This window comes from Electrophorus electricus, chromosome 12, assembly GCF_041902795.1.
Source record: "Electrophorus electricus isolate QZ-2024a chromosome 12, ASM4190279v1, whole genome shotgun sequence".
Taxonomy (NCBI): Eukaryota; Metazoa; Chordata; class Actinopteri; order Gymnotiformes; family Gymnotidae; genus Electrophorus; species Electrophorus electricus.
The window spans coordinates 8,972,234-9,245,000 of record NC_137508.1 but is presented as its reverse complement, the minus strand read 5'-3'; the positions used below and the strand labels follow the sequence as shown (position 1 = coordinate 9,245,000).

Genomic DNA, 272,767 nt, shown 5'->3' with positions numbered 1-272,767 from the left:
ATGGTGTTCTCAGAGTATCAGACCCTCTGCTGCTAACTGACTGGTTTGAGAAATCCAAGCAGAAAGTCCTTATACTTGTTCAGGAACACATCTCAACTACACTACAGAACATCCTGCAATATGAGGCTCAGAGTGTTTGTGAGTACACAGATGAAGAGGCTCTCATTAAAGTACAGCTTGATGTTATACAGGTATTAGAGAAGGACAGAGTGAAAGTGTAATTGACAATTGCACATGTTCCAGGACCTTGACTGGAAGTTATTTGTATCTAATAGTTTATTTCAGATATTTTTCTAACTCTCTCTCTCTCTCTCTCTCTCTCTCTCTCTCTCTCTCTCTCTCTCTCTCTCTCCAGTGTTTGAATGCCACAATTCAAGGACGCAAAAGAATCAGCCAAGCACTAACGAATGCAGTTCAAAGAGTTTGTTGTGATGAACTACAGAGTTTTGTAAAGAGGACAGTTTGTTAAACTAAATAGCATATCCTAGCAATTAGCTATGCAGACCCAATCCTTGGTACATCAGCATAGCAAAATAATCTCACAGTATGGTGTGAAACGTATTATCTCTTTTCCTATATCTGTATCAGGTATGTGAATGCTGAGAATGAATGGCTCAAGTTACAGAAACTGAGAAAAATTGACTACATTTCTTTAGGACAATTTACACCTGCCAGCAACTCCGGTGAGTTTGTAATTTGTTTTTTAAAATAAAATAATGAGGTGACTGAAAATGGCAAAATGAGGTTGAGCAAATATTTGTTGAAAATGGGGGAAAAACTATATCATTATATGTATGATTTGCACTGAGGGGATCTCCTACAATATAAAAGGTTGTTAAATCACAAGGATATCTGTAACATATTACAGCATATTGCCTTACAGAATTGACCAAAGCAATGTTTGAGGGCATTTTATTGACGAAGGATACACCTGATTATTCTAGTCTTGATAAAGATGATAATTTCATCTTTTTAAGATTAGCAGTCAGTGACAGAATTGATTTGGTCATTTAAACATAATTATTCAGCCTATATTTTGAACTAGAATGCAAATTTACATGGCTTTTATGTAACTTGATATCTTATAGTTCTAATAGACCTTTTAGCCATTTTTCGTCGTTTTCTCGTTACAGATCCTATGCTTTGACCATTGTGGATTTTAACAATAACACTGATTCATTCACTATCCTGATGTTAGAAAACATGGAATCACAGGTTTTATCCAGTATATCACAATCATTAAAAACCTTAGCAGAGGTTTGTTTTAACTTCTTAATGTGTTTGCTGATCAAAGCTTGTAGACTGTAATTTATTCTCCTAACAAGTTCTTCCTTATAATATAATCTTTAATTGTACTGACTTTAATGGCAGAAGGCAAGCCTATCCAAAAAGCCTGCAAAAATGTTTTTGTTTGAAGCAAACAGAAACACACTTGATTCCACTTGTTTAATCAGTTGCCTTCAAACAATGGATTATTTTAATCAGGTGTGGTCCTGCTTGGCAGGAATACAAAACTTCAGATCCTTGCAAATCTGATCGCCTATTATTGGTTAAAGCAAAAAAAGCACAATATTCTTAGAAAATCTAGTTTGGTTTGTGACTAGCACTCAGATACAATGACAGTAATCATTATGTGTAGACTAGACCTTTAAAATGACATTACTTTGAATGGCAATGTTTATGACTACCTTAAGAAGTATTTCAAGAAAGAAAATAAATACAAGTACACATTGATAGACAAGATCCAAAATATAATTACACCTCTGTCAGAAAATGAACATGGAAAGGAGATAAAGCAAGTATGTGCTATCAATTAAAGTTAAAGCCTACTTTTAAATAGTTTCATTGATGAAGTAATTGAATTTCACCTTAACATGTCTTGTCCTAAATCCCATTTACAGTGATTCTCTATCCCACCACTTCTCTGATTTCTAGCTCATTGTGAATGCAGCATATCAAAGTGTTACCAGAGCATACCTGCAGTGTCTAATGCAGAGGAAGTACAGGCAGCTGGACAGGAAATGGGATGATATAGAAAAGAGGGTGAAACAAGATCTGGTCTTTTCCACTATACTTTCACCCAGCTGGCAAGAAATGCAAATATTAATTTACATTCTCCTCAGGTGAATGCTATCTTTTACAAAGGTTCATGATAGGTTTCTGATCTCAGAATTTTATCATGGAAATTTTAAAAGTTACAACACTAACCTCAGATCAGTGAATAGTAGGCAGTGGTTAAGGTACTTGACTTGTAATCAGAAGGTTGCTGGTTCAAGCCCAGCCACTGCCAAGTTGCCGCTGTTGGGCCCCTGAGCAAGACCCTTAACCCTCAGTTGCTCAAGTTGTACTCAGTCCTAATTGTAAGTCGCTTTGGATAAAGTGTCAGCTAAATGCCATAAATGAATAAAAGCTATACCCACCAACACTTTAATGGTCAGGTTAATTTCCATACCATTCTTTTGTGTGTGTGTGTGTGTGTGTGTGTGTGTGTTTATATGTGTGTGTTTTTTTTAAAATTCATAGTTGTCATTTTGATGCATACTTTTTACAAGCCATGCTTGTAAAGAAATATATTTCAGCCATAAATAGATTTTTAAAATGTGTTATCCTTCATATTGGACTACAATCGAGAGTCATAAATTAAAAACATAATTACAGTACACTAACCTATCATGTAAGAAGCAATGTAGTCTGTTGTCACGGAACGCTCCACTTTCCACTGGTCACGTGGTACGTCCCGCTGTGTGCGGCGAGAATTCAATGTTTCGTTTGTAACTACACCTATGTTTAGCACACACCTGCACGTAGTTTAGTCTCGTCATGTCTGTAAGTATTTAAACCCCTGTTGGTGTGTGTGTCGCTTATTGTTCATGTTGCCTTTGTTCATGTTCAGTGTTCATGCTAGTCGTATTTGTATTCATGTTCACCGTTTACGTTATATGTGAGTGCCGTTGTCTCTTCCGTATATTAATATATGTCTATCTTCATTGACAGAGTCTATACGTCCTGCTCCTTGCCCTGCACCCGTTACATCTGTAAAATGTAAAATAGAGTGTTGTGATTTTTGCTTTACTGTTTTAACAGAATGGCAGTGATGATGAGCCAAAAATGCTTCTGCTGGAGATGACTGAAATTCTAGGTTGCAGTGATTTGAATGCTCTCAAGCTTATCTGCTTAAATCTGTACAAAAACGTCCCTACAGAGAGGTACTTGATTTCACAACTAAAATCAAACTCTTATGTCATCCCCAAATGACAAATTCATATATGCTTTAGTAAATATGAGGGGCTTAAATGTTTACATGCTCCTAATTTCAAAGATAAGGTATTTGCAGTGTGTTTTATATGATGTCTGCAATATTTTGTAGTGAGGAACACCTGCCGGCGACAGATTAAAGAAATACTGATTGTGAGCAAGGAGGTTTGTCAAAATGGAGGGCACACCAGACCTCTCCCCCTTTTGTGCTGGAGCTGCTTTCTCTGATGTATACATACATACATAAAAAGCCTTGAGAGTGTCAGCCAGTCAACCAGTGTAAACCAGTCTGATGTTCAATCCTCTGATCCATTTTGGACCAACTACTTCTATGTGTGCATGTTTACCTTTCCTACTGTTCTATTTCCCAAAGAAGCTGGGATATATGGAAGAAATAATTTAATTGTACTGTATATGTATATATGATAAAAGAAGGTATTGTATCTGGCCAAGGTATTCCGATTTATTCTTCTCTCTGAAAAAAAAAATTGTATGAGTGTTTGGTTATAAACCATATTTGGTATTTTATTTTACAGATGTTTTTACATTATGGTTGTATTGTTGGTACTGTAGCATCTGCAATTTTAAAAGGCTGCACAATAAAAAATCAGTGTGTAGGCTATGTGAGTCCTATTGTTTGTCAGTATGTTAGAGCTAGAAGCATTTATTTCCTTATGTTAGATGACATAAAATTATTTTCTGATGGCATTTTCATCAAATCCTGTTTTTATAAAAGTGTAAGGACATTAACCAGCTAGATCCAGGCCCTGATTTTTTTAGTTATGCAAAACTTTGTGATAGATAAAACATTTCTAATAAATGCATTACTACAGTATTGTAATGTGGTAGGATTGGCAGGATGCAAAGACAAACCTTGTTGAACACAGAGACATTTATTTGTGACACATAACACAATGAAGCACACAGGCTTACGTGGGGTCAAACACCGACAAACACCAATGACTAAACAAGACTTTATATAAATGCACAGTAATGACATATACCAAGAAACAGGTGTGATACATGAGGAGGACGTGGCCATGCAAAAGAACAAACACTCATACACACACAGGGAGACATCTTGGACGAGGGGGCTGTATTTGAAGTATTTTAACCTGAAGGGCTTATTATTTTCCTATTATGAGATTCTTATGAATGGTATTTATGGCAGTGTTATTATAATTCCAACTAAATCTGAAATGATCTCTTCAAAGGATCTATTTTTTCTGACTCAGGTTAAGAATGCTCTTGGCAGAAATTACACTGGAGATCTTTCATTTGAAATTTCTTTTTAGTCAAAGAACAGGCCAAATGTCCAGAAATCTAGTAGTCTGGGAACCAAGAGAAGAAGAACAAGAGAAGTATAAACATTAGGTTATAATGAATGACTGGTATAGATATTGAAAACACAAACAAATTAAAAAAAACTTAGATTAGATCATTTACTTGGCCAGTGACTGTGTATGCTAACAGGCTTAGAGTTGCATGAACAAGCCACACAGGCCTGAGGTTGCTTCAAGATAAATGCAGGTCATGATAATGAGCTTTTGCTCAGTCCTGTGTTTTTTTCCTTGTTGCAGGAGGGATTCCATAATTTGTTTAAAACTGATTGCACAAATATCCCCCTTTTCCTGTACAGAATATGAAAGGTGTTTAGGGAAAATTATTTTCCGGTTTTACAGTATACAATCATGTTTCCTGGGATTGTTAATTCTCGGCACTGCACTTCTGAATCAGTGGTCTGCTAGTGGATTCTGTTCGTTATTTTCCTAATGTCTAGAGTTGAGGATGTAGTATTGGAAATTGAGGAAATTGAGAATGTAGCATGTTTTGGTCTTCGGGGACATTTTCAAGAATTCTTTCCTTCACTTGGCCATATGCCAAAACAAAACAGAAGTGATAAACCTCTATCACTGAACACAATATAACCTACTACAATAAAACGGGATGAGGATATTATTCTAACTGGAACTAATTATTGTTTTCTTTCCTGATTTTGGGAAAGTCTGTCATACTTAGTTCCTGACTTTATATTCGAGTAAAGATACGTGTTTACAATATTAGAATGGTTCTCAAAAAACACATAAATGCAAAAATAACACAAAACTGTAACGCAAAATCTTAATATACCAATTTATTTACTAAACAATTTGAAAAAAATCAATAGAACAAAACATGACATAATTCACTAACATTACACAAATATTACGAACCCCAGGAACAACCATCAGCCCCGCACAGCCACGCCCACTCGTACACACCCCCGATCTGACTCACCGGAATTCTAGCACACACCTGATTCCTATTCTCCTCATTACCTACCCCTGTATAAGCTTTCCTTCCCCACATACTAGTTGCGAAGTATTGCTCCTATGTGGCATACCGAGCATTTCCTCATCCTGTGTGTTTTCCCATTATTGACTCCTGCCTGCTTTCTAGACCTCATCTCCTGCCTGACCCTCGGACACCTCCTGAACGCTACCCCGTGCATCGACCCCGGACCGACCCAACCACGGTTACCTGTCTTACTGCAAATATTAATTTGGTTGCTAAAGTAAAACCTCTGCAACTGGATCTTCTTCTACGTGTGTGCATTCATTACACACATAAAACCATCATGTATATATTAATATACTAATTTATTTACAAATAAATGTAAAAATGTAAACATAGTAGAAAAAGAAAACCACATAAAATAAATCAGAATGAAAGTAAGAGATTTACAGTACAACAGTATTAGAGAAGATTACTTGACAACCACTTTAGAGAAGAAATTACTGCAGGTGTAGAACGGGTCTTTATTATTGCTCTCAGGAGTTCCTTCTAAACTCTCTAGCTCTCGAAACTCAGAGAAGGTCTTTTTGATATTTTTGAGGTCTGAAGCAGAGAGGTTCGCCTTAAGATGCAGCCAGGCAGAAACATGGGCTTCACTGTAAGAGTTAAACATTTGGTCAGCTTCTGAATGAGGTACAATGGTGGCATTTTACCTCAATTCTGAGGACTAAAATATTTTGAAGGAACTCTACCTGAAATCAGGGTAAATTGTGTATAGACTGACAAGCTGTAGTTCAATACAGTGTGGATCCTTTAGTATTAGCAGTTCGGCTAATTTAGCCAGGACGTTTTTCAGCTCATCCATGTCAGACCCCTATACATGAAAATAAATAAAAAGATGATTAAAAATATTTTTGGTGCTTTCACTATGTATATGTGTGTGTGTGAGTGCGTGAGAGAGAGAGAGAGAGAGAGACATAAAAAAGTGAGTTTGACAGAGAGAAACAGATAATACTTACGGCCTCAGTAAACAGGGTATGTATTTTCTGGCCGTTATTACATAATGCTTCAGCTGCCTGGTGTAGTTTCTTCTCATCTCCAAGTTTGATCTTCTTCTTCATCATTTTCCTCACATACTCTACCAGCACTTCCTTGTGAAACTGACTAAGTAGCTCCTAACAATCAATCAATCAATCAATCAATCAATCAATCAATCAATCAATCGATCAATCAGTCAGTCATTAGAATACATGGGTCTATTCCCAGCAGAATGGTGCAATGCAGAAGCCATAAATCCAACTAATTATGAATACATTTAAACACGCTATACCTTAAGGCATGTAAGGCATGTATTATCCAAGTTTTTGAGTTTCTGAATGTGTCCGTCCACGGCTTCAAGCAGTTCACTACACATGTGTTCATTGTTTTTAAGCCACCCTTGAGTACCCAGTTTAGAGTACTTGCCCTGTGGAAGCATACACACAAACACACACACACACACACACACACACACACACACACACACACACACACACACACACACACACACACACACACACAGATTGAAATTTAAAGCACTATATGTCCTTGATCTAATATGAGAATCTAAACTGAGGGCACTAACACACAATTTGATTTAATCTGAAGGATGAGTACATATAGAATTAAAGAGAGAAGGCAACAAAAGGTATATATGAAGGCAAATTGTTGTTAGGGCAAGAGGCTGGATGGTAGGGGATAATGAATGAGGGTAGGCCAATAGGGTAAGGGTAATTATTAAAATTAATAATATAATTAATAAAGTGAACTAATTAAAAAAATGTATTCATTTTTGGATCTTGGTTACCTTGAGGTCTTTATGTATAGATATGGTGAAGTAACCAAGGCAGGTGTCTCTCATTCTGGTTAGTAAATTTTCACAATCAGCCTTGATATGTCTAGGGAAGCAATCTGCATTCTTTATAATGTAATCCCTAAGAGAAGAAAAACTGTTACACAGAGATTCTTTCGTATGTATAGTTTCATATTTCAAAACTCCAGTGTACATATCCACATGCTTACCTGAACTGCCTGATACAGTGAAGGCTGGCTTTCAGTACAGCATCAGCTTTCTGATTATCCTCAGTGACTTTCACAAGGAAACGATGGTAACTGAAAAGAGGAACATTCAGGGTAAAATGATCATAATTACAAGGTATATCCAATATAAATTTAATTGTAAATGTATGAATTTTAATGGAAGAAATATTTTGAAATCAGGTTGGACCAAAGCTACTCACATAATAAGAAATTCTTTTATTTGGTGTGTCATCCTCTTAGTTTTGGAATGATCGCCTAACACTTCTTGTGCTGAAGTTAGAACACCATGGATACACTTTCGGAGAAAAAGATAAAATGTTTTGCATTCAGAATATCACTCATTCAAATGTTGTTTCTTCTTATTACATTTGATATATTACATTTGGTCTTTGCATTTGATTGTATATTCAATGCATTTGATTGTATATTCAGTAGTAGTACCTGAATCACATCAATGGCCAATGTACTGGAGTAGCACCCATCTTTCATTTCAGGAGTAGCTTTCTCCTCTGTGCTCAGAAACTTCTGGCACCATGTCTGTAGCTCATTCTAAAAGCATAACCAAGGAAAAGAGAGCATGAAGACCAAAAGATCATAATTGCCTGTATGGGTTTTGGATTAAGTTAATCTCTTAGACCAGGAGATGCACTGGGACAGTTGGATTTGCAGTGAAAGAGATGATCATGACATCACATACCTCTTTAGAACTCAGAAACTGCTCTTCTAGTGGCTCTAGCATTTTATTGGGTAGCAGTGCCTCAAGCTGTTCGTATTGAATCATCCCAGTTAGTGCTTCATGTTTTATAATTCTATAATAAAGCACCATATGTCTCAAAGATTAAACAAGTTTAAAAACAGGTTTTTAAAAATAGGCAATAAAAGCTTTTGTTTAATAGCTACAAAATGCAGTATGACTTTCCTGACTTACCTGGGATAATGTGTGTTCACCCACTGTAGTATATGCAAGCAGTCACTATCACTCAGCCCATAGTCAGCAATTTCCTTTATCTTAGCACTAAAGGCCTGATGGTATAGATTGGCATAGTACTGACATATGTTCAGTTCTGGATAGCAGCTCTTTACATTTGTTGCCACTTGTAGCAGGTCACTTTTAAGTTGTTTAGCCTTGCTTATGATATCCATTTGAATTGAAGATTTAATGGAACAGTTTAAGTCTGGTTTTGCAGCTTCCATTCGCTGCTTAACTACTTTCTCAAGAAGGGAGTCATGAGTCCGTTTACAGTATCTGGGCCTCCATGGCGGGCATTTTTTCTCATCAAATCCTTCCCATCTCTGGTCCTGTATTTCCTCTTGTTGTAGGGCTAGTACTGCTTCTTTTAGTGAATCAATCTCTTCCTTATTTTTGACTTCAAGAGAGTTCTCAATTGTTGACCATATCTTCTCTAAAAGTTCTTCAAAATCTTTTTTCAGATGTTCCTCACAATCCTCCTCTTCCTCCACTATACCTTTACTGGATTGAACCCCTTCTTGTTTCAGTGCGAATAAGCGCTCCTCGCAGTCTATCAACTGCTGTCCTGCCCTTGCAAAGTGATTCTGTTGTAGGTTCTGCTTAAAGGTCAACAAAACTTCTGCAGGGTGTAGAAACAGTCCGATTTAATTAGGACACCACACTTTGCACAGAACAATTACAAAATTAAATAACAGTGAACTAATACACTCACTACTCACTTTATTAGAAATACCTATCTTGTGTTTACATGCACTGGTCTCTTTACTGTGTACCTATTTTATAGATGTATTTTCTTGGTGTATAATTACAGACTGTAGCCCATCTGCCACCATGTACAATTTTCTAGACATCCTCCACCTATATAACACCCGTCAGATTTTCCACCCTGTGGTTATGCTAGTGATTGTATATTTATTTTGGTTGCAGAATATTTTCAACAATGACACTGACATGATAGTGGGTGTTGATCTGGCATAGACCTCTCAGGCACAGCAGTGTTGTTTTAATAGCGAGTGTCACTAGTATCCAGTCAATCCACATTGATTAACATAGGAACGTACCGCTTTGCAGATACAGCAAGAAGAAATTCTAATAGCCTAGCACAGGTATTGTTAGCTAGCTAGCTACTTCTGTGATGGCAGAGGGAGAGGTTTCTATACAAGCTGCACTTCACAGCAGACGAGTTAAGACAGTGGGCACTTGGACAACAGCCATGTCTTATTTCGAGTTGGGGGATTTCTTTTAGATATTGAAAACTGAGCTGAGAAACATACATCCACCCATCATCGATCCTCTTCGATTTGCAATGTTTGTGTTCACATATCGATCTATAGTGTTCCAAAAATTACAAATAAGATAGGTGTACCCAGGGGCAGTTATAGCCCCTTTAGTAGTAATACGCTTGTTTTTCTTCTCAGTCCTGTAAAAATAGTTTTCACAAATCCATACATTCCCAAATACATTCATTTTCCTCACATTTTGTGGTCCGCTTCACTTCGATTTTACTAAAGCGCTGTCGCAAAGAACTAGTAAACTCTGCGAGTTCTCCCCTAGAATTAGTCATTTATTGATTTGAACCAAAGTGAAGATGTTGGTGCGAGCTTTTCTTCCTGCTTACTCAGATTAGAGGTGAGGCGTGGCGGAGGATTAGCTATACATATATCAAAGTCAAGATGGATAGTAAACATAGATATTCTCTTAGGTTACAAAATAAGTGTTGACTGATCATCATGTTTTTGGCAACGTTACATTACAGATTACACTGCAAACGTACTAACGGAAAAAAAAAACCTGTTTCATAAACGTTACTAAAGCTGCATTAGTGATAAGCCTAACTAGAAATGTAGCTAAGTGTGTCATTTTGTCTAAATGGATGCATAATGCAAAGGTTACACTGCTGAACCACACTACCACTACAGGGCCTTCATCACTGCTGTCAAATGCCCTGGACATTTTCTTAAAGTGTTACATGCTGCAGTCTGCCTTGGTCTTCTCTTTAAAGTCATATTATAGGTACGCCCTCGCTAGCCTTGCCTCTGTCAGACGCATAACTCATTCATTCCTTGTTGGTCTGTGTTATGTATAAATAATATATTATAACTAAATAATATATATTATAATCATGTATACATAATACAATCTATAACGTAATGCATAATATACTCAATATCAATGTATTTCCTACTTTGATGTTTAATATTAATAGTTTACTATTTTGATTTATTTTCAAATATTAGTGCACTACACCTCCATATGAGCACACAAATGTGCAGTTTGCCCTGTATTGCATTCATCTGTTTAAGAATACAAGTATTGTTTAGTCTTCCACATTCTTTTTGGGCTGAGCCTCCGTAAGGATAAAATTCTAGGATCAACTGTGTTTACCTATAGATGGGTGGTGAGTGTAAAGTTCACTGTTACTTTAACAGGGCTACACAGCTGACTGTACACCTAATAAATGTTTCTAATGAATAAATGTTTCTACAGAAACATGATTATAATATTATTATAACAAAGTGGCTGATGTGTCTACAATCCACAACAATAAAAACCAAACAGATTTGCTATAATACAGACTTGACTAAACTATTGTGTTAAATTGAAGTGGGTGTTAAATTGAAGTGGGACTAGATAAGTGTTCTTACCTTTAGTTTGAATGTCATGCTCCATTTGTGGATTCTTCTTAGAAAATGGTTTAAATGCTTTCAGTTTCGGAAATGAGCTTTGAATTTTGGAAATTTTGGATGAGATAAGTCTGTCCTTGGTGGCCAGTGAATCAACAGTCATCTTTCCTTTAGGACAGACTGGACAAAATGAGAATGATAAAGTCAGATAAATCCTCAAAAGATGGGTTTGTATTAAAATAAATATATGAGGAAAAACAAAATATTTCAGCTTTGTTTTTCCCCATTTCAAGCATTCACGAAAACATAACATTTTAAGTTAAAATGTGAAAACAGTAGACATTCCATACTATGCAAAAGGCATATAATTATCTACTCATAGTTTTCCCATATAAACATGAGTTTAATATTGAGAAAAAAAGCTTAAGTTAATCCAGTAATATACGTCATTTATGGATGGACAGTGTCGTATACTGCAGAACACAAAGATTAGAAAGACCGAGAGTTCCAAATACCTATATAATAGAGGTTTTCAATCAGTTACTCGCATTAGGCTGGATATGGAAACGTTTATTGTGGTCAGTCTGCACTTACCGCCGTTGCTTAACCTCAGGGTTCTGTTTTTCATTTAACCTGGGCGAGTTCATTTATTTAGAGTGTATCCTCCCACTCAATGACGCGTGGTGGGAAGGATTCTCTTTACTTTCCGATCACATCACAATACATTCCTGGCAAGGTGATATACTATTGTACGTCTGTGTTTTTCATTAGATGCTAGTCTGAGCGCGTTTTTTCCCGGAAGTCGGGTAAATTCCGTTATTGCGTTCATTTTTTAAAGACCCTAGAGATGTTTATTCATTATTATCTTAATCAGGCTATGTGCAAATATGCCTACATGAAATTTACTAAAATAAACTACTTATGTGGAAATATATGTAGCTTATAACTGTAATGATAAAATAAACATGGTTACATTTGTTTTCAACCAGCACTAACCTACATTGTAATATTTGCAGCATTTATATCAGATTCATTCGAGTTCTTACCATTCTCGTCATCATTACGCTGGAAACGAAAACGGTCCAAAAACTTTACGTTTGGTGAACAAGATGCCATAACTACACAAACGCTCTCCCTCTCTTCTTAACGTCGCTTGGCGTTCGCTAACAGTTCACAGGTGCTTTGCAACTTATAGAAAGTCACGTGTTTGAGGGAGAATAGAAACTTTTTTTTCACCTGTGATGTCTGTGTTACATGCTTGTAAACGATAAAGACAAATAAACATAGTGATTTTTAATAATTATGTGGTGAATGGGGAAAATGCACTCACGGATTTCCTTTGCTCGCATACAAAATATACATGTGCTCACTCATATTTACACTGCTCTCGCTCAGATTTACTTTGCTCTGCTACAAAACTGCAAGCGCACGTTTAGATGTAGCCTGCCAAATATTGGCTAAAGGTCAGGGAGGCTTTTGTCCAAGTCAAACACATTACAAAATATTATTTTAGCATCCAAACAAAAGCTGAAAATGTGGTGACATTTGGTATTGTAGTGGACAAATAGTCTTTGGGGATGTTTTAGCTTCCTGAAGACTTTATGAAGAACTTAGCCCATTACACACTTTTGATATTGCTTTACCGAAGCAATTAAAATGTTCCTTTATGGGTTTTTGTTTCGTTTTCATTACCTTATAAAATTTCTCTTTAACCACTTTCTTCTGCTTTATAATGAATTAAGAAACATAGAAAGTGACACTTCCCTTCTACACACTTTGTGCATACTGTTAAGTATTTCTTATTGATACCAAAACCCAAGGCTTCTGGCTTCATGTCAGTAGTACCAATGGCATCAGTAATGTAAGTTCTAAAGGTAAATAATATACACAATGGCACCAAAGTAAGTTCTGCAGGTAAAGAATATTCATTTTCATCCTGGAGACCAATATTCTAATAGATGGGCTACTACAGGACTACTACCTCTTTACTCCTTACAGTGGCCCAAAGGGTTATGAGCAGCATTAAATGCAGGAGTTACATTTTTTTTTTTGTTTAATCAATGGTTAATTACTTCATTTTTAGAATTAGTTAATGCTTAATGTTGTTTTTGTGCCTTAATGTTAATATGATGTCAATGTTTCAGTGCTGCAGTTTTTAGGGTTTAAGATAGTTAAATCCTGTCCGCTGAAACATGTATTTCAGTATGAAATTCAGGTATATAGTCATGCATCATTAAGGTTTTCCTTTGCAGTAACTTGCATGAATTAAAATTGTTTAGAGATTTATCACACACAGAGACACACACACACACACACACACACACACACACACACATACACACACACACACACACACACACACACACACACACACACACACACACAAACAATGGATTAAGAAATAAAGAGCAAGACTTCAGAGATACGTCTAAAAAAATTTTTTTTTGTATTTTCTGTCAGGAGATTATGACATAATGGAGTAATTCCTATGCATTTATATGTACCATTTGTGGTACATATACCATGGTAGGGCAGCCATTTTGTGTTCTAAAATCACAGTATACATATTTCAAAACCTCATATATTATTTCTGTATTAACATGCAAAATTGAGGCGCTCATCAGGCAACCCCAAGTGAAATTAATTTAGGTGTCAGACATAACATATTGATTAAAACAGTGCATGATCTCATGATTCATGATATACTCTATGCCTAGCTGTCTGGCAAAAGGCCATAGAGACAGGAGAAAGGCATATTGGCTAGGCAGTCTGTGTTCACTGCTGCCGGGATGTCAGCGAAGAGGGCATGCTGTGTACTTTCAGCATTCCTGGATTGTTGTTTTTGATTAGAGAACTGCTGGAGAATTATTTGTCTTTCTCTCCCTCGGATCATTCCACGGAAATACAGTATAGCTGAGAGGTGCCTTTTACTGTGAATAGGTAACAGTGCAAGGATATCAGTTACAAGACAGGCCACTTCTGCTGATTGTTTTCATAAATGGACAGTAGCTACAGTAACATTATTTTTAACATCCTAAGGGGCAATTGCTGGGAAAATGACTGGAAAATCCAGACTGCTGGCCAGCGCCACCCTCCTCTAAATCCTCTTCCACAACATTTCCTGGATTTGATGAAAAATTTGACAGGAGACAGATCTCTTTCCTCTTATGCTACTAATGAGTGACTCATTTCAGATAGATACAATGTTTTTACTTTTACCACAGAATAGTTAGCTACTTTCCCGGTGATTTATGTTGTTATTTTGGAAATCAGCAAGCAACAAGCCAATACTGACCAAATAGCTACTGTGTGAAACAAATGTGGACTAAGAATTTATTGATGGCACAGAAATAAAAATAAAGTCCGATTTCAACAAAGCATTACAAGTTATGCACAATATTATTTATTTGCTCAGTAAACAACACAGCACTGTTCTGAATATAAATAAGAGTAAGCAATTAATGTTTCACTATGCTTTCTTACATCTAATAATACTAGTTTTTACATCATGGCCTACATTATCCAATACCGATTGCCATAAATAATTGGATATGAACTGAACTGGAGGTCTCACCTGATGTCTGGATAGTCATCAATCAATGGCTGTAGGATGTTCTTTATTTCACTCTTATTTCTATATCCAATGATCTTGCTCAGGTGGTCCCCCACTGGGTAGAGCCAATGGTGGACAGAATTCTATTGAGAAACACATTGTAGTAAAACAACAGATTGACAGGACAAGAATGGTTATAAAAATCCATTTTACTTTTACCAAAACATGCCTCTTGCCAAGATGAAAGAAGCAAAACAACCATCTGCAATGCTCTGGATGATTGCTAACTGCACTATCCACTGACCTGCTTACCGTTCTATTAAGTGTGATAATAGTGAAAATAGCTGAAAAAAGAATGTATACAAAAGTAATATATATAGAAGTCATGTTGTTATGACCAAATCTAGGCTCCAGACCTTAACAGGGAAAGGAAAGATGGGAAGAAGAAGTAAGAAAGAAAAAGAAGACTATATTGTAGAGGTGGTGTAATATGAAAGTAATGTGTTTGAAAGTGAAAGAGTTAACAGTTAAACAATTTCATCATAATTTATTTGGTACCCTAAATAAAAACTAAAAAAGGTCAAATGGGGATATTTGGAATGTGTGGTTCCTTCAAGAACAGCCAAGTTATGCAACCTTAAACACTTTTCTAATCTGGCAGTGTTTACATGCTCATCAATAGTCCAGTAAACAGCACAGTCTGATTGTCATGGTTTGACTAAGGTCCATGGTTTGACTAACTTAGCTGGATCAAAGGCCTTTGGGGGATGGACTATTCACAATAGATTTGGGCATATTCTTTGCCAATTATGCAATTTGTAATCACCATAGTCTATTTTGTGAAAAGTTAGAAAAATAACAACTTAGAGTCAAGACACAGTCCAATATCAAAAACAAACGTGAACAGGAACAACAAAGGCAGGCAAAAAAGCAAAAGTCAAATAGAACAGCACGGTCAAAAAGGGAATAGGCATGAAAAGAGTATACAGCAGAAGAATGTACTGGAGGAAGAGTGCATAGCTGAAGGGTGTACTGGAGGAAGTGTACATCATAAAGATTGTACAGCAGAAAGCGTTTACAGGAGGAAGAGCATAGTTTTAGATTCAGAGGGCAAAAAAAGATGGAGGGTAAATGTCAAGTGCGTCATTAAGGGACATAGCGTTTAAGCCAGTAAGGTGTATAATGCAAAAATAAACAGACCTCTACTCACATAAACACATCGAGTGGAACCAATGGAACTTTAAAATAACTCATAACTAACAGCTGGGCTATTGGGTGCATATAAATGTAGGTAATCTGGATTTACATAAACTATAAAGACAATGATTGCTCATATGAATAATAACAATTACATACGTTTCCACAATGACTATGTAATATAATCAAAAATAAGTATGTATTATACTATAAAAATGAGACTAGCTCTTTGTTATTGATTCTGTACTGTGTATATCCAGAATGGTAAAATGCTTCTTCACAAAGTAGTCACTGTGCTACCACAGTTCAAATGCTAAAACCTACAGTTATTAAAAGTAAAGTCTATAATATGTAATTCACTTCATAAATTGAACATCAGGAGAAGACAGTGGTTTAAGTTTCAGCCTGTAAACTGCAGCACTGTGAATACTGGAACTACAGCATTGGAATTGATGTTCAAGTTCCAAGAAAAGAATAGAATTTAATGATCCTGATAGCAGGTATGAATAGAGCTCCTTGACAGTATCAAATTATTATTCAGTTTAGGATTAATTTGAACAAAAATATTGATAAGCTTGTAAACTACATTTTTTTTTTGTAATCGGCTACTAAACGACTTTTTTTTTTTTTACAGTGAATACCTTTACAATTATTTAACTGTGCATACAACAAAACAATAAAAAAGTATTTTTGGAAATGCTGTATCTATGACCTTGCTTGCTGAATTAACCTTTCATCTTATAGACCGTGAGAAACTGAAAGAAGACAAGTGGCGGTGCTTGTACCATTTCCTGAAAGACTTCTTTGAGTTCACCCCATTGCTCTCTTATTTTGGTGGCTGCTCTTTCATTCTTCCTGTTTTTGCAGGTATAGTTGTTTTTCATCAACTGAGAGACATACCCTCTTACCACAGAGTAATGCATGTCACTCACAAATGCCTGTTGTTCAAAACATAAAGGACAGAAACAGGTCAGTGCAAAAAGAAAGTGATGGAACTGTGACCTAAAAGAGTGTGGAGATTAAAAGATGAAGGAAACTTTCCTTCCTGCTGATTAAAAATGAATCATAACATTTTAACAAATTTGCACAATTTTTCATATTTAATCACATCATTATGTTTACATTATATCATTAATCTTCCATTCCCATTCATCTTCCATTGACAGCATACCTACAAATATCTTAGGGATGCCAAAAGATGCATGTGACTTTTGTCATTTTTTGTGGTCATGTGAGTGAGTGCCATTATGACTATTTGGAAAAATGTCATAAGACCTTTTATGTTACATATAGAGAACTGATAACTAATACCAAAAATTTTTGTGTGGCATTTCAAGTTTGCATAATCATTTGTGTAATTTGATTTAGGTCCAAAGTGAATCCATCTCTCTCTCTCTGTGTGCGTGTGTATGTGTATGCCTGCTTGTGTGTGACAGAGAAAAAGATAAAGTGGGGGGGGGGGGGGAGAGAGAGAGAGAGAGAGAGAGAGAGAGAGAGAGAGAGAGAGAGAGAGAGAGAGAAAAACAGAGAGAGAAGGATATGTAGGCCTTCAGACCTGAACACGTTCAGGACTACAGTGTCTGCACTGTTGAGACAGAGTTCTGATTCTTTTAACTAGCTGTTGGAAGTCTTCATCAGACGTCAGCCACGTTTTTGTCATCATCATTCTCAGAAAGGGCTGTGAAAGAGGTTAAAAGAGGTTAAAATGTCATTTATTTGTTTGTTTCCAGCCATCAAGCATAACTGAGCCTGAGGTGATCAAGACTTTTTTCTCAATCCTCTACTTGATGCCTATTTGATCTTAGATCAGCTGATGTCTCAGAAATCAAAGTCTGTCATCATCAATGATGTATCAATTCTTTAAATGCTCTAAGGAAACAACGAGTGAGGATACATGAGTGTTTACTACATGGAATTTTTGTTTTATTTAAGCCTATCATATAAATTGTTCATTTCCTCCCTGGAGAAAGCTAATTATGATAAAACAAACAACAACAAACAAAATACAAATACAAAATTAATGATGGCAAAACCCCCACAGTGGGTACAATTGAAAGCCTTGCATAAAAGTTCATTAAAATGTCCTGGAATTTCCATGAAACATGGCCATATAAGAAGCCAGTTGATAATAGGGTAGTAGACAACCAATAATACTTAAATTAATGTGAATTCTGTTTGCAGGCTATTTTTTGTGACATAATGAATGATTTTATTAATGAATCACCACAGTGAGCAGAGACATTTGTTTGACAAATTACATTTGGTGTCATTGTCCTTGTAGCTCATCCATGCTTTGCTTATTTGCATCCTCAGAGAGAGAAGATAAGATGTGAGCAAGAGGAGCAAGGAAAGGAAACAAAGAAGTGCTGTTAAAGAAATGGAGTGTCTCTCAAGCACTGGGCTAGAAATCTATTACAGCTTAAGAAGGAATTAAAAACTATGGTGCGGTTAGAATTGGTGTAGTTAAGGAATGACAAACATTAGTACTGTTAAAATGTTACTTGTATTAGTAATGGGTATATGCCATTAGACCTTACTAAGCAACGTGACACAGCAAGAAGGACAGACCTTCCTCTCTTCCCCTGTGTGTGTTTATGTGTATTTAACTTTGCAAAGAGCAAATAATAAAATCAAAAACCCAATAAACTCTTAAAACAATTGGCCTGCTTAGTTTAAAGCCACAGCCTTTTAGCCAGTTCCACAGTCCAAAATCAGGATGCTACCATTGCAGAACAGTTTGGTATGATGGTAATGTCTGTATAGTTATATTGTTTGTATGTTATTACTATTGCAGCTATATTGCGTTCAAGAAAGATTTCCCCCGAGGGGACAATAAAATATGCGACTGAGCAACAGTATTCAGTGTGAAACCAAACTGCACATAGAGGAAGTAGCACTGAGGCAAGCATACACAATGTTTTTACTGTGTATTTTGGTGTAGTATGGGATTTATAAAGATTGCCACATGGTATTGGGTAATCCCTCCAAATTAGATTACTACAGATTTATATTAGAAATTGTGCACAATCAAGTGTAATTTTTAAAAATGAGTCACTAACATTAAATCTTAGAAGGAAATATACACAATTAAATATTCTGGACACCTATGGTTAACCTTATAATTTGTTACCTATACCTTTGGGAGCTAAGATATTGTTGAGGCTACTAATTCATTTTAATTAACTGTACTTTATAATTTGCTAACCTATACCTTTGGGTGCTAAGATATTGTTGATTCTACTAATGAATTTTTTAGTTAACTCTAACACAGTGGTCAAATTGTAAAAAACAAACAAACAAAACAATCAGCAAGGATGGTCAATTTTAACGGAGGGAGGGGGACATTCAGCCACCCCTCCAGTGTAGTTTCCATGTTCCCCCTGTGTTTGCATGGGTTTCCTCCAGGGGCTTTGGTTTCCTCCCACAGGAGGTTAGCTTGATTGGGTACTTTAAATTGTCAAACTGTCCTGCATGAATGTAACCTATGTGTAAGTATATATAGATATGATCTTTTCTCTCTCTCTCTCTCTCTCTCTCTCTCTCTCTCTCATTATATATATATATATATATATATATATATATATATATATATATATATATATATATATATATGTATGTATGTATGTCTGTATGAGAGAATATGTGCATGTATGTCCAGTGATGGTTGGTGCTCTGTCCTTAGAAATCTCTAAAATTACTTTTATCACCCCTTTTCTGTCTCCTCAGTGATCCATATAAAAAGAGCAAATGTAGTTTCCTTTTCATTTTATTTCTGCAGGTCTTGATGCAGAAGGGAAGACATTTTTAAATAGGAATCATTGGAATACATTCGCATAAAACAGGAATGGATTGGGTTGATAAATATATGCGAACATCACATAATGGAATAACTGAGCCAGTATTTTGTGCCAATAACAAGACATCTTACCTGATATTATATACAAATGCCATTTTCTTATCAAAAGTAGTTTGTGTCTCTTTTTTTTTACTGGACGGATAGCACCACCCATCTAATTGAGCCCTGCTCTTACATTGTCACTGACACCCCTTCATTACATAGTGCATTTTAAAAATCCTAATCTTTACCTTTTATGATGTCAGTGGTGTTGTCCCAAATTCTGCTCTGTTGCTCAGCAGAATTTTGTGCCAAGACACCTAACTCAGGTGGATCACCTTGGATGAGGTGTAGAGCTAAACTCTGGATAGCAGCAAATGTCCAGGACTGAATTTGGGCATGCCTTACATTATGTTTAGGAATATAATAATAATAATAATAATAATAATAATAACAATAACAACAACAACAACAACAACAATAATAATAATAATAATAATGCCACAATTCAACAATATACTAATCAGCTTTAACAGTAAAACCACCTGCCTAATATTGTGTAGGAATATTGTCAAAAGGGGGACCTATACACCAAAACAGCTCTGACCTGTCTATGCACAGACTCCACAAGACTTCTGAAGGTGTCCTGTGGTATCTGGCACCAAGATGTTAGCAGCAATTCCTTTAAGTCATTTAAATTGTAAAGGTGGGGCCTGCATGGACTGGACTTGTTTTTCCAGCACATTGGAGGCCTGGTCACACCTTGTCATGGTTCATCATTATCCTGCTGAAAGAGGCCACTGCCATTTGGAAATAAAATTTACATGAAGGGATGTACTTTGTCTGCAACTCTATTTAGGTAGTAGGGCATGTCAAAGTCACACCCACATGCCATCACCCAAGGTTCGCCTGCAGAACATTGCCCATCAAACTGCCTCCACCAGGTTGCCTTCTTCCCATAGTGGATCCTGGTACCATGACTTCCACAGGTCTGTTGCTATGCAGCTTTATACATAGCAAGCTGTAATGCATTGTGTTTTCTGACAGCTTTCTATCATTGCCAACATAAACTTTATCAGCAGTTAATAATCCTGTAGTTCTGAAGGAATCAGACTACACCTTACAATAAATGTATGCCATGGAGGGCCCTGTAGGGGAGGATCTGCTCCAAGTTTTTCCATTCTTGGTTTGCCTCAAGTTCCTCCAGCTTCACCCTGGAGCTTGTTGATAATCATTCATGATTGTACTATGCATTACTGAGCCCTTTGCCTGTTTCCTAGCCATAATTACTGTTTCTGTTACATTTCTTATTTATTCCTGTTCATTTTGGTCATTAAGTAGGGAACTGCCAAATGTATTTGTCTACCTGAATAAATTCAGGCACATGCAGACTACCAGCTATGGTTACAATTCCTCACTTTTTCCTCACAACATCACTTTCACTACAAAGTGTAATTCTAGTTTTTAATAATCACACACATATAAAATATTACATAAAGTATTTAACAGGAAGGATAAGCATTGAGAGAATAGTTTTAAGTTGATCTTTAAAAGAGGAGATGGAAGAACACTCTCTGAGGAATTAAAATGAAGGGTTTCTGAGTTTAGGTGCTAAAACACTAAACACTGTTCCCCATTCTCAATTACAGTGGATATAAGTGGACTTATACTGTCACTCACCTTGATGTCTGTTTTGAAATATTCCAGCAAAGCCTGCCACAGTCGTTGAACCAACCCATCCACCTCCTTCCCTAACTGTTCCACCTGGTAAGGACAGCTCTCCTTATAGTTCTCCATATGATTTCTGGAGGAACACACACACACACACACACACACACACACACACACACACACACACACACACACACACACACACGCACGCACACACACACACACACACACACACATTTACTGCAATAAAAAAAAGCACAAAATAAAGACAGGAATTCATATGAATCTAACTTGTAACCTGGCCTGCATATTGGCAATTCTTTCCAGCATACCACTTCAATACTGTACTGTAAGGTATGTTGTATTTGTGACATGTTAATGAAGCAGGAACGAGATACGAAACAAAGCAAAAATGTTTATTCAGAAAAAGATCCACAAAACAAATAAAAAGAAGGCTTCAAATAGCAAATACTTGGCTTGCTCTGTGTATAGGTAGACTAGGATGGTCAGTGCAAAGCACTGAACTATGACTTCTGTGGTTTTTAAATAAGAGGACGGTAAATAAGGCACATGTATCTGTGATGATTTAATAAGCTGATTATTGGGATCGGGGGAGTTGCTGAAGGCTGTGTTTGACATTTGGGGTCTGTGCAGTGTGATGACTGGATACTGGCTGGGGCGTGACAGAATTGTGGTAAAATTTGAATGGTATGGTTTTGCAAAGCACTCTAAACTGGATTGTGAACATTATTGTGTAACTGATGTTTGATAAGTTTCATAGTCATTCCAAAGCTCCAGGGACTTTCCGTCCTAACAGTAAGTCAGGCAATTCTTGCTTAATGTTTCTTTAGTTTATTCAAATGATAACTGTGTGAAATCATTGCCCTGGAACACTTGGGACAAGACTCTGCTTGTAAAAACAGTTGTTATTGCTATTAATGACATTATTTTTGAATACTTGTACAAGTCATTCTGTCTAAGAACATGTCTGGAAAAGAATATGCATTTCCATATTTTTGCTATGCTCTTTAAAGTGAGGTTGTGTACAAATCATAAATGCTATATGTACATGTCTAACAAACAAACAGAGTATCCTGCATTATTCAATCATTATTTCATTATCTTTTTTTTTTCCACAGAGTATTTAAAGACAAGACATGACTGACAGTGACCATGCGATGTGGATGTTAAGATTGCGTTCAATTCCTGGTCAAACCTCAAATACAAGTGTAAGCAATTTATCCCTATAAAAGGCATTTCAGTTTGCAGTCTGTATGTAATTATTTCTGTGCTAAAACAGATTTTTATTTGGATGAGAACTTTCCTTGAGTTTCCTTGAACTCAAGTTCCCTTACAGCCTATAATACACACCACATGAAAATAAACCTAAGCCTTTTACATATCCCAGTGATATCATTTAAAATATGCATATAATACTGTATTTAAAAAAGATTTTTAAAAATGATTGCTTTTTAAGTACCAATAAGTACAATCCAACAATCCATATCTGGGGCAAGATTGTTTTATAGGTCTACTAGGAGAACAAAGGATGCCATGGGAAGAATGGCAACCCGATGTACTGGGGAAAACCAAACTAAAACTTCCCAAACAAAACCAGAAAACGGGGAGGAACTTTAATGGTTAAGCGAAGCCTCAGGAGAGAGACAGACTCGGGAGGGGAGGGGACATGTAAAAACACAAACACCCTCGTAGCGCAGAAGTAAGGTGTAGCACAAGGGCGCACAGACCTCAACACCCAAAGCTACCAGCTAGGAGATTGGCTCAGGACTTTGGCAAAGACCTAGCACTGAGTGACTGGCTCACTGGGCTTATATAGGCCTAGCCCAGCTGTCGGGCATTTAGCCTGATTAGTGGTGTGCCTACTGGTGGCTGGAGGGGCCTCAGCCTAGCACCGACCCTTAAATATGTGTCATAAATTAACAGTTTATATTTTAGATTAGATGTTTCCTTGAAACAGAATCAACAAAGAAAATATGTCTGTGCATTATAAACTAACGTGAGTTCAGACTGGACTGCTGTTCATTCCTCTGGCTCAGCAAGAATTATATTACAGTTTGTTCTGACTTCCCACTGTTACTGACTAAGAAACATTATGTGAAGGTCTGCATTCAATCTTTTAGCTTACTGCAGCACGCCATCTATCTGTTAGATCACCCCCTTGCCACCCCTTGTATAAAATCCTGGTCACACCACTGTTTGTGGTGCGCTATTTCAAAAAGTCTGTGAGTGGAAGGGTGTTAAGTATCGTAGTTTCCTAAACTTCGAAGCGCACTTCTTCAAAGTCTGAGATGTTCCCCCTTTCTTGGCTTTTAAATCACTATGGAAGCCGCCCACCTCTTCACTCAGTGCTCCTCCAGTTCTCTAAGTCTGTTATGCTGGTGGGTTTGGTGACACACCTATTATACAGTGTCTCTGTTGCTCTTGTCTACATTTCCTATGTTGTCCATTTCTTGACATTGTGCGTGTCCATATTTTTGCCCGTCCTGCTATGGAAAGCATCCTTGATTTTGAGAAATTTATTTTTATAAAAATTATTATTATTATTATTATTGTTATTATTATTATTATTATTATTTGTAGTAGTAATTGTGATACTAATAGTAGTAGTAGTAGTTGTAGTAGTATGTGTTGTTTTTCTGTGCTAAAACTATACTGAACAGCTTACTTGTTTATCCACTTAAATGAGAAATCCACATTCAAATAATTGCACTTTAAAACAAATCAAAAAAATTAAAAAGAAATTAATCAATGACCTTTGATATGAAAATCAACTGTGCAGCTAATGTTCCAGTTACTTCTCTTCTTCTAGATTGGGAAGACTGTATTAAAAGGGCCTCGACCCCTACACCTACATCACATGTGACGTTGTTGGAATACTCTGTGGTATTACAGTATTTACAATTTTTAATTTGGTTTACTGTTGGAAAGTTACATTGTTGATAAGGTACCTACTTCAAAGCACTGAAGCTGTTGATGTATGTAATGTGATATGCAGCCCATAGGGAGGGATCCTGTACAGTGTCACTGTACTTTACAAAGTCTGCCTCAAATCTATGGGGTGAGGAAAGAGGGAGAGAGAGAGAAAGAGAGAGACAGAGAGGGAGAGAGTGCAAAGGGAGTAAGAGAAAGTAAGAAAATAAGAATTAGGACAAAACAACATATTTCAATAAATTACATGTTGGAATTCCCAAACTTTCATAATGGGGACTATTTCAACATTTCAACATTGCCTTGACCGGTAGTTGACCAGAAGGGTGTAGCTCAGGCAAAGTAAGGAAACTCTGGCATAATGCATCATATGCACCACAAATGTCCTTGAAGAATTATTATTTGTTTTTGTAAAAGCCATTTCTGGACATGTGTCAAGTCATGAGCTTCTGAACTGTTATTTTAATTAGACCTTGAAGTCATCTGAAAGGATCTACAAAATGAGATGTAAGAGTGAAATATTATCCATGTTTTCAGGAGAATTATAGAGATTCACTTTGAGATAGTTATTTAATTGCTATACTGGAGGTGAATTACAACCGTCTAGGAAATTGCTTCAGCTCCTCAAGACAGCAGTACACAGCCTTCTGTTCCAGGTTCACATCCTTGGATGCCTGGATTTTCCCTTTAACATTCTGGTAGAAAAGACAGGTTTACCTGAATGCAAACAGCAGGCCTTTTTAAAAAAAAGTTACATTAGTACGTTGTCGCCCCCCTAGAGTAAAAACTATGATTTGCATGTGATCAACCCCTTTCCTCAGTAGTGATCAGATCAGCTGTGCTCACCATCCAGATGTCCATGTCAATGTGGGAACTGTAGATTCCTTCTTCTATCTCAGGGGTTTTCTTGTCTTTCCACATCTCCTCATATTCCAGCTCAGTTACTTTATCCAGGGATAGCCTAATCTCTACCTGTTAGGAAAATAGGTGATACATTTCTTTGTATACAATTTTGTCAGTATGGCTTTGTGCAATTGTATAAAGCAAATTCTGTTTATGCCTGTAGCTCACCTGTAAGCAGTTGTAGTATCCAGTTTTGATCTGTTCTAGAAAAACCCCATCCAGTTTCAGAGCTCTCTGCTCGTCTGTCAGCTCAGGCTGCAAGGAAATTCTCCCCATAACATTCTCACTGTACAAAGAGTGGCACTGTTAGTCATCATTATCTTGGTGAAAGCTGTTTGGCTGAAACAGAGATACACTATAAACTTAACTTCAGAAATGTTCCAATATATTTATTATTAAAATTGAAGGTTTTTATACAATTCTTATATCAAGAAAGTGCAAAAAAGAGCAAGCAAGTTAAAAGCATGTAGGTAACACTGATTAGACAAGCTTCTACAACATGAATGAAACATCAGTGGTACTTCATAATAGTTGATCTTTTGTGGTGATAAGTAGTTGACTGCTAAGAATGTGACTGATTCTTCACTTAAATTTCATTATACTCTTTTACTGAAATGTTCAGGTATCTCAAAGTACATTTTTTTCATAGCTGCACAGACACAGATGTTTGCCATTGATAGGCAGAACACACAGGTATCTTAATGGTTAACTGCCTTCATGTTTTGACTTTTTAAAATAGCTAGTCTTTTTGAAAATGAAAAGATTTTGAGAAATTCATATTACCATTTCTAAAGAGAATTTTGTAAACCACATTTTAAAATACTAAAAATGTTACAATGCTTTGCTATATGAAATTATTCAGAAACATTCCCGTAACCATATGGGCATGCTTACCCGACTTACAGGTTCTATAACTGGTAACAATAAATAAATAAATAAACAAACAAACAACAAAAAGGAATTAGGTAAATAGCTGCTCTGGGTGTGTACTGAGAAATCTGTGGCTCTTTGAAATTTATATAATTTGATAATCCATGAGGAATAGTAGCTCCCATAAAAATGGCACTAAGATATCACTAATGATGTTTCTCATCTGATGAAATCACAGTAATTAGTCAAAAAAGGACAAAACCTGCTTGCCTGGGGTAGCGGTGAATAATAAAATCCAGAAGGGCATAGTAATCCCTCAGTTCCCTCAACTTTTCAAAAAGCCTCTTCAGGTGTTCTCCTACCACCTCATGACAAGATGAAACGTAGGTTTCAAACACATTAAAGCTTGGTGGGTATGAGCTCAGCAGTTCGGACTTTACTTTCTCTAAGTCCGCCACAATTGCTTTACCCAGAAGCCCCAAGTGCACTGCCAGCCAGGAAGGATTTTGCTCATAGCTGTCCAGGTGGACCTGCCTGATAGTGTCCCTCACTCCTTCCTGTACTGCAGCCCTCCAGACATCTCTCCAACCCAACATCCCTCCCACATCTCTCTCTCTCTTCTCTTCCTCTTGGACTATGCAAGCTACATGCACCAATAGTTCTTTGTTGCGGGAGGGCAGAGCACATGACTTCTGCACAATATCAGTCAGTTTTGTCCTTAGGGAACTGTAGAGCAGGCTGAGATCTTTATCTTTATGGGCCAGTTCCAATGGCAAGGCCTCCTCACCCAGAGCTTCCTTCTCACGCTGAAATTCCAGCCGCAAAGACAACAGGTTCAGATAGGCCTCTTCCAATACTTCCATGTCAATGAGCTTTTTAATCTGCATTACTGCACATGTGCATGGAAAGAGAGACAGACAAAACATTTAATTGGAAATGAACAGGAAATGTAAAGATAGCAAAGCAGGCTTCAGTATCTTCAGTAACAATAGCTCTTTTAACAACACTGATACAGGAACAGTATTGAACTCAATGGCTAAAAACCTGAAAATCAGCTCATTCATAGGTGTGGTTAGAGAATAAATGTATTCTGTAGCAGAAATAGCAGAGGTATTCAACTTTGGACCTTGAATTCAACTTCCAGCACTAGATTTTGTAATCACTAGTAGCTAATTGAACATTTTATGACATTTATTAACTTCATTTGTCTCCAGTCTCTTGGGAATAGAGGGTAGAAAATCTGTAGTCCCTGGACCTTGAGGGATAAGGTCCAGAGCCAAATAACTGTGTTCTACCACAAGGCACATAAACACTAATTTCTTTGTTTTTATTCTAAGGGAGTCAAAGGGAAGGTCACGGAAGTTCAAAACACAATTACCTGACAAAGGTGATAGGGGAATCTCAGGTAGTGTGTATGACATTCCAACTTCTTCTGCTCCTCTTGTAACCTCTGTGACAACCTCCAGCTGCTCCGGTTGGCATGTTTTCTCTTTCCTATTTCCCAGGCGGAAGCTCCATCTACTTGTTTGTCGCTTCTTAGGTGGTTCATCTCCTAAAACAACTACTGCGTCTGGGCAGGTTAGGGAATAAGAGAAATTATAGTAGCAGTGCATACTTCAAATACACATAAATAGACCTACAACATAATCATCCAGAAATATTATTACATTTATTTAGTCAACTTAAGACTCTGCACAGGGGATGTTGGCCTTTTTTGTAGGGTAAATCTTGGAATGTTCTAGAGTGTGTAGATTGGGCTACCTGCCTCAAACCATTGTTTGTGATTTACCTGACTGAATTCTGGAATGTGAGGGTTGAAATGTTTGGTTTTGTATACTGTGTGGGCATAGATCACCTAATTTCTGCTGGGGGGAGGGTAGTGATCCTATACTCAGACCTAAAGAGGTGTGGAAGGAGACATGGAAAGACATGTAAAATACTGAACAATTGTACAATTGTACTGGTGTACAATTTTAAATAAAAAACAATATGTATAGGCTTAATATAGATCTGAGGTAAATGCTATTCTAAATGAAAAAAAAACCTTCATGACTAAATAGGAAAGACAATCATCTTTCCTAAAAAATCCCCTTGTGACATATTAATGAGGAATAGAATCAGTTCCCCATTTATAAACAGATTATTCCCTGAATGAAAAAATGGAGACACTCATTAGACAGTGATGAAAACCCTTTTCTGTTTGGGCCAAGGTCACGGCTAAACTTAGATTGAGCTCAGATAAGTAAGGCTTTTCACAATGGAATCTTTATTTTAAAGATAGGCAGTCTCAGCTGTTTAAAAATCCCAAAACAATCAACTGTCCCATCTGCACCATGCAATTCTGCCATGTTGTTTGTATAACTTGTTCTATTCTTGACCTTGGAAAAAGATAAAGCCTGAAGATCACATCACTTTTGAAACTGATCACTTACTTGGTGAAGATGGAGGTTGTATCTGGGGGTCCGACATATTACCAGGTTCATTTCCAATATCTGCCATCTCTGTCTTGCACTTTATACCTTTTTTGTTCATAGGAAGAGGGCTCTTTTCTCCAGCTCGCTTGATGCTTTCTCTTAGAGATTTCATGACTCCAAGCTTCTTCCCTTTGCCATTGCTCTGTGCCTTGCTATTTCCTGTTATTTCAGTTTGTTGTGAGCCATTATCCCACATTAGAATATCACTGACTTCAGAGGCCCAGTCTGACTCTGCTTTGCCGTTGCCTGCCATTCTGCCAACAACAGTCCTGTGACTAAAGTTGATTAATCATACAAGTTGATCAGTCTGATGTGGTCAGGTATGATGTGTATAGAACAGTTGGCTTTTCTTTGCGAACTCTGCAAATTTTTTGAACCACAGGTACAAGTCTTAACAGGGCTTAATCTTGGCAAGGTTGTCTTTTGTGTTTTTTTGTTTACTGAAAACATGTCATGAGGGAGAGAAGGGCATACATATGACTATATACACATCACAGTTTTGTTGTGCATTACAGACAGGTAGCTGCTAAAATAGTCACAAAACCTCAGAGTAGGTACAATGAATAGACAGTATTCCCATAAGACCATCTTTGTTCTGTAAAGTGAGGGACAGGAAGCAAGCTTTGCATCCATTTTCTTTCTGGGTCTCTGTTATGCAAGATCAGCATAGAAGACCTAATTTGTCGGATTTTTGAGCCTGTTGTGATGCAGACATTGCCTTGTGCTCACTACCATCATTCACCAAGATCTTTGGAAAATTCAAACACACTTCATTAAAGTAGTCCCCAATCTCAGTAATGGAGACCCATTCTCTGCACTTTAGGTCAGTGTTTGATATTTGCCACTTGATATTCAAAAACAGAATTTAAAAAAAGTGAAACTGTCATTTATTCATTCATTCATTCATCTTCTAAACTGCTTAATTCAATGCAGGTTTAGAGGGGGCAGGACCTTATCCCAGCTGCACAGGGTGCAAGGTGGGAGACAGCCCTGAACAGGGTGGCAATCCATTGTAGGGCAATTGTATGTAGTGAAAAAAAGAATAAAACCTAATAATTAATATTGATAACACCACAAGATGCATAATGCAAGCTAATAAGGGCTTCAGAACTGGGATGATTTTCAAAATAAATGTCATATTCAACTACAACAAGTATCCTTTTCCCCAAACTTAATAGATTGTTTCCCTCATGTAACGCTACATTTTTTTGTATTGTAAAAAATACAAAATACGTTGGTTTTTTTCATACCTGAAATATATATTGTAGTTCATGTGGTTTGGTTGCTTTTATTTTGAAAAGAATCGCGGTCGATTATCGGCTTGCGTAAGCAGATAGGTCTATTGACTCTTCAGACATATTGTTATGATACCAGTATTAAAAACTATTGTCTGGGACTAGCTTTACATTAATTATAGACTAGATTAAAAGTTTTTACTGTGTACATTTTGTTTTGTTTTTCAATAACAAGGCTACCCGTTCATGAAAGCTTGGTGAAATGGAATGCTGAGCCCACATTACACACTTACACACACACACACACACACACACACACACACAAACACACACACACACACACACACACACACACACACACACACACACACATTTCTTATTTCTTATCAAATTCCACTGTTAATGAAACTCCAATCTGTCAATGAGGAAATGCCTAATCATGGTTACGTTGCAGAGTTTAATTTAAATAACAGGCTATAGCCTACGATATGGGACAAAAACTGGACATTAAGCTACAAAGAGGACAGCAGCAAATTACTGAGATGTTTTCATTTTACATTAAAAAAAGTCTGCGAATATAATTTTCAAACACTTACATAAGGCTTTTAGTTGCGACTTGTCCTCCAGGTAAGTTATGCAAGCGATAACTGAAACGTCTACCTGCACACTCTTTCTTTCGCTTTCTACTTTCCGCACGCCAAATTGTATGACCTCTGGAAATCACCTTGTTAAACTGCAGTTACTGATAGTTAACAATTAAAGCCACACCACAATAGCTGCAGAATAAAAAGCGATACCAACGAGTTCTTGAAAGAGCAAAAAAGGAAACGGAAGCATATTTATCGTCAAATTCGTGGATACAGCACTGAATGCAACAACGGTTTTATATGATTGGAAATCGTGGCACCTAAATTTGAATTTTTGGGTACGTATTTTTTAGTACAGATATGACACACTAATTATTTACTATACGACTAAACCTAACATTGAGTTTAAGGGCACTGTGAAGAATGTTTAATGACATTAACGAATGTTTAATGTTTTTTAACGATAAAGATTATTTATTTATTTATTTATTTGTTTGTTAATTATTATATGCTGTTTGGGATAGGTTATGGTTATGGCCACAGTTCTTTGTGTTATATTTAACAAACAAACAAACAAACAAACAAACAAACAAACAAACAGCTACACGTAACTACTGCAGTAAAATAACCTATTTAACCATTTAGGCCCATAGGAGTGAACTCAAGCAGCTCTAATTGCTTTTCGAACTTGTAGTCTGCCATTGGTGTTGAGAACACAAAGTTTGTCTCTAGAATTATTAGGTATTTTAACAGGCCAGTATGATAAGTCATTGCTTTTGGTCATTGCTAATGGTAGCTAATTTTGTAGCTATGAAATGTAAAACAGGTAGTCCAAAAAACTCTCAGGTGAGATTTGACTCTCATACATATGTGCTTATCTTTTAAATTTACCCAGCGATTAGAATTGTCGTGTCTTGCTACAAAACTGCACCATCTTGTATCTACATACTGGACGTGTACAAACTTGCTGCTTTCATTGTTTGAGAAATATGCTATTGCTCTTGGCTTTTCATCATGCACAATACTACCAGAAGTCAGTCAGATGAGTCAGTCAGGTGTTAAGGGCTTTTCACCAGTGAAATTTTTACTGACATGCCCCAACTCCCCAAAGAACATTAAACACTCCTACAATGTAATTAAAATAATCCGTAATTAAAATAATTTTCTCTTCCTTTTTTGTTACTTTTTAACACATTAACATGTACATACCTTTATCTATATAAATAACAGTCACTTCCCCAGCAGTCCAGCATTGCTAGCCCTTTCCTGCTGAGCAAATTGCTAGGCTCCACCAGTGAAAACATGTAATATTCTTTCCTTACTTCAGTATCGTACTTACTGCCACCACCTTTATTAAGACAGTAGGTTCTGGCAATTTACCCTACTAGATTACTAAATACCCACAGCAATAAAGCCAGTCCCAAACAGAGTTTGGGACTGAATGGTGTTAAAATCACTCCATTCAGATTTTAAATAATATAATCAACACAGATGGCCTGGGTTCTACTCATAAATATGGCTAGGAGGGCAACCATTAAAGGCTATACTCTACATTCTTAATAAAAAAAACTAAGAGAGTGATCATATGCTCTTTACTTAAAAACCTACACTGCACAGTTTCACACAGCAAAAGGATATAGTGGCACACAAACAATACACTCATTACACTACACACTACAGCCTCACATGCATTGATGCCCTCCCTTTTTAGCTCACAGACAACCCAAAGAAACAAAATACAAATCTAGAATTAAAGATTTAAAGATTAATCTTCAAATTACAGGAAATATAAAGACACTTTAAATTTTATTAACCGCAGTGCTCCTAACTGCATTCAAAATATTTCCCAGTTTAAGAAATTAAATCTATCTTATTAGGCTTACAGCTAAACACACCCACAGGAGAGGTCGACCCCACATAATTAAAATTCAGTGTTGCATGTGGCCCTACAATCACCCCAGGCCACTCATTCAATGCAACAGTGCGTCACTCCCGTAGTTTTACTTCATCACAGTCTTCACTTCAGCAAAGCTGTTAGCAATTCATACCATTTACATGGGCTTAGATCAATTCGCGCAAACTAGTCTGCTCACTTGTGCGTAGTCTGCTCACTTGTGCGTAGCTCCCCAATAAGATGAATATCCAGCCACTTTATACTGTCCATACTGCTCACCCACAACAAACAAGATTTATGCTCCACCTCCCTACACAATCCCATTTAACCTTAATGCAATCATTACAAATATCCTAGATTTTGTCATTGGTGAGAATAAATGATTCCACAGTGCCCTTTTGTTTGGAAATGCTCATATATTTTGAAATTGTGTAGAGTATAATACTTACAATAGAAATTATGCAGTACTCAAATGAGAAGGGTGTTTCTTGAAAAGTGGATCGTAATCTGGACCTCTCTAAACTCACAGCACATTATCACTGAAGTGTAAGCAGGAGTTGTCATCTGATATCAATTACTTTAGCCTACATAACATGAGAAAAATTACTATTTGAACTCCAGTAATCTGCAATTCATCTTCAAATAAACAAAAGAAAATTCATTTCAAAATAACTTAGCATGTATAAAGCAGAGATGTTGACAAGTAATTTTGTACGAGTCTGAGTAAAGTCTCAAATCTCTAGGGTGCATGTCTGAGTCAAATCTCGAATCTCTGCATAAGAGTCTGAGTGGAGTCACAAGTGCCCCTTAGAAAATTTTTGTTTAGTCTTATTATTTACAGTACACTTTATAGTCTCATTTATTTATGAGGTCTGTAATGTGCATTCTCAATCACAAAAATATGGAACAGTGCCTGAAACCTAATGTTTAATTTACGCTGGTCTGCAAATTAACGTTAGCTAACAAGAAAATGTCAGTAGGCTAATGGAGCATGTAGCTAAAAAAGCTAGAAACTGCTTAAAATAATTTACTTATTCTTCTAAATAACTTGTTTCTGAAATGACTTAGGAGGGAAATCTTCTTGCACTTTTAGTGCCGAGACTGAAAATCTAAAAGAAATGTGGTCTACAGCTTAATTAAATATCTTACTGAAGTCTAATGCACCAAAAGTAAACAAAAATATATATGTTTAAACACATGGAAGAGAAAAGTCTTAAATCTAGTTGAAATTCAAACCTTCCCTGTTAAAATTAATTTCTTAATTTATGAAGATTTTGATATTTATGAAGATCACTTTCTTAGCTACCCATGATAAGATTTCCTTATGCTTTTACTGTGAGAATGTGGAGAAAGTATGTAGCAAAATTGTGCAAATTCACTCCACTATATTCCTCTATTTCACTATATTCATAGAGAACACTTTCCAATGTATTTAAAATATGAAATTGAAGTGTTTTTACTGTACGAATCTCGCAAATTTGTGTAAAATGTCTATTTGCTTCACTATATATCACTTTTGAAGCTCTATAAAATAAACAAATCAAGTTGTCATCAAACTACTCCACTAAATTCTTAAAATACACTTTCTCATATACCTAAGAAATGACTTTCATATATTTTTAATGTAGAAATTTGGAGTAATGGGATAGCAAAATTCTGATAGATGTCTAATTGGTTCTCTATATAATCACCTCTTAAAGCTCTATAGAATAAACAAATCAAACTGTTATCAAATCACTCCACTATTTTCCTGAAATACATTTTCTTATGTACCTGATGTTACAATCATTTGTTTTTACTGTAAGAATTTGGAGTAATGGGATGGCAAACTTGTGTAAAATATCTTTTCAGTATAGGTATATATCACTTTTTGAAGCGCTATAAAATCAACAAATCAAATTAATCAAATCAGATCACACCACTATACTCATAAAGAACATTTTCCCATATTAGTCTATATCATTCAATCATCTTTTAGTCATTTTTATTATAAGAATCTGGAGTAATGTAATGGCAAAATTACAATTTGGAAATGTTGTATGATCAGGTCTAAGCTAACTACTGTGAGCCTTCGCTGTAGGCTCTCCTGACTTAGTGGTGAGCAGAGGTGGGTTGATTAGCCAGAAACTGTACAAGTTCAAGTTTGGTTTATTTGTCACATACATAGTCATACACAGTATAACTCACAGTGAAATGGTTGAAATGGTTACCTGTACTCAGATAACAGTACTGTTACTTTAAAATAATAATTACACAAGTAGAAGTAAATGTAGTCATCTAAATTATTACTTAAGTAAAAGTTAATTTAATAAATACTACTCAAGTAGCAGGTTACTTCATCAAAACTCAGGCAACAAAACACCAGGCAACAAAATACATAGATATATTTTTATCTCACAAACTTAAATATGTGCTCCTCATGGTTCTTTTTCAAATTCAAATCTGTTTTAAAGATGTTCCTCTCAGGCATGATTTTTAAGTGAATTTTACAATAAGTATACTTATTCATAAACAAGGCTGTTATTATATTTAAAATATGTACAATATTGAACACCCTCCTTCAATGTCCAGTAATAGTCCAACATAGAGGAGCTCTACTTTTGTTACTGGTTTTCCATAGGCCTGCTATAAGCCTACATAATGACATGGGAGTATAACTGGTTGTAAACTATTTGTCCTATCTAAGTAGATGCAAAAGCACTTTGGTGGATCACATCTGCTAAATGCCATACATGTAGATGTAAACATAATGGCACAAAAAATCCCAGTCTGAAAACATATTTTGATTCAGTGTACAAAAACACTTAACAGCTGTTCTTTGCTTTGTAATACTTAGTTTATGTGTTATGTTTAAGCTAGACAAGGTATTTCATATCAGCTAAATATTGTAGTTAAGTAAAAGTACTCTGGGTAAAAACACACTTCGATTTTGTAGCAGAACAGGAGAAAGCTGTATGAGAGCAAGGTAAATCTGAGTAAGCACATTTGACTGTGAGAGCATGAGAGCAAATGAGCTGTGCCCTTGACTTTCGGCAGTAAAATAACTCCGTTGCATACTCTGCAGCCAGAGTATCCAGGTTTGTGGTTTTCCAAGGAAATTGGACTACTTTGAAAATATGGTCACTGTTGTGTCCTCGACTTAAGAACCAGATGAACAAATATGTCAGATGAACTAGTACAACTTTAACATCGCTTGGCATGCAATAACCAGCTAGCTAACTTCCAGCTTGCTCTGGCTCGTTCTTTCCTCATCATGTGGAACCTCTCTACTGCTACACACAGGTTTAGCTCCCGCTAGAGGTTTTCTATAGACACCACCGTCAGAGAAATTGTAAAGATTTTGTGTTTTTTGAAAATGAAAATTAATTTTCTTATTAATTAGTTACCAAGAAAATATTTTTTATTATTTTTGTTGCATTTCTGATCGACTCTAAAGTTAGTTACATATTCGCAGCTTCCAGTTCGGCGTCTGAACTTGATCCATATTTGTAAAAGTGTCACGTCCACAGACCGGAGCGTTTCCCGTTTCCCGGGCAACCTAGACACTTCCGGGCTTTTCGTCAGCCACCGTGGCTCCGTGTCTCCTCCCCTTTGGCTCCAGCTGTTTCTAATTTATCCTTGATTGTGGTCTTATAAAAACCCCTTCCCTACGTATTGTGTTTGTCGGTCATTGTCTTGGTCATAGAGTGTCTTTCATGGTTTCTGGTCAGTTATCGGGCATTGTGTTTATTTACTCTTGCTGCATGTTGCTTTCCTTGTTTAGTTCTGTTACCTGTTTCTTCGTCGTAAATATTGCTTGTTGATCTTACGTAGCCCGGTTCTGTTATTCCCGCTTGTGTACGTCTTTATGCTACTCGTTATATTTTCCATTGTTCTCCGTTAGTCTTCCTTAAATGTACGCCCCTTTTCCCCGGTTCCCTTATTCGCTTTTGTTTGCACGTTTCTTATTAAATCTGTTATTAATTATTTTCTTAGTCACGTTCATTATGGCATCAGTCATTAGTTCCGTTTCCCATACCATCCAGCGCGTCCGCACTTCGAAAATACTCGCACATCACCCCTCCTCCCTCGTTACAAAAAGAGGTTGTTCACATCACATATTTGCTGCGCACTTTGATTTAAAGACAGCTGAACTAAATGAAGGTGTGATCTTAAATTCGTTAAGAATTGATTGCTTCTTATCCTAATATTGTGAATGTAAAATTGGCTTAATATCTAATATTTTACAAAAATATTTTAATTTGAATTATTCATGTATAATTTCACTTTAAAACAATTTGTATATTAGGCTACATTTACATTTATGGCATTTAGCAGACCATCTTATCCTGAGCGACTTACAAAAGTGCTTTGTCATTTACTCATAGAATATATCCAAGTACAGTATAGTAGGTTAGAATTAAACATACCAATGAACTAGAATACAGGGATGAATGCTGATACCTAGAAGTGCAAAAACATAAGGTCTATCTTAAACAATGATAAGTGCTATAAATAAATGCTAGAGCTTGTTAAAAAAGCATAAATAATGCCCTACAATAAGTACTAAATTAGTCAGTGAATAAGGGAGCAGTGTCAGTTGTCCTTTAGATATTCTGCAAATAGATGGGTCTTCAGTCTGAGTTTGAAGACTACAAGGGACTCTACTGTCCGGACAGCAAGTGAGAGTTCATTCCACCATCTTGGAGCCAGGACAGAAAATAGTCTCAATGCTTGTCGTCCATGAGACCTGAAGCAAGGTATTTCAACCCAAGCCGTACTTGAGGTTCGAAGTACTCAAGGTACAGATTGGGCTTTGACCATTGACCTCATGTATGAAGGGGCTGGTCCATTTTTGGCTTTGTAGGCAAGCATCAAGGTTTCAAATCTGATGCGTGCAGCTAGAGGGAGCCAATGAAGGGAGCGCAGCAGTGGAGTAACGTGTGAACTTCGGAAGATTGAAGACCAGTTGTGCTGTTGCATTCTCGACAAGTTGTAGAGGTTTGATGGCTCTTAGAGGAAGACCAGCAAGTAGCGAGTTGCAGTAGTCTAGCTTTGAGATCACAAGAGACTGCACAAGCACCTGAGTAGCTTCCTGCGAATTTAAGGGTCGAATCTTCGTATGTTACAAAGGAAGAATCTGCAAAACCAGGTTAGATTAGAAACATGAGTTGAGAATGACAACTGGTTGTACAAAGTTACGCCCAGGCTATGGGCAGCTTCGGATGATGATACCAGGGAGTTCTCAAAGGAGGTCATGGTAAGGGTTGGGAGTACCTGGGATGAACAGAAGCTCAGTTTTACTGGGGTTGAGCTTCAAGTGGTGGGCTGTCATCCATGACACGATGTCAGTCAAGCATGCCGAGATACATCTGGAGACCTGCGTGTCAGAGGGTGAAAAAGAAAGAAATAATTGAGTGTCATCAGCATAGCAGTGGTAGGAGAAACCATGAGAAACCATATTACATCACCAAGAGAACGAGTATACAAAGAGAAGAGAAGGGGGCCCAATACTGAGCCTTGTGGAACACCAGTGGAGAGTCTACATGATTTGGATGTGGATCTGCTCCATGTCACCTGATAGGACCGTCCATCTAGATAGGACTGAAACCATCTCCAAGCAGAGCCAGTCACACCAAGCCTGGAAAGAACAGAGAGAAGAATGTTGTGGTTCACTGTGTCAAAGGCTGCTGAAAGGTCTAGAAGAATCAAAACAGATAACTGTTTGGCAGCTTTAGCGGCGTGAAGTTTCTCAGTCACCGCTATGAAGGCCGTTTCTGTAGAATGTGCCGGTTTGTAGCCAGACTGATTGGGATCATGCAGCTGGTTCTGGGTGAGAAAAAGAGACAATTGATTAAAACTGCTCATTCAAGGGCTTTTAATAGGAAAGACAGAAGTAATACCGGTCTGTAGTTGGTAATGCTGGAGCTGTCAAGTGTGGCCTTCTTGAGGATTGGTACCACCCTGGCAGTTTTGAATGCAGTAGGCACATATCCAGAAGATAAGGAGATGTTGATGATGGCAGAGATGAAAGGAAGCAGATCTCTTATGATTGTCTGGAACATATCATAAGGAATTGGATCCAGCGGACATGTAGTTGGATTGCTGGAAGTAAGGAGTTGAAGAATTTGGAGAGAGGAGAAAAAGAAGTCAGAGAGTTGGATGCTGGGGAATGGACATAGTTGGAGGAGTGGGAACAGAGGAAAAGGACTGGTGGATTGCTGCAACCTTCTCCTCAAAGAAGGTGATAAAATCTTCCGGAGTAAGAGATGAGGAGGGGGGGGGGGGGGAAGGATTAAGGAGAGAAGAAAAAATAGTGAAGAGCTTGCATGGATCAGATGATGATTCAAATTTCTCTCTGTAGTAGGATGACTTTGCAGATGTTACTTCCAGTGAGAACTTGGAAAGGAGAGACTTGTATGAGCTAAGATCTGAATCTATGCGAGATTTCCTCCACTTCCTCTCTGCAGTCCTTAGTTCACTCCTGTGGCAGCGAAGTGTTTCTGTTAGCCAGGGGGCAGGTGGGGAGGACTTAGCGGGTCTAGAGGAGAGATGGCACAGAAGATTCATTGATGAGGAGAGTGTAGAAATGGAAGTATTTGTAACTGTATCCAAAGAGAGACAGGATAGAGAGTCAGGGTGAGGAAGAATGGACAAAATAGTAGAAGTAAGGGGTGAGGGAGTTATGGAGTGCATATTGCGATGGAGGAAGGAGGAACATGTTGGAGAGGACTGGATGGAAAGAGAAGGAAGGGAGAGAAAGAAGGATAGAAAGTGATGGTCCGAAAGGTGGAGGGGGGTGACTGCGATGTCCGATGTTGTGATGGTACGGGTGAAGATCAGGTCCAGAACATTGCCCGCTTTGCAAGTCGGAGGAGAGTGGTTGAGGGTGAGGTCAAATGCTGTCAACAGTGGAAGGATGCAAGAGGAATGCAGCTTGTCTGATGGAAGGTTGAAGTCACCAAGGAGAATGAGTGGATTTCCTTCAATTGGGAAATGACTCAGAAGGATGTCGAGCTCATCAATGAACCTGGAGTGCGGTAGATGACAATGATAAGAAGTTTGGTGGGGAAAGACACTGTAATGGCATGAACTTCAAAAGAGGAGATGGAAAGTGTAGAGAAGGAAAGTGGAGTTAAACGCCACTCTCGGTCCATTAGTAAACTTGTGCCACCACCCCTGCCAATGTATCATGTTTTCAGTTAATTTTGATGTAAAAAATCACCAAGAGCCAGACTTAAAATAGAAGAATATATCCTAAAACAATTTGCATATTGAAATTATACACTTGTCATGAATTAAATAATTTTACAAATTAAATATTTTAATTAGATTTTAATCTAATATTTACATTCACAATACCAGGATGACAAACAATTGATTCTTAACAAAATTATGATCACATCATCTTCACAACATGAACACTTCATTTATGAATAACAAATCAACTTGAATATGAAGATTTTATAAATAACTAAATGAATCAGAAGCTGCAAATAAGTAATTAAAGCATGGTTTTTACTGATGCCATCTAAGTGGTAAAGATATGTAGTTTTCACTGGCTATCAAATGTTATTATTGTTATTATTATTAGTTGCATTTATATAGAGCCTTTCTCAAACTCAAGGTCGCTTTACAAATATCGCTTTTGTTTTTACCCACTCATACACCTGATGAGAAGCGGCAGCCAATTTGCGCAAAGCCTACTCTCTGTCAGAAAGCACAGCCCCCTGGGGGACTGCACTGGGTGCAGGGAAAGGAGAGGAGGTTAAGACCAGGACAGAGCACCAACCATCACTGGACATACATGCACACATTTTATATATATATATATATATATATATATATATATATATATATATATATATATATGTGTGTGTGTGTGTGTGTGTGTGTGTGTGTGTGTGTGTGTGTGTGTGGGTGTGTGTGTGTATATATATATATATATATATATATATATATATATATATACACACATACCCACACACACACAGGACAATTTAGCATATATAATCAACCTAAATGTTATCTGTTACATTTCCATCACATATTAGCAAACTTTATCAAGCTACCCAAAAAAGATCTGAAATCACACATATGGTTAACTATGCTGCTTATAGCACACATCATGTATTTTGGATCAACTTCTCTAAACAAAAATTGCTAGCTTTTTAGTTGCTCAATATAAAATAATGTGTTAAATAAAATGCTTACACTTAAGCTATTCAATTTTAACTGCTCAAATATCTTATGTTGGTTGTTTTCCATATCTTTGGTAGTGGGCAATTTGTGAAATTAGTCTTGGGGCAAAAATCCAAAAATGTAAATAAAATGAGTGTCAATGTACCTCAAGTTTACAATGCTATGTCCCTCTTCCTTGTTGGGAATGTTGTGTCAATGCTGGGCCACATCATTGACAAAATAGGTCCACAAGTAGACCTATATAGATATATATCTATATTATTCTGGCCCACATGCCTAAAATCTACCTGGAAGTTAATATACACTGGTGGATGAAAGCCAGACTCGACCCAGAACTGTATGCTGTCTGATAGACAAACTGGGAATTTACCTAAGGCAATATTAAATTAAACAGAAATCAAAAGACAGCTGTTAATTGATATACTATTACTGTAATACAAAAACAAGCAGTAAGAATAAGTCATACAGTTCCATATATAGGTATGGCATATATGCCACTCAGCAAACATGTTCAGATATTAGTCCAAGTCAGACAATGCAGATAAGAGAGCCATGGGTTTCTACTCTGATGATTGTGTTCAGTGTAAACTTTGACATTTATAGCTACATAATTACAAGTATTGTTTCTCAAGGTTTTGCAAAACAAATAGATGTATATATAAAACGCAGTTTTGGAAGAGTGAGCCATTGTTTCCATGGAAGAACAACAAGTTGATTGTTAAGGGTATGAATGCATTTACACCCATTACAAATTACAAAATACATATCTGATTATTAAGTGTAAATGTACTGTGTTTAAATTTTATCAAGATACAATTTTATTGTGTGTGTGTGTGTGTATGGGTGAACAATACCTTTCTTTTGAAAGACCTAAAAATTAATTCAAGTATGGTCAGAAATTCAAGTATAGGTGAGTATGTTACAGGCCAGGCAAAAATCATACACTCATGGATAAAAAAAAACAGGGATTTACTGTAGTAACAGGTAGTGGAAACGATCACAAAAAAATGAGTGTAACTCGAAAGTAGGGAAAAATAGTCCATGTCAAAAAACCATAAAGACCATCCAATAATCCAGCCATCAGAATCCAAAACGGGCAGGCAAAAATCAGAAATGGGAAACACAAAGTCAAGGTACACAGAAAAACAATAATAAAAAAAAAAGCTCAGTATGCATAGGACTCTAAAGGCAATACTTCACAGTGTCCTAATGTTCAAGACAGGCTTAAAAAATCAAGTACACAGGTGAGTTCAATATTCCGGTGATGACGATCTGGCATGATTGGTGGAGTCCTGGGTTGGGTGTTGAGGAATTGGGCAATATGACAGATAAATATCCATGAAAACATAATTTAATGTTGTTGCAATATATCTAATAGTTATGGATGCAACATAACCTTTTCTTTCCCCCCTCAAATCTAAATAGCAGATGTTGCATAGCTGGAGTCTAGAAGATTGTTTTGTACTTTGAAATATGATGTGAAGTGAAAGCAAAATCCCTCCAAAAATGTAAATGCTCTAACACTAAAACATATTTCAGTACTTAGTGGTTAAGGTGCTTGACTTGTAATCAGATGGTTGCTAGTTTAAGCCCCACCACTGCCAAGTTGCCACTGTTGGGGCCCCTGAGTAAGGCCCTTAATCTTCAATTGCTCCAGTTGTACTCGGTCATAATTGTAAGTCGCTTTGGATAAATGTGCTGACATTTTTTTGAAGATGTGCAAGTACCTTTAAAATAGAGCATAAACATATTCTTATATTTGTGCTACTTCAGCCACCATTCAGGTGGCCTGCGGTAACATGGAGCGATCACAAGGCAGACGCATACAGTGAGAAGAGCAAGATTAAGGGCAAATCCACAATCAGAGTCATTAGAACAGTTCAGTCAGTGTGCCAATATGCAGAGTCCGAGAATACATGTTCAACTACACGAAATGCAGAGAAAACACGAGGCTTGGAACGCGAACAGTGGCTAGGATTCACAATACAAAGGCTAGTGTTAAGCTCGGTACAAAAAAACTTTTTCAAATTTTCAAATTTTTCAAATGGATTTATAACCTTCTATACAGATATTTTCTGCAATTAAAAAAATGACATGGTTACCATGGTTAACAGACACACTATAATTCAGTTTTGTAAGCGCAAACGCAGGACTAAGAGCAAACACAGGTGTAAGAGTAAACACAGGAGTAAGATCAAATACAGGTGTAAGAGTCAACTGGTTCTTACACAAAAAGGTACAGTGGTCAGTAAATTAAGGAATCTCTAACTTAGTATACCTGACAAGCCTACACGCAATATAACCAAGCATCAAATCAATTTCATAAAGAACAGTATTAGTATACACAAAGGGAAATGATGCAGTGTCCAAAAACTGCAAACTCAAGTACAGGTCAGTAATATTGGGCTAAATGACTCATGGGCTGCAAATACAAGTGCCAGACATTATTGGAAACACTATAAAAGAACACATTAAGTTGTTTTTTATTCAGTTTGAGTTATGTTGTTTAGATGTGGGCCAGTCCACTTTGGGAAAGGTTGTTCACCAACTAACAGCATCCAACAAAACTGATGGTTAAGGACAAGCCCCTTACACAAGCTAATAAACCATATAATTCATATCAAACCATATCATACACTTAGCTGTGTTAAATTTAAAAAGATTACTTAAGCATTAAACAATTATATTTTTGCATGTAATAGTCGTATCTGTAAAAAAAAGATCTGTCTATCTGTTTGTATTTTGCCAGAGTGCCTTTTACAGGAAGGTGCTCCCTGTCCCTTTTTCCTTAGGCCCTGTTCTGTCACTTGCTCCCTCATGCCACAGCTGAAGGGTACTTATGAAATTCATTAACATTATTGGCTTGAACTTGAAATATTGGGAAACTAACTCACAAATAAATAGTTTGGTACATGATTGAATGGATAGATCTGAATCTGTCATTAAATTTCACTTGGAATGTCTCCTTTATAATATAAAATTCCAATCTGTGACAGAATGGCAGAAGGTGAAAAAGGAGTGAATGATCACAAACTTAAAGAGAGCAAGTGCCAGGAGTTCACACCCACATCAGAGCCTTTAAAGAAGGATGAGATCAACTCAAGTGGCCATTTGAAGACATTGATTTGGAAATTTCCAAGGAGAAAGTCCACAGCAAAAGAAGAACCAGGGACCAAATGTTCCATTGCTGCATCCAACACAAAGCTTGTCTCTCCTTCTGAGACAAGTAAAATGAATTCACCTTATCATCTTTATTTATTTAAACTGTTGAATTATGTCAAGTGAATTATGCCAAGTGAATATTTAGCATAAGATTGAGGAATAATGTAATATTTCCTTCATGCGTTTAAAAATGTATTTTAAATGCATGAACAAGATTCATGTATTTAAAATACAAAAATTACGTAACTGTAAAGTAATTTTCAAATTAGTTGAAAATAATGCAAAAATAAATAAAATACATTTCCAGGATTATTTATCCCTTTAGATTATATGTGTGATTATGAGTTGCATCAGGCAGCAGTCTGTAATGAATTGTAAAGTAGTCCTCTTATTGTCAGAAGTGAACTTATAACTTATAGAGTAGTGCAGGTACTGATTTACTGTTAAGAGTTAAGTCTCTCTCATTTCATTTTTTTTTTAGCTTTACCTATGAACTTTGGAATTATCTCATCTTTGAGAAAGAGTTTTAGTCATGGACAAAAGAGCAATGGGAATGTAATAAAGAGAGACAAAATTAAGAATTTAGGAGTTTGCGATTCCCTCATCCATAATATCCCTCCAAAACCCCTGTCAGGTAAATCCTTTACTTTGTTCCTTCTCACTACCCCTCGCTCTCTCTGCTTGAAGTTTATTACTTTTTAGTGTATGTTGTAAGAGGAAGTGACACATGTTGTAAATAATGTAATACTTTAAACCCTCCATTATAGTTCTGCAGATTGATGAACTTTTAAAAAGTGATTCTTTGGAAGAGGCCTATCCGAACTTGCTGTCTCTGCGACTCGAGTTTCAGCATGAGCAGGAAACTCAGGGTGATGAGTCCTGCCAGGTGAATCTCAGCCATAAAGAGAAAGACCTGAGTCTGCTCTATGAGACTTTGAGGAACAAAGTGTCCAACATTGTCCGGCACTCTGTTTCCCTGCCCCTAAACAACAAGAAACTGCTGAGCTACACAGCCTCTATCATCCAGGAGGAAGAGAAGCGAGAGAGAGATGTGGGGAGGATGGGGGAATGGAGAGATATCTGGAGGGCTGCAGTACAGGAAGGGGTAATGGACACTCTCAGTGGAGTCCCCCTGGACAGCCATGAGCAAAACCCTTCCTGGTTGGTTGTACACTTGGGACTTCTGGGTAAAAGAATTGTGGAGCTTTTGGAGAATGTAAAGTCAGAGCTTGTGAACTTGTATCCAACAAACTTTAATGTGTTTGAAACCTACAGTTCATCCTGTCATGAATTTGTAGGAGAGCACCTAAAAGGACTTCTAGGAAAGGTCACTGAACTTAATGATTTTTCTGTCATGTTGGATTTCAGCATCAACTGCTATTGTAGGTGAGAAGTACCACTCACTATATTAAGAAATGGTTTTGTTGATTGCCCTGACAATAAAACCAGGCACCCACCATGTTAATTTGTTTATCTTACCTTACAGTGAGACCATTCTTGGTAGTCCCTCTTTGCAGCCTGAGATGGATGAGAAGAATGGTACCCCACTGTCTGATGTCCTTCTAGACCAGATTAAAAAAGAATACTGTGACTGTCTACAGGTGAGAAACACCTGAGCCACAGGAACCTGCTACCTGAAAAGTAATCTCATGTTTTTGTTGATTATGATTTTATTTTGTTTATTTATATATTTTTTATCAGAAAGACATACAAACCTCTTTGGATAATATCATTAAACTCGAACAGGAAGAAATATGGAATGTGAAAGGAATACCCAAGGGAATGGAAGATGGAATATTCCCCACCTCTGAAATTCACATGAACATTTGTAGGGTATGTAAAACATGCCTTTACAGTATTAATTTTACATTTTATGTCAGTGCTTAATTACATTATGTTGTATTCTCTTGTTCATTCACTAATATTTAATCATTATATTTAAGTTTTATACAATGATAAGTATTTTATCAAAAGCAAGATAAAAATAGATGGCAATGCCATGTCTGGCCACCTGAGGTCATCCTCCACGGAGTTCTAGCTTGTCTCCCCGTTCTGTCACCTGATTGTCCTCACCTGTTCCTAGTTTGTCATCAGTCCTTGTGTGAATTTAATCCTTGATGTGTGATCTCAGTGCGCAGTCTTGCCTCTGTTTGGTAGTGGTCAGTTTTGAGTGACTGCTTTGTAGTCTGTGCTGTCATGAGCCTATGCTTTGGATTACATTTTAATGTTTGCTTTTGCCCTATGGTTTGATTGCCTCTTTGTTGACTGACCTCTACCTGTACCTATGTTATGCTTCTGGCTGTATGATTGTGACTGGTTTCTTTCCTGATTACCTCTGCAGTTGGTTCCTCACATCTCTGTTTAGTATACCTCTCATTTCAAACTGCGAGATGCTTTATGACTGTAATAAACAGAAGGCAGGATGTATTTGTAAACATCTCTATTGGCACAGCAACAGACAAAAACAGGCAAACAATCCACAGAAAGCAACTCCAAAGAAATGATTCAATTAAACTTCTTTGTCATCATACATCATAGATGCAAAGTATGTATAATCTAATGTAATGTAATTTGGGTATAACTAATAGTGCAGTAAAAATCCGTCTAGTGCAGATAATGTGACATTTATACAGAATACATTAGGAAAGATAATGGAAATTAGGAAATTATTGCACATACGGAAGTACTTAGTCCAGTCACACCAGGTGTACAGTACACTGCTGACAGAAAGGAGAAGGCCATAAGCAGATCTAACAAAGATAATATGGTCTGTTCTGGCATTCATATTGCTAAAGTATGTGAGGTAGATTACAGTATAGGTCGTACTGTAATGAATGTTGTATTATTACTTAATTCCTATAACAATATAATTGAATCTTCCATATATGTTAATAAAAATTAACTTTACCAAATGTAAAACAAGTTAAGAGTAGGCTACTAATAGTACCTACTAATAGTACCTTTGCACATAAATAATAAGGGTTTTAGTCTAGGTAATGTGAAGATGTAGCATTTTCCTGTTCTACAGAGTTCAGAATGAAGGGTAGGTATTTACAGTTCTGTGCTAAGAGTGGGATTTAAGTATTGTATATGGGTAAAAAGCCAGTGCAGTATAATACTGTTTACACAGACAGTTCATAATGAAGGATAGATATTTACAGTCTCATGTTGAAAGTAGGTAGGAGACTGTGCCAAGAGGTCAGAATAGAAAGTAATTTTTATTATATGTTTGTGTGATGTGAATAGCTTTACAACCTGCATGAAAAAGCTATTCCTTATTCTGTTAGTACTGGATTAAATATTATGGAATCGTTTTCCTGAGTTCTGAGACAATATTGAGCATTTTTTTCAGACATCTCTTATTGATGTCTTGCACAGTAGGAAAGTGGTTCTGGTGATGTGTCAGGCAGTCTTCACTATTCCATGTAGGGCTGTGATGCCACATCATGGTTCTGTTGGTTAGAATGCCCACCCTAGTGCACCTGTACATGTCTGTTGTGAGCAGAAGAGACATCTTGACTTTCCCCATTCTTTTTGTTGGCTTTTCTTATATGATGGAAGATGAGGTGTAAACAAGTGAGTTTTTGTGTGATATGTACTCTTAGGAATGTGAAGCTACTCACCTTTCCACTGGAATGTTCTGTATGCATAGGGATTATTATCGGTCTATAGAGATTATTAATAGAGATTATTATCAGTGTATCATGTAGTGCTGAGGTCTATCTCCTCTCTGTAGGCGGTCTCATTGTTTTTAATGGTGTGTCAGTGAACTTAATGATGGAGCTATACTTAGCGACACAGCCATGAGTGTACAAGGTGAAGGGTGTGATAGGACGTCAGTGCTTTCTGGAGCACAATGGTTTAGAGTGAGTGGAGTCTTTGCCAGTAAGGTGTAATGATGCCTAGAGTCTTCATCTTTTATTGGGATGAAGGTACTGAATGAGTTGAAGGCCAGAAGCTGCATTCATACATAAGGGTCTGTCCATATGGGGTGAGTGCTGTATTGAATCTAAGAGAAACTGTGTCTTCTGTCAATCTATTTGTACGGCAGGAGAACTGATGGGGGTCTAGTGTGAGCAGGAGGGTGGGCTGAATGTGAGCCTTGACCAGTCTTTGAACCTCATTATGATGGGAGGGTGAGTGCAATTAGCCAGTAGTTGTTCAAGCATGTGATAAAGGTTAGCTTTAGCACTATAGCTATGACTGTAGAGTAATGCAGGAAGGGGGAACCATAGCCTGGTCCAAGAACATCAAAGAAAGATCAAAATACCAGAGATTGGGCTACTGTAAAACAAGCTAAGCACAGGAAGCAAAAGCAAACAGCCTATGAGTCTGAATAATAAAGGATAACAGAGAATCACTAGCATGGCTCAAAACACAGCAGAATACTGAGAGACTATGCAGGGAACATGGTGGAGGCTAAAGAGTTCGTAACAAGGTGTATGCAGAACTGATGAATGTGGGATGAGGAACCCTGCAAAGATGGTGGTCAGCAAAGCAGGGCACTGGAGCAGGCAAAGAAGCATGGCAGAGAATGTGACAATGGCAGTGATTGGACTCGTTTATTTTTAGATGTTAGCCCGATATGCCGAGAATGCTTGGAAAGTTGATGTGAAGCTAAAAGAGAGGGTTGTATGCATCTGTCTGGAGACACTGAAGCCCTTTCCTGAAAGGTAAACAAAACTTAAACATGCTGACCTGAATACTGATTCTTTCTGTGCTATGATATATGCTAAAGTCTGAACATAATATTGGCCAACTTCATTTTGCATCCACTGAGAAAAAAAAAAACATTTCTGTCTTTCTGTCATTTGCTACATAGATTCAAAGAAGAGTTTTTTAAGCAGAGCAGCTCTCTACTGTGTTCAGACTTACTGGATTGTTGTCTGTGGGCTGAATATCACATTGCCTATATCAACAGCTTCAGTACCCTCAGGTACACCATCAGTAAAAGCAGCATTTTTAAAAATGCATTACATCCTTTCTGGGTGGGCATACCAAACATAATATCACTATATTTTTGACCTGACACAAAGTCCTTGGGTTTTCATCATAAACACACTTATAAAATGTTGTGATGTGCATGGTTTCCAAACATTAAGATTTTCAAAGTAATAGTGCCAGCCTAGCACATATATGGTTATGTTGATACATTAATCCTCTGTCTGATATGTGCTTGTTTCAGAGATAACATGAATGGCTATCAGGGGACCTGTCCAGATCAGGTGGAGCATCTGGAGTGTGAGATGGATGGACTAGTTCTCCGACTGAGGCAGGCTCTGCTAGAGCAGTTTAGAGTTGAAATTAAGGTGGGCTGCACTGGCTGTAGAAGTAACAGATTAAAATTATTTGGTTTGTGTTGTATATTGCTATATTGTTTCTGAAAAATCCAGCCAATTAAATTGTAAGCAGTGTAGGCACTCGTATCTTAATATTTACTGTCATTCTAACGCTAATTTTAGTTAAACATTAAAGTTTTACAATGACTTCTTCCAGCCCTACATGAACAGTATGATGACCAAAAAATGGCTCAACACAGATAATGATTTCAAAGAACTAATTAACAGAATACAGATTTACTCTGGATACAAAAAATCTATGAGACCACTACCTGCACAAGTGAGTCTGATCATTTGGCTTTATAGGCAAATTGATTTGCAGGATTTATTTGCAATTGTCTATTAAAAAATACTTTCTTGATCTGCAGTCATTTGCCAATGAGGTTCATTACCATTTTGTGAAAGAATACATATCGCAACTACTGAAAAATAAGTACTCTTGCAAAGGCAGAAAGAATGAAGATGCAGCTGCTAAAATTAGACAACAGTGGGAAGAACTCAAGAGTCTGTTCTGTGAAATGGTAAGATGTTGTCTCTTAGGAGTTAAGGTGGAAAGGTTTTCTGCATAGACTATTTCTATTTATCCTATTTTTAGTCTCTATATAGTCTATATCTATTTGAGTCTATTTCTGCATATTTCTGCATATACAGGCTAACAGTTTTAATACATTTATACATCTTTCTTTTTGGGCTCAGGAGTCAACCTTAGATTGGCTTCACCCACTAGGAGATCAGTTAAGTAAGATAATTGAACAAAAAAATGGGAGAGACATAAAAAATCTCCTAAAACCATTAGTTGAAAATTACCCAGATATCAGGTAAGAACATTGTCTCATTCTATATGTCACTATGTTCCGGTGATATCCATATTAGCCCATAATAATGTACATTTCATGTGAGATAATCTTCATAAATCTTTACAATTTCCAGTAAGAAGCAGCTCTTAGCCATTCTGGACTTCAGAGACCATGGATTAAGTATCGAGAAATGCATTCTCATTCAATATTTTACTGAGCTTAAACAGAATTTGGGGATGACACAGAATACTGGAAATGCTGAACACAGCCTCTTCAGTGTCATTAAGGTGCTTGTGAAATCTGATATTACTTATAGTTTGTACACTTCATTGGCCAAGATGCAATTTTAGTACCTGCTAGATCTTTGATATTCTAAAAGCACTGTAGCCTGTATTATAGTCATCAAATAAGCAAGTAGATTTACTAAAAGCTTATGTGAACAATTTTGTACCTTAAACATTGGGATGCATTTAAATCCTATCTGAGAAAGCACCATGTAGGTTTTTTAACAATTGTGATTGTTTGTGTATTCTTTAATATATATTATCTCACAGGAATACTGTAAGCCATTTCTTTCATTTCCAGTGAAACAGACATCATCTTGCTGTACTTTCTGAAGTTAATAAGCATTGATGACGTCAAACCTGAGCTCACATGAGATGAAATATATTGTGAGATTAAATAAGACAATCACTAAAAAAAAAGTTAAACTAGTAAGAGTATCAGATCATCTATGCTAAATGTAATGGAGGACTCTGATAGGCTCTGATGTTGTTTACACTGTATTTACAAATATTATATATATATGTGTGTGTGTGTGTGTATGTGTGTGTGTGTGTGTGTGTGTGTGTGTGTGTGTACAAAGATGAAAAGAAGATTCCAGTTAAGTAATTGCAGTGTACTATAGTAAGAGGACACTTTGGACAGAGGTCACTTTGCTTACAAAGATGACTAAACTTCCTGTTTCTTCGGAACTTACTACAATCTCTTACTACTGTACACTACAGTTACTCAACTGGAATCTTCATTGGATATATATATATATATATATATATATATATATATATATATATATATATATATATATATATATATATATGAAAATTTGAATTCTTGACATGCACGACACAGAATATTCAATAGTTTCTTGATTATATGGTCTGTGTAGATACACATTATTTCCACTAGAGGGAGGGCTACTATCAGCTGATGAATACTTGCATGCATTGAAGTCTTTTCAAATGTAGCACAAGGCATATTCACTTTAATGGTAAAAAGGTTGTCAGATTTATGACATTATTTTACACACTCTAGTTTGGATATATAGTACTTTAGGTATTGCCTGTCTTCTGATTCTTGCATGCTACTTACTTCTCATTAAAATACATATGAAAATATATAAAAATATGTAGATGGGTTTTAAACTGATCAGGTAATGTTTAATGTTTATGCATCTATACTTAGTCTGTTTAGCCAATCATTGTGTTTTCAGTATAATTTAGTTCACTCTTCTTCAAAGCAGGACTCAATCTAATTTAGCCACTGGGAGAGCCTCACAGATACAGGAAGAGTTGTGAATTACACACTGATGCATGACTTGATAATTTTTAATGAAAGCTTCCTATTTTTATTCCTGAAAATGACAAGTGTGAATTATACCAACCAGTGTGCAGGCTTTATAGAATGTCAGACTGGCATAGAAAGAAAATCTTTGCACAAAAGAGTTTAACTTCTGCTTTATGAGCATTTGATTTGGGATTCTTTGTAAGCACAGTTTTATGCATTAAATTATTTTCTCTAGACTCTCTCTTTCTGTTCCTTCCAGGTTCCACAATTTTTTTCCCTTCTAGAATCTACCTTGTTCTCCTGGGATTTGCACATCTCACATAAATAGCAGCTTGCTAGGCCCAGAAAAATAAAGCTTACTCTGTCTGTGTGTATGAGTGTGTGTCCAAACATTTCTGCAGTGGATCAAGTGAACATGCAAGTTTGAGGCAAAGCTACAGTGACTGCATGCAGCTGCTTGCTGTGCTTTGAGTCAGTGGTGCCATCCCTGCTGCTCAGGCACTAGGGTATATATTTAACATGGCACTGCTCTTCTCCACCCAGGATTTCCTGTACTCATGTTTACTTTTAGTGGTGCTGAGCAGTTGTCAACTGCATATATTGCAGCATTCTGGAGCATAGGCACATCAGTGACAATCAACAAATCAACCATGACAAAGGCTGCCCATTTCAGTATGAGACTGTATGTCAATGTGAAAGGTAAACCCACAAACAGTAGTTAAGCCATAAAAATATATTACATTTTTTTGAGAATGCGTCAAAGCTAGACACTGGGGGAATAAATAAGGCCAAACAATTTTTGGAGATCTGCTGAACTCATGAGACTGCCTTATTGAACCATGCATTTTGATGCATCATAGTTGAATCATAACATAATCAGATGCATCATAGTCTTTTTTCTAAATTCAGTATGTTATGGGATTCAGATGAGAAAAACTTGGTGATGTACAATCACATACAGGAATATAAGTCTCAACCCACAGAGTCCTGCATCCTGTTCAAACTAATGTAGCTTGCCTGTCTGTTTCTGTATCTGGCTTGGACTTTTTTTGTTTGTTTTAAGGAGAATAGAAATGTTTGTCAATGATATCTTACACCCTGAGAGAGAGTTAGCACAGAGTAAGTGAGAGGTCAAATCCAAATATCCAATCCAGTTTCACTCCTAGTTGTGATATTGTAGTGTATATGAGAGAGTGCATCTCGTGGCATAGTCACATATCTTTGTTATATGACAGTACCACAATTTGTTGATCATGTGCTATTAATGATACTAACATAAAAATCCCTGTATCAATCCTTTCACATTGTTATGTGACAGTAACATGAAAATATTTCCTCATTTTATGTGTGACTACTACAGTTAATTAGATTTATCTACTTACATGCACTCTGGAAAATTAACATAATTTAAGTTTTTTTTTTTTCATTCACCACACTAAGAAAGCTAATATGTATAAAGGCTATGTATAAAAAAATGCTGATTTTGTTATCTACCTATGGACTTATTGGGAATTAATGTCCATTAGGCAAGTCAGAATGCTGGTAAGTGACAAAGAAACAATTTGTTCTTGTTAGGATTAGCTAAAATAGGACACCTATAATGGGAATTTCATAGTGGAAGTAATAAAATACATACATTTTATTTTGGAATACTTTCTCTGTGTTATCGTAATAGTATAGTAATAGTGCAAGTTAGTGTTTTCTCCCTCTCATCAGAGGATATTTGTACAAGCAGATAGCGCAACCTTTGTGACAGCTATAAAAAATAATAAGTGAGAGAGGATTAGGAGCGGGGCTGTGGCCTCATCACACGCAACCAGTTCATGACATGAAGTTCCTTTTCAGTGTAGTGAATACACTTCAATACACAACATTTCTTCAATACAAAACGTGAGTGACCCAGCAGCAGTAATAGTATCCGTTACTCATAAGCCCGGTCGCAGGGACTGCCACACACAACCAGACAAGTATGAACCACCCTGAAATATTTTAAGACCAAATGGCTATTTGGGGGGTAACCAAAACGCACATTCAGCAGTAATGCTGAATGTGTAAAATAAGGTAGTAGTAATCGAGTGCAGGTGAGTGTCACGGTACGGCCCATCTTCCCAAATGTCTCCCCGTGTGTGTGTGTGTATATGTTTCTCCGTGTGGCCTCGCCCTCCCTTGTGTTCCACACCTGCACCTCGTTGTGTCATTAGTATGTGTGTATAAAAATCTATCGTTTATGTGTTACGGTTGTCAGTGTTTAACCATCACAGTCTGCGTGCTATGTTTCCTTGTTACATGTGTTAATAAACTTATGTCTTTGTTTTACGCAACTCGTCCCCGCATTCTGCTCAGTCTCCTCGTTACAGAAACACCGATCGACAAAGGATGCCTGGGAAGGGGAGCAAAAGAAGGAAAGGAAAAAAGGAAGCAAATGCCCTTCCACAACCCGCGCAGAGACACCCTCAACCATCCTGGCCTCACTTCATACTCCCACAATGGGGGAGAAGGCCACTGGTAGATTTTTTTTGGGGGGGGGGGGTATGATCCAGCATTGGATTCTGTAGAGTCCTACAAGTATTTTGAAGTGGACTCTGCAGAAATAGATAGAGCGAATACCACACTGGGACAATCTTTGTAAGTAGTTGCCAACATTGTAAAATAAATAAATAAATAAATCTGGGGTGCCTTGAAATGCCAATGAACCTTGGCACCCTGACATGCCACTCCAGCATTAGCCCAATTTCAAATATCCCTTTTAAGGTCATACCATCATGCAGAGCTGAAGGTCAGTACTGTCTCTAGAGTGGTAGGTTTCCTCCAAGAACCCCTGGAGAGCAATAAATTCAGTGCTTTTAGAACCCTTCTCTTACAAACCTTTGAGCTGTTTGATTCTGAGTATGCCTCCTCTCCTTGCCTGGTTTGGGGTTGTTCCAAATTGTCAGAGCTAATGGACCATTTGTTATCCCTCCTAGGTTACCAAAAGCAACCATTATTTCCTTTTTAGAGAGCTTTTACTGCAGCAGCTACCTGGAGACGTTCACTCAGCTTTGGTGAGCTCAGCCCTTAAGTACTACTTGTTAGAGAGGCTGACAACATATTCTTAGTCAGGCAGCAGTGTCACACAACCATGTGCCCCCTCACCACTACCACTATTACACTACTACACGTATTTGCTTATATCATGTATAGAAATGCTGCTCTCCCTGCAGCTTCAAAAGACTGGGAAAATGCTAACTCAGTGATATGGGCATCAGATTTAAAACCTTGATGCTTGCCTACAAATCCAAAAATGGACCAGCCCCTTCATACATGAGGTCACTGGTCAAAGTCCGATCTGTACCTCGAGTACTTCGAACCTTGAGTACGGCTCGGCTTGAAATACCTTGCTTCAGGTCTCATGGATGACAAGCATTGAGAATATTTTCTATCCTGGCTCCAAGATGCTGAAATGAACTCCCGTTTGCTGTCCAGACAGCAGAGTCCCTTGCAGTTCAAATGCAGACTGAAGACTGAAGATCTATTTGCAGAATATTTAAAGAACAATGGCAGTGGTTTTAACAACTAACAATAAAGTCAGGGGTTTGTCTGAGCCTGTATTGTCACTGAACGCTCCCCCCCCCCCCCATGAGTCACGTGGTACAACCTGTGGCGTGCAGGGGGGTTCACCATTGGTTCACCACACCCTCCGTGAAGGCACACACCTGTGCAGGGGTTGAAGTTAAGTGTTTGTCTGCCTATTTAAACCCCTGCCTGTGTGTGCCTTGTAGCTGGTCATTGTTAACATTAGTATCATTGTTAATGTTATTATTGTTGTTTATTTAGCCACTGTTAGCGTGATCCAGCGTTTAAGTGTCATTGTTATTGTCTACACTGTCCATTGTTATGTGTGAGTGCCTTGAGTGTCATATATGTTATATCTTATTAAATGTATCACCAAATCAAGGGAGTCTGTGTGTCCTGTTCTGCGCCCTGTGGCTCTCGGGCCATTGTTATAGAATGACCAACCACCACAGGACGTCAGCTCCCGCAGCGAAAGACGGACTTCCTAGCAGAAGGTGCATAGGCACCCCCATCGCTGCTACTTGGATCCCAGGATATTGGGGAAAGGACAGTGACTGGTGTCTGTGTCCACTCCGGAGGTGGAGGGGAACAGCCCCAGGAATTTCTTTTGGGGGGGGGCTGAGGCTACCTATCCAGGACTGAGGAGAGCCGAAGAGCTCCCCAAGGACCGTGGTGAAGGCGGTTTGGTGGAGCCAGCTAGGTCTCTGGCTAGCAAAGGCAAAGCCCGAGCTCCTCCCCTTCCGTGGACTCGCCAGGGAGACTGGAGGGATCTGCCCAAAGCCTCAGAGGCAGGCTGCCTCCGGGGCTCTCCTAGAGTGGCTGGCATGGAGGTACTGTGTCTGTGTGTGAGTATTGCAGCCTGGAGTTCGATATCCCAGAAATGGAAATGTTGGGAACCATGCCCCTAGGGAGGGGTCGTCTTCGGGGAATGCCTCCCCCCGCATATCACATGGAGCATACCAGACTGCCCCAAGAGAGGCAGAGAAGCTGCCTTTCTCCCTCCTGCCAAGAGGTCTCCCTTGTTAGCGGCACCTGGCCTGCCTTGTGCTGGGTATGCACCGGGCATGGCTGTACTGTGTCTGTGTGTGTATGCCAGCCTGGGATTCGCTGTCCTGTATTCGGACGCTTCGGGAGCCGCGCCCCTTGGGTGGGGGTTCTGTCACGGCACGCTCCCCCTTATGAATCACGTGGTACGGCCTGCCGTGTGCAGTGTGGTTCACCATAGTTTGTAGCCACACCCTCCGTGATGGCACACAGCTGTGCAGGGGTTGATGTTAAATGTTTGCCTGTCTATTTAAACCCCCGCCTGTGTGTCTCGTGGTTGGTCACTGTAACTGTTTCTATTACTGGTATCATTAGTGTTAGTGTTAGTGTGTGTATAGCCATTGTTAGCATTCGATGTCGTTGTTCCTGCCAACACTGTTTGTCGTTGTGTGTGAGAGCCACAAGTGTCATCAATGTTTTGTGCCATCAAACGTCTCACTGAATCGACGAAGTCTGTACGTCCTGTTCCACACCCTGCGGCTCTCCAGCCATCGTTACATGTATGTTGGTTAGAGAAGAGACAGAGAAAGATTGCATGCAAAGAAGAGACAAAAAAGACACAAAAGGATTATCTAATCAAAGATGGTTTGAACACAAAGCACAAGTACCTTAAATTAGCATTTAACTCTTAATGTCTGTTAATGAAACTGAGAGATTTAGAAAAACTATGCCCTCTGAATAATTATGCTCTTGAAATGAATTATGTGTAGATGTTATAAAGCCTCACATGTTGATAATTTTGGGAGTTATCCAAGCTTGTTCTCCTCACTGAATTTTTATGACATTAGAAGGGAATTTCCACTGCTGGTTCCTCGGTGATAAAGCATGACATTGGGTTTTGACTGAAGTTTAACAAACGGAATTGATCACCTTTGTTCCAGGTCGAGTGATCGCCTTTGTAAGCATGCTTGAAATAACTTTAACGAGTCTACTGCCATGGTAATGCTTATCACACCTTATCTCAAATTCTGCCATTGCTTAAATTAACTTAAAGGTATGTAATTTGGTTGTTGCTAATTTTCAAAGCTTCACATGGTGCTGAATGAAAGGACCAGAGAAATAAAGAGACAAAGTCTTTCTTTGAGGTCTAACCTTTGGTGAAGTGAAAGCCAGAGAGAAGTGGGTGAATGAAGGTTTGTGGGTCAAGGGTATTTAAAAACCTGAGTGCTGAGTATTAGTGTCTCTTGATTTCAGACCACACCCCAGCAAATCATGGCACTGGATACCACTGTCTGATAGAACATCTGCAGAACATTCCATCAGACAGTTTTATCAGACAGACAACAATAATCTTGTTGCAGACATTGAAGGAATGTTGTCTCTGCATGAAATAGAAGTGACTCTGGGCTTCCTTGTTCTTGGTCCACTTCGGCCTGCTGTCTAGGTGCAGTACAAGCTACATGTAGGAGTGGACCAACTCAACAACTTCTCTATTTATCGAGAAAGGGGTCAGAGTAGGCTTACTCGACCACCTCCTTCATCTTGCTGTTTACCTCCCAGTCCATAGCTTTGAAACAGCCTCTCAGAGCCTCAGCTGCTCATGTGACCATCTCCTGAACATCTTGGTTATAGCAGGTTTCCTTTGAAGTTGAGGCTTGTACTAGGGTGAAAGGTAGACCAGGTTATGATCCGATTTGTCAAGTTGGGGAGGGCTGTGAAGCTTTATGCATCTTTAATAATGGCATACATTAAAGCCAGGATTTTGTTCTCTCTGTTTGGACAGCCAGCAAACTGTATGAAGTTTATCATCATGGAGTAAAGTTTCACATGGTTGAAGGCTCCTAATTTTGCAACGAAAGCACTGGGGTGCTGTGACTGGAGCTCAGCTGTAACTGAATGGATGACATCACATGCTGTGGTTGCATCAGCCAATAGTGGAACGTAAACTGCAATCATTATAGCATGTGAGAATTCCCTTGGCAAATATCATAGGGACATAGGCCCACCACTTGAAGTTCAATGTCTGGGCTGCCGACTCTTGCCTTGTCAGTAATATGCCCCAGATTACACTATCTGATGTTATTGAGAATGGCAATCCCCCTACTTTGCTCTTCCTATGGTCTCTGTCTGCAAAGCTGGTGACAGTGGAGTTGAAGTCCAGGATATCATTATGTACATAATGCTACACTCCATAAACTACCTCTGACTCCTTGCCATTAATAAGTCTTATTCTTAATGATAGAAGGGAGATATGGCTTGTATCTCCTCTTCCATCAAAGTTTAATCCCTTCTTATCAGATGGGGTGTTTCCTTCTTATTTCACCGGGAGTATGTTATTGGTATTCTATTGGCACAGGAGTCTTGCTATTGTAGAGAAGTGTAGTTTGGAGATATTTCCTCTAGCGTGACCTCTGAGTGATAGCCTAGTACCTGGGTAAATTTAGAACCCCAATCATAATCTGAAACAATTAGATTAATTCGAAATGCAAGATATCTCAGGGATGTGAATGAGTTCCTCAACTGTATGGAAACCAACAGCTTGTTTCCTAACCAAACACATTGCAGTTGTATACCATAACACACATTTACATTACCACTCACAAAACCCACACACTCTCCTGCTGACCCCTTTCAAACCAACAGAAAAGGGCAGTTCACATACTATTACTGTCATCATTACTAAGGAGCTCTGATTTGCTGATGTCTTTGATGTGAATCTGATTGAGATGACATTTTAGGAGGACCACAGAAGGGTTAGAAAAGTGTATTTAATATCTCTTTAGCATAATTCATGGAGAGAGACACAGTGAATAAGTAAATCTTTATATAACATTTTAAAACTGTATTTACAAAATCTTTTACAAAACATGCCTAAGAATTAAACACCTCCAATTAACAAAATCACTAAAAAATAAATAAAAATATAGAAACAAGAGTTAGTAAAATTACCAAAGTAAAATTGGGTTTTTAAATATTTAGTAAATTTGCATGACAAATTGGATGTCTGAGGGAAAACTGTATCAAAGCTGGAACAGTAAGCAAATGCAGAGTTCACTTTTTCCGATTACGTAGTTATGGGAACAACCAGGAGCCCCACAGACATTGAAAGAATGAGAGAGGGAAGGAGAGAGAATACTTCTCATGAAAAGCTATTCAGAGCACCTATCAAAAACATCTCGTCTTATCTGAAATTACTATGTGAACAGAGCAATACTGGGATTAGGGGAAGACTGGAGAACAGCCTTCAGTGCCACACATCTTAGAGCACAAGACTTTGTACAAAAGTGATTTGATTGTCAGGTGTAACTAAACCTCAATTTTAATTAATGTCATAAGCATGTCTTTTTAAACCTCTCAGTAATGATCAATCAAGACATTGCTTGTAATTTTAGAAGCCTATGAGAGATCATTGACTAAATGGTGGTGGTGGTTTGTGTGTGTGTGTGTGTGTGTGTGTGTGTGTGTGTGTGTGTGTGTGTGTGTGTGTGTGTGTGTGTTTGTGTTTATCCTTATGCCTGTACCATGCATGTCGGTAAACATACGTTGATAACTGGGTTTCCACTTCATCACATTGACCACCTTTGAAATAATTTGTTTGAAGTTGTTGGGGGCGTGGATAGATTAAAGCTGAATTACTAAATAAAAAGCACATTTTAACTACCAAGAGAAAGACTTTTCAGCAAATACATTTCATTCCTCTTCACAATGCACCCCACTAAGAGGGATGAACACCTGTACATGGCTCTCTTTGTGCTCAACATTAGAGCAGATTAAAAAAAATGATTTAAAAGGACATGGACAGATAAAGACACAGAGCTGACTCCACAATTCTGATGATAATATTAATGATAATTAGGCAGTCTGCCAAACTGGGTCAAATGCCCGATTCTGTGTCCAACCTGAGCAAACCCTCTGACAAAATTATCACTCAGGTGACCCTATGGTAGTTACTACTCTGTAAGAAGATAAGAAATATGCTTGTTGCTTCTGTATTTCCTGTCTCTTTTTAAGATTATTAGTTTATCTTATGAAATATGTTTTCTTTTTCTTAAAAGAAATCATGGACTGACAAATAGGTCATTACATTATGGTCCAGTGAGACCTGGACCTACCAGATCAAATTGAGCTTTCCTGAGATCAACCAGTAAAAAATGATGTATAGTTTTATTACCAAGGCTGATGCTGCTCATACCTTTGAAAAAAGGACAACTAGAAATTGGAAGAAGGAAATACAGCGATAACTGATGGCATTGAGGATTATTACTGACAGGGAGGTTATGGGATCACTACAGGTGTCAGTTCATTATGTGAATTCATTCCACAAATTTCTTGTTAATCACATAGGAATAAATAAGCTTTTGTGGAATACTTTTTGCACTTAGTCAGTGTTCCTTTGTTTTCTCCTGTGGCATCAGAGTGTTTCTGTTAGGTGAGGAGAGTGTAGAAAAGAAAGTATTAGTAAGGAGGAAGTACATGTTAGGGAGGTATGGATTGAAAGAGAAGGGAGGAAGAGAGAGAAGGATAGAAATTGATGGTGGGGGGGGGGGGGGGTTGATTGCGATGTCCGATGTTGTCGTGGTCCAGGTGCAAATCAGGTCCAAAACATTGCCTGCTCTGTGAGTCAGAGGAGACTGGTTAAGGGTGAGGTCAAATGACATCAACAGTAGAAGGATGCATGAGGAATGGATCTTGTCTGATGGAAGGTTGAAGCCCTCAAGGAGAATGAGTGGATTTCCTTCAATGAGAAGCTCGTCAATGAGGTTATCTAGGGAACCTGGGGGGCAGTAGATGACAGTAATGTGAAGTTGGTAGGGAAACATACTGTAATAGCATGAAATTCAAAAGAAAAGATGGAAAGAGCAGAGAAGGAAAGTGGAGTGAAATGACACTTTCGAGAGGATAGTAAACCTGTACCACCACCCCTGCCGAGATACCTCGGCGTATTTGTGAATGAAAAGGCAGAGGACAGGGAAGCCAGAGTTGCCAAGATTTGTGGAATATTTAAACGGATAGGGATTTGACCATGGACATCATGTATGGAGGGGCTGGTCCGTTTTTGGCTTTGTATGCAAGCATCAAGGTTGTAAATCTGATACGGGCAGCTACTAGAAGCCAACGAAGGGATCGTAGTAGTGGAGTGATGTGTGAACTTCGGTAGATTCTGTAGACCAGCTGTGCTGCTGCTGCATTCTGGAATATTTAAATGGCTACTGATCATGCTCCTATGTTGACTAACTGAAACTCTAGTTCTTATTGTAAGGTATTGTTTATTGCACTGATTGTTGTCTGAGATAGAGCTTATTTGTGTTTTGCACTTCTAGGCATTAACATTGATCCCTGTATTTCAATAGTATTCTAGTTCATTGGTATCTTGGACTCTAACCTACTGTACTGGCTAGGATGTATTCTATTAGAAAATGACAAAAAGCACTTTTGTAAGTCGATCTAGATAAGAGCATCTGCCAAATGCCATAAATGTAAATGTAAACTAGGCATGGCCCCAGATGCAGGATGTGGCTGGCTTGGTACACAGAAAAATCTGTACCTAGTATGAGCTGGAAATCAAAGTGGGATACGCTCCCGAAGGTGGTAGAGAATGACCATAGGTGGAAGGGAATGACCACAGGATCCTGTGGGACCAGATGCATACAGACAAAATGGTAATGGCTAACCAACCAGACATAGTAGGGGTTGGATAATCAGAAGAAGAGGGCCAAAGTTATAGATATAGCAATCCCAACTGATAACAACAGCTCGAGAAATGTCAAGGGCTGAGAAAAGAGCTGGAAAAGATGTGGAAGATGAAGACAACAGTGTTTGCAGTAGTAATCAGAGAACTACAGACTCTGACCCACCAAACTGGGAGATCTACTTTATCTCCTATTTATCTATATCTATTTTATCCCTAAATAAAAATGTCTATATATACACTGTACACTGTATGCACAATTATTAGGAAAGTTGTATTTTTGAGGATTAATTTTATTACTGAACAACTGCAGTGCTCTTGGTCAATCCAAAAATGTTAATAAACCTCAAACCTGAATATTTAAGAAAGTAAAAGTGAGGTTTTGGATTTATTAGGAGAATATATATGTGTGCATAATTATTGGGCAACTATTAGTGTAAAGAATTATTATGCAACTAAATGAAAAACAGAAATTTCCCATCTCACTTGTTATTTTCAACTGAGAATAATAAACAAACAAGTTTACAGATAAACATTTCTGACATTTAAAAAAAGGCACTGACCAATATAGCCACCCTTCATTTCAATAACAATCATAAGCCTTCCATTAATGGAGTCTGTCAGTTTCTTAATCTGTTGATGATCAACATTTTTTGCAGCAGCAACCATAACCTCCCAGACACTGTTCAGAGAGCTGTACTATTCATCTTCACCCACAAGTTCTCAGTAGGGTTTAGGTCAGGAGAGGAAGGGGGCTATGTCTTTATTATTTCATATTTAAGGCCTTTACTGGCTAGCCACGCAATGGAGTACTTCGATGCATGTGATAGAGCATTATCCTGCATAAAAATCATGGTCTTCTTGAAAGATGCAGACTTTTTCCTGTACCACTGCTTGAAGAAAATGCCTTTTAAAAACTGCTAGTAGGTTTGGGGGTTGATTTTGAGTCCATCTTCAACCCCAAAAGGTCCAATTAGCTCACCTTTATTAATACCAGCCCATAGCAGTACATAGCATCTTTTTCCCCCCCCAACACGTTTCTTGCGACCCTGTGGACTATTTGCTACAAAACGTTTGATGAGCCTGTGATCACGCCCAGTTATCTTAGCAATTGTAAGAGTGCTGCATCTCTCTGAGAGACTTTTTACAATTTTTGACTTTTCAGAGTGAGTTAAATATAATTTTTGTCCCATTTTGCCTGAGGAAAAGAAGTTGTCTAATAATTATGCACATCTTGATATAGGGTGATGATCTCCTTAGGCCACACCCTCCCTTATAAGCATTCAAGTTTATACATCTTGGAGTAGGAAATATGCATAAAAATGATGATATATGATGCTATAATCCTGACCAAATCTCCAACTCCATTTGCAGAAATGCAGCCCCAATTTGCAAGTAACTTCTGCCATGCTTCACTGTTGTCTGCAGACACTCATTATTGTACACTATGACACTATGTTTCATTCTTGAAAGTGGGGACCACATAGAACACATTCTCTGCATCTTACTAGTGCAATGGTGTGATGCAGATTTTAAAACCATTTACATCATGAAAACATTCAGTTTCTGAGCATGTCTTCCCATAATTCTGTATCACTAACAATGGTTTCTCTGCAGCAGATCTTCTGGTACGTTTTATGCAAACCCTTCTGAGCAGCTCGTTTATAAACATCTGTACTTTCACTGGTATCTAGATGTTCTATTTTGTCAGTTTCACTGACAAATTAACTTGTTCTCTTATTCTGAAGTTACCCATTGCCTACCTCTCTTCAGTCTTTATGAGAGCAGGTTTCTCAATTTAATAATCATAGTCACAGCAGTTACAGACATGGCAGACACAGTTACAATTGTTTAAAGGGTTGACTTTAATGTTTAATTCACAGTTTTTATTCTTTATAAATGGTTGCATTCTTGCAATTAAAATATGACAAAACTGTGCCTAGGCTACCCATATTTCTAATATGCATAGATCATCACGTGTTAACATAATTCAAAGACACTTAGGCCTGGGCTATAACATGAGATGATTTTAAAGTTTAGAAAATATAGTTTTCAATGCAGATTATTTGCTTATATAACTATTTTACACATTTTGTAAAATTGTTTAAAAAGTGAATAAGATATATGAAACAATAAGTATAACACAAATTATTATTCTCTTAATTTAATATAACGAAGATCAATTGACTCCAAATTTTGAAGCAGCCCCTACACTTATTTTTTTAAGTTAAAAAAAAGGATTTTTACACTGTATGTACTATGTATTTTAAATGTATTACCATGTCAAAACAAATAAAATATGATTCATCATGTAAAATAGTTTTTGTGAATATATGAATGTAGGAGTGTATGCCATTACAATGCACCTGAACTGCAGATGTCATACTATAACACAAAGTTTGATATTCTGATAAAGAAATAGAATCGGAATTGACCAACAATTGACAGGTGGACTTAACTGAAGTTCTATGGCAGCCAGTACACACATACACTTGCCAGATGGTGCAGAGAGAGGATGGTGTCTCCTCATTCACTTGTGCTTGTGTGATGAATAATGTTCACACAGACATAGTGCTCACAGAGGCCGCTGTGGTGCAGAGCCCAAGTGCTCTTTTAATTACAGGCTGCATATTCACTTGATCTTTCTCGAGTTCTTCAAAGTGCAATTATCAGCTTATAGCCTGTTTTTTTTTGTCTGGGTTTTAACATTAAATATTAAACTTTCTTTAAATGAATGTGGATATGAGACTTTACATATACATATAATTTTCTGAATGGTCAATAACATTTTTGATATTTTAGTTTATGTATATATAGTAATGTTCTTCTAATAAAATATGCCATTAATTTCAATAGCATGGCAATAAAGTTAAAAAGTAAGGTAAAATATCTGACACATAAGAACACTACTGCTTTCACTGATGTATATTCATGTGTGTGTTTGTGTGAGAGACAGACAGATGTGAAAACAGCCTGTGATAATGACAGATGAGAGACTCCATTTTCAAATGTGTTCATTTTGCCATACATCTCTCCATGTTGCATCAGTCATCCTGTTCCTGGATCTTGTCTACAAGAAAACAAATATGTTATCCTTCACACAGAGACACAAACAGAGATCATTCAGTCTATAATTCATTCAAGTAAAACGAAGATAGAGATTTGAGAGAACTGAGCTACAAAGAACTGGAAAAACAAGCTTTTAGATTTTTCTTGTAAAGCCTTAAAATAAACACTCATAATGAAAACTGATTTATATATATATATATATATATATATATATATATATATATATATATATATATATATATATCTAAAATTAAAACTCTCAAATACACACACACACGTAACGTTGAAGGGTTAAATAGGATGTGGGGACGAGGCACGTCAAACAAACATACCTTTATATAAATAATATAAAAACATTCCCGACTCCACACAAACATTACTTTGGTCACACACCAACAACGATACAACACGAGACTTATATACATGCATGACAATTACACACAACAAGGATCTGGTGAACGACACGAGAGGGCATGGCAATACAGACACACACACGTGACAGGGCCGTACCGTGACAGAGCCCCCCCTCAAGGGCACGACTCCCGGCACGCCAGCCTATCGGGCTGCAGGCCCGAAACCAACGCCAAAAGGGCAGTGGGGGGGAAGGACAGGGACCAAGATGATGACAGACACAGGGACGCACACACTAACGGTCACGGGCACAGACACAAAGGGGAACAGTGACCGATACATATAATGTAATAGAGACAGGCACAGTGACGGGGACAGTCAATTGTACACCACACACATTAAATAGTCTGGGGAAGGGGGAAAGAACCCCAGCCAGTCCCCCAGTCGTTGGCTGGGTCGGAGACAGACTTGTGACTTCGTTCGGAGGGGGAGGTCTCCCTCTAGATCGCCTTGCCCCGGGAAGAGCCTTAGGTGGAGCCCTGGTTGCTGGGGGCTCGTCACCCTCGGAGCCCGTGACATCAGTCAGAGAGGAGGGATTCCCCTCAGGTACCTCCTCCACCTCCATCGACAGGTCCTCCTCACCGGTCCGACTCCAGAGTGATGTCACTGCGCTCCCCTCGCTCTCCATACTCTGCATAGCTCTCCGTGAGGTCCATGCAGGATCCTATGGATTCCACCTCCGAGTACCCAGCGGGTTGCGATCCCATGGATCGAAGCCAGGATGAGTGATGGTCTCATCGTGGTAAGGGAGAAGTCCGCGGTGTCCAACTCTGAGGACTGGAAATCATTATACCAGTCGTTTTGGTCAGACATAGTCCCGTGTGACTCCTTCACCTCCGCACCTGGACCACGTTCTCCTATTGCGGGAGTCAGGAGGTTATCCAAGAACATGGAGGGATTGCAGGCACGATTTGGGGAAGTGCGTCTTTTCCCCTTCTTCTTGCCCTTTTCAGGCATCCTTCTTCGGTCGGTGTTTCTGTAATGTTGAAGGGTTAAACAGGATGCGGGGACAAGGCACGTCAAAGAAAAATATACATTTTAATGTGTATATATAACATTCACAACTCCACACAAACACATTATTTTGGTCAAACACCAACAATTTCACCGACATGACACGAGACTTGTATACATGCATGATAATTCCACACAACAAGGATCAGGTGAACGACACGAGAGAGCGTGGCAATACAGACACACACACACAAACACACACACGTTTGAGGGGGAGGGGCCGTACCGTGACAATACACACACACACACACACACACACACACACACACACACACACACACACACACACATATATATATATATATATGTATATATATATATATATATATATATATATATATATATATATGTGTGTGTGTGTGTGTGTGTGTGTGTGTGTGTATTTGAGAGTTTTCATTATATGTTATATATTTATATAATGCTGATTTATACTGACTCAAAATTAACCTTCTGAAACCTCTACTGTCATACTATATGTATAAATAAAACTTGAAAGGTCTTTCATTAGTTTAACACACCTTTATTCTTGCATTCACATGTCACATGGGTAGGTTTAGCATCCTTTGTGATGTCTCCTGAACATATGTTTGCATGTGTGCAGCTGGTGGTATCTGTTGTTCTCAGGTCATCTGGGGGCCAACGCAGTTCTCCACTCTCCACATCTCCCTCTGATGGCTCCACCACAATGGAGGGTAGGTGCTTGGACAACTTTGGGTAGTGTTCATGTATGTCTGGGAAGATCTGAACACAGTGTCTAAATCCGGTAATTGACCTGGCTAGTAAATGGGGCCATACTGCATTCATCATTGGTTGACAAATCTTACAGAATTGGCAGATTATGATAGTAGTATTTACCTGACAGGAAATGCCTTCATCTTCAGAAGCTCCTCCCATGGTTAGGTCATCTCTTGTGTGTTCTGGTGTGGTTATTATATCTGTCATTCTATGGAGGAAACACATGTATACAAACATTTTTTTATTAAGGCCTTTGTTGTTAATAATTGCAGAAATGCAAGGTAGTAACTCTGCCCAAGAATTTTCTGTAAAGCTACATCAAGGAGTTGGAGGTATGTTACTATTCTCAGCTTTGTTGACAAAACTAGGTGCAAGAACCAGCAGTCAGCAACCTGAAACTATGTAGTTGTAAGTTCTACAACAGAATAGCAACCATTAATATTTGGGCCTATTATGGGGAGCTTATAGGATAACTAATAATAATGTAGTGATGGCATGGAAGAAGAACCAGGGATCTTTTATTGCAAGGCTAAATATTTAAAAAGATTCACATTAGCAAACAAGCAGAAAAGGAAAACTGACTTAACAGGGATAGTGAGGGGAAGATAAAGACATACTCTCCATTAAAATGGTAAAACATACTACAATAGTCACAAAAGGAGACCATCAAACCAAAGCAAAAAGAGACACAATTCAACTATTTAAGCAAACACATTTAAAATTAAATTTAAGATAATTCTGCAGAAAGGCATATAACATTCTGGAAGTCATCAATGTGCTCCTCTCTGACCTCCAACTCTGGTCTTAGGTAGACACCACTATACATATATATATATATATATATATATATATATATATATATATATATATATATATATATATATATATATATATATACTGTGAATGTAAGCAAATAAAAATCAAATATTTCATATAAGTCTGGGCTTAATTCAAATATCATCTTTCACAACACATAAATCCCAGATTCATTCCAATAATATTGTGGCATCTGCTATTGAACTTTAAGGAATGGGCCAGTGTGCGTGATCAGATCTGCATGTTGAGGACTACCAGAATACCGTGCGCCTCTCTAGATGCACAAAACATGTATGCAAATAGATAAATAGATACCCACAGATATGCCGCTTGAAATAATGACCTTTTCAACAATATTCACTTGCTCTCACTTACTCTGATGGACACATGCAAATCATGTTAAGAAGACCAATCAAATTCCATGTATTTATATAAATAACTTTTCGAACTGTCATTATATTTTCTAGCATGCAGAGAATGGGAAGGGAGAAGGAGTGGGAGGAGATAAGGAGAGTTTTTTAAAAAAAAAAGTATTTATTTATTTATTTATTTTTAAAGGGGGGCGTTTAGCCAGCATTAACTCGGTTTCTCTGAGCGTTTGATTGAGCAGTGCACTTCGTAATCAGATGAACCTGGTTGATATAGACGTGTTCATAGTGACTCGAAAGCTAGATCAGTACTGACATAAAAACATCTCATTGCGATGCTTGCAGGAAGACCTTTCACAAGGAGAACATTAAATTCCAGTATTCTTTCAGGAACATAGTCTTTTTTAAGTTTTCCTTTATCTAGATCAGTATTACAGATTTGTCCGTTCCTCATAACAAACCCGCTCTACATAGTATTATGCATTAATGTAGATAATAGTGAATACTGAATTTTAACTGAGATTTCATCAGTAGTCAGCACATCCCACGTAAATACATTTAGCCAACTAGTTCTCCAAGATCGAGTAAGCTCTGTTAGTTGCCTGAAGAACGTTATTCAGCAAAATAACTTGTGCTTCCCTTTTAAGCAAAAATTAAGATTAGCAATTTTCTACCACATTACATTTTAAATATTGCAGGAAAACAGCAGAGGGATAAAGTTTACGTTATTATAACCGCATACACAGAGGCACAGTATACATGAATGAATTCCAAAAATCTTAAATACAAGGGAATCTAATGTTTTTTTTAAAACTATCCTTCATCCTAATCCCTAGCACAACTAAATAGCAACAGCATAAACATAGCATAGTGACTTAATTTATCAGGATTGAATAAATCAAGTTGATTTACACGGAAAGGAATATCTGTTTCGTAAACTACCTCAAAATGTTATTTTCAAATGTTGGATGGCAACTGCGATTACTTACTTCTTTTTGTCTATCCGTTCTCCTTTTTAGCAATGTGCACAATGTTCACACAAAATCTTTTCTAATTTTGTACGGCGAAGCTGTCAGTATATTATCCACACCTAGAACGTACAAACGTCTTCAGACCAACCCACCTGATAAATATGCTGAAGTACCCCATCTGACCTGTTATGTCAATGCAGATTTGACTGCCATTAGCTCAAAGTGTCTTGTTTTAGTTTAGGTGCTACTCTTCAGCAGAATTTCTTCGTTCTTTCTCTTGATATCTCTCTTCTCCCTCCTCTCTTAACCTCTCAACTACACACACTAAGGCTGTGGCAGGTGACTGGGCAGATTAGAGTAGACTGCATTTAGGCACACAAGACGAAGAAAAAAATAGATTAATATGAAAAAAAAAAAACGTATTAAAACAAGGAAAATTGGATTTATTTACCATTCATTCATAGTGGCTATACACTAAGTGTTTGGCATTTCTAACCAGAAATGTGCAAATTTTATCTCTATCAAAGACTTCTGTTTATCAACCCTAACAAGAAGAATCTCGGTATAAGTGAAGCCTTGCTGCCTCCTAGTGCCAGATTTGTTACTGACATGATGGAATCGTTGATGGTTCATTCTCCAAAATGTTTAGTTTTCCAATTCATGAAATGGAACAGAACCATTTATAGCGATGAATAGTTGTCTGTATATTGTTATATAAATATATTAACTTGTAGTATGCTTTTATTTATGGAAAAAGTGTAATAGAAACTACATGTTTCCATGGAAAGTTAAACTACTTAACTACAGATAAGGGCTGTGATTTTGTTCATCATTGAATCATCAGTACTATGTAATCATTTTATAGTATAAAATATACTATATAATAAAATTTTCTTTGCTATTAGTAGTTTTCATGGATAGCCTACAGTCTACTTCTCATGTATGTCCTTATACAAGTAATATGCAGCTTTCATTCTTTATGTGAATTTTCTCAAACACAGCTAGGATAAGTAATAAGGAGACATTTTTTATTGTGTAAAGCAATTGCAAAGGTTTAGTAATGTACAAGACTTAAACCCTGTTGTAAAATATTTGTGTAGTTTTATATACATGCTTCCTTGAGTCACATTTTAACGTTAACACTTGGAATGTTTGTGAATTGTTCATTTCTTATGTAGAATAGTGTGTATGAAACTTGCATCTTACCCACACAGAAGTGTAGTTAAAATACTGAAGATCAAATACCTTCAAAAACTCTGCAATATCTTGAGGCAATAAAATGATATTGTAAGCAGAAAAGTACGGATGGTCCTAAATAAACTGGTTTCATGCAGATAAGGCCTCTGTAGGTTTCAGCGTAAATCCTCAGGAGCCCTCTTTGACAGGTCTCTAGGGGCCTCAGTCGAGGGGGAGCCTTGGTTCAAGGCTGGGACATTTCGGCCCAGCACCAGATGAAATAAATATGGGCATTCGGCTTTAAAAAAAAAATAGAAGTAGTTTAGGTTGAACATAATGGTACTAAGAACCAGTTGGTGTAAGTATCAAATATCAGTTTACATACATTGAATTATATATGGTTTGAACATGATGGTTGAAACCTGGAAAAGTATTATGAAAAAAAAAAAAAGGTTATGTAAATGTCCTTGAAGAAAATGTATAAAAGTTATGCCTACCTGAGACTGTTAGACATTTTCTGGACAAAGTCTCATTGAGCTCAGATTAAAGGCAGGACCTGCTATTCTCTTCAGTTATTCCAGAGTCTGCAGCTTTATTTATATTTAGTGTGTATTGAGTAAACAGTCTTGAATTTAGGAATATCTAGGAACCACAATCTTCAGCCTGAGTTTTATCTTAAGGGGAGGTTTTACTAGCCTTAAAGTGTCCTAAGGGAACTCTAAATTAAGTTACTTTATGCAACACTAAGCAGTTTTTAAGGGATTGCTTAAATCAAAACTTAAACTGTAAAATTGTTTGACCAGGCCTTATATATTTAGATCCTGCCTCGCATCATCACAGAATAACACACAGAATAATTTTGTTTCTCTGGAAACTTTGTGTCCTTCAATGCAATTTTGATTACCTCTACATATTTTACTACAGTACACTTCAGTTACTCCCTGTAATGTTCTTTATATATAAATGCGAATTCTGGACATATTGATAGAAAGCAAGCACAGAAAAGGACAATGGAAAATCATGTACTAGTGTAAACAGAGAGACAAATCTGACACAGCTCAGCAACTCAATAAACAACAACAAACACTTTACAGACTTGATAACAAGAGGTTTAAATACACAGGCTAATGAGGAATAAACAAGGCCCAGGTGAGGACAATGTATAGAACAGTATATGTATAGGGAGTATAGACCTCAAGAGTGGCTGGAGACAGAAAATCAACAAAATCCATACAGGACATGTGCCAATGCGACCCTTGAGTAACAGAATGGTTTTGGACAGAAATCTTTCATCAGCTTTGCAAAGAAATAAAGTTGGACCACTGGTGTTTCTCACAGTCCAAGATAACTCCAGTAGTGCTTCAGTGCAGTATGAGACATCAACGCATAATGAAATTGCATCTTACATTTTTATAAGTAGGGAGTTTTCTAGGTATTTTCACAGAGCCATTGAAAATGATTAAAAAAAAGCAAAAATACTAGTGTCTAACTAAAACTTATAATGGTGAACTCAAGTACAGTGAGGTTTCATTACCACAAAGGATTTGTTGTGTAATTGAGGATTGGGAACAAGAAAAGTTGGAGCAGAGTGATTCCAGAATGCTTTGAGCAAGGAGAAGAATTTTCTGCTGATCAGCTCCACTCAAATAGTCTGGTCAAAAAGTGCCTTAGATCTGATGTACATTTGCAATGATAATTCGTGATCAATGTTGGGTGAATTTGCCAAAAAGGATTAGAACATTGTAAAGAATTTGCTGTAAACAAATATTGTAATATGTGAATATTGTAATGTGCAAATATTATAAATAATTGTTTGAGAATTATGGAACCATTTTAAAAGATTTATTTGGCATATATTTATGTGTGAATACAGCGTTTAATTAGAAGAGCAAATATATTTTCCTATATTGTGCAATAAGACAATGTAACATCACAGAACATTAATTTAACTGAACAAAATATACATATTTTGTCATTTTTGTTCTTTTTACATGAATGCAAATTTATATAAGCAATTTCTATATACTTTTTGACATCTCTGTTCAAAACAAGCAACATTTTCAAATAAAAATATGTGGTTAATAATCTTCAGTAGTCACAACAGTTTTATATGATTTTTCTATGAACATTTCTAAATCTGATGCAGTCTATCTTATATTTACCTGTGTATTACAGAGAAAGCCAAGTAAACAATTTCCACAAAGAAAAAAATCCCTTCTCAAAGTTAAACAGTAGTAGTATTTATTTGGATTATCTATTTTTCTTGATTTCATTGTTAAATCACATTTACAATTCAGCTTTATTATCTAACCCTATTTTGTTTTGATATATTACCTGGCCCTTTCTTGTATAATGGGCACCCAGTTATACACAATATATAAATACATCCAGAAGCATAATATCTATTCATCTAATTTGATAACAGCCATGAATCAAGTTCTGCTAAAGATTCATTTAACTAATGTTACATAATCTTGTTTCCCCTCATTTTCATCTGTAGAGGAATCTGCATGCCTTAAAGATGTTTCAGAACTCATTATGATTGTTTCATTTGAATCTGCAGCCTCAAAAAAATCACATTTTCTCAGTATGTACAATATCTTTCAGTTTTTGAACAGAGGAAGCTGTGTCATCAGTGAAAGGCTCTGCAGCAACTCCCTCAAAAACCTGCATTCTTGATGTCATGCGTACTTTCTCATTGTCATTGCCAAACATTTCTTCAACATGCTCCTCTACAAATGTGTGTTCCTCCTTTAAAACTCTGGCTGTCTCAACTGATAACACTGAGTCAGATTTTATTGTAATTTCTTCTGGAGGTAAGGATTGAATAACCTGTGAATCTATATAAGTGAGAATTGTAGCATGTTGTGTGTCTGGTACTGTTTGTACATTTGACATAATAATGTGAACTTCTCCTGAAATCTGCTTCAGTGATTTTGATGAAGAAGAGGAACTGTCAGCAGAGAATGGAATGTTTACTTTCTCTGGCTGGTGGGGCTCCAATGAAATTAGCTCAGTCCTGGTTGTTGAAGTAATAACATCACCATGCATGTCACTCACCTCAATTGTAGGCTCAAAATATTTTACTTTGATTTTTGTAGGGGAAGCCAGTGAAAGGCCAACCTGTTCAGTTGTTTGTGCACTTATATCAGCAAAAGCTTCAGATGACCTAAGTGACAATGTTGGACTGATAGTGTCCTCTTCAACCTCTCCTGTGGAACTCTTCTCAGCCTCTTTTGTATTCATGTTACTCACTGGACTCATGTCACTCACTGGCTTACTTTTTCTGCATGACTGAGAGTCTTCCTTCTCATTGATGTTTGCTGTATTGGTTGGAGAGGACAATTTGGGTAATCTAAACCACCCACTCTTTTCAGGTTTTGTTTGTTTTTCCTCATCGTCTACTTTGTGGTCTGGCTGGGACTCAGATTGCTTTTCACTGTTTTCAAGAATAGCTTCTGAATTCACCATCTTATGACCTTCATCTGAAGGCTGACTGAATCGCAGTTTGGGAAATCTAAACTTAAGCTTAGATTTTTCCTGAGCACCTCCCTTATTTGTTGTTATACCTTCTGTTGATTCCTCACCTTTAACTCCAGTTACATATTCCTGTTTTGTGGGTGTTGTTTCTTTCTTTACTTGTTCAATTTCATCTAAATTGAGCACACTGAATTCAACATCAAAGCCCCTCAGAACATCTGAAAATTTGGTCATAGTAAATTTGGAGGTCTTTTCTTGTGTGTTTTCTTTATGTTTGGGTTCTGGAGCATTACCACTTGTGGCTGCATTAGCCTGTTCACCCTGAAATTGTGTTTTTGAAATACTAATCATTGGCATTTTGATAGTGGGATCTTTGAATCTACTTGGTGAGCCTTTGTCTCCTTGTTCATGTTTAATAGTTGCTTCTGGAGGTTGTTGAACTTTGTCTATAATTTCAGCTTCTGTTTTGGAATCCTGCTGTTTAATATGATCACTTCTGGCATTTATTCCAGTATTTATATCTGTTATATCAATTTCACTGCAAGATTTTCCATCTTTATCTACACCAGGCCCTTTTAGGTCAACTGATAGCAATTTGGCTGAAACCTTTAACTCTTCTGGTAGAGATATTTCAGGTCTCTCAACTTCTACATCCACAGCAGAGCTGTCTAATGCGGCTTTTGAAGCTTTAGTTCTAAATTTTGGGAGAGAAATTGGAGGAAGTTTAAACTTTGGAGAGTCAAACTTTGTTTCACCTTTTTGTGCCGTGTCACTCATTGAAAGGGTAATGTCTGTTTCTTCCATTTGAATATTTTGTCCTGATAAAGGATCAACATGTAGAAGCCTTGGACCTGGTTCAGGGGCCTTAGTTTCTGTTTTAGATAAACCAAACCTAGTAACTGAAAAACCTGATCTCTTAATTTTTACTTCAAGATCTTTAGAATCTACTTCGGGTAAGTTTACCTTCACATCAGTTTTTACAAATGGCATTTCAACATCAGATGCATGTCCTTCTCCCTCTCCCTCTGGCAGAGAAATGTCAGTCTTAGTCTTGCCTGCACATAAGATTATTTTTGGTCCTTTCACTTCTGGAAGACTTATCCCAAATTGTGGCAATTTGAATTTGCTCTCTTGTCCTTCAGTTTGGGTGTCTTGAATATCAACATTGAGAGGTTTCCCTTGTTTGTCTGTGTTAGGCCCTTTTATTCCAACTGCTATTGGATCAACTGGCACTCCTACCTCTGCTTGTGGTAGATGAATTTCAGGACCTTTCATTTGCACATCCACAGCAGAAATGTCTACTGCATCCTTTGTAGCTTTAGATCCAAATGTTGGGAGGGAAATTGAGGGAAGTTTAAATTTTGCTGGAGAGCCAATCTTTGTTTCATCTCCTTCTCTAGTATCATCAATTGAAATTTTAATATCAGCATTTGGTCCTCTGATTTTTGTATTTTCTGCTGGTAAAGACACATCACTATCAGCTTCTGGGACCTTAGTTTCTGTTTTAGAGAAGAACTTTGGAAAAGAAAAACCAGGTTTCTTCATTTTTATTTCAAGGCCCTTTGAGTCTACTTCTACTTTCACGTTGCTTTTTATATCTGATACTTCAACATCATGAGCATGCATTTCTCCCTTTCCATCTGGCAGAGAAATATCAGTCTCTGTTTTGCCTGCATGTAAAGTTATTTTTGGTCCTTTTAATTCTGGAAGGCTTATGTCAAATTTTGGCAATTTGAACTTGCTCTCTTGCCCTTCAATTTTGATGTCCTGAGCTTTCATTTCAATGTTGACACATCTCCCCTCTATATCTATCTCAGGTTCAGTTGCCCCTTTTATGCCTCCTTCTGTAAGACTGATTTCAGGTCCTTTACTTTGACCATCCACAGCAGAACAATCTTGTGTTGGCTTTGAAGACTTACCTCCAAATTTTGGGAGGGAAATTGAAGGAAGGTAAAACTTTGGAGAGCCAAACCTATTTTCATCTTCTTGTCCAGTATCACCTGTTGAAAGTGTAATCTCTGTGTTTGGTCCTTCCATTTGTACATTTTCTCCTAGTAAAGCTATATCAGCCTGTGTGAGATTCTCTTCGGTGGCTGTAGTTTCTGATTTTGAAAAGCCAAATTTGGGTAACGAAAAACCTGGTTTCTTCATTTCTACTCCAAAACCTTTTGAATCTACTTTTGGTAAATCTAATTTCACTTCAGTTTTTACATCTGGCAGTTCAACATCAAGTGCATGCTCTTCTCTCTTTACCTCTGGTGCAGAAATGGCAGTCTCTGTCTTGCTTGCATGTAAATCTATTTTCTGACCTTTTACTTGTGGAAGGCTTATTCCAAAATTTGGCAATTTGAACTTGCTTTCTTGCCCCTCAGTTTTTATATCCTGAGCTTTTATATCAACATTGAGATGTTTTCCCTCTCTGGGTACCTCAGGTATATATCTTATAGTATCTGTTAGGGTCTGAGCTGAAACTTTTACCTCTGCTTGTGGTAGATGTATTTCAGAACTTTTTATTTGGACATCCATAGCAGAGATGTCTACTGCCTCCTTTGGAGTTTTAACTCCAAATTTTGGGAGAGAAATTGAGGGCAGTTTAAACTTTGTTGGAGAGCCAAACTTTGTTTCATCTATTTGCTCAGTACCATCCATTGAATGTGTAATGTCTGTATTTTTTCCTTCCATTTTGACATTTTCTCCTGGTAAAGACACATCACCATGTGGGATAATCGCATCCCCTTCATGGACCTTTGATTCTAATTTAGTTTCTGATTTAGAAAAAACAAACTTTGGAAAAGAAAAACCTGGTTTCTTTATTTTTACTTCAAGACCCTTCGAATCTACTTCAGGCAAATCTAATTTCACTTTGGGTTTTACATCTGGTACTTCAGCATTAGGTCCATGTATTTCTCCTTTTCCTTCTTGTAGAGAAATATCAGTCTCTGTTTTGCTTCCATGTAAGTCTATTTTTGGCACTCTTTCTTCTGGAATGCTTATCCCAAATTTAAATTTAATTCTGCTCTCTTGTCCTTCAATTTGGAGGTCTTGAGCTTTCATATCAGCATTGAGGGATTTCCCCTGTTTGTCTATTTCAGGCCCCTTTATGTCAACTGCTACTGGTTCAGCTGCCACTCTTACCTCAGCTTGTGGTAGACTTATTACAGGATCGTTAATTTGCACATCCATAGCAGAAATTTCTACTGCCTCCTTTGTAGCTTTAGATCCAAATTTTGGTAGGGAAATTGTGGATTGTTTAAACTTTGTTGGAGAACCAAACTTATTTTCATATTCTTGATTAGTATCACCTGTTGAAAGTGTAACCTCTGCGTTCGGTCCTTCCATTTTTAGATTATCTCCTCGTAAAGATATATCAACTTGTGGGAGATTAACATCAGCTTCAGGGGCCTTAGATTCTGATTTAGAAAAGCCAAACTTGGGAAATGAAAAACCAGGTTTCTTCATTTTTATTTCAATATCCTTAGAATCTGCTTCTGGTAAATCCACTTTCATTTTAGTTTTTACACTTGCTATTTCAACACCAGGTGTTTTCACTTCTCCCTTTCCTTCTGGTAGAGAAATGTCAGTCACTGTCTTGCTTGCATGTAAATTAGTTTTTGGTCTTTTTACATCTGGAATACTTATTCCAAATTTTGGCAATTTGAACTTCTTCTCTTGCTCTTCAATTTGTATGTCCTGAGCTTTCATCTCAACATCGAGAGATTTACCATCTTTGTTTATCTCAGGCCCTTGTATATCAGTGGACAGGGGCTTGGTTGACACTTGTATCTCTATTTCAGGAAAACCTATTTCAGTTTGTTTCATTTGTTCATCCACGGCAGAAATGTCTACTGCCTCCTTTGTAGCTTTACCTCCAAATTTTGGGAGAGAAATTGATGGGAGTTTAATCTTTGTTGGAGAGCCAAACTTAATTTTATCTTCTTTTCCAGAATCGACCATTGGAATTGTAATGTCTGTATGTGTTTCTTCAATTTTTATATTTTCTCCTTGTAAAGGTGCATCAACATTTGGAAGATTCACGTCAGCTTTGGGGGCATTAGTTTCTGATTTAGAAAAGCCAAACTTGGGAAATGAAAAAACAGGTTTCTTCATTTTTATTTCAATATCCTTAGAATCTGCTTCTGGTAAATCCACTTTCATTTTAGTTTTTACACCTGCTATTTCAACACCAGGTGTTTTCACTTCTCCCTTTCCTTCTGGTAGAGAAATGTCAGTCACTGTCTTGCTTGCATGTAAATCAGTTTTTGGTCTTTTTACATCTGGAATACTTATTCCAAATTTTGGCAATTTGAACTTCTTCTCTTGCTCTTCAATTTGTATGTCCTGAGCTTTCATCTCAACATCAAGAGATTTACCATCTTTGTTTATCTCAGGCCCTTTTATATCAGTGGACAGGGGCTTGGCTGACACTTGTATCTCTATTTCAGGAAAACCTATTTCAGTTTGTTTCATTTGTTCATCCACGGCAGAAATGTCTACTGCCTCCTTTGTAGCTTTACCTCCAAATTTTGGGAGAGAAATTGAGGGGAGTTTAATCTTTGTTGGAGAGCCAAACTTAATTTTATCTTCTTTTCCAGAATCGACCATTGGAATTGTAATGTCTGTATGTGTTTCTTCAATTTTTATATTTTCTCCTTGTAAAGGCGCATCAACATTTGGAAGATTCACGTCAGCTTTGGGGGCATTAGTTTCTGATTTAGAAAAGCCAAACTTGGGAAATGAAAAAACAGGTTTCTTCATTTTTATTTCAATATCCTTAGAATCTGCTTCTGGTAAATCCACTTTCATTTTAGTTTTTACACCTGCTATTTCAACACCAGGTGTTTTCACTTCTCCCTTTCCTTCTGGTAGAGAAATGTCAGTCACTGTCTTGCTTGCATGTAAATCAGTTTTTGGTCTTTTTACATCTGGAATACTTATTCCAAATTTTGGCAATTTGAACTTCCTCTCTTGCTCTTCAATTTGTATGTCCTGAGCTTTCATCTCAACATCGAGAGATTTACCATCTTTGTTTATCTCAGGCCCTTTTATATCAGTGGACAAGGGCTTGGTTGACACTTGTATCTCTATTTCTTTTCCAGAATCGACCATTGGAATTGTAATGTCTGTATGTGTTTCTTCAATTTTTATATTTTCTCCTTGTAAAGGCGCATCAACATTTGGAAGATTCATGTCAGCTTTGGGGGCATTAGTTTCTGATTTAGAAAAGCCAAACTTAGGAAATGAAAAAACAGGTTTCTTTATTTTTACTTCAAGACCTTTAGAATCCACTTCCGGTAAGTTTCCTTTCACTTCCTTCCTTTTTACATCTGGCATTTCAACATCAGATGTATGCACTTCTCCTTTGCCCTCTGGGAGAGAACTGTCAGTCTCATTCTTGCCTGACTGTGAATGTATTTTTGGTTCTTTTACTTCAGAAGGGTAAAAGCCAAACTTGGCAAATGAAAAACCTGGTTCCTTCATTTTTACTTCAAGACCTTTTGAATCTCCTTTTGGTAAATCTAGTGTGACTTCAGTTTTTACATCTGGCACTTCAACATCAAGTGCATACACTCCTCCCTTTCCTTCTAGTACAGAAATGTCAGTCTCTGTTTTCCTTTCATGGAAGTCTATTTTTGGTCCTCTTTCTTCTGGAAGGCTTATCCCAAATTTTGGCAATTTGAATTTGCTCTCTTGTCCTTCAATTTGGATGTCTTGAACTTTCATGTCAACACTGAGAGATTTACCCTGATTGTCTTTGTCAGGCTCTTTTATTTCAACTGCTATTGGATCAGCTGGCATTCTTACCTCTGCTTGTTGTAGACTTATTTCAGGACCTTTAATTTTCACATCTACAGCAGAAATGTCAACTGAATCCTTTGTAGCTTTAGATTCAAATTTTGGGAAGGAAATTGAGGGAAGTTTAAACTTTGTTGAAGACCCTAACTTAATTTTATCATCTTCTCTGGTATTGCCCACTGCAAGCTTAATGTCTGAATTTTTTTCTTCTATTTTTACATTTTCTCCTGGTAAAGATACAGCAACCTGTGGGAGACTCACATTGCCTTCAGATTCCTTTGTTTCTGATTTAGAAAATCCAAACTTGGGCAATGAAAAACCTGGTTTCTTCATTTCTAATTTAAGACCTTTTGAATCTACATTTGGTAAATCTAGTTTCACTTCAGTTTTTACATCTGGCACTTCAACATCAAGTGCATGCACTTCACCCTTTCCCTCTAGTAGAACAATGTCAATCTCTGTCTTCACAGCCCGTAAGTCTGTTTTTGGGCCTTTTACTTCTGGAAGGCTTATCCCAAATTTTGGCAGTTTGAATTTGCTCTCTTGCCACTCAGTTTTTATGTCCTCATCTTTTATATCAACATTGAGAGATTTCTCCTCTTTGTCTACCTCAGGTGCTTTTATATCCAATGATAAGGGCTGACTTGACACTAATGCCTCTGTTTGTGGCAGACTTATTTCAGGACCTTTCATTTGTACATCCACAGCAGATATGTCTGTTCCTTTCTTTGTAGTCTTTGCTCCAAATTTTGGGAGGGAAATTGATGGAAGTTTAAACTTTGGAGAACCAAACTTTGTTTCAATTTCTTGTCCAGTATCACCCATTGAAAGTTTAATTTCTGTATGTGGTTCTTCCATTCTGACATTTTCTACTGGTAAAGACACATCAACCTGTGGAAGACTCACATCACCTTCAGGAGCCTTAGTTTCTGATTTAGAAAAGCCAAACCTGGGAAATGAAAAACCCAGTTTATCCATTTTTACTTCAAGACCCTTTGAATCTACTTTTGGCAAATCTACTTGCACTTCAGTTTTAACATCCGGTACTTGAACATTAGCTGCATGTACTTCTCTCTTTCCCTCTGGAAGAGAAACATCAGTGTCTATTTTTTCTGCATGTAAGTGCATTTTTGGTCCTTTTAATTCTGGAAGGCTTATTCCAAACTTTGGCAATTTGAACATGCTCTCATGCCCTTCAATTGGGATGTCCTGGCCTTTCATCTCAGTATTGACAGATTTTTCATCTTTCTTTGTCTCAGGCACTTTTACATCAGGAGATACGCACTCAGCTGACACTTTAACCTCTGTTATTGGAAGGCTTATTTCAGGTCCTCTAATTTGACCATCCACAACAGAACTGTCTACTGCCTCTTTTGTATCTTTAGATCCAAATTTCTGGAGGGAAATTGATGTAAGCTTAAATTTTGGCTCTCCAACAACCTTCATTTTATCTTGTTCTCTAGTATCACCCATTGCGACATTAATGTCTGCATTTGGTCCTTCTATGTTTACATTTTCTCCTGGTAAAGATACATGTACCTCTATGAGACTCGCATCAGTTTCAGATTCCTTTGTTTCTGATTTAGAAAATCCAATCCTGGGCAATGAAAAACCTGGTTTCTTCATTTCTACTTTAAGACCTTTTGAATCTACTTTTGGTAAATCTACTTTTACTTCAGTTTTTACATCAGGCACTTCAACATCAGGAGTATTCCTTTTTTCCTTTCCATATGGTAAAGAAATGCCACTCTCTGTTTTGCTTGCATGTGAGAATATTTCAAGGCTCTTCAAATCTACTTCTATCAAATCTGTTTTCACTTTGGTATTTACATCTGATGCTTCAGCATAAGAACCATGTATTTCTCCCTTTCCTTCTGGAAGAGAAATGTCAGTCTCTGTTTTTCTTCCATGTAAGTCTATTTTTGGTCCTTTTACTTCTGGAAAGCTTATCCCAAATTTTGGCAATTTGAATTTGCTCTCTTCTCCTTCAATTTGGACGTCTTGAGCTTTCATGTCAACACTGAGAGATTTACCCTGATTGTCTTTGTCAGGCTCCTTTATTTCAACTGCTATTGGATCAACTGGCACTCCTACCTCTGCTTGTGGTAGATGAATTTCAGGACCTTTCATTTTCACATCCACAGCAGAAATGTCTACTGCCTCCTTTGTAGCTTTAGATCCAAATTTTGGGAGGGAAATTGTAGGAAGTTTAAACTTTGTTGAAGAGCCAAATTTATTTTTTTCTTCTTCTCCAGTATCACCCATTGCAATTTTAATGTCTGCATTTGGTCCTTCAATTTTTACATTTTCTCCTGGTGAAGGTACATGAACTTGTGGGAGAGTCACATCTGTTTCAGATTCCTTTTTTTCTGATTTAGAATATCCCATCTTGGGCAATGAAAAACCTGGTTTCTTCATTTCTACTTTAAGACCTTTCGAATCTACTATTGGTAAATCTAGTTTCACTTCAGTTTTTACATCTGGCATTTCAACATCAAGTGCATGCACTTCTCCCTTTCCCTCTGGTAGGGAAATGCCCATCTCTGTCTTCACCTCCTGTAAGTCTATTTTTGGTCCTTTTACTTCTGGAAGGCTTATCCCAGATTTTGGTAATTTGAACTTTCTCTCTTGCCCCTCAGTTTTCATGTCCTCAGCTTTTATTTTGACAATGAGAGATTTCTCCTCATTGTCTACCCCAGGTGGTTTTGTATCCACTGATAAGGGCTCACTTGACACTACTACCTCTCTTTGTGGTAGACTTATTTCAAGATCTTTCCTTTGTACATCAACAGTAGATATATCTATTGCTTTTTTTGGAGACTTAGCTCCAAATTTTGGAAAGGAAATTGATGGAAATTTAAACTTTGGAGAGTCAAACTTTGTTTCATCTTCTTGTACAGTGTCACCCATAAAAAGTGTGATCTCTGTATTTGGTTCTTCCATTTTGACATGTTCTCCTGGTAAAGACACACCGACCTGTGGAAGACTCACATCACCTTCAGGAGCTTTAGTTTCTGATTTAGAAAAGCCAAATTTTGGAAATGAAAACCCTGGTTTATCCATTTTTACTTCATGACCCTTTGAGTCTGGTAAATCTACTAGCACTTCGGTTTTTACATCTGATACCTGAACATTATGTACATGTATGTCTCCCTTTCCCACTGATAAAGAAATATCAGTGTCTGTTTTTTCTACATGTAAGTCTATTTTTGGTCCTTTTAATTCTGGAAAACTTGTTCCAAATTTTGGCAATTTGAACTTGCTCTTTTGTCCTTCATTTTGGATGTCCTGGGCTTTCATCTCAATGTTGACAGATTTTTCATTGGTGTCTGTCTCAGGCCCTTTTATATGAACAGACAGTGGCTCAACTGACACTTTTAGCTCAGGTCCTTTAATTTCATTTTCTTTAATTTGGTCATCCACAGCAGAAATGTCTACTGTGTCTTTAGTAGCTTTAGCTGCAAATTTTGGGAGGGAAATTGAGGGAAGTTTAAACTTTGTTGGAGAGCCAAAGTTCATTTTATCTTCTTCTTCAGTATCAACCATTGAAAATGTAATATCTGTAGTTGTCCCTTGCAATTTTACATTTTCTCCTGGTAAAGAAACATCAACTTGTGCAGGACTCAAATCAGTCTCAGGGGACTTAGTTTCTGATTTAGAAAAGCCAAACCTTGGAAATGAAAAGACAGGTTTCTTTATTTCTGCTTCTTGTCCTTTAGAATCTACTTTTGATATATTTGATTTCATTTTAGTTTTTAAATCTGGAACTTCAACATCAGATGCATGCACTTCTCTCTTTCCCTCTGGTGCAGAAATGTCAGTCTCTGTCTTGCCTGCACTTAAGTCTGTTTTTAATCCTCCTACATCTGGAAGACTTATCTCAAATTTTGGCAATTTGAATTTGCTCTCTTGCCCTTCAGTTTGGATGTCCTGAACTTTTGTATCAGGCTTGAGAGATTTTCCGATTTTTTTGTCTACATCAGGCCCTTTTATGTAAACTGATAAGGGCTCATCTGACACTGTTACTTCTGCTTGTGATAGACTTATTTCAGGACCTTTACTTTGTGCATCTATGTCGGATATGTCTTCTGCTGCCTTTGGAGCTTTAGCTCCAAATTTTGGGAATGAAATTGAGGGAAGTTTAAACTTTGTTGGAGAGCCAAATTTTGTTTCATTTTCTTGGCTTGTATCACCTATTGAAAGTGTAATCTCTGCATTCATTACTTCCATGTCTGCATTTCCTTCTGGTAAAAACCCTTCAGTGTTTCGAAGATGCACATCTGCTTCTGTGATTTTAGTGTCAGATTTAGAAAATCCAAATTTAGGAAATGAAAAGCTTGAGTGCTTTGTTTTCACTTCATGGCCTTTAGAATCTACTTCTCGTGTGTCTTCTTTTATTTTTGTCTTTGCATCAGGAATTTCAACATCAGGTGAATATGCTGCTGGCATATCTATGTTTCCCTCTGCTATAGCAAACTCAGTATCCTTTTTGGATGGACTAAAATGCATTTTTGGTACTTTGACTTCTGGAAAACTGATCTCAAATTTTGGTAGTTTGAACTTGCTGCCCTGTCCTCCAATTTCAATATTCTGAATTTTCTCATCCATGTTAACAGACTGTGGACCTTTCTTTTCTGGAAGACCTTTTCCCATTATAGACTTTTCATGTATGGGTATTTCAGCCTCCTTTTTTCCAAATTTTCTATCTGACCTTGAGCTTGTAGTCTCCATTGTATTTTGTTTCAGGTTTGTGGCTTCAGCAAGAGAAACATCTTTTAGTTTGGTATCAGTTTGAGGTACATCCACTTCAAATTTCTTCATCTTTTTTTCTCCAGTATCATTTTTATGAATATACTTTTTTGGTAAATCAGTTCCAATATCTGGGAAACGAATGTCAGGTTTGGTGATCCCAAAACTTTGCATGGATACTTTTGTTTTCTTTGATTTTTTTTCTTGTTCTATCTGGTCCACATATTTCTTAGTCTTGGGTTTTTTGCTCATTTTATCAGTTTGTGCAGCATTCTCTGCATCTTTGTCTACTTTCATTTTTGTCTTTTGTGTATTTGATTTCTTTATGGCTTCCATCCCTGGTATTTCAATGTCTTCTCGCTTTGGAAGTTTGAATGTAACCTCTCCAATTTTCTCATCACCTGTGATCAGCATCCTATCTATTTTTGTTTTTGGATCTTGAATGTTTGGCTTTGTGTAATCTGTTTTTTTAACAGCTATTGAACTTTGTTCAACATTATAATGTAGCTCAACATTTGGTATTTTGATCCCCATGTCCTTATCTGCAATATCAGAAGCTGATGACTTATCTTTACCTATTTGGCTTTTATATATTGTAGTGCTACTGTCTGCACTTGTCACTGATATTTTACAAGGAGATCCTCTAGGGGTTATGCTAGTCTTTTCTCCCTTCATTTCCATAATTGTGACTTCCCTTTGCACAAGCACTCCTGTAACATCCCCTTCAGGCAATTTAAAAGCTGGAAATTTGGAGACAGCCTCTTTAACGTCCTGAACATTGAACTCTTCACCTGTTTGCTGAGCCCGGATTTTCTCCTCCTTAGTAATATTTGGAACCTTCTCTATTTTTGGTACCTTAAATACAGGAGTCTGAAGACAGAGTTTTGATTCTTTAGATTCTATACCAGGAATCTCAATGTCTTCTCGGTTTGGGAGATATGTCTTAATTTGCTCTATTTTTGTCATTTTTATGGGGTCTTGTGTTGCTAATTTTGAGAGATCCACATTTGGCAATTTAAACTTTGATTCTAGTCTTCTATCTACATCTGCTAGTAAGTGGTCAATATTTGTCTCTGTTGGCAGCTTAGATGTTCTTATTTCCAAATCCTTCATTTCCACAGCAGAAATTGCACTGTCTGTTTTAAATTTTGCTTGAGAAATATCAGGTATGGCAAAACTTGATTCCTGTATGTCAATGATAGTGCTCTCTTGTTTGTTCCCAGAAGATTCAGGTAGCAAAAACTGAAACCCATCTACTGTACTAGAAAAGTGAGGCTTTGTTGTGGCCATGTCGGCCAATGGACCTCTGATTCGAATCCCATAACTCTCATTTTCAAATATGTTTCTTTCCTTCAACTGCTTTTCATCACATGTCTTCAGTGATTTTTCCAGTTCTCCTACACTGGACAATTCTAAAGAATTGTCTAATTTTGGTATGTTAATTTCTTTATTTATGGATACTAATTCTTTGTCTGAACTGTCCTTGTTGACCTCCTGTGTGTTTATATCATTGTCAAGTTGAAATCGTTCTGATTCTGGCTGCAATATTACAACAGGACTTCCTACAACATGGTCAGAAGCAGATATATCTGAAATTCTGTTTTCACCTGATTGGCTACCTGTTCCAGTATCAGTTTTCTCTTTCTGACGAATGTTAACTTTCATTTCAGATCTCTCTATCTTTCCTTCCTCCAAGGTCACAATATCTGCAGAACCCTCTGCAAAAGTAATTGAAATATCTGTAGTCTTTAATGTATTCCCCAAACTAATGAAATGAACCTTATGTTTCAGTTCTGTTTCTGACAAACTTGGGAATGCATGGTCTTGCTTGATCTTGGAAGACACCTCATTCTCAGCATCATCCACAACATGTGCAATGTCTACCAATTTTGCTGTAGCTTCTTCAGGATACTTTTCTTCTACTATATCAACTTGTTGATTTTCCCAAGCTGCCAAGTTCTCTGTTATCAATTCCTCTTTTCTCTGAGGTTCCTCAACAGACTTGCTCCTGTAGCCTTTCATCGTGACATTTAAATGCATTTTTTGTTTCTTTTCCTTGTCTTTTCCATCAGGGAATTTCAATGGTGATTTGAGTGGGGATTCTGTATCACTTGTTGGTGGGCTCATTTCTAATTTCCTATGTTCCTCTGCTTCTGATGTACTATGAGATCTCTTGAATTGGGCTCTGCGTCCCTTGCCAAAAGAAGGGAATTTCGGCCATGATATGCGGTCCTGCTGTTTCTTCATCTTTCTCTGAATTCTCATCTCTGGTGAGCCCTCCTTATTACCCTAGAAGTATAAAGGGGATCTTAAGTGGTTTACATATTAAAATATGAAAATATTTATGAGAAGGAAGAACAGTGTAGTTACAACCTCTGGGTGTATAATTTCAGCATCTTCTGGCATAGTTGATTCCACTTTGCGTCTGAGACAAAACTCCATTTTATATGGATGAGCATGATCAAGAATTTGCAGCGCATCTTCACACGACACATTATCAAAGTATACTGTAGCACTAAGTATCTGATCACCTGAAAGGATATAAATAAAGATGAAAACTCCACAATGTTTAAATTAAAATTATAATCAATAATTAAATGCCATTGTTGTGTTGTTTCATCCATACCCTCTTTCATACTCAGGTGCTTTGAAGCAGGTGAATCTGGTTTCACTTCTTTGATGAAGATCCCCTCTTTTCCTCCACCAGTCAATACTAGACCCTCCGCACATACTTCTTTCACTGTTTTCAAAATCATACCAGACTCTCCAATCTGTATGTCCTAAAACCATAGATGGTGAGTTACTGATATCTGTGAATGGAATACTTGTAACATTTATTTCAAAGTAGTTTTAGTAAAATAAGAAATAGTGAGTTTTTACAGAAAGTTGAAGAGTAGCTGCAATGATCATTTTATAAACCATTACTTTAAGTGAAACAATAAACAACATCCTTTCTGAAATTCATTTGTGTGCACAGTTCTTTTGTGTTTACCTAAAATTCATATGTTTTAAAATGATTCAAGACATGGCAGTTGATTTGGAAAATGTATTCTAAAAATGTATATTGTAAATTTAAATCTAAAGTCAAAACAAATGACAATGACTATTTCAATATGTCAGACCTCACTCATTTTGACAGTAGCACGCTTGTCAAACAGTGATCCAAAACCAACTCTTCGGCTTTTTTTGTTGCTGCCACTCTTGTGTTGTGTGTCATATATGTCCTCTTCTACCTGAAACAAGGAGAAATGGATATGGGACAAAAACATGTTTAAAATACTTCAGACTGATCAACCAAGATTTTGACCTAACTGAAGCTGTTGCAGATATGGCAGTTACTTGTTTTTCAGCTGGGAATTCCTCGATAGGTGAGGAGCCTTGAGGGCGCGGTCTTTCCCGCTCTAAAATCTCAGGCTCTTCAAACACCTAATGACAGAAATTCATAATACATATTACATTAGCAAAAACTTAGGAACAGTGATATTTTTCTGCAGTCTCTTTGTGGAAACACTCACTGAATCATCCTCTGTGTCCTGCTCTGGTCCCCTTAGCCTACGTCCAGGACCTGTATCAAATTAAAAATGCAGCATAATACATAGATTATTGGGAATATCAGACATTGTGGTAACAGCAGCAGTAACAAGAAACAAGAAATTCCTTATTTTTTATAAAATACAAAAATAAATAAATACTTTTTAAAAACCCACACTTCATATGTTGTTATAAGTTACTCTTTAATACTATATTCCATGTTAAATATTAGTTCAAACCACAGCATTGACAAAACAAATATTAAGGAAATATTAGAAATTGGAAACTCTTTCCTGGAAAATATTCTCTAAGGATCCAGGTAGTCTATGCCTTTCAATTCAATCTGTAATGTGAAGTACACTATTGATCTCTAGGGCTCAGACCAAGTAGAGGCCAACTTGTATGGAGGAAACCAACTATAGAATCAAAAGAGACTTGATGGACTAGTTGTACTGGAAACCTGTCAACTTGCAGTGACATGGTTAAAAACTGTTTTAACAGTAGATATACATTGTAATAGTAAAGATTATTGTAAAATTATATAATATTTATATTTAAGAACTTTAAAAAATGTATTGATACAATTTATAAGTATTTAAATGCTCCAAAATCTGCAAGATGCTACCTGTGCAGACCGTGAGGGTGTGTCAGATTGCGTAATGGTTAGTCAAATTGCATAATGGACAGGAGTATCTCCTAGGCACGATAAACAATCCAGCAATAGAGGTATTGGTGAATGACATCAAGCAGGACCAGTGTACATATGAGATATCTGACTCTGAACAAGATCCTCTCCCACAGGAAAGTAGACCCATATAAAACTTGTAAGTGACAAAACACTGTATCCAAAATGGTAGCTAATATACCTATGGTTCACTCACTCATAAACAGGCTCAGTTATTTGCAGGAAAGCAGATATTTTATGTGAGAACCTGCTTTTAGATGGTACAGTGATTTCACAAGGTCTTTTAGCAAATCTCTATAAAACAATGTGATCCAAGCAGATAATTTTTTAAACCGCAGCAGGTAGGTGATGTAAACATTTTGATAACTTTTTGGTACTTTGACAAACCTGATGTAATGTATGCAAAAATGAATCCTGCCGAAATCAAGTCCAACAGAATAAAACAGCTGGCAAAAATAAATAAAAATCCCTTAACAGAAAACACTATTCCTTTTCTGCAAATTACTCACAAAAGCTATAGACAATAGTTAAAAGATAATAATCTAAATGAGCAGACAGGGGCTTTAGCATTATTATTTCTACAGTATACCAACTTATGTTTCGCATAAGACCACTGTTAATTGTATGCATGGCATCCTCATTTTCTGACCATTAGATATAGACATTGCACATATGCACACACACAATACCCAAGAGAATCTGAAGGCAAGTCATGAAGATGAATTGCTTTATTGCTGTAGAGTAATTATTGTAGCGTGCTTCAGCTTGTTGAGTAAAGGCATGTACTGTGGAACATTTGATTTAATTTGGAAATCCACATTTCATTTGATTGTGGAAATGCATGTGTTCTCACCACCCACTTTACTAAAAATGTTTGTAATAGAAACACATTGTAGGCATGCCTTTAAGAAAATACACAATATGTGTTAGCAATGTGTGTTAACTCCAAATTATCAAAAACAAAATCTACAACAGCACCACTGTGCCTGATATACCAGTGCAACACCCACTACGGTGTCAGTGTCGTTACTGTATTGAGAATGGTCCACCACCTCAATAATAACCAGTCCACCAGTTTTAAACAAGTAGGGCATAGCTGACTAATTGTGTATGGCAAAACATGTACCACATTTTAACCATTAGCCATTTACCATGTCTCCCAATAAGATGATACTCTTTGCATTATGACATTGTATACACATGATCATGAAGTTCACCTTGCAAAAGGCCATTATCCCAAACCTCATTGAAGTCTTTCATAGATGCATTATATTCTATTGATTGAACTTGTCAAGACAAACATTTTATGTACACTGGTGCTGCCTTGCACATCCTTGTATTTTAATACATTGCTGCAGTACATCAAGGGTGCCAGTTGTGTCTCAGGAATGTAAATGCACTAGCAATAGTAACAAACCTCAAATTGTGCTAATTGATATCATCAACTGTAAACAGCCATTTTTGTGCTGTATGATAAACTAGCCCTCATTGTAGACATAAACACATTTGAATTGATGCAGTCATATCTCGGTGCTTTGTCCAATAAGCATCATGTTTATTGCTGCCTTTCAGTTTAGTCTAATGACTGATTTCCCCTGCAGAGGGGTATTTGCTTACTGATTAAATTTCTGAACAGTGACTTAGCACTAAGAACAAGCAGCTAAGGACAAACATCCTGGTAAGTCTATCGTCTATGACCGGAATTTAAGACCTTTTACTGAAAATCTATGAATAAATTTTGGGTGCATGGCTTCGTGAACCTGTGTGCAGCTGTGAATTCATGACTGCATCTGATGTCTGTGTGCAAAGTGGTGTCTGTGTGTGTGTATGTGTTTGTGCAAGTGTGTGAATTCATTTGTGTCAATACATGTATATGATCCAGGTGTCCAGATATATTAGCAAGAAACAAATTAAACTCAGAAAAGGTATTGTTACTTTCAACTCACTCCAGATGTTTTTCAATTATGGCAGAGAAATGTTAAGATAATTAAATATTCCACTGTGTGAAGATAGCAGCATGTTCTCTTAAAATGTGATGCCCATTTCTGATCCTTGATGAATACATTCAACTCATATTCGACTCATGCATCAGGTTTTGCACCAAACAAAACATCAGTTCTCAAAACAATTGCACAATTTTAGCTCAAAAACTATAGATTGAACTTACCTGAATTATTGAGTATCTGGAGCTATCTATATAAAGGTACTGTATCTGTATGTCCTGTGTGACTGCACCCAATTCATTAGACATACTTGCTTTGAAATGGCTTGTATTTAAGTACAGGAGGAGTTGCAGTACCCCACCCCTTTCAGGGAACACTTGTTAGGCAACACAGGCAACAACAAGTATACTTCTCAGCTACAACCAGTTTTTAATATGTGTCTAAATAGTTGGTTATGCGCTGTTGTCCATTTCATTGCATGTGTACATACACAAATTGATGATTGAAAATACAGACATTAAAATAACTTAGGGGGGAAAATGATTTGTTGGTGTGCATGTTTCCTGTTTGTCTAAGGAATGCACATGTTGTTTATTTTGCATGGTTGAATGCACCTTCATCACCTTCTGCAATTTGTTTTAGTTTTTTGGAGGAATGCTGACATTTTTTATAAAAGCAGTCATGAATACAGTAAATGAGGTATACAAAACCAAGCAATCCCCATCCCCAAACTAGTTCACATGTCTCTTCCCGCATCATCTAATCATATTATAAGTGCTTTTCATTTGCAATTCCTGCAATCACTTGCCTGTAATTTTGTGTAATCTAAGAATTGCATCATTCGTAAATTCTTAATAAAGTTCCTCCCTAATCAAATATTTACTTTCAGGGTGCTGTTTAAAGATGATAAGAGTATGACCTATACACTGAAGGGAGTATTTTATTCAGACTATCTAAGTATTATCCATATCCATGTTAGATATATTATTATGTAGTGAAATCTCTCTAAATATGATAATGGGAAGACATGATTTAATTGTGAATCTTCAATCAATTTTCTGTTTGTGCAAGCTTGAGTATATGTTATTTACTTCAGTGAGGGTTGAATTTTGATGTATAACAAAGGTACATATAAAGGTCCCAAAACGTGCACAAGAATGCACGATTACTCCAAAATAAAAGTCCTTTTTTTTTTTGCGTGCGTGTTCTTGGGCATGTGTCTGTGTGGATGCACAGTTGATCAGCTGAAATACATGTTGGTCAAGATATATTTTGAAGGGCTTTATTTATAGCTGCTAATGTTAACTGGCAATATTTTGGCCTAAAACAATTGTTTTATTTAGATAGACATTTTTTTCTTTTTATATAATTATAAAATTCAATTATATAACATATACATTTATATAAATTATATAAATATCTAAATATCTAATTACATAAATATTTACTAGTTTTGGACAACAGGTTTTGAACCCTGAAATCTGCCAATCAGGTGTTGAGTTTGCTGCTTACAAATTTCATAGGGAGAAGATTGGTAAAAAATGCTAGGTATTTATACAAGTGGACTAATCATCAATATATGCATTCACTTTTAATTTTAGGCATACAGAACAATTATAGTATAGTATAGTATAGTATAGTATAGTATAGTATAGTAAGTATAACCCAGTTATGACAATGCTTACTAGCCCACATTTTACCAATAAACATTAGTTAATGAACATCACTTACATCATAAGATTAATGCTCTGTGCAAATGTATTATTGTGCTGTCTACTAAGAAAGCCAACAAGATAAATTTTGACTATAGTCTTCCTGTACACTTTGCTTTTCCCTCGTTGCATGAATTATGTTTCACACCATAAACAGACATTTTAGCAGACAGTTTATTAATATTATACATCGCTATAAAGACAGTTTGTCAGGTACGTTGTAAATTGTAATTAATTATACATTGTACTTAAAAATGATACTAGAAAAATATTTGAATTTTCTGCAATAGTTAAGGACTTTATTCAACAAAAAGTCTAGATTTGAGAGCCAGTCACATTACAAGTATTACATAGGTAGGTTTTAAGTTTTCTATTCCTGAATGAAGCTATAAGATTGTAAAAATCTGCACTTTCATTATAAAAAAAAATAGTTTGCATGTTTTGCATTAGTTTGATAGAAACCAAATGTACATTTTGTTAGACTGAACATTGTAATTTGCAAGAATATTTAGTTCTCATTTCACACTGTGGTGCATGTATGATACCAAAAGATAAGCAAACAGATCCTTATTAGACATTGTGCTGTTGTGCTTGTTGTGGCCATTCTTAGTGATATGCACTATTAGTCAAAGCAGCACTGATTGTCTCAGCAGCAGATGCCACAAGTTCCACAAGAAATGTTTACTGTGGATTTGAGCCCAGAAGTATATAATTGGTTGCAATAGCTTCTCATGCTTGCCTGTAGTCTATAGCCCTATAACATATACCATCTGCAGGGTTTATACTGGTTTTGAATATATATTTAGTACAGCTTTGAATGTGGTCATTATATAAGCAACAAGCTTTATTACTGCTGTGTTTGGATCCTGGTTGAAAAATGCATTCCACACAGTACTTGAGAAAAAAAAATCGGAATTGTCAAATCTATGAAAAAATCCACAGATGATGTAACATGTTATTTCTATCACTTTTATATCCTCTAAGAATTTGCAGAGATTATAATAAATGGGGTTAGAATCATACTATGATAATTTATTGCTGTTTATGGAATCTGTCACCATAACAAACAGATCACCCAAGACTAAGATTACAGGCATTAGAGCATGTTTTCCTGCTTCTGTGGCCACCTGGGAGGAGTCTGTGGCAGAAACACTTAAAACAGCAGAGCTGAGATATTGATTCTGTGTATTGATAAGAACTCACATTAGTATCTTTCACAGAGACTTTTTACATTAAAAATATAATTAGATTTCAGTAGAGGGGAAAGAATTCAAAGTGTATTTTCTGTTCAGGTTGTGATAATATGGGACAGCGGTACCTCATTTTTCCAGTTAATCAGAAACATTAACTGATTCAGATAAAAGATGCCAGGAATATTATCTTTGACTTAGAACTGGATGGTAAGAGAGGTTTAATGGATGGGAAAGAGCCATGAAGATGAGATAATGTTTGGATCACCTTAGAAAATATTTTAATGCAAGTTATTCAAAGCAAGAACTTTTAGCTTATAAAAATCAGCACCAGGCATTTGATCCTGTTCATAGTTTCAGTACATTCAGTGTACCCAAATGCACAATCAGCATCATTCATTATTCATAGGCAGGAAGGCCATACGAGAAATTGAGTCACTTTTAGTCTACCTTTTAAATGGGCACTAAGTAGACATAAATAGTGGCTAATATATGAGCTTTTCTGCTGATGTACCAATGTTTTGGCAGGCCACATTTTCTGCTCCTCCACCTTTTCTTTGTCTAAATTCAGGTTTGAAATATAGGATCCATTTGGGCTATCTTAGCATACAAGTTACTGTGTTTCAAAAAGCTTAGAATATCTAATGAAAGTTTTCTTATTGCTTGACTAATTCAGATAATTTTACATTCATCCCCATCCTCAGTGTGAAATTTAGAAAATGAACGCATCACCTTTTCTGGCAGCTAGTCATGCCTCACAAGCTGAGTGACCTTGCAACTGAGCTGTATGACATTTCCTTGTCAACCTGAGATACATTATTGTTAAATACATTTAAGTGCCTTTAGATATAATGTACAAAAAAGCAATTAAATCTTCTAAATAGTTCAAATTCAATTCTAAATCATTTCAAAGATGGCAAAAATATAGTTGTCTGGGTTTTGTTAAGGATACTATATGCACTTCATTATAAAGACCACAGCATAACTTAGATGATTTGATTAGTGTCTTGTTCTAAAGGACCCTAAAATGTTCCTGACTGCTCAAATAAGTTTAGAAACTTGAAAGAAACTTGTTTATGCTAAAGACAACATAATGACAACATAATGGGTGCAAGCAGACAAACATCAAAAACTAGGCTGATAAACATCTAGTTTTCTACACTAAGAGTAGTTGTAAGGGGATGAAGAAAAATGCTTTTAGACTGATGACTAATCACTTTGAAGGCAAATTAAATATTGTGGATATGTTTTGTACTAAAACCATTTCTTTAAAAACTTATTTCTGAATTTCAGAATTTGCATAATTCCAATTAAAGTGCTATATGAATCATATTTTAGCCTGTTAACCCTTGTCTGAATCTGAATATCATATTCTGCAGTGATGATCCTGGGATAATGGATCAAAAATCTGTTTTATTCTGGGAGGCTCCCTTGCTGCACACACAAAAAACATTTTAAAAGAAGGCAACACAGCTATGAAAAGTGACTGTCCTTTGATTTGGCAACACCTGTATAGTTATTGTTTAACCATCCCCAGGGGGATGGGCATGTCTTGGGTTAGGTTGCCTATTTAGACTTGCTATGCACACACACCCTGCTTACTCATTGACAAGAATGCTATTGTTTACTTTGTAATATGAAAAACCTGCCCCATTGGCATATACGGCACATACAATTTCTTCACAAATTGATAATGGAAAACTAAAGAAAGAAGCCTTTAACTTACCTAAAATCACAACTATATGCAACATAAAACCTAATAAATATGTTGGCTTATAACACAATATAAATATTTCATCATTTGAACATATGCTTGCTTTGGCACTTTAATAGAAAATATTGAAATGAGAGTTTTACAAGAACTTTTTTGCAGCTGTTGCTTCAGGTTGTAATAAATAAGTATTCTCCAAATATAAGTTTACTATAGATGTCCTACGGATGCTGCAGACACACTCTAGACTGCAGCTACCTCCCATCACAAAACTGCATAACTATGTACACACCCACAACACAGCCACACCCACTTTACTGCAGACACACCCAGATCACCCCCCCGCACTGCAGAGTAAGTATCAACAGAGCTGTTCAGTGATGCTGGTAGCAAGTGCAGCAGCATATTTTCATTTGCACACACACAGTCACTGCAGCACCTAAGAAACAGGATATATTACAAGGCAGGAGTGCTGAGTTATCAGGGATAAAAATAGCAGGCAGACATATAGGGTAGTAGCATGCAAATAATACAGAGAGATACGGAAAGCGAGAGAAGCAGGGAGAGATGCAGAAAGAGAGAGAGTGAGAGAATGAGAAAGAAAATGCAATGATGCCCACCCGTCGCTGGCCCATGCCAGTTAGGGAATGCCAGATGAAAACAGTCACACATAGTGGCTGTCCGCTAGAGATCCTCTGAAGGGTGTCCACCGAGGTCCTGCCCGCAAATTTGCTGCTCCAGCTCAGGCACCGTCTGTCTACTCCCTCTAGAGCTGCCAAACTCACAGGCTCCTCTTCCCTGTTAGATGCAGAGAAAGGCAGACAGAGGCGGCAGAATGGGAGGGCAGGAACAGAGGCAGTGGCAGTCTCTGGTAGATGCGAATGAGTGAGTGAAGCAGAGAGAGAGCAATACTGTGCTGCATCCACACTGGTTAGAAGTACACTCCAGAATGATGCTGTCCTCTCTTCTCCTGTGAAGTAAACACAGACTCCCATGCAGCATGCAAAACAGATTATATGGCGGGGGGAGGGGGGGTGGTTTTACTGTCCGGCTACATTTCAGCCCCTCCCTCTTTCCCCTTCAACTACACCCTCCTCATTGATTAGACCAACCAGTGCAAGGACACTCAGGACAGTTTACCAGCCGATTTGTCTAGGACTTAAGAAAAATATTCTCTTTTTTTTTTTCAAAGTATCCAGATCGAATGCATAATTTAATGTGACACCACACAATACATCATTTCATATGTCTTAGACAAGAGAAGGAGAATGGAAGATGCTGTCCATCTGGTGAAGGAAACAACAAATTTGAAAGAACACTATGATCTAGGAAACAGACTCTGTACTGGATGTACATAGCATTTCAAAGGCTCGTGATTGCAATTTGTTAAAATACTTAGATAAAGTCAGTCTGTCTGGCTCACTTAATTTGAGAATGGGATAAGATGGCCACAAAAGCTAAATTATTTAGGACTCAGGCGAAATAATAAAAGTGATCTCACAGAAGAGTAGACTATGACGTCAACCTCAGTCCAGATTTCTGCTGCTACAAAGATGCAATGATAGAGCAACTGCTTTGTTCCATTTCAGAACAAACAGCATTTTTATGAATTGCAGATATAGTTTTATATATTGAGTCATTAAAAGTTTTTACAGTATTATGTTAATTATGATTATTTGGTGAAGGATCAAGGCCCTAAATCAGAAACTATATAGACAATATCTTGATTATATTCATTTTTAAGGTTATTTGGTAAAAGGTTTGGCCTCTGATCAAAAGATTTTAGGGCTTATTATTACAGGTTGCATGAGGAGAGGTGTGCAGGCTCTTAACCTTAAATGACTCCTCTAACAAAAAAAAAACAACTATAGATTTATTTCTATATTTATTAATACATATATTTATTTAACTTTGAAAGATAATCAAGAAAGACACAAAAAGGATCACTATCATACTAGTGAAATAAATATTAGGAAAACATATTAAGGCAAGGCTGCGTTACCTTGGTGTAGTTTAGTAGTTTAGAGCAATGCATTTTTCTTTGTTTGTTTTTTGCGTTTTTTTTTTGGTATGGTGGTGTAAATATTTTCTGTAAACTGATGCATATAGATAGATAATTAGATATATATAATTCATTATAACTGAGTCCTAAAGGTTTTGCCATTGGTAGGCCATGTAAATTTGTTTTGTATATATTCAACAGTCCATCGGTCTGTTTCTTTCCACTTGTCTCTGCATTACAGTCAGGGAGTGGCAAGATGATACTGCATTAGCCTCTGGCCCTAGCCCAAGAAAGTAGTCCACACTAAAATCTATTTAGGTAATCGAGAAAAACAAGGCTGCACCTTTGCCACTGTCTTTGCTCTAACTGGCACATGTGCTGAGATCTACCACCACAACTGCCTTTATTCTTTACATGTTTATACCATAGAATATATGCATTTGCATTAATGTATGATAGATTCAACTGAAATGGTCATTCCAAACTGGCCTTACCAAGACTGTGTTGGAAGTGTTTAGATATGTGAAAGACCTATTACCAAACCTTAATCAGTAGTTAGGTGAGCTAAATAACAAGACTGCTTAAATTCTGGATATATATATATATATATATATATATATATATATATATATATATATATATAAAGACAAGTCTAGGTGAGTAACTGCAGTGTACTGTGTATATGTATTCATTAATTTATATATAATATTTAGTGTAACAAATCAAACATTATAATACTAATTTTTGAATCAATGATGATTGCATATAAATAAATATACACTGCCTGCCAAAAAAAGGTCACGCATTCCAATATTTCACTGGACTACCTTTAGCTTTGATTACGGCACGCATTGGCTGTGGCATCGTTTCCACAAGCTTCTGCAATGACACAACATTTATTTCTGTCCAGAGTTGCATTCATTTTTCCCCAAGATCTTGTATTGATGATGGGAGATTTGGACCACTGTACAAAGTCTTCTCCAGTACACCCCAAAGATTCTCAGTGGGGTTCAGGTCTGGACTCTGTGGTGGCCAATCCATGTGTGAAAATGATGTCTTATGCTCCCTGAACCGCTCTTTCACAATTTGAGCCTGATGAATCCTAGCATTGTCATCTTGGAATATGCCCATGCCATCAGGGAAGAAAAAAATCCATTGATGGTCAAGTATACTCAGGTATACTCAGGTATACTCAGGTACTTAGTATACTCAGGTAGTCAGCTGACCTCATTCTTTGGGCACATAATGTTGCTGAACCTAGACCTGACCAACTGCAGCAATCCCAGATCACTGCCCCCACAGGCTTGTACGGTAGGCACTAGGCATGATCACTTCAGCTGCCTCTCTTCTTACCCTGATATGCCCATTACTGTGGACTAGGGTAAATCCTGACTCATCAGACCACATGACCTTCTTCCATTGCTCCAGAGTCCAAACTTTATGCTCCCTAGCAAATTGAAGCCGTTTTTGCCAGTTAGCCTCACTGACAAGTGGTTTTATTAAGGCTACACAGCTGTTTAGTCCCAATCCCCTGAGTTCCCTTCGCATTGTGCGTGTAGAAGTGCTCTTACTTTCACTATTAAACATATCCCCAAATTCTACAGTTGTTTTTCTATGATTTGAGTTCACCACACATTTAAGTGATCGCTGATCAATATCATTCAAGTTTTTTTTCTGACCACATTCCTTCCTCGAAGATGATGCTTCCCCACTGTCCTTCCACTTTTTAAAAACGCATTGGACAGTTCTTAACCCCATTTTAGTAGTTTCAGCAATCTCCTTAGATGTTTTTTCTGCTTGATACATGCCAATAATTTGACCCTTCTGAAACAGATTAACATCTTTTCCACAAACACAGGATTTATCTTTTGATGTGGTTGTTTAACAAATGCGAAGCTACTCACTGCATCAGTTAGGGTTAAATAACTTGTTGCTAGCTGAAACATAATCACCCATGCAGTAATTATGCAATTGGAGGCTCTTACCTATTTGCTTAGTTAAGTCCAGGTGGTGACCTTTTTTTTGGCCAGGCAGTGTGTAAATGAATAAAATATTCATAAAACCTTGCTGGTTGTAGCTTGTTGGTATGCTATGCAACTTACATAAGCATTACTGATAAGGAGTACATAAAATAAAGAAATGAATAAGGAAATGGAGTTTGCTATGAGACATACTACCAACATCCAACCAACATGTACAGCCAGGTATTATATGGTGGTGTAAGAACAAGGTGTCATTGAAGCAAAGTGGACATTTCCACAGCCCAGCTGATATGTGTAGTTTCACACAAAATAATGTGGAAAAAAATAAAACCCTTCTTAAGCTATGTTGATTATAATTCTAACTGTATTTAGAAATACCAGGGAACATTGTATTTATAAATACCAAGGAAATATACTGGAATTTCTTTAAATTAATAAATAAATAATAGAATGCAGTACTGCAAGTTAAAAATAAAGAACCTATTTTGTTCAAATTTAGACATGATTTTAATGATAAACTCACACACTTCTTGCTTGTCAACAAAAACCTATTCAGTGAATTCAGGTATTTCAGTTACGGAACCTAGCAAACAGGTGGAGCACTCCTAAGTATTTGGATAATGAGTGTATAAAATCATTGTTATTTATTGTGTCAGGTGTATAATAATCATGCACATTGTGAATTTGGATCAACACACTCTATATAAGAAGTTGTTATGCTTCCAATTTTCCAGTTTAATTAACTAAACAGTTATTGTTACTGCATCAGTAGTACCACTGAATGTTCCCTGAATTTGTGAACTTATGTAGGGCTTGATTATATCCTTTTGTTTTATATAATGAAGAAAATACTGAGCCGTGAAGCACCTGCAGTAAATATTCTTCTGGTTTCAATGCACATAAAAGTTACTTGACTGTCAATATTGCCCCCTTGTGGAGAACTTCCACTAAACAAAAGTGAGTGAGGATATGATATTGATATTCTGGGCTAGATTTAGCATGAATTTCACATTTCTGTAACTCCTGAACCCTAAACAGAAGCCTAAATGACACAGAATGTAATATGCCCTAAAATATAGAGGAGATGATGTGTTAGCAAATGAACAACACATTTCAAAGCCCGTAGACTCAAGGTTTAATAAAGAAGTGAGAAATTCTCATTAACAAGAAAGTGAATCAAATCTCATGTCAGTCTGAATAATGCAGCCCCTGTAACCTCTGTACCTTGGGACTGATATGAAAGAGGCAAAGAAAAGGCAAAATGAGGGATGCATCAGTTCACTGTTATGCCTTTTGGTTGAACTCTGACAAGGTTAACATGCCTGGAATATTTGGCTTGTCATGAGAATTAGAGACAGAAATAGGAGAGAGGTTTGTCAAGGTGGGAATCACTAACAACATAATTCCATTAAGTGGGGGTTTTCTTACACTAATTTCTAAATTACACAAGTATTTAGGGCAGTACAGTATATTGTATAAAACAAAATTTAGGCCAGTTTACCAAAACGGTGTTGTCATTGTCACCATTTTATTATTATACTGGCCTTTTTAACACATCATCAGAGAAACAGTGTTTGTTTACTCTGCTGCACTATTCTCAAAGGAAAGATCCTTTGCATAAACACATTGTTTAATGACTCCTACTTTGTCTTTACTTCATTATATGGCAAATTGAGTTGCAGTAGCTGGAAATGACTGAGGGATAGTATGACCTGATGAAAATATAGAGATAGTGTGATATTACATTAGACTTTAGTTTAGATGTAAAATGCCCCAGGTGTCTAAAAGTACTCTGAGCACCATTTAAGCAGAAGTTGTTCAGTTTGTCCCTGTAAGCAAATCATTTCCACAAAGTTCAGAGGCAGGAGTTCTCAGATCCAGTTTTGGTGACCCACTTAATTGTATCAGATTTATGACAGTTTTAACAATTATTTGATGAGATTTGCAGTGGATCTGTAATTAATGTCATGTACTTTGGATGACAATGCTATCTGACTCATGCCCCAGTTGGTTCAAACAGTCCTAATACATTTTGAGTCCTTTTTCATGTTTCATGGTGTACTTCACATCCAATAAAGAATAATTCAGAAACCACACCTACTTCTTAAACAGCATGACTGATAGGGTTGTATGTTAAGATTTCTATTATAGATGACTGATATAGTAAGGATGTACCTTCTCCAGTGACTTTTAAAAGTGAAAACAGGAGCAGAAATGAAACGTAATGTATGTTTTAAATATTAAATAACTGAAATTCACATTGTTTAGATTTGTTCACTTAGTACTTTTGCAGACTCCTTTGGTCAAAATAAGATTTTGAAAATAATTTTTGTTGGGGTAGGACACCTTGCAAGGCACATGAAACCATTTCCCCCTTGTTCATGAGGCCTCAGTCCTTGTATCTGGTTTCCCATCTTCAGCTCAACTTGGGGCTTTTTGTGTGGGGTTTAGGTCATAGATCTGATATCACCCAAACAAAATCTTCATTTTGTGGTCAGAGAGCCATTTTTGTGCAAAGCATGAGGAATGCTTAAGATCATTATCCTGGGGTACGATCCAATGATAATCTAATTTTAGCCTCGAAGCAGAGGAAACTGATTTAAATTGTAAATCTGGACTAATGTTAAAATATTTATATTCTATTAGTGATAGTATGTTTTGATAGTTTGTTGGTTCTGTTATTAACATTTTTAAGGTGCTAAAATTGATTAAATATTGTTTATTTTGGAATAAAATATTTAGAATTGCAGTTTATTCCATGTCCTTCTTTCTCGTTATTTTCTAAGGATATTATTCCACTTCACATTGTTTCAGAAATACTTTGATAGCAGGCCACTCAAACATACTCTACAAAACATTTTGGCTAAGCAGCATAAAGTAGTCACAAGGTAAATGTTATAAAACGTAGATATACACACAGAGCAGCTAAAAATAAAAGTCTTTGGGAGTGCAGATCTACAGAGGTTTACATGTCAGGTCTAGCCACCAGTCAGTATGCTACCTTTTTGGCCTCCAGAGTAGACTCTTCCCATGACTGGTAATATTTCCATGTTGGCCACTTTGACCAATATTTTATTACTCACAAATATAAACAAGTGCAGATCAAATAATCCACTTAGTTAGCTTTGATGATAGATAAACATTAGGTCTCACAAATTGTTACGTGGGATTCTGTGCACAGATGCAAGCATGTTTGCTTATAACCAAACATGAAAGTCAAATGTATGACAGTATTCTATTCTGTATGGCAGTTCTATTAGCTATTAATGGCATAACAAATATAGTATATGTGTAATTTATGCTTATTTCCTCCCAAACACACTTGCTTTTGGCAATGATGGATTTAATGCATAAGGGAACTTAATATGGGAAAGTGAATGCATTAATCAAATTCCAAGACACATAAAAGAGATGTTGGCAATTAATCTAATTTTTTTCAGCCTGGTTGGAGAAGTTACATCTTACTGTGTGGCCCATATAACTCAAAAACAGGGTGCTTATAATAAGCTTTTTGTCTTGGTCATATCAATTCTGTGAATCCCAGAACTGTTCTGACCTGCTAAAAGGTCACTTATGCATGAGGTCTATCATATGGTTGAAGACCCAAGAGGTCGAACTACTCAACATTTAGTTAATGCAAGAAACAATTTTGGCCTATTAAAGTAAATGAGATGAAGGTAACAACATTTAAAATTACAGTTTACAAGTGAAAAGCTAAAACTAAACAGTACCAATACACAAGAACTACGGTTTATGGAAAGCCAAGTATCAAAGAGAAAGATACCTGAAATATATAAAAAGTCCATGCATGAAGATACATGATGGACTGGTTATGACTATCAAATAACTGTCAGTTAATACAAAATTGTTATACTCTTTGAACAGTTAGAAGTATAACAATATTATGATAGTATAATGTTAACCAATAAGGAATCAAATAAATTGAATTTGAGAGTAGCATATGGTAACACACAGCAGAACATGAACAGAATACAGGATCCAGTCAGACTGGTAGCAAAATGCAATGACCATTTCAATACAAAAGAATGTTACACAACAGATGAATCCCAGATGCTTGTAGTTATGAGGCACTAGAAGTATATTAACAGAGGGGAAATCCAAAGCCATGGTCAAAATACAAAAACAGGTCAATATCCATATCGGGCAACAATAGTACAGACGGAATGAGTCAACATTAAAATGAGAAAACAGTATGAAGTAGCAATAACCAGAAAGAAGTGCCACAAAGCAAACAAACCAGAAGGGACTAGGGCCAAGACAAAATCCAGAGGCAGAAACAGGTCAGTAACCAAAAAGATAGACTAGAGAATCGCTTGGTATGCACCATGGCCATACTTCACAAAGAGTGAATGAACAGCATTAGGTTACATAGGCAAACGGAATTAAAAAACAGTCAATAATCCCAATAATTATTGAGAAAACGCTCAATAATCAGGGGAGGCAGAATGCAGGAGCTGTCTGTGACTGGTGGAGTTGGATGTGACAGGTGGATTAGTGTGACGGTGGCGGCACAGAGGAAGCAAGAGGTGAGGTTGCCAGAAAGTGCTCTTTATTCTCCATGGGTGAAGGCACAAATGTCTGGCAACGAAATTGAAAACCCAAAGACGATTGCTTGGCTTGGCAACTCCTCACACGGTAATCTGTTAATGCGCAGCCTCCTCCCTACCGACCTGCATGTTGAAATAGGTGACGGGAGAGACAAAGAACAGGTGCACTGGGTTAGTAGGCAGGTGACTGGGAACAAGGTAGGTGTTTATCGTGGGTCTGATGGCGAGTGGGCATGGATCCCCTGCGGAGAGGCCGAACCCCCGTGACAATTAGGAGTAGGTGACAGATGGTAAACTGAGTCAGGAGCAGAGAGTGGACAAACAAGGAACAAAACCATAAACTGAATAAAAAAAACTAAGGATCCCATGACTCCACTATTGTAAGGCTCCGAGTGCAGGTAGATTTATTCATAAAACAATGACAACAGTTCAAACTCAAAACCAAAATAGCCAGTGCAATTCAGAGAGTCAAAGAAATCCAAAAAACGCAATCCCAGAATAAAATACAGAAAATGGGCAAGCAGTCGATTAAAAAAAGGAAGAATCCAGTGAACAGGCTAAGACTTAAACATGGCTAGTTTAAGGCTTCACACAGAGAGTTAGGAACCACCTTCTTAAAAAGCTTAGTTGATGAGCTACTACAGTCACATGAGAATCATTGTCAGTACTGTGCAGATAGTAACCTCAGCCATCAAAGGAGGGACTTCCTAGGGGTAGACTTGACAGAATCCTCCTCCTGACAGGTTGCTCCCAACACAGAGCCCCTCCAATGTCATGGCCAGCCTCATGGAAACGCAGCAGCACAATCCAGGAATTCGTGATGGAAATTCAAGACAGTATATTGTCCACAAGAACTCTGGACCATTCCTCAGGATTGTACACCTCCCAGTCCACTAAGTAGAACATCTGTTGTCCCTGAAGCTGTGAGTCCAACTCTGATGGGCTCTGATGCAATAAGATGGGCCATCATCCATGTCAAGCGGAGGAGCAGGTTCTGCCATTGACCCGGTAATCTGATATAAAGAAAACACTGGCTTCAATAAAGAAACATGAAATGTAGGTGCAATGGAGTACTAAGGTGGCAAGTGTAGTTTCCATTAGACTAGGTTAACTTGTTTCACAATTCTAAAAGATCCTGTAAAATGAAGACTTAAAAGACTTTACGTTCTTTGTGAAGAGCCACACCATCTCTCTGGGATGCAGTACAGGAGCAGGATCCCAACACTTGTCCACATGCAATTTCTACCTGCACATAGCATGCTGTAATCTCATGTGCACCTCTTTCCATACCTGGATGCTTCTGTTCATCCATTCATACATTTCCAGCATGTCTGAGGGCTGGAAACATAGGTAGTTGAAAAACATAAAATCCACTAAAAGGGGTTTAATCCTGTAGATTCACTGCACAGTGAATTCTGCATGTATTCTGTCCATGGCAGAAAACAATTCCAGTCCTTATGAGATCTATAACAGGAATGTAAAAACTGCCCAGTCGCCTAATTGCGTTTCTCGACTCATTCATTTCACTGAGGATATCCTTTTTTTTTAAACTGATGTTCAGTGACACTTGTTTTGATGCCCCCTTGTTCTCATAATCCCATTGTTCTGGCTTTGACCTTCACTCGTCTTTTTACTACTGCTTTGAATTGTTCCTCTCAAAATAAAACTGTGACCTTTTTGATCTGCAAATGTCTGGATGGTTCTGAAATGTTAGTCTTCATGGCTCCAAGAGATAATGGGATCATGTTTTACAAGCCATAGATGACCTAAAATAATTGGATGTTTGGGGAAGTTTGTAACCAAGAAAGACAAGGTGCATGAAACATGTCTATTTTTAATGTCAACTGGCTGAAGAATCAGTTATTCTCCCAAGGGTCTTCCATCAAACATGTTCAGTTTAAAGGGTGGTTTGCATAAAGAAAGCAAGATCTGTAGTCTGGCAACCAGTCTTTGATCTAGAAAGTTCATAGCTCCTGAATCTATTAATGTTAGAACAAAGAAATGCTTTGAACCCCAAAATATGCTCACTGAAAGGATTAAATGCTTATCCGAGAAAAAATAAAAAAGCACAGAACTTACCTCGATTGTCCCAGCAACACCAGGGTGATCAAGACATGCAGAATGCACATGACCAGACTGTCCACAGAAGATGCATAGGTGTTCTTGCACTCTTCTCTTTATTTCTTCTACTGTCAGGTGGACACAGTAAGTCTGCTTTGGCTCTGGCTGGGCAGCGGCAGTGGACTGCAGGATTGTTAGCCAAGGCAGAAGCCCCACACACCTTACTGCAGCAGGATGTGAACATGCTCTTGCAGCTTGGTAGAAGTGAAGCATCACAAAGTCCATGATCATCCGTGGTGGTGTTGGTCTGCAAAAATCTACACTCACCAGTTCTGTTTAGATTAAACTTAATATGGTCACGGTTTACACACTCCCTCGTGTTGATGATACCTTAGACACGTTGGCTGGTGCCTAAGTGTTCAGCACCATTGTTCACACTGCTGGTTAGTGGCAGATTCCACTTCATCCATGAGACAAACAGAAGACATCCTTCTTCACTGTTGCTAGGCTTTTCTGGATGATCCCAATGGGAATTTCCAATGCCCCTCCTAGTTTCCAGCACTAGTTTCCAGCTCGTTCTTCAGGCACAATTTTAGGTTACTGTATTTCTAGTGATGCCTTTCAGCCTGACCCCTTAAACACTGAAAAAGTGGTTACATGGTCTGTGTCTCATTCAGCTACAGAAGTGAACGCTTTCCTGAGCCTCTGCTCCAATTATAGGTGATTTATAAAAGCGGTTTTCTCACATTGCCTCACTCACAAAGGCTTTGAATGATCCTCAGACACACATGACACATTCCAAACACACTTTGACCAGACCACAAGCCATTGTCTGGTCAAAGGATCCCAGGATGGTTCATATTCAGACAGGCTGGGACATGCCTGTACAACAACAGAGTGATCCCCACATTGCACTGCTGTTTGACCAAGTACAAAAGGGCTGATGTACACCTCTGTGGCACTCAGAACAGCATCCTCCTTCCTCTGTAAGTTGTGGTCCTAATTCCCCTGCCTTTCTGTTAAACCAGAAATCAGAATGAACCTCTCTACATATGCGTAGACCCACCTACCTTCTGAAAGCCATTTAAATTTTGTGCAAGAAACATTGGAACAAAGGAAAACAAGAATAATATGAATACTTTCACTACTACAGTTTGCTAAAAACCTATTTTTGAAGGGATACATTTCTTCTTCCCCAAATAGGGCTCTTCTCAGGAACATTTATTTTACTAAGACTGCATAACCTGGTTGATTCTATATTTTTAACATATGAATGAAATCAAAAGTGAAACAATCCGATTCTTAACCCATCTGAAAGAGGTAGCATTATTATCTACTCCCACTTGGCTTATATGCCTATGGGTTTTATTGTTACGCATGTGTTGCAATCTGGGATAGTTTATTTTTCATTGGCTTCCACTTACTTCTGCCATCTAAGAGTCTGATGGGCTATCTGCCCCTGATGATACACGTTAAAAAGTTTGTAACTTTTCCCGAATCTGCACCTGACAGATTTGCTGAGGGTTTCTTGCTTTGTACCTGTTAGAATGTTTGAGTATCTCCTTCTTGCTAGGCTCCATGTGATGGCTCCAGTTCGATTCATTGTTTCCTCTCATCTCTTGATGTGTCCACTGCACTCTTGTATGTTTAAGTGATGCTTTCCCAGAAAACCTTCAGTTTGGCTGGATAGGGCACATCTCTACATATACTCACCCTGTGCAGAGAATCTAAGAGTATAGTCATGATCAAAGTAGATTATCAAAGTAGATCCACTTACCATCACAGTAGACCTCTCTTTCCATGTAGCATGCAACACAAAGTGACATCATCTAGGCTTGCCTGGAAGAATCAATATGTTTCCCTAACCATGGGAAGCCTTTGTGATTTCCAGCTCTATGCCAATTAGTGTAGCAAAGATATCTTACTCTTTAATCCACAGATTAAAAATAGTTTTCTTAAGGTTGAACTTTTTAACCCTAGTCCCAGAACTGTCAGCCTCACATGTGGCACCAATATGCCTAGCAACTGCTGCCATTAAACAGCACTTAAACCCCGAGCAGGCAAAGATTACTTTCCATATTGTCACCATCTGTCTCTCTGCATCCTTTACCAGGACATCGTAAGTGTTGGAATTCACAGATTGGAACGTAAGGAACCTTCTTAAACAGAATTTTACCATTGCTTTAGGTATGACCCCATATTCCATCAGACTTTTACTTATCCCAGATGACCAAAATTTTCTATGCACATCTCAAAGTGGTTTTACACATCTCCCTATGGTTTTATTTGCAAGAACTATGAACTTGTATAATAAATCTTTTTTTTTTTTCTGATCCGTAGATCCACAGTAACACCCTGAAGTAAGGGGTACTCAAATTTAATTTTTCTCTTTCCAAAAGTTCTAGAAAGTAATAACTTTAAAGGTTTAATGGTGCATTCACTATGACTTCAAATTGTGTAACAAGCTCAAATAATGTCTGGTCAGCTTAATGTAACCTCTGAATTAGTGTTCATTTTTTATTCAAATTTAGGGAATTTGTCCATCTCTATCTTTTTTTCATTTATTACCATTTGTTTACCACTTTCTTTCCATTTATTACCTTTGGTTTACCATTTTTTCTCCATTTATTACCATTTATTTACTACTTCATGCTTATCGCAGACAAAATAATGAACCACTTCTAATTGTATTTACTGTTAATCCTACAAGCACTAGCTAGACACACTGGCTATTATTTTATTTTAGTGGTCTCTATCTTTCAAGTTAAAGTAGAAAAGGAAGTAAATTGTCTTAGTTGTTCATAACATGCCTATTTTCATTTGCACGTTGTAATGTTCTATCATTGCAAACCAGATTCTAAGACCACAAGGTATGGAAATAGGCAAGAATGATGTATGGTACTTTGATTAAATTTCTTTGTTCATGGTGAATGGCCACCTACAAACCCAACACCAATCTAGTTAGAACAAAGAATATTAATACTCTGAACTCTGAATAGGCACATCCCTGTCTTTGATGTTTTGGGAAAATTAGTAAAGTTTATGAGAAGAAACTAAGAATTAGAAAGGTCACAGCCTCTCACTAAGATCAGAGTCCACTCAAGCTTAATTTATTTTTTATTTTTTTAGATCTAAGTCTTTGTTTGATTTTTAAGTGCATGCTCATCTTAGTTCACTTGTCACAAGGTTTCAGTGACCCTCATATTTCATTAAGCAAACCTTTTTCTGTTTGTTTGTTGCTAATAGAGATGGGAGTTTTTTGTTGTGTGGCCAGTGATTAATCAGTTCCAGAATCTTCAGCAAAGACAAGAATAAAATACAGAACTAGCCAGTACCAAAACTGTGTGTACATCATCTGAGGAAAGGGTCTAAAATTCAAAGCTAGTAAGTGGTTCTTTTACTGAGCTGTCTTTGCAATATTAGTCCAGGGTTCGTGGGTCGTGTTGATGACCTTTTGGCTTCACATTGCATGCACATACCCGTGCCCATAACCCAACAGTGTAGTCCAATGGAGCCCCCCTCTGCCCACTCGAACAGTCGCGTCGGACCTGGTCAAAATCATTGAAGCATAAAGCCCAATATTTGGCACTAGTAAGGTCATAAATTGTGTGTCTGAATTACATAGATAATCCCCTCAAACCTTTCGTTTTGCTAAGTAATCAGTCCTAATCAAGTCCACCTCATCTCTAAAGGCTGCTTTAATAATTTTTTTCCTTTTTGTTTTAATCACACTTGGTTTACCATGAATCTTATTCATTTGTATTTTGTTAATTTTGGTTTTGTTATAACTCTACTTTAGGGTATTTGATACCTCTGGTGATTATTTTAACTATCCCTCATCCCCTTTTCATTTAGTTCATTACCTTATGCTAGTATAACTGATTATTGCAGAACTTGTGACTTTCATTATAATTATATCTAATTGAAATGAGGTTTTTGTACCACTAGACTAGCTTAGTCAAAAAGCACATTGCATTGCCTTTCTCAGCATTCTCTGTTCTGCCATAAATCCAAACACTCTTTCTTCTCAAGCAGTATTCAATGTATTTTAGCTTAGCCTGTAGAGACTCTTGTACCATCAAGGAGTGTTTCTTTTATGTCTCCTTAAGTTCAGCAACACGGCTGTTCACTTCTTCAACTCAAGCAACTCTGCTTTTTCAAAAAAGCAGTTTGCATTTTCTGCATCAATGATTTTCTTGTTAATGTCATCCTTGAAGGTACTAACTCTTTTCTTATATCAGACCAAAACCCCTGTCTAAAGTCAGTCAGTTCTTGCATCAAATCAACTTACAAGGATTGGAATTCTGAGTGAATGGTGACCATACTTTCTTGCACTGTAGGTAGCATTTGAGCATTAGCATTTGACATGGGCTCATGGGTTTATTTTTCCATGTATTCCCCTGCCCCTCTTCTTTATCTTTTCATTGTGGAGGAATTGGTTCCTATGCAGCCATAAACTTTGGCACTTAAAAGTCCCCCGATCCTGAATTTTGTAATCAAGGATTACATGGATTAAAACCATTGTAACTAGATAAAGAATATTGTAAAGTTACACATTTACTGTAGTTGACGAATTGTAACTTTATAGTTTAAATGAGGAGGCCATTTTAAAGAGAATCTTAAATTTATCTTGAATCAAATTAGACAACACTTGTTATTTAATAGTGAATGTACCATCTAGGGTTTTAATTGTAACTACAGTTTTAGCCCAGATAAAATATTCATATTCAGCACTGGCACCAACCAAAGTTTTCTGTAGAACAATGTGTATTATTAAATATCAGTACAATATATTGTACACCATGACCCCACAAAGTATGCTAAAAAGGTTACATTTTATATTAATATGAACATATAAGCAATAGTAACATAGAATCATCACATTCTATAATTGTAAGAAAGTACATTATTCCACAAAGCTTCTGGTGACCCTAATGGGAGTGAACTCTTTGCACTGTTAAAAAACTCTCTTTTACCAAAACCTTCATGCCACTTGCTGATATTTCAATATATAAAATACAATTATATAGGAGACTACATTAATGGGATTACATGTTTTAAAATATGTTTCCTGATTTAGCTTCAGTCTACATTGCCTGTGAAGGACTAGGTATCATTCATTGCCCTCATGCTCAGAAATAATATCAAGCACCTTGATGTTCCCATAGGCTGCATCACCTGTTACTAAATCTATTTTCACTATAGAAAGGTTATAGAGAATCATGCCATACTGAATGCAATTTGTCATTGTGTCTCCATTTTTTGTAATTTTTCAGACAAGAGTTAGAGAAGTCCTGACTAATAAATTGTAGAGTAAAATATCACTATGGTCCCTGTTCCTAATATTTATGGATTTTTTTTAACTAATCAAATTCTTCACTGTATCAAAATATAATCGATCATTTTCAGTTATTTTGTGACATTTATGCACTAATGTTATTAGGTGATTGATGTAAAATTCCATTACTACTCATGGTGGAACACTGAATATAATTGGATTATTACTGAACTGCATGAAGAAAACAATCAATGACATCTACACAGCTTATACAAATTATTCTTTAGACATTAAACATTTATGAATCCAAGATAAAAGAATGAATTTAAAACTGACATTATTTTGCTATTTATTTTGATGCATTGTGTAATGCATTTAAATAATGTATTCACTATCAAAAATATTGTATATCATATGTATAAAGCGATTTCCTGGCTATACCCATTTCTTGTAGAGCCTAACCATCAGTAGTGTCTGTGGCTACCTTCTAGCGGGGGGTGGGGGGTGGGGGGGTTCTGTCCCATCTCTCTCCAGCTCTTCCACAGCAGCAGACCCTGACTCTTTCCTTTGGTAACTAAGAAGCGAGGTAGCTTATAGCCATTAAATTGGCCCACTCCATCATCTCTTCCCATAGCCACCACCATTGTTATATTTCCTGTAAGAAAACTGCAAAGATCTAATTGTTCTGTTTTATTTATAAGTAAATAAATAAATTCATCTTTAATGATATATATGTGCAATTAAAATAGGCAATTGAAACCCATTAGATGCATTGAAAACAAGCCAGGTTTAAGATGTAAAACAATGAACAGAAGTCAATGAGAGAACATATATTGTAACAGTTAAGAGCAAGGTGAGGTGTCCGTGGTTACCTGTATGGTATGATGTCAGTGATTTTCCAGACAGGCTGCTAACAATATTTGTAGCAGCCACTTTTGCATGGAGACCAGCATGATAAGCCATCTTGGGTTCACTGATATTAGAACAGTCCCCAACAGCATATATGTTGTCAAACCCCTCCACCTGCATGTGCTCATTTACTTTCAGGGCCCCATTCTCTGCCATAGACCCACCTGGAACATAATGAGACACAGAGCAGAAAACAGAGAGAGTGAGAAGAGCTGAATTAATACAAGCAAATAACAATAAAGTAAGCTTAATGTGAGAGAGAAGTCTTAATACATGTAATGATGTCACTTCCTATTCCACAATTGCTAGCAGTTTAGCTATTTGTGTTAAAAAAAAACAACAACTATGTAAACTTGTGACAGCTTAACTCTGCTCTAATGTTTTAAATTTCCCAACATGAATGATCAGTGCTATATACATGGTAGAAAAGTATAAAACATTCAGTATTAGTTTTGAAATTTCACCACTAATGTATAAGCCAGCCTCATAGAAAAAAATCTGTTGCAGAAAAAGACACCACTTAAAGAACTTTAGAGTTAAACGTTATTAGAATTTGAGATGGACCTTTATTACACCTACAAAGAACCCATTTGTAAAGGGAGCATTAAGCATATTATTTAGTTAGACAAATACAAAAAGGTAAAACCATGTACAAACATCAAGGTGCGTATGTAGACTCACAGCAGGACTGACCTAGACTGGACTTGTATGCACCTGAGTTGATCTTGTTGCCTGTACAGCAAATTGCAAGATCAATGGTGATCTGTTCTTTTTTATTAGTCTTGATCACCATGCCCTTCTGAGTCACATTGAATTCCAGCTCATTCAGATTGGATACCTTCTGTCCTACACTCAGATTAAAAGGGGAAAAAACATAAGTACAAATGAATTTTTAAATACAAATTAACACTTATAAACAGCAACAAACTAACTCAGGGAACAGAAATATTAAGCAAACCTGAACATTCATAGTAAAATCATCACAATAAAATGAATCACACTGCATTTAATTGTATCATTGGTTGAGTTCAATATAATTTTACAAGCCAAACTAAGCATTTCTGCTGTATACTTTGGGTGTATGCTAAAGGAACACGATCAGTTAAAGATATCATAAGGAGTTACCTAGTATAAGTTCTACTCCCTTTTCCAGCAGAATATTTTTGGCCTGATTTCTCACACTGAGAAGCAGTTCTGAATCAGCTAGGTCCTCATGGGAATGAATAAGAATCACCTGCATTAAAATAAAATAAATAAAATGAGCTTCCATTTCCTATTCTGATTTTCAAAATTAAATTCCTTTATTTATTTCATGCATTTACTTTGCGAGTTACATGTTTGGACCCACTCAGTGACTGATACATTGTTTGTTTTAATGTGCATGTTAATCGTAATTCTTTAGCCTAATTTATGTCATCATCTTGAGCATTGTTTTGCATATACATAAACTTGTTGTTACCACCATACCATTTACCATAATATTAATGATGTCCACTGAAATTCAGATAGTATTACAAGTGAACCTATACATAATTTTTTTTCACTTGTTTTTGTCAATGTCAATCAATCTTAAACTACAGTTTGATCAATTAACTCATTATGATCAGCCATATTATGTGTTCAACTCTTTGAAGATAAAGATAGACTTGATAAAATCAGAAAGACAATGAATAATTTGGAATATCAAATCAGACATATTGACACCATATAATCACCATAAAAAAGTTATAGATTTTACAATTATATATTTTACGTTTGCTGTTACACTCAGGACAGTTACCTTCTTGTTTGGATATTCTGTCTTGAGCTCAGCAGCCATTTCCACCCGTCACTCCACCACCAATCACAAGGACCGAGTCTGATGCCTGGATCTAAGAAAGTACAATATACTGAGAAGTAAATAAACCTGGACCATCCGTCCTGTTTATACAGACAGAGCTAATATCATAACACATGCTTGATTAACAAAGTTCCAACAAAACACTGCTTAACAGGCAGAACAGAAATCAGAGTTATTATAACAAACAGGAAGATTCACCTCTTTCACAACATCTTCATACTGCTTGACAGCTTTCTGGTAGGAATGTACAGCACTGCAATTTCCAGGAAAGGGTCCATGTGTCCCAGTGCATAGGATGAGGTGTGAATAATGAACTTCCTGTTAAAGAAAAAAAAAATCTTTAGGTTACATACAATACAATCTTTCATCATTGTAAATACTGCAGTACAACATATTTGCAAAAGATCACTTAATACCTTTCCATTGTCAAGCGCAACAATTTGTGCTGTAGTGTCAGTCTGTATGGCACGGCCTTGCAGGAAACTCAATCCAAAGGTCTCTTTGTATGGAATGAATGTCTGCTGAGCCAAGCCTGGGGGATGAAAAAAGTTGCCACTATTATTCATTTTTTACTATTTTGTTTATAATTTAAGAAATTAAAAAAAATATATATTCAGCAATGTAAATAAGTAGATAAATAAATAAAAAGTAAAGATAGTTAAAAAGGATGTCAAAACTGCTATGCAGGTTCTGCTCTCATTCAGGAGTGTGAATATATATTGGTGTTCTCTTATCAACCTTAAGTTGACTAACTTGTTTGAGTTCCCTGTTTAGATGTGTGAGATGTGTGTGTGTGTGTGTGGGTTGGGGTGAACAAGTGAATATTTATAGAATTCAGTGTGTCACTTAACATGCAATGTGATTTTGAGAAAGAATGGTTCTGTAGCTTTAGTAACTTAACTATGCCAGATATGAGTTACATCACTATGACACAGTACAACTATTTCCAATAATTATTTACTAGGCCTACTGTTTATCATACCGCTTTGAACGGAAGCACGGAGAGCTGCAATATTGTGATGGAAAGCATCTGAAGGATCAATTAACATAAAGGGCACCCCATAATATTTAAGTTCCTGGGCTGCTGCAATTCCACCAAAACCCCCACCAACAATCACCACATGGACACTGTCATTGATGGACATCTGGCCCCCCATAGTAAAGTGCCTGGGAAGTAAAAAAAAAAACATAGTAAAGTACCTGGGAAGCAAAATACAACCTTATTTGAGTCCTGTTTCTTTGTTCTATTCATATACAGTTTGTTCACAAACTTTTACTTTCTGTATACTGTATACTGGTCCCTGTAGTGGTTTGTAGTATAGCATCCAGTATGCAAGAAACGCAAATCATACTATGGGGTCACATGAAAGAAGGTTTTCTCCAATTGTGAAAGGTTTTCCACCATTGTTGCATGACGCAGTGCAGTACACCTTGAAGATAGCTCTGATCACGTAGTGGAATATTTGGCAGAGCAGCGATATCTTTGTGGTGTACAGTATCCCATCATGCAGGAACCTTCATACGTTCATGTGACCTCGTAGTATGGTTTGTGATTGACGCATACTGGATACTATATTGCATACTACTACAGGGTCCAGTATACACTATTTACAGAGTGAGGTTTGTTTACAGACTTTGTTTACAGACGTTTTTGCAGGAGTTGGAGTGCGGAAAAGTGGGCGTAGTCTTCTCTCACGGAAGCGTATTGAAAAAGATGAAGTCGTTTTCTACGGCGTTCTTTGTCTGTTGTAAAATATTTTTGTGTGGACGCTCGTGTATACTCTTCATGACTGTCCTAAAAGCCTGCCCATACTTTTGGAATCAATGACTAGACGTAAAGTTTCCTACTCCTGGTTTGTAGTTAATCCGGAAGTTATTATTGCGCAGATTTCACACACATCTACCCAGTTTCGAGATTATGGACAATTTATAAAAATACTGTGAAAATAAAATGGACGCCATACGTTAACAAAGGATCCGCTGAGGGTTTGCATGTTGTAGCAGGTTTAAATAAAGACCTCCTATAAAAAAAGCCGTTGAAATAAAGCCCCTCGGAGTAAAGCCCGCCACAGCAATTTAGGTGAAGTATCAGCCAAAGCAGTTTTGTCACAAAATGACAATGCTAATTCATGATAATTACTTTTTATTCATAACTTTTATTTTTTAGGAGGAAGATTATATACTGAAGAATTGGTCATTTTTTCTCTCATAATATGTAAACCAATTAAGTTCTCAAACATGAACTGGAGTCAATGGCAAAGCAGCACTCAAGAACTTCACTCTAAAAGGAGTAATGGTTAGTAATGGTTTTCTTGGTCTAGGTGTTGGTCACAGCTTTCATTGACATCTGTGCATTTGTTGGCATTTACTGCTGAAATGATTAATTCTAGTAAAAGTAATATTACTGTCAGAAGTATACAACACATTTTATTTAAGTCCTACAGTAGGTGCTCATACGAAGTCATTATCATTTGTGCTAGAAAACATGCAGACATGTCCCTTATCTGTCAAGGCTATAGAAAACATTTTGTACCCTGTAAGATGCGTGTTTTGAGTAATCAGATAGCAGATTGCCTCTAAATCCATGAAGTGTAGGTAGTTTGATTGTTGATTTTATCTTAATCCTAACCGCAACAGCTCTACACAGTAGACCCAGTGTTCAGCCCATCACTGGCAGGAGTACAAACACCTGTCCATTTCAGTTACATTTAATTTCAGTGTCAGATTGCTTTTTTATTCAAGGGATCAAGTACCTTATTAACATATTATGAAGTATTAGAATTGTTGACTAACATAGCTGTTATATTTTTGGCAGTTGTTTCTGTACCATAACATCATATTCTGTTACATTTACATATGTTGTGGCAAGCAAAGAGAACTCAGTAAGGCTACAAAAATGTATAATTTATGACAACTATTTTATGATGCTGAACATAAACCAACACAACTACATTCTTTCTGTATCTCATTTTAGATACAGTAAGATGAAACTCCATAACTGCAACATTGACAGATCAGGAAATTGAGCAGTGGATTAAAAGTTAGATCCATCTTGGAGACAGAGAGGAAAGATGGTGTACCAAGCAGTGAACTGAATAATCTGGTCTGGTTCCCTGCAGTGACTTGCAAATTTTTCTTGTTTTGTTTGTTTGTGACCTAAACAGTTATCATTTTTTGAAAGAAAAACTAAATTTGAACACTGAATATAAGACTAAACTTGTCAAGATGCAGTGTTCCCGTGCAATCTGTAAAACTTGTAACTTGCTTGGAATTCTAAATTTATAAAATGTTCTGGAAATACTCATGGAATCCAGAAAAAAATAATTAAATGCAGATTAGGTTACAATTTCAAATGTTTTTCACATCGAACATTTTTATGAACTGAAATTATTTTAATGTGCATATTTGTTTTATGTTTTCAAAACAATAAACAAATGAAAGCTAATTGTGAAAAGAAAATTACAAAAACAGCAATTGTTTCTAAGTAGAACTGATCTATTACTAGGTTTTAGGTGGTTAGAGGCAGGATCAGGGTTGGGGTGGTGGGCTGGTAATGCAGAACTGTGGCATTGTTTTGGTGCTAATGTGACAAATCTATGATGAACCTGGTAGATTCTCCTGGCCCATATAAGATGGATATGTGATTCATTATCTAGGACCTGAGCTGACACACAGCATACATACTGGGTGTCATACATACATAAACATACTCAAGAATTCCTCTGTCTGTCTTCTTATACATACCTGACCCACAATACGTGTGACATACGGCCCAAGGTAAAGTTGCTGTAATTTCCTCTTACAACATGTCACACATATGGCTCATGTGTGCTGTGTGTATAGGGTAAATTTATTTGGCCCAGATTTGGTCCACAACATACCTGACATTTGGCCCATATAAGGTGAATCTGTGGCAGAGTTGAGGCAGCCAGACTCAATCTGAGTCAACAGTGTCATTCAAGGCTAAATATAAGAGAACTGACAATGTGGGCCACACTCAAAAGAAACATTCATTATTGTCTGGGTAATTGTTTCATCATCTTATGCTTATTTAGTTATGTTAGAGCAAAGTGTAGGTATCGCATACTAAGATTATTATACAAGGTTATTATTTAGAACGTTTTTTGTGACATTGAAAATATAACAAAAATAGCCATTACATCAACAACTTTCTACATGTTAAGCAGCAACTGAGGTGTGTGCTTTAGGTATGATTGAGAATGTAAAATGATTGAAGGGGGAAATTTATTCAATGTGATCTCATATTTGGCAGTTCAGTGTCTTATTCCCTATTTTCAAATTCAAACCTAAATGGAATGAAAATAAAATTGCACAGTTTGTGTCATCTTTCATACGGTGTAATTTACATGCGGGAACTTCGGGCATATTACATTTAAGTTACAGGCATTGTTAACAATTTAGTAACGAAAGTGATAACCCTTGTCCAACCAGATGTCAACTATGCTGGAATATATTCTCTTAATCTCTAAATAGTTTATGTTCCTTTTTAATAAGATTACGTTGGGACTGAGAATCGGAAAAGCCAAAAGACACTTTGAAAAATAGTATTTATAAATATGATGTAACTGAGCAACAGCAAAAAGATGAGAGAATGCATGGGGACATTCAGTTGATGACTAACAAGTTGTAGATAAATCAAACCATTACAACCCTGCTTAGAATATGACATAACTTTAGTAATTGCTTCAACTTTCATACATTTACAAATATTGCGACGTCCAGGAAATTCTTGCCCACAAAACAACCCAAATTCAACCGCCTAACCAGTAGGGGCTGCAAAATAGCAAGCAAGTCTCGAGTTGCTTTTACAAGCAGTGCATCGCTTCACGAGCGGTAACAACTACCTCCCAGCACCATCTATGAGTACAGCGAATGTGTACCTAATGCAAGGGTTTCTATTTTCCAATGTTCTGATGACTTTCGTGAATGTCCTTTAACGGATGAAGAGGCTTGATTACATTAGTTATTCACTTTAATTCGCGATTCATTCAATGTTGAAGACAAAAGAGTGACTTTTATCTGGAGTAGCGGCTGTTTGCAGATAAAACGGTAGGCTCGATTTAATTTCGCCGTTGGTATTAAGTGTGCATATTTTCTGGATCAGATCGCCCTCGCATCTTTTGCCGATCATTTGAGAATTGCAGTATAGTCAATTACATTGATGTTTAAGCGTGGAGGACTTTTATTCCCCATCCAGCCTTTGTTTCGATACAATTCCCGTTCCCATGGTGAAGCGTACCAGATTAGCTAGATAGCTAACCTAAATAACTCGCAATCCACTGGGGGGATAAAGCCTATAGCGTTAGCATTATTTCAATCTGCCCATTAGCATAACTTTTGGACTTTTCATATAGAGTCTGGTAATACGTATTAAGTGCAATAACACTGTCGCTCTCTCTCCCCATCCCTCCCTTCCTCCTAAATGGTTAACGGTGGTCGCGCTAATGTGTGGCAGCTAGATATCTAGCTAGCTATCATAGTGAATATGAAACTAAAGGAAACGATGACGTTAGTTAAATGACTCTGGTCTTGAAAACAACAATTTTGTTTTGACTGCTCTGTTAAAGTAAGTCAAATATCATTATGAAACATGGCTATAGTTTGCACATTTTCAGTAGAATTGTCAGTAAAACTCAATTATAAGGGTTCTTATGACTTCTTAAGTGTCTAACAGTAGTTATACACTCTTTATTTATTTCCACGTATTTACAAGTTAGCAATAGTGATAACCATGCACTTCCCATTTTTCTTCCAGATCCAGGTGGTTCTGCAGCATGTAGTGGGATGGATGAGAAAGAGCAGAACCGCTACGTGGCCCAGCTAAAAGAGGAGTTTGATAGCTGTGATACTACAGGCACAGGTTACCTTGACAAAGAGGAGCTCACTGCATTATGCTATAAGCTGAGTTTGGGTGCCCACCTCCCACTATTGCTTGACAGCCTTCTAGGGCCACAGCATTATGCAAGGGTAAGATGTACAAATACCTCACCATGACTATTCTGTCATGAGACAAAGGTCTAACCTTCAGCAGTTGTGGCTTTGTAGAAATACAGACTGATTTTATAATTGTGTTGGTTATTTTTTAAATGGATACAGATAAACTTTGAAGAGTTCAAGGAGGGATTTGTAGCTGTCCTGTCTAGATCATTGGATGTCTGTACATCTGAAGAGGAGAGCAGCTACTTTGAGTCAGGTACGCAAAACACCTCATTAGACCTCATTAGAGAGGTGTCATGGAGTATATGAAGGGATTTTTGTTCCCATTCAGATTCTTCAGCTTTATCTGTTTCTCAGAGAATTATGTTATATGAATTTGCTCTAAGCAGCCAAGTTAATGTTATATCATTTACATTTTTCATTTACATTTTTGATATGTAGCTGACGCTTTTCTATCCAAAAGAAAACCTTACAATTCTGATCAAACACAACTTAAGCAACTGAGGGTTAACAGTGGCAACGCAGCTGTGGTGTGACTTGAACTGGCAATCATCTGATTACTAGTCAAGGACCACTACCACTGAGCTACCACATTTGTCACTGCTGATTTTACTTACTGTAATATCAACAGATGTGCAAGATGCTGAAATCACCTTTTTGGAGTATATGGGTCACCCCTGCATTTTAGGAAGAAGATGTAGATGTCTGTTTGGTAGGATCATTTACTATAACTGATCATATGGAAGAAGCAGATGGAATGACTGACTGTTAAGTGTCTGTTATGACTACTCTTACAGGGGACAGGCTTAGATTTTGTTGGAGAATGCAGATTCTGGGACTAAGATCTCTGCTGAACTCCTCTCATGCTCTGATAAGCTTTCATTTCCTTTTAGATATTAGGTCTCATGTTGTACGCTTGGTTGTTGTTATAGTGGGATCAATATCCCCTCCCCGCTGGGGGAATGGGGTTCAATCCCTGACTGGGCAAGTGCTCTATGCTTTACCAACGAAAGTCCTTGGGCATGACTCCTAACACTACACTTGCCTACTTCTGTAACATTATAAAATTGTAAGTTGCTCTGGACAAGAGCGAAATGCATAAAATGAAAGCCATAAAAACTCTGAAATTAGATATTTTATTTACAAGAGTAGAGTTAAGATGTCTACATTATTGGCAAACATATTTTAACAACTCTGGCTTGTTTATTTTGTTCTTGACTCTTCTTAATAGTTTTTCCTTCTGCCCCTAGCTGCTCCTGAGGAGGTGAAGCCAAAATTTGTGAAAGGCACCAAACGCTATGGGCGTAGGTCACAGCCTGATAAGGCAGCTTCTTTGCTGACAGCAGACAACTCTGAAGACTCACCTCTGTTTGGAATGGACCAGGATGAGACCCTTTGTCCGGGTGGGAGACAGGCCAAGCTCAGACGCTCCGCTTCACTAGAGAGCGTAGAGGTAACATGGCTGACTCTCATACAAAATAGATGAATAAATATAGTTAAAAAAAGATCTTTAGGGTTTTCTTATAGGAACACAATTTTCATCCTATCACAGACTGCAGAAATATAGCTCAGAGCAGGGCACTATACATTCCATTCACAAAGTACAGAAAACATAGTTAATTATTTGTTTGCCAGTGCTCAGTATTGCTCCCAGAGTTGTTTATAGTTGCATAGCACCATCAGAGCACTGAATACGTGAGTCACTGACATAGTCCAGCATTAAGGGAGTGTGTGCCCAGCTGCTCTCTACTCAGGAAGTGTGGCAGCATGGAATGTGCAAGTGACTGCTTTTTCTGCAGCCTCAAACCTCACCAGGCCCCGTGTTACCTTTGTCTTAGGATCAAAGAATGGTCCAGTTCACTTCTGTGTCTGAAGTGCAGGCGGGCTAGCTAATAGGTACCTCTTTTCTTCAGGAATTTTATTTTACTTAGAAATCTGGATCCTATAGCTGTTTTTTATTTCCATTTTTATATGGGTTATCATATTGCCATGACACTAAAGGTAAAGAACCACATTTGTGGATGCTAGAGCAGATGTGTTAGTGTCCATGAGAGAGGGAGGGGAAGCATAGCTTTGTTAAATGCATTGTTTAGGGTGTAAAATGCTAGTTGTTATGAAGGTGATGGCTGGATGGATCTCAGCACACAGACTCTCAGCACTCAGACTTCCTGAGTTTAGGCAAAGAAGTTATTTACATTTGAGTATACGTTGGCAGGCACCATTTGCCTGATGTTTATAAAACAGTTTGCCAGGCCCTATTTGAGCCAGCATGTGTTTTGGTGCATATGTGGGTATGTGTCAGACATAGTGATTTGGATATATACATTTAGAGGTTTTGCTTAGTTTGTCTGGGTGGAGACCAGGTTGATGGCTCATATAGGTCTTAGGTAAAGCACAGCTAGCTTGTGTAAGAGTGGGAAGTGGACAGAAAAGCAAGAGGAGCATTTGGCTGTAACCGTGTCTAATGTTTCTTGCAGAGACTTTCATTTTTCAGTATGAAATATTTAGGACTTTTATATAACATTACCAGAAGAGACTATTCCAACACCCAGCAAGTTTTACATGGTTTATCCTCTATATCCAACTGCAAAGCTAGCTTTTTTGTCTTACCCTGTAGAACTCTATTTTATTCTACAGAACAACCTCTCCCTCTTCCCTCAGTAAGATCATTTAAATAGAAAACATGTCTACCAGGGGAACTATTATGTAAAGAGCTTTCTTGCTATGCTTGCTTTCCTTCTTGCATAGTTTTCCAGAGTGCTTGAAACTGAGTATAGTTTAGACTGTATGAGTAAAGATAGTTGTTTTAGTTGGGGAAGGAGTTCAGTAGCTAGTACTGTAGCTCTGATCACAGATAATCCTTCTGGAATGTCTATAGAATAGCAGTTATTGTTATGTAAATACGTGATCTGGCTCTGTTAAATATTTCAAAAAGACCTTCATAGTCTGTTATGCTGCATAACAAGCTTTTTTACAGTATGACATGCTTTTTACCTCTTCAGCTTATGGCTAACATGCTGTCTATGTCTAAGCCTTACAAAATAATATTACACCACCCAGAATACATGGAATTCTTATATTATTTTTAACTAATTTAAACAATTATTATTTTTACTTGTATCAAATATGTGATATCACATTTCTAAGAGTCTTAAGACTTTATATCCTAAAAATAGATACTCAGATCTAAAAGAACCAAAGAGAGAGAAAGTAAAAGACAAAGAAATGGGAGATGATGAAAGAGAAAGAGGAGGGAGTATGTTTGAAAAGTAGACAGAAGACATAAAGCACTCTGTGGTCTTCACTGAAACACTGTTTATAAGTGGTTATACAATGTTGCTCAGTAAATAAGGCTGATAAATTCACTGGCTTGTCCTATATTAAGAAGCATGTGTTTGATCACTCACTGCTAGAGGCTAAATTGTGATATTTATCGAGGCTGATTTGATCAGTGTGTCATATTCAGTGTCTGCTTGTACTACTATACATGTGCTTTTTATTTGTGTTTCCCCCTTTTTGTTATTTATTATATGGATTTTAGTCATATTCATTGGTAATGTATTTCCCATGTAATTTACTTATGGCCCTTTTCCACCAAATGTTTCCACTTCAGCTCGACTTGACTCTACTCGCCTTTTTTTGGTTTTCCTTTTGGAAACGTTGTGGATAATACCTTGTATCTGGTACTTTTCCAAGTAAGGTTCCATGCAAGCTCAGTCGATACCTAAAGGATGGAGTCAAGTAGAGTCGGGTCATGTTGAGCTGGTACCGTGCAGTGGAAAAGCAACTTTAGAGTACAAAAACAATAGCACACTATGTAATATAACAAAATGTAATATAATATAACCACTCTCTTTACCCAGAACAAAGACTTACACAACAAACTGCCAAGCACAGTTTGTAATGTGTTTAAGAGATACCTTGGTGGTGGAGGTGTTTGAGTTTTTATTTATTTGTACTTTGGCAACAGTGTCTTGTATAAGGTGTAAAGTGGCATAAGAGAGACCATAAGCCACTCTCAGGAATGAGGCCACAAGCCCCTTAGGAGACTGCAGGGAGCGTGTGGTGGAAAATGCTACCTCACACTGGAGAATGAAACCACACTCTGATAGTTGTGCCTGCTCGCTGTAGCATCAGCAGTGTTGGTGGGTTGGAATTCATTATGGTTGTCATTCACAGTTACACCTGTGCTAGTTCATCTTGCTGCCTGGCTGAATTTTGTTTGCTTACAGATTGGAAGAAACAACACCCCTGTTATAATCTGTTTTGCTGGGATACCCAAAATATCCTTTTAACATGACAGTTATGATTTTTAAAATCCCTTTGTCAGAGGGAGTAATTGGAACTGTGTTATGTATCTGTTTTAGAGCTTGAAGTCGGATGAAGACCCAGGGAGTAACAAGCACTCCATTCAGCACTATTCTGAGGCCCAAGGTAATTGGCAATGTTTTTTCTAAAGTTTTATCTAACTGTCAGTATATTATCTTTTTACTGTGCTTCACTTTTTCCACATTTTGTTGTTATAGCCTTATTCCAAAATGGATTAAATTCATTTTTCCCCTTAATTCTACACACAATACCCCATAATGACAAAGTTGAAAAAGTTTGTTTGGAAAAAAAAAAAAAAAAAAAAAAAAAAAAAAATCACATGTATATAAGTATTCACAGCCTTTGCTCAATACTTTGTTGAAGCACATTTGGCAGCAATTACAGCCTCAAGTCTTTTTGAGTATGATGCTACAAGCTTGGCACAACTATTTTTGGGCAGTTTCTCCAATTCTTCTTTGCAGAACCGCTCAAGCTCCATCAGGTTGGATGGGGAGTGTTGTGGCACAGCCATTTTTAGATCTCTCCAGAGATGTTCAATCAGGTTCAAGTCTGGGCTTTGGCTGGGCCATTCAAGAACATTCACAGAGTTGTCCTGAAGCCACTCCTTCGTTATCTTTGCTGTGTGCTTAGGGTCGTTGTCCTGTTGGAAGCTGCACCTTCGCCCCAGAGCATTCTGAAGCAGGTTTTCAAGGATGTCTCTATACATTGCTGCATTCATCTTTCCCTCGACCCTGACTAGTCTCCCAGTTCCTGTTGCTGAAAAACAACCCCACAGCATGATGCTGCCACCATCATGCTTCACTGTAGGGATGGTATTGGCCAGGTGATGAGCGGTGCCTGGTTTCCTCCAGACATGACACTTGGCATTCAGGCCAAAGAGTTCAATCTTTGTTTCATCACACCAGAGAATTTTGTGTTTCTCATGGTCTGAGAGTCCTTCACATGCCTTTTAGCAAACTCCAAGCAGACTGTCTTGTGCCTTTTACTGAGGAGTGGCTTCCGTCTGGCCACTCTACCATACAGGCCTGATTGGCAGAGTGCTGCACAAATGGTTGTCCTTCTGGAAGGTTCTCCTCTCTCCACAGAGCAATGCTGAAGCTCTGTCAGAGTGACCCTTGGGTCACCTCCCTGACTAAGGCCCTTCTACCCTGATCACTCAAATTGGCCGGGCGGCCAGTTCTAGGAAGAGTCCTGGTAGTTCCAAACTTCTTCCATTTATGGATGATGGAGGCCACTGTGCTCACTGGGATCTTCGATCTGCAGAAGTATTTCTGTACTCTTCCCCCGATCTGTCCCTTGATACAATCCTGTCTCGGCGGTCTACAGACAATTCCTTTGACTTCATGGCTTGGTTTGTGCTCCACCATGTACTGTCAACTATGGGACCTTATATAGACAGGTGTGTGCCTTTCCAAATCATGTCCAATCAACTGGATTTACCACAGGTTGACTCCAATCAAATTGTCAAAACAATTGAAGGATGATCAGTGGAAACAGGATGCATCTGAGCTCACTTTTGAGTGTCATGGCTAAGGCTGTGAATATTTATTTACATGTGATTTATTTTATTTTTTTTAAATAAATTTGCAACAAACTTTCACTTTGTCATTATGGGGTATTGTGTGTAGAATTTCGAGGGGAAAAAATGAATTTAATCCATTTTGGAATAAGGCTGTAACAACAAAATGTGGAAAAAGTGGAGTGCTGTGAATACCTTCCAGATGCACTGTATATTATTTGTAACACAATCTCAGAATGTATATACACTATCAGACAGTATACACCATTCCTAGAAACCTATTACTTACAGGGCAGTGTGTTATTCTCAGTTTACTGTGTGTAAGCAGTAAAAGCAGTTCAGAAACAGTGAAAACACTAAACTATGTAGGGCCATGACCCTGCAGTCCTGTGTCTGGAGAATGCTGCTTGAGTGTTTATATCTCTATTAACATAAACTGGGTCTGTGTAGGTCAGTTAAAGTGCTCGAAGCCAGACAGCTCGGAAAGTCCCAGGCACTCCACTGGTCCTTCCCAGGAAGTGACAGATGGACAGGTGAGAGCAGTATGGGAAGAGCTGGGAGTGGGCTCTGGAGGATCACTTAACAAGCAGGAGTTGTCATTGGTCTGTGACCACATCGGTCTCAAGGATCTTCAATCTGAGGTACCATCGTACAGAAGTAACCAGCAAAGTCAACTGTGAATATAGTGAATGACACTAAAAAAAGAGTTAAGTGCAACATGTGTAATTTCTGGTTTATCAATGTTTCTTCACAATACAGTGTTTTCATTCACTCCTCATTCTACTCATAATTATTCCTTGCAGGAATTTCCCTGCAATGCCACACCCTGATTTGGAGCTCCAGTTCATATTTGTGGGGAGAGAATGTAACCACAAACCTCTCACCCCCAACTTTATATTCTTTAGAGAAGTTAGCCCAGGTGCAGACTCCAGCCAACATCCCTACTGTAAAACCTTTGCAGTCCTTCCTATATCTTGTTAAAATAAACTCAAACTCAAAAGTTTTAATTTCCCTGGTCAACATGTGCTAGAGCTCCAAATCCCTTTTATTTCATAGTAACATTCAGAATTAAGATGGGTTTGAAGTATGCTTTAAGTAAGATAGCATGCCTAGTAGATCTTTGATAAGTAAGACTTGAATGCAAATTTATAGTTATTCCTTTTATTTACTAATGCAGTTTGTTTTCTAATTGATGTTTTTAACTGAACACTTTGTTAATCTTCATCTTGTGTTTCTTCACAGGAATTAGATGCACTCTTCAGAAAACTGGACAAAGACCAGGATGGGAGGGTGAGCCTTAGTGAGTTCCAGAGTGGTTTGTTCAGACATGAAGGCTTGCCTGCAGCCCCAGCTGCATCCACCCCTGCCCGACTCCAAACCAAGTGCTCTGTCATACAGGTCCGGAGAACCAGCACTAATAATTTGAACCCTTCCCTGTGTTCAGTGATGCAGTTTTAATCATTGAGAGAGAAATGTCACTGAGAGTGAGATTGCGCATATTTTATTATAAGACACATAAACCATCAAACGTCATTCTAATTCAAACTTCCAAATGTGTAGAATTTACTTTGTTGGTTTGTGAAGATAAATTATCCAGTATAGAAAGCATTTACTTACTCATGTTTAGGGTATGATGGTACTGATAGAGATTAAGACTTTCACAAACATTTGTGGGGTCTTCCATATACCTTTCTATTTGTGCCGTTTTATTTATGTTTAATCTATCTGTAATTAAAAGACCACTTTTTTTTTTTTTTTTTTTTTTGCATCATACATAGAAGTGAGGTTTTTAGCAGCCTGTCTTTTTTTCACGCAGGCAGATAACATGGGCAACTAAGCACTTACCTGACTGCTAAATAGGACTGTTTTAAACTTCTCCAATTTCATGCCAAGTAACTGTGGGCTGTAGAAGCAATTAAGTTAACTAGGAAGGTGGAGCTTTCACTGGAGTTTAGCTCGCTGCCCATAAAAGAGGAATGGCTTTCTTCACCCAAAGTAGTGTGTAATTTTGACAGAATGTACTGCAGGTCAGTGTTCTTACCTGGCTTGAAGTTATTAACATTGGGATTTAATGACAACATAGAATTTTTCAGAGATAGCAGTCTGGACTTTCCTGAGGTGACTTGTACTGATAAATTATCAAAATGATGTTCCCTTTCAAATCTTCCTGCTTCTCAGTTAAATGCTCTCATGAGTCCAATTATGGTTTTATTTCTGAAATTATAAACAATGTATCTGTCACCTGAGCATATTATCTGAAAGTTTAAAACAGCCTCCAGACTGTGATGACTAATGCTGAAATTGGACTGCTACTGTCAAGTGTTAGATGGCAGGATGGTTTTGACAAAGTCTGTGGCAGGTTTGCATTTCTCTGAAGTGTTGTTTTAAGCTGTTCTTGGGAAAAGTAATGAAACAGTGGTGCTTTAGTTTGTCATGTCCTTCCTTGTGCTCTCTCAGGCATTCGAGGAGCGAGTGGAGCATGCCACCTCGCCCTCGCTGCTCTCCGCCACAGTAGGTCAGAGACTGCTGACCCGGCTCGATGACGGTTCAGGGTACACCACCCCAGAGAGAGTTGTTGCTCTCTGGACTGAGGAAGGCATCCGTAACAGCAAGGATATCTTGCAGGTCAGAACTGGGTCATTTGTCCTGGGGAAAATGGACCTTTCTTGTGTGAGTGGGAAGAATGAGCACAGTTTGATAAAAGTGACTTAAATACAATTTTCACTATAGTCTTTTTTTTTTTTTTAAGTAGGAGCTCTGAAAGTATATGTAGAATAATGTAAAGGCTACTATTTTTTTTTTTTTAAGTTAAATAGTGTAAAAGCTAGATTTTCTAAGGTAACAATCTCTCTTTTAAAATGTAATGTGAAGTACCCTCACCCCCTTCCCAAAAAAGAAAGTTGAAAATAACATGAGAATCAAGATGATATAGAATGAATGCACTGTAGACTGCAATTCACCCACTAAAACAGCATACTGTTCCAGGTACTGCCAAGGACACACTGCAGCAAATTTGACATAAATTGGAGTATAATGGTGCTTTTGCATTGTGATTTATGATTTGACCTAAACTTCCTATGAGTGAATGTTTCACCTTGCATGATCATTCTTTTTGAATAAATCAGTTCACGTGCAGCATTTCTCATAGAGGTCCATTAGTCCATACTTTTCAAATAATATACTATACAAGGTTGTTGTGTATGTGTGTTGTTTTTTATTTTTATTTTTTATTTATTTATTTATTTTTTTAAGGGATAATCATAATTCTTAAAGGTATTTCTTGTGGCTGGTTGTAAGGTAGGATCTTTAGATATCAACAGGAACTCATAATACTACTACTACTACTACTACTAATAATAATAATAATAATAATAATAATAATAATAATAATAATAATAATAATAATAATATTATTATTATTACTAATAATAATTTTATTTATATACATGTCTTACAATATTTATAGAAATGATGACACAAGACATAACCAAAATTTCAATTGGCATTTGCAGTCAAAGTATGCTTTATATTTTATTTGTTGCTATTTAAAGCAATATGGGAATTCACTGCAGTTCTTGCATGTTCCTGCAACAGTTTGTCATCGGAAGAGTGTTGCATGATTTAAAAAAAGTAATTTTGCCCTTGTTTTAAGAACAAACGTTTTGTTGGCAGTATGTTTTCTATAATGAAATGAATATTGGAATTGACCTGTACGGTATGTCCTCATTTCATCTTGTTACAAAAGGCAGCATATGACTAGAGGTCAGATGTCATTCATCCTTTAGTTTATGCTGACTGCAATTTTCACTTGTGACTAGTATTTGCAATCTGCAATCAATGTTCATATGTAATAGTTACCATAAGATGTATGTGACTGAGTTGAATGCATTGGTTTTCTAAAACCTCTATACAGACTCTGGACTTTTCTTTGGAAGAGAGGCTGAGCCTTGCTGAACTTGCTCTTGCCCTGGACAATGAGCTGCTGGTTAGTGGCAACGGCATCCACCAAGCTGCCCTCATCTCCTACAAGGATGAGATCCAGTTCCTACAGTGCGTTTTAGACACTTATCATTTTAGTCAATGGAAAAATGCCTATAGTAAACAGTGACTTATGATGTTTTGTCTTCACCTAGTGGGAAGAAAAAGTATGTCTGGCATGATTAAACTGTTTCATATGAGAATAATATGCTCATGATGAGTTATTATTGCTATTTCAGAGGGTTAGTACATCAGGCCTGTCAGGAGAGGGATAAAGCCAAGGCTGACCTGGAATTGACTGACCGTCATAACTTGCAGCTCATCAGAGAAATCGATGATCATCATGCCACCATGGAGTCACTTAATGAGTCTAAAGTCAAGTAAGACTTTGGCTGAGATTACTCTGTTTAAAGATTCAATAATGTAAGATGAAATGACACCATTTCCCTCACCAGGGATCTGGAGCAGGACTTCCGGGATAAGCTGACGGCCCTGAGAAATGAGACGGAACGGGACAATGAGACGCTGTTGCAGCAGGCTAAGAGGGAGCAAGCCAAGCTAAATGAGGAAGTGGCGCTCCTTAAGGCTCAAGAAGGAAGTCTAAAGGAGGAAGCCACTACTACCATTAAGGTGACCACAGTCCATCCCTTGAGCTAAATTTTCTCTGTAAAGCAGTGGCTTCCAATCCTGTTCCTGAAGACATTGAAATAATGTTTATAAAACTGATCATTTTAATCTGTACACTTTGTGTGGAAATGGAATCCTACTCTACATGAAGAATGCTGATGGCTGCTGTTGTAATGTCAGGAATATGTAGGTGTCTCTTCAATGAAGTGCTTCCCAGCTATATGTCCACTAATTCATTCATTAATTCTAGAAACATTTCCTTACATATTACCTTACAGCCTTCACTGGCTCTTTTGCATAAAGAGTCGGGTCCCCTTATGAACACACCACCTTTATTATACTTGCGCACAGTGAATGGTGTATGTTTCAGTGAGCAAATTGGTATTAGCTTAACTAAATGCTCTTCTGAAAATGAAGGAGAACAGTCGCTTGGAGGAGGAGATCAGCGATCTGAAGGGGAGGTTGTCTGAATCTGAAAGCACCATCTCTAAACTAAGGAGAGATCTAGACCATGTCTTGCAGGACAAGGTCAGAAAACCATGGTTTCATAATTTCTCTCAAATGTTTACTCTTGATAACCAATGAGTATTTTATTAACATAAATTTAAGAATTAAGGTTATGACTAACTCCTATGCAAAAGAGCCAGTTCCAAGTGTTTTGTAATTTGCAGTACGGTGACATGGATCCAAACAGTGGAGGACTGCTGAGTCCAGAGGAGCGTCTCTCGGGGATCATAAAGGAGTATGAGCTGCAGTGTAGGGTGAGCAGGGGTTTCAGGTGGAAGGGGGTGAGATTGTTGGTGAAACACACTGGGAATATAATCATGTATACCCTCTCTCTCTCTCTCTCTCTCTCTCTCTCACATGGTCAGTTAAAGTTTGCCAGACATAATTTATTTGTGGCCATAGGCTTTAGGTATGTTTAATGTAAAGGTGAGCCAAGCTCATCATTTAAAATGACAATTTTTAAAGGGGACCATTATGCTTATTTTCAGTGTTCGTAATTTTATTTTATTTATGCTTCAATGTTCCAAAAATGCATTATATTTCTCATACTGGTCATCTTTTCACCTTTTGATCTGAAATGCACTTTTGGCTTGTTGATTGAGAAGCCTACAGCTAAGCCCTGGGTCTATGACATGGGTACAGTCAAAAACTACACACTAATGCAAAAAAAGGTAGACACTACAAGTATTCAACATCACAAATCCACAAATAATAATGCATACTTGCAGGTTGTTAACCTGAATCCTCCATTGAGCCACACAAAGTTGTAACTCTCCCATCTTTCAGGAGAAAGAAATGCAAAAATTCGGCATAAAACTGCACGTTTTTTGAATCTCTCGTGAGAAATGCTTTTCACGTAGGAAAATAATTGGAACATTGGTAAAAAAATGAATTTAAACTAGTGACTGCTTTGTGGTTTTACCTTTTGGCAGAGCATGCAAAGATTTCCCCATTTCCCTCACAATTCAAACACAGCAGCATCTCAACATGGTTACAAAAGTGAACAAACCCTTTCTGGCCTCCAGTACTTGTAATGTGTTGAGGGTGTGCCAAACTTGCCAATGGATGGACAGTATAGAAAGTGTTACAAGATTGACACTTTGTAACAAAAGAAAATGGCTGAAATTCCAGTGTGGTGTATCTGGCAGCTGAGAAAATTGGTTTCTTTGGGAGTGTTACTCACTCTGTCGTGTACCTTGGGCTTTGCTACTTTGCAGACCGTTTACATGCACAAAGAGATCACTGGAAAAGCATAATGGTCCACTTTAATGTGTCCTCTCTAACATGAGCTGCTTCATTTATAATTTTGAGTTTGTAGTTGTATTTAGTTTCACTTGCATAGTCTGGTGTTGCTGTGCCACCAAATGACTGATACAGTATGTGTGCAACAGGAGTTGCAGGACAGGAATGATGAGTTGAGCTCTGAGCTAGAAATACTGAAGAGTCGAAGCTCAGGAAGGAGAAGCAGACGATCAAGAGAGCGCTTCTCCATTCATACCTGGTCCAGCCGCAGAACACTAACCACTGAATCTGATTCTGGCAAGTTTTGCTGAAAATTAGTTTTTCAGTACATGAATACTATTTATAATGTTTTCTCTGAGTTATATTTGACATCATTAAATGGCAATCATTTGAAAGTGTTTCACATTGAAACAACTTTTCTGTTTGCCTTGTAGATGACTCTGAAATGAAAAGGGGCACATCTCCTCTGGCCAAGAAAGGCACTGACAAGAATGGTAGGTTATAATGGAACTGACATTAATTTTACCCAGTGAGGGCTGGTCTAGACCCCACAAACACTTTTCTTTGTCCTTTACACATGGGGCAGCCCTGGGTTCCATGGAAAATCTGGTCCCTACTTTGAGCATTGAAACAGAGCTAGCCATGGAGCAACTGAAGGAGCAGTATGAACAGGAAATCCAAGATCTGAAGATCCAGCTGGAGACCAAGGTACCAAACTAAAGCATAAAATCACATCCTCCATGTGTTAACATGCAATGGTGCCAGTCTCACTGTAAATATCTTTAGTCATAAAGCTACAGAGAAGGCTGAATTTCCCTGTGAATTTTAACAGGTGAATTTCTATGAGCGCACAATAGAGCTAATGAAGCAGAATATGGAAGTGGAGAGGAAGGAGATCGCACAAGGATACAAGGTAGAAATCAGTGAACTTGAAGAACAGAAGGCCCTGGCAGACAAACAGCTGGAGCAGGTTCAGCACACGGTGCAGAGGCTGGAGAGGGAACTAAAGACTAAGGGTGAGCGTATGGTCTGGGGCCCGAAGCAGGAACAACGACTGCTGCGAGAGCAGGCAGAGCTGGAACAGAACTATGCTCGTGAAATTGGCAATATAGTGCACCGTCTTACAGCAGAGAGGGATCAGCTGGAAGCGGAGCTTAAGCTGAAAATGGACCAGGAAGTCCTGCATGTTAGGTGGGTACACTAATCATCATGCATTGATTAAAATACTTACATTTATTGTTTTGCAGTGCTGATTTGCCAATATTTCTTTTAATATGTGGGTTTCTAAAAGGTGAAACTGGTTAAATTTGGTTTGCATCTGCCTCCAGGACATGACTTTGAATCCCAACCATGATTAGTCATCCATGGCCTCAAGCAAAAGAGCACAATAGACCACTGAATTTGTGCATCATCCTAACTGGCATTATGACAAGGTTTTTCCTCTGTGGAAACAATTAATAATGGTTTTGAAAATTGCCTGCATCATACCTTGTGATGAACATTTATAACCTAATATGTTTAATTGACACACTCAATTTAGTTAAATGCCAATTTTGCTATGCACAAGATAAAGCTATTGCACGTTGAAATTACATCAGTAAGTTGAATGTAAGGCAGGTTTGACAGTCACACCCCTCTCTGGCTTGCCAGACTTTTTCAAGGATAAAGAGGAGTATTTTAAAGGGGTGAAAACAAGTTTCATTCCTGTCATGTCAAATAGTGTAGTTTTGACAGCCTTTTAGGGTTTGTCAAAGCAAGCTGTGAAGGGAAAAGGGAAGGTCTGTCATGTCAAGGAGTCTAATGGGGGGGGGGGGGGGGGGGGGTTTCTGATGAAAGGAGAGGTATCTAATCTTGAAGTCAATTCAATGCACAGAGGGTTTAGCTTGCTTGTAGCAAATTTGGCTTTTCTGTTCCTTATTGAGCTCATAATTCAAAGGATCCTGTATTGGGGGAGACAGGCGGAGTAATGTACATAGCACAAAACATATTGGGTTTAGAACTTTTTTTTACCACAGGGTATAATGCAGGCAAATTTCAAAAACTTGATTATAACGTTTCTCATTGATGAAACCTTTAGACCCAGAGTACCTTATATAGGTATAAGATAATGGTACCAACAACAGAATGACAACTTCCGTGTTCTACTGGCCCAGTCCTCTAGGAGAAGGAAAACTTGGTACCTCTCTCCTGTGAATCTAGTGTCTGCCAGCAAGCATGCAGCTGCTGGTCATCTGTAAATGTTCTGCTGCTCACAGCATTACAGGGCAATGCTCAAAAAGATGGTGAGCTTCATGTGTCTTGGGAAAGCAATGGCCTGCCTTTTACTCTCCCAGACTGATTGGTGCTGTGCAAGTGAGATTGAAAGACTCCCCCACCCTCCGCCCCGTTATGCATGATTCCCCATGACTTCCTCATTATAGACTTTATATTAATTTCCTCAGTGTGTCTAGTGTCATGGCAGTGCTCTTATTGATTTGAATATGCATAAATAAAAATTGGCGTATTGCTGTGTACTAGGGAGGAGATGGAGCAACAGTTATCACAAACGAAGGCTCAGTACAGGGAGGCACATTGCAGCTTCCTCCACCAGCTGCAAGAGCAGACTGAGTACCACTGCAAGGAAATTGGTGCATGGGAGGCTAGAGTGCACAAGCTGGAGCAGGAGGTGCGCAGGGAGCATCTTCTGAGTGTTGAGCGCTTGGGAGAGGAGCAGGCTCAGATCTGTAGCAATGCCGCTCAGGAGGGAAAGAAACTAGAAGAGGAGCACCACGAGGAGGTCAGACAGTTGCGTGAGTGTATTGGCAGGATGCAGGCTGAGGCTGAAGTAGAATCTAGAGTTGAAGAGGAGTTGCTCATGCTGCAGAGGCAGCTGGAGGACAACACTGTCACTATGAAAGCCCAGGACGCCCTCATCCAGAACCTGACCTCAGAACTACATTCCAAAGAGAGGGAGATGGAGAGAGGGCAAAAGCTCCTTAGTAATGTCCTTCTTGAAGTGTCTCAATTGGAGCATAAGCTAAATTTGGAACAAGAAATGAAAAGAGGGCTTCTTGAACAGCTTTCTCAACAAAAGCTGTACAAAAACAAAGAGGAGGAGTTTCTTGCCAAGCTATCTCAGCTTGAACAGAGGCATGTGAAGGACAAAAAGACAGAAGAAGAGCTTCTTCAGAAACTGTGTCAATTTGGACATGAACTGGAAAGCATAAGAACAGAATCAGAAACATTGCAAAAAGAGAAGGAACGAATGCAGGGAAACTTTAGTCGTCTGTCCTCTGCATTTGACAATCAGCAAACGCAGCTTAAGGAACAAGAGAGAGAAATTGATGAGCTTAAAGAAAACTTGGGGAAAACGCATGAGGCACTGATGAACAGAGATGAATATCTGTCACTACAAGCTTCTGAGCTAAGGTCTGTGGAAATGGATAGAGTCAAGCTTAGGGAGGAACTAAGGGATCAAGGCATTGTTCTGAATGACTTTCAGACACAGGTTCAAAGGTTGTCTGCGGACTGGGACCAAAGGAATGGGATGGTTCAAAACCTGCACAGTGCCCTAAGTCAGGAACAGAACATGGTTTCTCAGCTAGAGACTCTACTGAACTTGGAACAAGAAGAGAAGAGAAACCTTTTACATGAGAATTCCAGTTACAGTCGTCTCTCAGATCAGCTTTCATCGCAGATTGTGGAAATGGAGGCTGAGTCAGTCAAGCTCCAGGAAAATATTGAAGCACTGAGAGTAGAGCTACAGCACAGGGACAACCAAGTACATGAATTCAGCAGTCAGCTAGAAGCCAAAACCATGGAGATGGACTTGCTCTGGAATGAGGTACATCAGAAGATGGACCTGATTCAAAATGTGAGTCATCTCTCTGGTGAGGTTAAACTTTTGACCAGTCTGCTGGAAGACAAGGAAAAGGAGCTGTGCTCACTTAGGGAAGAGGCAGACAACACTACCAATCAGTTTCAGCAGTCACTGATGGATTCCCAGGCTGATGTTCAGCGGGTAGAAGAAGCATTTGAGTGGGAAAAGGGCCAGATGAAGGAGCAATTACTGGAAATGGAGAGACTCGTCATGGCTCTGGAAATGGTGATGGACCCAGCCAGTCCACACAGGTTTGTGGCACTCTGCATGGTAGACAAAACTGAGACAAAGCTGATTTATTCCTAGCCACCTTGGTTTTTCAGTTCTTCAACATGGATGCCAAGAGAGGAATGACATAGTTGCAAGAGCACTACTCACCATGCTGTTTTCCATCTCAGATTGTGCATCATGGAATGATACTTTTATTTAACCCTTGGATTTTGATCCTTTAGATCCAACTAGTCTAGTTTTCTTTACTTGCTTCCTACTAATGCTTTGTTTTTGTTCTTTTTGTGCATGATGTTTAAAAACAATTGTCCAACACATTACTGTTGCAGTGTTGCATCCTCTCAACTAATCCTTGCTGGCTGTATTCAGTCCAATCTGTTGTGTGTGGGTTGTTTTAAATGTAACATTTTTAATCACTGGTTTAATTTTATATTTTTAAAACTGTCAGTGTAATGCTCTCTCTCAAATTCTGTTTTGAGATTTCAATTGCTTAATCATTTGACATTAATAATTTGCTTTTTCTTCTTCCCAACTGTAGGGCTCAGCTTGATGAGGTGAATTCTGAAAACAGTGCACTGAAAGACAGACTAGTTGTTTTACACCAGGATGTAGCGAGACTTGAGGAGGAAGTCAACAAAAAGAGGCAAGTATCTTTTAAGAGACCCTGCTAAAATACCTTCATCTTGCTATCAAATGATTCACAAAGTCTTGGCATTTTACAAATTATGGTTCTAGAAAAAAACTTGAGGAGATTGAGAGGGACTATATGAAGATTCGTAAGGAAGAAGAGAAGTTACAAAAAGAGGCAAGATGCAACTTTTTTTTTAGTTTAGGTATTGTGACTGAATGGTTTCAATGGAATTGAGTCACTGTCATTTTCTCTTAAAAACAGAACTCTGAGTGTCGAGAGCAGGTGTTGGACCTGAGTGCACGAAACCTGCAGCTTAGCAATGAGAATGCTGAGCTAAACTCTCGTCTCCGTACTGACCAAGGGGAAGTGCAGAGGTTGTCTGAAAGGCTTGCCCAGGTGTGGCAGGAACAAAAAGAAGCAGCTAATTCTATCAGACAGCTCCAGGAGACAACTAGTCAGCTAGAGAGAGAGAAGTTGCAACTGAATGCCAGCAGACAGCAGGAAAAAGCCTTCTTAGAAAATGAGCTAAAAGCAGCCAAGGACAAGGTACAGGATATTTTATTTCTAAATAGAATGGATATGTTTATGGCTGCAATAACAAATCTTTAAGTTCTTGCTATCTTGGGCAAGACTTGGGCATCAAAGATGTCTACCCCCTTTGTTCAATCCCAAACAAACCATCCTTCAAAGCTCCTCTTACAAAAACAATTATGTATAATTTACATTGCCACGTGGACATGTAAAACAATTAACAGGCATATCGATCTGCATCCTTTCTGAAGAATTTTCCTGATTGAGTCCACCTGGACATTGCTTCATTTTTAGTTGATTAGAGTCCAGGATAACCACAAATACTACTTTTTTGTTTCTCAAAACATTTATTTTAGTTTTAGGTATCAATAAGCAGACGATTTAGGTTAAAATGTTCCAATAATACATTACTTGCATCAGTTTTAAGGGAAAATAAAATGTCATGGTAAATTCCTCTTGAAAATGTTGACAGCTCCAACATTTAACAGACGTTGAATCTGCACTGACCAGTCTAACCTTGAAAAACCAGTTACTGCAGCAGGACAATGAAGAGTTGTTGAAGGAATCGGAGGAAAAAAACAAAAAGGTGAAAAGTTTTGTAAAGAAATTTATATTTTTCCTCAAAGTTCAGTAATTTGTATTAAAACAAACCATATTCATATCCTAGCTTGAAAAACTTCAGGACTGCATAAACACCCTTGAAATGCAGGCAGAACAGCTTCACTCTCAGCTTAATTCCATGCAGAAGGAGAAAGATACTCATGTCCAGGACATGGCCACACATTATAAGCTGCTAAAAGAATCTCAAGACAAGGTGAGCAGGTTAATCCAGTGATAAACTTGATAAAAGTGAGTGTTTAAAATTAGTGTACTTCCTCAAACTCCACTACTGTTAAACAGGTTGTTGATCTTGAAGCCAGCATACACGAGCTTTGTAAAGAGAGAGCGCAATTGCAGCAGGTTCACAGGATGCAAGAAGAGGCAGCAGCCAGTGCTTTACAGGAAGAGCTGAGGAGTATGCGAGTTGAGAACCAAGAGCTTCTTCAAAAGGTAGGTCAGGAATTAATATTAGAAGTCTGAATCTGTCTAATCTAACCGTTGCGCATTTATTAATTGTGGAAGCAATGGTAATTCCAGGTGAATGCAGCCATGACGCCTTCTAATTTCCACTCCAAACTGTGTCATGGTCATATTTTCAAACTGCATGCATAAAGACCATGTGTCCCAGTTTTTTTTTTTGTGTGTGGCAGAAGTCAGATCGTTTTGTAGCGCTATAGCCCTGAGGCTAGTTTAAAAGCTTTTACATGCAAAATTTGATTTTTTTTTTAAATTTTTTTTTTTTTTTTGTGTGTGCATCATGAGGGATTGTTTTTGAATCTAAAGCCTGTGATTCATATACTGGCAGGTGGCAAATTCGGAGTCTAAGATGCAGACACAGGAGATGGAACTTCAGAAGCTAATGCAGAAATGTGTTACCTTCAAGAACAAACAGGAGGAAATGGAGATTGCCAAGAATGAGGCTGAAGAACAGGTATGGAAACCCTTTATCTTTTGCAAAGCACTTGAACAAATGAATTTGAGATTTCAGTTAAAATTTTAAACTTTTTTTACAGGCCTTTAGGGCAAATGCTGTGCTGTCATTGAGCCAAGCCCAACATGTTCATGAGATGGAGAAGATGAGGGACCAGGTAGACGCTGGTAACCGAGAGCATCTGGCTCACCTGCAGGCTCAGCTAGCTGAACAGCAGAGTAGGACACAGCAGCTTGATGTGCAGCTCTGCTCTCAGGCCCAGCATGCCAAAACTCAGCTGGGCCTTCAGCAGGTTAATCTCACAGGCCCACACACCCTTTTCTTTACTCTGGAATGAGAGCAATCTCACCCTGTAAACATTAAATATTTGTGATGAAATTTTGTGTTTAGTAGCATTACTTTGTGCACAGACCTTCTATTTTGAGTTCAAGAATTGGGTCAAATTTGGGTTTTAAAGAGTTGAAGTACTATAAAAATTGGTGCTTGGTCCAATATGCCTTGCATTCAATAACCACATCAAGCTGATGAATCACTGAATTCAGTGTTTCCGTAATGCCCACATGGTCAGAAATTTACATTTTCATTTTACATGTAAATTCATGAATACAGTCATTAGCTCAACAAACAAATAGGTTTTTAACTGTTTTTACCTAGCAAATTAGGAGCTTCTACATTGTCTTCAGGAAATAATCACAATCTGTTAACAGAAGCAGTATGAGAAAGTGATGGAGGACATGCAGGAGCGAATGGAGGAGTTGGAAGTCAAGCTAAAGAGTGAGCGTCTGATGCTGCAGGAGAAGGTCAACCAATTCAAGGAACAGGTGGATCAATAAATGTTATCATCAAATTAGGTACATGCTTAAATTGTGGCTACAAATGAGGTTACAAAAAAATCTCCCAACTTGTTTCTCCCCAAGATTGCTAAGAATGTCAAGTCAGATCTGCTACTAAAGGACCTCTACATGGAAAACTCACAGCTCATGAAGGCTCTACAGGTAACTGAGCAGAGGCAGAAAAGTTCAGAGAAGAAGTCTTTTCTCTTGGAGGAGAAGGTAAACGCTCTCAACAAACTCCTGCATAAAATTGCTCCTGCCTCTCTTTCTGTTTAGATTCATTCCCTCACAAAATGTGAAATACCTAGTGTTTAATCTAGAAAGTGGAACTCTGTCCACAGTAAGAACATAAACTCCTGGTGTGAGACCTAAATGCATAAATCAGTTATGTACTTGAACATCACAAATGCAGAATGTCTGGTGCATTTTGGATGAGACAAGGACCAGAATTATCACTGTGTAGAATATGATGACCAGTCAATATGACGATGCCATAGTTTTGTGTCTCTTCTGAGACATGAGTATGAAATCAGTAAAATATTCTTTGAGCAAACAAGTTACAAAATTAATGGTAGTCCACTACAAATGACTAAATATTCATGGAAAAGGCTTAAAAATGTCTGTCTGGAAGTATTCAAAGAACAGTATTCATTAAATGTAGCTTTGATGCATGCTATTTGCTATATTTGCACACTTTTTTTTTTATCATTATGCACTCCTGTACAGTCCATTTTAATCAAATTAAGCACTGGGAGTGTCAACTTGTACTTTTTTTTATTGATTTCTATTCACTCTTAAGGCATGTCAGAAGCAAGTTGTAGATGTTGTAATCATTGTATAGTTTGACAGCAATATTTTACATGGTATAAATGGTTTTCCTCAACTTTCATGTCTATTTTTGTGTTTAAGAATGTACATCTAAATTTAAAGGTATATCTACTACTGTAAGTTGGCATTTATAAGTAATCATTCAAACCAGCTTGACGCGGCAACACATCTGTTGCTTCAAGAAATCACATGCTCCAGCACTCCCTGCCGAATCAACTGCTCACATTTCCACCGTGGCAGAAAATGCTATGAAGACAAAAATAACTGGGTTTACATGCAGAGGTGAACACAAATCTGACTGTAATACATGTGCATGAAAAAATTTAATTGGTCTTTGTACCTGGCTATTTTTCTTCAATAGAATAACTGTACCATCATCAATTTCAAACTCTCCGTGGTCTTTCAAACACCGCACCTGCAAAGAGCGATGCAAGGGTAAGAACATTAACAGCGTGCAGTAATTTGCTTTGACATGAGCTCAACTACAGCCACAGTCCTCTTTTAGCTGTATTGAAGTTTTCACCTCAATATACAGACTCTTGGGAGGTTTCATGTCTTGTGTTATGTCCAGTCCTTCTTCCCCTCCAAGTGACCTCATGTAGGAGGCCAAAGACTTCTTGTATTGATTAAACCACTCCACCTGCCCAATTGATTAAACTGCAGTTATTAAATAACAAAGTCAAAAAATTGATGTGTAATTAAATAATTCCCACCTCCTCTGCACACATGTGGAACCGAATTGTTGTAGGTAACACACTTCCATACTCCCACCTGAGAGCACGGATCCGTAGGAGGCGGTCATAACTGTGGGGGTAGGTGAAGCAGATCAGGGGAATCGTAGGGTCTAATGCTGTACAGATGAAAGGATACTGGACTTTTAAGTAAAATTTACAGGTATGCTGTAATGCAGCGCTGGTTCCTCAGCAAACAGCAGTGACGGAACTTGATGGATGGTATGAGTTCACTCTTGCCCTCGGTCTTGGCTTCATTACTTTGAAGGAGTTTAAAAAGAGATTAAATTTTACAGGCATGACTAGGATACTATTAAGTAACATGAAAACACGTAACCTGTTAGCCAGAAAAGTAGCTAACCTAAAAACTGCCTTCTTACAACACAGTTGGAGCTACACCTGTTAACTTTTGTCGCTAGCTTCTATAATTTATCTAGCTAGTTTCTTACACGTCACTTTGGTTCTGCTCATATAACGCTTTCATTTCTTCAAGCACTTGTCGAATACCGTCCTCCTGGTAAGATTAAAAAAAAAAAAAAAAAAAAAGTAACATTATTGCCCTAATAAGCTGTGCGTACTACATGTAAAAGTGGTCGTGAGAACTGGTTATAAAATCTTGGCTAGACAGGATAGCTCTCTCTAGTAAGATGATCAATATTATGAATTCTTAGGCATGCAACCTAGATTAAGTAAAGAATATCTCACTGTTGTATTACAAAATCTATAGCTATAAATCTCGCTATACATTAAGTAACGCTAGGTTAACGGTACTTCAGGCAAACTCTTTATTTGGACCAAATCGCAGGAAAGAATCATAGTTAAGATATTGTTTCAGGATTTCGTGAAACGTTTATCATGTAAAGTGAAATGAAATAATCTGTTTTTATTATTCGGAAAATTGTTTAACATTCATATAGATAGCTAGTTACCTAACACCTGCTCAACTTGGACAGCTAGAAGTAAATAAAGACCACGTTAGCTAGCTAGCTAGCTAGCTAGCGAACGTTAGCTACGTACATTAAAAGCGGGTAACTGGCCATCACTCATCCGGTGAAGTTCTCTAACGAGTTCCACTGCCTTTTCACAGAACATTATCTAGTTCCCACTTTTCTCAAAACCTTGTTGTGTTTTAGAATACCTATCTATACATTATGTTGCTATAATCTAGTTAGCCATAATCCGCTGGCTGCCAAATGCTGTGTTAAATGATTAGCGAAGCCTTATAGACAATTTTCGCGGGAGAACGTGTTTTGATCACGTGACCGCGTACGGAAAGCCAAGTGGGAAGTTAAAAAGCAACTATTTTCCACAAACGCAAAAGCCAATGATGGGCGATAACTTTTTATTTTACTGGTTGTTAATTCTTGTGTTGATTCAGCCTTTAGCACTATAACACATTGCAGTTAAATGGATAGCGAGCTGAGTTAATAAGATGTGTTCGTACGCAAAATAGTCTAAAATGTCTTTAGGAACAAATGTTTTAGTTTCATCAGAATGAATAAATAAAATATATTTCGATTTAGGACGTCTCTTTGTGTTTGGTATTATTTTTATTTGCCATTACAAAGTTGTCTTTTTAAGAGTATAAACCTTTTTCTTTCTTTTTTTTTCTGACATTTCCATGGCATACTTTATGATCTTGTGGAACACAAATGACTGTGCATGCAACTGTTCTCTATTTCTTATGCAGAAAGCAAAACATCCTGAGGTGGCTTGCAAATGTAGTGCTTTACACAATATGATTACACAGCTTTGTATTTGTAGGTTTGATAAGATGGAATTCTTATTTCACTCCTCCATGCAGAATATCTCCAGATCTGTCAGAGTCCATTATTCTTTGGGCCTTAGGTCCTAGGCCTGAGATGGCTGTTACGCTTGTTTATGTAGTTATCTTACATCAACACACATTCCCCAAAATACTCTTATTTCATTGAGAAAGAGAACACAATATATACTGTGCTCCTTTTTATGATTGCCCCAACCTACATCTGGCACTGGTAGCCAAAAAAGTAAATTGTGCTCAAATATGAGCACAATAAAATTAGCATAATTTTACAAATAGTTTTTGTTTTTTCAAATGCCAAAATAAGTGCTTCTGGTTACAGATTAGTTTTCATTGTGAAAAGATGAAACAAGGCCAGTAGCTGTGTTAATGCTTTATTGAAATATCTCATATGAACATCATTAGCAGGGAGACAGTGTCTGAAGGACATTCTCTCGAACCTTTTCATACCCACAGAATGTGAACCTACAAGAGACAAAGGGAAGTTACACCAGCTTGTTACTGCACTGCCCTTTACTGCATATAATTCTAGGACTTATTTGGTGAATAACTTCATGTTTTAAGGTAAATCCTGATGTTACTACTATAGTACTTCAAAGTTTTGATGTTTGGGTTAATCCTATCTTTAAATGTTAACTATAGACCAACATGAGCTATGGTCAATAAATTAATCAAAACATCAGAGAAGGAAGCTCACGCTCTCCGGTCCTTTCCTCTCTGCACAGTTATTTTTGTGGCACCGAACTTGGGCAGCAATGGGTTGAGTACATTGTTGTTCCAGAGAAACTTCACATGTGTCAGATCACCCACATCTTTTTCAACATCAATAAGGAGTTGATAGGTTTTTCCAGGCTTCAGAATGCCACTGAAACAGATAAGAAAAGAGCACCTTTGGTTAGATGTTTTTGTTCCTAAATGATCTCAAAGTTTCAATTATCTCAATTCCTTGTTAATGTTAGCTTTTTACATGTCACATTATGATTCTTGCTTCTGTAGACATATTAAGTGAACAGATAAAAATGTACTGTGGAACTGATAAAAGCATATTATGGCACCAATGTCAACCTCATCAAACATTTAATTACTGGCTGAATGGTGCATACCTGTGAATCTGGTATTGGCGAGTATTTTCAGTTGCACCATACAATGCCACAAGGAAGTATCCCATGTTGGTTCGAGAGCCATCAATGGTAATTGTCACTTTATAGCGATAACCTAAGGGAACAGCAGTGATGACATAAACAACTTTCAGACAGTATATTTATCAAGAAATCCAGACCTACATGAATTACTGGTTACCCCCACTGCACAATGTATTCATAGCAAGGAAATGTATTAAATTATAATATGGCTATGCAGAGTATGTTCTAATTACATTTCACTGGCAAATAGCTATTCCTGGCAAATAGCTAGGAAATATAAGCAGCCTATAATTGTGGCATGCCTGGAATAGGCATGCCTGGAACAAAGGTGCATGTTTGTGTATGTTAGGTGAGACTCGCTGATCCATACGTGAGAAGGGCCGAGCATCACCCGTGTTCAGGTAGAACTTCATTTTCTCTACTCCATTGGGCACTTGGAATGTGTCAGCATAGTGACCCATGATAGCACATGCACTGTTAGCACATGGGAAACAATGTCCCTGGAAGACAAAACTCAAGTTTTAATTTGATCAACAAAGGCTCTTTGAAATATCTCTCCATCAAGACAGTCTCTTTTGAAACCCTCTTACTGGTGCAGTACATAACTAGAATATTATGCAGTAAGCACCATTTTGCTATTTATGTTCAAATATATACTCAGATATTTTACAATTATAAAGAACAGTCATTGATTTTACACTGTCTCTATTTTAACAACAACAGAGTGCCTATTGGTAATACCAACTCTCAAAAGCTTTCTTAAAATCTGCCCTCATCTTTCAGATGCGTTAGACACCCAATAAATCCAGTGATGACAGACAACAGTTTACCATGCTTTATAGAGTGAAAACAAGCAAGTTTACAGTTGTTAGCCAGATGGAAGGATAACACGCTCATGCTTTTATAAGAAGAGTAACCAGTAGATATTGGTTCCCATTGAGACATAGTCACATGAGGTCATGCCCTATGTCCGCTGCCCTATGTATTTGGGATGCATCCCAAAGGGGGATAAAGAGTTATTTGTAGGGACAGCTGCGGACACACACCCTCCAAGGGGGAGCCCATCTAGTGGGGCTCTGACTAAACCAATCTCAGCAAATCAACTTCTAAAACTGTAGAAACTGTTCACAGCCATATCAATGTCATGTGCAATAACAGCTGGCACCCTAGTCCACCATCCCATTTTCCAGCCATACCTTCTGATGTACATTGAAATCCTGAGTCATATTTCAGTAAAGGGCACCCCACAGTTCATCCTACTCCTTATTCCTATACTCTGCTTGTTTTTATTGATGTACCCTTTTTGGTTTGTATGTCTCAGGCTGGGGAAGTCCCACTTACAGACTCAAACATGTCGTCGTTAGAGCAGGGATATCCCATAAATCCTTGAGGAGTTAGAATGCTGTCACTGTAGTACTTGTAGGATCTCAGGTGGTTGCAGGCAACAAAGTCACGGGTGCCTCACAAAAGAGCAAAAAGAAAGAGAGGTAGGCTGACTGACTGAAAAGAACAACAACAGAATTGGGAGAAAAGATTAAGGGATCACTGTGATCCCCCGCCCCCCCAGCATGGCTCAAGTAGCAACAAGAAGAGCAAAAGAGCTTCAGTTATGCAGCTTTGATTCCCTGTTTTGGTTCCCTGTTCTCTGCAGAAATAAACCAGAGCAGACTCGACTGTGTCCCTCCAGTCTATCCCTGTATTATGGAACCAATGTCAACAATTGATCCCCTGCTTTATTCTCTAGCTACCCCAGCAGATTTTGGAGAGGTCTGAAACAGCATCAGGGTTGTCCAAGGAATAGAAAGTCTCTGTTACTCTGGTTCAGAAAACCTGTGATTACATAAAATGGCAAACTGAATAAAAAAACCTAATAAAATTCTATTTTCTTCCAGCTATAGCTCTATAACTGTGAAATAAAAAAAACATGCAGCACTTTTACTAGTTTAGAATTCTGATGAAAAATGTACAATGATTAGGCTAAGATGTTGGTTTATTCTTACCTTCTCACTCTCTTTCATTATAATGAATTATAATTTTTCATGAGATTGATCAGGATTGATTATTAGGGTTATGCAATTTTCTCCTACCTTCCCAAATTCCATCTATGTCCACAATTTGTGAGATTATGTTCTTGTCACAGCCAGGCATATGCTCTCCTCCGTTTGGGTAAAAGTCAATGTGCCCAACAGCTTGAAACATTCCAAAGCCTAAAATAAAATAGCATGTTTCATCTATATGAGTGCAAACCATTATAATACATATTCATGCAATTATTATTGATGTTATCACATTTGTAATATTTCTTCTTCTTCTATTATTATTATTAAAGTAGCCAAGGGAATTTTTTGGAGGAGAATTATCAGTGTTTGAGGTGGAACTAAAGGTATGTGTGACTTTACAGTAACTAATAATTTAGAGAATAACATATGCTATTACTGATAACTTGTGCTATATTTAGCTTGAGAACCTTGCTGTAAATTAATCTCACCAAGGTTGGGGATCACTGGAAGACCGTCTGTGTGAATAACATCAACAAACTGAGCATCGGTGGGGTCTAGTCGTACTATAGCAGGACAACCCTGGAAATAGGGTTCAGCTGGGTCCAAGCCTTGGAGAGTGAATCAAACTCGTTAGATGACCTAAAAACCACTTTCTGATTTCTGAAAAGGCAAACAGGTCGAAAATGTCCTGGTCTACCTGGTCACAGTTTAGTGATTTGCTGTAGTTCTGCACTGTAACGCCACTATGTAGTACCTGTAATCCTGCCAAGTCCTGGCGTCCTTTGGCCAGCCTCTGCTGCACAATGGGCACCCAAACTGTGCCCAATAACATGGACATCTTGAGGCTTCTGCTGGAAACTCTCCTGAAGATAGAAAATGCTACAAATATGTGCAAAACTGAAGAATTTCTACATTTATTCCTCTGAATGTGATGGCTGTTTAAGGCAGTAGTTATATAGAATTTTTGTGATGTATTTGTGAATGCCAACCTTTTTAAACCTGTATTTTATTCGTTTTTAATAGACATTGAGTTGTCAGTATCAAAAAAAATAAATTTGTTTATTTTTATACACCCATCTATACTATTGCTGTTCATTGCTCTTTGGTTGGGTGATTAATCTCTAGTGTACATTTTAGAAAGTTTAAATTTCCTGTCATTTCCTCTGGTTAATTGCCTATGTATATTTATTTAAATGTGTGATATGTCTAGGTCTTGAAATAATGATATCGGCTCCTTCTAATTATCATTATATGGATAGGGTGAATAAAAGAAAATAGAAGAGGACAAAAAGAGAAAAGGATTGCAAGATAGATTATCCCATTTTATTTCCCATGTATAATGCACAGTTAAACTGCTTTGTTTTGTTTTTTGCTGTTCATGCCTCAGCTTTATCTGTTAGACTTTGACCTTGAGCTATTAGTTGTGTTGTCTGGTTCTGTGAACTTCCACTTTGCCTGCAGGTGTTCCAGCAGGAGTCAAGCCTCTTAAGCACTAGTCTAATAACAGGTTGTAATATTTGGATATAATGCCTTTCTTGTATACCAAACTGAAAATTGAGTTTCTGTGGATCGTTGAAAGTTTGAAAGTTTTTGGAGGTCATTTTTGTTTGACCTACCTTAAAGACAGAAATCATATAAGCCACCTGAGCTCCAACCACTCGAATGTTATTGGCTGCCTGTGTGTAGAGTGTTCGTGCCCCAGTTTTCCAATCCACACAGATACAGTTTATGTCCTCAACCTGCAGCATGAGCTGAGAAACAGACATTAGACGAAACAAAGAAAGTTTGAAATAATGAGGAAAACTGTCAAAATGTTTCACCTTTAAGCAATTTCAGACAAAGATAATGAATACATTTTGAGCACCTGAATACTCAAAAAAGTACTTCTTGTGTACCTGACACATGTCAAGAAGCCAGTTCTCATCTCCTTTGTCAATGAATCCATGGATTATAAAACGGGTTTTTCTGGTTGGTTTATATTGGGATGCTGCAATGACATCTTTATCTGTTTTGATTTCCTGAAGAAATTGAGAGACAAGTATTCTAGAAAAATTCTCCTCTTGTAAGCCTTCTGTTCTCTTGACTTTTCCTAGAGGTTACTTTTGCTACATTTTAATATACGCCTATAGTAATAAAATCTGGCAGTATAGCAGATAGTTGATTTTAAACATTGGCAAATATAATTCATCATTGAACATAAATTTATTAGTCCATGTTCTGGATAAACTTGACTGCACTGTTTACCATTTTGAAAACTTGAGACAGATAGCAAAAATAGCATTATATCTATTTTCACAGCCAAGTCTATTATTGTCCAAATATAAAAACATCAATCTAGGAGGAGATATAGACATGACAATAACAGAAATTGATATATTGATATTTCTCTTAGGCGAGTGCTTATCTCCTGCTTGCTCACTCTCAGCTGGGAGAGTTGTAGCACTACACAGACCAGCATGTTTCCCCCTAACATACCTTCCTCACTCAGCTAAGGTGGAGCAGCACCCATGCAAAAGGACTGCCTAAAGGACTACATATCGGTCTCTACAGGCTTACCTGGTAGACATTTAGGTTTTCGCGTGTAAAGAGAAGGAAGCGGGCGTTGATTTTTTCGGGGCTCCATGGTAAGCGTGAGATGGGTCTCTCAATAGTGCCACTCCATGGCATGTCATTAGAGAAGCAGCCAAGGTTTTCATAGCATACCTGTGCACCTGTCAATCATTAATACTAATTAAGACTGAACAAGAGGGAGCATGTGAATGTCATGTAGATAACTAATAGGATACAGTTAACTAATAGCACACAGACATAGTTGATGTCCTCAGCTGTCATCATCAGTTGATGAAAATATAATAATGAATGTATTTAAAGAGAAGGGGTTTTCTTGTTTTTTTTAAATCTTACCATGTGCCTCTATAAGGCAGCTCAGAAGTCCTCCAATCCACACCAACCACATCTGAAAACATCATAAAACAACCATTAGCATAATTTAAATCAAACACCATCTTTTTCAACAGCTAACCTAACAAAAGTACTTACGTTGATGATGAGAGTCACTTGAAATATATAGCCCAGCTCCTTATATACAGTATCTGTGGTCATCATGGGGATGGGGTGATGTGAATGTGGGAAAAGCCCAGGTGAGGAGTTGGCAAATGGTCTGTGTACCTGTTGTGAGCATGCTTCAGGATACAGGACATTCACCTTTTAGGGGGAAGAGTTAAAGTTGCAGGATTATCTACTTATGAAAATAGATTCAAAATATTGTTAGTGTTGTTTTAGTGGATTAAGTTGAAAATTGCATAAACTGGATTAAGATATTTTCCTTCTTTATGGCACATTATATACCACAGCATCACAAAAACGATTAGCCTAAATTATTCTAAATGTATATAAGTTGATTGCAGTCTAAGTTGTGAAAAATATCTCTTATTAAGCACCAGTATATTCACAACATCAGCGACCTTGGTCAGTTAAATTAATTGTCATTCATTGTCCATTGCTTTTGGAACTTAAAGCAATGTTTTAATATTAGGTCTAGGTCTACATGATGGCTAATCATCCACATGGTTGATGATTCACCATAGATTTTTTTGAGTGCCCTCGAGTTGTTCAGTAAAGATGGACACTACTTCAAAGAGACCAAACAAAGGCTACATGCCAGGCAGGTAAATAAACGTTTTTGTACTGTAAAATGGGTACTGGCTATAGTCTACTTATTCATCAGCTGTGGACAGGATATTGTGGTATGCAGTGGAATTACATTTGATACAAAAATAAACAAGGAGCACTATTAGGTTCTTTGTACCACGTCACACATGCCCTCTCCAAAATAAGATAATTTGAAAAAAATGTTATTCCAGGATTTACTTAAATAGAATTTAAGTCATTTTTGAAGTTAGTGGTTTTCTTTTTGGTCAACCAATATATTCAGTTTCAAGTGGCCTATTTGCTTTGAACTAGCATACTGCTCTAAAACAAGACCAATGCTGCTAGCTCCTTGGTGTCTGAAAGTTTGTGAAAATATAATATACTTAGTTGCCAACAGGTGGCAGAAAACAGCAAGTTTTGTGTCATAGAACGTTACAGAGTTGAATGAAAAGAACTATAGGCTGAAAATAAACTGCTGTATTTGCTTATGTAGGCTATAAACACTCAATTTGGCTCAATTTCTACCAGTATAATTATCTGAGGTACATCGCTATACCCTTTTGGTAAGTGCTTAGAATAGGGAATAGCTCACAGTATCGTTAGACTATAAATGATCATTAATTTGTATGAAGATGGGAATTTAATCAAAGTAAAATTAAATAGTACATATCATATGATGCAGTGAATGCTTGCCTCTGGTTCTTAAAGTTCAAGATAATCCTATTTGAAAAAGTTATGTGAGGTTTGGAACACTTGGTTAATTTAATAAGTCAACTGATTAATTTGATACTGTGTGATACATCTGTATACTGAGTGAGTTATTCCCAGAAATGTTAAGCCTACATGATGTGCATTCAGCTATGTCCCAGGTACACTATAAGATCAATGATGTTTTATTACAAAAGAACTTAAGATGCATAAGAATTAAATATAATTAATTCAGAAATTTTGATAGTGTTGTTTTTATGTGGTTGCTTTTTTAAGATAAAATATTGCTTTATTTGGGATATTAAGGTGTTAATTTTGCTATAAGGCATTTGTTTCAGATCTTATTGAGCCTGCAGAACATAGAGCCAGTCATGGAATCATTGTAATGTAAAGCAACAGACGGGTATTAAAATGGAAAACCAGGCCTTGAGCAAAGAAGATGTCATGTCTAGGCATGAGAAAAAGAAAACTATTATATCCAGACAGTGCTGCTGTATACCTCCAGAAGTAATATCCAAATAATACATTACATTTGAGGACGTTCCCATTGCAATCCCCCAGGCAAAGAAGCTTTTATTTACAGATTATCAGAGGTCATTTGAACATGACATAATTTTACACAGAGATGTACATGTAGAGTTTGTATTCTACACCTGAATTAATTTAATTTATTGTCTGGGAGCATTTTTAAATACTGTTTAAAAGAGTTAGAGTGTAAGAACTAATATGGTTTGGAACAATCTTTATCTCTCAGGCCTGACATTGCTTTTCAAGTCTCAAAATAAGGGATTAAAATAAGGGATTACAAAAATTCAACAACCAGTTTTATTTTTAAAATGTTTTTTTTTTTTTTACTTTAGAAATCTAAAACAAAATAAACAAGGTTGCACATTACATTTTGTACAATAATGTAAACAGTGTTTGTCTATAGCAAACTACACACAACCTGTAGCTACAAAGTTGCACTTTGTAAATGTAAAGGTTATTATACATATTTTTGATACAAGACTATATGTTATAGGTCTTTTACACTTTCACTAGCTAATTCTCTCTTTATGTCTTTCAGTTTATATTATATTATATTATATTATATTATATTATATTATATTATATATTTATAATATTAGTTTGGCAGTTTGTGCAAACATAATGAAACAGTTATTATATTCAGACATTGCTGTCAGTTTCCATCTTTCTTTGATCAATTTGTCTTGCAATAATTGTAGAGAGTCTTCTGGGCACACTTTAATTTCTTTAATCCTCATTTAGAGTATTGTATAAAAAGAAATGACATTTCCTTCGCAGTGTTTTTATTTTCAGTACCAATTATCATGATTAAGACACTCTGCTCAAGCTTCAATAACTTTTATCCAGTTTTTATATTAATTTCATCTTAGAGAATCATGACATGAAATCACTGTACCATTGATTAAAAAAAGTAATTAAGAGGAGACTTCCAACTATATGTGCAATTCATGCTTTAGGGCAAAGGTTCTTCATATGAAGCATCATACCTTTTTGGATGTATTGTGTTAGAGATTAGTTTTGATATTTAGCCTTTGATAAAAGGTTTTCATTAATTTGTGATTACAAGTCTTGGTGTTACAAGTCTCATATTGGGTAATTCTCAGAAAAAGCACAACTAGCATTTAACGTTATTAGAAGTTAACTAATTAACTAAGGTTTGTACAACTCATTCTCCTGACAGAAGAATGTTTTGTTGTTGTATTACTGTTATAAGAACTGAAAAGAATGTGTGTGTGTGGGGGGGGGGGGGGGGGGAGGGTTGAGGGAGAGAGTTTCATTCTGGTAGGATATTTTATTGTTAGTATTCAAAATCTAAAATATTTGTCATGATATGACATGTATATGTGTGATAAATACCCTTATCAGATATTTGTAGGTTGTTAAAAGAGTAGAATGCTTGCTATCTAAGAAGCCATTGATTCTGTTGATTGTAATTTAAGTGATATTTGTCTCAAGGAAATTATAGACAGTGTTGGGTGACTCTTTTGGACAAACAAGCTAACCAAAGACAACTATGTTAACATGGACCGATTAGATGAAAAAACATGAAAAAAGCATAAGATTGCAATGTGCAAATGATGTAAAAATAATAGTTGTTATTTTGTCTCATAGTTTATGATCATAAGTATGAAACAAATCACTAGTTTTAAATAAGCAACTCTGCGTCCTTATAAAGTGCATTTATTTGAAAATTTCTTCTATTTAAAATACATATAGAAATATGGCAACTATTTATCTTCTGTTAAACATCCTTAATTCTTAAACAAGAATCACCTCTTGGCACAATTTCAATATTAAGCTTTACATTGCTTTATAGATAAATAAAAGCTTTGAGGTGATTGTTACTACACCTACTGGGTTAGAAGCATTTTTTACACTATGGGTCATGGCCATTGTAAATGTGTATCTTTCTGGTTCACAGTCTGTTGTGTGCAGTAAACATTGGGGACTAGAGGATATTTACCCTTCAGTGAGATATTGATTCAGAGTGCTGAGAGAGGATCATCAGTGTGACTGAGCCTTGCCTTTTTTCCATCTACTGATCACCCTCACAGAGACAACTATCATAGTCAGGGACAGGGACTTTTCTCAGTGACTACTTATTTTAAAGAGATATTTTGAGTCTGCAAATGAATTAGCTCTTGACCCTTCTATGCCTTGTGTGTGTGGCTGTGAGTGGGGTGTGTGTAGATTCCAAGGAGAATTGCAGTGTTCTGTGGTTTAGAATGTGTTTCTGAAGTTTAGATGCATAGCTCTGTCCTACAGCTCCTGATTCACTGGAAACCAAAACCTCAATAGGTCTTTTGGCAGTACATGGAGTTTGTGTCTGGTTTCATTGTTGGAATCCACATCAGGTATACCAGGTACAAATGAGTAGCTGTATTTTTACTTTATGAAATCTCTGTTTATATACCTCTTGGAACATATATTGTCCATAACTAAGAAGCTAATCACAATTCTTTAAATTTAAAGCTCAATTAATTTGCATACCCACAGATATTATTCTTAGTAAATCAGTAGAGGAGCTGACCTGAAGGGTCTGAAGCACTGAGTGCTTCTGTGGTCAATTGTAGGAATATCCAGTGTGGTCTGACTGTAGCTAGGGAACCAGGCAGTCTCCACTGCCATCAGACTGGAGGGATGCCTCATATGTGCTTACATAACGTTGGCCACGTTCCCTCAAATTGGCAAGGCACAGGACCAAGAATCCTCCAGCCTACCCCACCCCAAAGCCCATTAGAGGACATTCAGGCGAAAGTGCTACTTGCGACGGAGACCTCTCTAAGACTGTAGGTCAAGCATATCAGTGACGAATCAACAGAAACATCTTTATCTCTGCATCTCCCACTCTCCTCTTCTTTCAGTCATGTTGTATGATGTTGCCATGGAATTTAGGGAGCGTTGCCATGGGATCCCAAGGACTTGGAGAGAACACTCTGTACTTTTGACCAGGATGATGTGAGCAATGTCATGTGTGCTATTATACGTTGGAAAATTTTATAACATTATCAGATTGTATGTTTTTCAGTGTATTAGTTACTCATAATACAAATAATTATTTATTTACCTTTTAATGAGACAAAGCAGGCTACACCAAATGCTTGTTTTATAACAACTGCACTCTTACATACATTATTTTACAGTCATATACTCCCTTTTTAGAACACCACACAAAACTATATATTCAATGGCTTTTTAGTTACTTATTTTTAAAAAACGTTCCAACAGAGTTAGAACTTATTTTATTCTTGTACGTATTTGTCTTTCTTTGAAACTATTCATTGCTACTTTTTGTCTTCCATCTGACAGCAACCTTTGACCCTTGACTTTTTGTCCTAGGTAAATGGAATTCACAACAATGATTAAAATTCCTAAAGGAGGTACTCGTGGCACATCGATCCAGGTTCTGCTCTTCAGCAATATGCTTATCTCATCTTTAAAGTACTATGTGTCATTGATATTTTTGTCACATACAAAACAGAAAGTTCATTATGTACATCCTTTTGCCTGTATTGCAAAAGCATGTGCCTTGAAGGCTTTTTGATAATTAGAGTATTTCAAACATTGTAACTTTGCAAGGTGTTCCTAGCAGTGCAGCAAAACTATTCCAGTCCTCTTTGTCATTTAACTCTACTCATGTGGCAGACAAAACTGTAGAGATCCATTTAACAGTTGGTCGATTCAGCATCAAGGTCTCACCATACTCTAACGGAGTCCTTTGAGCCATGGTCCATTTGTATGTTTTTTTCTCTTTTATTTCCTCATGAGCATTTTTTCTCTAGCGCTCAGTCTTATTATAAACCACATGTTCTTAAGCAGTGCATGTTGCTGGGCGATGCCTCAAAATTAAAATGCTGGATTAGATGGGAGAGAGTTTAAGGGTGGGAAAGGGGACTCAAATAGGACTGGCAGGAGGGATTCATACGGGCCGGTCCACAGCGTACTGGCAGGGGCTTAAGTTGGTTACAGGGTTTTGCACAGCTGGATATGCAAAGTTTGCATGCTGCTTGGCTTTAAGCCGGAGGCTGGCCAGGCTGGAGTTACAGGTGTCTCTGTACATGTAAGGGCTGGCTGTGGTGGCGTAAGGGCAAGCTGCCGCTGACACTGCTGCTGAGTTGAGTGTGGAGCTGTTTAGGTTGTTCAGGTTCCCCAGGTTGTTTAGGCCAGACCCTGGCACCCCGGTGACTGCCGAGGGCACCATAGAGGAAGCCATGTTCATGGAGGGGATTGAGCTGGGTGGGGAGAACATGGGCTGTGAGGAAAGGGGGCTGACATTCATGGAGTTGAAGAAGGGGAAGCTTTTAGCTGACAGCGGGCTGCTGGCCAAGCTTTTGGTAGCCCAGTTGTTGTACGAGTAGCCAGAATACATGTCATCATATGGTTGCATGAGTCCATTGAACTGGGCACCAAAGCCATTTTTACAAAGCTCAGCTTGCTGGTTCCTTTCTCTCTTTCTCCACTTGGCACGGCGGTTCTTAAACCATACCTGGATATAAAACAAAAAGGAAATAGTGAGAACTACATGCTTTACAGCTTCTACTAACCTTTTTATTCTTTTGATATTTTCTTTAGGTATTCAGGAGTAATATAGAAATAACTTGTTGGTCTGATATTTATTTATGTAAAGTCTCATTTATTATTTAAAACAAAAACAAACACAAGCAAACAAATAAATTCAACTAAATCATTATGTTTTGCTCAGTAGCATAAAAATGTCAAACATGTCCAATTAATTCACTTTCCTTTTTTTCATACCGTATGAGCATGCACTTATGTCCTAGTCTCTAAAATAACATTTCAGAGGAGAATTACAAAATAATAAAAATGAAAGGATCCATTAAATAGAAGAACTCTGTATTATCAAAGCATACTGTGTTGGGTTATTAAACTAAATTGTTCACTTAATATGAACTACTTCTATAAGAAATATCAGAAAAGAGCTTCCTTCACATTAGTCAAATTTAAGATCCTATTTTTAGAGAATATAGCAGGATTAAAGTTTTAATTGCAAACCTTAAAGGAAAATATTGAATTTAGCTTTTTCTAAATCTGTTTTCTTAAGTATTCACTGAGCTCAACTGTAGAATAAAATTAAGGGGTAAAACCAATTGCTATTCATAATAAAACACTGAATATTTAGAAATCCATCTAATTCTCACTAATAGGTTGATTTTCAATGGCATTATAGTTTTATCTCTGATCTATCTGTCAGATTCTAAAAAGAGCAAATAGAAAAGTTAATCACAATGCGTTACTGAAATCTGTTTATATGATGCTTAATTAGATAAAATAATGGTGCTTAAAATGGGTTAATAACTTTGGCAGAATGCTGTTTTTACTATAGCTTATATGGACGGTAGAGCTAGAAAGTTATATATTACATTGTTGGATCATGGTTGTGCTTTTTCTATACACCTAGTTTATTTTAAGTGACAGGGAATCCCCTCTTCTTTGATCCGTGCTCCTACATTTCCAGTGACATTTGTATTTGGAACTAGTGTTTGAGACCTCACAGAAATAACTGAATGTCAAATGTTAGCTGGATTGTCAGGGTGTGTCTGGTCTTAATTTAGGTTCTAAGATATTTCACAATTCCTATGCCCATCTAATTCATTCACCTAGTCTTTGTATAGTTATTTGTCGCAACTTCACTTCAAGAATTTGTCTATCCTTATGTTTTCTTACATACAGGAGGTCAGAACAAAACAAACTACTCCGTAAACTCACAAAAATAAAGAAGTCCTTGTATAGTACACTTCAGTATGTTTTTTTCAATATGTTTACTACATGATGATGAACTAGATGCCTAGTAAACAGAAGACAAAGGTTTGCAATTAAAAAAAAGCTCCACCCTGTGTGGTCCAGTGGCCAAGACATTAAGAGCAGTCCAGGTCAGCTTTGCTTTAGGTCAGGGCCATGGTTTAGGCTTTGTGAGTGTACTAGGAATACATACTTATTCAACTACATAAATCAACATGACAGAAGAAGCATTTGAAATATGTGGTATGAGCGAGTGTCCAGCTAGGATTAGTGGCATACAAGCACAGTTCAGAAGGCCACTGATAGATATTAGGTTAGGAGCAGCTCCAGTCCTGTTGTTCTTTCAAAATAACAACCAGGACTGCCTGCTATGTGACCTTTCCTCTGTCCAGCATGAATCTGATCCATTAGATGTCAGGCAGGCTGAAAGACTGCAACTGTCCTGTCCTCTGCCAGGCCAGAAGCCCACCTGCTTTATGCTTTACTATGCTTTAGAGCAATGAAAACGCCTGGCTATGATCTCAGAGGAATAGGAATAATTTTACCCAAATGCTCATAAGTAATGAAAGTGTGCTGCGGTTTGTATTACATCACTTGACATAGGTAGAAACTGGTGAAGTGATTTCTGATTGTTTTAGACAAAGTGGCATTTCAGGATTCCAGTTTTGTAATTAGACTATATCTAAGCTTGAAATCCAAAATGTATGTATCATAGATTTGAAAAGTGTCCATATCCATATCTAACACACCATCTCAAACACATCAGAACAACATAATGCTCCAAACCTTGTTTCAGTGATTGAGTATTTGATAGATAGAGTAAATACTGAATAGATGTAGACATTCCCTACAGTGCTAATCACAACATTAATAAAGCACAAAATAAAAGCCCTTTACATCATCAAACACTTATTAAGATTTGTGAGTAACTCAGTTTTCTGGAGCTGACTGTTTTACCGGGTGCGTACCCGCACACGTGCTTCTGTGAGGTTCGTCCACACAGCGATCTCCTCTCGTGTGCTCATATCTGGATAGCGGTTCCTCTGGAAGGTGGCCTCTAGTTCTTGGAGCTGCTGGCTGGTGAAATGTGTTCTTTGCCTGCGCTGCTTCTTCTTTAAAGAGCCGTCCTCTGGGTTTGACTCATCTGTCTGGTTCTGATGGGACTTTTCTGTGTCTGTGTAAAGCCAAGATGAAAATATATACTATACACATTCTGACTTGTGTATCATGACACATTTAAATGAAACTAAATATTATTAACCTAATTGCACCTATAATCTAAATACCCTTCTAAAACAATTCCACATTCCTTCCCACAGAAAAATGCATTCATATAAAAAAATTGCCTAACAAAGACAGAAAAATAATGACTGACACAAAACAAGGTAACAGACAGAACCAAACAGCATTTGTTATGTCTGGGTGAAATCCTCTCTCAGGGCACCATAGTTCCGCAAATTGAAGACCTCACAGAAGGGGCTAAATTAGCTGGCCACCTAATCCCAGGATCAGGCTTTAGTGACAGGGCAGGTTTGGAGTTGTTTGGCAAGGACTTAACTGTTGGAGAATTTCTAAATGATAAGCAGGTTTTCCCTTACTCAACAACTATAAGCAACTAGAAGATGATGTGACAGCTCACACTTATTATTCCAGGGGACATAAACATTTTCATTAAGTAATATCCATAAAACTAAAGACCTAAGATAATGTGCAGTATGTGGCCATTCATATCCTTATATTTATAACAACAACATGATGATAATCATCATCGCTGTTGTCATCATAATTGCCATATAACTAATGAACGTGCAAAAATAAACATTTTTACATCTTGATAGAATAATGATTTTGCCAAACCTCTGATTTCTGACATTTAGCTTGTATAGTTTGTTAAAAAAAGTGCTTAGAAATGCTTTAGTGTTGTATTTATATTTAAAGTCATTTCTTCCTATTGAGAAAAGTATGTAATCCAAGATTTATGAAAATGGTGAAAAATTATTAGACATATATGATCAATCCCAGATTACTTGTTCTTAGCATTTCACTTATTTTACTTTAATTTAAGGATAAGAGATTAATGATGTCAACTACTGGCTGTTTCATTGAAAGATGTGGAATGGATCTGGTGTCTGAAGTATCTATGTATGTGCATTTATGAGAGGTTACTTCATCACCCCTCACATTTGGCTCCAATTAATTGTAAATTTATCTGCTGCACTCTGGCTGTACAGCAGTGGAAATTAAATGTGCCATAAAGACATTTTTGTACTTTTCAGTTTACTAATATGCTGGTGGAAACAGGGCACAACACTCAAATAGGTCCTAACAAAGTATTTTTGGTTGTTCACTGTACTTTACAAAATCATGCATGTGTAGCCTGTTGTAGAGTATATGAAAGAAAATGACTTGGCAAAATAAGGAGTAAGATTTTTTTTTCAAGGGGGAGTTGATTTGTACAAAGTTACTACTGATTTTTTCATGACCAGTCATGTATCTTTTTAATGTGTCTCATGTGTCCCCCCACTTTATTTTAAAAATCACAAAGCAAATAACACTGTAACACCAGTAAACATAAGATAACTTTGTTCTGTTTTTACTCTTGTGTGAATGCAGTTACTAATGTGTATATTTCTTGCCCAATAAGATAAAACAATTTTAGGACACAGTTAGTAACAATTTGATGATTTTGTCAAAACCACTTTTATTTCTAAATTATTTCAAAAAGATTCCATAACTGAAATGTACAAAATGTGCATCAGTTCCTTGACACTACTTGTGATTTGCGCTTTTGTTTGAAGGTTTTTGACTAGTATTTATAAACTTACATTTTGACAGTACATATTTCTTTATTCTACAGTCTTTGCAACCTTCCTTTCTGGTGTCCTGGGAGTTTTTGCTCCTGCTTACCACTGCAGTTCATCAGATTTCACATGATCCTTCAGATATAACACATTATAATTTCTATAATATTATTTTATTAACAATAGCCAAATATAATGATTTATTAATTTATTTTACTGTAAGATAAATTCTGTGTTTATACATCGCGCCATAATTTCAATTTAGTTGAAATACGATGAGTTGGTAATTGTTATGTAGGTGCTTTAACCCTTTGGAAACAGCATTACCAAATAATAGTAAATATAATACTATTATAATAGTAAACTACATAAATATCTCTTAGTTCACTCAGTTTTGGTGAGAAAATGGAATCCAGTAAGCAAATTATAAATTTTAAAGAAATAATACTTTTTACTGCACGTTCTAATTCCAAAATTTGTTTCCTAAGAAGCCTAGTTTGTTATCCAAATGCAGTGGCTTCTGGGGTTCAAGTCATCCAACGTAATCAGCTGCTCACTCAATTCTCTTTTAAGTCAAATTCACAAAGAAGAAATCTTCTAATCAGTTTAGGCGTGAAGCGCGCCATACTTCAAATTCATACTCGCAAAAATAGGCTTTTTTTTTTTTAAAGAGAACTATACAAACTACCCTTCACAAAAGTGTATGTTTCGCAATATAGGGTCCACCGCATAGCTGAACCTGTTGTTGATAATAACCGTCGATGTAATGCTATCATTTCCTGTCATTTCAGATGAATAGACATGTTAATACATGTCCATATTAATAATATTATTTTTGTGGTTTGATGTTGCTTTACATTTTCTCAATAACAGTTTTTTTGTTTGTTTTTTACTGTAGGTTGTGGTTCTGATAACAAATGAATATGGACAGACCGCTGTTGTCCTGGCCTTTACATCCCTGATCGTGCTGAGGTGTCCCGGAGTCGGAGAGCGACAGTGCCGGGCTACGTGCTTCATTGTCCGTCAGAAGGTTAAAATCCATAACCTCGGCCTGCAGGCTCTGCAAATAAGAAATAAACGCTTTTAAGAATGTGAAAGCTAGATGTAACACGTAATACACCGCAGTAAAAAGACAGAAGGGGCGAGAGTGACAGCCTTAAATCAACCAAATGTACTATTTTACTATGTAAGGATCCCATTGAAAATGAGATGGAACATTTTAAGGGACCATCCTTTCTATTAATTCCAACACTAGATTAAGCAAACGACAATTGTAGGATAATTAGCAGACAGAAAACAAAGTATTTTCGTTTAAAGGAGGTTGAGTTAAAAGGTTTAAACATTAAAATTTAGTCTATCCGCCACTTCGTTATCTACGAATTTGATGACAATATTTTTATTTGCAATGTTTTTGTAATAACGTTATTGCGTAAACAGTCTTAAAACATAAGTTGCCTGCGCTTTCGTGGTTTCAATCACATTTTAAAATAAACGAGAATATTGAGTCATATCTTCGAAGTCGTCAACTGAAGGCAAATTAATTCGTACACATACGCTGAGGTCACCTTTCTAAAACTAGTGATGGAGATACTAGTGCATCATCTACATTTACTAGAACAAAAACAGTGTCGGTTTAAACTTCTCAGTGCAAAGCCTTTTGGATTACACCTAAAATGAATTGCTGATCAAAATTAAAATAAAAATAATTTAGGCCTACATGTGTTAAACTAAAAAAGGAAATCCATCCAAACTTTCCTATAATCAACTAATATAGCCTACCTTAAATGAGAAAATCTACTAAAATAGTCAGGATACATGTAATAGTCTAGCACAACCTATAACAGCTTATACAACTGTCATTAGAAAAAGATTCTAAACTCTGTGACATTATGTTACTTAATCAATTTTAGGTCAAACCGTAAGTACCATCCTTAACTAGCAGCTTCATGATAAAATCAACCCGGATAAAATCTTTAAAAAAAAATCTTGTTTATTTGTACAACAGCAGATAACAAGTTACATTCATGTGATAGAGCCATTCCCTGACTTGTGCTGGGCTGGCAAAACACAGGTGTACCTAGCCTACTGTTTCACTTCGTCTAAAGGTTGCTGAAAGCTGGAGCTCAATATGGTTTAAAAGTGTTAGAAATTGTATTTAGTCTGCCTCCGTTAGTGCAAAAAGACTTTTCTCCCTACTAGGTCAAAGTGAGAAAATGTGGATTTAAGCTCAAAGACCTAGAGGACAGCCTTGGCTATTTTATTGAGTTTTTATCACATAACAATTTAAGTTATTGTTTAATTTACTGCATAGATAAATTCCCTTGTGAGGCTTCAAAAGTCACATTCCAGTAACAGAAAATAACAATACACTACTTCACTTAAAGGTAGATCCTGAAGTTATATTCTATCCTATATCTGGTTCTGAACCAAAGATCTTGACCATCTTTAAAGAATGTATCTTTTCAGCTTTGTTTATCTTATGCTGTAGTATGTATAAATAAATATATGTATATATTTTGCTGAGCAGTAGTTATTATACTACTTATACAAATATCCATAAAACAAAATTATTATTATTATCTCTGAGTAGACTCTCAATAGGAGAATACACTTTCAAAAAATCAAAATAACTGATCACAGTAAATTACTGACAGTAATGCAGGGTTGTGTCACCCAGTGTTGACTGCAGTATTTCTGAAAGTCAGCATTTCTATGCAAAATTCCAATAAAAATGCTAAACACTGCCCCCATCAAAATAATTCAGTGTTAGGTAACCATCAGTGAATGTGAAATGTGTTAAATTATGTGGATGTAAAATGACTGAATTGACTTCATCCATTTTGAAAAGAAAAAAAGCCTATTGGTATGCATTCGTTTAAGATGACCTGAACACCATGTTTGTTTGAATGAGAAATTATGTAGTGATCAGTATTCACAAGGTGTCTCATCAGTGGCAAAGATTACCAAGGATAAGCTTAGAAAGAGGAGGAAGCTATAATAAGTCAGATCGGTTTCAGTCAAAATAAATGATCTACCAGACTGAACATTGCGAAAAGTCCTAATCAGTATTTTTTCTTTAGATATATGCATTTCAATCCTGCATGAAAATATGCTTTATACTGAGTATTCATATTCGAAGCAAAAATAAGGCATTAACAACATTGCTGACACAAAATTGCTGACATTAACATTTATGACACTTTTGTATTTTTACATCTTACACATATGCTCTACCAAATTCAGGCTCTCTATAGAGAGTCCATTCTTGATACCATATGCAAAAAATTGTATTCATGAGTCATTCTCTGTTCCTGTTTGTAGGAATAGCATGTCCTGGTGTCAGGATCTGATTTCACAATAAAATAATATGTTCTGATGGACTGACCGATGGTGCTCAGCAAAAAAAAAACAAAAACTCATGAAACAAGAGCCACATATTACCTGTGATGGGGAGATGTCTAATAGGCATGCATTTGGCACAGTCTCAGTAACATCACACTCAAATTAGTTTCCCACACTTCAGTTTTTAGATTGTTCCTCTATTACTCTTTTTTCTCATCAGTAGGATACCTTTCCAAAGTTTGCAAAAAAGGACAATGTTCCCAGAAATACGAAAGGAGAAATGCATTATAAAGGTAGGGTATTAAGAAGGCCTAATTTCAGTCAAGTATATCGACACAATCCATTCAGAAAGACTGACATTCTTTTTGTTTGTGGACTTTTTAAACAGACTAGAGTCTGCACAAATGTCCAGTCCTCTTTTTCTCTTTAAAAATTGTTTTTTTTTTGGTCAGAATTAGAAAGTTACACGTGTTTCTTATTCCATCCAGAACAAGGTGTCATTGCTCCCATGGGAGGAAAAACATTTACATTACATTCAAACTCTGCATTAAGAGCTGCTTATGTAGATTAAAATAGTCTAACAAGATGAAGGGTGGGGGAAATCCCTATAAAACAATCCATTTCTGTATCAGACATGAACAACCTGCATTTGAAAACATAGTATTTTAAATAAATAAGTCTGTGTGTGTGTGTGTGTGTGGGGGGGGGGGGGTAGAGCGAGAGTGAGAGAGAAAGAGAGAGAGGGAGAGAAAAAAGACAGAGATATAGAAAGTTAACTTTTTGGTCTGGGTTCACCTCAGGATGGGGCTAGGCTAAAACCTTTTGCACCTGAATAAGTGCAAAGAACGATAACTACTATTCTTTAAAAGACGACAAAATATCATAGGATATCACCACCACCACCATCATCATCATCATCATCATCATCATCACTGTATTATTACATTTTGTTATTGTTCTATCATGCCAATGTTGTAACTTCACTGAATGTTCATTAAAATTATTTTTGCTTGTTATTTTTATAGATTACAGTTAGGTTGCATTGTATCCAATTACATTAAACAAACTTTCTGATTAAGTTATTTAAACTTCGCAATGGCAATAGACATTCCAGACTGTTACAAACTGAAATGGCATCACCACTTCGTATTCAGTAGCCAGCTATATCTGTACCTTTTATTAGAATAACTGCAGTAATTTCTTTAGTTTACTATGTGCATGTTTGACCCTTGAAATTACAACTTGCTAATAATACAGCATCTTAAAGATTTCAATTCTGCCCCTATGCGCAGTACTCTTGCGTATCCCTTTCCCAGCTTTTCTGCGTCAAAAAAAAAAAAAAAATTACTAAGAAGAACGTTGTTGCATGAACAAGAAGAAAGGAACAACGTAAAAATTCAGACCTTATCATGATCAAGTGCATGCGGTCAGCGCGAACTAGGCGCCCTGTATTAATAGAGCAGTTTGCATATGCGATATCGATCTCATTAAAATATATATATCCAATAAGAAAAAAGATAATGGATGTGAAAAACCCTGTCATTTTTTCAGGAGATTGATGCGTCCATCTGTTGGTTCGGCAAAGGCAGACTAAATACATTTCCACGGGCTGCGGCATTAGGCTAGGAATTATTCATAAACGCGTCCAGAATTAATTCCTTGGATTAAGTGTTGATTAAGATGTGTGTCACTTTGCTGTCTGAGAACTTATTAAGGGCCCTCTCGAGCTGGAGGCAGATGGAATTTTCTACCCAATGTTTGTAGATGTTAATTTCTACCCTCCTAACATCCATTTGCATTTGCCCCTGTGTTAAAACCCGTCTTTTTTCCCTCACACACATAAGCCTGTACCAGTAGATGCACGCCTTCGAAGTGCTTCCTCTCAAAATAATACCGGTGATGTTTGTACACACCATATTAATCTTTGTACTGGGGTGCAATTATTCTTTTGATGGAATGGTGCATAAGCATTATGCTTCATCTTTAAACCAAACCATCTGAAAATAATAATACACAGATGCGGATTAGGAGAGAAAATCTGAATATATTCTCCAGTAAACTTACTCTAGTAGCCCTGCTTGAACGTCCCAGGTGTAATTAACGCATTTGTATATCTTATTATTGATTTATGTGACTATGGAACATTTAAGGATAATACAAATTTCACGATAGTCTAAAGGTAATTAGTGACTTTAATCTTTACACATGACCTAATGTGAAAGGATTTGTGAATTTAAAAGTAACAAACTGTAATACGTAAATTTAAAAGTAATAAACTGCATACGTAGGGAAAACCGGTGAGACAACCGACTCAGAGTTGTCAAAGCATTACTCAATGCATCACGCATGGTAATATCCACGAGGTCGTCAAATACCAAAGATAGGCTAAATAGGCTATTTCTGTTTCACATAAACTCTTTGACTAAACGAACCAATCGGACATGGGGTAAAATAAAATTTCGAATTCTACTGACCCCTCGTTCGTGACACATGTTTTATTTTACAAAATACACCCTTATTGTAAATCTTATGTAGGTATGTCATGCGCACCTTCGAGGTTACGCCATTTTCCAGTAACATGTGGAAGTAAATACAGTGTGCACTCTCATAATAGTAAGCAAATGTACATGCTCATTGAATATTGCTGTTACGTGATTTACGTGATGCTGCAAAGTTTAGGGCCATACCTAGCCCGGAGTCGTTTTCAAATAATTTTGAAAAAAAAAAAAAGTTATTTACCGCTTAATAAGACTAACGTAGAAAAAATGTATTTTAATTTCCTATTAGGCCCAAATTAAGTTTTCCTATATACATGCATGCTATTCCTGCAAGGACTGATCATTGTTTGAAAGAGGCCCATTCAAATTATGACGTCCAAAAACCTTTCTATTTCTAACTTCTAGGTTTTTACATTTTGACCATATAGCAGTATTTTTAATAGTTCCGTACAATATAGAACAGCGTGGTTGACATGAAAACCGGCAACAAACATTAGAATACAAATTATGCAACGGTGTAAAAAAAGACTCTATGGTAATATCAACGCATTTTAGTTGGTTGGCACTAACATAAAAATTAGACTTCTTAAATCTGATTAGACAGACTTCAATCTGATTAGATAGGCTAAGTGCCATGACAGTAGAAGTGTTTCTTGGATTTAACCCAATGCCAAGTTTTTAAGTAATGGACAGTAAATTAAAGAAATATTCAAAGTTTCAAATGACGTGCTTGTACAAATAATTTTGCAGAATATCTACTTACGTAAACGAGCATTGGTTTAAAGTAGTGTGAGTAAAATTAAACGCATCAGTGATTGATAGAAAATTGTAGCCGGCGTTGTCGCATCAATTAACTCTCGCTTCACAACTAGGCATTATTTATTAGTAGCCTACTTTGGTTGCTAATTGTGCGAGAATAATAGAAATCTGGTTTATTTTAAGAGATTTATGAATGCATATTCTGTAACTTTGTTTCAGTACCTTTTAAATGAAGTGAATCCTGACTTGCAACGAACTCACCTCATTAGAATTTGATCGTTTTCTCACAGCCCTATCAGCACACCAACAACGATGAAGCGATGCTATATTATATTCCCTCAAACGTCCAATGGTGTCATCTTACAGTTATGCAGTCGACAGTCCAATTTCAAGTCACATGTAAACCGTATGCGATGGGTTGTGATGCACTATTTGAGTTTTCATACTTTTCCCAGCGGGCAAGCGTTATCGTGACAAGGCTAAGTCTTGTCACAATAACGATTCTGGGCTGCATTTTCAAAAGCCTTTCGTATCATTGCAGTTTGGTCGACTGTAAGAAATTGTCATCACAATCATTCAGAATACAGCTTCTACTTACATTAAATCCTGTTTTGATGGAAGTAATCCCCGGAAAATTCAACTTTATAGTGGGTTAACTGCTTTCCTGTATTGATGTAGCCAACAACCGTCATGTAGAAAGTTCCTGAACTGGAAAAATGAAAAAGCCTCCGTTTCCTTCTCTCACATTTGTCTGTCATAAGGGGTAGACTGGAAAGTGAAGGCTTGATCCCCATGCAGAGGGGGACTGACTTTATGCTAAGTATCTTGTATGACAGGTTCACGCGAGAAAGGACTGCCCTCTCTCTCTCTCTCTCTCTCTCTCTCTCTCTCTCTCTCTCTCTCTCTCTCTCTCTCTCTCTCTCTCTCATCCAGCTACGCTTCGCACTATTGCAAAGGGGTACTTTCTCTTGCAAAGCTGCTTGTTCACTAACCCGGTTGAACTCGATTAAAAAAATCTCTTGGCATGCAGCCAACTGTGATCTTGGAATCACAGTTATGACCCGCAAAATACTCTACTCCTGAAATCCATAGCGCCATCATAGATCTACCCAGTGAGAAGAACAGCTTTGTTATACTATCGATCTGTTTCATTGGACATGGTGTTGTGAACGAACTGCTTGGATCGATTATTGCCGTTACATTAAAAAAGACTCTCAGTATGAACTATTGCAGTCCCTGTATCAATTCTAAGCTAACACAGAAACCTGCAGTCTTGGAGCTATACCGTGAGTAGAGTGTTTTTGCAGGTTTTTGCAGAACATAACCGTGACCTGTTTTTGTAGGTCACAGCAACCTTATACCAAAGCTTATACATTTACTAAACTTTAATTATGTTTTTTATATTTTCAGATAACAGGAAGCCATCCGAGACAAAGGTTTATTAAAAAGATTTGTGCAGAACCCCAACTACCGTTTTTATGCATCATAATCCTTGTCTATACTTTACAGTAAAAAATATTGGTGGTTCACTTATGCGGACCATGATCTTGATTCATGTCTTCCCCTTTATTCTCACATAGTAGTATTTCCAAAAACTCCATGTGTATTTTTCTAACTGATCTCTGAAATAGGTTATTTGTCATGGTAAAATAATCATCACAATCATATTTAGTAGCCCAATTAATCAGTAATTAAAGTCTGTAATGTAGTCTTTGTGTTGTACAAGATTGCTCTTTTAGTTGAGTTCTGTATGTTTTTGAGGATATAAATATTTTCAGTATTTTACCGTCTTTAACAACCCTTGGTTGAAGCTGTCAGTTTCTGTATGTTGGAGCAATGCTCCAAAAAACTTTAAATCTAAATGCTATAAATATGTTTTTCTGGTGCTTATCTATGACAGATAATGGAGGACAAAACTGGAGATTCATTGTGACTAACTAAATTTGGTGAAAAGATTGCAGCAGTTTTAAAAATATCTGATTTACGTAACTTAGGAAAATCTAATTTTGGCAAAAATACTATTTTTACTCTAAAAGGTATATGACGTGGCTGCCTTAACATTTTGAGTTTATTGGAACTGAAATGGTAAGTTAACAGATCAATAATTATAATTTTATATATTCTGTTACCATTTAATGTTTTGTGAACTCAAAATTGTAAGGTAGTCAGGTTACATACACATTTTTATAGTGCACTCTAAAAATATTTAGACTTTGTAATAACACTTCTGACAACATAGGCTATTATTTAGATAACTGAAGTGAGACTGAGATCCAAACTGCAGCTAAACTTCAGTTTTGGTAGATGTTTTTAAATGCTTGTTCTTAGAGACTCAGAATGAAGGCAAAAAAGAGGTGTGGTTGATGCAAGCTTGAATTTAATCAACTGTTGGACAGTTTATTCATAGGATGCTACCCATGTAGCAGAATTGCTAGAGTACATTTGGGGGTGTTCCATTATAAAATGAATGCAATGGAATTGGGCAGTGGGGCTACAATTTAGATGATTACTTGTGATTTCAGTGTAATAACTTGAAGACCAAAGGATTAAACTGTGAAGACTTTACAGAGGTCATGTTTTGCAGCATGCTTATAAGCAAGGATGGCAATTTAGTTGCAGCTTGGCACTGGCACATCTTTATTTGTAATGGAGTTTCAGGTAAAGGGTTGATGGCATTGAAGATTAAAGAGATTGCCATGCAGTTGAGTCACCTCTGTAGCCCTGAAAGAGTTGTATGAATGTAATTATACTCCAGGTGAAACTACGAGCAGTTAGTCATATTTAATGCTTTGGTAAGATCAAAGTGACAAACCTTGCTCTTGAGCATTCAGTCTGACAATTATTTCTATAAATAGTATATCATCTGTGCTTTTGGTCATGTTTTTGTCTCAGAAAGAACATCTTCTGAGGCTGAAGTGATTCAAAGTACTTTTGTAGAATCTAAAATTAAACACTTTTATTGATAGATTAGGTTTAACTTCCTTAACTTGTTTAACTCTATGTTTCCTGATGACTCCAGGCAAAGGAAGATAGTGATCAGAGGACCCATCTTTATTAAGCCTGTCAAGGTGCTGCTATCTCCATTCAGGTCTAAAGCTAGCAGCAGATTCTGCATACCCTGGCCTATCTGGGACCTGGCTGTATATATGTGTCTACATTAAACTAAAGTGTTTTACTGTCAGTCTGTCACAAAAGACTACATGTAGCTACCTTAGCAGACTAATATATAGCTTCAACTCCCAATCTCTGTAAAGAAGAGGGATGGCCCAATCTTATGCATTCTTACAGTGGACTTCAATGCAGATATAATGATTCCAGGTGTTTACACCCATCTGTTTAACATCTGTTTTTACTAATGAGATTAGATTACATTACTATGACCTTTTAGTCTGAACTATACACGACAATTAAAAAAAATACTAATAATGTACTAGGCTCCTGTATGTCGTTCAATTTACGTTCATTTAACGACTTAAAGTTTAAAAAATACTATAGCTTTTGTTCACAGCAAGTGAGCTAGTCAACTGATAGCCTGGTCTGACACGTTATTTAAATGAAAGTAAAACAGTTTTGACGTCAAAGCGCATTCGATTGCGCGTCCTCGTCATAAGTAACTTTCAACCAACCTTAACGGAATCCCTGGGACTTTGCTTTTGACTCGCTTTATTTTGTCTAAGGGACTTATTTTGCCCTTTCCGAATCAGGCATGTACGAAACAGTTTTGGTTTCACGTTCAAAATTACACATATGCACTATTTATAACTTGCATATACTAAATGTGTGCTTTAAAGTCATACAGTTTTCGGCTACGGTAAATAATGCACGCGTGCGATTGGCTAAAACCTGTGTCATTTCTGCTCCAAACATCAGGCTACGTTGCACTGTGGACTTTTCCACGTCAGTAAATTTACTTCTGCAGCACGCTAATCAGTGTAAGATTATTTACAACCCATAGTAATACATAGACATTTTGGAATGACGTGAAATTGTTTAAATGGCAATGCTTTATTAACTGAGAATATTTATTCTCATTTCTTTTATACGCGTTGTGATAAAAACCTTTGCATTCAGTCCTTACCAGTTTGTAAGCTTGCTAGCTAGTTAACCTAGCTAGCTAGCTAGCCAAATCAGTAGAACAGGTATTGAACGCCATTTTGGTTTCGCAGCTGTACAGGTAAAGTAATATTTGTATGATTTGACAGTTGTGTGTAGTTGGAGAGAATACACATCATTTCTGCTGGGTGAACTGTAGTGAGGTTACTCTATTGACGTAGCTAGCTAGCTATATGGTGGACCCGATGCCAAAGATACTCTAGCTAGCTAGCTAGCTAGCTAGTAGTCGTTAGCAAGAATAGCTAGAATGAAATCTCAGAAGTTGGCTATAAACAGTGACCACACACATACTATTAGCTGGTAAAAATATATAGCTAGCTAATGTAGAGACATTGTTAGCTAGTTAGTTATCAAATTCGTAGATTACCATAACTAAATAGAGGAAGAATGTTTACGAAGCTATGTTAAGTCTCGTTTATATTTGTCAGCTGTCAAAATGGGCCTGTTCTGCTAACATACAGCAGTAGCGTAGTCACATTCACTAATACTGCCGCAGCTAATGTAGCTAGTTAGCTAGGTGGCTGGCTGGCTAGCTAGCTAAGATATTTTTTGCCCCTAGCAATTAGGTGTACACGTCTTCAGTGTCCTTAATACGTCGCTAATAGTGACGTACTAATTTATGGCTGACAAGCGAAATAACCACTTAGACCTGTCAAAATCTGCAAGATTATTAATCAGACTTTCTGGTGATAAATTACTTAGGGGGATAGAGTGTCATCTGTATTGTCTGTGGTTCATTTTGCAAAGCAATGACCTTATTCTGAAGGGCTACAATATAATATGTTTTGGCTCGGATATTTTTTCACGACTGTGTGGATCGTGTTAAAGTCTGAAGACACTATTTGTAGATGTCAGCTGGAATGGGAGAGGACAGCGTTTAACTCAATCATTCTCTTCCATAAAGATGATTAGGTTAAGATTTTGGTTTAGTGGATTAGGTGCTTTAGATAAAGATTGAAACTAAATACGATATGAGCTCCAAGGGCAGAGTGATGGTCATTCCTGAGCTAAAATATTCTTATATCATGCAGTCTGTGTTGTTTCATAAAACAGGAGGAACACAATCAGTGATATCTCTACTAGTGCTCATTTATTTTTTTGAACTGTAATGATGTCACTATAATTTTGCCTACATGAAAATGTCTGTAGCACAACCTAACTACATTTCCTTTGTTTTACTTCTAGTTTCGCTATGGTGGACAAAAACATATACATTGTTCAAGGGGAAATATCAACAGTTGTTGGTGCTATTAAGAGAAACTCCAGATGGAGTACCCATACACCACTGGTACATTTTTGTTTTTCTTATTTATTTTTAAATTAAGAGTTGACTTCAATCTCTAATAGATTGTAATTGGTATTATGTATAATTATGCATTTTGATATTTATGATTATCTGCCTAAAACTGGTCCATCTTCCACTATCCACTGGTTCCTATCTTCCACTCCATTTTGAGAAGTCTTCATGGTAGTGGAGATGACCTTTCTGTGAATTTGAAGGAAAAGATAAGCATAAATATTCTAATCTGTCCCCTAGTGCTATTGCTTATATGATTTTTCTGCTACAGTTAGGTTAGCCAACCAACCTATGCTTACTCAGATAAGTTAACTGTGGTTTAACGTAACTATACTGACTGAACTATACTGTCAGTGGTGATTTTCTGTTTTTTTCAAAATCCTTTTACATTAAGCAGTAGCCACAAATTGGCCCATAGTGTTTAGGCAACATCGAACATGGCTCAAGACAAAGCTTAATTTATGTCCTGATCCTATTGGAAAGTCTTGATTTCAGCCTTAGTCTTTATCAAGGCTTGAGATGTACTTTAGCTTAAATAAATAAGTAGTTCCAGTGTAAATAAAGTTTCCATTTCTCTCTCAGATCTCCGATTTACATTGTCAGTCAGGATCACTTTATTTTGAATGTGTCAGTGATTAGTTTTTGGGCTCAACAGATCCTCAAAGTGTCAAAACTGTTTATGCTCTCTCAGGATGAAGAACAGGATCCACTTCTCAACAGCTTCAGTTACTTGAAAGAGAAACTCAATAATATCAAAGGTAGACATACTCATGTGTAAGATTTCTTTCTGAATTTTCTGTCCTTATGTTATACATAATATACTTTTAAGTGCTGGTAACTTAAGTTAATATGATTGCTTATTTGCAAATGGCTTCAAGTACTTAAGTATACTTTGTCAAAGTTGCCTTGCTAATGGGTTATAAGTATCATAATCCATTTAGCATGCAAGGAATTAGTGACTCTCTGTCTAAGCAATTCAAGCCTGTTGAGAATAGGCCTAAATCAAAGACCCACTTGTCCAGTGGTACTGAGTTAAACATATGCCTACATATTTAATATTCACAAACGTGCCCCCATGGTAGAACAGTGTAAAAATATATTTAATCAGGTGTGCCGTATATCCACTGAGAAAGGTGGTGGCATTTTCAAGTTAGTCAATATTATCTTCTTAGTGTCTTATTGTTGGACCTTTATTCCACCTCATAATTTTTGGAGGTCCCATGGAAACTATATCAGTGTTTGTTCATTTAGTTATCTAAATGCCTCATAATGAACAAGACTGCTAAAGTAAATGTTATGCAGTCTTGTGCAAGTGTTCCTCTATTTAATATAATAAAATTTCTTTCTTACTATAAGTTCATGGGTTAGAAAGGATTGTGTTCTTATTTATAAAGGGAAATTTTACTAAAAGGGATATGAAATGGATGTGACTGCATAATATTTGAACACATTTTTTACTCCATGTACTTCATAGTTTATCATTATTAAAATGAATCTCAAACTCTGGATAGTAGAGGATTTAGTGTATGGTTTCAAGGGGGAGTCTGAAGAACATTACTTACACATATGCTGTTGTCAGTATATATTTGATTTTTACTGTAATTTTGTATTACTGTTGTAAACAAATTTGTGCATCAAAACATCTGAGCTTGACAACTATAAAAATGTGGGTTTAAATTGGTTGCCATGCATAGAATGGAATGCAGCACATCTATAAATATGAATATAGATATAAATGTAGATATGAGCTATCAATAGAATTCATGCTGTCAAAATAGTATGCCATTTTTGTATGTGTAAAAATATAAAAAGGCATCATGCTGACCGGTTATTACATGTTAAATTTTTAATTCAGTATTTCAGCTGATCCAAGTAGTTGTCAAATTGCTTTGTTTTCCTGCTCATTTTAGGGCAGACGCAAATTAAAGGATATTTGTGGATGCTTCTTTTTAATTCTATTTATAATGTTTTCTCCTAATGGCTGTGAAGTTGAAGGCTAATGTGCTTTCTCCAAAGTTTGTGTAGCCCATGACTACATCTCTTCAAGTTGCAGCTCAACAACATTGTGTGATGGGTGTTTGTGCTGGGAGGAGAGTACTAACTGCCAGTTTGGTCTTTGTGACCCAACTGACACAGTAGCTGACCTCAGTATCTGTTGTCAGTGAGAGAAGAACAAAATCTTTGTTTTTCCTCAGTATATTCTTGTGGTCAGTTGTGTTTTTGTGAACTTGTGGCCATATATTGTGGAATCACTGGAAGTTAATTAATTGAGTTAATGGAATTTGACTTTTAGTATTTCCATGATGCTGGAGCACAAAGAATATATTATTGCAATGTATATAGAATATTATATGCGTTAGCCCAGGCTTTCAAATTCATCTCTAAATCTGATTAAATATGAATTGCTTACTAGTTAGCTTCTGTTTGTGTGTGCTTGTGTGTGATTTCATAGTTCTATAAGGGAGATCTACAGCCAAAAACTGTTGTTAAAAGATGTAACAGAAGCAAGCTACCTAAGTGAACATTGATGAGTGCAGTTATAGAATAGCTTGGGAGTTGGCACTTGTATTCTGCACCATGATCTGTCAAACCTGTTTTGATCAACTGTGGAGTTCCTGAATATATGAACAATGTGAGCTGAGGGTTAATGGATAATGTGACATACTAGTCTGGCTAACCCAGAGGTCAGCATTTTGTCATCATGCTTGGGTGCCAAGCAAGAGCGAGAGAGAAGTAACGAGAGAGTTAAAGGGATGGAATGAAGTCTCTGGGACTTTGAGATTGTGCATAGGAAGTCTCGTTCCCCCCTAGTCCCCCACTATGTCATCTCTGGGGAGTATGGTTAGATGGACAGGCGCGGCTGCGTCTGGGGCCTGGAAGGAATCTGCCATGCTTTTTCATCTTGAACCCCAGCAGTTATGTTTGTTAGTTCCTTTAGTGACTGGAAAGTTATAAGTAATCCTGATGTTTTTTTTAGAGTAAGTGTAATGATCTATAAAGAAATAATTGTAATATGAAATAATATACTATGTAGTGCCTCATTTATTACACAATAATCTATAAACTGTTAGAATTAACGGTTGGTATATTTGCAAGAAGATTGTCTCTCCATCAATGGTTGAGCCCTGATAAGAGATGGGGGGGGGGGAGCATATAATCTAACTTGCTTTAAGGTGTACTGTCATGCATTTTGTTACTTTTCTTTGAAAAATTATAGCTTTTTAAATGCCTGTTGAGATCACTCTTGGGAATTAGACTGGCTCTTCAGTAAAGTGGTGGGCGGTTGAGCTGAGTCCCTTTTAAATGACAAATTCTCAGAGCTGACTAAAGTTGATTTCTCTGCCTTAATCTAAACTAATTTCCTTGGTGTGGTTTCATTTATTTTTTGTTTTAAAACTAGTATTTGATGGTCTATAGCAGTCCAGTTGCCTGCTGAATGAAAGACTGTACCATTCACACTGTCATCATTTTATTTACTCCAACAACTAAAGCCTCAGCCAAAGGAAATGTGGATTAGCCCCACTGTTTTCCTCACCACTTTCTCCGCCTTAAATGTTCTGTTCTCTTTCCCCTGTACTAGCCTTATGATTGGCAGGAGCATGTGCCATTCGGCGGTAGCATGCAGCTGTAAGTATATCATCTCCAGCTTTGGTTGGGTAAATATAGCAGAGGGACTTGTCAGGTTGGGAGATGGATTGTTCTGGGAAAGGAAATGTTGTCTCTTCTTCCACTTCTGGAACAGGAATGTTTTATGTATTTCTGAAACAAAGAATAGCCTGTATAGTCATGGGTTTTGAACATGGCTTCTGTGTTTTCCATCCCAACTATGTACAGTCAGTGCCAGATTCTTACTTAGTCTGGTATTCAGCCTCTTACTGTAAACAAGTTTATTTTCTTAGCATACTAGTGGAGGCAAGTAGTCTGCCTTCATGATATTAGTCTGATGGATTCTGAGAAGGTCCCTAATTTCGCAAAATCACCCCCAGAAAAGTTTGATAGATCATATTTGCTGTCAAATGTCCAAGATTTTTAAAACTGATGAAGCTGCATAATTTTGGATATTTTTTGCTCACGTCTTTATCTAGGCATGTTGGACATGTAACTGTGAACCATAATGACCATCAATGACTTCAGAAGGAATTTGGTCAAACCTTATGGAGAACTCAGGTGTTTCTCAGGAAGTGAGTTTCTGCATTAATTTACTGTTGAGAGTGGGTTTGTGCTTTGGCAAGTGCTTGTTTTTTTATTTTATTTTTTTATTTTTATTTTTTATATCTATGATGATTCTTTTAGGCTAGGTTTCATGTTATTTTTTTCATTATCTCAAGTGAATACTTTAGTATAGGGGATTTTGACCAGATTACTTATTTTCTGTGTAAATCTTCTCCTGTGGATCTAGTGTAAAGGGGCCAGAGTCATAGTTTTCAGCATCCAGATGCTGTGTTGCATGTTATTTTTGACTGTCGACAGGGATATCCACTCAGACATGTGTTTACTAATCCAGAGCTACTCTAGAAGAACAAATAAGTGTATTAAGGTGACAAATGGATGTTGGAAAATTTGAGTGCTGTTTTTCAGTAAGCAGGATTTACAATTTGAAAGGAATAGACATGTCAAAGAAAAGTGCCACTGGTCTAAATATGACTGATCCCATGGTAAAACTAGGAAACATCTCGGGTTTGGGACATGGACAAAAACAGTGAAATAAGATTCATTGTAAAGTTGAATAATTTTTGTGAATCTGTAAAACACTGCAGAACAGTACAACAATGAAAAGGACTGGGGATGAAACCGGTGTATTGCCTGACATGAAGATGGAGCCCTGTCCTCCTAACATTATTTCTTTCTTGGCTTTTTATGCAGCAGCCAGCCTCAGCCTTAGCCCGTTAAATCTTTAAATCTTACTGGTGTCTCGTCCTCCCCCTTTGCTACATTGAAGGTCAAATTTTTGACACGTTTGCAGAGGAATATGAAGGGATAAATCCCCTCATTTCTATTCATACAAATACAGACTTGAAGACGAGGGCTTCATTTGATTGACAGCTTTCTTTTACCTTTTACACCCACCTCCCCATCTGTTTCCTGTGTTTTAACGCTAACAAAATTCAGAAGCACTCCCCTAATTGACTAGAATCACCTAAACCTCATGAATGATAGGATTGTAGTTACTTCGGTAGCATGTACATCATGGTGATAGTTTCATCACTGACTTTTTGACCTTTTAGAATAATTCTCACTGTCCCCTGAACAAAGGACAGTAGAGATCGCTTAGCAAGGTCTTCTTGCTTGCTAAAATTAGTTGGCTTTCATTTGATCTGTTTTTCTTATTCAAAGTGCTGCATGTGCTCGTGAGCAGCAGTTTCAGTGTGTATACTCTCTCTCCCATACAAGAAAGTTACCTTCAGGTTAAGTTCACTTTCAAATAGAGCATTAGCCCATGTCTCCTGGCTACCTTTTGCTTTTATGAACTATGATTGTGAAGAAAACATGGTTAGTTGCTGCTAGTCGGTTGCTGCTAGTTCAGATTACTTAACATAAGTATATTGGGATTTGTGATACTTTTTCTTATTGGAAATAAAAAAGTATAAGGAATTTTTTGTAATTAAGTAATATATATACCCCCCCCACTAGTGTCAGTGCTTTTGGATGGCATGTAGCCTGCCATGTGTTGTAGACTGTGATCTGAGGTCTCTCTTGGCGTTCTTGCTCTGTTTCACTCTTTAGTGGAACCCAAGGTCAAGTGTGAGCTGTCTTAGGCTCACAGCTGTGCCTTGGTGCCAGTGTCCCAGTGAAGGCTTCACTCAGTACGTGGGTATACCTTGCACTCTTGAGGCCTGTTCTGTTCCTTTGCTATTTGATATCTGGACATATATCTTGTGCAAATGAACAGTAAGAATGTGCCTTGGCAAACACAGAGTAAAGAGGAACAGCTATAACTCAGATAAGTCAGCCACATATGCAAATATGTTTACTCATGGTGGCATTTGCTGAGGAGAAATCCCCTTGTGTGAATCTTTTGATGAGCACATTAGAGTTGTGTGTGGTCTATAGTTATAAATGGCAAAATCTCATTTCAGGCTGTAGAGTGACTGTGTAATACCAATTTGACATGGAGTAAGTAAAGTTTTGTTCAAATGGATGTTGGAGGATTGGAGTGCTGTTTTTCAGGAAGCAGCCCTTACAATCTGAAAGGCACAGGAAGTATTATTGTGGCTCTATTAAGCATTTTGGGAAAATGCCAGATTGAATCTAAGACAACAAGTAGACATAGCTCATAGGGGCCAAAATGTAATAACATCAGTTTAGTTTTCATGACTAATATTTTTTTTATTAATTTATACTTTTTCTGTGTATCATGTAAACAGTAGTGATCAGTCTGTTTTTTCTTCTTCCATTGCAGCAGTTTTTACCCCAGTTGAAAAAGATATATATTTGTTGAAAAATGAAAAGGAAAAAAATATTATTGAAAAACTGATCTAACTGATTTGAGTTAAACTTTCACCTGCAGAAAAAACACAGAGAATCCAAAAACTGCTTCTTGCCTTTTTAATTACCCCAGAGTGACTAATTATTGCATACCGTAGTAATACATTTGGTTTAAACCAAAGCACATGGTACATTAATCACAAGGACAAACATACAATGAAGTGAGGAGATAAACTTGCCCCACTATGCCAATAACTGACTCCGGGAGCCAATTGTACAGCTACATTACAAGCAGACAGGCCCATATTTTCAATCAATAGCTAGAGACCCAGTAATGTTTGCGCTACCACTTCACAACCCATTCAGCTAGTTAAGTAAGGTGACCGTTGAACATATAAATCCCCCCCCCCCATCCCCCTGGTAACATGACATCTAGTTGTGTGACAAAGAAACCTATGATGCTGATCTTGGTTTTCATATAGATTCATTTACAGTTAATGCATGAATTCATATAGATTAGTTTAATGCATAGTCATCATTAGTTATATAAGAAATGGATTTGACTGCTCTGTAAACCCTGGTTGAGTGTCTTGCTTGGGAAGAAATACAGCCAGTGTATCATTGTTCAGCTCTATAGTTCTGTACCACTAACGGGTACCATCAGAATAAGATTCTGAGATGTCAGTTCAACTAGTGACTATTGATTATAACACATAGGTCTCCAGACAAAGATTTTGCCTAATATTAGTTTCTCAAAACAAATTTTAGGCAAATTACCTAAAATATTGTTGGCTATGTGGTTTAATATTGTAGCTTTATAACCATTCTTGGAAAAAGAAGCCATTGCTGGCCTAAGACTTAAGGATATTTTTTGTTTGTTTGTTTTTTAGAAGTGCATAAACTCAGCATATTTTTGAGTTGGTTTTAATTTAATAACTTCAGTGATTACAAATATCTATTTTAGTTATATTAAATTGTTCATTAATAAGTACTGTTGGTTGTGCACCACAAAACCTAACATGTCTCCTGTGGCAAGTGCATTGACATGCGTGTCAGACTGAGTATTATCATTATCCCCTCTTTGCTAAGATGAGGATTTGAGGTATTTTTTCCTGTCAATGTAAAGGCAAGTGAGTTGAGATGGAGACCTTGACCTATTAAATAGCGAGAGTTTGACTAGAAGGAATTTACAACTGCTGTCCCCTGAGGAGGGAGGCCTTCTTTCCATTGGTCCAAAACAGGAGCCCAGGGTTTCCATTACAGTGAGATTCTCAACTGTTCCATGCTGCCCCTCAATTCTTTCATCTGGCCTTGTCTATGGTGGAAAGCTCAAACATGAAAGAAACTGAACTCTATTGCTCATCTTTGATGAACATGCAGTAAAACATTATTTTCTTTGAAAAAACCATCGATGAACATCATGAAGTAAATTAAATGTCTTATAATAGTGATTTACTGTAAAAGCTTCAACTTAAGGCTAACTGCTCCATAAGCCATTTATGATTTTATGTTATTTTCTTAGGTAAGGCTGAGGACTTTGTTGGCTTGGTGAGTGATGGTTTCCTATGGTATCTTCATCACCCAGGCAGTGTGCTTGTGTCACACTAGAGACAAGCTCACCATGGCCCGTGTGCTACGGTAGTAAAATGCTCTATCAGTTGTGGTGACGAATGTTTGTCCCCTCTCTTCCAGGCAGCCACCCAGCTCTGGTTAGTAGCTGTAAATCTGGCCAGTTAATAGGGCACTAACCGGGGACTGACAGGCGGGGCTTAGGCCCGGTGTGAGGAGGCGATGCAACTGTTGTCCTGTTTCAGAGTCTCTCAACAATGTGCTGAGTGCATGGAGAGGCCCCACAGAACCATTAATCATCCATCGGGACTGGGGATGGCTACAAGGAGAGGAGAGTGTGAGAGAGGGGCAGGAGTTTTAGAGAATGGTGGGAGGTCCGGATGTGCTGATGGGAATGAAGGGCAGGAGAAGAGAAGGTAGAGAGGTGGCTGCCTGCTGCCAGGTTAAAGCTGATGCATTCATAACCTTATAAAAAGATTATGACTATAGATTTTGAAAAGTAGTCCTTACTACTGTTCCAGCATTTTTGCATTGCCTTTTTTGTTTTTGTAATATGAAGAATGTGGTTACACCGAAGAACAGATAACTTTGTGTGGAGCAATATTTTATCAGCATCTTAACATGCAGAAGTATCTAAACAAGCACTGTGAAAGAAAAATGGATTTTTACCTCACAGCTTACTGTGCGCTCAGAATAGTTGAGATCCTTATGTAGAGAGCATATAAGATGCAAATTTTCTCACGTTACACTCAGCTTTCGTTGAGGTTAGCTCTAATCCCTCATCAACACGCCAAATGATTTTGAACAAACATCGCTGCTTAATTACTTTACACTTTCTGAATTATCAACCTCGTGTAAACTGAAATTTTCCTATCTTATTTTGTATTAAAGTTCAATTAAATGTGTGTCAATAAACACAGGACAGCCATATCTGTTAGATGTTTTTGATTCATGGAAAATGAATGCAAACAATAATTAGACATTATGTGACTGATCCTGGATCAGTATCATCTGGATCCTTGTCAGTACTATGTGAATCCTTGTTAGTGTCAACTTAATGTTGCCTGAATGTTAGGTGTACTTAAAAGGCTAGTCTACTTTAAGCCAATGTTGGTCTGCCTGACTAATAAGAATGTTGCCCATTAAAATACTAGTGTCTTAGGGAGCAGGATTCTGTAAAGTTCTGTTAAGCATGTTTTAATGAGGTGGCCCCGTATAGTCTGACCTGTGGAATGTGTCTGTCTATGGTCTTGCATGACAAAAGAACATTGGCCACAAGTATTGCTCTAATAATGCCACAAAGAGAATTGAGGACATTTATATTTTGTGTTGTATTAAGGTTGGGCTTTTAGGTGTTTCAGCAACTCTGCCTACTCCTGTCTGTCCTTCTGCAGGTTCAACTCCAATCTCTGCATGGTGACACTTAGACAGGATACACAGACTTTTTGAGATTGAAAGATTTTTGAGACACGTAGGTATTAGCAATTTTTGGAAGTGTTGGCTTATAGTGTGCAAGCATATGGATTACTGTGCGTAAATTATGCAGGCCAGCTTCGAATCCTTCATCTAGCGGTAGGCGAAGGGAAACCCCTGGTATGTAGAAGTCTGTTTCCCCGGTGTGGGATGAGGGCGCGATTCCTTCTGATAGAGACTCAGCCTGTGGATGGAGTCAGGCCAGTAACGGTCCCAGCCCTGATGGAGTATTTGTCTTCTGGGGTAGAGTTGTGTTGTTTTGGAATGCAGCCCAAAGCAGGTGGTAATCTCTTTCTAAGGCTACATGCCAGCATGAGACTGATGGCAAAGAAGTACTGTAAGGGAGAATTGAAAATATGTCTTTTTTTGATGCTTTTAAGGCTCATGCTTGTATATAGTACTAAAATAAATAATGATAAATAATGTAATTGGGTCATGTCAGAAGCACTTCTGCATATGGCCTACTGCTTGCATGCTCATATATAAACGCCAGAGGCTACAGATAAACTAAGAAACAAAGGAAGGGATACTTTTACCAGTATTTAATACGGATAGCGTTTAACCCTGAGCTTTGTGGCTGTAACATTTATCATCTGCTTCAGAATGTTTGGTAAGATGGGTAGAAGTGGTTGAGTCATAGATAAATGCAACTTATTCTGCTTTTGGAAAGAATATTGTAAAACATGGATAAAAAGACCATTTCACTTGGCACAGTGTGATGTATCTGGTCAAGAAGTAAATTGCTGAGAAATAAATTGAAGTGCAGCAATGATAGTTCTATTTGTCTGTGGACGAATCCTTCATATAATGTTACATCAGCGATTCCATGCATTTCTACTGAGAGTAAGGAGCTCTGTGGTGCAGAAAGGTTGTGTTGAGAATCCAGAGACCAATCGTGGGCTTAGTCTGGACAGATGGGGAATGGAGAGGAGTTGGGGGTTTGCAGAAATAAGGGCTAATATTAGTATTGCAGAGGCACTGCCTTGTGTGACGTTCAGATCTTAAGCCTAGGGCGTCCTAGTGTGAATCCCAGACTGCCTTTATGGACAGGGCTAATAAACCTTACTCTACACACGTGCACACAGTCTGCACACAGCTGCTTGTTATTTTATGCCCTATAAGGGCCTTGTGACCACGAACATTCTAATACACATATCTAATTAGATAGGCATTGCTATGTGAATTCAGGTCCAACTGTTTGGTATTGGTTCACTACTCTTGTGTACACACACACAGATATAGACTGACAGTCTCATTGGCACATCAAATTTAAACAATGCTGTTTTCATGTCAATATGCAAGAAAGGAGACTATCAATCACAGTGCATGTAAATTACATGTTCCTATTGTTAGGAGGTAATCTTTCCTTTGTTCATGGTACAAACATAAAAACTGTTGTCCATCTCTTAAAAGTAAATTTTGTTCATTGTTTTTGAATGACTGATAATTGATGTTAAAATATGCAAAGGAGTTTGCAAAATTTTGTTCTTGATATATTATTAAATGTTAGATTATATAAAGGGCTGGGGAGCATGTCTTACATTTCACAGATGAAAACGTTAATTTAATTTGTGGATGTGTGACTGAGTACTGGGTGGAGCTTGGTGGTAATACATCAAATATGACAAGCCTGACTCTGACCTATATAAGGGGCATGAGAGGTGTATTATTTTGCTAAATCTTGGTGGAACACAATCTTGTGAAAAAAACAAAATCAGTCCAGTTGTCTCTTCTGATATATGATGAAAATGAGAAAAATAGTAGATGTTTTATTGTCAAAGAACTGGTGATGGGCCATTAAAATTTATATTTTTTGAGCTTCAGTGTTTCAGGAGATTGGATGTTATTAGCTCTGCGCTCATCACGTTGCTCATTTAACATGTCCAGCTCATTTTACACTTCAGTGAAAGCTTGTGACAGAATTGGCTTGTATAGACAAAAGGCTTTGAACCCTTCCCTCCCTCACCTACAGTCAGCACAGAACATAATTCAGGCAGTAACATTCAAGTGATGGCCAAGTATTAAAAAAGCATCACCTATTTTTGGGCAACAGCTGGGTTTGAAGCAGAGCGCCATTGTAAAGGTGAGAAGGGTTAGAACTTTCTTGTTGGCGTCAGGGTTATGGAGGAGGAACAGGCGCCCTCAGATGATTAAACAACTGCCAGCCATTCAGGGAGCGCATAAATATTCAATGGAGAGAGGTGACATGCAAGGATCGTCCTTTAAACCTGTTGAGTTATTCTTAAATAGAATGGGCTCAGTGCTGCCGATTACAAATTTTGACAAAAGCTGGTATGCTGACAGGGGTGGGAGACTGGCTGGGAGGAGGCCCCCACAGCTGACGAGGGGACATGCTAACAACGTAGGACAACAAGAAGGCGATGACTGCTCTGAAAGCAAAATAGACCCGCCAGCATAGTGCTGCTCCAACAATCCTCCCTCAACTCCTGCTCCCACTTTTTGGGGTTAGTGTGGTGCCAAGTATGCTAAGTAATTCAGTGGCAACTATCACAAAGGGGTTTGATTTTTTTTTTATGCTGCTTAAAGATCATAGACCAGTTTGTTATTTTGTGTATTCTTTAAGGATATACTGGTTATTTAATCTACTCGATAATGCCTGCATCAGACAGCTACTTGAAAATGTAAACTTGTTCTATTTTTTTTTTTTTAGAAATACTGTAATAGGCAAAAGTCACTAGATTCTGCTTTTGTTCATTTAATCTGAATATTTAATATGGATTCTGTTTTGTTCATTTAATCTCCATGAGGGATTTATCTATTTAAAGTTAGTTTGTGCTTGTGCATTTGTGTTCTTATTTGATAACTGATTTGCAGCTGTGCCCTGTCTTCCCTGCTGAGCAAATCCAGAAGACCTGTAAAGTCCTGCCAACTATGTTATGCACATAAGCCTCTGTTGGTTTAAATCTCTAAAAAATCCTGGTAAACTGGCACTGGTGGCAATAGTGATGACCAGTGATGAAATCCTGACCTTAAATTTATGACATTACTGAGTACCAGTGTATGTTGCTTTGTAAGTTGTGGAATAATGAGGTCACATAGAAATGAATCTGTGAGCCAGTAGATTCCTCTAGTATTGTTTAGTGCAGTATAGGTCAAGCTAATCTGGAGCTCAAATACAGACTCCTCCTTTTTTAACAGCAGAGCTGTATAGGTCTGATCTTTAAAATAGATATTCAGTGGCCTGTGCAGATGCCCTTTTTATTATTACTATTATTATTATTTTTATTATTATTATTATTATTATTATTAGTAGTAGTAGTAGTAGTAATAATAATAATAATAATAATAATAATAGTAGTAGTAGTAGTAGTAGTAGTAGTAGTAGTAGTAGTAGTAGTAGTAGTCGTCGTAGTAGTAGTATTTTGTTAAAAGTGTATGATTTGAGAGCATAACCATTAAAAGTGAGTGTGTCATCATAGATTTTAATATATAGGTTTTTATTTGATCTTGCGTGGTCTTAAATTTCTGGTACTATTTTTGGGAAGTTTGATTTCTAAATTGGTATGTTTCATTTCTAACTCGGTCCTAAATACATTTAGTGCTTATACCTAAGCTGTGGTTTTAATTTATTTGGGGTCAAATTGAACCTTTTTGGCCTTTTGAGGCCAAAGTCCCATTCCTGACCTTAATCCCACATTTCATAACCCCACATGGATATTTCAGAGACTACCTTTCATTTAATATCCTACTACATAACCTGCTTTATGAACTCCTAACCTGACTTGTGCTTATTGTCAACATCCATAATGTACAATATTCAACACTTTAAAATTGGCTTGGCTGCTTCTGACATTGGTCATTGGCCTTTGTCATCTAAACATCTCAAATGTTTTGCTTCTTATATAAATTGTATCTGTTTCGTTTTTCTAAATGAAGTAATTCCTCCTATGCACTAAAAAAAATAATTAAGTTTGACAAATTATGCAGAAACAACCTATAGGTTGCACATAGGTTAAAAGGCAGTGGTTGGGTATTTTAACTTTTTTATTGCTTTATTTTGTTCTATTATGAAGCTATTTGATGGATTTTATTACACTTTCATCAATCATATTGCATGCTATGGTTCTTACCATCTACCATAGACTAAGCTATATGACAATTATGAATTGAGAGAAGTGTATTTGGTCTTGTAATGTTCTATATAAAGTTCTTGGTCTTATAAAGGTTCACTGGCCTATTAGTGGTAATCTCTTTTCATACACATTTTCCATTTTCATTTAAGGTGACAAAAGGGATAGCTAATTGTTTTTCCTGTTTATCAGACATGACATGACCACTGGCCCAAGTGGTTGAGGAGGCCCACTGTTGCTATAGCTAAATATACATCCCTGACAGCTTCATAATAGCTTCCAGGATGTTCATTTGAAAATAAAAACAAAGCAACATTTCTAGTTGATTGGTTCTGAAAAGCCATTTTTCCTTGCTGAATGGGGAAAAATGTGGACTTCAGCATTCCATAGCACTGATGCCAGTTGGTTTGGATGGGCGCAGTGTTGCGTGTGCAGAATGAACAGGGAGAGATAGAGATGTGACAGACTGCAAAAACCTGATTTATGGGAAAGTGGCAGAGGACAGAAAAGTAACAAACAATTTATAAACGAGATACAGAGAAATGAGAAGTTCAGAATTGTATTTTTTTTTTTTTGCAAGGGGATTGTTGGAAAAAAAAAATTAATATGAACAATATGGCAGAAACATTTTCGGAATGCATTATATATATTGTAATTGTTAGTATTTTGGAGGTTTGCTAATAAATGATACCAGCAGAAAACCCATGTAAAAATGGTATTAATACAATGATTTTTGTATAAATAAACTATTTGAGATGGAACAAGAGCAAAAATCAAGCAAGTAGTTGAAAAAAATATTAAAATATTGTATTGGTAAAGGGCATACCCATGCAGCTACTTTTTCTGTTGGCATAATACCAAAGTTTGAAGCTTTTTGTAATTGTTTTTTTAATGAAACAGTTGGTCAGTTTTTTTGCAAGTATTGACAATGGGCCAAATTCGTAAAACCTATTGCCAGATTTAATATTGACTTTAGCAGCAAATAGTGCCACAGTAACACATTTCCTCATTTATAAAATGTGGATTACCCGCGTATTTTAGCGTGTTATTTTTGGTGTTAACAGATTTTGTCCCAATTTGCATATGTCATTAGCTAATATAACACTGCTTTGTAAAAAATGCCACCTGAGCCTCTCTGATTTTTCTTAATAAGAAATCTTGCATGAAAACTTGTTGCATTTCAGCAGAATTCGCCATTTTGAATATGCCATTTATATGAATTGTATAGATTTGAGTTTTTTGGGGGTGGGAGACTGTTGGTCTGCTTCTAACAAGATGAAGTCCTGCTCATTATCTTGCCAACAAGATGAAGTCCAACATATTAGCTGGCTATATGGGCTATGGTCGAATACTATGTAGTATAGATACTATATGCTATGCTGGATACTATATGCTATGCACTTTTCAGTTAGTAGTTCTTTTAGTAGTGCTTAGTACTAATTAATTAGTAACTCTTAATTTACTTCACAAGTGTTTTCCAAGTGCAAGCGGTGTGACTGGCAGCTGTTTCAACGAATATAGGTCGTTTAGACCAAAATGTAGACGCCTCACATGCCTTGTTTGTTTACCTATTTAGTCAGCTACACTTGTGTGCCTAGCAAACCATCACTTGCGCATTGTAATCCGATAAAGTGTCGTGCATGCGTGTGAAGCTGTTTGGTGAAACTGATGCAGCTATAGATGATGAATGACTTGACTGCCAATACTATTGGACATCATGGAAAGGAAGGTGCTTATTTTAGCTGAGGTTTATGTGGAGTTGTTTTGGTGCAGTTATGAGCTGGAAGCTGAGAGTGGGTTTAGAGGGTTAGTGGATTCTAGCATGGACTAGCAATGATGTTTGCATTGCAAATCACTGGATGTTTCACTCCTGGAAAAATTCGTAATCCTGTTACAAGTTGTAAGTATAAATGACAGCGTACTATTTCTTTACAGTATCACCGCATTTACAGTGTTATAGTATTTTCCCCAGCATAACCTTTTAGCCTAATAGCAATGAAGCTAATACTGTTTAGTCTTTAATAATGGAACTATGAATCAAATTTTGTCCTTTACTAAGTTGAACATTGTTGTGATGTTATAGCAAAAATGATCTTGCACACTTGACGTATAGTGACTGATGACTTTGTGTGCATTTGGAGAGGTTTTTGGGCACTTTGGAGATGTCTAGCACACCTAGTGGAAAATACTGTGTAGCTACTTAGTAATTTCGTGTACAGTCAGTGATCTGTCTTGTTGTGGGTCTTTAATATGTATAGCCTCATTTACATGCTGATTTTGATTGGCTCTGAGCACAGGTGAATTTAACATAGCAGTAAGTTGACACCAGTGCACTAGTTATTACCACTGTAACTTTATGAATGGGACATTTTGCATGGCATATCACAGTTACCGTCATATTTTATGAGTCTGACCCATTACCTTTGATATACTATAGAATCATATTGCAACAGTTTATTGCAACAGTCATTATTTATGCCAGTCTTTTAACTATAAGCAAGAGCTCTGCAGGGTATTGTATTTGCCTTTAATTTGGATGCCAGTGTATTCAGTAGATGCATATAATGCTTTGCATACATTGGCTTTGAGGGGAAAAACCCTTGATTTTGATTTTGCAGATGGTGTACAACACTAACAAGTTTTGTTTGCATTAACTTTATTACTTTTAGTCAGCTGTCCATTCCTTCTATCGTATGTATCTCCACTCACTGTGCCAAGTGTAGACAACCTACATTTTCATCACTAGGGTTATCTTTTCCAGTTTAGATCATTAAATGAGCCCCTACTAATGCATTGCCTTTGTATTTTTCTAGTGTACAGTTTGTTTTTGGACCAGAGCAGCGAGTTGCAGTCATGTGTCCATCTGTTACATTACCTGTGTGGTGTGGCAAATGAAAGGAATTAAACAGAATGTATGGCCAAATTCCTTTATTCCCTAGTATTTGTATACTATTCAGTTAGAATTTGTGTGAGATCCTTGATATGTGAATTGTGTGGATGGAAAGGTTTCAACCATTTACATTTATACTTGATTATAACAAAATTGAGCCTTAGTTGTTCTTGAATCAAATGCAACTCTGAATTCACCCATTGATGGAAAACTTCTCAGCCTCCTCGCCTCTCCAGTAGATACTGGAGATAATGACTGTATCCAAGTGTCCATGTTTGATCTGACCTAAATTTAATGGATAAAATATTCAGGTTTTTTTGTGTGAACAGTGGGTGTTAGTAAAAGTGGTCTGTTGTCAGAATAGAAGAAGCAAATAAACAAACAAAAAAAGATTTCATCAAAATAAGTAGCACTTCTGGACCTCCATTTGTACAAGACATTCTCATGTGAAAGCTGTGCATGAATGTTTACAAACACCTATCTGGCTATTGGTATCTAAGAAGAATTTTGTCATGAATTCATAAAGATAATGCACTCCCTGGCCCAAGGCCCATGTGTTCAGCTGTCCCACGTTACCACACAGTATGGTGGAAGAGCCACTTAACGGCGCATGGTTTAAAATTACCGCACTGCTGGCAAACGGCTGCAGTATTCTACTCTACCACTTCTGTAAATTGTGTTTGTATTTCTTTTTTGCCTCTCCGGTTTTGGGTAAATTATGTGCTGAGAGATGTTTTATGACAAACAGCAAGCCCCAGGGAAGTGCACTTCAGACATCACTCGAAGGCAGCGGTAGGGGATGAGAATACTCAGCCTTTGCTCTTCAGACCCTTAGAGGCAGTTTAGGTCAGGCTTGTCTAAGTTAATCAGTGCTTTTATTAGTTTTTTCCTCTTTGTTCACTTGAACTGTATTTATGTAGAGAATCTGAACATAGCCAGCATCAGTGTTTGAAAATGGAGGGTACATTGTGCTCTCTCAGCTCTCCCGACTCTTGTGCATGCTGGGCTGGTTACAGTACTGCAGACATGCAGGCCCTCAGGGGAGTAATTTATGACAGTTGTCGCCTTGGTCTGCTAAGCCGTGCAGGGCATCGCCTGCCACTCTCAGAGTAGCATTTCAGTGCCCCATTGGGGGTAAACCCGATAGGGCTTTAGTGTTTGCCCACTACGGAGACCCCTGTGGCATCAGTGAACAGAAATGTTGTCCCTGGTTCTGTGTTGTCCAAAGTCATCAGCTGTTGCCATGGAGAGTGAGACTGACACCAGTAAGCACAACACTTTTGTCTTGGATGCAGTATCACTATAGGAAATGTGTTACAAACTTGCCCAAAGCTTTTTCAGTAATGTTGGTCATAATTAGGCTTTCAAAAATAAATTCTCTTTTTTTCCATTCTCACTAAAAATGTATTTGTGCCACTACTGTGAATAAAATGTAGTTTATGAGAAATATAGCATTGTTCAAAAAGTTCAAGTTCGGTTTATTTGTCACATACATAGTCATACACAGTACAACACACAGTACAAAAAGAGGACAACTGACCATCATTTAAGGTAAATCTTGTAAATCTGGTTAAATAAATATTTGATTCTGTATATTTAAACCTGTATTAAAGATAAAGATTCCCTGATTATGTGATCAGAGGCAATTTTATCATATGATCAATTTGACATGAATTGCACCAGTGTAGGAGAACAGGATCTATGCTGATTACTGCCAATTATGGTAGTTGAAAATAATTAATGTTCAAAACAGGTTTTAAGGTTTATTGTACAATGTAAGTAACTAAATCTTAACAACTGTAATTTTTCTTTAATCTCTCAACTAGCAAATGGAAGCCCACAAAGCTATTCATTAATGCTCTTTTGCTCTGTTAGCACTTTTTATCTGCAGGCCTTCCAGGCCTCTGCCCTATCACACAGCCATTGCAAAGTGAAACAGCTCAGATTAAGATTAATCCTCCTTAATGCGCCAGCTCATAACACAGTCATTAGATGACTCGAGCCTAATCCAGCCCACCTAACTGCTGTGCTTTATAAAACACACACATAGGATTTGCTGTCAATGCTGCGAGATTGAAAAACACATCTTTGCATTTAAATGTGGGCCAGTAAAATTGCTGAGACTGATTAAGGCAGTGTGCTGTATAAGGCAAATGGCAAATTACTTTTTGTATTTTTCATGGGTGTAAACCAAACCGTTATATTTGCTATTCATTCAACCAGTGTACCGTCTACAATTTTTTTGCAATTAAGTCACTTAGCCTCGCTACATCAGCTTTGGCAAAATAATGACTCTTCCGATCACAGATGGATGTTCTGCATATATCTTGAAAAACATTCTCATGGATATCTTTTTTTTTTTTTTTTTTTTTTTTTTAAGTGATTTGAAATTATTAAATATAATTTACTTGTTTTTGCATTTCAGAGAAAACCCAGAATGTAATATGGCGTTGGATGCATTAATCAGGGTTTAGTTTTGACAGATATTATTGTATGCAATTTAAGCAAGTTTTTTTTCCCCTTAAAAAAACAGAAAAAAGTAAAGAAGCCAAATTTAAGAAACTTGTCTTGTATACTTTGGTATATTTACTATTGCCCTTTAATAAAGCAAAAGTATTTGTTCAATTACTTGATTAATCAGTGGAGTAGTTGGTAGAATACTCTAAATAGAATGAAGAATAATCTATAACTACAGCCCTACTGACAGCATCTGTCCTAACCAGTCCATCCATGTTACCATCTATCCTACCAGTCCATCTGTCTTCCCAGGCCTATTCACCGCTCTGCATGGTTTAGTGTTTTCCCTGTTAGCATGCCTGATTCAACACATTTGTGAAGATCCTTAGCAGACCCTTAATGAATTTAATCAGGTGTCTTAGAAAGGGAGCATGAAACTTTGCTAGGCAGGTTGTAGTCAATATAATGATTGGCAACCAATAACATATATCATACATTGACTCTCATGGGGCCATTTAATACATTTTTTTTTTACACTTTTCTGTACATTTTCATTTTTGGAGGGTATTTATATTGATTAAAACAAGCAAATTTTGTGCCGCTGAATCCTAGGGATATGAAAACAACTGAAACATAACTAGGCAAAATATAATGTACTCTTACTGTGATTACCAGGAGGGTATTCAGAAGAAAAGCAGAAATGACATGCTGTGAAATAAAGGTTGATAGCTTGTGACTAAATCAGAAAGCCTGTCAGCAACTGTTTGTTTAATTATGTCTAAAAATGTTTAAAACTTAAAAACCCCCAAAACCTTTTAATAGTTTGTATAGTCCAATTTAAAATGTGTAAACAACCTAAATTGTATAAATTAAATTGTTAAAAGTTTTTTGTTTTAAACATGAATTCTCTACACTACCATGAATCTAGGAAACTGTGGACTTTTTAAATGAGGACCTTATAATTTTACCTGACCCTTTGATATTGGTTGTACAAAAGAAACAAAGAGGAGAACATCTTGTATTTCATTTCAACTAATTAAAGCATTGAAATTAAATAATTCAAACCAGGAAGCCGGTCAGGATATAGATTTCAGTATAATATATCCAGAGAATTGAAGTTTGAAGCAGAAACGCTTAGGATCTGGATTTTTTTTTTTCCTTTTCTCATACACTCGCACGTGCATGTACGCACATTCACTCTTTGTCTGGCCTCCATCTCTTTGTGCTTTCCAGACTCAAACAGCAGTGTAATTCTAGGCAGGGCTTGTTTTAGTATGCGCCTCAGTGTCTGTGGGTATTGTGACTTACTAACACAGTAGCTGAGGCCTGTTGTCCAAATCTGCTGTGCATGGTTGTAGGATTCTCTCATACCCCATGGGAATGCCATTAGTGGAGAGTTGAAGGAACATAGCAGGTGAAACAAATAAGACCCAGATTTTTTCTCTCTCTCTCTCTCTCTCTCTCTCTCTCTCTCTCTCTCTCTCGGCTTGTTTTTTCTTCCCTCTTTGTCTTTCTCCCCTTCTCTCTTTCTCTCTCTCTCTCTCTCACATACATACACACACGCTTGTTTTATTTTTTATTCCCTCTTTGTTTTTCTGCTCTCTCTCTCCTTCTCTCTCTTCCTCTCTCATTCTTTCCATGCAGTTGTGGATAGTAGTAGTCATGAGGAGGGGTGTGAAATGTGCTGAGAGCATGTGTGGTGATGTGTCCTGTGGCACTGTTCACTCTCCCAGACTTAACCCCTTATATACCCTATACATACCTTTTATAGTGCCCTTCACACATGTCCTGCCCATCCTATAAACCTATGAACCGCCTTCCCTGCACACTGCTCAAGATGCATCCAGGTTTGCCAAGGGTGTAGACTCAAAAGATGTGATGAAAAATGCAGGTCTTACTATTACTGTTTGCTTTCCCCCTAAATAGAGGTGCTAATTCAGATCCACCTCTGGTGAAGGGCATGCCATGTTGGTGTATGCACCGCACATGGAAATAAAATGGATTGAATTGGATTGGATCATGCCATTCTGACTGGAATGAGTTGTGCAGAAAGAGGGAAGTGGGTTACAGAAAGACCTTCTCCCACGAGGCTAATGCTTTCAACAGTCATGCTGCCATTCGAAATGTAAATTCATCTCGGAAACCATCTCAAAACCTGCCTCGTGCTTTCCGGGTCTGTCAATGTGCTGTCATCATATATCTGTGCTGTCATCATATATCTGCTCCTGTCTGCACCTCAGTAGCCAGTGACTCAGTTTGAGTAGCAGGTGTCACTTCTTTTCTGTATTAACTCCATCAAAAGGGAGGAACAAGTATTACTTGGAAGACACATGTATACAAGCGGATCAGTTGAGGGAGTATTTTGAGGACAAATAAATAGTAGCATATGTTTGGTGGCCATCAGTCATTAGCTTTTATGTTGGAATTTGTTCAAAAATTAAGGCCAGTAATTTTGCACTCGAGTGATGTTACAACCTTGTTCCAAGATTATTAATTAATGTCTTGGTCCATATTCTAGCATTAATGGAATTACTGCTATACCCTGTATGAAGTAAAAGCTTACGTACATCCCTGTTGAAGAGTTCTCACCATCCTCATGAATGCAGGAAGTAACCTTGAGCAACACATTCTTCAGGAAGCATGCTAAGAAATCACACACACAAATGTACATGCGCACGTACACAGCGGAACGGAACTGTCTATGCTTGCCATTCTCTCAAATGTTTTAATTCAGCATGATAAAACATCCGTTATTTATAAGTTGATTGAGCGTAGCGCATTTTGGAGCAGAAGTCCATCCATCATGAGCTGTCTGCAGACTGTGAAACCCATTACTGTATGTCCAGGCCTGCTCTGCCCTTTGAGAATAATGTGACTTCTGTGCAAAGTATGCAGCATAGAAAATACATTTTATTTGCAGGATGACAGGTGCAAGCCATGCAAGGCTTGGACACTAATGAAGTCACACGGTTTTTGAATGCATTGTGTTTTGGAATATGTGTGTTTGCTTCAATAATATTACTCAGAAATTAATTTGATGAGTAAAATTCTTTTTTTAAATGAATTACAGTTAGTGTAATTCAAAAAAGATTTAGATGAATCAGAATTTGGAGTAATCTGAAGTCACATCCTGTATAGTTAATGCGTTTTGCATAACACCCTTAGTATATGGTAATATTGGAGATTGTGCTTTGCAGCATGTTAATGTGGTGCTTAATAGCTAAAAGTCTTTATTTTTAAAACATTAAAGCATGTTAATCTACTGATGAATGGTTAATTACTAGATGAAAGGTTCTCTCAAATAACAAGAAATGGAGTTTAATATGGAGCTCATTTAACATGCATAATCTATGCATCAGCTATCCTATCTTCATGCCTGGTCAATGTGCCCAGGAAGTTCCCCAAGGACTTAAGTGACTGCATGCCTAAAGCCTTAACATCACACAAGATGAAGACCCTGGAGTGACTGGTCCTCTTTTACCAAACACCCTAGTCAGAACAGCATTAGACCCTCTCCAGTCTTTTAGCCAGGAACACATCGAAGTGGAACATGCTATAAAACACCTATCTAACCAAGCCTACTCTCATTTTGACAAGACTGGGGACTCTATGAGAGTCATGTTCTTTGACTTCTCCAGTGCTTTTAACACCATATAGCCTTTATTGCTGCAAGACCAGAGACATGGATGCTCCCCTTGTGAAGTGGCTTATGGACTTCCTGACCAACAGACCACAGTACATGAGGCTAGGGAGCAGTCTGTTGGAGGCCGTTTTGGGCAGCACAGAGGACCTTCCTTCTCCTTTCTTGTTCACCCAGCAAATTGACTTCAGGTACAACTCTTTAGTGATAGCACCTTCAGAAGTTTTTGGATGACTCCCTCATAAGCTGCATCAGCAGGCAACAGGAGGCAGAATACAGAGGACTGATGGACAACTTCATGAAGTGGCCTAGCCCGAACCATCTGCAGCTAAACATAAACAAGGCAAAGGAGCTAGTTGAATAAGCCTACTCTGTCCAGTAATGGAGAAGTTGTCAAGTTAGTCCACTCCTACAGATACCTTGGAGTGCACCTAGATGACTGATTGAAGTGGGCAAGAGCAAGGAGGCCCTCTACAACAAGGGCCATAATTGCCTCTACTTCCTGCAGAGACAAGCTTCAGTGTCTCCAACAATATTATGCAGATGTTCTATCAAAAGGTGGTATCCAGTGCCTTGGTTTGCTTGGTTTGGGGGTGTGATTTGAAATCAAGAGATCCTACCAGACTGAACAAGCTTTTCAGGAAAGCCAGCTCTGTCATGGGACTAGAATGTCACTTATGCTCTATGCTGTTTCCCTTTATACTCGCTCAATCACTGCACAATGGACAATATCTATCGTTTAGGTACCTCACTTCTTCTCATAGATAACTGTACAGTGCAATTCCTAATTAGTTATCATCACTATAGACGATGTAATAAACAATGTGTAACAATGTTTCCTCTTGCACATTGCACCCAAATATTTATATTATATTTATTTTTTTAGAGAACGTTTTTCTCTATTGCACATTTTACACGTAAGATAATTCTACAGTTTTTGTTTGTATTGTATTTGTGTTTGTACTTGTACATAACACATGCAACCCCTGATTTTATTATATTATATTTTAGCTTATTCTATTGTTTGTTCTGTAGTGGATGGTGCTGTTGTAACACAAATTTCCCTTGGGATGAAATTTTTTTTTACTCATCTCAAGTAAGATATAATAATAGAGCACATTTAAATTATACTGTTGGAATGTCAGACCTAAATATAGAGACTGCCATATTAAATTATTTAATTTATAGTCACTGCATTCATTGTAATTGTTTTCAGTTTATGGCTGAAAGCACTGAGGTCAGTGGATCAGTATGCTGTGCATTCTCCATGTAAACTTCTTAATCTCCCCCTTCATTCCTCCCCAGCTGCAGTGGTTAAATCCAGTCAAATCCTTACTGCATTTGAGTCTCTGGTCAATATGAGTCCAGAGGGCAATTAGAACAAAGCCCCTCAGGTCAGAGGTGAGGCACAGGTTGGCTGTTTATTTCTTTGTTTTTGCTCACTGCTCTCACCTTGTTGTTTTGTTTGTTTGTTTGTTTGTTTGTTTGTTTTAAATTTATTTATTTATTTAATTAATTAATTAATATTTTTTTAAATATTAGCCTCCAGGTGTGGCAAATAAAGCCTCGGCCACACAGGCACTCATTCGGTGAATGAGAGCAAGACAGCCAGATGGAGTAGAGGAGAGAAAGAAAAGATACTTTGGTTTGTGGGAAAGGACATGCCAAACATGTCATTTTGTCTGTGGGAATTAAAATTAGTACTGTTCTGTCACTTTCTTATTCCTCACATGTCAGAATAAGAACAGAATAAGAAGCAGATTATTATTTTGCTGCTAAAAGAAATACACACACTTATGAAAATTCTTCCATTTGGCCTACGTTTTGATAACTCCTGTAGACCATTTATCCCTTTTTTGAGAATAATTGTCATGTGTCCATTCAGAATTTAAAAAAAACCAAAACAATTAAAATATAAACGTTACACTGTGTATGTAGATGTAAAGTTTATCTTTCATCCATAGACAGAAAAAACACTGTTGTGATTGCTCTACATAAGAAAAATGCATTGAGTTACTTTGGAAGCTCCTGGAAAAGTTTTAATTTCTCTTGGGCTTTTAAATTGCCTGTTTAGGTTGTGCCAAGCATTGTTCGAAGCATTCTTAAGATACCACTGCGGGTTGTACGGGATGACCATATGGAGTTCCATAACACTGTTGCATCCTAATTGCCCTCTTCGACAAGTGCCAATTTCCTTCAAGAGACAGAGGAGTTGGGGGAGTTCTGCATTGACATGTGTCAAGCTCCTCCCTGAACTTGGACCAGCTTGTGGCTGGGGCTGTTGCAAGCAGAAATGAGAGGTCTCCCAGGGCTTGCTTCAGCCTTGCTGGCCTCATTAAAACATCCCCGCTTCTCCAGTATTAGAGCAGACTACTGGAAAGGCCCCCTGCTCTAATTCCAGCAGCAGATCAATAGCCATCAGTGTTTGGTTTTGGGTTGCTGGGCTAGTCACAGGGCTGCTGGCTCCATACACAACCCCCACACCCCTTCTATCATGGACATAATTTTTTTTTTCTTCTCAGATGTGTGCTCATGAACTGTCTCGTAGAGGGTGGCTTAACTGGTGCTGCAATTGACAGATGCAGCAAAATCTTATTTCTTTATATGCAACGCAGTGCTTCCAGCTCAACTTCTCACAGTCAAACCCCATTTCTATTTCTTGTGATGTAATCGTGCAGTGTGGCATGTTGTCTGCCCCTTCATTTGTTTTCTCTCACACATTCATTTATGTTTTTGTCTGACACACCATTTATTTTCTCTCTCTCATTTCGGTGTAGATAGATTGTAGACAGATGGTAAATTACTACTTGGTAGCTCAGTGATTAAGGTACTTGACTTGTAATCGGAAGGTTGCTGGTTCAAGCCTGACCGCTGCCAAGTTGCCACTGTTGGGCCCCTGAGCAAGGCCCTTAACCCTCAATTGCTCAAATTGTACCCAGTCATAATTGTAAGTCACTTTTGGATAAAAGCGTCAGGTAAATGTAAATGTGCTTTTTATCTATTTATTTTTCATGTTGTAATGCATTTTTTTCTTATAGAATTGATATCAGTGATGGTTGAATGACCTCATCCTGATTCAGACAAATGTAAAGACCAATTTTTTCTGAATAATCAGAATTTTGTTTCTGCTCACAGACTGTGCTTCTCCACACCTAGAACTTTACTTGTATATTACTTATACATTACTTATATATCTGAAAATAAAACTAAGTGATATTACAAGTTTTATCTTTATTTTAAAAAATCTGCCTTGTAAGTTAGGCAAAAGTACTAGTTGTATGCAAACGAATTATGTTGTGTAATGTGTTACGGTCATGTTCCTTTTCTTTGTTGTAAACAGCTAGCAAAGTGATAAATGAGGTGACTGAATTAATATCCTCATACCTGTTATATTATGTTACATCTCACAGCAGTCATTTTACAGTACCTTAAGGGTTGCACTGAAGCTGTTCCCCATGGTATCTTGTAAAGCTGTTCTTGACTACTATAACACTTTGTTTTAACGTTAGCTGGTTCTGCTTCAGTGCCAATGGATGTGCATTTGTAATGTGTGGCAGCAGCGCATTTTCCCGTAGGTGCTCCCAGGAGGCAGAGGGACCCCTGTGCTCGGAGGTTATTTGCTGAAGTACAAGCTACACATGGATGCCCAGGCCTGGAGTTTGAATAAGATCCAGTCCATTCTCAGCTGTTGTATTCAAGAGCAGCTGTGTATTGTTCATGGGCTAAGTGATATCAAGTCTCCTGTTTACAGTTTGACAAAGTCTTAACAACGGCAACAGAAAAACTCACTGGTTAAAGGTCCAAGCACTTGGTGCTTGAACTCTTTTTAGTATTTGTTAGGGTTTTTTTTTTTTTTTTCTTCTGGTTCTCTTTCTTCTGGTTCTTCCCATAAAATAAATTGTGCAGAACTGCAAGGCCTAGACACATACAACTTGGTCAGTAGGTAGTAATCCCTCCCTGCTAAGGTCAGTGAGATGATGCCTGTCAACCTAAAGTGGGCAAAACCTTGCCTAATTATACCTTTTTTTCCAGAACTCCTGAACCATGTCATAGACTCAAAATTCTTTTTTGGGCTAACCCTTGACTTGAACTGAATTCCTTTAGTCCTTGATGATTCACTTCTGCATCAAATGCAAAACCTACTTTTGTGAACTCACCCTGTGTTGTGTTGTGGGTTTTTTACATTTATTTTTATTTATTTAAAAAAAAATAAAAAACGAATTCCTGAATAACAATCGATTTTAATGATATGTCAGATGCATGTAGGGCCTGTATTTTTAAAGTAGCCTATGCAATTTGGTCCATTCTGGTCAATGGGGAGTATTATTATATGCTATTAACTTTCTCAAAAACCACTGGCCTTATCAAGCTGAAGGTTTGTATGCTTGTATGGGTGGAATTCCAAAAGAATGGCTCGATATGTAGAAAAGCACTTCACCATTATTCAGTCAGCTTTCAGCAGACATTTCAAATGTTGCCATTGAAATTTGAAAGATAGATACAGCCAAGGAATCTGTACGACCCTATCAAATTTCATAAGAGTTAAACAGTGGGGGGGAACTAATCATGACTATAGAAATAAAACTAAGTCTGCATTTTACAATGAATATCTTGTAGACAGAAATAGAAACATGGCCTAAGTATGATGAAACAAGACAAAGCATTTTATCAGATTGTTAGGAGGAGTATAATGCCAATGTGCATCTCAAAGAGCAGGTTTTCCAAAGACCCTCACCCCTGCCACAAAGATAGACACTCATTCAGGTGGGCTAGCAGCCCTTGGATGCAATATACATGGAAGGGTGAACAACTTTAATCCTCATTTTATTTTAGGCAATGTCACCTAGAGTTCACCCTGGTTATTGTGGGAATGACTCTCAATCATGCTCTCAATCATCCTCAGTTTTTAAAAAACTTAAAAAAAAATTATTTACCTGTGTGGCCCAAGAGAATGCTCTGAAGTACAGAGTCATATTTATCCTTTATTTAGGAAGATTGGCCTGCACAAGCAAGAAAGAGAGGGAGACAGACAGACAACTGATGGAATGCCTCTGCTTGCTGATGGCCTGCCAAATCAATACAACACTATTGCGCTCTTCAAACTGGGAGACTAGCAGTGGTATGGTAGCACTTATGGGGTGATCGCCTCTGATGAAGCCTTTATTAGGCTCTATTGACGGATTAATTTTAGCCCTCTCCCCTTCGCTTGCCCTCTTCTCTCCAGACCCCCTCTGTCACTGTAAAGTAATAGACTCTAAGCCTACCTTTTAAAGTTTCAGGTTCTCATGATATGATTTAACACAGTGGAGTTATTTTGCCCATTGTTTTTAAAGCTTAGTGAATGTTTCTTTGACTGGTTTTCAAAGTTACTTTTGTTATTCTTGTATGGTCTGCTTTTTCATGGATTTAAGGGTGAGGTATTTGAAATCTCTGTACTAAGATATTGCAACATTGTTCAAGAATTTTCATGGCACACATCTTTCTATAATGCAGCATTTAAGTATTTCTTTTTTTTTCTGCAGAATAAAAAGAAAACATTTGGGTCTGTAAAAATGGAAGAGTTGTTTTTGGAAGCTTGTCTAAAGCAGCCTGGCTAATGATGAAACAAAGTATTGAAATCTTCAGATGTTTTTCATATTTGATTTACAAACAAGGCACAGGGATATTGGATATCGTGACCTAATCCAGGCAGTATTGCTATGCTAAGCAGATCTCCAGCCTGATGTTTTCATCGCTTTTTGTGACTCTAATTTTCTCATTGTTGTTTTACCTGGATTCTGTTTTGGACTTCTCACCCCCTTCTTGCCATTGCTTTTAGAGAGGCTGCTCCCCAAGCCTGTGTGGACTGGCCTGAGGTGCTTTCCCATCCACAGATGCAGCTCTGCATTGTTGTGTGGCGCTACAGTCTGTAGTACCCTCTTCTGCAGCTGTGTTTTGCTGGTTTAGTGAGCTTAGGGCATTATGTTTGGTGGCCTCCTTTTTTCATATAAGCTAGTCAATAACAAACATAGTGGTTATAAGGCTACATTTGCACATGTACTTTCATTTGTCATCCCCATTTTGTTAGTAGCATAAGACCTGTCATTAATGCAGGAGTTATATATGACTGCTTCGGCAGTGTTCAGATTTAAAGATGTCTTAAGAAACATATGTGATCTCGATCTGTTGGGAGTAAATATTTTGCTACTTTGCCGTACACGCAAACATTCAATAATGTTAAATTCCACATTTTATACTTCTCCCTTTTAAAATGGCTTTTGGAGTTATAGTGTGTTACAGTAAGATGCCATTTGTAGCCTCCTTCCAACATTTGTGTCTGATACTTTGTTTTTAGATGTTGTTCAGAACTGTAATGCTGTCTTTAAATAAGAATAAATACACTCTGTTTTTGACATAGCTTCCATGGGTTGCTTTGGTTATATTTGTGAGGGATTTCTTGTTATTGAGGGACAGAGGTAGCCTTAGGTTGTTAAAATATAAATGATATTAGCAAACATTGTTCTGCCTGTCTTTTGATGTTCGTGCCTTATGCATTGTTGTGCCTTTCAGACCTTTCTGATGTGGAGCCCAATGTCTTCCTCCGACCCTTCTTGGAGGTGGTCCGATCTGAGGATACAACTGGACCAATCACAGGCCTTGCCCTCACCTCTGTCAACAAGTTTCTGTCTTATGGCCTCATAGGTAAACTTACTATACTTTTTTCCATTTAATTGCATTGTTTGCACACATGTGCACACACATACAGAACAGTGAGTAGTGCTCACCATGATACAAGTGAGATTAGCACAGTCTGTCCTCAGCCTCATCAGAGAAATATGGGGCTATGCTGCCAGTGACTGTCAAGTATGAAACCAGCACAAAGCACCAGATGTGAACTATCAATAATTTTTTTCCACATCTCCCATAAATAGCTGGAGTTGTTGAATAAATACTATCACAACACTTGTCAAGCAGCTGCATGGATTGCACAACAAGCACAAAGACGGACTAATCTGAAATGACCAAAAATTATAGATCATCAAGTACCAAGATTTGTTTGAGCTTTGATCATGTTTTATAGATCTTTTAGGTTTTATTGATCATGTTTTATAAGTGTTAAAGGACAAAGTTCAGCAATGTGGTGTTTACATATTATTATTATTATTATTATTATTATTATTATTATTAGTAGTAGTAGTAGTAGTAGTAGTAGTAGTATTGGTTTTATTTATACTAATAAATAATGCTTGTATTTATAAAGATTTATTTTTATTTTAGTCAGTCTCCCTTATTTTTGGAATTTTAGTTGTGCTGACGACAATTTAAAGTAAGGTAAAGGAACAATAGCTAAGATATGAAATATTTTCCTACAGAAGCCCATGTGCAACTGCCTAACAAATACATCATGGTCCAAATCCAGTCCTGCTTCCTAATCCCCACACTCATCCAGCATCTCCTCAACAGGGTCATTGGGATGGGTTTCTATGGCAACCAACCCCAATGGCTCTCCAATAATGGTCCTTTCTGCCACACAAGGATCATGCATGTGCTGACACAGTGTGTTCTAAAGTGGCTTCTGTCTGCCTGACCTAGTACCTCTCTCAGCCTGACTGGGAGTTATATCTGGTTGTCCTCCTGGCTGCCACCACCTTACTGGAATCTGGATAAAAGTTTTGTTTTATCATGTGTTAGATGTACTTGTTTGCTTTAGTTTATGTGTTTTTGATCATTAAAATTGGCCCTATACCTTCCTCTATGGTCTTTTTTTCACTCTCTTTTCTGACACGCTTATTTTTTTTTCTTACTGTCTTGTTTTCTTTCATTCTTGCTTTCCTTTCTCACCATCATTGCTTTCGTCACTTCTACACTCTTACACACAGATCTGTGTTAATCCCAGGTGAACAAGCATGACAAATTAATGCACTTGTATAAGTGTATGATTAAATGACCTTTCGGCATGTGAAAGATTGTGTGCTGACTGACGGGTTATGCTCATTCAATCTCCTCTAATCTGCCATGAAGAGTGACATTATCATTACTCCAAATTAACATTCCACAAGTGAAACATACACCACACTTTATAGTTCACCCTTTTATAGCTCTGATAGTCTTGGATCAATATGATTTTGGTATTGTCAATCTGTGGCACTAAGCATTTGTATAGGCTTGGTTCTAGGTGGCCAACACTAAACAAACCTGAAAATTGTGCCAATTATTAGTTGTCTGTATAGATCACACACACACACACACACACACACACACACACACACACACACACACACACACACACACACACACACACACATTTACAGTATGAATCACACTGCCATCTATTGTCTAGATGTGGAAACTCATATTCAACATTCTCACCTGCATGTCAGACACTGACACTTTTCTGGTATTTTTCTGGAAGCTAACTGACACATATGAACATGTATTTTCATGTGTCAACATTGTGGCTTTACCCTGTCATTTTTGGGGTCACTAGTAATTGTATTACTGAACTTAACTGAAAAAGTCAATTCATGCTGTTCTTATGAATTGTCTCCTTGGACTTGCAGCATGTGTTTTTTATCAGCCACTCCCTACTGACATACTCACCATACTATCTTGCTGTCTCTTCCTTTCATACTCTGTGTGTACAGTGAGACTTGAACCCGTTTAGCACACTGGGGGGTCTTTGTGTGTGGGTGTGGGTGAGAACTTGCTTGGTGAGGGTTAATTCCCCTCAATCTCAGGCCTGAGGTCGGCTGACTCTGGGGGATGGCCTCACTGACAGATATCCAGATCCTGCTTTTCCCAATCTCCTTTTCCCACTCCTCTTTTTCCCAGACTGGCTCTCAAATGGAGATTTCCTACTTATGTCATTGAACTGTGGTGGATAGTTAAATTAACACACATGCACAGGTGTTTTTATAAAATGTGTGTGTTTGTGCGCATAATATTTGTTCCTATAAAATGCCTGACTTGGGTGTACAAAGGTTTGTGCTGGCATATGTTGACAGATGCATTTAACAGAAATAAGACAATGTGTTTAAAGGTTGAGTAATTTTATTGTACAGTTTACCTAGGCAATAGGTGAGGTTAACCAGGCTTTCCAAGAGAAAAGAAAAACTTATTTATTCCTTCATCTGAAAAGTGCTACTAGTTCTGATGCCTGGATTTAGGTTGGGCACTTGCATCATGCACACTTTCCCTTGATGATGAACAGCTTTCCCAGAGATGATATAGTGTCTGAATGTACTTTTACTTACCCTCTTGCTATGTGACAGCTGTCTGAACCCACTCACACACATACTCTCACACATGCACACAGGCCCCCAGCCCCTCCTGCACTGCTGTTATTTCAACAATGACTCTGCCGCCTGTCTGTGTAGCTTGTGCCAAGTAAGGATTAGTGTTTTAGATGACTTGTGATGTTGTGTTGAATAGCTCATGGCTCCGGTTTCCGTGGAGATTGGTCGCTTGGAATAGGGTCCTATGTTTATTGTGAGCCTTGGTCCTTTATGAGCACTCATAACCCAGTTTTGCCATGTGGTCTCGATAAAAAGACTTAAGAACAAGTCATTTAAGACTGGGTAGAAATTATACCTGATGAAGGCTCATTGTAAAATTTAACTGTAAGTTAAAAATATTCTTCTTGTTTAAAGCAGATGCTTTGCAATTTATTTTTATTCTTTTTTTTTTGCATTTCCTATTTGAAGGGCTATATCAAGCATTTTTTTTATATATAATGAGAGTATTTTTAGAGAACAGTCACCAAGCCGATTCTTCGGGCTAATTTAATAAATGTACGGAAATTGACTGCCACTTGAAGTATGATTTTTGATGCAGCAAAGAGTAAAGGCTACCTTGTCCCCACTCCTTTCTCTTTTGTTTGGCTGGTAATAAGTGAAATGCACTCTGGTGTCTGTGCCTTACCTGCACCCATGGTGCTGGTTTCCATTCCAGGCAGCCTGTACTTATTAGTTAATGAAATGCTCTTTAAAGGCGATGGGAAAGAAAAGCAGCCTGGCTCCAGCTTGCTATCTGGCCCAGCTTAGGTTTCAAAACACTGGCTGCTGTTGCCTAGACAGCCAATTTACCCACCTGCCCACAAAGGACACATCTGGTGATTAGATGGCTGTGAGGGACCCTCCACATGGAGAATACTGAATAGTGGAAGTAGTGGGTGTAGTGGAAGGAACAAGGCTAATTGAATAAAATGTATTGTATGAAGGCCATGTAATTTTGACATTTCTGAGTTTAAAATATTGGCAGTGTAAATGAATTTGATTGTTTAATTATTTTCCACTTGAAAATTGAAAAATATACCTTTCTAAGGTTTTTTGCCCTTTTTTGTCACTGTGCTTTATAGATGCCAATCATGAAGGAGCAGCAGAGGGGATCGAGAACATGGCTGATGCCGTTACGCATGCCAGATTTGTTGGGACAGACCCTGCTAGTGATGAAGTGGTACTTATGAAAATCCTTCAGGTAATAGCCTAATAATCTCTCACTAATAAAAACTCTCACTAACCAAAAATGATGCTGGAAGTTTCAGTAAACAAAACTGACACTTTACATATTTGCTGCTATGCTGGTAGTATTTGTGAAGCTCAGTAAGGTATTTCACCTTGGGTTTGACTGGGCCTGATTTTTAGGTTCTAAGGACTTTGCTGCTCACGCCAGTGGGAGCCCATCTGACGAATGAGTCGGTGTGTGAGATAATGCAGTCCTGCTTCCGCATCTGCTTTGAGACGAGACTGAGTGGTGAGGCAGTAACTGAGGGCATGCTGGTGCCTTTGGAATGTTATCAGTAACCTTGTATATAATTGTATAAGAAAACGCATATGAATGTTTACTATTTTCTGTGCAAGTTGTGTTGATGTTTTCAGACATTATTTTCGCCCACTTGAATCTTCAGATGCTGTCCAAGTGTAAGCTAGCTCAGGTCACAGCTCCCTGCCCCCAGTCCCTAAGCGGGGCAGTAATAAAGCCCAGGTCTAATCCTGGCCAAACAGAGCTGGACTCTGGGGCCCTGAGCTGTTGCTCTCCTCTAAGCTAACCCCTGCACTCGCTGTGTGTCTGCTTACCCTGCCCTCCACAGAGCTGCTGAGGAAATCAGCTGAACACACTCTGGTGGACATGGTGCAGCTACTCTTCTCCAGGTAAGCAAAGAAAGGGAGGAAGAAGAGAAACGTGGGAGAGAAAGATGGTAAATGAGGGAGGGGATGGGGGATAGAGATTAAGAGCCGAGACGTCTGCTGTGTGTAAACATAATCAAACTCAACCTAAGACCAAACACAGCAGAAACTTGGATTTGTGTTTAATGGTTTTCTCGACTTTCTGTCTCCAATATACAAAAGGTTCGTGGACATCCAAAAGCTAATGAAATTGCAGCACTCTACAGCTCACTGCTTTCCTTACTCTGTAGGCATATCCCCCTCCCAGGAAACTTCTAACTGGGTGCAGAATGGGAAAAAAAAAAAAAAAAGGCAGTGAAGTAGATTTGACTCTGTCGTCTTTATCTAGTACACCATTATGCTGCAATAAATGTCATCTAATAGTGTGCAGCACTTTTTTTTTTTTTTTTACTTCTGCCATATAGGTCATAGTGCAGTGCTTCTCTAATGCAATAACATGATTATGGGATGGCATTTATCAGAGGTGCGTATCCGTGGAGACAGCACTTCTATTAGAGTTCCAGTCACATCCTACACAGACGGGGGAATGAGCCCACAAAGCAACCCGTTCTGCCATCTGCATATAGATGAGGACTGTACACACAAATGCACACACTCAACCATATACACATAAATGCTTTGTCTCTCATGCTAAACAAAATCAAGATTTTGAAGAATCCATTTTTCCTTTGTGGTTGTTTTTATAAATCCATTAAATGTAATACATAATTCGATCATATTCTGATATCTATTAGATGACCATAAATAAAGTGTTTATGTAGGGATTTGTCATTAATCACAGAGTCTCTTTGGTACACATGCATACACCTTTGCTGTCACTATTCTTTCTTAAAACCTCTTGTCCAAATTGTCTTTGAAATGAAGGTTGAAAGGCCTTGATAAGTGTGTGTGTGTGTGTGTGTGTGTGTGTGTGTGTGTGTGTGTGTCTGTCTGTCTGTCTGTCTGTCTGTCTGACTGACTGTCTGTCTGAGTTGGGGAGAGAGTGAGAGACAGAGAAAAGAGTGAGAGGGTAATGAGCAGTGGGTGTGGGGTGAGGGCATGTGTGCATGTGTGGCAGAGAGGGGCAGAGTAATGAACAGCAGATCTTATTGAGTGCTCAAGAGGAGGCTTAAGCAGCCTGCTGAAAGCATCAGGGATGTTAATCTGTTGGACTCACAGATCATCCAATAATCGAGCCAGCAAGACAACACTCTATTAACGTGGACCAGAGTTAACATCAGGTCCTGCCTCTCCGAGTGTGTGTGAGGTGACATCTTATTTGAAGCGAAGCTGCAGTGTGCACACACTGCATCATGAGAACATCATCTCATCTAATTCAACTAATGAACCTGCAGTGCAGGTCAAAAAGTCATGACACTCAAACAAAGATGGCAGCCCCTCTGACATATTGCCTCTGGATTGGCTTTAGAAGGCATTTTAGAATGGCCAATTCAAGACTTTTAATTTGCTCCAGCTGGACAAGTTCTTTCCTCAAACAAACCTCAAATTTAAGAATCCTGTTGTCTTAGTGGACACACAACGATTATCGAGTTGGAATAAATATATGTCAGGCTAAAGTTTGTGTCCTTTTATTTTGGTTATTTACAGTTCAGTTCATAAATGGCCATGTTATTGCCTATTGCTGCAAGTGATGTGAGGCTTAGCATATAAGTAAAATAGTAACTTACCACCATACACATCTTGGTTTTGTGGGTAGGTATTGATTTTTGGCATGTTCTCTCTGCAGGTTGCCACAGTTTAAAGAAGAGGCTAAAGGAATTGTGGGCACCAACATGAAGAAGGTAAATGGGAGTCATTTATTAAGTGACTTTAGGCCCTGTTGGCTTTGTCCCATCTGCCTGGTTTCTTTCCCTGTGTATCAATCTCAAAACTGCTTTTCCCCTGGACCCCTTGCATCTGTTTTCTCTATAGCTATATGCAAAACACAGCAACTCTCTTTGAGCATCTTTTAGTTTTTTTTTTTCATTGGGTACTTTTTGTCCACAAATTATTTATTTGTACCATTAACAAATACTGTACTATAGCTGTATAATACATCTTCAATCTAAGTGACATTTTTTGTGTGACCTTGCATGCTTTTATTAGCAGATGTAACCAGTTGTGGAGGTACAGTAGTGTATCTGTGGATGAATAATTAGAGTGACGAATGTTTTCTTCACATTGCTGTGATGCAGTGTGTCTACTAATTTTCTTTCAATACCTCATTGTGCTGGTTCTTCTCTGCAGATCCCAGGCTGTATCCTGGACACACAGGATCTTATTAATGCAGAACAGCCTAGAAACACCAATCAGAGGGGTTTAGAGAGGGTATTTTATGCTTATATAAAACAGGAGTAATGATTTGGGCTTCGGCTAGTGCATTTAAATACAATGGGAAGCATGGCTTAAAGCAGTGATTGCATGGGGTGTATTCTGTAGTAAACTGTAGTTTTTCTTGTCATTGTAATGAAACACATATGAGGTGTTAGGACTCAATGTTCTTAGCAACAGTAAATGAAGTAAAATATGTTGTAAATTTAACAAATGTTCAGTTTAGAGATTAAATTTGTTAGGAAAAGTAAATACATGAAGTGATCATTGTCTTCTAATGTGTTAGTATTAAAATGGGCTGATGCAAACATGATTTTCATGTTTATCTGTTGATAATGTTGCATTTGCTAGACATTTCTTGATAGCAGAATATTACAGGCGCAGAACATGAATGGACAATTTAAATGAAATTAAATGAAAGTGCTTTGCTATCAAAAGTCTGTTTACTAAAGAGATTCCTGTTAGATGTTCTCCTTACCGCTTGATTATTTACATCGCATAGCTAGTTGTGTATTTATGGGTTAATTAAAGCTATGTAGTCTAGTCTTTATAGCGCTATGTCAATTTCAAGTATGGCTTTATGTTGGAGGTCTGTGCAGAATTGTCCGACACTATGAACACACCTTAAATATGAATGTGTATATTTTATATTCCTCTTTGAAGGTATTTTGGTGTTTCGGTGTGCTTTAGAAGTCTTATTTGCCTGTCATTTATTTGTCCCATGTGTTGTCCTGTCCTACAAATTGATTACCTTCATTTCCTAGTTAATGCGTCACTATGAATGTGTATTTGTCTACAGTGTATACTGTAGAATGTGATTCTTCCTTTACTTTATGTGAAAGTTGCACTAGTTTTCCCTCTTGTCAATTTATGAAGATGTATTTGAGAGTTTGTATGTGGTCATGTCCTCTGTGCGTCTGATGAGTGAGTTTGTGCTTCTGTACTTTTGTATTTCCTAATGGGAGATGCATGTGTTGATGTCTTGGTGTGTTTGTAGAATGCCACCAAGCATTCATATTCATTAGGGGGTGTGTATGTGTGTGTGATGCATGGTGTGGTTGTGTATGCACTTCCTTGTCATGCATCTGTACTCTCTGTGCTTGTGATGTGATGTGTCCACCACTAATCCTGGGGCCTGCCCCTTCTCTCCCGAGGCTTACAATATCTTATGGAAAAACAAACGAGTCCAGGTAAGGAGAAGAGACTAGTCACAGATCAGTATAACTGTACTGTCTCTCCTGATCCTATTAAGGCCAAGCTCCTTCCTGTACCCTTCTTCATCTTCTTTCTTTCTGTCTTTACTTATTTTTAATATGAAGTTAACACTTTAAGGATTGTTGAAGAATGTTAAAACTGCAAACAAGCTTTATAAAGCAGGTTGGGCTGAGGTGATGCTTTTCAAGCTTAACTTATTGTGTGGGTAGTTCTGTCCCAGTTCTGGGTAGTTCATGGGTCAGAGATTGGTGCCACTTTTTTCACATACATTATTACATTGGTAGTGTTACCACCTAGCCTAGCACTAGCTCAAAATATAATATGTTGGTTGTAAATTACATACACCTTTTCCATAATTCAATTAATTAATAAATTATTATTGATTACTTTCTTGTCCTCTTTATCTATACCGTAGATTAGAATGAATCTTTGATACGTCTGGACCTGTTTGGTTTTTTTTTTTTTTGCGCATGTTCACCTGTTCTTATTTGTTCAGTTCTCATGTTATCTTTATAAGTCTTGCAGTCATCTCAGGACACTGCACCAACAGTGTTTATTGGGGATGACATAATTTGAAGGTGCGAGTGTATGTGCAATGTTTCCCAGATAGCATTTGTATTGTTTGGTGTTCAGTGTAGTATGATGTTTTATCTTGAAATGTTTTGTGTTTTCTAGCTGAAGATGCGTGCTGGTGGAATGAGTGAGTCGTCCAAGTGGAAGAAGCAGAAGCGATCTCCACGGCCCTCTCACCACATGGTGCGTAGCCCCTCAGGACAGATGGACCAGGCCCAGATCGCCACACTGAGCAACAACCTCTCAGGTATACCGCCAGTTCAGTTAATCACCTATGAGAGGTGGAAACAGTTGCAGAAAGCTCTTGGTTAATGTTTTTTGTAATTCACTCTCTTCCTTTACTGTTGTCCCTCCCTGTTGCGTGTAGTTCAGAGATGTGAGAGTGCACCAACATTATTTTGTTTTATTTTTATTGGATTTTTTTTTCTTCTTTTTTTCATGTAGGGTTTAATGTTCTCCTACTTAAACACGTCTGAGTAATATCATCAACTAATTGTATTCGGGGGTCCAGCAATGCAGTTTTACATCAACTGCTCAAACATGTTGTTAGGAGAAAATGAATTGAAAACCAAATCATCACCTGGGTGATTGTGCAGGTGGAGTTCCCTTCATTGACCAGCAAGGTGGCAGCTCTGCTGTTCTGCCAGGGTCAGACAGCGTGGCATCCTCCATCTCTAGCCCTACCACAGACAGCGGCCTGTACATCTGGTCAAAGACCACCTCTAAAGAAGACCTCACAGACCTGGAGCAGAGTAGCTCGGCAGCCACCACTCCTGGCAGTGGACCCACCATTGAGCCAGGCCAGCTGGATCCACAGGTAAAGCTCCAGCAATCACTATCAGTATAACCATCTGCTCAAGAACTGAATTGTCCTCTTCTGCACAATCTGCAGATAATACAAAAAGTAAACAAGATGCTGAGCTCAACCCTGTAAAGAATACTATTACATATTTCTTCTGTGAGATTTACTGAATATTTTGTGCCTTGTTGACAGTGTGAGGTGGAGCATGCTCAGACTGCCTCTGTGGAGTCCATTCCCGAAGTGCTTGAGGACAGAGACTTGCTAGTGGAGCAATCTGACTCTGTGTCCATGCATGACATGGACTACGTTAATCCCAGAGGAGTGCGCTTCACGCAGTCTACTCAGAAAGACGGTACACATATCTGCTCAACACAGCCCTGTACAGGCTGATTTCAGTCAGACCCAAGCTTTCTGAAAATATGCTTATGGAGATGGTTTGCCATCAGGTGCAGCTCTGATCCCGTATGGGCTACCATGTCTGAGAGAGCTCTTCCGATTCCTCATCTCGCTTACCAACCCTCATGATCGCCATAACTCTGATGGAATGATGCACATGGGCCTGCAGCTGCTGAACGTAGCACTGGAATCCACGCACATTGCTCCCTACCAGTCACTACTGGGCCTGGTCAAAGATGAACTCTCCAGACATCTCATTGAGGTATGGCTTTTCTCTGGGGACTTTCATGTTTCATGCTTCAGCTTATATGTTTACATGCAGTAAAGAAGTATCAATTTTTATTTTTTTTTTCAGTTACTAAGTGTGGAGCGAATGAATTTGTATGCTGCCTCCATGCGAGTCTGCTTCCTGCTCTTTGAGAGCATGCGTGGACACCTCAAGTTTCAACTTGAAGTATGTGAACTGTATTTGGCATTTTCACAAGTTTTCACAAGCATGATGTGATTTTCCCCCCCCCCCCCACCCACCCACCATTGACAGTCAGGCCTCAAATCTGTTCTAAAACTTGTACTTCACCATGTAATTATTTTTTCTGTGCATCCCACAGATGTATTTAAAGAAGTTGATGGACATAATTACCTCAGAGAACCCAAAGATGCCCTATGAGATGAAGGAAACAGCCCTTGAGGCAATTGTGCAGCTCTGGAGAATCCCTGGCTTTGTGACTGAGCTCTACATTAACTATGACTGTGACTTTTATTGTTCACACCTTTTTGAGGACCTTACCAAGCTGCTCTCCAAGGTGATCTATCCAATCCAGGTGAACTGAAGCAGCCTCCAGAGACAATTACATTAGTAAAACTGTTTATTAACTGACTTTTTTTTTTTTTTTTTTTTCTTTGCAGAATGCCTTTCCGGTGTCTGGGCAGCTCTACACAACCCATCTTCTCTCACTTGAAGCCTTGTTAACTGTAATTGACAGTACTGAGGCCCACTGTCAGGCTAAAGTGATGAACAGTGCTGGTGAACAGGACCAGTCAGACTCAATAAACATTGAAGGAGAGACCACTGTCAACACTAGCATAGATGCTGCATCAGGTACAAAAGCAGTTAGTCTGCATTGTTAAGAATTGCTGTGTAATATAAATTTTGTGATGTAGTGTTCACTATGGCCAAATGTAAAAGCTTCTCTTTTAATACCTGTAGAGACCAGTAAGACTGTGCCTAGTTCAAATGGGCAGTCTGCTTTGGAATCTGAGATGCCATCAGTTTGCCCGCCAACCAGTGGGCATCTTATGGCAGAAAAAATGAGATTAGGTAGACAAGACCAGGAAGAGACCGACTCAGGTAGTGTCCTCATTGTATACCATATAGGTTCTGTAGTCTCTTGTGCTTCAAAAGTTGTGTAGTAACAGTATTGTTTAGCACTGGAGTTCTGTTTTTTAATTTCCATCTTCCATATGTTTCAGCTGAAAAGAAAAGTCTTAAAAAGCCCCATCGTTTCTCCAGCTGTCTTCCAGACTCTCAGGAACTGGTAGACATCAAAAACAAGAAAAAGGTACCATATAATTCTAAAGTTCACAGTAAAAAGTTTACTTTACAGAATAAACAAGTTAATAATCTATAAGCATGCTTGCTGCTATATAAATGTGTTATAATACCATCAACATTTTATTTCAATGAGGCTTTTGGCATGGAAGCAGTGAAGTTCAAGTTTTTGTGTTCTGTCTTTCTAGCTTCTTATCACAGGCACAGAGCAGTTCAATCAGAAACCTAAAAAAGGTATTCAGTTTCTGCAGGAGAAGGGTCTGCTCAGCAGCCCAATGGACAACAGTGAGGTGGCTCAGTGGCTTCGAGAAAACCCCGGACTGGACAAGAAGATGATTGGCGAGTTCATCAGCGACCGGAAAAATATGGAGTTGCTGGACAGTTTTGTGAAGTAAGACTAATGCTAAGAGCATAACTTGAACTCTGAGTAATGGGGCACATTGATGAACAGACATTAATCAGCTGTTTGTAGCTTACTTCTGGGGTTTTTGACCTTAAGACGCTTTGCCATAGCTGCTCCTCAGTGTTTGATGAAGGCAGAGTGTGCTGCCATCTGCTGTTAAGACTGTCGCATTTTCTGTTAAGTACATATGGTATGTGTGATGCTGTTTTATGGAAAATTGGTCAACAAGAAGTGCTAATCAAGACTGAATGAACTGTGATTCATATTTCAAAACATTTATTATCAGCTTATGGCATTTGTTTTGTGTGAAGTGAAGAAAACATACAATCTCAAACTGAAAAGGGAGTCTTTTGTTAATCATGTCATTGATTGATTGCTTCTGTCTAATATCCTTCCAGCACATTCACCTTCCAAGGGCTGCGCATAGATGAGGCGCTGCGTTTGTATCTGGAGGCTTTCCGCCTTCCTGGCGAAGCGCCAGTCATACAGCGCCTCTTGGAAACCTTTACTGACAACTGGCATGTGAGTCAGCTGCCACACACAGACTCGCCTTGGCAGGGACACGAGGGTACACTCGAGTGGACACGCGTGCGCACACACACACGAAGACTTACACACACACACACACACACACACACACACACACACACACACACACACATACATACTGTAAATAGGTTTCAGGCTAACTGCTACCTCACTCTCACAAAATTACTAGGACACCCATACAAACCCACACTCTTCTTCCATTACCACATACTAAGGCAATCCTGACCACCAACTGGCCCCCATCATCAGGTAATTAGTGAGTGTGGAACAGCAGCCCAGTAGGGATCAAGGACAGGCCCATTAGTCATGCAGGTAATCAGGGAAGAGGAAAATGTTGCAGTGGGAAGTGTGACATAACCATCTGTCATGCAGCAGGAGTTGAGGCTAACCCGCTGAACAGAACATTTAGAATGTGCTTCTTAAATAAGGAAGGCGGAGTTCTCTGTATGACCTGGAAAGTATTTGTAGTAATGTCTTTTCTTAGTCTCAGTCCTCAGTCACTACAAATGAGCTTATATCATCATACAAAATAGATGAGCAAGGTTGTGCCCTTCCCTGTTACTGCAGTTTATCAGAGCAGAAATGGATTCCCTCTCTTGACATTTACAGATCAAGCAGATCTCAGAGGTGTTACTGACTCCTTTTTATGTCAATGAATGATGGACTGTTTATTTTTACTCTTAGTTTAGATATTAGGTGCTCATTGTATTGCTGTGTTTTCCATGCCCAGAAAGTGAATGGAAACCCCTTCTTGACAAATGATGCTGGCTTTGCCTTGGCTTATGCTGTCATTTTGTTGAATACGGACCAGCATAACCACAACGTTCGCAAGCAGAATGTCCCTATGACTATAGAGGTAAGTACCACAAGTCATTGCTGTCATTAAAAACTTAGTTCATGCTGTGTGAGCATATGATCAGTAGATGAAAAGAAATTGTGGATGAATAGAAATTACAGAATAAATGCTTATTACTCATCAGGCAGATGTTAAGCTAAATTACTGTCTTGGAGAAAGAGTTTTTTTCTTTAATTACACTTTTCTAAACCACTACAGACTGTATCAAACCTCTCATACGGTCCTAAGAGGTTTTCATGTCTCAGAGTAGTCACTGTCAACAATTCCATATCATTAGATAACCACAGGCTATTATAGGACTTTGCATTAATATCTGCCCCACATAGGTTTAATGTTGAAGCTAAATTTATTTTATGTATCCATGTCTTGACTTACATAAGCAACTGGTAGCTAGAGTCAGTGTGACTTTTGTTATTTGAATGAGGTCATGCTGCTACGCTGCTCCATCAGGCTTGGCAGCAGTTGAGAGGAGGGGGTTAGTGCTTGTACGCACGCACGCGCGCACACACACACACACACACACACACACACACACACTAGTACACACACACTTTTTTAGATTTGTGAGGTACAAACATATGCAGTGTGAGGGGTTTGCACTAAATAAATCCACCCACAAATGTTGTAAAGGTGCCTCAAGATCTTTATAACCTTTTACAACCCAGTCCTAAAATATTCACACTGCATGCTTTAGGGATAAGTAGCAAAAGAAAGTTCTCAGTCAAAGAGGAGCTTTTGAATCTGAGAGGCCACAGTGCTGTTTGGCTGACGGTGTGAGTCCAGCTGTCTCGTCTCTAAGGCAGCTATAGTGAATGTCTGGACAAGGGCTTCGATATGAAAAACACAGCCCCAGCTGGCCTTCTCCCTGTTCCCTCTGTTTACGCTTTCTGTTTATTTCTCTTTCTGTTCATCCCTCTCCCTAGGGGGCTTAGCTTACTCTTGCTTTACCTGCCATTAAGAAGGCATGCAGTAAAACAGTGGCCTAACGCCATCACTCAGCAGCGGATGTCTGTGTTTATTTGAGCTGAGCTTGACCAGTCTGCCCAACACCAGCACTTAAGGAACATCAGCAGCAGTAAACCCAAAGCTCATTATTGGATTTGAAAGGTGATAGGAGGGTGATGTTTGAGTAATTGGCTGTAATGGAGGAATTTTAATCTATTTCTTCCTTTTAATTTCAAGCAATTTAAGAAGAATCTTAAAGGTGTGAATGGTGGTAAAGACTTTGACCAGGACATGCTGGAAGATATCTACAATGCCATCAAGTAAGATCATCTGTCAAAATAACATTTAAGCTCATACTTAAAGTATTTCTGGCTGTGAAGATGACTGAAACTTCAGTAGTTGAAGCATGACAAAATAGAGACGTAGGTGTGGTTTAGTTTGAAACTGTTGGAATAGCTGCTGCCCGGATGTTCTGTAGGAACGAGGAGATTGTCATGCCTGACGAGCAGATAGGGCTGGTGAAGGAGAACTACGTGTGGAGTTTGCTGCTGCACCGAGGTGCCACCGCCGAGGGCACCTTCCTCCACGTACTTCCAGGCAGCTATGACCACGACCTCTTCACCATGACCTGGGGCCCAACTATTGCTGCCCTCTCCTACGTGTTCGACAAGAGCTTGGAGGACACCATCATTCAAAAAGCCATCGCAGGCTTCAGGTAGGAGTGTGGGATGTGGACAGTTTTAGAGTCATGAATTGTTCAAGGATGGTCAAGCTGAATAGGGCATGACAATCAAATGGCTTAGCAAACACCATTTTTGTTTTTCACATTAAGTGATATCAATTTTGAATACTTGCAGTTCTGAATTTTACAACACAGTAATTGTCAATATTTATTATTGTGTATTTTTTATTTACCTATTCTAGGAAGTGTGCCATGATATCAGCACACTATGGCTTCAGTGATGTGTTTGATAATCTGATCATCTCTCTCTGCAAGTTTACTACACTCAGCAGTGAGGTACAACCAATGCATGCTAAATTCATGCCTCTGATTTGGAGAACACACTAACTTCCATATGTGAAAGCAACAGCCCTGCTCTGTTAATGACCAGGATTGTTTCATGTTGTTAGTCTGTAGAGAACCTACCCACAGTGTTTGGCAGCAACCCGAAGGCTCAGGTAGCAGCGAAGACCGTCTTTAACCTGGCCCATCGTCATGGTGATATCCTACGAGAAGGCTGGAAGAACATCATGGATGCCATGTTGCAGCTCTTCAGAGCAGAACTCTTACCCAAACCCATGGTAGAGGTGGGTCACGTAACTTTCAGGCTGTGTAGATGCAACATATAAAAGAGGAATTTAATGTAGTGTGAATATTAGGATTGTTACACTGCCACCTAGTGTCAGAAAGGCAGATTTCATATCAATAGGTATTTTTAGGTTGTTGAATGTGTGATCATCCCTTCTGTTCTTCAAAGGTTGAGGATTTTGTGGAACCTAATGGAAAGATTTCTCTACAGCGTGAAGAGATGCCATCAAACAGGTAAAAATATTTCACATGCCTGTGTTGGAGAAAACAATCAATTAATTGGCCTTCTCAAGACTCTGTCTTTCTCAGGGGAGAGTCAGCTGTGTTGAGTTTTGTTAACTGGTTGACACTGAGTGGTGGAGCGGAGCAGTCAGGTCTGCGAGGCCCCTCTACTGAGAACCAGGAGGCAAAACAGGCTGCCCTGTTGTGTATAAAGGTATAAACACAGTGTAAACGTGCATTGCATCTCACTTCAGCAATATGCTCAGACTGTGTTATAAAAATCCCAGTGTTTTCTCTTGCTTCTGTGCAGAGATAATTCTCTCTTTTGCTTATTCAGTTTTTGTTGAGGAGCCCATTTATTGATTTCTCTTGCACTCTGTCCTGGCAGCAATGTGACCCTGAGAAGTTGATCACAGAGAGCAAATTCCTGCAGCAGGAGTCTCTGCAAGAGCTCATGAAGGTAATGCATTGCATTGAAAGTCAGATTGTATGATATAATGCAAAGAACTAAGAATAAATTCCATTATTCATGTTTCCCTATTTGTTCACTGATTTATCTGTACATACCAGGCGCTAATTTCAGTCACACCTGATGAAGAGACCTATGATGAAGAAGATGCTGCTTTCTGTCTGGAGATGCTGCTTCGGATCGTTCTGGAGAACAGGTACCATGGCCCTGCTGGGTTACCAGAGGAAACAGTCCAGGCACTTTTGCAGCTCAGTATCCTGCAAAGCAAGATACTTTTTACTGAAAAATATTCAGACTCTTATATTCCAAAGAAAGCATAGTTCCTGGAGGGTAAAGATCCCTGTTCATTTATTGTTAAAATTATTATTTTATGTCTGCTGTTTCTGAGTATTAGATGCAGTTAATGCATTGCATAGAAGTGTTGTCAGTCTTTTCATTTAAGACTTTATTTTTGTATGAGTGTGTAATGATATGTGGGTATTTGCAGGGACCGCGTTTCGTGTGTGTGGCAGACTGTAAGGGATCATCTGTACCACCTGTGTGTGCACGCTAATGAGAGCTGCTTCCTAGTGGAGAGAGCTGTGGTGGGACTTCTGAGACTTGCTATTCGCTTGCTGCGCAGAGAGGACATCAGCTCGCAGGCACGCACAAGCCTTTTCATCTGCAAGCGCAACCACATGTACATACTGTAGTACCATACTATAATAAGTGCTCCTCTCTATGTGCACAGGTGCTACTCTCTTTACGCTTGCTGTTGATGATGAAGCCTCAAGTCTTGTCCAGAGTCAGCCGTGAGGTGGCTTATGGCCTACACGAGCTGCTCAAAACCAATGCAGCCAACATCCACTGCACTGACGACTGGTATACTCTCTTCTCCCTACTCGAGTGCATTGGGGCTGGGGTGAAGCCTCCAGCTGCTCTTCAGGTCACCAGCACCAACCCAGACAATGACACGGGTAAAGACTAAACTGCTCTACTCTGTAGTAGCATTGTGTATATACTGAAGCTAATGGTGGTCAGACTTCGAGTTTGGCCCAGGGAACATATTGTCCTGTTAACTGACCTGGAAATGCATGTATTCTCCAGGTGCCCAGTCTGACAGTGAACTAAGCTCTTACCACCAGAGTGAAGTCAGTCTGGACCGTGGTTATACCTCTGACTCTGAGGTCTACACTGAACACAGCAAGTCCAGGATACCCCGGTCTGCTACCGATGTCGAAGTGGGGTGGCTGGTGGTGAGTAGGAACAAATCTCCCGCTTCTTCTTCTTTGTGTCTATGTAGTCTGATTTTACAGGATGAGTCATCACATAGTCATCCTCTTAGGTTTTGTGTTGTTTTTCATCAGTAAGGCTTAAAGTTGATGTACTTAATGTTTTTACTACCTTTGGCCAGACTTAACCATCAAAGATGTCCAACCCCTACTTTATATCCCACACCTGCCATCTATACCTTTCTCCAAAGCTCTCCACACATATATATTCATAGTGCTTTTCCTACCTTATCTTTCGACAGGTAAATATTTCAAATGCACAGAAGACTGCCTCTTAGTAGAAAGTAACCTCTACCTGGTTAATACAGCCAAACAGTGTTGAAGTTTTTAGAAAATATATATATATAAAATTTTTAAGCTATTTCGGTGATGGCTATTTTGGTACAAAGACAACTTGGCTGAAGAGTTCTTAAATAAATCACTTATATGAGCTTTAAATGGTGCTGACAACAGATTAGTTCTCAGCTTTCATTTTGTCTCAGTACATTCTGTAAATGAAAGCCATCTAGGCTTTGCTCCAACAGATGAACCAACAGATGTAGTTGCTGTTTTTTAATTTTTATATATATATTATTTTGTGTGTGTGTGTCTTCTTTGGTAGGTTGGGAAGGATGATTTGGAGGGCAATAAGCCACCAGTTGCAACAGGCTCCAAGCTTCAAACTCCTCCTCTCATCAACCAGTACAGTCTAACCCTGGGCCAAGACATGGGCATGCATGACACCAAGTCACTCATCAAGTGTGTGGAGTCTCTGTCTTTCATTGTCCGCGATGCTGCACACGTCACGCCCGAGAACTTTGAGCTCTGTGTTAAAGCCATCCGTGTGTTTGTGGAGGCCAGTCTTAATGGAGGTTAGTGCAACTTCCACCTCACAACGGCAATTTATCATTTGTCTTGTGCCACACTCATAAGGTAAGGTTGATGGTGGGTTTATGGTCAGTTTCTTATGCATTTTATCAACTGAATAATATCATGGATGTAGGCTCAAACAGAAAAAAAATTAAATGAATAAACTTCACATAATGTACAGGAATACTTCCATGTGTCAGCTTCCTAAACCATCCAGCATGACTTTGGTTCTACTCAAACAACTGTTTCTTCAGGGGATTTAGCACCCTTCCTTTAGTACTGTAATTAAATTAATTAAGGGTAATTAAAAACTTGTTCTTACTCTGAATTGACATAATTCTATTTCCACTGTTTTCATTGCATACTAACATCCAATATGGCCTTTTTTAAAAATTTTTGTTATTTTATTTTATTATTATTTTTTAAACCAAAACCTAGTATGTGCACATTGATGTGCACTTCATCCTTTGGGATTAGGGAGTCTTAGTGAGTTTTGGTTCCATAGCCCTGTAACTGGATGTGTCAGAAGCTTTTGGTGGGTACCTTAAGCTGTATTCTGAGGGTGAGTCATTTAACTCCGATATAATTGCGTGACTTGTATGTCCCCATTCCACTTATTCCTCAGTCTCTCTACACAGCTCTGTACAGCAGACTTTAAGACTGGCTGAACACTTTTAGGCTTTGCCATTAGACAACATCTGTTTATTGATTAGAGGGCTCTGTGCACTTTTGTAGATACCTGCTGTCAGCAGGGCTTTACAGTGCAGCCTGATAAAGCACATGGTTATAATCTGTGGCAGAGCTAATGGAAACGGTGCTGTAAGGCAGTAGTTATTCTTTGTTCTGGGCTCATTGGAAGTGGTATTGATGGTTGGGAGTCTGTGTTTGATACAATTCCAAGATGACTATGTTCTTAATGCAGTGTATTGCTGTTGAAAGACGAGAAAAGATGTAAACTTGCTTAAAATTATTGAAAAGTCAAAAAAGACTAGTACACAAGGAGGCAAAACACCAAAATGGTTTTGTTGGGATTTCCTGTCTATCTCTTTCTTTCTTCATTCCCACCACGTTGACAGGCTATCGAACCCATGAAAAGAAGAAGAGCCACAAATATGACTCCAAATCTGGTCGGCTACGGAAGAAGCCCAGAGAGAAAGAGGGAATGTCCCGCCGAACTAAACCCACCAGTCAGCGGCCAGCCCGTTCCCATAGTGATGATGAGGAGGATGAGGGTGTGCCAGCCAGCTACCACACGGTGTCTTTACAGGTTAGTCAGGATGTAAGTACCTCAGGCCTTTCCCTACTTTATGTACTTTATGTACCTGTGTTTACCTGTGATGCCTGTGGTGTCAGGGTTGTGTGGGGCTGGACCTCTGGGGTGTCAGAGTGGTGTGGGGCTGGACCTCTGGGGTGTCAGGGTGGTGTGGGGCTGGACCTCTGGGGGGTCAGGGTGGTGTGGGGCTTTTTGTTCTTTTTCTTTGTCCATAGCAGTTCAGTTATAGCAGATTTACATTTTCACCCTACATTTCTTAACAAGAGCAAAATGTTAATTAAAATTTTTTAAAATAGTTAATTATAGCTAAATGTTTATAAAGTGAAATTACTTAATTCAGGATTATAAAATAAAAAAAAAATCCTCAAGGTTTCCACAAATAATAATCATTTACTGAATTCTGTATTAGCATATAAAAATTAATGGATTAGAAATAAAAGGGCTGATGGATTGTAAAAGACTGGACAACAGTGTGGGGGGGGGGAGTGAAGGGGTATCAATATATTTAATCTTATTCTTATTCTTATTCTGTGCTGAACTCCACCTGGAAAAAAATTAAACTATATGCATGTCAGTAATTCCCATTTAGTATGTAGTACTACTGTATTTGATTTTTTGTTGTTTTTTTTTTTTTTCTGTGTGCATGTAAGACTGACAAATGATTATTATTTTTTTTTATTAGTTGAGTCCTGTGTGGTTAACGCAGTGCTTTTGCTATAGTTGTTAGATCTGATGCACACATTGCACACAAGGGCAGCCAGTATCTACAGCTCCTGGGCAGAAGAGCAGCGCCATCTGGAGGCTGGAGGAAGGAAGATCGAGGCTGATTCTCAGACGTTGTGGTCCAGCTGCTGGTGTCCTTTGCTCCAAGGTCAGCCATGCAATAGTCTTACATGGTCTGGAATTGTCAGTGTTTTTATTTGTTCTGAACCATGTGGTAGTAGTAACTTGAATTACCTCTGTTCAACACTTTTCTTGCTTATTTACATGCTGAAATTCATGTGCTCAATTAGTGGAAAGCAAAAACATATCTGTACCAGAAATCTTCAGTATAAAACAGTAAAATAGTCCTGCAGTACCGATTTCATTGTTCACTGAGCCAGACCACTTCTTGATTTCAGTAAATATTGTCATAAAAATGTAATATATAGGGTGTTATTTTTTGTATTTATTTTTATTTATTTTATTTTTTTTTACACTTTCTTAGTGTATTTGAAATAAACATAACAGGAATTCCTGATGTTGGTTTTGAAGCCTAGAGTAAACTTCAAGGAACAAGACTGGCCATGCAAGGCTGGCATCTGCATAAGGAGGAATTGTGTTGAAAAGCCTTAACTATTAACAGTCATGGATACATGCATGAACACCACATGCAGATTATATAGTTTCACCTATGGCAAAAGCATAATGAATACATCACATTAATCCTCAGGTATGGCCTGGCTGTGCTGTGATGCTCGAAGACAAGTCCGTATGCAGGCTCTCACCTACCTCCAGAGGGCGCTACTTGTACATGACCTGCAAACACTGGATGCTGTGGAGTGGGAATCCTGTTTCAACAAGGCAGGCAGCATATGAAAATTAAACTGAACACTAGAATGGTGTTGCTGACTCAACAATAAACTGATTCTGTCTCAGGTCCTTTTTCCACTGCTGACTAAGCTCTTGGACAACATTAGCCCAGCAGATGTTGGTGGCATGGAGGAGACCAGGATGAGGGCCTGCACACTGCTCTCTAAGGTATGATATCTTACTCTCTTTACATTTTGACACCAAAACACCACATTTTCATTTTGTTGATCTTTATTCTTGAGCCTGTTAGCTTTTGAACACTCAAGTTAAACATCAAATAATTGTGAGGTATAATACTTGGATACTTTTGTGCAAAGACTGAAGCCTCTAAATAATGTTTGGTGTGCTGGCTTCCTCAGGTATTTCTCCAGCATCTCTCACCCCTGCTGTCTTTGCCTACATTCGCTGCTCTCTGGCTCACCATCCTAGACTTCATGGACAAGTACATGCATGCTGGTTCCAGTGACCTCCTGGTAAGAAACTCAGTCAGTCATATCCTCATCTCTTTTTAATATTGTACTGTACAGTAACTGCAACTAATCAGAAAGTGACATGGGTATGAAAATATATAATTACTACATGGTCAAAGTGCGGACTGTTATCCAAAATGTCTAGAATCATTTCCAAATCAAGTGGTCAGTTGATTATAAATTTGAGGTCCAAGCTGTCAATGCCAAAAAAATTGCCATTTTTAAATGCCTTATTTCATATTTGCCAAACATAAGGGTAATTAACTTTGAAGTAGGATAATGGCCCACAACATGCTAATAAAGCAATCATGGAGATTTTCTGGGCTAAAAGGTTGAATAATCTGAACTGTTAATGATTTAACTGTTTACGCCACCTCAGTGAGCATGCATTTCACTTTCAAAGGAAAAGACTGAAGGCAAAAAGCCCCTGGAAATTCTGAATTCTGCACTTTAAATGAGTTAATTGCCGACTGCTCCCAATGGTCCTCTGTATTCAAAATGTCATGTCCTGTTTTGTATCAAATACCTGATCACCAAATGTATTGTACAGTTGGAGGCGATTCCTGAGTCTCTGAAGAACATGCTGCTGGTGATGGACACAGCTGGGATCTTCCACAGTGCAGACTCCCATACAGGCTACTCAGACCTGTGGGAGATAACCTGGGAGAGGATCGATTGCTTTCTGCCCCACCTCAGAGAGGAGCTCTTCAAACAGGCAGTCATGCCAGGTAGCACAATACACACATTTAGCTAAACTTTACCTTGCCTACCTTATTATAACATGCCGTCTTCTCAGTCTTCTTAAGGCACTTAAATAATAACTAATGCCATAAATGTGTGCAGAACCTGTCAGCAGTATTCCTGTAGAGCCTGCTCCACATCCTGCTACAGTTTCTCCTGCTGTCCTCCATGTGCCAGCCACTGCACCAGTGCCAGCTGTTCCTGCAGAGCTAAAGACCCCCAGCAGACCTTCATCACCCCAAGACATATCAATACCCAGTGCCAATGGTATGGAGAAAAAATGTCTACTTAATACTTACAGGACCATCATCCACATTGCTTGATAACCCACATCCACTTGATAACCCATGCCTACCTGTATTTTTCTTTCCAACTCTTACAGGTACCGATAGATCATCTCCAGTGCCCCTTCCCTCACCTGTTCTCACTCCAGTGAAAAGCCCCTCTGAGTCATCATCCCATCTCAACCAGTCGCCTCTAATTCTTCAGCCCCTAGCTTCTCCACTTCAGGTGGGCGTGCCCCCCATGTCCCTACCAATTATTTTAAATCCGGCCCTCATAGAGGCCACATCACCTGTACCCCTGCTTTCAGCACCTCGTCCAACTGAACCTGCTGATACTTCAGAGGTTAAATAAAAAATACAAGTCTGCCATTGGGCATCTGTAGGAAGACAGTGGAGGACTGGAGACTTCACTTTCATCACACCACTCCACTCTGCATTAACATTTTTCTGTCTGCCTGAGACCTGAACAAACTGATGATAAACTATGTAAGGAGAGACAGGACTTGGCATGCTCTTCATTTTTCACATAAAACACATCAAGTGGTATATTAGACCCAGTACTGTTGAACCTACTGTCTTTCATTTAATCCAGTTTGCACAGATCATATTTATTCAGAGAAAGAATGCTCCACTGGAAGGTGAAGAACAGATCTACCAATGGAATGAAATTACAACCAATTCAGGATTGTCAAATTATTTCTACCCATTTCTGCAGATTTCATATATTAATGCTACAGTGCTTTAAAATTTACTTGGACAGAAATCATATAGAATAACTTATTTGGTTTAGCCTTATCATTATGTGTATTAAATAGGACCTTATGATGGAAATCTGTACATTTCTGGGGTTTAAGGACTACTGTGTCATGTAATTGAATCCATAGAAATGGCACTAGCAGTAATTCCCCATCATACCACATGAGAATTTAAACTGTACAGTAAGGTTAAGCAAACAATTTATATTTGGCTTAAATATTTGGTTTCTAAAGTTTACATACTTATAAAGTACTCTACATAGACCATGATCATGTGACTTCAGAAGTGCTTGCCAAACATTTAATTATTTCGAAAATGCTTTAAATGTCTTCAAGAGGTTCTTTTCTGAACTAATCTAGGGGCAGAATAGAAGCAATTCTATGTGTTTGTGAAAATATCAACACCCACATCTAAAACATTCCAGACTGGACCATTAATTGAGTTTGTCTGAGGTGATTTAAAAGTCTAGTTGTGCTGCAAGTTGAAATCTGCATGTCAGGTTCTATCATTTTAAAATTCCTGATGAGCTTTAAAGAAATTGTCAGCTGAGTACAGTATTAGGGTCATTGTATGCATTCATCTGTACTTCTCATGCTGATGTAATTTGATGTTTAATTGTGGCCATGATGATCTGAAAAGCCACTTTTTGTAGAATATTTCTAAAAGATTCCAGAACAAAAATTGGTAAATGGATATAACTACTAGATAAAAGTAATAAACACACAGTACAGAATAAAACAGTTTAACTTTCCACATACAAAATCATTTTGACCTTATGGAATTTGATATTGCGCTAAGTCTTTTCCCAGAGAAAAAGATGAATTCTTTGGATTATGCTAGAAATGCACAGGTGGATTAACTTCACATTAAATTACTCAGTGACTAGTGTGTGGATATCACTATAGGATGATACTACAGGATAGATAAAAAGGTCTCTTTTGTACCACCATATTACTTTGCTTCATTTACTAATAGGCTACCCAGAGCCAGCCTTCCACTGTAAGCATGAAGGACCTAAAGGAATTTACAGTGTAAGGCAGTACAAAGGTATTAAGTTGTAATAACCAAAACAATCTGTTGAGCAGCTAAAAATCATAATCATTGAGGAATCATTTGCTGTAACACACTAAGGTGGCAGAGGGATAGATTTAGATATAGAGTTATATATAGATTTTTATATATATATATATATATATATATATATATATATATATATATATATATATATATATATATATAAATGAGAATGAATACAATGTACTTTTTACAGTGTAATAAATGTATGGTAAACAGTGTGTTTTTTTGTTATTGGTTTTTGTTTGTTTGTTTGTTTTTCGCATTTGCTTCCATGCACATGTTGGCATTAATTTAAATGCTAAAGATGTTTCTCTTCTTTTGCCATCATGTCTTAAGAAGCATCCCTTACCACAAGATCACCTTACACAATTCCTGGCCATAGATACTCTCCTATAACCACTTATGTTTCACATTGTGCAATACTAAGATCTGTATTACTGTTTTTAATCCTCATTTCATGTTTTTGTACATTGATGTGCAGTACTAATACTTTTAGCCAATCCGTTCCTGTGTTGACTGTCCCCATCATCAGAAACTTGCCATACACACCATTCACTTCAAGGTTGATGACCCTACTTCCTGCTCATTTACTGTAATGTACAAGTCAGCAGTACCGGATACATATTCGTACCCTTTTGTACCGTCTGAGTGCAGCTTCCCTATTTGCCTATGTTATAACTACTTGTTCTTCTGTGGTATATATCAATCACAGCAGAACACTTTTGTCCTAGCAAAAAAGATTTTATATATATATATATATATAAAAAAATGAGAAGTCTTCATGAAGTGGTGCTAGTTATAGTTTGCATGGGTTCTACCATCTGAGTTTTATTTTTTGCATATTTAGTTCTTAATATATGACTTGAGGCCTTTATCTCATTATATATTATAAAAAGCCTCTATTAACCAAAACAGATAGAACTAAACATTTATTTACCACAATTAAATGGACAGCTATGAAGTGACACTGCTGACTGCAGATGAGAGCCTGACATATGGTAAAACATCTGGGGGTTTTTTTGGGTTTTTTTTTTTTTTTTTTTATTCCAAGTCAGAATGAGAAATACTTTCTTAGTATATGGAGTGTATCAGAAACTATGTGGGATCTAGCCAAATAACAACAGTCAAAAGTCTTTGTACAATGTGGAATGTAAAAGCGATAGGAACAAAATGGCAAAAATTACTTTAACTTTGATCTACTCTAAATGAGTGTCATAAAAGACAACAGTGTAACATATAAGCATACTGTATTTCACTCAAACATTTTTGTATGTCCAAACCCCCACCCCCCCACCCCCTCCAAAAAAAAAACAACAAACAAGATGAAAATCAGTTCTGAAACCTATATACCTACCGCAGTCACACTACACTAGCTGGAAAACCAGTAGTAATGAATGCTGATGTTAGCCTGGATGCTAAAGCCTGTCAAGGCAAGAAAATAAATTACTTTTTACATTTAATTATATGTAATAATGTTATTATTAATAATATTAATATGGTATATTACAATAATATTACTTTCTGTGGCAAGTAAGACTGATTACTTTTACATCACTTTTACATTTTGTGTTCCTTTCACAAAATAGCATACACTACTGTTGGGCAAGTCTACCTAACTGGCATACTGGGAACTATTCTACTCCATTAATTACTGATGGAATTGCGTAACTGCAATGAAAAACCATGTGACATTGCTGGTAAAAATTACTTAAACCTTGTATATCATTGTTTGATGTCATATTTAAAATAAAGCGCTCACTAAAATGTTTCTTACGTTTATTAGGCAATATTTTTTATTTTATCTCTATTTATCTCCACTTCCATGAATTAATTTTGGTACTGGAGGTATACATTTTACAAAATAACAATAAAGCATTACTCTGTTATATTTAAATGCATACATCGGTGAAGTAAATCTAAATAATGCACATTTTAGCATTTTAATGTTAGAGGTTGTAGATTATCAAAAGGAAACTGATTACACAAAAAGGGAAAGAGGTGCTATGTTTTTTTTATGATGGATGGGCTGGACACTCTTTTAAAAATACATTTTCATCAGTTCTTCAGCTATTGATCTAGTAAATTAAATAAATGCTGGCTCAACAGTAGTGAAAGTTGGCATTATTTGTCAACCAAATACTAGTATCCACAACATGGTGTATCCAAGAGGAAACAACCTTTTGAAGATTGCAACAATGATACAGATATTAAAATACCTTTTATAATTTATTCTAATGGTATAATAAAAAACAATCATTTTTGCTGTTTGTTTCTAAAATTTCTCCTAGCTGTTAAGTATAATAGGCCTATTTCTAAGAGCAAAAGTAGGTAGGTAGACCTTTATTTTGGTAATGCATCTTTTTGCATGTATTGGGTAGGATCAGATATCAGATATCAATTTTATTAATAAATTTGCCATATATTATTGACATATTAATAGGTATAAATTATAAAGTGGAAATAAATATTGGCCTGCGTTCGTTCTAAGGCTTTTCAAAATGCACAGCCCTACACTCTCACTAGCCTACTCAATACCCTGTCACAATTAAGAAATTTTTAATACATGCTCATGTGATGCTTGAATACGTAAACCATCTTAAGTTTATAATAACCTCGGCACCTCCTACCAGTGCAGGATATACATTTCAAATACAAATTCCAAACACAATATATGGATAAAAATGTAAATAGCGATTGGTAAATTGGTGGTATCAGAATGCCTAAATGAAACAATTTGGAATTTCCAAAGGTTACATTACTTCACATAGTAAATGTAAATAAGTCTGCAAAGTCTGTAAAAGTACTGCATTATATTACCACTTTACATGAAAGTAGTATTATGTAATACCTTGTGTAATGCCTAACTGAAAACACTTGGTAAAGATATCCCATCTGATGAACAGTGAAACAGACTAGCATCCAGGCTATGAAACTTACAACAAAAGGAACCCTCCCATTGCCTGATGTAATAGTCACTTTCCATCCATCTTAGCCATTTCCTGCAGATATATGCCAATACTCTCGCTGTCAAACAGCACAAAGTAAATGTTCTTCAGTGAGGAAGTGGTTGCAGAAACAAAATGGTTTGAAATGGCCTTCAGTATCAGCTGGGCTGCAGTTTGCTTTGGAAAACCATTTCTGAAAAAGATTGCAAGAAGATTTTGTTAAATTCTGCCTTGTTGTCTTGTGGGTAAAAAACAGGAATATACAAGAAACACATTGGTAGCTCAATTGTTTAGGGTGTGTACTAGTAGTCAGACGTGCTCGTTCAGACCCATGTTGATACGATGGGAAACAGACCTTATACTGGATGGCTACCAAAGCGCCTGCAGACAGAATATGGCTAAACCTCAAACTGTACCAGGAATGCACCTGCTATCATCCTTGTCCCTTCCCCCAGGATGTACATGTAAAATGTATGTTTCTGGTGCATCTTTCTGGTTGAAAAGGTTGTTTAAAATAAACAAATAAATAAATAAAATGTTCTCACTTTTTTATAAGAAAACTGACCAAAGATTTCTACTCACCTTCCAGCTGGCAAAGATGGGAATGCCACAGATTTGAGCTTCTTCTCCTCTGCCACACACAGGCAGTTCTTTACTGTCTTTTCCAGCTGATCCTCACACTTGTCAGAGCCCCACTGTGGGACATTGCAGTGGATGATGAAACGTGCTGCCATTCCAGTGGCTTGGCTAACCGCAACTAGGATGGGAGGATGAAGGTAACACAACGGTAACAACAGGTTGCAGAGAGGAATATCAAAATCTCATCAAGATCTGAATTAAACATATTTAGTAATTTAGTAAATATATTTAGAATGTACATATACATTCTTAAATGTCTTCAAGAGGTTCTTTTCTGAGCTAATCCAGGGACAGAATAGAAGCAATTCTATATCTTTGTGAAAATATCTATGAACACCCACATCTAAAACATTCCAGATTGGATCATTAATTGAGTTTATCTGAGGTGATTTAAAAGTCTAGCTGTGCTGCAAGTTGATATCTGCATGTCAGGTTGTCTTTAAAATTTCTGATGATCAAGAAATTGTCAGCTGAGTACAGTATTAGGGTCATTGTATGCATTCATCTGTATTTCTCATGGTGATGTAATTCGATGTTTAATTGTGGCCATGATGATCTAAAAAGCCACTTTTCTATTTTAAAAAAATCCAGAACAATTGGTAAATGGATATAACTAATAGATAAAAGTAATAAACACACAGTACAGAATAAAACAGTTTAACTTTCCAAACACAAAATTATTTTGACCTTAGGGAATTTGATATTGTGCTAACCCCTTTCCCAAAGAAAAAGATGGATTATGCTAGAAATGGATTATGATAGAAATGCACAGGTTAACTTCACATTAAATTACTTAGTGACTAGTGTGTGGATATCTGAATAGGATAGCACAGAACTTCCAACTACAGGATAGATAAAAAGGTCTCTTTTGTACCGCCATATTACTTTGCTTCATTTAGTAATAGGCTACCCAGAGCCAGCCTTCCACTGTAAGCATGAAGGACCTAAACGAAATTACAGTGTAAGGCTCACAGTAGAAAAGTATTATGTATGAGGTATTAAATATATTTATTAATACATAGTACACATACACTCTTTAGGTATGAGAGGTTGCATGAAATCTACCTGATGCGACCTCTAAAGGGCCTTGTGTTTTGCGCAGTTCTTTTACAGCTTCCAGGAAATCTCTTCCCCCAGCCTTCTCTAGAGCACCACCTGTGTCACAAAGTAGATAGGCACTGACTATGCCGATGATGAAGAGACTTTCAACACTGAATAGGTGATTAATCATACTGATGTTACATCAGTCAAAGGCTGGTTACAATCAGTAACAGTGTTCCTTTACTAAGGGCTATTCTCATGCAGACAATATGCATTACACATTATAACACCACCGTAAATTATTAATCACCATGTTGGAGTCCACGTACCAACTCCATCTTTCAGATCAATCTCTGCATTGGTGGGATTAATGATTCCTTCCACTTTGATGGTTCCAATTTTGCCAATTTCACTCTCTGTAAGAGACAACTGGTACAGATGATAAATTAGTTATTATATAGACTATCTACCAGTGTTTTAATATTCTGTTACTATTAGCTACTGAAATAGTTGAGGAACAGAAAGATATGAATGCAGAATTTTGTAAATAATAGAGTAAATGTCAGAATAATGTATATCGTCACAGCAACACCTTTTGCCCAAGGAACAAACTCTTTGCTGAAAGAATAGTGAATCCTTCTCCTGGTTCATCCTCAACTCTCAAGTTGTTGGACGCATCTTTGTCATTCTCTGTGCTCTTCTACATTCAAGAGGACAATGTTTTAAAAAGTGTTATTCACAAGTTGCAACAGGCTTGAATTCCATACAGCAATAGAATGCTTGAAAATAAATGTTTAAAATAATCATACAGATTCCAGTGTATCTCAGTGTACACATGGTCGGCAGAGCCTTGGGGCAGACAGCACTGGACTCACCCTGGCTTTGCGTCCTCGCTTCCCTCTGCTCTTTTTGGTCAAGGATTTCTTCATACTTTTGATCTGCTTTTCTGTCTTCTCTGAGACTGTCGCCTGAGCATCGGCCTTCGCCCTTGCTCCCCGCTTCTTGGAGAGCAGCTCAGGGTGGATGCGAGGCAGCACGCCACCATTCGATATGGTTACACCTCTGAGCAACTGTCACAAACAGATTGATATCCAATCATTAACTACAGCTTGTAGTTCTGGACATGTGGCAGTACAAGGTGCCAGAGAATCTTACAACTATATAAAGGTTTGATAAATCTTATAGTTAGACTGCATGTACGTTAAAGCACATCTGGTTGGAGGCTATGCTTTATTAGCTAGTTGCTTGTTTGTTAGACTTTATTGCCACAGCTACTGTAAGTGTGAACTCTAATATTTATGATCACAACCCATCTTTGTAACATGGCACAAATAAAAGTCATAAAAATATGACAGCTCCCTAGAAGAGAAATGAAATAACATTATTTATTTGTTATCCATATGTTCTTGATATAGGCATAATACCGATACTGCCAAAATTGCATTTAGAACCATAAACCAAATGCAATAACACTTTTTCCAGCAGCCTAGTGTCCCTAGACTGACACCTCACACAGAAGAAATTAAGAGTGAAAGAGTGACATTAGCAAGCTACTGCTGTAGTGTGACAATGATATTAATTAATTAATAATTCTTTGTTATTTATTGCAATTATGAATTAATGATAATATCTCTGAGGCTAAAACACTTTTCAGTTATCACTGAGAATAGTGGGCTATGAGCAAATAAACACCGAGAATGAGAAACAGCTTTAATTTCAATGACTCAATACTTTAAGGTTTGTACACTATGTGCATTTAAGCAAAAATGTTTAATATTGAATAATTATTCTTTTGCATACACAAATTAACCCAAAAATTTTTTTGCTACATAATTTACTGCCTCAAGAGGGTTGATGCCAATTTTGTACAATTATTCAAGGAGATGAAAATGGTGCTTAAGGCCATTCTACTTCTTTGCAGTGCAATACACTAGCAGTCACTGGAATAGGGGATAGTCTGGACCCTGTCTTTTCAGGGGAAACTCTACTGCACCTGGTTGAGCTCCTCATCATTGGCCACTGCTAGCTTGATGTGCCGTGGAGTAATTCTGCCTTTCTTGTTGTCTCTTGCTGCATTACCAGCCAACTCCAAAATTTCAGCTAAGAACAGTACACACACATGCACATTTTTAAACAATATAGGAAGCTTGGACTGGAGTTTGTGTTTACACTCTGAACAGAGATTAAGGTTGTGATACAATGGAGAATTGTGTTTTGCCAGTTCTCACCTGCCAGGTATTCAATGACAGCTGCCATGTATACAGGAGCGCCCATGCCAATGCGGTATTTATGAGTCCCTGTGCGCAAGTACCTCATCATCCTCCCAACGGGGAAGATGACCCCCGCCCGGGCTGAGCGTGACAGCTTGGTGGTCTTTTTCTTCCCTCCTCTGGCTGACATTCTGCCTTCAGACAAGCAACAACATGTTATAATGATACATCATAATAAAACCAGTTTTCGAGAGTCAGATCATATTAATAAAAGAAAATAATATACTACAAGCATTCATACAGTTCACGCACCTCCTCTTGTCTCACAGTGTCACTGGATAGATTACCTACAGAATAACACAAATATAATGAAATGTAATGGTGGATGAGTCTGAACTCATTATTACAATTACTGATTTTAAATGTAAAAAGTAGCAATCCAAAAGACATACATGTCATTACCTAGCCTCTCACTCATCACGACATTCGTCCTTGCAACGGCACAAAATACATGACATAATTGTGGACCAGCTTACCACGAACACATTACTTGGGTCAGTTAGCATTATGGCCAATGCATAATTAAAATTTCATGCTGCTTATGACACTATAAAAAACATACGCGATCCCATAAATTTTCATTTGCTGTAACAGGTAACATAGTTTTGTTTGAAATATAATATTTCTTATTACTGTATTACAAGTGAATAAGATACTATTAACATAGGGGCTATGTTTCAGCGAATGAAAGGTATTTCACACTGACCATCCATTGCTGGTGTCTACAGTTTGCACAGCAAGCAAATTTTAAAATCAACGTGTATTTAAAAAAAACACAAACAACAGATATTAAAGCACGCCGAGGCTTCTAAAAAGTCCCACGACAAAATGCAAAAATACAGACCCGCCTCTTTACCAGCAGAATACTGACTCGCACCTAGTTGAATTTACTCGAGCTGCAGCAGCTACGTGGGCGACGTGGAGAAGACTGCTAAGCACACCCGATCGCACATCAAAGGCCGCGCATAGAACTTAGTCGCTTTACATAGCAAAGAACGTGGTGTTTTCGTTTAATCAAAGCGACGGTCTTAGAAAGGCCATAACCTTTCGTTTAAACCCGCTCCACCCATAAACTAACCACCCATTTTGTTTTCAATCCGCTGAGTACAGTAGGCTTCTGTTAAACCGAACAGGCATGGAAAGTGAAGCTAGTCGATCCCTCGCAAACGGAATATCGTAGATGTTTTTTTTTGTAATTTACCTGTTGTGTCCTACTAACAGGACATATAAAAGACAAATATTTCTTTTGACGTTCCCAAGGAATTGTTGCTCTTATCCGTAATCTATGTCGTTATGCTGAGCCCCTGTTCTTCGTCTTCTTCTTCTTCTTCTTCTTCTAAAAAAAAAAAAAAAAAAAAAAAAAAAAAAAAAAAAAAAAAATACGCCAGAAACAGAAAAACTACACAACCAGTACCACCGTACGTTGGAGGCTGATTCATGCTACTGATGCTGTTAAGGGAAAAAATTCAGTCGGGAAAAACGCCCGCGGAATGTCTAAAGAATAACGGAATTTTCTAAATGTTTGTGTGCCAGCATTATATAGGTAGGCTGTTTACTTCAGTGGTTACAAAAATAGCACAGACTCTTAACGAATGTGTGTAGAAGACATTCCCTATAAATTCTATGATGCAGTACCATATCTGTTAAGACAGCAGCGGAGCCTCTTCCTAAATCTGTCGCAATAATTCACACAAGAGTCATCCATTTTCTTTTAACATCCAAACAAATTAGGACTCAATCCTTAAGGAAAGTAAAAGCGGTCCTTTCATTTTAAAAGCGTGAGGGACATCCCGTATAGATACTTTAATTATCTATCTTTAATAATTTTCTTTTGCTTTAATGTGATTTAATTGTCATTCTTTGGGAATTGATGCTCGTGTGCTTGTTATGTAATGTATGGTATTTACATGCTCTAATTCCTAGATGGACTTTTGTAATTCATTTTTACTTATTATTATTATTATTATTATTATTATTATTAATAATAATAATAATAATAATAATAATAATAATACTAATAAATAAGTTGTTTTTGAAAACATGTAAGAGACCAGTATGTCAGACTGATTGCTCCATACCTGAAATATTGTTGCCTACTTGTGCTTTCCATAGGGCCCAATGGTTCTGTGCAAAGCTTAGTTATTTCTACAGAGGGCAGTAAAATACCATTTTGGTTGTGTCTGACATTACTAGTCAATTTCCCAGCATATGCAGAATCCTGTGTTTTTGTTGCAGTGAATGTCTTCTTCTTCAAGAAGAAAAGAGACTGTAGATGATCTGGCACACTTGTTATTATGAAACTTAAAATCTGATTTAGTTTCAAATTTATATCTTAATACCTTTTATCCTTCAACTGTCTTATAATTTACCATGATGATTAAAAATTCTAGATAAAGTGTCTTAAAAACAATTGACTATAAGTATAAAAAAAGAAGAAAAGTATGCAAAAAGTACACATTTGAAATAGGCTATTACCTGGCTAGGATGTATGAGTAGGACGAGTAGAATGTAAGTCGCTCTAGATAAAAGCGTGTGCTAAATGTCGTAAATGTAAATGTAAGACCTCTTTTTCCTGCATTGAACTTTCTGGGTTAGTATCAATTTGTTTGTTTGTGTTAGGTTTAAAACACCACATTAATCCTCTGACCATAAAAAACAATTGTTCTTTAGACAGAAATATAGTGTTGAATGTTTGTAAGATTCTGACTTTTAAGGACTGGAAAGTGCAGAGAGGGGAGTTGGTAGGATCTGTCTAACATCAAAAAGTCATCAGTCAGCAAAATGAAGCCCCTTCCCAGTCAGACCAGATGGCTGCTGTGAGATCCAGCTTGAAAGGATGCAGACAGTTTTGGGCCTAAAATTAGCCTTAGTCATAGAAGATGACTCTGGATCCTGTTTAGTAAATAAATGTCATATTGCATCCAAGCACAGTGGATACTGAAATCTGCAATACCCATTGTGTGGCAGATTCATAATACTACCATAGAGAATATCTTAAAATGACTTCTCCAGCCCTTCAATACTCTTTTGGGGTAGTTTTCAGGGGTAATGTGTATTTTACCTTAGAATGGACCCAGGGGTGTGTTAGGAATAGGGGCATGAACACACTTAGTCAGCAGCCACAGACTGAATTGTCTAAACACCTGGTTTGGGCAGTCTTAACAAAGATGTCTAGTGATGCACAATGGCTCTCGGTACCAGCACCACCACCTTTCATTTGTTCAAGAGAAGTGACAGTACTATGTGGATATCCATCTTAACATAACTTGATCAATATGTAAAATTCTTATGAATCTTTTTCATGACACTTACTTTTTGAAAGTATTACAAATGACAAATGTCACAAAAACCATGTATGAACCAAATTAAATCCGTTAAACTATTATACCTGTTTTTTGTTTATACTATTCTGTTATTTGTGCATATACAGTTTGTTGTTGCATGTGCATTTGCATCAATTGTCTTTATCAATGTTTATCAATATTTGTCTTTTTGCCATTGGGCTTGCTATAGGCCTTTGAGTTATATTAGTATATTAGTGATATATAGACATTCATATGTGTGTGTAATATTTATAAGGGCATATATATCTGTGATATACTATGTCTTGGGGGAATTAACCTTTAGTCCTCTGGGCATTGTTTCTATGCTTAACAGAGCAGTTGAGCTAAAGGAAGCACTGTGTTTCCCCTGTTGTGTATTTGCACACATCCATCACAAAGGGTTACCTACAAATCCTGTTCAGCCACATTTCATACTTTACACTTTATAGGTCTTCATATGATCAAAAATTACAGGAAAAGAGTCTTCAAGATTCCTTTAGGCTTGTGGTGAGCGTAGGGAAAGACAACAAAGGCTAGTCACAGCCTTTACATAATGTACTGTAAACAAACAAGAATATTATTCTTCAGAATTTAACCACATAATCTCCAAGGGTCGTCAGACTTTGATTTGTTTCTACAGTTTTTATTTAGCTCAGCAATATATAAATGTGGAACTATGGAAGAAGATTTCCAACAAACCCTTCTTGTTCTTGAGTGACCTGGTTATTAAATAGTATAATAATTTACAAAAAACTTTAATCAAAAGAAGCAATGCTACCCTTTCACTGCTAGAAAATGTAGCCAAACCAATAGCAATGCTACTTGTAATGAGACTACTGCCTATGTATGGGTAGTGAATAATTCACAGTAATTGATGAATAATATGCATTAAGATTAAGATTTAGAAGCTTAATTCTGTAGTACTCTTGCAAATTGCACAATACTGTAATATTTTTTTGAGAAAACTGATTTCACAGTGCATCAGTTGGTAATATACTTTGCTTGTGAAGTCTTAAAGGGAACATAACAAATTTACAACTAAGATTGAGCTATTTTTTAATGATTTATATGTTTATGATCTTATTGTTTTTGTATTTTTTTGAGCACTAAAAGCTTACATCTTATTCAGAATGTATTTTACAAAACTTATTTTAGCTTTATCTCCTGCATGGTACCTCACTGTATTCATTAAAACAGCTTCTTAAAACTAGCTATAAAAACTAGCCATTGTAAAAGGTTATTCATATGTTTATAGTACTATAATTAAGACTAAGATTTGCTGAGGTCTGATTTATACCACATGGATCCCATTTTACTTTTCAGTATCAGGTGATTCAACATGCTTACCCCCAACTTCCCTCTCAAGCACATGAACTAGGTTCAAGTTGTTTCCTAGAAGCTCTTGAAAAAGCCCCAAAACCACACTTAGGTGGCACTGTGAAAAATCCAGCTGGCAATGTCATTAGAGGATATTTATCTTAGACATACTTCATCTGCTTTCTTTCTGCATATGAAGTAGAGTATTACATGAATATGATGAGATTAGTGTTTTTACAGTGTTTAGGCTATATTGTGTTACAGGTAAATAGAGATATTGTAGGTTTTTGACAGTACTCTGTCAAAGTGATATATAGAGCTGACTGAGTTTCATATTTTAAGGAAATATTTTGTGAGACACATTGATTTATTACTAGTCATAATACTTATAAAATTGTATCCAAATAATTAACACATTCATGCCTTATTCATGCCAATATCTTTGGCAAACAATGAAAAACAAGTGAAGCTTTTAATACCACACATAAAATCTTTATATACAGATATTAATGACCAAGGCCGTTATAGATGTTCTTTTGGTGGGGTCTTCAATGGGGACACACTGTCCTGCCAGTAGAGTGTGCAGCACAGTGAACCATGCACATAGCCCCCACCCTATTTAAAATCTTTCCCAGGTTAAGCACAAGGTAACTCAAGAGAGTTGAAGAGCCGAAGAGCCAAAGAGGGGATTATAGAGAAGTAGTGAAAGAGGCAGTGAGAGAGACAGGGTTGGATTACATTCAGGCAGGGCTGTCGTGTCAAAATAGGCCCTCAAAGTCGCGACATGGCTCAGGCCACTGACCTTGCCCCTTTGCCAAGCACTGAATTCCTGATGGGTATTTTTAGAGGTGGCATTTAAAGTTGGCAGTGCATCAACTTCTAGAATTCTATAGCATTTCCTGTTCCTGTTGAAGCTGGAGGTCTGAGACACAAACACCCACAGAGACAGGCCCTGTCTAAAAATAACATTTCTCTGCTTTTTTTTTTTTTTTTGCTCGATATTCTCTTACTAAATTAAAATTCAACACCAACAAAGAATGTGACAGTATAGGCTTTGATATGCCCATACTGAATGTTTGAATAAGTTTCCACCATGCAAAATACATTTGACAAATATACATTTTATACAAATATACATTTTGACAAATTTCTATATTATTCTGTTTACAGATAGTATCCAGTTCTTCAACAACTTTAGACTCAGCAAAATTAGCCCAGCAGTAGGTGAAGTGATGAATGAAATGTGAGCCAAAAATACATTTACATGTATACATACATTTAATTCATAAATTAGCAGACAACATCCTTTGATTCTCTTCAACTGGAAAAATTTAGACAATACTATGAGCTGCTAAACTAATATAAATAGTTATAACCTAAAGAAAACTTCAGATCACACACTTTTTGTGACTAATGACAGACTGTGATGTGAAAGCAGTTTAGGATGAATGTTGTGTTCAATTTCTTTATGCATAAATCTATGCTAGAGACTCCTAAGCAACAATAGTCCGTTTTTGCCCATTGACAGAGATTGTATTTAATACCTTTACATTCTATATACGTTTACCAGCAACTTGTCATTTGGCATGGAAGTTTTAATCTTTATTGCAGGGAGACATAAATCACTGGAAGTTTGTGAAATGCATAAGAGACCTTCTCTGTTAGCAAGACTGGTGTTACCGAAACTATAGATTTGGTTAATGATGCTTTTTAGTGGCAGAGCATATGGTAACAGAAGGGTGTTGAAAGTCCAATTCTGAAAGGCAGTCTTCTGAGACATAAACTAATTAACAATGAAAGTGCATATGTTAAGATGGAATACAGAATATAATTTTATATTTTAACTATACTTCATCTAAAACATTAAACATTAGCTCTAAAATCGGTCATTAAGGAAATATCAAGGATTTATATTCATTAATTAAACAAAAAAAACCCCCACAAATACAGCTGCCCATTCTGTAACACACTGTATTGTTTTGCAATTAAATGTTTGCATGCCTACCCGAATTGTTTCAGTCCTTTCCACCTGTGTTTATGTTAGTAGGCACATCTGCCTTTGACATGATGAAAACATGTTCTAAACTCATAATCCATCTTAATTATCAGAGTTTAGCCTGCAAAATGTTTGTCCAAACTATTAATTTATGCCCTTTGTGGTAGCAAAGCTGGAGTCACTTTCCTTGTGCTTGGCCCTTGCCTGCAGGAGTGTGTGTTGCTGAGTGCAGGACGGGGCCTTGGAGCTGACCAGCTTCCTGCAGCAGTGCTGTTTGCATCTGGAAAAAGAGTGTAGCCTGTAAATCAGAGTATCCAGTGAGATACGTTGCAATAGAATGGCAATGGAACCTGCTGCACAAATTTGGTTCCACTGTAGAAAAGAAAAGTGAAAGGTTTTTGAGCAGTAATATATACTCTTTTCACAGTAATATGATTTCTAAAAATGTACCATTTCTACTTATCCTAGCATCACCACACAGGAGTATTTATAGGAGTAAATATCTATGAATGAAATTGATATAAGATAACTAGGAAATCTAACATAACATAAGAAATAGACCAGGGTCTTCCCTGGTCTATTTCTTATGTTATGTTAGATTTCCTAGCTATCTTATCATGCATTTTAGTGGAGAAAAAAAAAAAAAAAGGACAAACATATATGTTGTCCAATCAGTACAGGGCATAAGTACATACACTATCTACAACATCATATATAGCATAAAAAAGAATAAATATATAGAGATTAATTTAGAACTAATCACCACAAAGTGGCTATGCTAAGTGTTTATATTAAATGTAATCAGACCCTCTGTGATGTCCCTAGCTGCGATGATATTTGCATCTCATCATTAGTCAGTCACAAATAAAAATGCAGTGAATACTAACAATCTCTGGATGAGTCTGTATGGCAGTGTTTAGACTTTTGTTTATTGCTTGAACACTTTGATGGTACGTCATCTCAACAACATCACGTAACAGTATTAGATTTCAAAGGCATGGCGGCACCCTGGCTTCTCATGTGTATCCCTCTGAAGCCCATGACTAGCATCCGATCCAAACAATTCATGGTAAATATAGAGTCTTTACCCTCAGGTATTACACATAACCCTAGAGGAGGTTTTTTGTCTCTCTACATTAAAAGACTGAAAACTGTTTAGCAGTAAATCCTGAAAAGTGGAGGTCACAAGATCAGAACATAAAGAGAAAAACTTTACGGTGTTCATGTTATTTAGTACAGTGTTTGCAAAATCTAAATTTTATTTCAAAATCTAAATTTTAGTTATTTCTTGTACATGTTGCACTTTTTTAAAAAGATTTTACAGTCTTTTCTTTCTATACAAAGTTGCATTACATCTCTACGCTCTGAGTTTAGCAATAGCTTAGCAAGTTCTGCGAATATCACTATAAACATTGATGTCATTGTTCGTGACCCAACTGGGGACAGTCTCACATGAGAGTGCTGGTTCCACCACCTGCCCATACAAACAAAGACGGGGACATAAGCTCCGTGGATGCTTTATCTTCTCTTCTTTTAGCCGTAGACACCCCCACGCCACATTTAAAGCACTCTCATTGACCTCAGGAGCCACACCGAGAATGGAGGGGTGACTCGCTGGCCATGTAATCCAAGAGAAGTCCTTGAGCCCAGGGGAGGAAGTGTTTATATGCACTGATCTGAGCTCCAGGAAGATTGTTAGAGCAGACCCCTCTGTGGCCATCAGGTATGCATCAGCCCAGTTCCTTTAAAGGCTCTGAACAAGTACAAAGCAGGCAAGCTGTGGCATTTTAATTCAACCTGAGTTAGAAAAAAAACCCCTGGAAACTGTGCACCTGTCGCTCAGCTACCCCAAAAAGGATTTCTTACATAAGCATCTCTCTAGTGGAGAGTGCAATGCATACTCTGATACACATTTTCAGAGAAACTGCCTTGACCACAACTTTGTTGCTTTGCCAGTTACATTCTCAAACTGGGACACAATTATGTGCTACTTGCAGACCACATAATGACCAGTCACTGTTTAAAAAACCCAAAATCTCAAGCCTTATCATTTATTTATTACTTTTAATTCTTACAATATGTACGGGGGATAAAACATTGCAAACTGGTGTTCGGTATGTAATTTTATTTATTATCATGCAATATATATAATTTTCACTACTCAAAAGAGTTTTGTCCATAAGTCTTGCATTTTCATCTGCTGCAGGGTAACTTAAGATAGGGGGAGACAGAGGGATCTAAAGGTTTGTTTTTCATGTCATTCTGAAACAGATCATATCTGATAATCCTTGCAACTAAACATCCTGTGTGTATAGCAGTGGAGCCTCTGACCACTGTAAAGCCTCACAGGCTTTGATTTATGAATACATCCCTGGATTAGTGGCAGAGACACCTGTGATGTCCTCTATCTGCAGCCATTCCCATGCTAACCTGGGCAGGAATTTCACCCCACCAGCATGTCTGAGGTCAAAAGGTATGTGACTTATGAGCAGACCTCTTCAGTTTTTCAGTCCGCTCTATTCCAAGCCTCTATGCTACAAACAGGCAAAGTGAAATAGTGAGACACTGAGTATGGTTTTTACTAGTCAAAGAGTTGTGTGTGCTTTGTATCATTCTGTGAATTGTTTTGATGTGCCTAGAGTAGGGCTATTACCTTTTTCCTGTTTAATACATTTATTTCCATTCATCTGTCTAAAGTTCAATCATTAATACTGTAGTATCATACAGTAATTATATGTAAATGACCTTAAACTAAAAAAGCAAAGGAAAAAAAAAATCGTGTCAAGGAGTCTTTCCTTAGTCTAACACCTATATGAGGTGACAGATCCTTGAGCAGCACTATGAACTGTTGATCCTGAGGGCAGCCCTTAGGCTCTGCATGAGGCCCAAAGTGGCTGCACGGCTTTCACACACCTATATGTCTAACAGCACAAGTGCCACTGCCTCATCACATGACCCTTTAACTGGGAGCAACAGACATTTTAAAAAATGTGTTCTAGTTGTCATTGATTACGTAGTGTGGTTTGTTTTGATGCAAGAGGTATAACAGTCATACCCCAAATATTTTTATACATTTTCTCTTTTTACTTTAATAACATTAGTAATTTATGTACTTTAAATTTTTATTTTGCATTCATTTTATAATAAAATACATTTTATTGTTGAGTGTGACGAGGGCTGCAGAGAGGAAGCGAGAGGTGAAGTTCCAGCAACAGGTTCTTTATCTATTTTTATATAAACAACGATGGCGAGGCTATTGGCCTTCCAGGAACTGGGTAGCGACTCAGTAGGCGCATGTGGTCTTGACCGCTAAATGTGCAGCATTGTCACTCCAAACCTGTGGGTGTATCAATATGCATAATGGTTAATGACTCGCAGTCAAGACAGGTGATTGTGAGCGGTACGGTCCTGGTCTGGTGGGGGCATGTCCCCCTCTTTAGGGAACTGGTCAACCATGACAGGACCCACCCCCCCCCACGGCCCCGACCGACCTCTGGCCCACGGCCACCCCCACCGACTCGGGGCAGGCCTCAGCAGGCACAGCCTATGGAACGAGGCAAAGAGGTTGGGGTCCAAAATCTGGGAGGCTGGGACCCAACAGCGCTCCTCAGGGTTGTATCCCTCCCAGTCCACCTGGTACTGGAAGCCCCTCCCCCTCCTATGGGAGTCCAACAGCGCACGCACCCTGTACGTTGGGCCTTCCTCCATCTCCAGAGGCAGGGGAGGGTCTTTCAAGGAATCCCCCTCCTCCGCAAGGGGACCCTCCTTCACAGGCTTCAGTGAGGAAACGTGGAAGGCCCAGGAAGCTCGACTACTCCCCGTCAGGCCCACTCTGTAGGTTACCTCATTAATCCGCCCCCCAACAGAGTAGGGGCCCCCATACCTTGCCTCGAGCTTGCCTGTGGTGCCCCCACGGCCGTCCCTGGTAGAGACCCACACCTTCTGCCCGATCTCGTAATTGGGGGTCTCCTCTTTTTGTCGGCCTTCCTCTTGTAGGCAGCGATCGCCCTATGTGGGTTCTGGTGTGTCTCTTCCCAGGTCTGTTTGCTCTCCCGGCAACATCTATCCACCGCCGGCTGGTCGGATGTAGGGATGTTCTAGGCTACCAACCGCCTCTCTACCCCTGGAACACTCCAAGGGAGTGAGACCCGTTCCCATGTGTCGCATCGAGTTCTGTGCATACTCTGCCCATGGGAGACACATAATCTATGTCTCTGGGTGGTGGTTACAATAGAGGCACAAGAACTTACCCAGCTCCTGGTTTACTCGTTCCACCTGCCCATTGGCCCGAGGGTGGTAACCAGACGTTAGGCTAACTGTGATGTTAAGCTTGCCCAGCAATTCCTTCCAAACCCGTGATGTAAACTGGGGGCCTCCGTCCGAAACGATGTCCTTGGATAGGCCGAATTGTCTGAAGACCTGGCGGAATAGTAGGTCAGCCATCTCCAATGTGGTGGGTAGGGCTACCAAAGGGACAAATCTAACCATCTTTGAGAAACGATCCACCACACTCAGGATCACGGTGTTGCCCTCAGAGACCAGCAAGTCGGTTACAAAGTCCACTGCCAGGTGGGACCATGGTCGGTGGAGCATAAGCAAGCGGAGGAGTTTCCCTCCCAGAGGCACCCGGGGCGTCTTGCTGCATGTACAATTGGGACAGTAAGCCACATACCTCACTACATCTTTGGGCATAAAAGACCACCAATAACACGCTCCTATCAGTTGCGCAGTGTGGGATATTCCTGGGTGACCCATCCCCAAGGATGTATGTGCCCACGTGATCAGTGCTCCTCGTTGTGCCAGGGGGACAGAGGCTAGATTGGTGGGACATTGTGGATGTGGGTTAGCAGCCTTGATTTGTCGGTCCAGTTCCCACTCTAGGGATGCCAAAAAGCAGGTGGGCGAGAGAACCGGCTCTGAGCTCATGGACCGTGCTTCGGCTGTGTATTGTCGCAAGAGCGCATCTGGCCTGTAGGTGACCTTGAACTGAAACCAAGAGAAGAAGATTGACCACCTGGCCTGTCTGGCAGTTAGTCTCTTGGTGGCCTGCAGATATTCTAGGTTCTTGTGGTCCGTAGTCCATATACACTGTGAATGGGTGTCGTGCTCCCTCAAGCCAGTGCCTCCACTCCTTGAAAGCAAGCTTCATAGCCAGGAGCTCACAGTCCCCAACCCCATAGTTCCTCTCTGTTGAGCTCAGCTTCCAAGAGGAGTAAGCGATGGGCTGCAAGCCGCCTCTCTCCTGTATGTTGCGAAAGCACTGCACCCACTCCTACGTCACAGGAGTCTACCTCTACCACGAAGAGTCTCCCTGGGTCTGGTTGTTGTAAGACGGGAGCAGTTGCAAAGGCGTTCTTGAGCTCCTCGAAGGCCTCGTCAACCTCCTGGGTCCACATAATCTTTCGCACAGGCCCCTGGAGCTGGTCTGTGAGGGGCCTTGCCAGCGAACTGAAGGACTTAATAAACCTCCTATAAAAGTTGGTGAAGCCTAGAAAGCATTGTAGTGCTTTGGGTGCAAGTGGTCTTGCCCAAGCCTTCACCTCCTCCACCTTACCTGGTTGCATACTCACACACCCTTGTTGAATGACATACCCTAAGAAGTCGAACTCCTTGCTATGGAATTCACATTTATCCGCCTTGCAATACAGGTGGTTCTGTAATAAGGTCTGTAGCGTGGCCTGCAGGTCGAGTACATGTTGGTTCTAGGAGGGGGAATAGATCAAAGTGTCGTCGATATATGCGATGACGGATCTTCCCAAAAACTCCCGAAGAACCTCGTTAACATAGGCCTGGAATATCAACAGGGCTGTTGCCAAACTGTACAGCAGAACCAAATACTCATAGTGGCCTGTGGAGGTGCTGAAGGCTGTTTTCGACTCATCTCCCTCCTTGATCCAGATTAGGTTGTACACGCTGCACAAATCAAGTTTCGTAAAATACCTGGCCCCTCTCAGTTGTTTAAGCACTGCTGGTAGCAGGGGGAGGGGATACGGGTACTGCACCAGCAGCTTGTTGAGTCCTCTGTAATCCACACAAGGTCTCAGGCCCCCGTCCCTCTTCTTTATGAAGACTCCTGCAGATGCCGGAGAGGTCGAGGGTCTGACATACCCCTTGTTGCAGCGCCTCATTAATATACTGTGCCATAGCCCGCTCCTCCTCCTGAGAGGGTAGATTCTGCAACGGGCGGGGGGCACTGCTCCCTTCTTGAGTGTTACCGCGCAGTCCCAGTCTCGATGCGGTGGAAGCTGTGTGGCTTTGCTGGGGCTGAAGACCTGCTCCAGGTCTTGGTACTCTAAAGGAATATGCACCTGCTTCTCGGCTTCAAGACTCTCTATGAAGTAGCCTGGAGGAGTACTGCCTTGTTTGGGAAGCATCTCCAATAGCAGGACAGGGCCCACTGCTGGATCTGGATTTTTGCCCACAGCATCTGTGGATTATGCGCACACACCCAAGGTAAACCTAGGGTGAGAGAGAGTGAGACAGGCTCAGTAGGAGGAAGAAACTGATGTGTTCAGTATGTTCCCCCCCCCCCCCGGTGACAAGGAGAACCCTGGGAGTCACATGGGTGATGTAACCTGGACCTACTGGACCCCCATCCGAGGCCTGTACACTTAGCGAGGAGGGCAGAGCGATGGCCTCAATACCTAGCCTCTTTGCAAAGCCCCAGTCCATGATGTTCCCAGCGGCTCCCGAATCCACTAGCGCAAAAGCTAGTGGATACACGGCCTTTGCATGATACCTGGACCGGCACCTTAAACATGGGACGAGAGGAAGAACAACTCACCCTACTGTTGCCTCCTCGCTGTACCCTGGCTGCGTCCAGTTGCATGGACTCCTCAGGAGTGTTGGTTTGCCGAGCAGGTCCGGTCTTGGTTCATTGCGGAGCCTCCCGTTGCACACACCACCGCCTCTCTTGAAAGAGGCAGTCGTATGTGATGGCTAGGTGTACTACTTCGTTTAAGGTTTTCCTGTCTACAGGCTAGCTCTGCCTGTAAGTCAGCCTGCAAGCCTTTCACAAACACGTCAAAATGCGCGGGTTCATTCCAGCGTGTTCCTGCCACTAAGGTCCGGAATTCCATCGCGTAGAGGGCCATGGATCTCAACCCCTGTCTTAGGCGCAACAGTGATTGCCCGCAGAGCCTTCCCTGAAGGGGATGGTTGAACACCGCACGTAGTTCTCCGACAAATCCCGCATAATCGTTCATAAACGGCGAGTTATTTGTGACCAATGCTGCACCCCATACGCGTGCCTTTCCCGCAGGTCTCGAGATGAGAAACGAAACTTTATTACAGTCGGACAGCCGCGGCTGATATCCGAAAAACAGCTCACACTGCACAATGAACTCTTCGCTTCCGAATGGCTGCACATTCTCTGACGAGGGCGGCAGTGAGGAAGCGAGAGGCGAAGTTCCAGCAACAGGTTCTTTATTATCCATTTTTATATAAGTAACGACGGCGAGGCTATTAGACCTCCAAAAACGCGGTAGTGACTCTCAGTAGACTCGTGTGTCTTGACCGCTAATGTACAGCGTTGTCCCATTATGTGTATAAATACGCGTAATGGTTAATGAGTCGCAGGTGATTGCGAGAGGGGAAGGTGAGTGGTGCGGTCCTGGGCTGGTGGGGGCGTGTCCGCTCAGCCGTGACAGTTATTTTATTATTTTACATTTAATTTTTGTATTGCGTAATAGTTAGTCAGTTATATTACATAAAATAAATTTTACCTATCAGTATTTGAAAGAATATGCATTTTTCTTTCTCAAGTATTGTTTCACTAAGAGACTTTTACTATTAGTCAAGTAAATGTTTGAGAGTGTTTAACTTTTACCCAAATATAATTTCTGTGTATTTTTTACACCACTACGTAAAATGGCAATCCAGTTAAAGTCCAGATTCAACAGGACATACAGGTAAATATTATGCACTACAGAAAAAAAAAAAAAAAAAGTGGCCAAACTGCTGTAGTGTGCTATACAGTGGAAAAGTTATTTCATTGCATTGCAGTCAGAAGCTGTATTTTTTAATTTTTAATTTTTTTATTTTATTTTATTTTTTTTTTTTTTGCAGTGGCTTGCTTGATATGGTAACTTGACTCTTATAATTTCATATAATGGAAACTATCATTCAATGACTGGAAAAGAAGAGAACCATGAGTTAATAGTTATTGGGTTTCCTATCTGACCTGATCACTCAGCCTGTGTGCTTTACATCACATTTTTTTTGTTTCATTTTGTGTGTGCCTCTTTTTCCTCCAAAATGACTAAGGCAGACATCTTGGATCTTGGAAGAGGCAGAGCCTCTGAAAAACAGCATGGTGCCCACACACAGATGTGATGTAAAAACTTTTATGATGGAAGTTATGCCTGACTAATTTAACCCACTGCAAACAAATAAGAGTGGCATGTCCAAATCTCCAAATCTTTATTTGATGCGTAGTTGAGATTAGCAAATGCAGGATCAATTCATATTTCTTACTGTTGTGCCGCAACTAGTGGCATAGATTGGCTTTTCCAAAATTTTAGTTTTTCTATTTTCATGAATATTTTTACTTTTTATGACACATAGTGTTGATTCTTGTCTGTTTTGTTACCTAACTAGCGTGTGCACTTTTTGCAGGAGGTGGTGCATGGAGTAGCTTTTCCTTATGTTCCACTGCGCTCTTCATACTGCCTCTAGACAGATGAAGCACCACACACAGCCCTACCACTGCAGTACACTGAAGCAGAGCTCAAAGTTTCCCAGCTTCCGTGCGCTATAATTATGGCCTGGGTAACATTTCAGGGGACGTGACTACTTGAAAGCTTTTCTGTATCTTTTTGAAATGATATACCCTCTGTCCCATGGCCCTTAGAACTAAGAGGGAGATGAAAAGTCTGTGCCAAGAATGGCTCTCTGTCTAAGGTGCGCCCTCACCACAGAATGAGTGTGATGTCACTGGAGCTTGAGCAGCATATACCTGCTTCTGTCAGCTGGCTTTGAAAAAACTGCATGCAGCTTGAAGTTTGCTTGTATGCTTTGATGCTAGTAATCATAAAGGAACCACTGTTCTTTATACAAATAATGTAAATACGTAATTAATGCACAAAATAAAACTTTTGAAGATGTGTTCTAAAAAGTTATGCAAAATAGCCAGCTGTAACAAGTTTTTTCAAGTTTTAAATAATATGTTTCACCAGCTTACTGGAATACTGTGTTAGATAAAGCCTGAGGAGACCAACCAATGGCTTAGAAAGCCTGTATGGCAGATAACACTCTATTGGACAAGGTTAGAACATGGAGCCCTGCCACTGTAATTTGAAGGCTCCTCATATCTTACATGTCACACACTGAAGACAAGTCATTGCAGAAGGCGTGAATAACTTCACAGATGAAGAGATGAGCTCACATGAACTATGCCCCACAAAAGCAAAATCACAGATATCTCTAAGGTCTTGAGGAGTTTGCAGTAGTTATTATTTTTGTTAGTAGTTTAAAACCCCATACACCACTTATTTGGAGATGCATAATGTTATGCAACCAAGCACTTGTATCTATACAAAAAAGAGTAGCAAAACAGAATGCAGACTTTAGAGTGTTCAATGATATTTTTCTTAATGAAGAAACTGATTTTGCTTTGGCATTGCTGCCACTTTGAAGATGTTTGGTCATAGCAGACTTGATGTTAGATTTTCGATTAACTGTCTTTAATATCACATGGTCACATAGTGAATCTGCTTCTTAAAACTGATTCTTTTGGTAACCAGAACAAGGTGGATCTCACACTCTGGCCAGTACCCAGCCAGCCCTCTTGACCTACATGCCCCTATCACGACACACATTCACTTCCCCAGTCCCAGTCACTAGTTTATTAGTTGTTCCATTCACCTGTTCCTTGTTACTTTCTCCCTTTGTAACTCCCACAGGTACCTGAGTCCAGTGCTTTGCACTGATGGTCCCTAACCTGCCATTATGGACTGTGCCAAGCCTACACTGTCCCAGCATACTAGTAGCATTCTTGTTCTGATGTCTTTTCATTTATTCTCTTTTTGCTTTTGCTCCAGACTATGTAGTTTTGTCACAGTAGCCTCAGAAAAAGCTATGTATTTATATTTATATATAAATTCATACATATATCAGGATCGAATGTAAGTTATAATACATTATAATACAGTAATACATTTCATTTGCCTTACACTGGCTTCAATAAATAATTTCAGGAGTTATGAAGAGTTGTGACATGAACCTCTCATTTCCACCTATTTCCATCATTTTGGATTTTGATTATGATGGGCATCCTGGGGCAAACTGAAGGGAATGCTGCCTGCTTTTGCAGCATTGCTCCTACTGAAGGCCTTATACACATATGAAAGTGAGCACGTAGGCCCTGCTATCAGAGCCACATGCTTGACCTAAGAATGTTGAAATGTTTATAGTATGTACTCATATTTACCTTCTGTTAATGATAAATTTACCCCAATAAAAAATATTGTGGCTTGTGAGAAAAGAATGAGCAGCCTCACTGAGAACAACAGAGGTTCATTAGATTCATTTTGGCTCATTTAAAGATGAGTACTGGGAAGGACATGGAGGAAAAAGTGCATCATAAGTAATGTGGCAGATGTGTTTCTCAGAAGGGAAGCCAAAGACTCACTCGGTGAGTTTGTCAGCAAAGGGAAGACCAGAAGATGAGCAACTGCATTCTTTCAGTGTTAGAAATGTACTACACTTTGTACTACTTAAAAATGAATATAAAGAAAGGAAAATTAAACATCATCTAACAATGCAGTGTGAAGTATTAATAGGAATATCATTTTTCGTGGATAAATCATTATCTAGGAAAATGTGAACATTTTAAAATTAAAATAATTAAGCTTTTTGAATAAGCTTTCTTAATCAGACCAAATATTGCCAAGAAAGAACAGGAGAAAGAAACTCAGTACTTGCTGGTCTTCCTCTACAGGCCAACAGACCTCTACAGCTCATCTAGAACACAAGACATCTTCAATCATCTGAAGTTCACAAATCACTCCACTGCTGCGTTCCCTTCATAGGCTTCCAGTAGCTGGCCACATCACATTGTAAACTGTGATGCTCGCCTACAAAGCCAAAAATGGGCCAGCCTCTTCATACATGATGACTATTGTCAAAGCCTGATTCATTCCTTGTGTACTTCGAACCTCAAGTATAGCTTATCTTAAAACATCATGCTTCAAGTCTCATGGAAGACAAGCGTTGAGACTTGTCTCTGTCCTGGTTCCCAGATGATGGAATGAACTTCCACTTTCTGTCCAGACAGCAGAGTCCCTTGCATTCTTCAAATACAGATTGAGGACTTATCTATTTGTGGAATATTTAAAATTACCATTGATCCTGTGCCAATGAATTTCATACTACTGTTGGGTAACTGAAACTCTAGTATTTATAGTTTGTTAGTTGTTTGTTATTGCACTTATTGTTATAGAGCTTATACTTGACAAATACCAAAGCGCTTTTAGAAGTCGCTCTGTATGAGTGTCTGCTAAATGCCTAAAATGAAAAATGAAATGAAAGGAGAATGTAAGTAATTTAGAAAAGACAGTGTTAGTAGGACTTGAAATTAGCAATAAGAATGTAAAAATGCTAATACACTAAACATAAAATTTGCATCTTGGATAAAAAAAATCAGCCTGACTTAATAATAAGTTTCACCAGAGAGAAGCTTTCCCCAATATTGTGGATTCATGTAAACATAACTGGCATTATGTGGGTACATCTCTATCTTTATAACATGGTTCAGCTTCAGGTAGAATACTCACAGATGCTTGGGACCTATCAGTTACATGACTTTAACACTCCAAAGAGTCAGTCCTTTGCTCCCCTTGGAAAAGGGTGCTTTTATTGTCCACTTTCTGTGCAAGTGACTCCTGATTTGGGCTGAGAACGTTTCTGTGAGAAAATTGCCTTTATGGGACGATGAGTGAATCATTCCCAGTATACCCTGAGCTATATATGCACCAGGGCCATATTTTCACAGTGTTATAAGCTCCTCATTTTCAAAAATGAATGACCAAATGTTGAAATAATCCATCAGAAAACTGTAGACACTTTTTAAAATTATGTTGCCATTTAGCTAAGCAAACACTAAGCATAAATCATGTAGACCACCGTTGTTCAAAAGATCCAAAATCAGTGCATTTGTCAGTGTGTTAGTTAAAGTGATCTTGCCCAGCTCACTTCTGCACTGTTCTGAATGTGATTCTGTGTCCCTCCCAGTCTCCATCCCAGATCTCCACCCTCTTGGACCCTTCCTGCAGTAGCCCACCTCATGATGGGTTGCAACAGGGTGGCTGCTAAAGCCCTCAGGTCGTCCCAGTCAAAGGAGAATAAATCATATTATAATAACATACGTCAACAGGTAAGGGGGGGTGGGAGATACCTGCCATAAATCATCTGCCCGCTTGTTGCAGAGTGTCCGTGTTGGTGTAGAAGGCGACGTGTAATCCACACTGCTTCAGGCCCTGCCTGGCTGTTGGGTGATTTAGTGCTCTGAGAAATTTCAAGGCCCTTCCTCTTTCTCCTCCTTTTCAAGGCTATGTACTTAACTGAGAACACAGGTGATTAACAGATCTTGAAGCACAAGGGCTCTGTTGTAGTTAAGATGTCAAAACAAAATCATTACAGTCATGCCAAAACATCACTGGCATCACTGACTGAGTTTCATTTAAACCAGTCAAGGCAACATACAACAGGTCTTCCATATAAAGTGCAGTGATTCATTGTAAATTAAGATTTTCATTCATCATACAGCATACATTTCCTGCTTTAAAAAGACATGTAGGTAGTGTAATCTGCAACATTTTTCTTTAGCAACGCAGAGGGATGATGGAAGACTTAGGTTTCATACAAACATTTCCTAATTCAACCAAATTTTCAGGAACTTCTTGCTGTACTTGTCTTTAAAGCAATAGAGGTCTTTTCATGCATACTTGGCTTTCATTTTCAAGAACGTAATTACATGCCAAAGATGCAACACTTTGCTTCTCCTCTTTTTTTTCTGAATGAGATGCTTGCCTTAATATCAGCATAAATTAATACAAACCATCAGCATTATATTTTATATATTTTTAGAAAAGGCACTACATTTTAAACCCTCTATATTTACATGAATTAAATGACACTGTTGTGAGGACTGGAGTACAGGTGATAGTCGTAGATTACTGGCTGGGGGGCAGGCTATAATAAATATTGATAAACATTGCCCTGAATAAACATTGATAAACATTGCCCTGGATAAATGTGATGGCAGCATCCCTCTCTTTGCCATCGTTAACTAATCCACAAAAGCTGTAGGCTCCATCAGAACAAAAAATGTTTGTATTGTTACCCTAATATGCATAAATACAAATATTAAAACCTAAATCCATGGATTTGTTATATAATCCTTTAATACTTTAGTTGTGTGTTACAAAATTAACTTTAGAGTGATAGAGAATTTTTCTAATTTGCACTGATTTGGCTACAGCACTGACACAGTTTAAAAAAGATAGGTCAGAACATTAGTTCAATAATGTTTCAAAAAAATGTTAAAAATAATGAAAACAACATAAATTGATCTGTGCTTGCTGACTAAAAAAAATATTGGGATTAGTACATTACATGAAAAAGAATGCTTTAAAATGTGCTTACTGTTTCAAAAGCACATGTTTTAAACATCCATATAGATGGAAACGGAATTCTCCTGTGTGCAGCAGTGGCTGCTGGCCCAGAGCGTGCAGGTCCCATGCATTCACACTTTGAAGTATCTGCAGCTCCCGCTTTCTCCATCCGGAAGTGCCCTGGAGAGCAGAGGACAGGTCTGTGCAAGGACGGGCCTGAGACTCAGTGCCCTTTCTCATATACCTAGTTTTAATCCAGACATTCAATATCTACTATAAAAGCCTCCCTCCTGTTCACATCTGCCCAGCATGTGAGGTAGATCACTGAGTTCTGTGAGAGGCAGATGTGTTTGCGCATAAATGCTGTAATATTAGAGCTTAATGCAGTTGTTAGATTGGAAGGCTCAGTGTGCAGGATCAGTGGTGTCACTGATGTCAGGTAGTTTTCGGTGAAATGTTTGATTTCTTTCTGAGGGTTTTAGCATTCCCTGAAAGATTAATGGAATGTACAGCTATTTTTTTAGGAAATAAAGGAAAAATATTGTCATGTAGGATATTTCAAATATATGATGCATCAGATAGTTATACAGTCACACATCCCTCACATTTGAAGACACTTTGTACAGACCCCTAAATTCTACCCTTTGTTTGCCTTATTTCAATATTTTTGATCTTCTATAGAGAGCACTTGGAACTGCACAGTATCTGTTATTTAATGGAAGGGAACTGCTTTGTATAGTTTGAAAGGAAAAAAAAAAAGAAGTTCTAAAAAATAAACCATGCATACAGTTCCAGAAAAGGCATGTAAAATAAATTAATATCCCTGCTCTCATGTAAACAAATGAATGTTGTTATTGCACATACTGGGAGAGAGTCACTTTTAGGAATACGTATTTTTGTCTTGCGCTCAATATGCTGGGTAACAAAACATGCTGACATTATTTTTCACAGCATTTTAGACTTAGCAGCACTTTTGTTAACTGTAGGAGACTTTGGGCCACTGTATCTTTGCTGCTGTCAAAACTTGTCATAACATTGTTAATTTCTGGTATGACATCTTTTGGGAAACAAAAGGATAACCTAGAACTGGCATGTAGCCTCTGCCTTCAGTGGAGCCAATGTAGACTGGTTGAATGCAGACAAAAACAAGAAATAAGGGTAAGAGCAAACACCTATTCAAAAGGGTGGTCTTTTACTATGTAAGAGGTGACCTAGCAAAAGGGACCGGGCAAACAAACCATGTAAATATCTGAAATACTCCTCTTTAAACAGTGATTGCTCATTATTTAATTTCAACTGCAAAAACACAATGAAAATCTGTTTAAACTGAAAATTTGTCAAAATGTCATCTCAATTGTAAGTGCTCTCAGACCCAAAATAAATAGTAACAGGTCAAAGTGATGGACATGATATGTAGAAGCTTATAGCAAATATAGTGTAGGTGTCAGACAGATGTTACTATTTTTCTGCCTTTGGATGAGTTAATACATTCTACAAGATAAAGCATTCATTCATGGAAAAAGTGAAATTACGTTCTGCATACAAGGACATTTTTAACCTTACATAAAAGGTAGTGCCTCAGGCAGATCTTTCATCAACAGCACCTCTGTTGACAGCCATTGCTTGCCAGCTGTTTTCAGTTTTGCTTAAAAGCAGACTATTTAATGCTTTTGCATGCTACTCTCAAGCTGTGATTTCTCAAATAGGTGATGGATCTCATCCAGCATCTCATCCTGTGGTCCTCTTGAGTTGCAGCAGCAGTCAGAGCCCTAGAGGAGGGCAGATATCATTTTGCACAGCTGGGACCAATCAAAGCAAAACATTCATTTACCTCAGAGTATGTAGAGTGGAGCTGTAACCTCTTCACGCAAATACCAATGCATGGCTTCAAGCTTTGGGCATACACAATTAGCCAAAGATATTGCCCACATAAGGACTGCATTCAAGCAGGATAGGCTTTTAAAACAGGTGGAGATTTGACCCTTGATTCTGGTTATTTGTGTTCTTGTGTTTAAATTCGTACTCTTGAGCATTAATGGCTCTTTACTGATGCAAAGGTCTGAGTTAGTGATAGAGTGGGTTAGAGTGGGACATTTAAATGCCTTGACTTTTATATTCAGATTTTCTGTGCATGTTTGAGTCATACAGCTGTGTAGACTACGAATGTGCCTTAGAATAATATCTCACTATATTATTATTTCTTTTTATCTCTATATTATTTATATATTAAAATTTCTTTACATTATCTAAGTTAAACCACCTAATTGTTTTATTTAATGGAGTGAAACACAAACAAATTAAGTTCTAAATGTTGATCTAATTGTTTAAAGCCTCTTTAAAGAGTATATTTCTAATAACTATTAATACCATGTAGTTCATCATAATCAAGATTCATGCTTTCTTTATTCATTATCAAATTATTAATTACTGTTAATACATTTATTAGTGGTTTTATTTGTTGGTGGTTGTTCATATATAACTTTAGTACCCCAAAGTAAAGACTGATCTGTGGAGATGACGCCCTGTGGAGTGCAAGGTTAAGGAGTGTCAGAATGTCTCTGACATCATGGGGCCATAGCCAACTTTCTGATAATTTACTAGTGTTTGACCCTGTGTGTTGAAACAACCAGCATGATTGATTTTTCCACTTATGAAGCTGCTGTAGTCAAAAGAATGTGTAAGCCTCAACTACACCACTCAATCTGAGGCACATGGTTGAGTCCAAAAATGTTTACCTGTATCATGTGGTGCAACATGTATGTGTAATTGAAGGCTAGAACATGTCCTGTGATTTTATAACTGGAATGCTGAAGGACCAATCAACACTTCTATGAGGAGATTCAATTAATTCATGGTTTGTTGTTGTGAATGTAGTGAATATAATAAAAGTAAACCACTGGTGTAATGATAATTAATACTGACAATAATATAAATGTCAACATTCAATGTATATTTTGACATTAGTGAGTCACAATTTTACAGTGTAATATTTTCATTAGTGCCGCTAGTAATTATCACATTGTTATGAGCTGTCATAAACAGTGCTGATAGAGTACACAGAGCAAATAACACTGCATGCAGAATCCACATGGTTGCCACTTGAGTCTGGCTCTGAAAAAGGCATCAGCTGCAGGGCCTTTAGACCTTCCTCTGTGAGAGTGCTATAACCTGCTACTGTACTCGGCTTTATGCAGGGTGCCCTTTCTCACACATCTGACTGTGAGACAAACCATTTTAGTGATGTTTTCACAACAGAGTGGAAAACCAGATCGCTTGAGACCTGCTGGGAAAGTAGCTCTTTGGCTATTGACTGTCTGTTTATTTTGGGCTGTAATAGCAGGATGCATGCCAGAATTTCAGCCCTTTTCTTGTGATATGTTACCATAGATGATTCATTTACAATTTACAAAGTAAAATCTCATAGTGTGGCAATGGAACACAAGATTAGAAAATAGATAAGAAGCCAAATGGAATTCTAGTTACCTTCAAATTCTAATTTTAATTTTATGAATTTTGATTGGTAAAAATGATTGTTTCAAAAGTGGACCAGCCATTTTGTCAATTAGCTGGTGGATCAGTTTTTGAGAAAGAGTACAAGCTACAGACTGGAGGACTGGGGAGTGATGAAGAAAGTGGATGCAATGTAATAGAAACATTTTGCCTTTTTTAAAGGCTCGCACACACCCTGTCATTATATCTTTATTTTATCTCTTGCTTAAAATTCCTGGAGAACAACTCCTGCTTCATGTCTCACCAGTATTGTTTCTGTGGCTGTTAGCAAAGTTATCTTTTTTCCTATTGCGAACATAATGTAATGGATTGTATTATACAAATTGAACACCTTGGAATCCAGAGATATTTTTTGTTGTTCTAATATATAGTTTTCTGTATAAAGTGTTTTATTTTCTGTTTTAATTACTGTAGCATTACAACTTGCTTGATACTCATGTGGGTAATTACAAGGAAGGCTGAAATTTCACATACAGCAAAGGAAAAAAAGTGGATTAAATACTCCCTGGAATTCAAGAAAAAAAACAACCTCATATTTAATACAATTCACCACCTTTCTAAACCTGTCTATCAGCTTCTTGGATTTGAGTCTGTTACTTTGCAGGGATGTCAGGGCATACACACTCCCAGAGATATGGAGACTGGGGCCTGCAAAAGTGACCAGAAAACCTAATAGGTGATGCAATTGAAGTCTTCCTTTTGTAATGTCTTGGTCTCTGTCTGTCCTTATCCCACTCTTTTACATCTTCCCTAAGAGGAGGATCCTGGGGTGTTGCTATCCAGTTCACTGTGTTTTAATTTCTTTTCTCTTGTGATCTCAAAGCTAGACTACTGCAACTCGCTACTTGCTGGTCTTCCCCTAAGAGCCATCAAACCTCTACAACTTGTCCAGAATACAGCAGCTCGACTGGTCTTCAATCTTCCGAAGTTCACACGTTACTCCACTGCTGCGCTCCCTTCATTGGCTCCCTGTAGCTGCACGCATCAGATTTAAAACCTTGATGCTTGCCTACAAAGACAAAAATGGACCAGCCCCTTCATACATGAGGTCAGTGGTCAAAGCCCGATCCGTAACTTGAGTACTTCAAACCTCAAGTACGGCTTGGCTTGAAATACCTTGCTTCATGTCTCATGGATGACAAGCATCGAGACTATTTTCTGTCCTGGCTCCAAGATGGTGGCATGAACTCCCACTTGATGTCTGGACAGCAGAGTCCCTTGCAGTCTTCAAACACAGACTTAAGACCCATCTATTTGCAGAATATTTAAAGGACAATTGACACTGCTCCCATATTGACTGACTAATTTAGTACTTATTGTAGGATATTGTTTATGTTGTTTATCAAACTCTAGCACTTATTGTTTATAGCACTCATCATTGTTTAAGATAGACCTTATGTATTTTTGCACTTATCAGCATTCATCCCTGTATTCTACAGTATTCTAGTTCATTGGTATGTTTGATTCTAACCTACTGTACTGTACTAGGATATATTCTATGAGTAAATGTCAAAGTGCTTTTGTAAGTCGCGCTGGATAAGAGTGTCTGCTAAATGCCGTAAATGTAAATGTAAATGTAATCTTTCCTTTGCTTTTCCTGACCCTATTTCACCCTTTGTGTCTGTTTCTGCAAAGAAGCTTACCTGCCCATACCTCTTTCTGGGAATCTCTTTCTCTCTCATCTTTTATCTATTCCCCGCACTCTCCTCATCTCCGGTCGTTCCCTCCTTTTGGTTTGGCTGCAGGCTCTGGTTTCACAGAGGATGTGGATATGAGGTTAGCAGTGGGCGAGTGGGTGGTACTGATCTCCATCTCTGCTTACTACAGGAAGAGGATCGGTATGCTGATCTCAAAGTGCGTAAAACTGTCACCCACTGGATGATAGTGATGAAGTGCCACTGTTGATGAGAGGATGAAGACTGGGATTCAGATTTATCATTATAATAATTCAGATATATCGTTATAATATGGATAGGGTGTACAGGCCAGCTGTGCGCTTCCTTCCTGTTGTTTTCTTAAAATGACCTTTACTTCAGATTATGCACAAAATGTCTGTTTTAAATTAGAACTGAACAAAAAGTGGTATAATGTGCAATGGCAATTCTAATCTGACTATTATGTTGAGCTGTTTGTTTAGATAATATTGAAGTAGAACAAAAAATATATAAAAGTATTACTTGAAAAGTACCTTCACAAATATACTGTTTTCTGCAGATCAACTGACATATTTAAAGAATAATATTTAATGTACTTTTCCTGTGCAAACTGAGCAATTGAAAATGACTAACTCTGGCACAATAGCCATAAAAGCTTTTTCACCCATGCAATAGTGTAATGCTTGTGTATGCACTGGTCCAGAACCTGTTTTCTGTTGTTTATTTCAGAAAGAGTACCTTTCCATATGAAGTCATATGGTGCACTAAACCCATATGCTTAATAAACAGTGAAGCAGGAGCGTCTTTCAGTTATTTGCTTTTCCTCACATTGCACACATCATCTGTTCCTAGCTTGATTTCCTGCTGGCGTGGATGTTATGCTTTCCATGCCCTAGTCATGGTCAGAGTCAGTGGAGGTGTGTGCAGCATTAGCAGCTTAAAGTAGAAGCTCCTTTTCTGTGCTTCCTACCCTTCTTCATAGCTCCAGTGGGAAATGCTGTACCCAGAGTGCCAGAATGCCACTGCCCTGTTTACATACTACTAGAGCTTTGTGCCCTGGCTTTATTTTGTTCTGCTTTTGTGAGAACAGGAGGCTGTATACAGAGTGCACTCACTATGAGCATGTGTTCTTTTAATTTGCCCTGATAACTGCCAGATGATGAGGCATGGGCCAAAAGGCGAGCAGGAGGCCCCCACTGACAGCATGCTGTTAAGGACAGGATAAGCCCAGTCTGGAGGGCGAGACAGCAGAGAGTCCAGAGATGGGTTCTTGGAACGAAGATTCACTTCCACTTCCTGTATCATGGAAATTGTTTCAATCACTTGTCTCTCTGTGAAACCATGTCTGGTAAGATACAGCATGTAGAAGTTTTTTTTTAAACTTGTGTATGTTAAAAGATTTTCATGTAGAAACATGTCTTAACCAAACTAATGTTTGTAGAATGTTTTTTCCCCTTAGTCTAGTTTTAAATACATGTCCAGTTTATCTAATGTGGTCCAGGGCCTCTTCATCTTTAAATAACATTTTAACTTGATATTGCATCAAAATAATATTTAATTTATATATAAATTTCAAGAGTCAAGTTAAACTAAAACAAAAAATTAATAAAACATGAATGTATTTTTATTATTAATAATTTTATTATTATTATACAAATAGTGAATATGCTATGTATGCTGTTTGCTGTAGAGTGATTACCAACAGATTTTATAATCCTCAGTCTTTTATGAGTCAACAAAAATTATGTTCTCTGTTCCCTGTCCCAGGTGTATTTGTTACATTTCCATATGGCTGTTGTTTCCTGATGAATTTTCCTGGGCTCAGACACCTGAACAGGATCTTCATTTCCTCAGCTACAAGACTCAATTGAGTGCCACATCATGACATGCTGGGCGTCTGGAACATCTGTCTTCCACTGTCCTCCAGACTTCCTTTGCTGAACATGTTCTGAACATACTTCCTCTGCTGTGCGGAACATATTTGCCCACCATTGCCTTGTCTTCTTGTTTATTTTACATCAGATCTATTCCTATTGAGGTTTTGATTTATAATGCGGCTGGCCCTTTCTTGTTAGTGCCAGGAGTTTTTGAAGAACTTAGTGGAGCTACAGAAGTGGTTGTGAGCTGTTCTATGACTCATTCTCCTCATCACTTTCTCTTCCATCTGTCTGTGCAATGAGACCCTGCACCTCTTTCTGAAAGAGACAATACCATTTAGCAATCAGTGTTCTTCCTCTGGTCTATTATTTAGTGTTGATGTCTATTTCAGGCCTAAGTTCTGCAGTTAAATGCACACATAAGGTTTTGACTGCATCTCTTAAAATTTCAAATAAAATGAGGGATACAATCCCTCTTTCACTCTGTTTTGTAATAGTGTATTAGTTCATTTACATTTAACCAATAAAAGACCATGTATATACTTTTAAACATGATATTTCTGATAAATATATCCATTTAAACAATTAAATCTATTCATGACATGATTTTTACGCACCAATGAAAAAACACTGATTTACTGTTTATTTCAAGCAATTTTATCTCTCAGAGCTTAAAACCTGATATAACACAGACTTATATCTGCGACTCTCACATGATAGATGCTCCTAAGACTTTCCTCAAGAATGACCTTAGAGAGGCATCTGCTGTGCTTGTGATTATATGAAACCATGACCAGGAAGCAATTTGTTAAGGTTAGGAAGTCTGGACTGGAGGTCACCTCGGCAGATATTTCCACTAAGATCTTTCTCAAGGGAGTTGAGCAGTGGGCTTTGTGGTAAGAAGTTTCCTCTGGGTGGAGTGAGAAACAAAGGACACTATATATATTCAGGCAGTTGAAACACCCACACACACCATATAGACAAGTGTTTTAAAGGAAATGACCTAAATGCGTTATGTGTCTAAATGCTCTAAATGCCAGTCCCCTTTAGGTTCATGTGGATGTGATATCTTTGTGTTTTAGGTTCAAACCAGATTATCTTAACCAGATTCACATTTACCACTGACAAACAATTAAGCATAAAATAGGATATTGCTCATGATGTGTTCATGAAACAATTGTTGTAGTTACAAATATTTTTAACTATTTCACTATGAAGGTATCCTTTTTGTTATTTCATGACAAAATGAAGTCTTATACATTTACAGCCGTGAATACAGTTGTCAAAGCAGTGAGGAAAATGTTTTTTCACGTATCCCTTCAACTCAGTCCTGACATAATTTTTCCAAACTAGGACAGCCAGTTCAGTAATTGCTCCATGAAATAGACTGTACTAGTACTAGATTGTACTGGTCTCTTCTATTCAGGTTAGTAATTAACATTGTAAAAATAGCATATTAGAACATTTTCAGATCTTTTATCACTGCCTACTTTGTCTACTACTAGAGTTTTTTAAATGATCTGTTTTGTCATATGCAATAATCTAAGAATTCATGGTTCAGTTCATTGTATTTGTCTGCTGATTATATGTGATTGGGATTAATAAATCTAATATGCCTTTCTCAGTTATATAATTTATCAATAAAATCAGGAAAAATCTGTGACTTCATAGCCCTGGGGTTTGGGAATGAGAATGAGAAAGCCAGTGGGGATTATGGACTGCTGTTACTCTGTACTACCCAAGGTTACATGCAGTTTCTGTAGAGGATATGTGTATGTCCTAGCTTTGCAGTCTTACCCTGCCACTTCACTCCACTGATGACTTCACAGTATGGCATAAAAAGTTGGACTCAATATACAGAAGAATCACTAAAGCAATAGCACAGACTTGGGCTATCATTAACGATAGCATTCGGGATAATGTTTCTGCCATGTGGCCTGGATTTTGGCCATAGCATAAATGGAATATAATTAAAACCCAGCCAGCTCGACCATATAAAATGCATTATTGTGATTAAAAAATTAAGGATATGTGGGTCATTTATGCCTAGTCCCTCAGACAAGTTGCTTTCTATTATGGTCATGACTTTCACAGTTTAAGTAAATCTATTGACAAATCACAGTTTTAACAGCACACACAAATTGCTGTTTAATATAGCAATGTCTGTAAATTCTCTTGGTAAGGACCTATCATCAGATGAATGTGGTATGTTTTTTTTACTTAGGTAGTATGCTCTAGTTCACTCACAAAGAAAGCACCTTATAGATTACCCTAACAACTAACAACTGGCCTTGTAATACTGAATGGGAACAGGATGGATAATACATCTGCTGCGGCTGAAATTGACCACAAATGGTCAGAGAGACCTCAGGAAAAGACCATCCAACAGTGCCAGAAATGAGAGTTGGAGTTTGGAAATAAAGCAAACCATCAAAGGAGGCAATTAACTGCTACAGAGCCATTCCATGCTGGGATACAGTAGAAATTAGAACTAGAAGTGCAGAAAAGCTGCAAAGAGATATCTCAGTTCCCAGAAACAGAATGACATGAATGATAGAGAAGACCTATGCTGTGCCATGTTTGACATGATTGTGTAAGTCTATCCTTGGAATAGAATTTATCCTTGGAAATGGAAGAGGACAGTATGATGTCAAATTGTTCTGGTTTCAAAATTGTCCAAACAGTTGTTAGATTTCAGAGATCAGAGGTTTTCTTTCCAAATGGCTTGTGGTTCATATCTGCAGGATGTCCCTAATATCAACAATAGTGCCACGGAAGTGCCATTGTTTGTACTTGTCTTGTGCAAAACTGAAGATTATATTGTTTTAATCTGCGTCACATCCAGTGGTTCAGATGACTTACCGACCCTGTGTCCTTCAGACTTGGCTTTCAGCACACTTGCCCTCTGTAACAGAAATCAATTAGATAGCGTCAGCCCTATCCATGTACAGTTCACACAGGAGTGGTCACCACATATTATTTTAAGACAGTGTTGACATTAGTTGTATGAACAATTTATAGACACAATAGATATCACTTCCTTTCAAATCTCAGTGTTCATACTTATGTAATAGGTTGGATTTCACAGCACTCAGGGGTTTAGCTCAGTCTTTCTTCTTTTTTGACTGTACCAGATTGTTCTCCATATGCTGCATATCAATATGTGTTTTCCATGTTAACTGAGAAGTGATAAAGGCTAGTATTTTGATCAGAATTATTAAAAAGATGATTGAAAATTGTCTCTAAAATACTCTTTCTGGGCATGTGTGTGTGTGTGTGTGTGTGTGTGTGTGTGCGCGCACGCACACATAAAGATAAATCTAACCGTGAAGTTCAGTCTACAATACATCCAGTCCATTTTCCCTGCAGGCTACAGTTCTTACTTTGAACTTAACCTGATGAACTTGATAGCTGCTCATTAGAAGTTCCCTTTTATCTTCATGCTAAAACATACTAAATGTTTAGTTATTTTCAGACTGGTCATGATTATGGACACTTTTTTTTTGGCATAGTTTGATAACTGTTTCACTATTTTTGTAATGTCCCAAAATGAAAGAAATTTAGAAATCAAGATCCCACACAGCTTTTAAGATTTGTACTATTATTGCATATTTCTGCTGACATGCTTGCCTAACAAATGCCAACAGTTTTGTCTCTGAAGCATCTTAAGGTGGTTAGGTTAAGTGTTTTGCTCAGGGATACAATGGCAGCCACAGAATGTTATCTTCTGGGATTAAACCCAATGCCCTCTTGGGCTGTAGCCAAGTTCTATGACCTCTGTGCTTCTCTGCCAACAGTAAGCAATTTCTAGAGCTAGCTTTCCTGATTGCACCATAATGAGAAAGGCAAAAGGGCATTTAAGTTATCCTCATCAAATATAATAGGAAAAATAATTTATAAATCTATAAATTCATCACTGATTTGTAGAAGACACAATGTACTATTTATGATGAGTGTTTGACACTAATATTTAACAAAATGCCTTAAAGCATTATTGTATGATAATTATGGGACATCCCATCACATTATAGGAGCAATTTGTCATTTGACATTGCAGCCTGCATTAGTTTTAACATGGACTGGGTCATTAGAAGGGCTTCAGTTAAGTATCCCACTGTTAAAAATGATGTGCATTTGAACCAATGCAACCAGAGTGATCACACCGAGCCCATGTGGAAATGAAGCATAGGTGCCGTGCCCTGAGGCAAGAGCATGAAAGGAACTGCTGCTTGACATGCTCTTGCTTCAACCCCTGACTCACCTTCCAAAACACTTCTCCATATGTCAGGTCTTGCTGGAGACAATGAAACAGTTAATTGTGCAATCAAAAGCTGTGCCATTTCACTCATATTGCCCTTTATATCATAGTGATTGCAGCACAGTTACTAAATGGCAAACTCTCTGAGGCTTGCAATTCAAAAATGTAACAAAATTTTACAGTATAATTTTTACTTAGCACACTCACCCATAATACAAATAGAGATTCATGCCGTCTGTGGGGTGTAGTAAGATTTTTTTTTAAAGGATGACTTTGAACAGAATTACCACCCACAACGTACTGCACTGGTCATTAATGATAAGTTTAGCACCTGTGTCAACAACCTCTGTGCTTGGGCCTAATGAATGACTTTAGTGCTGTTAGGCTTGTCAAGTCAAGTGCAGCATGGCTGCAATTACTTGCCACCGAGGTTTATCTGACAGAGCCATTCACTCCCTTCCTGGTGTTTGTGTTTGTTGCAGAAGAGGCTAGTCTTGTGCTTACAGGAACACAAAGAACACACTACCTTATTTGGTCTTTTTTTTCTCTTTTCAAAAGGTATACCACAAGCCAGGAGAAATACTAATGTTTTTCAGAGCTGTTGTACTTTCAGCTCCAACTATACTTCCAACTGTGGTTTGTCACTGCTGGAACAGATTGGTTTAAGTGGTGTGTCATGTCTACAAAGTCATTCATTAGCTGTGTTTATATAGAAAAACAGGGGCACATCAGCTATATAATCCTACATATAGGCTATATCTGTACTATAGGAACCCAATTAACACATTGGGTTTGGTTTCTGTTACATTCTGTACAAAACACTTACCATAAGATATACCTTAAGAGACTTTCCTTAAAGCTTCATTTCTTTTGTGACTGATCTGATATTCAGGTCCATTTTCTAAACTCATCCACGGTGATAGAGGTATTTCTTGAATATGGGCAACTGTCTTCATTGCCATATTTTGTTTGACTTCCCAGTGTTCCTGTGCCTTGTGAGGACCTGAGACAAGATTTTTAAAGCCATCTCACCACAAATATCTATATTTGTCAATGTACATAGTTTTTTACAAGTAATCATAAGAATCATAATTCCCCCCTGTGAAGTTACCCAGCTAAAATAGTTACAATGCCTTTTCCTCTCCAAATGTGTGTGTTTTATTCATCTGGGTATTATAATTGTCTCTAATTATGATTTTTTTTTACTCTTTTTCAACTTATTTGTAAAATGTATATACTTACTAGTGGTAACAGTCTTGGATTTTGCTCGATAAGTATCTGTTTTTCAACTAGAATGAGCATTTCTAGCTGGCATCATCAAATAATATATTCAAGCATTAAAAATAAGTAGTAAGCACTTAAACAATTTAACCACTATTTCATTGATCATGTCTGATTTACAGAGAATGAATAAGCATAAAAATTCTTCTCTTCAGTAAAAGATGAAACTGAATGTAGTGTTGTTTTGTTAAAACTGAGACCCCTGCATTCAAAATTGCTCTTAAGGCAAAGTTTTATGTAAAGTACTTGCAATAAAATTGATTTAATTATCAAAAGTTCAAATAAAACCTCTAAGGACAGCCTACAGGATATATAATTTCAGAGGGTACACTTAATTTATTAGTAGAAGACAATGGACTGTGTGTGGTTGTTGAGCTACCTTTTAATTAGATTGAACTTAATTATTAAGGTAAAATTTAATCACCTCTTCTGCACTTCTTTTATAGTTCAGATTAACTAATACTACTGTATGTCCTCTGGTGCTTCCATAAGTAGAATATTTTTGTTAATTTTGTAAAGTAAAATTAATTTAGTAAAATATTAATAATATAATGTAAATAAGCAACAAAAATTACAGTAATGAGACCTACACTGATCACAAGCAGGAATCCCTATACTGTACACTGCATTTGCAAGAAGACCTCCTGTCTCTAATGATGGGCCTTCACAGAAGAAGAGCAAAAGTCCTAATATCGGATAATGAACATATGAGAGTTTATGAGAAGTAATTTTGGACTTTTACATTTTTTATGTTACATTTTACAATTAATTGTGGACCATTTCTATTAGTTTACTCATCGAGAAATTATTCTACATTGTAAAGAGCAGCTGACATAAAAAAACCTACAAAAATGTAATGAGGCTTTATTACATCAGCAAAAACATATAAAATTACCAAGCAACCAGTTCCAAAATTTTTATTTCTACAGCAAGCTAGTAATAGTTACATTAATTTTCATTGAAGCTGATTATGTACACACCATCAGAAATGTATTGACTGGTGTCTTGTTTTGATTCTGGGTAACCTAAAAGTGGTCTAACCAAAGTTTAAACCACAATGCAAAGTTTAAATGACCATTAAAGCCTGTACTAAAAGGCTGTAAAGCTCTTGACCTTTCTGTTGACCCAGGTAAGACACAGTCGCTGTCCTGGCAAAGAGGACCTTCTAAAAGTCAGTGGCCTGTTCACACTTTTAAGCAAAGATATTTAACATTCATCAGGGATGTGACTCCAGTCTTTGTAATGCAGTCGTATATGCCGAATGTGTTGCAGTGTACCTACTTTGATGATGTTATGAGTTGGAGATGTGACAAACATAATAGACTAACATCTGCACTGCCTAAAAAATGCAGCATATATATATATCCAAATCACTTAATGCAGCATATATATATAACCAAATCACTTAAAGATTTGCAACATCATATATATATATGATGTTGCAAATCTTTAAGTGATTTGGTTTGACACTTCATTTTTAGAGAGTTCAGTTCATTTCAGACAGTTTAGATGTTAGTCTGTTAGTATACATATATATATATATGGGATGGGTTAAAAATATGCCAGGCTTTACAGTGTTTTGAAGAGAACCCTGATGTTGGGACTGAAGTACCTAAAGAACAACATGTTGCATGCTTAATGTTTTTCGATTTAAAATTGATGGCATTGCTTTTTTTCAGTTTAATGTCAAATATAAATATGGACAGCTGTGTTTGGCAAAGACAGTGGTTTCAGGAGTTGGTGCTGAACATGATTTATGTTAGCAAAATCCCAACAATGCTTTTGGATATGCTGAAAGCAAGCTGAATTCATGCAGCAGCTGCCTTTTATAGAACAACATAGTTTATTTTCTAAAAGTTGTAATGAAGGGGTCCAGAAAAAAAAAACAGTTTATTGTACATGCTTGAAATTACCATCATTGTGTTGATTTCATTTTACTATTTAAACAGGTCATGGCTTTGTAACCGAAACACTTTAATCAAAGCAAGTACTATATTACTATACTACCATTTTCATGATTTCAGCAGTGAAGATATTTATAGTGCACAAGAGAATAAATGTGTTTTAGGTGTTGGGGAAATGTGTTCAGAAATAAATGTGTTCACTGGTCCCTGCCAATCTAATTTGTTTCTGGTGGCATCTGATTAGTCCTTCAATAACCATGATTACGAGACAAGTTCCATGTTTTCTCAGCTGACATTCAGTGGAATCTAGCTGCAGGCCACCAATTAGCAATCCTCTGCTCCCTAATAACAAAAACATGGCCTAGCATTCATGAACTACATTTAATGGGAATTATTACTTCTCACCAAAAGGGCATGTTTTCTTTGCATCCTTAGGGAATGATCTTGTAATTGTAGTCTGGAAAATAAAACATATTTTACCAAAGTATAATGAATCCGTTGGTAAAGCAGTTAATACTTAATACTGATTTTAAAACTGATCCTATTGGGCTTTAAAACTGATACTATTATCTATGAAATGTTCTGATCTTTTGTTAACTTGGCTGGTATATAGCAACTCTCAACCTGAGGATGGACTGAAGCCTTTGTCCCCCCATCCCCCTCAGTGTAATTATCAACAAAGGCCTTTAATGTGCCATGGTTTCAAACCTTCTACAAACCATGAACAAATGTTCTTTTGATGCCTGCTACTACAATACAGTAGGAGAAAGTAGCCATGACAAATGTTTATTTTCACAGCAAGGGTCCCCTTTCTTTCCTGAAAGATCAACATAAGCTGCTTTATTTTCATTAATTGTTCAGACAGATACCACAATTTTGTTTGGTAGCATTCTCTTTAATAGTCTTCATATTCTGACTTTCAGTGAAGACATGAAGCATCTGTGAAGAGGTGTGGAGACACATTCTTATTAGAATCTACAATCTTGGCTCCTTATTATAATCTTGTTTCACATTGTAAATGCTGCATCATTATTTCATATTGTAATTACAGTAGTCCATCATACAATAGACCTTTTCTAATCATTGGATCAAGGGAAGTCTGAATAAACCATAAGTCTTTCTAACTTTCATCTTTTTACTTTTAAGTTTAGATGACAGAATTTGACTTATGACTGAGAAGAGAAATCAAATAAAACATGTTGAAGTTTATCAGCTATCATGATCCAAAGTTTGACTAAATTACTTAATCTTCCATAGTACTTTAGCAGGTTTTGCTGAGAATGATCTCGAATCTCATCCAGACAGTGAAAAAACAACTGAAACAACTGAAAGGATTCCTCAACTCTGTTGGGGAATATCCATGTATTAAAGTCTGTGCTACTGAACAGCAGTACATAACATAATACTTTAAACTGGGTGATTTCCACTGGCAAAATATAACAGGAAAATTTAGATTTCTATTTTTACATTTCATTAAGTGATTAAAGAACTTATTACTGTTACAATTTTAAAATCTCAAGTTCTCAATATACTCCAAATGTTTTCCTATAAAGGATCCAGTAACATTCAGCTGCATTTTCAGCCCCTGGTGATTTCTGTTTCAGCATCAGTTACATCGGGAGTTTCAGCATCAGCTGAAATTCATTACATTAAACAGCTGTGGATCTCTGTTGATCTCTGTCCAGCTCAAAGCTGTGAAACTGCTAAACACCCATGGAAATATAACCATCTTAAAATTATGTATGTCAATTTGAGGAATACTGAAAAAAAAACCCAAATGCCTTTCATAACTGGGTGAAAGTCAGGCAGGGCAGAATCATGATGACTCATCACTCCCACTCTGGCCTCCAGATATGGGCTTTTCTGTCTTAGAAGAGTAATCCTTAGCAGAGGTATAAATGGCTTAAAGCAAAGACCTGCCTGTGTTATATTAGAGATGATGGACCACTGTGTCTGTAGTGCTGGAAACATCACAATCTCTGTTTCCTGTCTATACACCTGTTCAGCCTGCCTCCTTTCCATCTCTAGAAATGATTTGAGAAGCAGCAAATTGATGAAAAGCAGCAAGCACACACACACACACACACACACACACACACACACACACACACACACACACACACACACATGCGCGCGCGCATGCGCACACACGCACACACACATTTTGGATTATGTAATGTGGCTTTTCACCTTATTCATGATAGCTGAAGGCCAAGTTGGCCAGTATGAAGTCAAGCGATGGATATTCAACACTGCTTCTTCCCTTTTATCTTATTGCTTTTAGTCTCCTGGTGCATTTTGCACCTGGCTATTAACATAGGTTGAGATAAAAAAAGATCTGGCACACAGTTTGACATTTTTTTATTGATGCTTTTGATCTAATCAAATCTATAACACATGTAGAATGAACTTACAGTATTAATTTGTGTCCAGCTGGACCCAACACACTTTTGGTGTTAGTTGAGCACTTAGGTTTATGCTGTGTACAGAGGGAACTGAAATTAAACATTTGCAGTAAGAAAAGGAAAAGTGCAAATGGATTATCTTATTTCAATACTAATGTCAGATTTGAAAGGTTATATATTGTATGTCCATAATTTTTTTTACTAAAAGGCTGAATGTTTTTCACATTTTACTGAATGTGTAATTATATGTCACAAAATGGCATAAAATTCTGTAGTCAGTATCTTAAAAGTGAAGCAACATCAGAGATTTTGGAGGACAAACGAGTCTTAGCTTTGAGTGTGGGAAGATACTGCCTGAAAGCATGACCAAACAGAAAACAAGCCCAACATAGCCAGCACCCAGCTGAAAACTGGTGCTGAGGCAGCTCTTTTCCCTCTGCCAGGCCACGCCAAACAAACCTCGCCCAATGAGCTCACCCGCACTCGGTCCAGTGCAATTAAACCCTGTGGTCCCTAAGTCAGATGTGCAACTTTTAAAAAAATTTTGGAGGGCAAAAAATAACACCAAAGTTCTTATTAATGATAAGCGAGTAAATTGAGGTGAAGTTGCAGTGTTAATTTGCACGGATGACAGAAGGTAGTCAGCCCGCAAAATACATTTATACTACTTTAGAAATGTTTTTTTTACAATGTTTATACAGTGTACAACACAGAATTGGCATCTTTGTATTTGCTATATGTTAAAAGTGACACTGCAAATAGACATGTACCAGGCCTATAGCTTTTACTTTACTTGTCAGATCCATAGGGACCGTAGTGATGACGACTCGTGCTTCAATTCCCTTACAGAAGTCTTTAATCATAAACTGTGGGTAAAGAAGTCAAATAAAGTTTGCAAATAGTACAAATTGGAAAATCTGCTCTAAATGAAGATATAAAAGTAGCCAAAGTGTTATAGCTACAATTACTGGTTGAGACACTGAAGAAAAGTATGCAGCTGTGAAGCCAGGTAACATGCCACATACATGCCACAACAAAAAAACAGAGTGATTCAATAGACTTACACAGCCCAAGAAAAAGACACAGCTTTTTGATTTTAGGCAGCTTTAGCCAAACACTGATCATGTGCCAATGGTTTTTGCTATACTGAGTTGTCTTTCATGGTGCATTATAAAGGCTCACCATATGTTCCCCTCAGGATCCCTGTTTCTAATTTGTCCTTTATCCCACTTTATTAACACAATAAGGCAAATAGTGGGTGATGGAGGGAGGATGCAACCATCAAAAGAGGGAAAGGGGTTAACACTTTTTTGATCTTTAATTAATGAGGGTGGTTTAACTTTTTCACTTCCCAGACAGAGTTACATGTGTGGCCATTAACCTGCTCAGGATGAAGAGAATGGCAAGAAAAATGGCATTAGATTAATAAGTGTAATAGCTGTTGTCCTCAGTTTTCACAAACCTACTCTCACCCAAGCCCATACATGCATGATGGCTGGAATCATGGACACATGTAAATTATTTGCTGTTCATCAGCTCCAGATAAGCTGCTGTGTTACTCATCTGAGTACCTGACTCATTTAAACAATATATTATTTGTCATGCTTTCAATCATTTGGGGGATTTTGTTCATTTGTGCCACAGGCAAACAGGTGCTCAGTTAGTGGGCAGCTGAGAAAAATGAACAAGTATCTCCCACTCTCTCCCTTTCTCCCTCTGAGGAAAAAAAGGACTAAATGACCTGACCATAAGTGCTTCTAGGCCTGTAATTTATTTGATGTGAATGTCAGCAATACTTTAATATCCAAAAAAGAAAAAAGGTTTGAGGGTGGAGCACAGGACTGATTATAGAAGTGTGAGAAATGCTCACAGGCCACATGGGGCCCAAGGCTATGGCTAACCACTGAACCCCAGGAGCAGGCATCCTCTGTGCCTCCTGGCATTTAAAAGAGTACAGCTCCGCATTGTGGCCACTCTTCAATGAGAGGAAGGAGAAAAGGAGCGATGGAGAGGGAATGCTGTGGTTCAGGAAGGCTTGCTCTCATTAAAAGCAGTGCAGCGACTGGACCATTTCTTTAGAACATGTTTGGTCCATGGCAGTTGCACTGTGTAACACAGTGCTGGGAGCACGAGTAATAATTTCTATATGTAAGTGATACAGTTGTTAGATATGCTTATAAACCACTCAATTATATTAAACTAAATTAAACATAAAGGCTTAAAATCAACATGCATAAAAAGATGTTATGCCCAAAATAAGAAAAATGTAAAACCTATCTTATAGTGTGAAAGCTTTCCGAAACATTGCATCCTAAATGTTGTATTGGTCCGATCCTTTCAATTGCCATCAGTGTCATGTTTGCTTCATTTTCAGCCAGTGTACCACATACACCTGCAAATGATTTGAAGTGTTTAGTGTTTAGCCTAAATGATTAGCCTATGGGGCTAAGAACAGGCTCTGCCATGGCACTTTATCAGAGAGGGAGGGAAAGAGTGAGGGAAGGAGGGAGAGAAAGAGAGAGAGAGAGAGAAAGAGAGAGAGAGAAAGAGAGAGAGAGAGTGAGAGACTGAGAATGAATGAATATATAGATGACTAAGTGAATATTGCTTAATTATTTCATACCTACAAAAGATCCCAAAATGAGATCTAGTCTTTTATGCTGAAGAAAGCCAGAGAAGCTGGTAGTGAACTAATGTGAGCTAATTATTTTGGGATAATAAAGTGAATGCGGCTTTTCATAAGACGAACTCCCATAATGCAAATACCTTTCCATATCATATTATTAAATCAAGACAAAATCTAAATGCTTCAGCTGATCAGACTCTTATTACAGATTCATTTGTTTAATAGAAATTTTGTTGGCTTATTGCAGAAATAATTTTAAGACAGTATAACTATACTTGTATTACTGTTATTACTGACTCTGCTCAAAAGAAAAAAAAATTGTAGAATCATGAAGATAAAATGCATTTGTTTGTTATCTTAAGTTGTAATCTCATTTACTTTTTCATATTGATGACCAGAATTCTCTTGCTTGTCCTAGGTTTACCAAGTCATATACTCATTCTCTCCTAAATTGTTTTGTCCAGCTGCAGAATGATTAGGTAAGGTTGTCTAAATTCCTCCAGTCTTCCCAGCAAATGTATTACATACTGTGGTATGGATTTCTTGTTTTGACAGTATATGTAAAAAGAAGGATCATTTTTAAAATGCTCTAATAAAATCAAAATCAGATCTGAAAAATGTCAGTTTCCATACTTTTCATCATTAAGGTTTTAGGTTCAAAAGATTTAAATAATTTAAACAAACATATAGGAAATGCCCATAGTTCTGATTTCTCAGTTACTGGAAGAAACTTTGAGGCTGTTTGTTGTCAGACAGAGATTGGTTTAGCAGACAGATGTGTGTGTATGGAGACCTAAATTTTTGCCTTCAAATACTAAGCGTTATTGGAGAACAAAGGCGAGAAGTATGAATTAAAAAATTTTGCTCTGCTTCCCTCTGTGCTCTGAAAATGTAATGTAGTAGCAAATAACTGAAGACAGACAAATGTATCTGGGGAATACATGCATCCCTTTCACCTCGATTGCTATCTGAAAGCCACTGCCCCTACAGGAGTATGTAATATTACAGGACTTATATAAGACCTGTTTATTCATTGGAGCTTGTTTTGCCATGCAGTTTCCTTGAATGCTTAAGTCTCTCAGGCTACATATATATATATCACCCGTGGAACATGGCAGTAACAGAATAGCAAGGCGTGAGTGTATGTTGACAGGCAG

General features: G+C 37.8%; 12 protein-coding genes and 1 long non-coding RNA gene across 52 annotated transcripts in view; 4 read left to right on the top strand and 9 right to left on the bottom strand.

Annotated features, from left to right (window-relative positions):
• Window positions 1-3,875, top strand: part of LOC113580934 (uncharacterized) — a 6,856-nt gene extending 2,981 nt beyond the window's left edge. The window contains exons 4-9 of one of the 5 annotated variants that reach the window (XR_014126539.1): window positions 1-191; window positions 356-683; window positions 1,134-1,257; window positions 1,936-2,123; window positions 3,085-3,206; window positions 3,368-3,875. The exon at window positions 1-191 is cut by the window's left edge and continues 32 nt beyond it. This is a non-coding gene — a long non-coding RNA (uncharacterized LOC113580934). Of the gene's footprint in view, window positions 192-355; window positions 684-1,133; window positions 1,258-1,935; window positions 2,827-3,084; window positions 3,207-3,367 lie in introns of all 5 variants that reach the window. The other 4 variants (XR_014126538.1, XR_014126540.1, XR_004776656.2 and 1 more) reach the window with 4 other exon arrangements.
• A 1,491-nt stretch (window positions 3,876-5,366) lies between these two features.
• Window positions 5,367-12,360, bottom strand: tnfaip2b (tumor necrosis factor, alpha-induced protein 2b). Of its 3 annotated transcripts, none has more exons than XM_027021807.3 (12): window positions 12,249-12,360; window positions 11,224-11,382; window positions 8,537-9,197; window positions 8,306-8,417; window positions 8,050-8,157; window positions 7,809-7,903; window positions 7,591-7,680; window positions 7,376-7,502; window positions 6,860-6,994; window positions 6,549-6,704; window positions 6,282-6,403; window positions 5,367-6,185 (listed from the first exon to the last, which is right to left on the bottom strand). In XM_027021807.3, exons 1-12 carry the CDS (start codon window positions 12,316-12,318, stop codon window positions 6,002-6,004), a joined length of 2,019 nt encoding a protein of 672 aa, XP_026877608.2. In that variant the 5' UTR covers window positions 12,319-12,360; the 3' UTR covers window positions 5,367-6,001. The 3 variants fall into 3 exon arrangements, with proteins under 3 accessions (XP_026877608.2, XP_026877692.2, XP_081581425.1); XM_027021891.3 differs by lacking the exon at window positions 12,249-12,360 and adding an exon at window positions 11,797-11,816 and having other exon boundaries at window positions 5,368-6,185; XM_081725299.1 differs by lacking the exon at window positions 12,249-12,360 and adding an exon at window positions 11,718-11,794 and having other exon boundaries at window positions 5,368-6,185.
• A 1,271-nt stretch (window positions 12,361-13,631) lies between these two features.
• Window positions 13,632-30,615, bottom strand: LOC113584623 (exocyst complex component 3-like protein 4). 3 transcript variants are annotated; one of them, XM_081724954.1, is made up of 14 exons: window positions 30,486-30,615; window positions 28,613-29,094; window positions 28,036-28,077; window positions 27,559-27,750; window positions 26,451-27,069; window positions 25,479-25,596; window positions 25,254-25,379; window positions 25,008-25,102; window positions 24,432-24,530; window positions 21,468-21,591; window positions 17,508-17,630; window positions 16,738-16,890; window positions 14,777-14,898; window positions 13,632-14,132 (listed from the first exon to the last, which is right to left on the bottom strand). In XM_081724954.1, the coding sequence occupies exons 2-14, from the start codon at window positions 28,905-28,907 to the stop codon at window positions 13,916-13,918; spliced, it is 2,325 nt and encodes a 774-aa protein (XP_081581080.1). In that variant the 5' UTR covers window positions 28,908-29,094; window positions 30,486-30,615; the 3' UTR covers window positions 13,632-13,915. The 3 variants fall into 3 exon arrangements, with proteins under 3 accessions (XP_081581080.1, XP_026877488.2, XP_081581081.1); XM_027021687.3 differs by having other exon boundaries at window positions 28,613-29,014; window positions 30,486-30,596; XM_081724955.1 differs by lacking the exon at window positions 17,508-17,630.
• Window positions 30,616-30,675: 60 nt separating this feature from the next.
• Window positions 30,676-51,801, top strand: si:dkey-45k15.1 (exocyst complex component 3-like protein 4). Of its 6 annotated transcripts, XM_081724961.1 has the most exons (16): window positions 30,676-30,814; window positions 43,344-43,384; window positions 43,548-43,777; window positions 44,195-44,347; window positions 44,481-44,874; window positions 44,989-45,099; window positions 45,200-45,314; window positions 45,415-45,546; window positions 48,286-48,386; window positions 48,536-48,649; window positions 48,899-49,022; window positions 49,210-49,332; window positions 49,421-49,573; window positions 49,749-49,870; window positions 49,983-50,136; window positions 51,675-51,800. In XM_081724961.1, the coding sequence occupies exons 3-16, from the start codon at window positions 43,549-43,551 to the stop codon at window positions 51,741-51,743; spliced, it is 2,094 nt and encodes a 697-aa protein (XP_081581087.1). In that variant the 5' UTR covers window positions 30,676-30,814; window positions 43,344-43,384; window position 43,548; the 3' UTR covers window positions 51,744-51,800. The 6 variants fall into 6 exon arrangements, with proteins under 6 accessions (XP_081581087.1, XP_081581085.1, XP_081581082.1 ...); XM_081724959.1 differs by having other exon boundaries at window positions 44,481-45,099; window positions 45,460-45,546; window positions 51,675-51,801; XM_081724956.1 differs by having other exon boundaries at window positions 44,481-45,099.
• Window positions 51,802-63,505: 11,704 nt separating this feature from the next.
• On the bottom strand, window positions 63,506-69,332 carry si:ch73-49p17.1 (protein LBH). Of its 2 annotated transcripts, none has more exons than XM_027023922.3 (4): window positions 69,177-69,332; window positions 66,990-67,077; window positions 66,653-66,875; window positions 63,506-64,710 (listed from the first exon to the last, which is right to left on the bottom strand). In XM_027023922.3, the coding sequence occupies exons 1-4, from the start codon at window positions 69,200-69,202 to the stop codon at window positions 64,685-64,687; spliced, it is 363 nt and encodes a 120-aa protein (XP_026879723.1). In that variant the 5' UTR covers window positions 69,203-69,332; the 3' UTR covers window positions 63,506-64,684. The 2 variants fall into 2 exon arrangements, with proteins under 2 accessions (XP_026879723.1, XP_026879805.1); XM_027024004.3 differs by lacking the exon at window positions 69,177-69,332 and adding an exon at window positions 69,043-69,161.
• A 2,694-nt stretch (window positions 69,333-72,026) lies between these two features.
• On the bottom strand, window positions 72,027-95,971 carry LOC113581880 (uncharacterized). Of its 2 annotated transcripts, none has more exons than XM_035531719.2 (7): window positions 95,615-95,971; window positions 87,738-87,787; window positions 87,562-87,648; window positions 87,345-87,455; window positions 86,849-87,002; window positions 86,596-86,753; window positions 72,027-86,511 (listed from the first exon to the last, which is right to left on the bottom strand). In XM_035531719.2, exons 1-7 carry the CDS (start codon window positions 95,664-95,666, stop codon window positions 72,775-72,777), a joined length of 14,349 nt encoding a protein of 4,782 aa, XP_035387612.2. In that variant the 5' UTR covers window positions 95,667-95,971; the 3' UTR covers window positions 72,027-72,774. The 2 variants fall into 2 exon arrangements, with proteins under 2 accessions (XP_035387612.2, XP_081580991.1); XM_081724865.1 differs by lacking the exon at window positions 95,615-95,971 and adding an exon at window positions 90,606-90,668.
• A 14,749-nt stretch (window positions 95,972-110,720) lies between these two features.
• aifm2 (AIF family member 2, ferroptosis suppressor) lies at window positions 110,721-115,709 on the bottom strand. The gene is given in 11 exon segments (XM_027016591.2): window positions 110,721-110,806; window positions 111,370-111,540; window positions 111,758-111,958; window positions 112,488-112,640; window positions 112,920-113,028; window positions 113,575-113,617; window positions 113,619-113,665; window positions 113,833-113,952; window positions 114,051-114,166; window positions 114,617-114,801; window positions 115,269-115,709. Coding segments are annotated over 10 exon segments (1,221 nt in total). The 5' UTR covers window positions 114,792-114,801; window positions 115,269-115,709.
• A 2,772-nt stretch (window positions 115,710-118,481) lies between these two features.
• Window positions 118,482-140,290, top strand: ninl (ninein-like). Of its 9 annotated transcripts, none has more exons than XM_081724810.1 (29): window positions 118,482-118,704; window positions 119,411-119,622; window positions 119,752-119,848; window positions 120,224-120,304; window positions 120,843-121,045; window positions 123,960-124,026; window positions 125,891-125,973; window positions 126,683-126,838; window positions 127,898-128,065; window positions 129,354-129,490; window positions 129,658-129,798; window positions 129,874-130,048; window positions 130,463-130,573; window positions 130,717-130,806; window positions 131,944-132,091; window positions 132,229-132,288; window positions 132,381-132,502; window positions 132,627-132,985; window positions 134,312-135,904; window positions 136,420-136,524; window positions 136,617-136,686; window positions 136,774-137,058; window positions 137,516-137,629; window positions 137,711-137,857; window positions 137,944-138,093; window positions 138,449-138,574; window positions 138,657-138,866; window positions 139,282-139,395; window positions 139,492-140,290. In XM_081724810.1, exons 2-29 carry the CDS (start codon window positions 119,440-119,442, stop codon window positions 139,681-139,683), a joined length of 5,487 nt encoding a protein of 1,828 aa, XP_081580936.1. In that variant the 5' UTR covers window positions 118,482-118,704; window positions 119,411-119,439; the 3' UTR covers window positions 139,684-140,290. The 9 variants fall into 9 exon arrangements, 7 of the variants coding, with proteins under 7 accessions (XP_081580936.1, XP_081580934.1, XP_026874776.3 ...); XM_081724808.1 differs by having other exon boundaries at window positions 125,891-126,081; window positions 137,726-137,857; XM_027018975.3 differs by having other exon boundaries at window positions 125,891-126,081.
• On the bottom strand, window positions 138,571-142,242 carry gins1 (GINS complex subunit 1 (Psf1 homolog)). 3 transcript variants are annotated; one of them, XM_027019330.3, is made up of 7 exons: window positions 141,984-142,241; window positions 141,416-141,480; window positions 141,128-141,226; window positions 140,949-141,039; window positions 140,759-140,875; window positions 140,576-140,650; window positions 138,571-138,924 (listed from the first exon to the last, which is right to left on the bottom strand). In XM_027019330.3, the coding sequence occupies exons 1-7, from the start codon at window positions 142,056-142,058 to the stop codon at window positions 138,898-138,900; spliced, it is 549 nt and encodes a 182-aa protein (XP_026875131.1). In that variant the 5' UTR covers window positions 142,059-142,241; the 3' UTR covers window positions 138,571-138,897. The 3 variants fall into 3 exon arrangements, with proteins under 3 accessions (XP_026875131.1, XP_026875047.1, XP_026875291.1); XM_027019246.3 differs by lacking the exon at window positions 138,571-138,924 and adding an exon at window positions 140,165-140,481 and having other exon boundaries at window positions 141,984-142,240; XM_027019490.3 differs by lacking the exons at window positions 138,571-138,924; window positions 141,416-141,480 and adding an exon at window positions 140,165-140,481 and having other exon boundaries at window positions 141,984-142,242.
• Window positions 142,243-143,107: 865 nt separating this feature from the next.
• On the bottom strand, window positions 143,108-148,874 carry LOC113585675 (pancreatic triacylglycerol lipase-like). Its single transcript, XM_035531610.2, has 12 exons — window positions 148,796-148,874; window positions 148,448-148,602; window positions 147,787-147,909; window positions 147,508-147,642; window positions 146,646-146,754; window positions 146,380-146,499; window positions 145,979-146,098; window positions 145,233-145,351; window positions 144,262-144,391; window positions 143,853-143,964; window positions 143,447-143,614; window positions 143,108-143,214 (listed from the first exon to the last, which is right to left on the bottom strand). The coding sequence occupies exons 1-12, from the start codon at window positions 148,845-148,847 to the stop codon at window positions 143,151-143,153; spliced, it is 1,407 nt and encodes a 468-aa protein (XP_035387503.2). The 5' UTR covers window positions 148,848-148,874; the 3' UTR covers window positions 143,108-143,150.
• A 4,959-nt stretch (window positions 148,875-153,833) lies between these two features.
• pitx3 (paired-like homeodomain 3) lies at window positions 153,834-166,739 on the bottom strand. The gene is made up of 4 exons (XM_027008313.3): window positions 166,537-166,739; window positions 160,273-160,399; window positions 157,507-157,712; window positions 153,834-155,264 (listed from the first exon to the last, which is right to left on the bottom strand). The coding sequence occupies exons 2-4, from the start codon at window positions 160,379-160,381 to the stop codon at window positions 154,698-154,700; spliced, it is 882 nt and encodes a 293-aa protein (XP_026864114.1). The 5' UTR covers window positions 160,382-160,399; window positions 166,537-166,739; the 3' UTR covers window positions 153,834-154,697.
• A 3,069-nt stretch (window positions 166,740-169,808) lies between these two features.
• Window positions 169,809-226,410, top strand: gbf1 (golgi brefeldin A resistant guanine nucleotide exchange factor 1). Of its 12 annotated transcripts, none has more exons than XM_081725156.1 (42): window positions 169,809-169,870; window positions 171,237-171,339; window positions 172,040-172,106; window positions 200,444-200,575; window positions 204,231-204,349; window positions 204,517-204,625; window positions 204,963-205,023; window positions 206,786-206,840; window positions 207,286-207,366; window positions 208,524-208,559; window positions 209,260-209,404; window positions 209,754-209,974; window positions 210,152-210,311; window positions 210,406-210,617; window positions 210,711-210,809; window positions 210,964-211,176; window positions 211,262-211,454; window positions 211,563-211,703; window positions 211,826-211,914; window positions 212,093-212,295; window positions 212,706-212,829; window positions 213,587-213,712; window positions 214,895-214,977; window positions 215,136-215,372; window positions 215,582-215,675; window positions 215,789-215,965; window positions 216,136-216,200; window positions 216,276-216,402; window positions 216,577-216,648; window positions 216,759-216,853; window positions 217,145-217,298; window positions 217,388-217,613; window positions 217,744-217,892; window positions 218,530-218,779; window positions 219,854-220,056; window positions 220,771-220,921; window positions 221,483-221,613; window positions 221,689-221,790; window positions 221,982-222,095; window positions 222,643-222,820; window positions 222,936-223,100; window positions 223,216-226,410. In XM_081725156.1, the coding sequence occupies exons 2-42, from the start codon at window positions 171,244-171,246 to the stop codon at window positions 223,467-223,469; spliced, it is 5,709 nt and encodes a 1,902-aa protein (XP_081581282.1). In that variant the 5' UTR covers window positions 169,809-169,870; window positions 171,237-171,243; the 3' UTR covers window positions 223,470-226,410. The 12 variants fall into 12 exon arrangements, with proteins under 12 accessions (XP_081581282.1, XP_081581289.1, XP_081581284.1 ...); XM_081725163.1 differs by having other exon boundaries at window positions 169,814-170,112; window positions 210,964-211,158; window positions 219,854-220,044; XM_081725158.1 differs by having other exon boundaries at window positions 169,814-170,112; window positions 210,964-211,158.
• Window positions 226,411-226,709: 299 nt separating this feature from the next.
• On the bottom strand, window positions 226,710-233,201 carry macroh2a2 (macroH2A.2 histone). 4 transcript variants are annotated; one of them, XM_027018696.3, is made up of 10 exons: window positions 233,047-233,201; window positions 232,098-232,132; window positions 231,804-231,980; window positions 231,569-231,675; window positions 230,451-230,645; window positions 230,168-230,275; window positions 229,905-230,004; window positions 229,600-229,689; window positions 228,478-228,652; window positions 226,710-228,088 (listed from the first exon to the last, which is right to left on the bottom strand). In XM_027018696.3, exons 3-10 carry the CDS (start codon window positions 231,973-231,975, stop codon window positions 227,923-227,925), a joined length of 1,113 nt encoding a protein of 370 aa, XP_026874497.1. In that variant the 5' UTR covers window positions 231,976-231,980; window positions 232,098-232,132; window positions 233,047-233,201; the 3' UTR covers window positions 226,710-227,922. The 4 variants fall into 4 exon arrangements, with proteins under 4 accessions (XP_026874497.1, XP_026874418.1, XP_026874579.1 ...); XM_027018617.3 differs by having other exon boundaries at window positions 231,804-231,976; XM_027018778.3 differs by lacking the exon at window positions 233,047-233,201 and adding an exon at window positions 232,723-232,821 and having other exon boundaries at window positions 231,804-231,976.
• Window positions 233,202-272,767: the final 39,566 nt, after the last annotated feature.

Bases quoted from the DNA above. Each gene is read 5' to 3' on its own strand.
- ninl (XM_027018975.3), top strand. From the start codon at position 119,440: ATGGATGAGAAAGAGCAGAACCGCTACGTGGCCCAGCTAAAAGAGGAG. The intron at 129,799-129,873 runs GTAAGACTTTGG...TTCCCTCACCAG, and splicing joins CTTAATGAGTCTAAAGTCAA to GGATCTGGAGCAGGACTTCC. The intron at 137,630-137,710 runs GTGAAAAGTTTT...TTCATATCCTAG, and splicing joins CGGAGGAAAAAAACAAAAAG to CTTGAAAAACTTCAGGACTG.
- pitx3 (XM_027008313.3), bottom strand. From the start codon at position 160,381: ATGGATTTTAACCTTCTGACGGACAATGAAGCACGTAGCCCGGCACTG. The intron at 157,713-160,272 runs GTCTGTCCATAT...GGCTTTACACAG, and splicing joins TAAAGGCCAGGACAACAGCG to ACACAGAAAAGTCCCATCAG. The intron at 155,265-157,506 runs GTACGCACCCGG...TTTTATATCCAG, and splicing joins TCACAGAAGCACGTGTGCGG to GTATGGTTTAAGAACCGCCG.
- LOC113585675 (XM_035531610.2), bottom strand. From the start codon at position 148,847: ATGTGGTTGGTGTGGATTGGAGGACTTCTGAGCTGCCTTATAGAGGCA. The intron at 147,910-148,447 runs GTAAGCCTGTAG...CAATTTCTTCAG, and splicing joins AAAACCTAAATGTCTACCAG to GAAATCAAAACAGATAAAGA. The intron at 146,099-146,379 runs GTGAGATTAATT...ATTTTATTTTAG, and splicing joins TCCAGTGATCCCCAACCTTG to GCTTTGGAATGTTTCAAGCT.
- macroh2a2 (XM_027018696.3), bottom strand. From the start codon at position 231,975: ATGTCAGCCAGAGGAGGGAAGAAAAAGACCACCAAGCTGTCACGCTCA. The intron at 230,276-230,450 runs GTGAGTCCAGTG...TCTTGAATGTAG, and splicing joins AGCGAGGACGCAAAGCCAGG to AAGAGCACAGAGAATGACAA. The intron at 230,005-230,167 runs GTGTTGCTGTGA...CATCTGTACCAG, and splicing joins GTTTGTTCCTTGGGCAAAAG to TTGTCTCTTACAGAGAGTGA.
- gins1 (XM_027019246.3), bottom strand. From the start codon at position 142,058: ATGTTCTGTGAAAAGGCAGTGGAACTCGTTAGAGAACTTCACCGGATG. The intron at 141,481-141,983 runs GTACGTAGCTAA...TAATCTTACCAG, and splicing joins GCCAGTTACCCGCTTTTAAT to GAGGACGGTATTCGACAAGT. The intron at 140,651-140,758 runs GTGAAAACTTCA...CGCTCTTTGCAG, and splicing joins CCAAGAGTCTGTATATTGAG to GTGCGGTGTTTGAAAGACCA.
- si:dkey-45k15.1 (XM_081724956.1), top strand. From the start codon at position 43,549: ATGGCAGAAGGTGAAAAAGGAGTGAATGATCACAAACTTAAAGAGAGC. The intron at 49,871-49,982 runs GTAAGAACATTG...TACAATTTCCAG, and splicing joins GAAAATTACCCAGATATCAG to TAAGAAGCAGCTCTTAGCCA. The intron at 50,137-51,674 runs GTGCTTGTGAAA...TGTTCCTTCCAG, and splicing joins GCCTCTTCAGTGTCATTAAG to GTTCCACAATTTTTTTCCCT.
- tnfaip2b (XM_027021807.3), bottom strand. From the start codon at position 12,318: ATGGCATCTTGTTCACCAAACGTAAAGTTTTTGGACCGTTTTCGTTTC. The intron at 11,383-12,248 runs GTAAGAACTCGA...CATTTTGTCCAG, and splicing joins GCGTAATGATGACGAGAATG to TCTGTCCTAAAGGAAAGATG. The intron at 9,198-11,223 runs GTAAGAACACTT...TACACCCTGCAG, and splicing joins GCATGACATTCAAACTAAAG to AAGTTTTGTTGACCTTTAAG.
- gbf1 (XM_081725156.1), top strand. From the start codon at position 171,244: ATGGTGGACAAAAACATATACATTGTTCAAGGGGAAATATCAACAGTT. The intron at 209,975-210,151 runs GTAAAGCTCCAG...CCTTGTTGACAG, and splicing joins CAGGCCAGCTGGATCCACAG to TGTGAGGTGGAGCATGCTCA. The intron at 223,101-223,215 runs GTATGGAGAAAA...CAACTCTTACAG, and splicing joins ATCAATACCCAGTGCCAATG to GTACCGATAGATCATCTCCA.
- LOC113584623 (XM_081724954.1), bottom strand. From the start codon at position 28,907: ATGGCAGGCAACGGCAAAGCAGAGTCAGACTGGGCCTCTGAAGTCAGT. The intron at 24,531-25,007 runs GTTGTAATTCAC...CTCACCCCATAG, and splicing joins CTGAAGCAATTTCCTAGACG to ATTTGAGGCAGACTTTGTAA. The intron at 21,592-24,431 runs GTAGGTACCTTA...GTGTTCCTCCAG, and splicing joins AACAGCTTCAGTGCTTTGAA to AAATCATATGGAGAACTATA.
- LOC113581880 (XM_035531719.2), bottom strand. From the start codon at position 95,666: ATGTGTGACTGTTTTCATCTGGCATTCCCTAACTGGCATGGGCCAGCG. The intron at 87,456-87,561 runs GTAACTGCCATA...TCCTTGTTTCAG, and splicing joins AATTCCCAGCTGAAAAACAA to GTAGAAGAGGACATATATGA. The intron at 87,003-87,344 runs GTCTGACATATT...CTATGGTTTTAG, and splicing joins CTACTGTCAAAATGAGTGAG to GACATACAGATTGGAGAGTC.
- si:ch73-49p17.1 (XM_027023922.3), bottom strand. From the start codon at position 69,202: ATGGGGTACTTCAGCATATTTATCAG. The intron at 66,876-66,989 runs GTAAATACTACT...CACTGTGTTCAG, and splicing joins ATGAAGGCATTTCCTGTCAG to ATCTTCCCAGACATACATGA. The intron at 64,711-66,652 runs GTGTGTTAAACT...GTTTTCTTGTAG, and splicing joins ATGTGAATGCAAGAATAAAG to ACAAGATCCAGGAACAGGAT.